Below are 243,793 nucleotides of genomic sequence, written 5' to 3' on the forward strand. Positions count from 1 at the left end.
TCCCACCCCCACCCCATTGTCCCGCCCCCCCGTCCTCCTGTCCTGCCCTCATCCCATTGTCCCGCCCCCCATCCTCCTGTCCTGCCCCCCGTCTTCCTGTCCCGCCCCCATCCTCCTGTCCCGCCCCCACCCCATTGTCCCGCCCCCCATCCTCCTGTCCTGCCCCCCATCCCATTGTCCCGCCCCCCATCCTCCTGTCCCCCATCCTCCTGTCCCGCCCCCACCCCATTGTCCCGCCCCCCCGTCCTCCTGTCCCGCCCCCATCCTCCTGTCCCGCCCCCATCCCATTGTCCCACCCTCCCCGTCTTCCTGTCCCGCCCCCATCCTCCTGTCCCGCCCCCACCCCATTGTCCCGCCCCCCGTCCTTCTGTCCTGCCCCCCATCCCATTGTCCCGCCCCCCATCCTCCTGTCCCCCATCCTCCTGTCCCGCCCCCACCCCATTGTCCCGCCCCCCGTCCTCCTGTCCCGCCCCCATCCTCCTGTCCCGCCCCCATCCCATTGTCCCGCCCCCCCGTCCTCCTGTCCCGCCCCCATCCTCCTGTCCCGCCCCCCCATCCTCTTGTCCCGCCCCCACCCCATTGTCCCACCCCCCCATCCTCCTGTCCCACCCCCACCCCATTGTCCCGCCCCCCGTCCTCCTGTCCCGCCCCCCCGTCCTCCTGTCCTGCCCCCATCCTCCTGTCCCGCCCCCGTCCCATTGTCCCGCCCCCATCCTCCTGTCCCGCCCCCCGTCCCATTGTCCCGCCCCCATCCTCCTGTCCCGCCCCCATCTCATTGTCCCGCCCCCCATCCTCCTGTCCCGCCCCCACCCCATTGTCCCACCCCCCCATCCTCCTGTCCCGCCCCCACCCCATTGTCCCGCCCCCCGTCCTCCTGTCCTGCCCCCGTCCTCCTGTCCTGCCCCCACCCCATTGTCCCGCCCCCCCATCCTCCTGTCCCGCCCCCATCCCATTGTCCCACCCCCCCATCCTCCTGTCCCACCCCCATCCTCTTGTCCCGCCCCCCATCCTCCTGTCCCGCCCCCATCCCATTGTCCCACCCCCCCATCCTCCTGTCCCACCCCCATCCTCTTGTCCCGCCCCCCATCCTCCTGTCCCGCCCCCATCCCATTGTCCCACCCCCCATCCTCCTGTACCGCCCCCATCCTCCTGTCCCGCCCCCCATCCCATTGTCCAGCCCCCCCATCCTGTCCCCCATCCCATTGTCCTGCCCCCATCCTCCTATCCCACCCCATCCCATTGTCCTGCCCCCATCCTCCTGTCCCGCCCCCATCCCATTGTCCCGCCCCCCCATCCTCCTGTCCCGCCCCCATCCCATTGTCCCGCCCCCATCCTCCTGTCCCGCCCCCATCTAGCTTGGCCTGGGGAGAGCCTCCCCCGGAAGGGGTTGGTGGCAGTCTGGCCTGGCCATGCTTATTAGAGCATGGCAATGGTGCTCATTAGGGTAATGATGTCAGCATGAGAGTGGCTGAGACAGTGTCACCAGCCCCAAATGATCAAAACTCATGAGTCAGGCCCAAGAGCGGCTTAAAAGTCATGACATTTTGAAACAAGTAACCAATGTGGGTTCTTTGTATTTGCCTTCTGATCTCTGAGCTTTTAGGTCACATTCAAGCTTTAGGTTTGAGCCGTTCAGTCACGTTGTCAAGCTTTTCCACAGCCACAAGGGCCAAGCCCTCTTTTGAACAAAGGAAGCTGAGCTGCTCCTCTACGCCCATGATTCCAGGAGTCAGAGCTTTGTAAAAACCACCATAAGACTTGTAGTAAAATCAGGGGAGTTGGCAACACAGCGAGGTTAGTCAGAACTAGAGAGGACTGTGAGGAGCATCACAGGGAACTAATCCAGCGAGGAGAATGGGCAGCAGGATGGGAAATGAAAGTCAGTGTTGAAAAATCCAAAATAATAAACACAGAAGGGAATAATTGGAACTATTCAGACATGTTACTGGATTCTAAATTAACTGCATCAGTTCCGGAAACAAATCTAGGCATCACCGTGAGCCGCTCAGTGGAGACCTCTGCTCCATGTGCAGCTCTGCTGAAATAAGCAAACACTGTTTGGCTGCAGAAGGCGCGGGATGGAGAATAATATGGAGTGTCATGATGCCATATCAGAAATGACTACGACATTTCACCGGCACAGGGCACTCCATTTCATACCGGATATTACAGAACTAGAGGGGTTGAGAAAAGGGCAAGGAGAATGATCAGGAACCAGGCAAGCTCGCATATGGAGACAGATTGAAACGACTGGGATTGTTTACTTTAGAGAAGAGACAAGAGGGAACATGATCCAAATCTATACAGTAATGACTAGACAGAGAGGGGAGATAAGGAGCTTCTATCCACCTTTTCTCTTAACACAAGAACAAGGTGACAACGATGTTGAAAGACAGCAAATTCAAAACTGGTAAGAGGAATTTCACATAATGCACAATTAGCCCGTGGAACTCACTGTCACATGATGTTATTAAATCCCATTTAGCAGCACTCATAAAAGGCATGGGCATTCATTGGATAACAATAATATGCAGAGTTATAATAATAAATACCGAAAACCACTGGAGTTTTGGAAGGACTATAAACCCTAATGCTTCATGGCAGAAGCCAACCTCTAACTAATAGGGTTAGGAGGAAACTTTCCCTGGGGCAGGGTATTCCACAACTGCCACTGTCCGAGACAGGCGACTAGACTAGATGGACCCCCCCAGCTGGATCCAGAATTGCATGCTGAATTTCTTTTGTAACTCTACAGCCTGCATCTGGGGAGTTCAGGACGGAAAGCTGGAGAGACCATCAGGCATTTCACCCCCATGTGTTTAACACAGACAGCAGCTGAGCGCAAGGGCTCTGCAGGCAGGCCTACTCTTCCCTCTCCCCTTGGCAGCACGGTTGAGTCTGCAGGCAGGCCTAGTCAGGGGTCAGGCTCCAGCACCTGGGGCTCGGCACAGACGAAACGCGAGGGCTTGTGGCTAGCAGGCCCGGGCGTTAGGAGTGGAGCGGGGCGACATTTTTCAGACAAAACTTTTTTCACCAAATAATGCATGTTCGGAGCGACCAAACCATTTCACAAATTCGTGTCCAATTCGCCGAATTGTTTCATCCAAAAATTCAGAAACAGTCAAAATGTTTGATTTTTTGATTCAAAACAACTTTTTGTTTCAAATTTTACTCCCCTTCTGTTATTTTTTTAAGGTAAAATCCCGCAAAAACCAAACATTTTGTTTGACCCAAACTCTTTTTTTTTTGGTTCAGCCACTGAGCTCTATAGCTTGGAGCCACTGTCTGTATGTGTCGGTGTGCAGCCAGCCCTCCCTCCTCACTGGCTTGGAGGCTCTCACCACAGTCACTTCGGTGATTTTTTATTTCATAAAATAAAGTACCGCAATCAGAGATAAATCACGGGTAACAATGACCCTGCCAGCTCCCCCAGGGCCCATGCACTGCTCTCTCCATGCTAAGGCAGATGCAGGCAACACAGCCAGAACAGGAACTGGCCTCCTAGGATGGGGGCGTAGGGATCGGGACACATTCCCAATGGGATCAGCACCTGCCCTCGAAGCCTGGGCTGAATCACATAGGTGAACTCCCCGGGAAGGTCGCCAGGTCGCCATGACCCTTCCAGCCTCGTTCTCTGGTTCCCAGGGAGCTGAATCTGAAGAACCCCAGTCCTGAGCACTGGGTGGTGCTGAGGTCGAGGAGCAGCTGGTAACTAAGGAGAAGGCAGTGCTGAGGTGGGGTGAGCCCTTCACTGCAGAAGGAGCCCGCAGGTCTGCTTTAGAGGAGCACACACACAGCCCCTGCCTGGGGGAAGGGCTGGCACCAGCCCCAGGGAGTGGGGAGTCTCCACCCCTCGGCTCCGATAGCCAAAGCCACAAGTAAGTGCTGCTGGAGCTCATCGCTGAGCAACCAATGCTCTAAGTGCTGTTGCCAAGGCCGCTAGTCCCTGGTAAGTACCAGGCCCAGGCAGGCAGCAGGCAGAGGGAGGCTCGGTGTTGTCTCGTGGCCATGCAAGGGCACACCTCTTCCAGGGGCAGTGTCTGAGACAGGGGAGGCTGGAGCTCCGGCTGCGGTGGAGGAGCAGTACACGGCTCGGAGCCTGGAGCAGCTGGAGTGTCAGGCAGTGCGCGATCCTAGAGGCGGTGTCGGAGCCACAGGGTGCAGTCAAGCAGCAGGAGCATCTGAGATGGAGCCAGGAGTTGGTGCAGACAGGAGCCCGGAAGCGGGTCAGTTGGAGGTGAGCAGGGAGCTGTGAGAGGACAGATCCACGCTGCTGACACTGAAGCCTCTGCTCTCTGCCAGGAGGCCCGGGGAATCCTGAAAAACAAACCACACTGTCCAGGATCCCACGTCCCCAGCATGCAGGCCCATGCCCGGACAGCTTCCGCTCAGTCCCCTGCCCTGCCCAGGGGAACGCGCTGGCTGCCCTGCTCTGAGCTGAGCTCAAGGGGCCATGTCCTCTGAGCTCCCCCAGCCAGACACCCGCAGCAGTAACCAGTCAGCTTAGCTCAGGCCCCAACCCCATCTCAATGGCATCACATCTCATCTTCATAGTGACCATGAACAACAATATCACAGGAGCTGCTGGGGGAAGCTGGAGGCTTTGGCACCTGTGGAGAGGCTCAGAGGGGACGGGGGCAGTGTGGATTTAGCACATTAGCCGGGGCCGGGGGGCTAAAGTTATCATCAGTGAATACATTACTGTTGACATATGACTGGCATCGCTAGGCTCCAGAGTCACGAGTCCATCAATAGCAATGAGTCAGTTCAGCCCTTTCCGAGCTACTCTTTCAGGCTGCCAGCAGACCCAGGCAGGCACACGCAGGGGTCACGCTTCTGCCACGTGTATGGTTTCTTCCAACAACACGGGCTTGGTTTTTGTTTTTAATGAACGCTCAGACTCCGGCAAACAGTTCTGCAGCAAACCTCCCATCCATGGAATCGTACAATCCAACCCAGCGCTGGATTCACTCACTGAATTGTCCCAGACACTGGCGCACATGGCCCAGGGCTCCTTTCAGAGCCTGTCGGTGCTGCTCCCTAGGTGGGCACAGGGCTGGGCTACTGAGCAATGCTGCCCCGCATACTGTGCCCAGGGCCTGGCACCTGCAGGAACCAGGAACTCAGCACTTACCCCCACCGCTGTGTCCTCTGCCTCCCCCAGCACTTACCCCCACCGCCGTGTCCCCTCCCCCCCAGCATTTACCCCCCACTGCCGTGTCCCCTACCTCCCCCCAGCACTTACTCCCACTGCCGTGTCCCCTGCCTCCCCCAGCACTTACCCCCCACTGCCGCCTCCCCCCAGCACTTATCCCCACTGCCGTGTCCCCTGCCTCCCCCCAGCACTTACCCCCACTGCCGTGTCCCCTGCCTCCCCCAGCACTTACCCCCACTGCCGTGTCCCCGCCTCCCCCAGCACTTACCCCCACTGCCGTGTCCCCTGCCTCCCCCAGCACTTACCCCCACTGCCGTGTCCCCTGCCTCCCCCCAGCACTTACCCCCACTGCCGTGTCCCCTGCCTCCCCCAGCACTTACCCCCACTGCCGTGTCCCCTGCCTCCCCAGCACTTACCCCCACTGCCGTGTCCCCTGCCTCCCACCTCATCCTGCCTGGGTGGGATTTCATTTCCGAAAGGCAGCTTTGCAGCCCTACCAGGCCTGTGTGCATCGCTGCGTAACCAGGCAGCTTTCCCATGCCCTGCGGGCTCTGAGCTGGGGGGTGGGGGGCAGTGCTTGCTGCCGAGCTCTCACCTCATCACTGGTTGTATTCAGGTAATTTAATGATGCTGCTCGTTTCAAGCTACAAAAAGAAAGAAAAAGGGTGAGTTCACGAGCTCAGCCCCTGCCCTTGCCCGTGGGGCACAGCCTCCCTCCCACCCCTGGGCCTGGCATCTCCGCCTGACAGCACAGGGACAGGAGGAAAGGAGCTTGGACATACACTATTTCCGTGGCAGCCCCTGCCTCCCCTGGGGCCAGAGAGCCCCAGCCCCAGCCCCACCTCCAGGCCCATCCCTGCAGCCCCTCCTAGAGCTTGGTGGGTCCCCATCTCCACACACAGGCTGGATGAGAGCCTCTTGCTCCCCCAGTTTTCTCTGGGCTCCACCTGCTATCACTCTGATGTGACTGAATGTGGGTAGCAGCCTCCATGCTGCTGACACCAGGGCCCCAGGCCAGAGGGCTCTGCAGAAACCCCTCTGTGCAGGGACCCTGCTCCCAAAGAGGCAAAGCCTCAGGAAAGGGCAGCCCCTGGCAGATGAAGACTGCATTTCCGGCTGCGCCCTCCCGCTGGCCTGAGAGGCAGCGATGGGTGTGAGAGCAAGCAGGCCCCTTGGGAGACGCGTACTGTGTGTTGCTGGGCTCCAGGGGGGCGTTCCCCTGCAGCTTCTTGACTAGCATTTCACTGCTCCTCCTGATCACGTCCCGAAGCTTCACCAGTGAGCTGCTGCGTTGGAGGGCACCAGTGCCGTCCTGCAGAGAGAGAGACAACCAAGAGGGGGCAGTGAGATGGCTGACGAGCACAGGGACTGCACTCCATGCCAAGGGAAGGCTGCAGCAGGACCCCAGCGCAAATGCCCCAGGCTCACTAAGATCTAAATACACGGCAAATCACCATACAAACAGAACTGAGCCTCACTGAATCGGCACCCCACAAACTCCGCCCTCAGAGCCAAGCACGGCCAGCACTGAGCAGGCAAAGCCTCAGACAAGACGGGCACTGATGCCAACCAGTGTCACTCAGCACAGGGAAATCAACACGGTAGACCAATCACCAACTAACCCTGGTGCCCCTCTAGCTGGCCATTGGCAGTAGGACCTCTCCCGGGGCGGGAGGCTAGTGGGATGCTGGTGGCGTGATTCCCACACTCGCTCACGTGCCCATGGGAGACCCCCGGCCTCTGGAATTCCAGGTGACTGGCCATCCCGGTGCAGTTAGCAGGGGAGCCCCTCCCTGATTGCTCCACATGGTGTGGAGCGAGCACCCTACACGAGGACACCGCTCTGTGGAGACTGAACCCCTTCGTGGATCAAACGCAGGGGGAGGCAGAGTCCACAGACTTCCCCAGAGGGGGGCTCTGGGACTGACCAGCTTCCTCACCCCGGCTCGCAGCGAGGACCCCCGGTGAGCTCCTGGTGCAGGCACAGGCCGGTCCCGCAGGCAGGAGCCGCACCCTGGGCCTGCTGGCCGGAGCTGGGGCTGGTGTATGCTGAAGGGAGCTTTACAGTTCATCCTAGGGGGGCTGGGGTGCCTACTCCTCTCCCTCCTCTTCTTCCCTTTGATCACGCCTGCTCCTGGGCTGACTCCTCCCCTGGCATTTCCCCCTCTCCCAGGACCTGCTGGAGTGGCAGGAGATTGCTGTGCTGAAAGCCTCTGGCTCTGGCTGGGCTAGCTAAAGGACGGCTCCTAACAGACGAGGGGCCTGGTGCTAGGGATGCTGGGTCTGAGGGACCCGTTCAGTGCTCAGAGGAGGAGCATGGAGCTCCTGCCCCAAGGAGGGCTTTCCCTCTCAGAGTAATGGGTGTGCTTGGCTCCAGCTTTGCCCTGCTACAGATCACTCCCGCTGGCACCTCTGCTTCAAGGGGTGTTTATTTGCTCTCTCTTTAGCACACGTGGCAGCACCAGGTGCTCTGCAGCCTTGCCATGGCTTCTCCTCTTGGAGCCTGCTGACCTGTGGTTCTAGCAGCTCTTGGCTGTTTGTGAAACTCTCGTCCATGGATGTCTTGGACTGAGATAGGGCAGAACAGAGAGGGGGCCACAGGCCCAGCATAGGTGTGGGACCCACCATGGGGCTCAGCTCAGCTACCTTGGGGCCACATTGGGGCCACACTGGCCAGAACCAGCTGCTCCTGAGGGAGAGGCAAGAAGCCCCCAGTGGCAGTGACAGGATAACCTGCCCAGAGGGCAAATTAACGCCACATCGGCTAAGCTTGGCCTGCACTACACAGCGGTACCCCGTCCGCACCCTGCTGAGAACAGGCAGGAGAGTTGTCCCCATGCTAACCACAGTGCAGAGACCAATGGAGAGCAGCACAAACCGAGTTCAGCATCATGGCAGCCAACACCACTGCTCACGTCTGCTCGGACATGGGACTACACTGTACAGCACGCCAGGCCAGTGTGACCACCCGACCCCCTTAAACAGGGTCTAGATCCCTTCCAAAGCTTTTGGATTGTAAAGGATCCTTATGATTTTGACTCCAGCTTAGTTATCCTAAGCCAGCTAAGCGTCCAATCCTTTTTCAAATCCTGCTAAGCTCCTAGTGTCACCACTGTCTTGTGGCAATGAGTTCCACACACCAACTGTGTTTTGTGTGAGTCTTGCCTTTGCTCAGCTGTGAATTTGCCACCTTTCAGTTTCAATGACTGTCCCCTTGTTGTTGTGTTACAGGAGCTGGTGAACAGCCACGCCCACCTGCCCACCCTTCTCTGTGCCCTTCAGTACTTTTTGTCCCTTTGCCACGTCCCCTCTAATCCATCTCCTCTCTAGAGTAAACAAACCTTACGTGTACAAGGCAGCACCTAGATGCCCCAGCTGCCACTGTGCTAGGCTCTGTACATGTGGTAAGAAACATTTGGTAAGGCCCTGCTCCAAAGAGCTTGACAGGCATAATAAGAATGTATTTGCCCTATGCTAGGGCCTGGGAACAGTGAGCTGTTCAAAATGGAAGCACCAGGCCGGATCAGCGCATGTGTCCTGTGTCTCACACCAGCCAGGAGTCCCGTGTCTCACACCAGTCAGGAGCAGCCAATTCAGAGGTGAGTCCATGAAACCCCATAAAGGACAATCGGGGGATAACCTGTGCAGAGGAATGTATCCCACAGCCCGTGCAGTCAGGGGCAGAGTCAGTTCCTGAAGCACTACGGTTTCTGTCCCACTCCAAGCCTGTCTCCTATACCCAAATGGCCCCATCCCTAGGAATGGGAGGTTACTCCTTTGCAGACCAGCTTTTTCCTTTCATCAGGGTGGCAATTGCTGCTTTCCACTTTCACTTCTCCCTGTATCACGAGATCGTCCCTGTGTCTTTCACTGATCTAGAATCTGTCCTATTCCCCCGCTCACTAATCAGGCACACTTTGCAGTCTCCACTTGCAGAAGTTTTTCCAGGCCTCTAATAATTTTTCATGCCCATCTCCAAATCCCTGCTATTTCTGCTGTAGGGTTTTCTCACCACGGTGCCCCACACTGCGCACAGCACCACAGATGACCACACGCCACGGATTTATATACTGCCAATAGAATGACTTGCCATTCCATTCCTCTGCATTTCAGAGAATTTCACTCCGTGGCTGACAATGCTGCCCCAGTCTCTTTCCCAGGTGGTTCCAGTTAATTCAGAACCCAGGCAGGTGGAGGAGTCGGTCAGATGATTCTCTCCAAGTGCATTACCTTGGATTTGTCAGCATTGAATATTGTTACCACTACGTAGCCCATTCTCCTAGCTTGGCTGGGACCTAGGAGGTCCCTCATAGTTCTCTCTCTGGGCTTGACAAAGCTAAACATGATCCAATGGCTCAAAGTTGAAGCTGGACAAATTCAGACCAGAAGTAAGATGTAAATTTTTAACAGGGAGAGTAATTAACCAGTAGAACAATTTACTCAGGGTCGTGGTGGATTCTCCATCACTGGAAATTTTCAGATCAAGATCAGACATTTTTCTGAAAGCTCTGCTCTAGGAATTATTTTGGGGAAGTCTTATGGCCTGTGCTATACAGGACAGACTAGATCATCACAATGGTCCTTTTTGGCCTTGGAATCTACGAACGTTCTGTGCAGAAGCCATGCTGGTTAGTCCCACATAGCTAACATTTATCGAGAAATTAGCTCATTCTACTTTTAATTATAATTTCAGCCTAGTCAGCTGAGCCTGAAGTGCAGGCCCTGGTCTGTCCTTTGCAGGATCATTCCTGTAGCCTTTGTGACAAGAGAAAATGTACCTATCTTCCAGCCCTCCAGTGCAGTAGCTAATTTCAGTGGGTGGTGGTAATCCAGCCACTAAGGGCCTGGGTTAGGGAGACTCCTCTGCACAAATTACCCCCAGAGGATTTCACGGACTCTCCATTCTTGGCCGCTGGTAGGGACGGCCCCTGGGTTAGCTGGGCCCCTACCCTGCATGTTTCGGCTAGCCACTGTATTCTCAAGCTCCTCTACAGCTCTTGGCAGCACCACCTGATACCAGAGGCTTCCTGCTCTTTAATATCAGTATGATCCAGCATCTTTCCTTCTGACCCCTCAATCCCTGATACAGCAGCTCCAAGGTGGGAACTTCCACAACAGCCTCAGCCATGAATACTTCGGCGAAGAAATCCTTTTGCTTCTCAGCAGCCTCCTCCTCTTCTGTATTTGCTCCCTTTGACTCCAGGTGGTCCAGCGGACCCACCACTTCCCTCACACAATTCCTGCTTGTGATCTGCTTACATACCCCAGGTTTATTTTTAATACTTTTGGGCACTTGCTTGTCAGATTCCACCTTAGCCAGCTTGGTTCCTCAAGTTTTGTCTGATGTAGTGCATGCTCCTTCCTACTGACTTCACTCCTTTCTGAAGGGTCTCTTTGGCCTGAGTAACCTCTTAAACCAGCCATTTAGCCAGACGGGTTTACTTCTCGCTCTCCCTTTGCTGTTCTGAAGTACACCTGCCCTCCAAGACTGTCATTGCTTCCTTCAGTACAATCCAAATCTATGGGGCTTGAGGCTTCTTTATTTTTGTCTCTACTGGCTCTTTGAGCAGCTTCCTCGTCCTTTACATTCCCATCTTACTTGTAGTGTCAATGTGCCAGGTTTGGGTGACTGTCCTCCCCTGCGTGGTGGCATTTTGGTCGCTATAACAGAGTTCATCTACTCTCCCTTCTTGAGCCAACTGCAGTGTGCTACTCGGGATTCTCCCCTGGCGTGCTTTGGAGCTACCTGCCCAAGAAGCAATCACTGAAGTGAACTGCTTCTCTGAACGCGGTCCTGTGATGCCATCTGACCAGGTGCTATGTGGGAAGTCTCCCATTATTATTGTTGCATTTCATGGAGTGGCCTCTTTGATCTCCCTCAGTACTGCACACTCCCAATCCCTTTCCAGGAGGCTGATAGTAACAAACTCTATTATTAGATCTGTATTCTTCAGATGTGGAGTATGTCTGTACACCAGCTGTGCTGTGTGGTCCCTGGCACTCAGAAATGCCACCCATTATGGTCCACTGAACCTTTCAGTTCTGGCACTACTCCTCCCCCTCCCTGCAGAGGTGGGTCCTACCCAGCTCACACTTGTCCATGGATGTTGGTTGTTCCACCCTGTGCCAACACACCTCCAAGCTCCTCTTGCCTGGCTAGGAATTCTAATTTCCCTAGGCTGGGCCTTTGCTTCTCACTGTAGGGGTGGGGTGGGATTACTTTTGACTGTGCCTATTCTTAACTCCTGGGCCTGCCAGTTCGATAATAACAGCATTTCTCTGTGTGACCTCAACCTGGCCCTGACCCGAAGCCCCCGGCCTAGCCAGCCCTGTGTGTGGAGCGAAAAGCATTTCAAAGAAGGCTCTGTCAGAGGCCCTTGGTCCAGGCATTCTTCGTAGTGATTGAAATATAGCTTCCAGGACCTCTCCCTCCCTCTATGCTACCTAGGGAAAACACCCAACAGTTCTCCCAGTCTCCCCATGTGCAGTGATCAAAATCCCCTATGGAAGCTCCCAGCTCCAATCCCAGTCCCTGGAGCAACCTTCTCGGTCCATGAGGATTGATCAGCCTCCACCGTTTCTACTGGAAGGTGGGTCCTATCTAAGAGGATATACCCTCCATCGCACCTACATCCCCTCTCGCCACGGGACTGACTGCAGGGCCAAGAGGATGGGGAAAGGCCGTCATGTTCTGCAACGGCCCTTCGTCACCTCTGGAATAGTTTCAGCTCTCGCTGCTCCTCCAGTTCAGCAGCTCTGGCCTCAAGATGCTGCCCCTGGGCTCTGAGGTCAATGGGCTGTTTGCATTGGCTGCAAATGAACCCCCACGTGCCCTTGGCCCGGGCATCCTGGGGTGGGTGTCCTGGCAGATGATGGGGGACCAGGTTATCTTTCCTTAAATGGAGGGCCAGGATTTCAGTGGTCTATCTCATCCCCAGGATATTTGAGTACTTCACTAACAGCCAATCTAGCAGCCTGCCCCCCACTGCCATCTCCCCAGTGCTCACTCCAGCAGTTGGCTCTCTGCCCTCCCACGGGGCAGTGACAGGGAAAACCACGGTTGGCTACCCACGTCCTATTTGCTGTGGTGCCAGGCAGCCCCTCTGGCTGGAGCTGAGAGAAGCGGCCGCTGGTGCATTTGCTAGCTCTGCGTGCGGAACCAGCATGGGCTCTGCATGCTGGGGCAGACCCCTCCCCACGCTGCACAGGAGAGCTCAGTCAGGCTGGTGCCCAGAGAGACGGGAGGGAGCAGGACCAGTGTTCTCTGACCTCCAAAGGCCCTTCACAATAACAGGGGGGCAGATAAACGCTTGGAGCAAAGTGTCAGGGTTTGTAAAATGGAGGCCTGCTCCCTCCTCAGGAAGTGCCATGAGTCCCTTCCAGAAAGTCCCACAAGGCAGCTGCGTGTGGGGGGCTCACGAACCCTGCAGTGCCCTGTCTCTAGCCTAGCTGAGCCCCTTTGTGAGATGTTACCCAGCATCCTGCAGTGAGGGAGGCTGGACCGCTGGAGCTGAGGAGATGCCAGCTAGGAAGAGGGTGGAGCAAGCCCACCTCAGAGTGGCTGCTCTGATGTTCCCCTGGGGAAGCCAGTGGTGGGATAGGAGGGGACATGGGTGAGCTGGAGATACAAACTCTTTGCTGGGGCCCCTGCTCTAGCAGAGACAGAAGCAGCTCACATTCCTCACGCTCCACACACACACAGCCAGAAGGGAGCGTTGTGAGCATCTCACCTGACCTCCAGTAGAACGCAGGTCCCAGAACCTCACCCAGTGACACCTGAACCCAGCCCGGCCTTCTGGCTGGGCTAGAGCAGAGCTTTTAGAAAGACATCCAGTCTCAACTGAAAGACTCCTAGTGGTGAAGGAACCACTGCATCCCTTGGTGAACTGGTCCAGTGGGTAATTACCCTCAGTGTTGAAAATGTCCACCTTACTTCCACTCTGAATTTGCCTCAGTTTCCAGCCACTGGATCTTGTTCTGCCTTTGCTTTCCAAACTCTGACTCATCTGCTGTTCCCGTGAGGGACTCAGTCACTAGGAATGCAGAGGGCAGAGTATCTGATGACTGGGACTTGCCTATCATGCAAAGGATGTTGCAAGGCATTTAGACAGAGTTGTAGCTAGTGCTGGGGAGGAGTCCGGTCTTGGCACATAGTGATACAGTGACAGCAGGAAGTGAAGGTACATAGGAATAAAACTTTCAGATCTATGCACAGAGGGAGCTTCAGCATCTCCGTGCACTGAGGAGACGATGGTATGAAGAGGGGGGTTATTTTTGTGTGTGGATGGGACAGACAGCCTCTCCAGCAGGGCCGAGGGGGGCTCCACCCTAATCCAAGTGCCGAGAGGGGACACGACAAAGGGACACGACGTGCAGAAGGGCAAAGAGAAGGGCAGGCACGGCTATTCATCCACTCCCGTAACACAACAACAAGGGGACAGTTATGAAACTGAAAGGTGGCAATTCTCAACTGAGCAAAGGCAAGAGGTTTTCACACAACACACACTTGGCATGTGGAACTCACTGCCACAAGAGATCAATGATTCTTCCTTGGTGTTAAGGCCAGAAGAGACTAGATTATGTAGCCTGACCTCCTGTACTACACAAGCCAGAGAATTTCATCCAGTGAACCCTGTATTGAGCCCAGTCACTTGTGTTTGACTTCCAGAAAAGCATCCCCTCTAGATTTCAAGACAGCAGGAGATGGAGAATGCACCAGTGCCCTAGGGAGTTTATTCCAAGGGCTAATCACCCTCACCGGTAAAAATCTGGGCTTTACTTCGGATTTGAACTGGTTGGGCCTCAGCGTCCAGCCACTGGTTCTCGTTCTGCCTGTCATGGCTAGATGAAAGAGCCCTTCAGCCCCTGGCATTTCTCCCCGAAGGTAATCTGCCGCAGCCAAGTCCCCTCTCAGCCTCTTTCAGGAGAAACTGAACAGCTTGAGCTCTGTCAGTCTCTCACTGGGAGGCATCTTCTCCAGCAGACCAGCCCTCAAATCCGATTTATGGCTCTTCTCTGCCCCCCCTCCAATTTTTCAGTTGAGGCCAAATGCTTAGCAGTATTCAGTGAAGGACTGGGTATTTATCTGGCTACTGAGCTATTCAGAGATACAGCAGTGGGGAGTTAAAGAAAGGATTGGGCAGGGATACACCCGCCTGCCTCAGGGCATGAGCCAGCCTCCAGCTAATAGGGTCAGGAGGAAACGGCCTTTGGTTAGCCCACTGCTACGGCTGGAGGGTTTCTTCCAGCCTGCTGTGGGGCAGCCAGCACTAGCTCTCATTGGAGGTGGGCCCTGGCTCCACCCTGAGCTGGCAATTGCCATGTGAATGGCACTGTTCCCACACAGTCAGTACTGAGGTGCCCTCACACCACCTCCCCCCACCACACTACAACATTCGTGCTTGTAGCTCTGATCAGCCCCGCGGCAGTGCTTGGCCAAGCCTGAGCTCAGCCCCTACGGCCTCTGGGAGCTGCCCCCGGTTGCGTATCTGCTGGGGGAGCTCATTCCCAGCCCTGCTGCGTGGTCTCTTGCGGTCTGTTGGGGAGTGGCCTGCCTGCAGCAGCAGCAGGCTGTGACTCGGAACCGACACTGAACCTCAGTGGCTGCAGACACAGGCAGAGGGAGGCAGCCGAGTGCCGCAGCTCGGCCCCAGGACCAGGAGTCAGGAGAGCTTAGGTTTTTTCCCTTGTGTGATCATGGACAACTCCTTTAGGGCAACACTTTCCAGAGCGGCCCCTCACTCGGGGTGCCCAGCCTGAGGTAGCCCAGGCCTAATTGCCCAGAGGTGCTCCCACTGATGGGAGTGCTCAGCACCTCTGGAAACCAGAGTCTGCCCTGAGCCACCTACTGGGGGCCCCACTTTGGGAAAGGTGACCATGGGCTGTCCGAGCCCCCGTCCCCCCATCTGTTCAAGGGGCTCGCTCACTCACTCCCCTTTGCATTTAAGTATTGCTGTGCTCAGGTGCATCTCCCCTACCACACTGTGACGCCCGCCCCACACAGACACACAGGCCCCACACACTCCCCTCCTCCTGGAAATGTGTTGGGAAAGCTGGAGTGGGCCAGGGCTGGGCATCTGCAGCACACCCAGGCCCAAGGAAGGAGTGGGCTTGCTTCACCCAGTGTCGGTCCAAGTACCGGCAGAGCTGGGGCGCCTGGCCTGTGTCGCATGGAAAGAAGCACAGGGCAGCAGTTCAGGTCTGGCTGCCTTTAATCGGAGGTAAGTTAGTTCACAGCATCAACGGGGAGCCCCAGTTCACGTCAGAGAGACGCGCCGCGGCAGAGGTGCTCCCCACGCCCAGTGCCAGAAGCAGGCCGCTGAATAACTCGGTGGCAGGTGGAATGTACAGCCATGCAGGGGCCCAAGGCATGGTCGGAAGAGACGCAGGAGCAGGGGCTGGCTTACAGCTCTCTGGGGAAGCACTGGGAGCAGCCACCAAGGAGAGGCTTCCTCACAGTGTCCTGGCCCAGGCCTTGCTTCGGGCTGGAACATGGTCATGTGGGCACTGGCCTGTGGGCTACCAGGGAGTGGGCTGGGCGCCCAATACCACTCAGCAGGGGCTCCTCTGCACTCAGGGCAGGAAGGCAGCAGCTGCTGTGCATCTGGCATTAACAGGGCTCTGGCTCCCTGAGGTAAAGACACCCCCCACCCCTGCACTGGATGCCAGGGCCTAGAGGGGCTGCCAGCAGCAAGGGTCGGCTTCCTCACAGCCCACACAGAGCCCTGCCCCACAATCCCTACTAGGGCACAGAGCACCAGGGCTAACATTCCCTCTTGCAAGGCAACCCATCCTGGGCCACCAAGGCCTGGGGCAAGCGACCCGACACACACACAGCACAGAGCACCAGGCAAATGCCCCCCCCGGCAAGGCAGCCCCCCACACTGCATCCCCTTGTGCAGAGGGTCCTAGGAGACCCCTTCTAGAGTGCTGCAGCCCTGCCAGCTCCCATGGCCCCTGCGACCTAGCTCTCTTCTCTATGCCCCTGCCATTGGACTGGGAGCCAGTCCTGCTGCCGGCTGCTTGGAGCCCTGTCTGAAGGGAGCTGTGGTCTCAGCACACTTCTCAGGCGCTCCCAGACAGACCCCTCTTCGGCATCAGCCCCTCTGTCTGCAGCAGGGGGGTAACCAACCTTTCCAGGGCCACAATCAGGGCCCCCCTTCCCCGTAGCCTCCTCCTAAGTACAAGGCAGTGACCTGGGAGTCTGAATGCAGCTCCCAGCCCAGGTCCCTCAGGCCTGCCTGGGTCGAGACTGCTCAGCTGCTGTCTGAGTATGAGCTGGGCTGAGAGAAGGAAGTGGGGACTCCCCAGTCCAAGTCCCATCTTGTGCCTCAGAAACATGCCCTGCTCTGTCTCCTCCCGCACCACCCCCTTACCTCCCTACAGCCAGCTCCCAGAACTGAGCCCCTCTCTCCCTCCGTCCCCCCGCATGCCCTCAGCCCTCCCTACTGCTCCTCCCAAAGCAATTCACCCTGCCGCAGGTGGAGCGCCCCCATCCCGTGTGGGCCTCCTGCTGTCCCACTCTGCTGGGAGCTCCGGCTGCGGCCTGCCTGCTCCCTTCCCTTGCTACTTTGGCTACACAGGGCTCCAGCCTCTGCACCTTCATTCCCTGCTCCCTTCCTCTTAAAGGAGCAGCAGAGCACATGCTGCTTCACCCCACTCCCCGTCCCCCCCAAGCGGAGCTACGGGGGAAACGCAGGCTGGGTTGGAACTGGTTTCTCAGCGCCGTCACCCCAGGGCCATAAGGGAGCCCAGGCTGGACACCCTGCCCTACGGCCTCAGCAGAGAGGCCAGGACCGAACAAGCCACACGCAGCCGTGCTTGTCCCATGTCTGCATCCCGCAGCCCCTGCCTCTGCCAGGCCCTTCCGATGCTGCCCCCAACCCTGACGGGGAGTCTGGATCAACAGCCCCTGCTTGCAGGGCAGGACCCCTTGCTTTGGGCAGCCCTCTGCTAGCCTCAGCCTTGGCACCTGTTTCAATCCTCGCCCCAGCCAGAGCCCAGCGCTACCATCCTGTGAGTCAGAGCAGGGCCTCAGAGCCCACAGGGCAGAGCCACCCTTGCTTGCCCCAGTCTCTGGCCCAGCACGGCCTAGTGGTGCCAGACACAGGCCCATTCTAACATGATACAAGGCTACAGGGAACAAAGTGCCCACACACAGCCCAGCACAGATCCCCCACATGGCCCAGGCCTGCACACCCCAAACAGTACCCCCTAGCCTCCCTGTGCCCTGGCAGCTAGGGGAGAAGCCTGGCAGGCTCGGGGCGTGTGCGTGTTACAGAGCAGTCTGTGGGAAGATGGGGGAGTGTGCATGGGGGGGAGGTGAGCTCCTTTGGGCGTGTGGTGCGCACCCAAGAAGCGAGGACACTTTCCATCAGCAGGCCAGGCCCCAGTGACACAAGGACAGAAGCAGAGGTTGGGGGCCAGAGGGATCCCTGCAGTGGCCCTGCCCTGGCCAGAGGGAGCAGGCAGCTCCATGCAGATTCTTCCTGCTCTCTTGCTGGCTGACAGACTACTGCGGCTGAGCCCCCTGCAGCCAGGTGCTCCTCTGCAGGTGCTGTGGCGCCCCTCGCGCGCTGGGAAGGTAGGCTGGGGACTGGCGTGGAGTCCTTGCCGAGGAAAGCAGGAGCGGTGGAAGGAGGGATGGTGCGGAGGAAAAGTCGGAAGGTACAACACATACATCCAGGTGATTGTAGTGGAAGGGAAAGAGGGAGTCTCAGGAGGCATTTAAGCCTAGTGCACAGAGAGGAGAAAGACATCATTTACAAGGCCATAGTGAGGATGGAGGTAACCCTGGAGGGTAGGCAGGGGCTGTGCCCCAGCCCGGGCAGAGCCAGAACAAACGGCTGCCCTGCAACTGGGCACTGGCCATTCCTAGGGGAGCAGGAAGACTCAGCCAGGGGCCTGAAATGCGTGGAGTTAAAGGGGGTGAGTGGGCAGAGCTGCGGCAGGCAGGACAGAGGCTCCTTGTGTGCAGACACAGAGGCCTGGGAAGGTTTGAGAGGCCCTGGAGGCTGGCTCCAGACCGGGCCCAGTCAGCTCTTACGCCCTCCCTGGTGTTCAGTGCCTAACAAGCAGTGCCTCCATCCTCCTCCTCTCCGTTCCTGGCTGGCTTGCTGGGCTGCAGCCACAGTTTCACTGGCTCTGTAGCTAGGCAGAGCTGGGGTTGCTAATGAAATACCAGCAGAGTCCCCTGCCCCCTCTCCTGCGGAGTGTTCAAGCCCCTGCAGGCCTAGTGCTGGTTATAAAGGGCCCACGTGCAGCACGTCCCTTGGGAGGTCTCGGTGCTACCTTCCTGCCCAAACCACTGCAGGGCAAACCTGCTGCCATGGGGAGCTGCTCTGGGGAGGGCAGGACAGCAGTTCATGGACAGAGGTCTCTGGCACTTGAGGGCCTTCTCTGCCCATTGACTTGACCACTGGAAGCTACACAACCTTTGGCCCCAGGGGGTTCGACAGGCAGGACTGGGGGTTCGCACGAGGGGATGGGTAGCTAGTATCAGAGCCACAAGTGGAACTTCTGAATCCTCCAGATCAGAGCAGGGAGCAACTGCCCATGAGGGACAAGATCCTAAGTTAACTGAATCCATCTACCCCTGGGAAGGGCATGTAGCCAAGGGGCAGAGCTACTGCAGAGCAGAGCAGCGGGGGAGCCAGCCGGGCAGCCAGGCCCGCAGACAGCAGAGCTGTGGGGAATGGGAAATGCACTGAGCCACCAGGCTGGGACTCCCACCTCCCTCCTCAGGGCTCAGCCTCAACTGGGGCAGCTGTGAGCTGCAGCCCTCCCTGGAGCTACATTTGGCCTCATTCCATGGCTTGCCAAGCCAGGCAAGAGAAGTACTGCTAGGCCTCCCTGGCTCAGGACACGACAGCCGGCACTGCCTTCCCCCAGCTAGGGCAGCAGCTTGGGCTGGGACGTGGCATAGCCTGGGCCTCTAGGAAGGGTGTGATCTGGGGCAGCCCCTCAGGGAAAGAGCTCCCAGCCCACCACCAGAACAAAGCAGATCAAAAGGGCACCATAGTGCAGACACAGCATGGGAGGAACCACGCAGGGAAAGGCAAGCCAGGAGATCAGTGGTAGGGGATTCTGGACCCAGAGCCCGGCAGCCCCCAATCCACCCTCTCTGGGGGATGACAGGCCCCTTCAGAGACCCATCCAGGTGGGGCAGTCCTCCAGAACCCCACCTCTGCTGCCCCTGAAGGATAGACCCTCTTCCCCCGCTCCCAGCCTGTGGGCTCCTCGCCAGTCCTATTCGCAGCCGTCGGGGGCTCCCTGCCAGCTCTGCTCCCAGCCCCGGGACTCCCCACATTGCCTGTAGAGGTTACTCCACTTGGGTACAATCCACAATCAAGAGAGCGAGAGGCATGGTGCTGCCTGGCCGTCATGGCAAGGGAGGTGAGAAGTGGGGATGGAGGAGAGGGTCATGCAGGGTGCGCGTGTGGGGTGGAGTTAGTGAGCTGATGGAGGAGGTGGGGGTGTGTGTTAATGTAGCCAGGGTCACAGCAGTCAGGAGTTGCCTAGCCTAGGCCAAGCCCATCCTCCACCATGCGCCGTGCCCTCATCCTTTAGCTCGGATATGCCCAGAAACTAGCTACAGTGCCACAGCTCCCCCAAGCCAGAACACACACCCTCTCCCTAGCACCACGTGCCCCACACTCTCCCCACTGCCCTTCATGAGTCTGACCCTGTGCACTAGACTCACATGCCCGAGCTAGACTCACATGCCCACTCCTCTGGGCCAGGAGGCTGGTGCCCCTTTGAGCAATGGAAACAGAAAGGCTGCCTCCTTTCAGAGCAAGCCTGCCCTGGCCTCCAGAGCCGGATGGAAGCCACCACCAGGGTCACGCGCAGTCTCTTTTGGAGACACTCCTGCCCTCCCTGCCTGGCCTGTGCTCCCACTGAGCCCTAACTCCCGACCCCTCCCTTAGACTGATGCCACTAGGGGGCAGTGTATCATAAGGGGGCACACACTGGGAGGGGATATATGGCTTTCAGCCTCCTGGGGCAGTAGTGAGGGTAGGGAGTTGCCTGCAGCTATAACCCACTAACCACTCCCCAGTCACACACACACGCACACACCCCCTCCCACCCACCAGCAGGGTGCTCTCAGGGTGCTGCCCACCCCAGGGCACAGGAGCTGTCCGCCAGGCTCCCTCAGGAATCCCACTCAGGGCTGGCAGTCCGTGTGCAATGCAGACATAGCCAGGAGGGTGTTAAAGGGGATGCCAAGTCTGGGTTAGGGGCAAGCCAGGGCTGCTTCGTTCTGGACATTTCCAACAGCAGGCTCAGCAGCCCCTCAGAGCAGGAGTTTCCCCTCGGAGCGACTGCCAGGCGCTCCTCTACCTGGCCCGACTGGCTAATGGCGAGAGAGGGCAGGGCAAGGTGCAGGGAATGAATGAGGCAGGCAGGGATGCCAGGACAGGCCATCAGCTCCTGAGACTGCAGGGGGCAGCACTGTGGCCAGGGCCCCTGGGCAAGTGCTGCCCCCTGCCTCTCCCGGCTGGCCTAGGCAGTTCTTGATGGTGGACTTGTACTTACCCCGGTCCACTGCACGCCCATACTCACTTCCTCGCTACCGTCTGTGGCGCTCTCATACTTGACACTGCCCCCCAGACTGTCGCGGCTCCTCCTCCTCTCCGCGCTGGCTCCCTCCTTCAGAATCTCCACCACCTTGGTCTGGTTAATGGGGTCAATGCCCTGCAGGGGGATCGGCACAAGAGGATGCATGTCAGGGCTGGCCCCTCGCTGCTACTGAGAGCCAGTGCCACCATCTGCCCCAGGATGTGGCACGGCCCATCCCCCGCCCCCATCTCCAGGGCCAGAATGCTCTCGGGGGGCTGGGCCCGAAGGAGGCAGCACAAAGCCAACCACACACAGCAGGGAAGGGACAGCCCAAGAGAGACTTGCTGCAGGCAGAGGAGAGAGAAGGGCGTCCCCTCCACCTAGCTCACCTCACTGAATGGGCCGGCTAGAGCATTACACACAGGCCGGACAGAGCCTGGCTGGAGGGCTCTGGCCAGCAGAATGACCGGACAGCTGACAGTCCCACCAGCCATCACCTATACCCCTCTGTAGCTAGCAGCCTGGTGTCCCTCCCGAGCAGCCCTTTGGGAATGACCTCGTGGAAGGTCCAGCCGCTCCCGCTCAGCAGCTGTTTTGCTGATGTGTTCAGCTCTGAGGGGCACTAGTGCCCTTTGCCGAAGCCATGCCAGTCAGGCTATCGTCTCACATTCAGCCAGGGGCTTCAGCGTTCTAGTTATTAACCCTCCAACCCCCTCCACTGGTACGAGCCATGCTTCCAGCTCTGCAGTTCCCAGGATCTCTGCTGGAGCCCTTCTAAACAGACCAGTGCACATTCTGCTACCTTCCAGCCCCCAGCAGTCACCCATTCGTGAGCCGCTCAGTCACTCCGCTCACCCAGCCCTCGGCTGCACTGCCAGGCCTGGGACCTTGCATGTCCAACGGTCAGTTTGATCTCTTCATGCCTCTGTCTCGGAAAATTCCCCTCTCCCCAGCAACCTCTGTGGTGCAGATGAATGGCTCACAAGCTACCGGCCAGTCTAACAGATCTGTGGCAGGAGCATTTCCCGAATTCCAGCTCCTTGCTGTACCACAGACACCCCTGAACGTCTCTCCCAAGCCCCAGCCCCAAGGGGAGCCAATGGGACTGCATGGATTTAAACCCACCGGGCCTAGGGAGCCTGGCCGGGGGTAGGCATCACAGGACCCCACTCCAAGAGATCCTGTTGCCACTCTGAGGGGATGTGCCAGCGAGCAACCCCTCCCCCGCCCCTCAGCTCCATCCCACTGCCCAGGTTGCCAGGGCATCCCAGGGGTTACCTGCCGCCGAGACTGCACTGCACATGCCTCCAGCGTCTCGGCTGCCTCCAGCTTGCCCTGGCGCCTGTACAAAGCGCCTAGGTTCCGCAGGGTGGTGGTCACCGTGGGGCTGGGGGCAAGAGGAAACGTGAGGCTCAGGCAGCAGCCATCTATCCCCCCAGCGGCTCCTGGCTGGCACCCCTTCCTCTGCTGTGGCTGGGGCGCCTGCCACGCTGGGAAGACTCAGCTCTGTGGCAGTCCCTGAGAGCGTTCCAGGGGAGAGCCATAGCTGGGCTGGTCCCCTCTGGCAGACAGGAGTGGGAGAGCAGGGGAATGGAGCCACCAGGCGCCTGGCCAGGCCTTCTGGGATGGGCCACGCTGCTCAGGAGGGCCCAGCCATCAGCTTTCCCTGAAGGCATTGTGAACACACAGATGCTACACGCCCCTGAGGAGCACCTGTGGCCCTCACAGCCGCTCTGGCCAACTGGCAGAGGGCACCCCATACATAGCTCAGCCTGACACTCATTGCCCCAACTCACTGTCATCACACTACGTCTCTAAAGTGTCAGGTAAGATAGCATGTGTCAGCTGGTGACATGCTGTCCCTGAAAATCATCGAGTGACTATGGATGGGGTGGGCACAGAGTTAGGGTCACCTGCTGGAAATAGGTTCTTCACGTGTGTTTGAGAGGCGGCTCCTATGTCCAGCCTGCCCTGGAGAGAGGAATGTGGATTCCCCTGTCCGACTGGCTTGGTTACGGAGACACACGGGGGCAGAGGGAATGTCTTTTACTGGACCAACTTCTGTTGGTGAGAGAGCCAAGATCTGCAGCAACATGGCACACTCTTTGGATCCTCACAGGCAGAGGACAATGAAAGTAAATTTACGTACATGATAAAGTAATCAGGCTAAAGAGGCCAACCCTTGACATGTGCTGGAGAGGGCGGGGCAGCCAGCATGATGCAAGGAAAGCACTGCAGGGGCTATTACTGCGATGGGGGCTTGGCGGGGCAGCACCTTGGCTCCAGAGGGGCTGCTTGCCAAGGCTGATGCCATGGTCCCCTAGCTCCCTGAGCCCCGCCTTACCTGCTGACTTTGCAGGCTTTATACCAGCTGCCGTACTCTGCATAGGGGTCACCGTCTCTCTGTTTGCTCTGCAAGGGAAGGAGAAGAGAGGTTAGCTAGAGTAGCCCCATGGCACCTGCCTCAGGCCCCCAGAACAGCCCCTCCCCATGCTGGACTGAGCCCTACCCTGATTGCTGTGGCCAGCAGCAGCTCAGCATTTAAACATCCCGCTTTCCATCCCTGCCCCCCAATTCTATGGGGCCCCCCAGAGGACCTCTACATCCAGCCTGAGCTCCCTAGAGCTGACCTGAGCCATCCCAGTCCCCATCCCTAGAGCCCAACCTCCTGCTGGGGCATGGCACTTTGGCACTTTCCTGCCCCACCCTGGGGCCGGACCTGCCTGCCCAGCCACTGCTCACGGAGATTTTCACAAGCACAGTGGCTGGTTTCCACGCCAGCCCGAGTGGGGCCAGCAATGCTGGGGCTGAAACGGACCTAAGCCCAGGGCAGATGGCTCTGAGCACCACGGGTGGCAGTGCCACAACCAAGGCTGGGGTAGTAGCAATGCTGTGTGCACCACCCTGGGTACATGTTCCAGGCAGCGGGAGAGGGCACTGCCCTCTGACCCCACAGTCACCGGGGCACAAAGGCAGGGCTTAGTTTGTGCGAGGCCTGAGCCCCATGATCTCTAGGCTTGGCAGTTCACAGCCCCGGCACTGCTGGGCTTGCTGCATCAGTTATGAATGTAAACAAATTGCTGGAGCCTCAGCACCTCTTTCATTACAAATTAAGCACTGCACAAAGGAGACAGCCAAGTGCCCAAACATTCAGAACTCAGTCCTTGGGCTGGTTTAAAGGGCCAGATCCTCACCCAGGGGCCGGAGCTAGGCTCGGAGGGTCCTGGCTACCAAAGGGGGGAGCACCCAGGGAGGGCAGTGGGGCTCACAGCTCTGCACATCAGGCCCCTCCCATTTCAGAGTCTCACTCCAGTCTAGGTGGCTTCTCCAGGCCCCACTGAGAGCATTTTGGCCTGAGTGAGCCCAGGGAACCTTCCCACAGGGCAGAGCCACTCCCTTTGGAGGAATTCCAGCCCCTGGGCCTGTCACTCCAAGCCCCAGGGCAGGCAGCCAGCGGGGACACTCAGACACGCCCTTTCTCTCCAGGCTGGCTTTCCTCGCCTGGCCAGAGGATGAGCCCAGGCTAACTCAGCCTTTCCAAGACCACAAGGGGAAGCATGTCAGCCATGTCAGATGTGGGGACAGTGAGAGGCTACACCCAGCCCTCCCTCTGCATGGGAGCCCAGGTGTGCCCTGCTGGGCATCTAGCTGCAGTTCCTCCTCCTGCATGGCCAGCCAGAATAATGGGCTCTGGGGCTGGTGGACCTAGAGCAGGTGCTGCCATACCCCAGCACGACCACCTCGGCCACAGGATGGCACAGTTATGAGGTCAACAGCTAGACCGCCCCGGACAGAGAACGGGAGGCTAAACAACCCTAGCGGGTACAGGCCTCACCCCATCCACGGGGCCTGGGGCCAACCCTGCACACATACCATCAACCTGGAGCACACCACTCACCCCTTGGCAATGACAAAACACTGACTGCTTCAGCTTTCAACCATGGGTTGTGTTAGACCTTTGTCTGCTAGACTGAAGAGCCCATTGTGAAATATTCCTTCCCAATGTAAGTACTTACAGATTGTCTGCAAGTCACCCCTCAACCTTCTCTTTGTTAGACTCTAAGAGTTCAGCCTATTTAGCTTATCACTCTAAGGCAGGTTTTCTAATCCTTTAAACATTCTCGTGGTTCTTCTCTGACCCCTCTGCAATTTAGCAACAGCTTTCTTGAACCGTGGGCACCAGAACTGGACAGACTCCAGCAGCACTGACACCAGTGCCAAACAGAGAGGTAAAATAACCTCTCTACTCCTACTCGAGATTCCCGTGCATGCGTCCCAGGATCGCATTAGTGCTTTTGGCCACAGTGATGCAGTGGGAACTGATGTTCAGCCAATCATCCACCATGACCCTCACATCTTTTTCAGTCACTGCTTGCCAGGGTAGAGACCCTCATTACGTAGGCATGGTCTACATTCCTTGTTCCTAGATGATACATTTAAACTTGGCTGTATTGAACCACAGACTGTTTGCTTGGAGGCTTCAAGACCCCAGCAATGGAGTTTCTCTCGCTGACTGCCTGCTATTTCCAGTAAGGTCTACGTGCCGCCTCTTGATACAATAAAACACTGGGGGCTGGCCCACACCAGCTGATTCAGGCTCCCACGGCTCAGGCTGAGGGAATATGAAATTGCAGTGTAGATGTTCGGGGGTGGGCTGCAATCTGGGCTCTGGTAGCATCCCAATTACAGCATGCTCACACAGCGGGAGACAAGGGCTGGGGCACAGACTCTGTGTATCTCCTCGCCCTGCTTTTAAACACCAGCTGATTCTCCAGCCAGGATATCTGCTGCAGCACCCCAAGATGGCATCACCACAGAGCTCCCTCCCAGCCCCCATATCATGGGGAAAGTGAGGCTATTCCTACCAGGGGGCATGTCCCAAACCGTGAGCCCAGGACCATTCCAGCTGCCACTGCCATATCCAGTACCCTCCCTCCCCAGGGGGCACAGCTCCTGCCTTGGCCCTGCCCAATCCCCACATGTGCCCCCGCCACTGCCTGGACGCTAGTAAATCCACCCCACCCAGGCATTCAGCCCCATCGTGATGTTCGGTGAAATGGTAAGTACAGAGAAAGAAAGTGAAGCTCTGCCAAAATGGGTATGATGCTTTTTAATAGGAGAAAACAGAGAGGCAACCAGGTATGGCAGGGGGAGGGTCTCCAGGCCTGGGAGGGAATGGGAGCAACACCCCTCAACCCAGGGGCTCGGCTAGTGCTACGCAGAACCAAGAGAGCACAGCTCAAGGGAACAGGGACCACCTGTGGGTTAGGCTAGCACACACGTCTCCCACTGGCTACAACACAGCTCTCACCTTACACCCAGCCCACTGCTGCTAGCTTGTGGTGGGAGCCACAGTATGCCCTGGGGGACGGCTGGCACCAGCATCTCTGCACTGCAGAATGCCCAACACACGAAGCCACCTCCATTAGAGTTCACCTGGAGGAGGTGGAGCAGGAGACAGAGCCCCCCACAGTCTCTATGCTTAGCAGTAGCCTGGAAATCATCTCAGCCCTGTACAGGGGAGAGAAGGCCCAGTCCTGGCCCGTGATAAGAGAGCACACCACTCAAACCCAGCTCCCAGAAAAGCTGGGTGCTGGAGCCACTCCTTCCCAGCTGGAGCTCAGAGCTGCTCTGGGCTAGGAGCAGGAAGGGGCAGTACAGGCATAAGAAGCCACCTTGCCCCACACAGGCCAAGGCAATTTCAGGACCCTGGTGGAACCTCCTTGTGGCAGAGTCTTGTCCTGAGATGGCAGCAGGAGAGCCATAAGGCCAGCTCATTTCTCTAGCTCGAAGTTAAAAGTGTAGGCGCCAGGACAGAAGTTCATCTCTGGGACTGTGTGCATATGGAGCTGCACAAGGCCGGGGAGGCAGGGCCCAGAGGTGGGTAAGCAGATGTGAACCCTCAGGGCTCAGGCAGGGATGTTGGTGACTAAAGGCCTGAGTGGTCTACTAGCCTGAGCTGCTGTCTCACCTCCAAGTCCCCCTGGTAAGGGAGCTGCTCCCATCTGTCAAAGCAACACTAAGGCCCACGGAGAGCAGGGGGACATGGGAGCTGCCTTTCTGAAAGAAGGGCCTTCCCCAGAACCTCCTGGCACACGCAAACAGGAAGGGTGCTGCAGGCTCACCAGACCCCTTTATATCCTGGCAGCTCCTCATCTCCGAACCTGTGAGCCAGGGCTCACAGTGTACCTGTCCATGGAGCTCTGGGTGCACAGGAAAAGCAACAGGACACGGAGCCACTCCGAGCAGCAATCCCACACACCAAGGCTAGCAGTGCAGGTAGGCCTCCACATAGCAACATACCCTGAAAGCAGCCGAGCAGCAAGCTCCACTGACAAGAGGTGGCCACATGTCATCTGTCAATCTCTAGAGATCTGCCCCTTAAACACGAGCAGCAGCATCTCTTCTCTGGGTGAGCCTCCAGCCAGCCCTCAGCCAGCCCTGGGAGAGCACTAACCCTGCACCATCTGGGCAGGTGGCACTGCAACCTCCAGAACCTCACCTGCACACGGAGGACGGGGGACACAACAGTACCCTGGGGAGCTCTGCACAGCAGTGGCCTCAGCCTAGGTGACAAGGTAGCCAGGTGCAGAAGCCCTCCGGAGCAAGCCCAGTCACCCCAGTCAGGGGCCACAACGGAGTCAACAGAACTGTATGGGCAATGGCATCACAGGCAACTAACAGACCTAATGGACTCAGCACTGTCACCTGACCTTCATCCATGGCTGGATCATCTCAAGGCCCTGCACAGCGCTAGGACAGATGAGCAGGGATGGAAAAGTTGCAGCAGGCCTGGCCTCCAGGCAATGCCAAGGCTGCCTCACCACCACCTTTTCCATCACCTAGCTCCCAAGGCTGCTTCCAGGCAGGATGACATTCAGCACAGCCACCAGTGTCAAGGGTTGGCACCAGCCCTCCTTTCGGGAGACATTAACAAGCTCCAACAAGAGCTCCAAGCCCTACGTTTGATTTAGTCATCCACAAAAGGCCTCAGCTGGAGCCAAAAAGGCTCTCCCTCCTCCACAGCTAACTCCTCACTGCTCAGAACTGGCACCCCGCTGGCACCCCCCACTGGAGGAGACCCCACGAATGCTATCGGGTGCTAGAAATTTTGCCTTGACAACTATCATGTCACTCCCTCCTCTTTCCCAGAGGCCTTGTCTAACCCAGGCTATCTGCACGGCCAGCTGACCTGGAACTGAGCATCGATGCAGTGGCTTACAATAAATGCTGGTATCAACCCAGCAGGCTCCTGGCAGCATGGCCCAGGGGCCACCACCCTGCTTAGGTGGAGCAGTGGGTGCAGGCAGCACAGAGCACCCAAGGGGCGAGCTAGCTCAGAGCAGCAATGGAACTGCCACCATGATTCTTTACAGCTTGTGTGCTAGTCTCGGCAGTCCTGCCGCCCTGCAGCACCCCCTGCCCAGCATGGTGCTCTGCTTCTCAAGGGGCCCTCAGCATCCGACATGGACTACACTGGGAGGTGAAGAGATTGCAGCTTGGGGCACACAAAGGCCAAGAGAGAGACCTCTAGACTAGATTGCACTGTGCAGGATAGAAGCTGGGACAGCTCCCAGAAACAGGGTGGGATCTCAGAGGGGCCGAGCACCTGCTGCGTTCAGAGTTAGTTACTCAAGCCCTCAAACTCCAGCCTGGCCATCTAGACAACTACTCTGCCAATCCTGACTGCCGGCTCCCAGTCCAGGGTCTGCGCACAGACGAGAGACCTGAGAGAGGCCTCCTTGCTGCATTTGCACAGGGAGAGGGGTGAGAGAGGTGTGCTGGGGGCTCCTGCATCTTGCCTGCTGCCTAAGAAGGGACACCTGCTCCGTATGTCTGTTTAGCTCAGTCCATCTCAGGAGTGCACCTCCCTCTCTCTCACAGCTGCTGGGGTCAATTCCCATTCGCCAGGGAGCCAGGGCTGCTACCCCGAGGAAGGCAGCCTGGCTCCCAAGGCCCTGTGCTCTCTGGGGCTCTAGATGCTGGCATGGTTTGCGTTGCCCTCACTCAGAGCTGGACTGGAAGGACCAGGGTGCCGGGGAGAACTCTAGGTCCCATTCTGGCTCCAGTAGCACACTGCAGAAGGTTCTCTGGGGAGATGATGGAGGCAGCAGACTGCAGCCTCTTCCCAGTCCTGTCTGCCTCTCCTCTCAGGTTCTCTTTCTCCTGATCAGCCTTATGGGCTACCCCAGGAGTGAGCTGGGCTTTCGTGGCCCTTTGGGGCTGGAAGCTAAGTCTCTGGCACAGAAACACGCTGTCATTCCGCCATCTTCCTCTGTCCAGAGTGTCCTAGGGAGAGCACTACAAGCAAACAGAAAACATGCAGGCACAGCGAGACACATAGCGGCCTCCCCCCTGCCAGAGCACAGCCCTCCTTCCCACACAGGCACAAGAGAGCAATTGCAGCACCCCCACCTCTGCCATGCCCCTGCCCAGCTGCAGCACCCTGCCTCCTTCCCTGTGCCTATGCCCTGCCCCAGCTGCCCCCCTGCTGGCTGTGACCAGCTGCAGCACCCGCTGCTCCAGAGGGGTTACAGAAAGCAGAGACTCCCCTCCTGCCCCTAGGGAAGAGAAGAGACTCCAGCTCCCAGGACAGGACCTTCCCTACCCCCGGCATACAAGCTGAGCCACTGGGCTGTCTCTACTGTCAGAGACTGTGCTGATCTGACCTCTTGCTCTCACCTTGCTCATCTCCTCTCTCTCCTCCGCGTGCATCCAGATCGGCTTGTGCTCATCTGTGGGGCAAACACAACAGAGTGCTGTTCACAACCTCGCTCCGGAGCTCCGCCCTGCCACACGCTGCAGCACCACACCCCACCTAGAAACCAGCCAGGATCCCGGGGGCACTGGCTTCAGAACGCACCTCTCCGGCTCTCTCCACAGGACCCTGCCTGTGGGGCCCTCCCCAACTGCAGCAGGGGCTGCATCCCTGCTCGTGGGCTGCTAATCCCTTGCTGGTTCCATAGTCACTGACCTGCTCTCCACACATAAATGACCTTCCTCTTAGCCCTGGGGAAAGCCTCCAGCCGCTCTGGGGCTCCTCTTATCCTGTATGGTTGAGGGAGAGCGGCGCCATGCGCAGGGATGGCAGCGCAAGGACAGCTGTTAGCCACAATGTACAGCGTCACTGAGCTCTGTAAGGTCTTTGGTTAGATCCCATGGTGCCAGCCCTGCAGGAGGAATGGGGGCCCTCTCCCTTCCCAGTCAGGTGGCTGAGAGCATTGAACTGCATGGAGACAAGCCCAGGCAGCGTGCAGAGCACAACAGGCTTTGCAGGGACTCGCCCTGCTAGCAGAGGGGACATTGCATAGAGCCAGTTCCACAACTGGAATGGGGAACAACTCCTCAGAGAGCTATGGCCAGGCTCCCCACTTCCCCCCCACCCTTTCCAGCTGTACATACCATCCACAGAGCCAAACTCCTTCACATGGGCACGGGTGAGGATCTCCTTGTACAGCACCTCAGCATCCTTGTATTTGCCTTGTTTCAGGTAGCAGGAGGCCTGCAGCCAATAGAGAGAGTTTTTCAAGCCCCACTGGGCCACGTGAGACCATGAATACCCCCTAGTCAGCTCTCCCAGGCCCCCCAGTCAGCTCCCCCAGCTCCTCCCTCACTGACCCAGATGCCACCCTATGCCCCCCAGACAGCCCCCACTCCTTGCAGACGCACCAAGTTGTTCTTGGTCTTGGCCACGTTGGGGTCGTCATGGCCCAGGCGGCTCTCGTAGATCTCCAGTGCCCGGCGGTAGTAGTACTCCACCTCCTCGTACTTGCCCTGGTTCTGGCACAGTAGTGCCAGGTTGTTCAGCTGCTTGGCCACGTCTGGATGGTCTTTGCCTAGAACCTGGAGAAGCCAGAGAAGGGAGGCCTCAGACAACAGCCCCTTCAAGATCACTGCAGGCCCCATGGGGACACCATGGCTGCTCCTCCTTGGACTCCTGGGAACGCCCTACTCTGCTGAGGGACACTCTAGCATGCCAGCCCTTGCCCAGCACTCCCTGAAGCTAAAAGGCAGGGAACAAGTAGACTCCAGCTGGTCCCTCAGTCGGCATGGCCTGTAGCGACATGGTGGCCAAATGCCAGGGAGATTCAGAGAGATGATTCATTGGCAGTGAATGGAGATGGAGACCCTGGCACTACAAAACAAAGCTGGAGACCGGAGGAGAGCAGGTGGTAGAGGTCAGTGCACTGGGGGCAGGGGGAAACTACAGGGACCTGCTGGATGTTTTTCAGGGCACTGGGGACTCAGACTTTAAGGCCAGAAGAGACCATCATGCCTGATCTCCTGCACATTGCAGGCCACAAAACCTCACCTGCCCACTGCTGTAATAGACCCATAACCTCTGGCTGAGATACTGAAGTCCTCAAATCATGAACTCATCTCCCCACCCTCCCACCCCAGGCAGACTGCTAGGAGGAGTTGCGGGAGGGCGATGCTGGTACCTTCTCCCAGATCTCAGGGATGGGGAGCAGCCCATCAGGAGGGGTGAGGGTGTATACGTGCACTCAGGGAGGGCTCAGGCTGGTACCTTCTCGCGGATCTCCAGGGCTCGCTTGCACAGTGGCTCTGCCTCCTTGTACTTTCCTCTCTTGCCGTAAAGAACAGCCAGATTGTTGAGGGTCGCTGCCACCTACAGGAAAAGCCCCACCCCACTGAAGTGAGAAGGAACCAGAAGGAATGTGCTGGGGGAGAGGAGGAGGTGGGGAGCAAGGCCATCCTGGTCCCTTTGCACTCACCATTATAGCCGCTGGGGCGAAGCACAGCAGCAGCTTGGCAGCACACAGCAACTCTGCCCAGCTAACCGGGCCAGGGAGAAGCAGCCTGTACCCAGCTGCAGGTGCCAGGTGCATTAGGGAAGCAGCACAGAGTTATCCACGATGCCCAGGGTAAAACCCAAACTCCTCCCAAAAGTGCTGGAGTCAGGACTGGGACTGCATGTGCCCTCACCTGATCCCCCAGCATGGTATAGCGGGGCAGAATGCCAAGGGGTGCTCCATGGCCAGTGCCTGAGCCCCATTCCCTGCCACCCGGGGCTTTTCGTGGCAGCCTGCTGTGCAATCAGTGAGCAGCCCAGCCAGGTGTATCACGGAGAATGGGGGGGAACGTGACATGCTTCTTGCCTACCTGGCCCCCACTCCCCAGCTAGCAGAGGACATGTGCCTCCAGGGCCAGGGCAGCAGATACTCACTGCAGGGTGGTCTTTCCCCAGCGTCTTCTCACGAATGGAGAGTGCGTCGTTCAGCAGGTGGGCTGCCTCTTTGTATTTATTCTGATCCCTGCAGTACAAAGTCAGTGAGTCACGGTGCAGGTTTAAAGTGCTGGGACTCTGAGCACATGGCGCCTGGAACAACAGTCCCCCCAGCAATCCTGCAGCCTTTTCCAATTCCCAATTAGTCTCAACAACCACAGCTGTACCCCCATTCCAGCCTGCCCTCTCCCATCCCTCCCCATGCCCTACAGCTTTCCCCAAATCCCAGCCCTTCCACAGCTTTCTGCAAAGCCCACCCCAGGCTAACGGGGCCTGGGCTTCATGGCCATCACCTGACCCAAAGCAGTTTCCAAATGGAGACTCTGCCAGATGCAGGAGGCCCACATCTGCCAGACTCCTGCACTGGTAGATGGAGAAGAAGTGGCAGGGCTCTGCTCCCCATCCCAACGCTCACCTGTACACCAGTGCCAGGATGTTGAGCATGGTGGCCACATCGGGGTGGTCGTGGCCTGATGTCTTCTCCAGGTCCTCCAGTGCCTGCTTGCAGAGTGGCACAGCTACCTCGTAGCGCCCCTGTGAGGCGTACTGGATCACCAGGTTGTGGAGGGTGCGTAGGCGTGCTGGGATCTCGTAGCCACCCTGCTGGGCAGCTGCCGCCGCACTGCTGTGCTGGTGGGGCACTGCCAACACACACACGAGTAACCAGGCTGGTGGTGGACACCAGGCACAGGCCGCACACCGCTTGGGCTCACAGCACCAGCCAGGCTGGGCTACCCACTCACCTCAAGCCAGCCAGGGCTCTTACTACAGGCCCCAGCAGACAGACCACAGAGAAGGTGGGAGGATGGGGATGGGGGGACTGGAACCACTTACTTCCTGGGCCATGATCCTCTTCTTCATTCGGGAACAGATCATCCAGAGAGTCCTTTGTGGAGTCCCCTTCCTTCTCCTCCTGGCAGGGGGAGGGGAAGAACCATCAGTGTAAAGTGCCAGCACCCCAGTAAGATAGCTCCCCACCTCACCCTGTGCAGGGTCCAGCCCCCACTGAGGTCAGGCAGCTCAGTCCCCCCATGGTCAGTGAGCCCACCCCCCGACCTCAAGTCTCACTCCCGGTCCTGGCAGCAGGGTCCCACCTCACAGCTGGCTCCTTAGCAGACAGACCCTGGTTCAGGCAGGCGAAAGCGCACTCCCCTTTTGGGGCTAGAGGAGTCCTGAGGGGCAGGACTGTGACACGCTGCCAGATGTCCAGAGCGCAAGCCATGGATGCTGGGCACTCCTGGAGGGCCCGTCCATCCCGTGGCTCAGCCCTGTGGGATGGCTCTGGGAGTCAGAGCACCCTGCAGCAATGACTTTTACCGATGGCGAGACGTCCTCGTCATATTTCTTCAGCTGGTTCATGAACTCCAGGTGCTTCTTCTCCTCCTCCAGCTGGGCCACCGTCTGCTCACTGCGCTGCAGCTTCTGCTGGGTGTTGGCCAGCTCATCTCGCAGCCACTGGTTCTCCTGGCACAGTCTCCGCACCTGGGCGCGCAGCTTCTGCTTCTCCGACTCCACTGCATTCAAGTGGCTGGACAGAGCCATCATCACCTGGGCCAAGAGAGCCAACGGCAACATCAGTAGTCCAGCAGGAGAACCAGCACAGCCTCCCCCCAGGGCAGCCCCACTACGCTGCACCCTGGCCCCATCTGCCTCTCCAGACAGAGATTAGTCATTGCCAAGCTCAGATCTGGCAGTGGATTCTGCAGCCCCTGGGGATGGCAGGGTACTGTCTGCCCTCCTATGCCAGACCCCTGGGTCACCCCTACCATGTCCTTGCTACCATGCCTCCCCGTCACTCACCTGAGCCTCCCCAAGACCCAGCTCAATCATCTCCACGGACTTGCGGAGCAGATTGGATTTCTCATGCACCAGGTTGGCCTCCTCATCCTTTTTCAGACACTTGATGGTCTCCAGCAGGCTGTGCAGGATGGAGTTGTGCTCGTTCTTGAGGGCCTCCAGCCCCTGCATCACCAGCTTGGTGTTGCAGATGATCTCCTCCTGGCTCAGCTTGTCCAGCTTCTCCTCCCTTGGGTACACCATTGTGGACATAGTCCTTCACCTACACGCCTGCCTAGCAATGAGAGAAGAGCAGAGCCTTGGTGAGTGTCAGAGCCTGGCCCAGGGGAGCTACAAGGGTGCAAGATCCTAAGAGAGAAGCTGCATAGAGCCCCACGCCCACAGACAAGTCAGAGGGGATGCCAGGGACCAGGCATCAGACGCTTTTGATTACCCCTCTCTGCAAGTCCTCTCCTCTCTTCACCCCGTCTCCTTCAAGGATGGGAGAGCTTTGTGGGCCTATCCCCTTCTAAGAGGAGTGGGACATGGAGTGCTGTCTGTCACCTGCAGGAACTGCGTGTGTGGGCAGGAGACAGAGAGCCAGCATCAGAACTGACGCTCTCCTCTACGCCCCCACACCTTTGGCAGCTAAGAAAGCTGATTTAGCTGCCCTTTCAGAGCGGAGTTAAGTAACTGGCAGCTGGGATTGTGGTGAACACACCTCCAGTCCAGAGGTCACTGAGAGGGAGCCAGTGGGAACGAATGCAAAGAGGCATGAGGCACCTTGGCTGAGTAAGAAGAAAGGACAAAGGGAGGATAGAAAGAATCCAACCCAAAGTCTGTTGCTTCCTCAGCAGTGAATCCCCTAAGAAAGCACCTGCCTCAGGGCTGGGAGGCACTGACCTCGGCCAACCTAAAGGGCTCACCACCCCCAGAACAAAGACATGCATTGGGCTGAGTCAGGGGAAAGGAGTACAGCGTGACCAACAGGATTTAGCACAAGCAAGGAGGGAAGACACTGACAGGTTACTGAAGGCTGTTCCACACAGGGAAGTTTACTGCGTTCCAACAGCGATATAACAGTACCACAACAGCTATGCTATGGAACTCCCCAGGGAGGCTCTTCTCTGGAATGACAGTAGCCTTTTTTCTGGGTAATTTGCTTTGCTGCCAGCCAAGGGACTGTTCCCAGCACAGCATTAAGAGTCAGGGCTCCTGTGCACAAGCCGCTCCATGCCCCTGCCCATGCCTCATTCTCTATGTCCAGTGGGAGAATAAGAGCCCACCAACCTTTGCAGGGGAACTGTGAGAGTTACTGTTTTTATAGTGTGCCATTGTTACTTCTGGAGCCCTGCACAGGAGCCGTCCGTGCTGTTCCTGGGGCAACGGGGACAGCATGCACTCTGCAGCCCTGAGCGTGAACGGACTATGTTCAGGGAAAGCACTGTCACATTTGACAACTGCAGTCCAGAGAGAGCAACACACACTGTGCAAACAGAACTCCTGTGCCCTGGCTGTCCCTCCCTGGCAGACCCATAGGGTCTGGTCTCCAGCCCCCCCCTCCATCCACTACTGCTTTAGGTGGTGTCTGGTACCCCCTCTCCAAGGTACATGGTAGAGACATACCCCCCAAAGATCTGCCCCTTCACACTCCAGCCTGACTATCCCCACTGCCTCCCCCATGCCAGACAAATGCCCTGGCTCCAGGCTCTGAACCCACTGCCCCAGGCACATCCAATTCTTACCTCACTCAGTGTCCCTACCTAGGGCTGGATTAGGTGCATGGACCTAGTGCCAGTGCTGGGGCATGCAGCAGCAACTGGTGGAGTCTGCCCACCAGCATTGCCCTCTGCAGGCATGGAGAGATACCAAGCAGACAGCGCAATCTGGGCTCATATGACCCACTGGAAGGAAGGTGGCAGGTGGCCAGGGTATTACGCCAGCCAGAAGAGGGAGGGGAGAAGGGAGGGTGCTGGCAGCAGATTTGCCTTTGTTCTGCTGTTAGGACCCACCTTTGTGTGTTATGGGCACTTTGCTCAGCAACAGTCTCCTGCCTGTGTTTACAGCATAACTAGAAATCCCACTCCAGGTGCGGCATGAGGGACGTCAGAACAAATGGAGTCTCTACAGAACTCCCGCTCCAGCAGGCACATTCCCCTCTCAGCTCTCAGGGAGGCAGCTGCTCAAGATAGCCCCGACTGCCCAGCCCTCCAGTTCCTTGTGGTGGGGTGGGGTGCCCCAGAGGAGAGGTGGTCTGGGCAGCTGCAGGGACACAGCCCCAGGGACACTAGTTGCACACTGAACTTGGAGAGGATCGCCCACCCACAGTGAGACAGTAAGTGGAAGGGGAGAGAGGAGACTGGCAGTCAGTGACCTAGTGAGATAGAGGGAGGCTGCCTATAATACAATCTGCCTGCCCCCCGGGAGTCCTGGTTGGGAGCTGGGGCCAGGAGAGGGGCTGGGCCGTGGCCAAGAGTTGGGGGGCCAGGAATGGGGCTATGGGCTGAGGCTGGGGGCAGGGCCAGACAGGGTGGTACTCTCTCTCTGCCCCCTGGGGTGGGGGGCTGCCCAGGCCCCACCACACTCCCCAGAACATTCTCTGCAAATTCCTTCCCGAACATGCCCCACAGTTTGGGGCTCACTAGTCTATACTGAAGCGCTTTAGCTGTAGCATGTTAAATGTAGACCAGCCCTCAGACTCTGCAGCTTGGGAGGCAGCTCAGGAGAGTCATTGAGATTTCCAGCTCAGGGGAAAGACAGTCAATGAAACACGGGCTGCCTGAAGGAATAAAACAGAGATGGGCCTGCTGCTGCAGGAGCCCAGAGGAAGAAGTGTCCATCCCCCCCCCCCAGCCCCGCCAATCTGAAGAAGGCACCCTGAGAAAGGGGCACCCCAAGCACAAGAATGGCAGGACAGTGCCACCTGAAGATGGCTTGGCCTTTCTCTCCCAGGCCCTGTCTCCGCTAAAGCCATGTTAGCCACAGCCTTGCGCCTAAGTCACTCAGGTGGAGTTATAGTTTCTGGCACAAAACACAGGACTTCAGCCCAGGCTCAGACACTGGGAAAGCAGGAAATGTGAATCACAGACCCCAGTGTGGGAGTGAGAAGAATGCCCCTTCCCCCCAAAGGCTTCTCAGGGTGGTGGTGTAATCCTGGCCATTGGAGGTATTTAAGAACAGGTTGGACAGATGTCAGGGATGGTCTAGGTTTACTTGGTCAGGCCACAGTGCTCTCAGAGGGCTGGACTTGATGACCTCTCAAGGTCCCTTCTGTTGTCGGTAGCTACCAGTGTGGTGCTCCGTTCTTGTTCGATGATGATAACAGTCAGCTGCGTGCATGTTCCCTCTGTGTGCTGCCCCAGCTCTGCGCAGATAGCTAACACAGCAGACCCCGAGAGAACCCCCAAAAACCACAGACTCTAGTAAGGTACAAAGGAACCTGAGCCAGGTTTATTGTCAAATGAAACACAGTAATAGTTCCCTATAGACTCTACAGGGTATACTACGAATTTGTGCTCCCTGGCAATGGACACAGCTCAGTCAGTGGCGGGACACTCCACTGCCCCCTAGGCTGGTCAAAGATATGCGCTCCGGGACCTACTTTTATACCGTTCCAGGACCGATTACTCACCATAGTTCAAACGAATCTATCCATCACGTTGCCCTTTTGACCCTGTCTTTAAGATGCACCTGCCTGTTCCCTGTTATGTCTACGGAGTGTCTTGCCGCCGCCTTGGCACAAGTTTCTCTCATTCGCCCTGATGTGTGTGTGTGCACGTGCCTCTAACAACCTTTTCCTGACAATTTCTGTGAGTGGGCCCTGGATCTGGCTCACAGCCCAGCTTTGCTTATCACTGCCTGGAGGTACTGTGGTTCAGGCTTTACTTTAGTTCAGGCTTCAGGCCTCAGACTGGGCCTCTGATACAAGAATTTATGTTTCAGGGCCTCCGCTTACTACACCTTCCAATCCTATATTTCACTCCTGGGGGAATTCTGCGCCACTGTAAATGCACAGAATTTATGTCCCCAGCAGATTTCTTTGTTCCCCCACAGAAAAATGACTTTCTGATGGGGAAGCCACAAGAGCGGTCATGAGACCCTCCCCAGCAATATGTTTCGGGTGCCCAGGCAGCCACCAGAGAGGTAAATCACTGTAGGGCAAGGGGTGGGACTGGGGAAGACCTGGCTAGTGGCTCCTACCCTGAACCAAGCTCAGCTGCTAGTCCCAGCTGGGGAGGATGGGACTTCTTCTTCCCCTGCACAGCCCGCTAGTAAGAGTCAGACCCACCCCCAGATTTCTCCCGCAGCTGTAGGAAGCGCGGCAAACTCCCTCCCCTACTTCCTGAACCCATCACTCCTCAGCTGCAGGGGGTGGGATCCTTGTACAGGGAGCTGCTCCCTCATCCACCCAATCCCAGTGCATCCAGACCCCTTCATGCCCAGACCCTCCCACCAAGCCTCACCCCCCCGATGAGCCCCACTCTCCCAGCATCTGGACCCCGCATTGAGCCCCCCACACCCTCTGCTGAGCTCTGTCCCCCCCACACACACTCAGACCCCTCCCCCCTTCACCTGGATCCCCCTGCAGAGTCCCATTACCATTCCACCTAGAACCCCCGCAATAAGCCCCTGTGTATCCAGATTCCCCCAACACTTGGACTCCCCACTGAGCCACCTGCACCCAGATCGCCCCACACAGAACCTTGCACAACCCACACCTGGATTCCCTCCACACTAAGCCCCTCCACACTTTGATCCTGCCTTGCTGAGCCTGCCTGCCCACACCTGGAATGAAGGGGCAAGGCCCTAGGGTGTTTCTGGGCCAGGCCTGGTCCCTGCGCTGTGTCAGAGTTGGATACAGCCTCACCACTGAATCTGTATCCCAAGGGGGAGCTGCACAGTGATCTCCCACCTCTGTGCAGCCAGTGGCCTGTGGTCCCCAATGCCATGCTGAAGCCTCCACATTTATTTGACAAATAAAATGGGCAGAATTTTTATTTTTTTTAGCAGAATTTTTAATTTTTTGGCACAGAATGCCCTGCTCTCAGAAGTAATATTTATATGATTTAAGTGCTAAGTGGGAGCCTCAGCTGGTGAGTCAAATGGAGTTCACAACCCAAGGGAGTAAAACAGACCATTTGCGTGTTCCTTAAAGAGCCCCCCTTGGGAGAGCAAAGAACAGCCACCCCTACTACTAGACTGGCTGCTGGACTGCAGGCTCTGTTAAAGGGAGCAGCTTCTGAGAGGAGTCTCTGGATCCAAGCTTCCCCTGCTCCCTGCATGAGCAGATCAGCCTGTCTTTGCTAGATAAACTGAGGCAAAGGGAACCAAAAATATGAGTCCCCCTTTTGGATCCTGAAAGGGCTATACCATCCAGAACTGAGCATTTCCTAGTTTCCTACCTTGAGGAGACTTGAGCCAGAGCCGACGCCAGTCTGGGGTCGTGCAATGCCAGCTCTGAGCACAACAACCTCCCAGTAATGTACAGCCCAGTAATGTTTTCTGCTATACAGCATGTGAGCGAGCCTGGCTGGCTGGGGCCCTGCCACTGGCCGGGTTTACTCTCTCTGGCTGGGATAGCGAGTCTTTGCCAACAATATTGGACGTTGCTCCGAGTCTCAGGGAGCTTGGCCCAGGGATCGCCCCTGCCCACGGTGCTCCAGAAACAGCCCCACTGCAAAGGCCTGTGCACACACTGGCTATTGGAGCCACCATCTCAGCAGAGGAAAGTGCCTGGTCACTGCTGGCCATTAGTATGTGTTACCCCAGGCACCACCCTGGACCCAGACCCCCACTCCCCTGGGGTGCAGTGATAAACGAATGGGGAGCGACACAAGGGATGGTGGCTCAGGGAGGGCAGTGCTGTGACCCGGGGAAATGGCTGCTCCAGGCACCTTTTGATTGATCCTATGCTCAATTAAGAACAAAAACAGTCACACAAAGCACACTCAAGCCCACAATGTGAGTGCACACCCAGACATACAGTTGCAACAGGAGTTAGTGGGAAGGCGAAATCTCTTCCCAGCCTTCAAAGGCTTTTCACACCCTAAATGAGCCTCTCCATAGACACCTTATAAATAAGGGCAGTGCACTCTTATCTCCAGGCTCCCCACACTACTTTGTCCACAGTCCTCTGCTCTGCAAGACTCCTGCTTCTGACTCCTAGCAGAGTTCCAACCCTCCCAACTAACCCAGTCCCCCCAACTCAGTTCTAGGGGTTCCATGCATGCCCTCCCACACAGACCTGGGAAAGCTATGCCCCCACGCCCCTCCAAACCCCTCACTTCTCCTTATCCAGCTCCAGTGATTACAATTATCCCAGTTTACAGAGACGCAATATAGGCAGAGAGAGGTTACGGATAAAGCTAGTGACCACCTCCCAATATTCTGGCTTAAGTGGCTTGCCCAACATAGCATGGGAAGTCTGTGTTACAGCAAGAGAGATCCCAGCTTCCCTGGATCCCAGTTTAGTGGCCTAACTACAGGATCATTGCTTCTCTTCCTGCAGCTTCCTACCTCCTCCGCTACCCAGGAAGTCTACCACATGCAAACTAATTGCTAGGCTAGTCCAGCTGGTAGAAGTGGTGTGGCAGAGCACCCCTATTGCAATGACAGCACAGCCAAGCACACAGATTTGGCCTACTCTTTCTGAGAGGCAGCAGCATGTGATGGTTCTGCAATACGGCTGCTAGTCCTGGCTCAGCCAGAAGCGGCCTTGAGGAGTCTCTGCTGTCCCCATTTGTGGCACAGGCTAAATGATACTTCGAGTAAGTAAGCGTATGTTGTGTGTTCCACTGTAGGGGCTGGCCCACATAAGAACGTACTACTGCTACGAGGTAAAGGCATTACTCCTTTAGCTCAGGTGGTGGAGCCTCCCACCCCCATGGGGCTGGAGGTCCTGGGGGAGGTCACATCCCTGACAAGAAACAATCCCCTCTCTTCTGTGTTGCTGTTTAGCATGGGTGGTGTAGCCTAATCTATGAATTGTATATTAATTATATTGATTACTTAAGAAGTCCCAGTTATCACTCTGAGGTTTGACAGGTTCTTGACCCTAGATCAGGCCCAATATTATTAAAGTTACTGTTTATTTGGGAACCCTGATGTGCCCTCAACCTTCACACTTTATTACAAATACAGAAGCGTTCCTAGTTTATTACTACATTTAGCAAAATCACAAACACTCTAACCCAGCAAGGTAGATAGCAATAATACAGAGCGTACATCTGTACACCCATACACTCACACCATCCCTAGCAGGGCACAAAATGTTCTGAAATGTTAACCATTATCTTCCTCATCACCATCACCAGTGGCCATCATTCTGGCACCTCCCAAGGGCTACATCTGTTACTCCTCCAGCTCACAGGCTGGGATACAACTTGTGTAATATGTTATGCTGACACCACTATGTCTAATGTATATTCAGTAGGGGTTTCTCCCCTCTTTCTTATTTATATTTAATTATCCTACTAATGTTGGGGTGCCATTCCCCTATAGTTTAGTATATTATTTATCTCAACTTATCATATGCATCATTACCATGGCACTCTTGTGGTCAGACATCTGAAGATGTTCCCATCCTATTGAAAAGCTGGTGTTAGCTCATGTTCCTGTGGTTGGCTGATGTCATTATGGACAAACTTTCCCCTTAAACACTCTATTACCAGTTCCCCAAAACTTAGGGGTTAGGCCATTTATCCGTGCCAAAGTTCATAGACCTCAAGCCTTATGCTAACTGCTGAAGCCAACATCTTACAGGATATAGGCCTGTAGGTTCCCTGCATTATTGCTGAATAAAATAAATGCTAAAACTAGCTCTATGGGCTACAACGAGGAGCTGGAGCCGAAGCTCTGCCAGGATGGCTAGCAGCATGCCACCTCCTTGAAGTTTTCAAAGGCAAATCAAACTTTTTTGTGTTTCTGTGTTAACCTGATGCTTGGCACCCTGTGCTCAGTCGGTGAGGGGTGGCCAGAGATACATGCCATGGGTCTCCTGCACCTCCTTTTCTCCTAGGTGTGGGCAAAAAGCATCGCAAGACATTTGCGACTTAGAGCAGCCTAAAGTTTACAGTCTCAGGCACCTTTTGTTCAAATGACTTCAGATTTTCTCCCTGCTCCCACCCCAGCCCTTGAGCTGAAAAGTCAATTTCCAGGCCTACACGCTGTTTAAAACCAAACTTGGCGACTTCCACATCCACAAAGGGAACCTCCCCACAAACAGCACTTCTCTCTTCTGCAGCCCTTTTCATCACAGGATCTTAATGCATTTCAGACCCCATCTTAGAGAGGGAAAACAAGACACAGAAGGGTAAGAGACTTGTCCAAGGCAAGTGTCTCACGGGCACATCTGGGAATAGAGCCAAGGAATCCTGACCCAGAGCACCCCTGGGCATTCTAGCCCTGAGCTGAACATACAGAGCTCTGCAACACTTCCAGCTTTTCCAGTCCTGAGCCCCAGAGCTCCGTATATGCACCTCAATCCTGGCTTGCAATAACTCCTGCTATTCCTCAACTGAACTGCACAGCAGCCCCTGCTATTCCAGACCTGGCCTCCTTCCATACAGCTCTGTTATTCCATTACACACAGACAGACCTCTGCTGCTGTGCTGTTTATTTAGAAGTGTCTGTCAATGCCAAACATTGATGCTTGTCTAGCTGAGCAACTCCAGTTGCATATACAAAGGAACACCAGTGGCATGCTGGGGCTGAGCTGGAGGGGAAGAGAGCTCTCAGCAGCACCACACTTAGCTACTCTACAGTGAAGCCCAATACTGAACACTGGGGGCACAGCCTAGCCAAAGACCTGCTCAGCACCTAGCTGTGTCCAACAGGAAGAGGAGGCTTTTGCTTAAGAAGGGGATTCAAACTCCCCATTCGTCTATTCAAGCAGGGAGAAGAAAGGGAATCCTCCAGCCTGAATCATAGTCCCAAGGACTGGGAGCAGCATTCTGGCTGCCTCCTCCTAGTACCTGTGTAGAGTCCCAGCTGCGTTAAGTAGCAGGGAGAGAGGCAGGATCAAGGAACCGGAGGTCATCACAGTCAAGGAGTACCCCCTCTTAATGGCACAGGAGCAGCCTGTCTCCGAAGAAGCCCCACACACATCAGTAGACATTTATTATCCCTTGAAAATGCTGACCCCAGTGGGTTTCCCTGGAGTTACAAGAGAGCCCCCACTTACAGCTTTCCCAATGCTGGCAGGTCCACATGTGGTACACAGCCTTTCAGACAGGAAGGGAGCTCTATGGCAACGGGTGCTAATGTCAAGCTCACTGTATGCAAGCTCAAGAGAAAACCTTCCCTGCACCCCCAGTGCTGATAAGGGCATTGTGCCTGCTCTTTGTCTGGGCAGGCAAAGCTTTTCCAAGGTTCCTTTGGAGGGCAAAGCAGCTTCCAAGAGGAGGGCAGACATCTGAGTTCACCCTTCAAGATGAGGGAGCCCCAGTTGAGCAGCTTTGGACCAGAGGCACCCCTGGGCTGAGGGAGGGACAGGGAAGAGTGCGTTTAAGGTGTGAGATTCCAGAACAATCCCAGGGTTGCCTACACTAGAATTTAGCTAACACTTGCTAACAAGGAAGCCTAATGCAGACAAAAGCACAGTGCCTGTAGTATGTGCTGAGCGGGTCAAGTTAAAGACTAGGCTTCCCTTCTGCTAGGAAGAGAGACATGGGCCAGCTTCCTGGGGACAGGGCAGAGGGTGCTTTAGTGGAGGCTTTCATACAAAGGAGTCTGTTGAAATCTGCAACCGCTCAGCCCCTGAGGAACTCCTGGGGGTGGTGCTGATTGATGCCAACTCCACGAGAAGAAAGAGGGGCCTGCCATCTGAATGGAGATTAGCAGGAAGTCCAGGGTCTCCAATAACCTTCTCTGAATTACTCCTGGCACCACTCATAAGATCAGCTGGGCTGGGGCATTATAGGGTCTCCCTGAGGTGGTAGTACAGAGAGGAAGTGTTCAAGTCCTTCAAGCAGGGCATCTCTTAGGGACAGGCAGACCTGAGAGTGGGGGATCCCTCTAGAATACTTATACCACATTCCTCACCACGATAAGAGCAGTCACCCCTTTGCCAGAAGGGAGCCAGGCTGGTGGCCTTTAGGAATCCCTCTCCCCATTCCCATCAGTTACATTACACACTGAAAAGCAAAAAGCCTGTGAGGACCCAGGAGGGAAGAACTAATGAGAAAAATCTCACCTTATCCAGTAGCAAGGGGCTATGATTCAGGCATTCAGCTTGACACTTTCCATTGTCAGGTGGAGTGAACGCACTGCCACTGAGCTTGGAGCAGACACTGCTAGCAGAGAGGTACCCTAGGCTGGGGAAGGGCAAAGAGTGGGGGAGGGATAGCTCAGTGGTTTGAGCATTGGCCTGCTAAACCCAGGGTTGTGAGTTTAATCCTTGAGGGGGCCATTTAGGGATCTGGGGCAAAAATTGGGGATTGGTCCTGGTTTGAGCAGGGTGTTGGACTAGATGACCTCCTGAGGTCCCTTCCAACCCTGATATTCTATGAAAAAGGAAAAGACTTTCTCAATAAGCTGTCCAACACATGCTCTGGATTTCTCCATCAGGAGCTAGGGAATCACTAATCCATCCCATTTTCTCTTCTCCCCATTCAGTACAGGTTCCCATACCACACCATCACCATCTCGCCGAGTTGCTTCCAATAGTGCATTAAGCAATGTGACCGTATGTCACGTGCTGTTTGTTCTCTCATCCTCTCTCCAGAGGGAGAAGAGTGTGCACTGGAGGGATATTCAGGCGGGAGGGAAAAGAGGGTTGTTAGCAACAGATATATTCATGTGTGTGTTTATATTAGAAGAGACAGGTCAAAGAAACATGCCTTGTACTTGGAGCAGAAAGTGGTGAGGTTTGTGCAGGTCCTTCGTTTTTGGGGGAGTTTATTGCAGTCTGCAAGGTGGGAGTGGATCCTGGAGACCAGGATCTAGTCCGAGCCCAAACATCTACACCACAATGAAACAGCCCCTTAGTCTGACCTTAAGTTAGCTGGCACAGGCCAGCTGCAGGTGTCTAACTGCAGTACAGGCATACCCTTAGGATCCAAAATGAGAGAGCTGGAAGATGTGCTTATCACTTTCCTGCCCCTGAGGTATGTCAGGCTGTGTAAGAGTTTCTCAGGGGAAAGAGCTGGGAAACCTATTGCTTGAACAGTTGAAGCCAGAGTAGCCACTGCACTAGAAAGCACCCAGTCAGGGTGGATAGATAACATCCATAGATTCTAAGGCCAGAAGGGACCATTGTGACTATCTAGTGACTAGTCTGACCTCCTGCACAATACAGGTCATAGGACTTCCCTGAATTCTTTTGTGTTTGAATTAGAGCACAGATTTAGAAAAAACATCCAATCTTTATTTTAAAATTACCAGTGATGGAGAATCCATTATGACCTTGGGCAAGTTGTTTGAATAGTTAATTAGCCTCACTTACAATTTTGCATCATATTTTCAGTCTGAGTTTCTCTAGCTTCAACTTCCAGCTATTGGATCTTGTTAGACCTTTGTCTGCTAGACGGAAGAGCCCATTATCAATTTTTGTTCTTCATGCAGGTACTTCTAAACTGATCAAGTCACCCCTTTACTTTCTCTTCGTTAAGCTAAAGAGATTCAGCTCCTTGAGTCTACCATTATAAGGCATGTCTTTCAATCCTTTAATCATTCTCATGGCTCTTTTCGTACTACAGTGTTGACCAGTTCAATGAATTATCAACAAACAACACCTCCTTAGTTTTCAACAAAATATGTTATGATACAAATTTTTTCAAAGTGTATGTGTCCAGCACAAGTAAGGTAGGTTTACTTAATGAATAAAAATGTTTTAAGTGTTTTTGTCCATTTTTTATTTAATTCAAATTTTCATCTAATAGAGCATGAAACAAAACAAGAGATTAATCTAGTAAATAAGAAATGCATCATACACCATAGTAAAAAATATAAAAATTAAAGAATCTGATAAATGTAAAGTAAGCATATAATTGCTTAGACTAGATTTATACACATTTACTTATCCTCCATCTTAGCAAAAAGAAATTTAGTGTAAAGACTATATTTAGTTCATATTTTAATGGTTACCAACCAATGAGAATCAAAATCTCTTTAGGAAGATAATTAAAAAGTACAAATGCAAAATAAGATTAAAAAGATTGATGAATTAACTCAAGATTTCCTGCTTGCAAATTTAAATCATTATTAAAATAGGTGCAAATACAGTGGTAATATATCGCTTTCTCCCACTTGATGGGCCCTAATAGTTGGTTCCATCCTGAACTTCCAAGACTTCAGATGCTGTAGGACTAGATAAAGCAATGGGATACAGGGACCCTTGAGTGCTCAGATGTTATGGTGATGGGAGACATAACAGTATGTAGAGAGAGAGAGAGATGGTGGTCACCATTAATATATTTACCAATACCTTCGTAAATCATTCACTTTACTGCCTTCCCAGATATTCTGGTACCCAGTATATGGGGGGGTTAACAGTGTTGCCTATGCAAGTAGCAAAATATTGTAATGGTGACTGCCCTTGATAAGGTAGCAGAGGGGGAGGGGCCGGGACTGCATTTATACATAAAAGAGGCCATGGATTCTAGTGAACAAGTAACATGACGAGATGATTAGGTGATGGGGGGAAAAGGAAAGTCAATTTAGTTGTATACCCATTAAGAGAAAAATAACAGATTCTCAGCTGAGAATAAGTGACAAGTTCATCCTAGGGAGAGACTTGGGCCCTTTTTAAGATGTAAACTGAAGCTTTAAGGATTTATTTTAAATAATAATAATTTAGGTTTCATTTACCTGAGGGCCACCTCGTTAATAGTAGGGTTATGACATCACCAACGCTAGGGAAGCAGAGTCTAACTGGTCTAAAGGAAGGATTTTCTTTTCCCAGACATTTTTTGTTAGTACCGATCAAAACACAAAACACTTGGGATAAAAGGTCTCTTTGTACAAAATTTCCCACACCTCTAATTAAGTGGTGAGAGAGCTTCCTGACTACAGCTGAGCCCCTGCCCCCAGGGACCCTCCAGAAAAACAAGACCTGACACTCTGGACATTTTTAAAGTAAAGGCAGAGGATAAAGAAAAGCTTTTTAGAAAGCAGACAGACTTCCAGGCTCTGAAATTGTCACAGAGAAGCAAAAGAACATGGCACATTCTCTCGTGCTTTGTCCTGCAGCAGGGACACACGGATCTTTCCCAACAGACAAAGAAAAGCCCCTCATATCCCACCCAGTCCATTGCTGGGGGCTAGTAAAGGGGTGTTCCTACTGTACATTTACCAGGATTGCCTAGTCTAGTTTGGAACCTCCCAAGAGGAGGCTTCCAGCCTAGCTCACCGCAAAAGCATGGCCAAGTACAGTCCTTTGTTGCAGGAAGGTACAGAGCCAGCCCTCCCTCCTTCCCCAGGATGTGACTCATCCCACCCCCATGCACCAGCCTGCACCAGAAAGGAGCGTACCTGGATTCCTGAAGAAGCCTGTCAGGTATTAGTATTCCTACTCCCAGGGATGCTGTGGATACCAGACGACTGCAGGATGCAGTTACATACACAGAGATGATAGCATCTGCTGCTGCTCTGACCTCCCTTCACACGGAGACAGAGACATTAGGCAGCTCAGCAACCAAGCTCCCCCTACTGCAGTGGGTTGGGGAGGAGGTGCAGCCAGGCTACAGAGAAACCATCAAGACTCTCCTGGGAGCACAAGAAGACTTAACAATGCTGGAGAAAACCACCAGCATGGCGTGCCAAACCCACACAGGCTTCTGCCTCTGGGAGGCAGTGGAAATCCCAGCAAGCATAGTACAGTGCCAGGCTGTCACCATACATCAAGAGGGTCCTGCCCTACAGTTACAACCAAAGCTTCCTGCCTTGCTGTTCTCTGGAGTGGGATTCTAGAGACAGTACCTGGCCCAGAGTGCTGATGCCACCACCTTCTCCTTCTACCCCCAGCAGGTGACCAAGGATTTGCTGGGTTTCAGTGAGATGTTCAGTCATCAACAGTCATTGGAATCAAACTCATCCACTTTCTCTGTGAGCCCTGCCCCAGACTCTCAGGCCAAACACATGGAGCTTAAGGAACTCTCAAATTAGCAATAGCACCCTCTGGTACTGCAGGGTTACCAGCTATTTGTATAACAGTAGCACCTAGGGCCCTACATCACTAGGCACTGTATATGCCCAGAACAAGAGAGACAGAACCTGCCCAGAGTTCACAATCTGACTAGACAAGGTGGCCACACAGTCACTGACAGGCTGACATCCACCAAACTGCCAGTAAGTACATAGCTTGGCAGTTAGGAGTTAGTTTTTGTTCCCAGCCATCTTGCTCAAAGGTGCCTGCCCTTCAGCCTGGTCCACCTGCACAAAAACAACCCCATTCATAGGGCAAAATGAGCAGTGACATGCTGCCATTGTAACACTCCCTAAAATGGCTCCCTAGTCTGTGCTCTCTCTGCTACCCCACTGCTACAGCTACGTGGCCTGCAGCTTCAGGGTTCTGGCTCTGTCCTATATAGTGTCCCTGGGGAAGAGGGGAGAAGCCCAGCCCAATGCTCTCTTCACCCTGCTTCTTCAGGGTATCAATAAGGGATATTATCATTCAACCTCTCCTGCTGAATGTTTGTTATACACACTTCTTGTGTCTGATCTCAAAATTGTGTTTTCACCATGGTATAATTAACGCGCATTTGCCATCTCACTGCAGAATCCTAGTAAAGAGAAGCCACTATAGTTTTACCGCAGTGTAGCGCAGCGAAGGCAAACCAGGGCAGGGGTGCAGTGCCGACCTTGCCCTGCTACATCACAGTAAACACTCCAGCATCTCAGCTCCATGGCAACACAGCAAATGTTCACTAGTTAGCTCACTGTAAAACCACCTTTTCTGGCAGCAAAGACATGGCCTAGCTAGACAGTCAATCCCTGGCCTGAGGATATGACCTCAGTGTACAGTGCACTGCACAGCAACAACTGCTTCTACCCCCCAAAAACACTGCCTCTCAGGACAGGCTGCCCTACCACCGGCACTTTACCTTTTGTAAAGGGAAAAATGCACACAGAGGGTAAGGAATCCGCCTGGCTCTCTGGGGCTAGGAGCTTTACTCATGCATCAGATGGGGCTGGTTTCCACTCAGTCTGGAGATGAAACACCTAGTAAATTCTAAAGTAGAAGGCAAGTCTTTTTATTGCGCCTCTGCCAAGGAAAAGGAACCTTTCCTTGATTCGGGGAGTAAATATTAACTCTGCCCTGCGCTTCTAAGGAAGCTCAAGTCCGGCCTCCCCTGTACCTTACCCAGAGAGTTGCAGCTGCTCCAGCAGATAACAAGAGTCCAGAGTCCCTGTGAACGAACACACCTGTTGCTTAGAATGAAGGTTGTTTCACTGTGTGGACAGCAAGCAACATTACTCTTAAAACCTAGGCCTTTACTAATATAGATGTTAACAGGGAAGATGATACTCACCTACAACTCAGTTCATACAATCTCCGAAATAGAGGTTTATATGTAAAATTGCACTATTTCCCAAACAAGCTTAATACCACATGCCTGCCCCTCTTCAATCTTCAGACCAGGAACTCTGACACCTGCCTACGTTCCAGCATGGACTGCAAGCCATCTCCCACCCCAACCTTGCATGGCCACAGAGCATCCTCCAGTTCACCTGCACATTACTCGCCAGATGTCAACACCTTGCCTCCACATGCAGAGCAAATGCCTCCACCATGCCCATCTCAACTACCCACTACATTCAAAAGACCATAATTTCACAACTCATTCTCCAGACATTGCCCAGAAACAACATCTACCCATTCCCACTACACCTTTCCTATGCACCCTCTCACTGCAAGTGGAAGTTCTTACCTTCCAGAGGGAGGACACCTTCCACCAACCCTCTCTCTATGCATAGCATACAGATGAATACCCTGCTCAAAGCAGGCAGGTACCTTTGCACAGAGGAGAGAAGGGAGTCAGCATGGTCATAAAGTGGGTATTTTCATTTGCGGTCAGTTATGTCGAGAGAACTTCTGAGGTTGTGTTTATGACCAGGGTTAACATGATCAGAAAACACAGAGGGGGGCATGAGGACCTAGACAGAGATGGAGCAACCCTGACAGCTGGATGGCTACATGGCACCAGAGCCAAGGGCTGGGAATTTTTAAAGCCTGCAGTATGATCTTACACAGATTTGTAGAGATTTTTACCCCCTCATCCCATCCCTCCATGGGAAAAAGGGGAACTCCACAAAGTTTTTACAAAATGAAACACCACCACCCCAGTACATGATGCATAGGATTAATTATTCAAACAGGAACACAAGGCCAAGTGCTGCACCATACCACACTCCTGCTGACTTTGTAGTGTCCAGGATCAGCATGAACAGAGGTATTAGTTAACAACAGTTAGCTGGCAATCTATTAACTTGAATTACAGTGCAACAAACCCAAAGAAGGCAGCTCTCTAGTCAGCTAAGTTCAGCTTACTTGGACAGCTATATTCCATCTCTGCTGCTCCCTCCCCAATCTCAGAAATGCTTCCTCAACTATGGGCCCATCCCAGAATAACCCTGACTTCTGTGCAGCTCCTCAGCAGGCCATCCACAGCTTTGCAGCCTCTAGTTTCCTCCATGCTGGCTGTGTTCCCCCATCCCTCTGCTGTGCAGAAGGAGCACAGCTAGTAGACAAGCATCTCTGGAAGGGCAGAGCAGGGGTTTTACTGAACGGAGCAGTAGCTTAAGTGGAGGAACATGGCTGGGAAATACCATGGCGCACAAAGGGGGCAAAAATTGCCGTCCCTGAAAGCTATCCAAAGCTCGCTTCCAGCTAAGGCATTGCCATGCAGAAGCCTGGGGGTGGGGTTGATTTCAGGGACTCTCAGCCAGCAAATAAGAGATTTGTCTGACTGCTGTCAGAGTGGAGTATGTTGATTGGTCCATTATGTTGTGTCCACCCAGCCTCCCAGTCAACCAAGTCTGCACTGATTCAGTTGACCCGGATTCTTTCCCCTGTAAGCATCTGGGGTAAGGTAACACTGATTGCTGCCTTCCCAACAATCAAAGGGGCACTTGTACGCAGACTCAAAGTGCTCTTCAATCAAACAAGGATGTCCAATTTGTGTAAATTTTCTACTAATTATTAGTTTAGACAAGTAGACTACATACAGTGAGAGAGAGCGTGGCTCAGCACACTTCAACAGCAGCAGAATGCTCTGCCCCAGCTTGAATTCAGGACTTTGCCTCTTACCCAGACCTGGACTCTCATCATGGGTTTCATACGCAGCTCTGCCTTCACTGATTATTAAGACCCCTGCTAAGCCACACAGAATGCAGGACAGGTGAAGCGCCTGGTTACTCTCCTGCCTTTGCCAGACCCTCCTTGCCATCCTAGCACAGAGCTGGCCAAGTGCCCCCTGCAGTTAGGCTGTGCAGAAAGACCCTGCACTTTAGGGCAGCGTGCCCTGGACCGGTCATCACAAAGCATTGACTGACATGGTTTTGCCATGTATCAAGGGCAAGCAGACAGCTGGTTACTCAAGTCAGACCTTTTCCTAAGTTGGGAAGATTTCTCCCTGCAACACTAGTTCTGCATCAGGCCAAACTTTGAGATGCTGGCTATAGAAAAGACCTGTTAGATCCCACCTAGTCCATCGCCAGGGGCAGGACTGGTCTCTGTTCTTGAGAGCTTGGTCCAGTCTAGTTTTAAGCATTCCAAGCAGGAGTGATCCCTCTTCCCTCGGGACGTCATTCACTGGAGTGCCTGACTGCCAGGAAGCCACCCCTCACAGCCACTGTATTTTCCTTCACTGCATCCCATCGCGCCCAGCCACCTCCCTGCCACCCCAGGAGCGAGGGACGTGTCCATGGTCAGGCAATAGGCCAGTGGCAGGGCTAGGAAGGGAACAGAGCCCAGAGCTCTGAAGTCCCAGCCCAGTGCCCTTTCCGTGGCATAGCCATTTTCACGCTTAGTCCCGCTCTCTCATGCCTCACCCCCTAATCAGGGTCTTTATCTTTCTGGCCATTGCTGCCCAGGGCGCAGGTGTTGTCCCTGGGGGGCTCACCAGGGCACCCAGGTCTCTCCCCGGAGCGGCTGCGCTGGATTGAGAAACCTGCCAAGTGCGGGAGCGTCTTCCCTGCCACGGGCACCCCACCCCCGGCCTGTCACCAGCGGCCCCTGCCAGCGGGCGGCCCGGTGCCCCGCTGGGAAGCCGGGCCCAGCGGAGACAGGCCCTCGCCCGCTCCCCAGGCGGGCTAGGGCCCCGGCGCGGCCGCCGCCTCCGCGGGACCGGGCGCACCAGCTCCGGCCGGCTGTCGGCGGCGCCGGGTCCGGGGCGCTCAGGCCAGACAGTTGGCCCCGGGCCTGTCACCGCCCCAGGCCCGCGGCTGGCAGGGGCGAGCCGCTCGGGGCGGGGGGCTCGAGCCGCCAATCCCAGGCGCCCGCCTCACTCACCCCTCACTCAGCGGGGCCCCCTGGCTCCGACCGTCGCCGCCGGCCCCGCTCCCTTTAAACCCAAGTCGATCGCCTCAGCCCGGCAGCCGCTTCCCACAATGCCCCGCGGGGCGGCCGTAGGGCACGTCACGTGGCCTAGCAACCGCCCCGCCTTGCCCGGCTGCTCTGACAGGCCCCCCGCAGCCGCGTGAGGGCCGGGCTCGTCCGTTGGGCGCGCGCCCTGCTGCAGCGTTGGCCGTGTGAGCGCGCGCGGGCGGGGCGCGGGGCAGAGTCGTTCCCTGCGGGCGCTGCGCGCGCGCGGCGGGGACGCGCTGGTCCCTTGCAGTGGTGGTGGGGAGAGCCCGGCCGGGGCTCGTGCCCGCTGGGCTGCCAGCTCCCTGCCACCCAGGGGGTCCTGCAAGGCCTGGCCTCGCGGCCCTCGGGCAGGGGCGCTGGAGCAGTGTGTCTCGTGGGGGTGCTGGGAGCCCTGGAACCAAACTGTCACCCCAGCGTATGATGGAGACCACTGCCAGCCAGGGGGAGCGGCCGCCCCCCAGGGCCAGCGCGCCTGCCGCCGGGCTGATGGTTAAGGAGGTGCATCCAGCCGCATAACATAGTTTTGGGGAAATAGGTCTCGTTGAACACACTCGAGGGGGGTCTTTTGAAGAGACGACCAGCTCGGAGGACGGTACCGCTGGTGTGGACCTAGCTTACGGAAGTCCAGACGCGTCCTCTGGTCGAGTCCCACGTGGCACGGGTTTAAAGTAAAGCACTATCTGTGATGAATGTAGGTTATATTTAATAGACTGAAAGCTGGCTGACAGATTGCGAAAAGGAATTGCAAAGGAATCGTTTCTGGGGGGGTACCACACAGATCTGTTCTTAGCCGAATACTGTTTAATATTTTTATCAAAGATCTGAAAGTAAGTATAAAAGCAGTGCTGATGAAATATGCAGATGACACAAATACTGTCAGAATGGTATAGAATTATAAGGACAGGTCAGTCATCAGGATCACTTGGTAACTTTGGCCCATTCAAACAACATGTGTTTTAATACAAGACAAATACAAGGCCGCGGAAAAAATAAAGTAGGTCATACTTACAACATGGGGACTTTATCTTTAATACAGTTGTGACGGGCTGGATCACAGAACCCCCCCCAGGGGTTGCCTACTGATGTGCCAAGGCTACTTCTGCTCCTGCTTTCCTGCCCTGTCAACTTAGGACTTCAGTGCCCGGCCTGGTTTGAGCCAGACCCGCTAGCCTGCTGCAAACCCAGACCCAGGTCTGAACCACATCCCCTAACAGCTGTAGGCTTAATTGAAAGCAACTTAGGAAGTGTTCCTGTCCTTGACACTCAGATGCCCAACTCCCAGTGGGGTCCAAACCTTAAATAAATCTGTTTTACCCTGTATAAAGCTTATACAGGATAAAATCATAAATTGTCCACCCTCTATAACACTGACAGAGAGATATGCACAGCTGTTTCCCCCCCCCCCCATTCATACATACTCTGGGTTAATTAATAAGTAAAAAGTGATTTTATTAAATACAGAAAGTAAGATTTAAGTGGTTCCAAGTAGTAACAGACACAACAAAGTGAATTACCAAGCAAAATAAAACAAAACATGCAAGTCTATGTCAAGTACAGTAATAATACTGAATACAGATAAAATCTCACCCCTAGAGATGTTTCAATAAGTTTCTTTCACAGACTGGATGGCTTCCGAGTCTGGACACAATCCTTTCCCCTGGTACAATTCTTGTTCCAGCTCAGGTGGTAGCTAGGGAATTTCTAATGATTGCCTCCCCCTTGTTCTGTTCCACCCACTTATATATCTTTTGCATAAAGCGGGAATTCTTTGTCCCTTTGGGTTCCCACCCCTCCTTCTCAATGGAAAAACACCAGGTTAAAGATGGGGTCTTGTCACCTGAACTGGAATCCAAGTCTTCATTCCTCCCAGTCTGACTCACAGGAAGGCCTGCCTGCAAACAGAGCCATCCACAGTCAATTGTCCTGGTTGATGGGAGCAATCAAGATTCCAAACCACCATTAATGGCCCACACTTTGCATAATTAAAATTGGCCCTCAGAGTTATATTTCATATTTCTCGTTTCAGATACAAGAGTGATACATTTATACAAATAGGATGACCACACTCAGTAGATTATTAGCTTTGTAATGATACCTTACAAGAGACTTTTTGCATGAAGCATATTTTAGTTACATTATATTCACACTCATCAGCATACTTTCATAAAATCATATAGAGTGCAACATCACAGCAGTGACCCTGAAAAGGACTTCAGGATTATGACAGATAACCAACTCAGCATGAACTCCATGTGTGATATTGTGGCTAAGAGAGCCAACACAATTCTTGGATGTATAAGTAGGAGAACATCAAGTAGAAACGTGATGGCATCACCTCTGTTTACTGCACTGATGGGCACATTACCAGATACCGTGTCCTGTTCTGCCATCCACACTTCATTCAGTAAGAACTTTTTGAGAAACTGGAAAAGTTCTGAAAAGAGCTAAAAGGATGATTTGAGGTCTGGAAAACTTGCCTTATAGTGAGACACTAAAGAAGTTCACTCTACTTAGTTTATTCAAAAGAAGGTTATTCCCAGTCTACAAGTACCTACGTGGGTAAGAGATATCTTATGATTCAGACTAGAAATAAGGTGTATATTTTAGACCATGACAATGACTAACCCATGGAGGATTCTCTGTCACTTGGACTCTAGAAATAAAATCTGGATCTCTTTCTAAAAGGCTCAGCTAGAAGTGATTGGCTTGATACTGGAATCACTGTGAGAGAGTCTCCTGCCTGTGTTACACAGGAGGTCAGAAAACATGATCATAATGGTCCCTTCTGGCCTTAAAATTTATGAAATTTGGCCCCTCAACAACCACACCTGGTGCTAAGGCAACCTGCCCAATTTCCCTTGCCAACCATACTCTGCACTAAGAAAACCTGTCCCCATTCAACCATGCCAGACATACCCAGCCAAATTCTACTCACCAAGCACACTCTGTTTTATGGAAATGTAGCCCAGCTCCCCTTGCCAAACACAGGCCTAATTCCACCTACACTCCCCTCAGGACTGACACCTGATTCAAGCCCCAGCCCAGTTATACCCAGTGCATCTCTGGCCTCCACAATAGCAAAATGACACACAACCCAACCCAACAATACCCGGCAATAACAAGACCCAGACCAAGCAAGACTCCCCACCCCAACAGCAGGAAAAATACCAATTAGGGGAATTACAGAGGGTGTGACTCCATAGTCAAGGCTGACTTCCAATTTGCACTTAAAGAAGGGAGTCAACTCCTTTATTCTGTATGAAAAGCACAGCATTTCCTCCTCAAACCTATAGCAGTTACTCTTGGGGCACAGAATGAGTTTTCTAAAAATGTACAGGTAAAAGTTAATTTAAGAAATTATGTATCTTTTCTTTATCTTAACAATGGACTAACACAGACACTTCAAACTTTCTATACATAGAATATCAGGGTTGGAAGGGACCTCAGGAGGTCATCTAGTCCAACCCCCTGCTCAAAGCAGGACCAATCTCCAATTTTTTGCCTTAGATCCCTAAATGGCCCCCTCAAGGATTGCACTCACAACCCTGGGTTTAGCAGGCCAGTGCTCAAACCACTGATCTATTCCCCCCGCCCCCAGTCAAAATTGATTGAAATCTTTTACACAGGCTGTATTTGAAGAAATGTGGCTGTGTAACTCAGCTATATTATTGAGTGCTATGTCTAGTCGTTATGATTATTTAAGTAGTAGAAAACAGAACTTAACTGTGGCATCATGACCAGTATGTCTATAATAGCCTACATGCAGTTTCAGGGCATTTGCTCTGGTGACTCTTAAGTGAGGTAAGAGTCCATCACTACCAATCCATCACTACCCTTTGCTGTACGGCGGATTTGCATGCAACAGTTCTGTTGGTTGGAATAACTCAAGGAGCAAAAGGAAGACCATTGGCCCATCTAGCCCAGGAGCCCGTCTTCCCACTGGCCCGTGCCAAACGCCATGCGTGCTGGAACTAGGAGTGCTGAGGGTGCTGCAGCACCCCTGGGTGGCAGCGGTTTCCATCATACACAGGGCTCACAGCTTGGTTCAACGGCTCTCAGCACCCCCACTACGCAAACTGCTCCAGCCCCCCGGCCAGATGCTTCAGAGGGAATGAACAGGACAATCCCTGAGTGATCCGCCCACTCCCAGCCTAGGGCGAACCTCTGTAACCATCTGGGCTAAGGGCCCTCCACTGACCTATCAAATTCTTTTTTTAACCCAGTTATACTTTTGGCCTTTGCAACATCCCCTGGCAACGAGTTCCGGCGGTTGTCTGGGGGCGGTGTGAAGAGAGACGGCGGGCGCGCGCACCAGCCGCCCGCGCCCAGGGGGGTTCTCTGGCTGGGGGCGGGGCCCGGCTCCATCCGGGCCCGCGCCGGTCACGGCCAGAGGGGCGGGATCTTCTCCCGCCCCCGCCCCCTCGGGCCGCGCGCGCGCATGCTCAGCCGGGGCCCGGGCAGTGGCGGCGGCGCCGTGCAGTGAGTGGTTCAGTCCCGCCAGCTCCGGGTTGGGGGGCGCGTGAGGCGAGGGCCCCCCCCGACCACGGGCTCTGGGGTGGGGGAGGGAGCGTGAGGCAAGGCCCCCCACCTGGGCTGTGCGCGCGCCCGCGTGGGCGGGGGCCCCCCCACCTGGGCTGTGCGCGCGCCCGCGTGGGCGGGGGCCCCCCACCTGGGCTGTGCGCGCGCCCGCGTGGGCGGGGGGCCCCCACCTGGGCTGTGCGCGCGCCCCCGTGGGCGGGGGGCCCCCCCACCTGGGCTGTGCGCGCGCCCCCGTGGGCGGGGGGCCCCCCCACCTGGGCTGTGCGCGCGCCCCCGTGGGCGGGGGGCCCCCCCACCTGGGCTGTGCGTTCTTGCTCCTTGCTAATCGGCTGTCTCTGCTCTTTCCCCAGCCAGCCAGCCGTGCTGCCACAATGTCTGTGTCAAGCCTGACCCGGGCCTTAGGGGCCCTGCTGCTGTCTTCTGCCCCCAGCCTCCCGCAGGTACCGGCCCGTGGCCCTTCCGCCTTAGGAGGGGCGGGAGAGAGTGGGTGGGGGGTGGGGGTGTGCCACAAGACAGGTCCTGATGCAGCCTGGCCGGAGTGGGGGGGGCTTGTTCCTCTGTGCAGGGCAGGGGCTTGCCCCACATGTGACTCACAGGTGAGCACTCCAGAGCAGCTCCTTGCAGCTGTCTGTGCCGCTCCAAGGGCTCCGATGCTGGGGTCACCTGCAGATCCTCCCACCTCCTTGTCCTTCCACCTTGCTGCTCTCTCCTTGGAGTGTGGTGTCTGTGCAGCCGCAGCTTCCTCCCTGAGATGGGCCTTGCCCTCCTGAGATGGCCCAGTCTGGCCAGATTGCTGAGAGGGACTGGAGATGAGCCCTGTTCCCTGTGCTGTTCAGTGTCTGAAGCAGAGTCTCCAACCTGGTAACCAGGCGGCTGGGCTGAGTGTGTCCCAGAGCCAAGTGAAGCCCAGCTCTTTCCTTCCAGCTCTAGTACTGATTACGTATTATTGCAGTAGGGCCCCGAGACACAACTCAGGATTGGAGCCCAACATGGAGCTTATCATCTAGTTTGAAACAGATGCATGAGTGAGTGTAAAAAATGGGGAGCCCAGGGGAGCGGTGGGCAGATCTCCCAGTACCTGGGTTGCCAGTTTGCACAGTATGACCATTCTGCGTTAGGAGTGAAGGAGGTGGGGGTGACCGAGACTGGGGGAGGTTGGGGGTGGAGGGAGGGGGAACGGCCACCTGCCTTCCAGAACCAGTCTGTTTGTCCAGTGTCGGGCCCTGTGCTGAGTGAGAGGAGTACTTGCTAGTGTATTATCAGGGAGGCACCGCATGCAGCTCTGCCAACTGACTCAACTGTCGATGGCACTATACAGTATCAACATCCTCCCCAGTGGCTTCCCGGGCCAGAGTCCTGCCGACTCTTGGTACTGGCTGTGCCTGCTCCAAGTGGGATTTTCTCATCACTCCTCTCCTCTAGCGGAGCTGGAATCCCAATTGAGGCCAGCTGCCAATGCCTTTAAACTGGGGGTGGGGGGGGTAGCAGATATGGCCACTGCAAGTGTTGTCTGATTTGCCCCCTCTTGTCTTGAGTGGCTGAGCTGCTCCAAAGCTAGGCTGAAGGCAGGAGCTGTTTGGGGCTGTAGGTTTCTCTGTTGCAGCTGTGTATCTAGCATGGAGGAGCAGCCTCAACTCCGTAGGTGAGGTTGCAGCAGGGTTTCTCGTTAGGGCAATTTGTTAAAAAGTGCTTTAAAAGCTGGATGCCTAGGCACATTGTCTTGAAAATTGCTGTGGCACATGAGTGGCAGAGTTAGTGTGGTGTGTATGTGGGGTCACTTGGTCAAGGGGTTCCCAAAATACAACCTCTGCCCCCACCTGCATATGCATGCAGCTGAGAACAGAGAGGCTCAGTGCATGCCAGAGGCGGCGGGAGCTGACACCTTAACCCACACTTTCTTCAAAAGCCAAGGAAATTCCCATATAAAGAGGAACTTTGTTAGGGTGGAGGGAAAATCAGAGGTGCTCAGCACTACCCTGTGCTCCTGAGCCCATCACGATGGGAGTTAATTCCCAGAATTCAAACACTGACAAACATGCCTCCTCACATCCCCCTTGCTGTAAGAACACACCCATTGGAAAACTGGTGCTGCAGAACTAAGGTAACACTTCCCACCTTAATTCTGCCCCTCAGGTCCCTATTGTCAAGTGTCCCTTGGCGGGGGCTGGCAGGACCTTACTCCTCCCTCAGCCTTGTTGCCCTTGTGTTCTGTGCCAAGCAGCAGCAAGCCTTGCACAGAGCACAGCAAGGGGCTGGTGGGCTGTGTGAATGGGGTGCTGAGCTGGAGCTGTGCTGGGCACAGAGAGGATGGCAGGTCTCCTTAGAGGGGGGCGAGGTGCTGTGATGTGCCCAGTTCTTATTGCCATCCCCACAGGAGCAGAGTAAAGGGGGCATGGGCACGTTCCCTGGTCTGCCAACGTTCCCTAGTCTGCCAATGTTTACATTTTGGGTTTGAGGCTCCTCTGTCTCTGGATGGGCAGGGAGAGCACAGGGCAGCGCTCAGCATCCACCATCTTCACCCCACTGTAACAGTGTGCGTGACGCTCTCCCTATGGGGTGCTATTTTAGTTGTAAGTCCCCGTCACTTCCAACCTGGGACTGGAGGCTCTGTTCTCGGAGTTTCATGTTGTTTGTTTTGGATTTCCCAGATTGCCGAACATCCCAGGCTGGTCTGCCTTGGGGGAAAGCTCCTCCCTGCGTGCCATGGATTCAGCACCTCATCCACCCTCTCCACCAACAACCCCATGTGGAAATGCAGGATCAAATACACCACCAGACCCATTGGCATGAAAAAGACAGGTGGCCGTGATCACACAGGTATGTCTAGAGTGCAGATTCCCTGCAACCCACCAGACTGGGGCAGCTGGGTGAGAACAGGCTTCAGGGTTACACTCAAGGGATCCCATTCACCCGGGGGGGGTGATAGAGGAAGCAGAGAAGTTAATGGCCCAAAGTCCATGCCGTGGGGCTAGGAAGGGTCTGCTTCCAGGGCTCTGTCTTGTTTGTTTACCCCTCTCTTCCTGCATGCAGTCCAGGTGCACTGTTAGCATCTAGGCTGTGCTGGGACAGTGAGTTGCAGGAAGCTATGCTGGGGGGTTAGAATGACCCAGTATGGCCAGATGCTTCCTTCCATAAACACAGCAAGTGTGTGAATGGATGCAGGAGACGGCACGTGGGCAGGAATCAGTATCTCCTGAAGGAGTTGAGGGGTGGTTGCTTTCTGGGGAGTTGGGTCAGGGCCCAGGAGTGGATGGAGCTGGCTCAAGGATGGCTGTCTGACTCTGGCTGTCTGTGCAGGTCGTATCACTGTGCATGGGATTGGCGGGGGGCACAAGCAGCGCTACCGCATGATTGACTTCCAGCGGCTGCGCTACGGACCTGGGGCTGAGTCAGGTCCCTATGAGGAGAAGGTGATCCAGGTCCGGTATGACCCCTGCAGGTGAGCGGCAGTGTGGATCAGGTTTTTGCTTGGGGACATTTCTGGGGTGTGGGGCCACATGTGGGTGTGAGGGGGACAGTGCATAGGCCTGGCTGCTCTATGTGGGGTGGGAGGCACTGTGGGGCCCATGGTAAACGATAAAGCTTTCTGACGCTGTGGGAGCCAGGTGTGAGGTTGGTAGTCACCCCAGTGCCCTCACTGAGCTCCTCTTTGTCTGTGTCAGGTCGGCTGATATCGCCCTGGTGGCTGGTGGCAAGCAGAAACGCTGGATCATTGCGACAGAAAACATGCAGCCTGGCGACCTCCTCAAAACCTCGGGGCACATAGGCAGGATGGCAGGTGAGCCTGGGCGACCTGCTCTGGGTGAATCCTAGGGCATAGGGCCTGGCTCCCCTTGACAGGGGCTGCACTGCTGTCTCTTGCAAGCTTCAGAACAGCATCTGTCATGGGGCAAGATGCTGACCATGCCTGCATGGGGCATAGCTGTTCAAGCTCACTGTTAGTGCAGCACATCTCCATAGAGACCCTCTCTCAGGGTCATACCACATCACTCTGTCTACAGTGGGACTTGTAGCTGCTTCGGATACGGTGTCAGCTGGAGGGAGCCAGCTTCCCATGTGTAGCCAGCTGTCTGGGACACCAGCCAGGACCCTCTGATTCAGGGCTACAGCGGGGTTGGGAGAACAATCTTAGAGGGGAAATGTTGAATGACAGTTGGAGGAACTTTAGATGTTCTCATCCTGGTGTGAGAGCCTGTCCTGAGGGTGAGGCAAAATCCCAAACCTAAGACATTGCCCTGGAGCAAGCGCTGCAGGGTCAGAGCCTGTGCTGGCCCCCCTGTGGAGTGAGGGGTTAGGCCAGGTGGGAAGTTACTGTGGGGCCTTCTGCTGGGATTGGGAGCTGGAGAAGCCCCATTTAGGCCTCCCTGGAGTCGCTCTGATCAGCTGACTTGGTGCTAGCATACTGACTGGGCTTTGTCTTTCAGTTTCTGCCAATGAAGGGGATGCATACCCTTTGGGAGCTCTGCCTGTGGGGACCCTGATCAATAACCTGGAAAGCCACCCTGGGAAAGGAGCACAGTACATCCGAGCAGCAGGTGAGATGGACCCTCGCCAGGATCACAACCAGCATTAGAGCAGATCTGGTCTTGTCCCTCTGTTCAAGGAGAGCAGCCTGGATGGGGTTGAGTAGAGGCCAGATGATTGGATTGGTTTGGTTTGCCTCCAGGCAGGCTGTATCCTAGGTTCTCCCTGACTCCACCTTGTTGGGGACTGAGCAGCTTCCTCTGGCTTTGGTGCCAGTCTGAGGTGATTGGCTTGGGGTGCCCAGCCCCGGGGAGGCGGGGACCTGCAGGTGCTGGTCTGAGGTGACCAGTTTGGGGAGCCCAGCCAAGGGGGTGTAGGAACCTGCAGGTGCTGTTTGGAGGTGGCCGGTGGGGGGTGCCCAGTCCCGGGGAGGCGGGGACCTGTGGGTGTTGTGGTACCAGAGAACCAATGCTGATTCCAGGCTGGTATCCTGGGCCTTTGCCCTCCTTCACCATCTTGGGTCAAGGTCCCTGCTCTGGCTGCTCTGCCCCAGGATGGGGAGAATATTTCCTATTTCTTTGCTGGTTATACAACTCTCCCCTAGCCTCAGCTGTGAGAGCTGACATCCCAAAACAGCAACTCCTGCTTGGGGAAGGAGTTAATATCTTGTCCCAGTGGGTGAGCCATGCTCCTAAGAGGGCACTCCCAGGGCGTGGAGCCCTTCCCAAATCTGTCTGCTTGCCCCAGTCCCAGGCCAGGGGGCAGAGGTTCCTACCTGATGGGTCTGGAACACTCCCTTCTTTTGGTGTATGAAAATCCCGAGTGCTTTTGTCCCCTCCCACCGCCTCCTTCAGTGACAAGGGAAGAGGTGCAGGCTCTGTGCATCTGGGATAGAGCCACTTCTCTCTGAGGCACTGCAGAGGGCTTCAGCTGGTTTGCTGGCAGGGGACCATTTGCTAAGGTAGGAGGTTGCTGGCAAGAGACCGGTTGCTAAGGGAAGCCAGAAACTAGCCTGCCCTCTCCTTGTGTGCTACAGGGACCTGTGGGGTGTTACTGAGGAAGGTGAATGGAACGGCCATCGTGCAGCTGCCCTCTAAGAGACACATGCAGGTAGAGGGGGGAGAGTGGGGATGAGGGTGGCGGGCGGATGCGCCTCTGCCCTGGGCTCTGAGCAATGGCTGCTGGCTGAGTCTGCAACATCAGCAGCCAGAGGATGAAATGCGAGGGTTGGTCTGTGCTGGCTGTATGGGCTCTGCAGCAGCCTAGACCTGTGGAGCAGAGATGTGGCCCTGGCTACGTATTCCCAGTGTGGACAGGCCACCGAGCTGAGGCAGGCAGGGCAGCCAGTGCTCAGGGACGAGGCCTGGCTCTCAGCTCTGCCCTAGATCAAGGGAATCCCCTTCCCAGCTGACCCCTAGCCTCTGGTCTTTGTCTCAGTAGTATTCTCTAGCCTGGTCCATGCCAGGGGTAGGGCCCAGCAGGGGAAGGCACCGGCTCTGGTGCAGTGGTGGTAGAGCAGTGCCTGCCAGGCCGCCCACACGTGGGAGGGTGCCATGAGAGGACACTGAGCTGTTGGGGCTGTGGCTGTATGCGCAGGCAAAGCAGCTTCTTGGCAGCAGGGGCCAAGAACTCTCCCTTGGCACCCCCATCCTGGGCGCTGTCTGCCCCGGGTGGGCTCCCGCTCACAGCCTCTCTCTTCCCCTGGCAGGTGCTGGAGACCTGCATAGCCACCGTGGGGCGAGTTTCCAACGTTGACCACAACAAGCGGATCATTGGGAAAGCTGGCCGGAACCGCTGGCTGGGGAAGCGCCCGCGCAGTGGCTTATGGCACCGCAAGGGCGGCTGGGCGGGACGCAAGATCAAACCACTCCCACCCATGAAGAGCTACGTCAACCTGCCCACAGCAGCAGCTCGGGCTTGACACCTGCCCCGGTGCCTGCCCCTCAATGGCTCTCAATAAAATCAGCCCCTCGACTCTCACTTGTCCTACAGCATCTGCTCTGTGCAAAGCTGCAGGAGTGCCCTGATGGGATCAGTGTCCTGGGGGGCAGGCTCCGCGTACTGCTTGTGTGAACCTAGCCTTGGCACTATGGGCATATTCAGACCCCCTAGAGTGTGGGTATGGGGCTGCTGTGGGAGACTGGGGCTGCTGACTCCCAGCTACTGGGCTCATCTGAGCCTTGGGCCATAGAGGTGGGGAGGGGGATAACGAATGACTGGAGTGTTAAATGGATTTGCCCTGTGTTCTCTCCCCTTCAGCATCTGCAGGAAACCTAGTCCGTGTATCTTCCCCTTTTCCCAGAGCCCTCTCCACTGCAAGGGAACTCAACCTAACCTCCTGGGCCTAGCATGGTAAAGATCCTGTTCTCTGTGAAGATGTTGGGGGCTGCTCACGGGTCAGAGCGTACCAGTTGGTCCCCTTCCCTGCTGAAGTTACTGGACCCTTTCCAAAAACCTTGCTTCCTGGTGCTGGAGATGCTGCAGTAATCTGCATCCCTCTCTATCTTATGGCTGCTCTGGAGGGGCTGAACTTGGGGAGATAACCACTCCCCTGTCCTGTTGCCTGCAGTGACGATGGGGGTGCCATCTAGTTACCTACTAGATATCCCACAGTGAGGTTGGAACAGTCCCAACATTCTCCTTCGGGTTATGGCTGGATGGTACATACTGCTGGGCTGCCCTTCTCCTGAAGAGGAGGTAGCCACTCTCATTCTCTTTCCTGTGGGGAAGCTGCCTTGGGGGGACTTGGATTAGAAAGCCACGTGGTGCTGCTTTTGTACAGAGGCCTGGCATGGGTCCATGCTCCTACAGCTGGGCCTTTCTCACAATAAATTTCAATTGTAGCAGAGATTTGTCCCTGGCGAACTTGTCATTGTCCCTGGGAGAGAATGAATTTCAGGTGCTGGACTAAGGTCAGACCTGCTGGGATGAGCACAGTGAATTGCACTCCTAAATCCTTGGCTTGGAGGGACAGGGACATGGATATGGGTCTGCACCCTGAGAGAGAGGTGATGGCTAAGAAGCCTGAGACCTGAATGGGTGCCCTTAAGGAGGCCAGGAAGGGGATCAGAGGAGCAGTTAACCCCAGAACTGTGATACCCAGAATCAAAAGGGAAAAATCCATGCATAAAACCTGGCCACCTCAAATGCAGAGATCCCAAAATAAAACTTTTTGGACTGGGGGGGTTGGGCCTTCCCACCTTGAGTCTGCAACATGATTCCCTCCTGGGGGCTGAGTCCGGCAGTCATGTTTTGTAAGAGGGAGGGCTGTGTTACTGCTTTACAGAGCTCAGCAAGTTGCCTCTAATGGAATGAGCCTAGAATTACCTTCCAGAGTCAGGCCAGCCAAGTCACAGCACCATGAAATACCCTCTGAGTAACTAGAGCTGGGTGTTTCTTTTGGCAAAGAGTAAATTTTGGGGGGGCGCCAAAACTATTCATGAATTCAAGTTGGCTGATTTTTTTTTTTTTTTTTTTTTGAAACGCTGAAGTGTTATGGTTTGACATTTTCAAACCAAACTTTACCAAAATTGTTTAAATGAAATGTCATTTTGAACCTTGAGTTTGACCCGGACAAGGGTTTTGTTTTGTTTTGGTTTTGGTTTTTTTTGTTTTGTTTTTTGCAAGAAAAACCAAAACAATTCAGTTTCTGTTCAAAATGACCCGAATGTTGTTTTTATTTATTTTTTAGCATGACCGCTGAACCAAAAAATCAATGTGCTCAGCTCTGTTAGTAACGGCACTACCTGAAGGGCGGGGTCAAATGAAATAAAGTGTTGGCTTCAGCCCCTCCAAGCAGAACACCGAGGAACTCTTCACAGCAGGCCTGTGGAGAAAGGCTTTAGCAGGATGGGTATGGGGGAAAAATAATGGCAGAATACCAGGCCCAAGAAGGCAGAACTCTGATGCCACCTTGAGAAGGAATCTTGGATGAACCTATGACCAGTTTGCTCTGGTTACTTGGGGCTATACCAGGGCAATGCAAAACAGCTGGAATGTAAGGGCAAAGTGGCCCTTAGTTTGCTACTAGGCAGCTCCAGAACTCTGACGCACAGTGGTGTTTGTGAACCAAGGAATCTGCCAGTAAAAACTTTTGACATGCATAGTTCCTCTCCCATCATGGATTCATTTCTACCATGGCATGCAAATGAGCCTGAGTGGAAGGGTGATGATTGGTTGAGGTACTGCTGAGGTTACAGTGGTCCCAACCGGAGACAATGAATTAGTTCAGTTTATAAACTGTAAAAATGAGATTTCAAGACCTGCAAATTCTTTTAAGATGGTGTTTCAGGCTGATAGTATCTGTTATTGAAGGATGAAAACATTACAAGGATGATAGATCTCAGAGTAGGAGCCGTGTTAGTCTGTATCTGCAAAAAGAATAGGAATAGTTGTGGCACCTTAGAGACTAACAAATTTATTAGAGCATAAGCTTTCGTGAGCTACAGCTCACTTCATCGGATGCATGCAGTGGAAAATACAGTGGGGAGATTTTATATACATAGAGAACGTGAAACAATGGGTGTTTGGTAACACCTCTATGGTAACACCCATTGTTTCATGTTCTCTGTGTGTATGTAAAATCTCCCCACTCTGTTTTCCACTGTATGCATCCGATGAAGTGAGCTGTAGCTCACGAAAGTGTATGCGCTAATAAATTTGTGAGTCTCTAAGGTGCTAAAGTACTCCTTATTACAAGGATGATGTATTTCCCCCAAAGCAAGTGTTACAAACACAGAAAAACACTCAAGGAAAAGAACATAAGACCGGCCAGACTGGGTCAGACCAACGGTCCATCTAGCCCAGCGTCCTGTCCGCCGACAAGGCTGAGCTGTGGAAACAGACGGGGAGACGGGACTCAGGGCCTCGCTGCTAGTTTATGTAAAACGTGGGCCCTGATTGTGGGAACTTGGGTTGCTACACAGGCCAGGTTCTGAAGATCCAGGCCAGACCATCGCTATCACCAGAGCTTTGATGGGCGGCTGTTCTCAGAGAGACCCTGTTCCCTGGGCGCGGAGCCCTGCCCAGGCTTCCCAGGTTGGTGCACCCACAGTGACTACAGCTTTTTACAGGGTGACCAGACAGCAAATGTGAAAAATCGGGACGGGGGGTAATCGGAGCCTATATCAGAAAAAGACCCCAAAACTGGGACTGTCCCTATAAAATCGGGACCTCTGGTCCCCCTAGCCCCGTAGGCAGGAGGTGTTTGGAGACCCCTTCCCAGGTGCGGGCTGTCCCTGGAAGGCGGCCGGGACACAGCTGTGCTGGCAGAATTGCTCTACCAGGGCCCAGGACTCAGGCCCTTGAGTCCTTGCGGCCCCGGGGGCGGGGCTGTGGCGCGAGGCTCCGCCCCCTCCTTGGCGCACGGCGGCCGGCCCGACTCTTCCCCGTCGCGGGCGCGACTGCCGGGGTTTGTCGCGAGCGGGGAGCCGTAGTGGGCGGGCTGCGCGCGCGTGTCGAGGACCCGGAAGCGGCGCGGGAGCGGCCGGAGGGAGCAGGTAACGGGCAGGCCCGGCCCGGCCCTCGGGCAGCCTGGGAACCGCCTGGCCCCGCTCCCAGCTGTCCCCGAGCGGGCCGGGCGCCCGGCTGCGGCGGGGAGGGGCCCCGTGGGAACTGCGGGGGGTCTCCCGGGCCCGGGGGTCCGGCCTCGGTCCCGGCGGGCTGGACGCGAACCGGCCCCGCCGCACCCAGCGAGCGCGCTGCGGGCCGGCGGGGGCGGGCCGGCTGCTCAGAGCCTGGGGCGAGGCGGGGCCGGGCGGCTCCGGAGCCTGCGCCTGGCGGGGGCGGGGTGAAGGGAGGAGCTGGGGGGCGCCCAGTCTCCCAGCCCAAGACCCCAGTTCTCGACCCCCGGGCCTGGCTCCCTCCGGCCGCCCATGCGTGACTGCCGCTAGACCTGTGGCTTTAGCCGGGGGGCTCGAGCTACTTCTGATGTCCCAGCGGCCCCATTTAAGAGTTCGCTGGGACGTGTTTAGCGCTACAGGGCATGGCCACACCGCAGTTTCGAGCCAGCCTTCCACCCCAGGTCGAGACTCAAGCTAGCCGGGCGAGTGCTCTAAAAACAGGTGTGTAGACAGCGCTTTGGAGTTGCAGGATGGGCTGGAGTTTGGGCTTCGAAGCCTGGGGCGTGGGGTGGCGGCTCCAGACAGAGAGCCTGGGCTTCAGCACCTGCGCTCCAGCCCAAGCTGCAACTTCAAAGCGCTGTCTACACTCCTATTTGTAGAGCACTAGGGTGAGCCCTGTTAGCCAGAGTCTGTGACCCAGGCTGGGACGCTTGCTCCAAAATACGTACGTAAATATGACGTACCCATAGTGTTTAAGGCCAGAAGGGACCACCAGATCATCTAGTCTGGCCTCCTGTAAGTCACAGGCCACCAACAGCACCCAGCACCTGCACATTAAACCCAACAACTGAAATTAGACCAAAGTGTTACAGCTCTCAGGAGACTAAACTATTGAGTGCTCCAGGCAGAGAACAGGAAGGACCGAGGTGCACCAATGGCAGGGACTTGGTTAGGTGAGACATGCCCAGGTGATACGAGCAGATGATTCGCTCCTCATGCTGCAGAGGAAGGTGAAAAATCCCCAGTGTCCCTGCTAATCTGACCTGGAGGAAATTCCTAAATTGGTAAAGATGCAAAAACTAACCGTAAGAATGTTTTAAGTACGTCAGAACCAGGAAAACGCCCAGACAGGCAGTGGAGTCACTAGGGCTATGTCTGCATGGGGATAAAAAGCCCACGTCTGGCTCAGGTCAGTTGACTTGGGTTCAGGCTTTGTGGCTGAAAATTGCTGAGTAGATGGTTGGGCTTGGGCAGGAAGCTGAGCTCCGGGACCCTGCAAGAGAGGAGGGTTATAGAGCTTGGGCTCTAGCCTGAGCCCAAAAATCTATACAGCAATTTTTAGCCCCGTAGCTTGAGCCCCACAAGCCCAAGTCAGCTGACCTGGGCCACCCGTGACTGTGCTGTGAGGCTTTTATCCTCCTGTAGATGTAACCTAGACGACAAAGGTGCTAAAGGAGCACTCAAGGAAAACGAGGCCGTTGTAGAGAAACTAAATTAATTCACTGCAGAGGAGGTGGGGGGAAATGCCAACATCGGAGCTATTAGTTTTGGGTGGCAAATGTGAACTACTGTCCCACACTGTTGTGTCAGAAGAAGTAGTTTTAGAATGAATTGATAAATTAACCTGTAATAAGTCACCAGGGCGAGATGGTATTCACCTAAGAGTTCTGAAGGAACTCAAATGTGAAATTGTAAAACTAGTAGCTGTAGTACATAACCTGTCACTGAAGGAAGCATTTTACCACATGACTGGAAGGTCGCTAATGTCATACCAATTTTCAAAAAGGGCTCCAGAGGCAATCCTGGCAGTTACAGGCTGATGAGCCTAAGTTCAGTACCTGGCAGACTGGTTGAAACTATAGTAAAGTACAGAATTATGAGGCCCACAGATGAATAAGACTTGCTGGGGGAGAGTCAACACAGCTTTTGTAAAGGAAAGTCATGCCTCCCAATCTGTTAGAATTCTTTGAGGGTGTCAACAAACATGTGGATAAGGGTGATCATAGAATCATAGAATATCAGGGTTGGAAGGGACCTCAGGAGGTCATCTAGTCCAACCCCCTGCTCAAAGCAGGACCAATCCCCAACTAAATCATCCCAGCCAGGGCTTTGTCAAGCCTGACCTTAAAAATATCTAAGGAAGGAGATTCCACCACCTCACTAGGTAACGCATTCCAGTGTTTCACCACCCTCCTAGTGAAAAAGTTTTTCCTAATATCCAACCTAAACCTCCCCCACTGCAACTTGAGACCATTACTCCTTGTCCTGTCATCTTCTACCACTGAGAATAGTCTAGAACCATCCTCTTTGGAACCACCTCTCAGGTAGCTGAAAGCAGCTATCAAATCCCCCCTCATTCTTCTCTTCCGCAGACTAAACAATCCCAGTTCCCTCAGCCTCTCCTCATAAGTCATGTGTTCCAGACCCCTAATCATTTTTGTTGCCCTTCGCTGGACTCTCTCCAATTTATCCACATCCTTCTTGTAGTGTGGGGCCCAAAACTGGACACAGTACTCCAGATGAGGCCTCACCAATGTTGAATAGAGGGGAATGATCACGTCCCTCGATCTGCTCGCTGTGCCCCTACTTATACATCCCAAAATGCCATTGGCCTTCTTGGCAACAAGGGCACACTGCTGACTCATATCCAGCTTCTCGTCCACTGTAACCCCTAGGTCCTTTTCCGCAGAAAAAATCTGGTTGATCTGGTTGATGTAGTGTTCTTGGATATTCAGAAAGCCTTTGAGAAGGTGACACAGATCCACAGGATTGATGCTATGGCCCCAGCTTTGGAACCATCTCTAGGAGGAACCCCTTCATTGTGTCAGATCCCTAGGGGGTCTTGCTCTTCTTCCCGGGTAAGCCAGGCAGCTTACTGAGCTCACACTGAGCTCCCTTCAGCAAGTCCAGCTGAGACAGACTCCTGATGGAGACTTGTCCACTCTGCAGGGATTCATGGATCTTGTCCAGCATTTGCAGTGAGACTCATGCAGCGTTGTCCAAACAGTGGGTTTTATTTGTTAACTGGAACACAGCACAGGAGGTCCTTAGAGTAGTCTAGAGAGGTGAAGGTTCAAGCATAGGCCATTCTGGTTAGCCCAGAGCCTGGCCAAGCTGAAGTGAACAGCTTAGTGCAAGCTCTGCCTGTTCCTCTGTCTGATCTCCTTCATCAGCTTCCAGCTGAGAGCTCTGACTCCTTCCAGGAGCCAACTTGTATTCCCCACCTCATACCTCTCCTGTCTTTTTATCTCAAGCTGGGGGATTGTTCAGCTTCCCTAAGGAGAGGCGGGGAAGTCCACATCCCTCCCGGTCATTATTTGCTAGGTGTCAATGTCCTGAAGATTGGATTTGCCATTGTCTTCTCAGATGCTCCACTGATATGGGGATTAAGACCCAGACAGCTAGTTGACACCCAGATCTCTGTCTCTTAGCTTGCCCCTGAGACAAACAGTTCTTTCCTTCCGCTGGGTAACAATGCAACATATAGAGGAAACTGAGGCAAACACAGGCGTCATAAAAATATTACATAAAATTCCCACGTCGTCACACACAGTCCCTCACCAAAGTCTCTTCAGCAAAGTAAGGGTCATGGGATAAGAGGGAATGTCCTCTCATGGATCAGTAGCTGGTTAAAAGATAGGAAACAAAGAGCAGGAATAAGTGGTCACTTTTCATAATGGAGAAAAGTAAACTGCAGGGTTCCCTAAGGATCTATACTGGGACCTGTGGTGTTCAATTAATGATCTGGAAAACGGAGTGAACAGTGAAGTGGAAAAGTTTACAGATGATACAACATTACTTAAGAAGTTAAGTCCAGAGCTGACTGTGAAGACTTAGGTCGGGTCTTGTCTACATTATAGAATTAAGTCAACGTAAGTTATGTCGATGGTCATATGCTGGTTTAATTACATCGGTTGTGCACGTACACGCAATGCTCCTTGTGTTGGCAGAGTGCGTCCACAGTTGGTGCTCTTGCGTCGACAGAGAGAGTGTCGCATCGTGGGTAGCTATCCCACTGTGCAATTCACCACCCTCTGCCACTGGGAGATCTGGGAACGGATCGCAGTGCATGATGGCAGCATGCTCACCGTTCCATGATGCAGTTCTTTCTGTCCCGTCATTCCATGGGGTTCCGACTTCGTTTTGCGCCATTTTTGAACAGCCCCGGTAAACTGTGCGCTCACCATCTCTTCCTGAAAGCCGAACTGCTGACCAGTTTGGTGATGAGCATTGTGAACACAGTGTGGCTGGTCCTGCAATATTTCATGAGCTGGGAAACAGAAAGTGAATCTGTTTCCTGCCCTGCTGTGTGCAATGTAAGGAAGTAATTTAAGATCGCTACTTGGCATTCATGGAGCAGCTGCATACGGTGGACCATCGGTACTGGGCTCGGGAAACAAGCAGGGGGTGGTGCGATTGCATCATGAGGCATGTATGGGATGAGCAGTGGCTGCAAAACTTTTGGATGCACCAAGCCACCTTCCTGGAACTGTGTGTGGAGCTCATCCTTGTGGTGCAAGGAGAGCAGAATGAGAGCTGCCCTCACAATGGAAAAGCGAGTGGTGATTGCAAATCCAAACTGCTACCAGTTAGTTGCAAATCAGTTTGCAGTTGGAAGGTCCACTGTGGGGTTTGTGATGATGCAAGTGTGCAGGGCCATTAATCACCACCTGCTATGAAGGATTGTGACTCTGGGTAATGTGAAGGAAATAATTTATGGCTTTGCAGCAATGGCATTCCCTAACTGTGGCAGGGTGATAGATGGCACGGATATCACAGTTTGGCCCCAGATCATCTTGTGATGGAGTACATCAACTGAAAGGGCTACTTCTCTATAGTTTTGAGGGTGCTGATGGATCACCGGGGCCATTTCACTGACATCAGTGCGGGTTGATCAGGGATAGTTCATGATGCATGCATGTTTAGGAACACTGGACTGTATAGAAAACTGCACACTGGGATTTTCTTTTCAGACCAGAAGATTCCAGTGGGGGATGTGGAAATGCCCATAGTGATGCGGGAGACCCCACCTACCCCTTTGCTCCCGTGGCTCATGAAGCCGTACACCAGCAACTTAGACAGCAGCAAGGAGCACTTCAACAACAGGCTCAGCAGGTGCCGAATAACCGATAAATGTGCCTTTGACAGATTAAAAGGTTGCTGGCGCTGCCTTTTTGGCAGGTTAGACCTCAATGAGGAAAATATTCCCACAGTCATAGCAGCCTGCTGTGCGCTGCATAACATTTGCAAAGTGAAGGGGGGAAAAGTTTCCCCAAGGGTGGAGTGCTGAGGTGGATCAGCTGGCTGCTGGTTTTGAGCAGCCAGGTACCAGGGCAATTAGAGGGGCTCAGTGGGGGGCTATTTGAATTAGGGAGGCTTTGAAGGAGCATTTTGACAATGAGCCCGAGTAATGTATCTTTATGTGATGCATTGATGCAATGTTTACTTGCCACCTTGAATGACCCCTGTAATTCTTGCTTCCTGAGCTTTAATTACAGTGAGCAAATGTTCCTGTCTATAGCTACTGTGTTTGAATTCTTGTAGCAACCACCATGTGCATGACACAAATAAACACTCATTTTGTTTCAAAGACTACACTTTAATTAAAGGATAAAACACTTTTTTTTTTTTTTTTTTTTGCAAACAGGGGACATGACAATGAGGAATGTTCTCTCGGTTTAGGCTCTCACAACTGTGTGTAACTCAATCTTTCATCATAAAACCAGTCTCTAGGGGTGGATTGCCAGGGTTACTGTGATGGAATGGGAACATGCGAGGAATGTGTTGGGGGAGTTTGGGCAGGGCATGGAACAGTGTTCTGTATTGATTGCAGGGGGGGTCGTGCACGGATGTGCTTAGACTGCAGCGCTATGAGGGACTTGAGCATCTCTGTCTGACCCTCCGGTAGCTTTATCATCTGCTTCTGTCCATCTATCACCTGCTACTGCCCCTGTCTCCTTTCCAGGCTTTCCAGCCTGAGTTTTTCATTAACTGTCTCCCGCCATGCTCTAGTTTCACTAAGTGCTGTGTCTGACTGCAGCACATCTCTAAACACATCCACCTTACTCTTCCTGGTTCACCTCCTTATCTGACAGAGGTGCTCCGCTGGTGTGTCAGAGTTGGTCCTCAGGGGCACATCAGCAGAAGCCAAAGAAACACTGGACAGAGACAGTATTGTGAGTGCACTCACAGCTATAAATCACAAAGGTCACATACACCTCTTTCTTACTGTCTCTTGGCTAGCACACAGCTCGGAGAGAATCCCAAATATGGTGAGTTTTGGAAGGGAGAACAGGCAAGAAGGTACAAAGGGTCTGCGTGGTTTGCAAAGAGGGTCACTACACGCGCCAAGGGAGAGTATTCTGAATATTGACACCCTTTTCCACAGGCTGGGGTAATCGAACCCGATATCTCACTCTTGAGGGTAACCTAGGATGCAAGGTTGCATCTCCTGCATGCATGTGGCTTCAGACCATCTCTGTATGCTGGTTGCCTGTGTGCTGCTTTGGTCCGTGCAGAAATAATTGCTGGGTGGCGTGGCAAAGTTTCCTACAGTGGGGGAAGAAACAAGGCAGCTCTACCAAGCAATCTTTGGCAGAGGATTACAGAGTACTATACAAAAGTTTCCTAGAGCTTTCTATGGAGGATTTCTGGGACATCCCAGTGTATATTAACAAACTTTTCTTCTGGGTCCCCACTGTGTAGCTGCATAGGCTCTGTTGTTAATTTCTCCCCCTTATCCCTCTTCTACTGTATAACAAAGTAAATGTTTCCTATCATTGTGCAGTATCAAAGCAAAATGCGTGCTTACCAGAGCTTGCCTATCCTTCATGCACACCAGATCCGGAGTGCTGGGACTGGCTAGATCCCTCTGGAGTCAAAAATAGGCCCTGCTTTGCCACGCCACCAGATGACCCTGTCACACGTCCCACATCCTCCTCCAACTCCACTTCCTCATCCACCACTTCGTCCTCAGGGCTGACTTCACTGGCTGTTGCCTCCAGTCCCCCTGAAGCATCCCCAGGGCTTGTGGCAGTGGTGTTGCCACCAAGGATGGCATGCAGCTTCTTGCAGAAGCAGCATGTCTTCGGTGCTACATCAGAGTGAGGGTTGGCCTCCCTTGCCTTCTGGTACGCCTGCCTCAGCAACTTGATCTTAGCACAGCATTGCTGCATGTCCCTTCTCCTGTATGCCACAAGCAATCTGCCTGTAGCTATCAAAGTCCCTACAGCTGGAGCGAGGCTGTGACTGCACAGCGTCCTCTCCCGGAGACCCCGCAGATCCAACTGCTCCGGGGTAGCCCATGCGGCAGTGTGTCTGTTGCGGAAAGCCGGCATGGTCAGCTGGGAAGGTGCTGAGTGAACAGTCCATGCTGAGCAAACAGGAAGAGGAATTTCAAAAATTCCCGGCCCTTTAAATGGGGGAGGAGGTCATGCCTGTGTACCTTCAAGGCAGTGGAGTTCAAAGTGCTGACCAGAGTGGTCATGCTGGGCATTGTGACACCTCCTAGAGGCCAATTAGGACGACATAAGCAAGTGCAGTGTCTACACTGACACTGCGTTGCTCCAACTATGTGTCAAAAGGCTCTGTCATTCGTTGAGGTGGTTTTATTTTGTCAGCGTAGCAGGGGATTTACTTTGGCGGCAGGAGCATTTCAATATGTACACCTCCACTGTTACGGTGACAAAACTGTGTCATGTAGACAAGGCCTCACAGGGGGATCTCACAAAACTGGGTGACTGGGCAACGAAATGGCAGATGAAATTCCACACTGATAAGTGCAAAGTAATGCACGTTGGAAAAAATAATCCCGACTATACCTATAAAATGATGGGTTCTAAATTAGCTGTTACCACTTAATGAGAACTCGGAGTCATCATGGCTAGCTCTCTGAAAGCTACAGCTTAATGCACAGCCGCGGTCAAAAAGGCTAATGGAGCATCAGGAACTATTAGAGAAGGGATAGAAAATATAATAGTGACGCTATATAAATCCATGGTGCGCCTCCACCTTGAATACCGCGTCCAGTTCTGGTTGCCCCCTCTCAAAAAGGATATGGTGGAACTGGAAAAGGTTCAGAGAAGGACAACAAAGATGATCAAGGATACGGAAAGGCTTCTGTACAAGGAGAGACTAAAAAGATGAGGGCTGGTCCGTTTAGAAAAGAGACAAGGAGGGATGTGAGGTCTATAAATCACGAATGGAATGGAGACAGTGGATAGAGACGCATAATTTGCCCTTTCCCACAATACAAAAACCAGGGGTCACATGGTGAAATTAATAGGCACCAGGTGTAATACAAACAAGAGGAAATACTGAAGCTCTAGTACTGATCACTGTCAGTGACAGGGTACTGGGCTAGATGGACCATTGGTCTGATCCATATGGCCATTCTTATGTTCCTTCCTGACCCTCATAGGTAAGGCTAAGATTTTGTCATGATTATTTTTAATAAAAGTCACGGGCAAAAAACAAAAATTAACAGAAGCCTGTGACCTGTCCGTGACTTTTACTAAGAATAACTCTGACAAAATGGGGAGGGAGGGGGGTCTAGCACCCACTGCTGCTGCAGCCCCGGGATCTCCCCCGCCGCCTGCAACGGCTCAGAGCTCCAGGGTCTGGGGCTGGGAGCTCTGGGGTTCACCTGCGGCAGCTAGCAGCTGGAGTCCGCCACCCACAGTGGCTGGGAACTCTGTGGTCCGCCCGCTGCCCCAGGGTCGAAGCGGAAAATGTCATGGAGGTCTCTGGAAATCAGAGCCCTGGCCCACCCCAGCCAATATCCTATTGTTAGCTGTGAACCGACCCTGCCTCTAGCCTGTATAACCCAATGAATATTTGGCCTCAATCCTGTGGACGTGTATGCCCTGCTTAGCTTTCCTGCTGTGAGCAGGCGGTGGTAGTACTCACGTGCACAAGTGTTTGTAGGGTTGGAGTAGCTGCAGAGCAAGGCTCTTGCACCAGTGGGAGAGGCAGAAGACAGTGGCGTAAGATGAGGGAGGGAGGAGGGGACTACAGGGAGCTGAGGTCTGTGAGTCCAGCTGGGATGAGGGCTGGAGGGAATTACACACAGGAGGATGGTTCTGAACCGAAGCCGGGAGCAGAGGGGAGGCAGAGGAGGCTGTGAATGATGAGTGTGATGTAGTCGTGCTTTCCTGCATGGGAGGGTCAGGCTTCAGCAGAGGTGGCCATGGTACACTTGGGCAATAATGCAGAAGTGGTGACGTACCTAAGGTGACCCAGCGGATCGGTGGCAGGGCTGGGGGCAGAACCCGGTCTCCTAAGTCTCAGGCAAGTGCCCTGTCCATTTGACTGTGCTGCTTCCTGTGGGATGGGCTAGCTGGGCTTTTCCATCCACCGGGATGGCTTTGCCAGGGATCTGGCACCCTCTGGCTCCCCCAGTAACCCAGGGCTGGGCCCCAGGTTCATAGGAGATTTAGGTTTGCATGTGGAGCTCTCGCTCATCTCCTGGCGGGGATGTTGTCTACAGAGCTCTGATCTGGGGTGCAGAATGCCAGGAGGCCTGACATGCAGAGATCTCCATCTCTAGCTCCCTCTCCTACCAGCTGGGTCCCAGAGGCTCTTCCCTGGAGGGCTCTCAACTGGGGTTCCTAGGTGGCTCATAACCTGCTCCTGCCTCTCTCTCTGCGCAGACGTTCCCCGTCATGGTGGGCGAGAGGAGGAACGGAAACCTGCTCGTGCACCTGGGGCCCAAGCTGCAGGCCCACCCCGAGGAGCTGATCCGGCAGCGCCGGGGCCACGATGGCCACACCGAGTACCTGATTCGCTGGAGCATCGTCAGCTTGGAGGAGGGCCCAGGGAGCAGCGCCAATGCCTCTTCGGCGGAGAGCAAAGCGGAGAACATCCTGATGTGGATGTCGGCAGAGGAGGTTTATGCCAACTGCCCGACGCTGCTGGGCAAGAGGAAGCCCGAGGGGCAACGGGTAAAGGAAGAGAAGGCACCCAGCACGTTCCCTCCGGACGTCACGCTGGACGAGGCCTCGCTGCTGGAGATGAAGGCTGACGTCAGGAACCTTGTGCAGCGGGCTGGCCGGCAGATGGCTGGGCCCACAGGCCCGGAGTCCTCCATCCTCAACACCATCCACGTGCTGAGCGCCTACGCCAGCATTGGCTCGCTGACAGGCGTCTTCAAGGAGACCGGGGCCCTGGACCTGCTGATGAAGATGCTGTGTAATGAGGAAAAGCAAATCCGCCGCAGCGCTGGCAAGATGCTGAGGGCCCTGGCTTCCCACGATGCAGGTGAGATCTCCTGGCCAGGAGCCCCAGAGAAGGGCTGGGCCAGGCCCAGCTGCTGAGCATGGTGTACTGGGGGGATCCTGGAGCTTATGTAGGGCCCTTTCCAAACAGCTAAGGGACTCGGAACCGGGGTCAAGTCCCTCTGTGTACAGGACTGAGCCACCCTCCTCCAACCAGGTCCCTGGGCAGTCCTGGCCCGAGTGCGGGCACTGTGCATGCTGTTCCACTTTGCTGCATGGATGGCTATGCCCAAATGCCCCTTCCTCGGGAGCCTGCAGTCTGATGATACCAGCTGGTGCAGTACAGAGCTGTGCTCGCTGCCTGGAGCGGCTCACAACCGAGAGTGCCAGCCTCAGGGCACTGTCAGAGAGCAGGGAGACGCCCCAGACCAGCAGTATGTTCTGTAATTAGAAACAAGCATGAACTCCTCAGCTACTCTAACAGTCTTACCGTGGAGTCACAGACAGGCCCCTTGGGCACTCCAGCGAACTAGACTGAGTGATAGTCACTTTACACTGAAAATCACAATATTCGGGTCACTCCCAGTCCCAAAGGACCAGTCCCTTACCCAGGTCAGTTGTACCTCAGATTTCAAACCCAAGACAGTGCCTGTAGCCAATCCTGTAATAAGCTGACTAAAGATTTATTAACTAAGAAGAGAAATGAGGGTTATTTTCAAGGTTAAAACAGGAAACATGCGCACAAATGAGTTACAGTCCTAGATTTAAGAAGGTACTATCAGGTTCTGTAATAAGTAGTTCTGTGTGTCCTTTACGGCTGACCCAGGCCAAGTGGCATGGGGATCTCTTGCTCATGTTTAAGAATCTTTGCCCCTCTGAGTCCAGACAGCAAGAAGATCTCAGTTTCTCCTTGTCAGGGATTTTTATCCCCCTTCCTTGCCCCAGAATCCATGCTCATGGGATGAGTTCATGCGCAGGTCTCCCCTTCCTGGAGGGAGCGAGGCATTCAGTTAACAATGTCTCTGTCCTTGGATGGTACACACTGCCTTGCTTGCCATCAGTGGGCTGCCTCGGGTGCAGGACGAGCACTTTCCCTGAATTACTGCTGCCTTTCCTGCTCGATGAGTTACACAAGTACAGAGGTTTGCAATGCGAACACTCAATACAGCGTCATACCACGGGCTACAGAGATTGTAAGTGAAATCAATACATGCAGCATCCTACAGGATTCATAAGGTCTAGGCATCAAACACATAATTACAACTCTACTATTTATCTTAACAAGGCTAACCCTCAGGTGAGCCAGACCGGTTTCCAGCTCTGTATTTGTCAGTGTTCAGTGAGGCTGGGGCCTTGGCATGAGCTGGCATCTGGTCTGCCAGCATCTCACTCACCTGGACAGCCCAGCTCAGGCCAATCTCTGTAGCTGGAATGGAACTGGGTCGTACTCAGGTGTACTGGGAAGGGGATGGCAGCTGGTGTTTGGCCCTGCCCATGTGTACAGTGGTGCCTCCTTGGCTTTGTACATGAGCCCCCTGTTCTGAGGGGGCCATACTGCAGTCTCTGGCTATTGTCTCCTGCTTGCCTCTCCTGGGCAATATGAGCAGCACTGGGTTTTGAGACAGTGGAATATGGGTCGAGCCAGAGACCCTGCAGGTTGGGTGCATCTGAGAAACATCTCTGGGATCCCAGCCCTTGGTTTCCTCTCTGGGAGCTTCCGCCGGGGGGCTGGGAGAAATGGAGAGAGGACGGGGCGCGGGTGCTGCGAAGATTGAGACGCTCCTGAGGGGCAGGTGGGAGGGAAAGCATTCAGCTGGTGTGTGTCGCGGCTGCAGGGAGTCGGGCCTACGTTCTCCTGTCCCTGAGCCAACAGGACGGCATTGAGCAGCACATGGACTTCGACAGTCGCTACACCCTCCTGGAGCTGTTTGCGGAGACCACGTCCTCCGAAGAGCACTGCATGTCCTTCGAGGGGATCCACCTGCCCCAGGTACCCGCAGGGCTGGCTAGCTCGGGGGGAGGGGCACAGGAGCAGGGGGCTTCACTGGGCCGGGGGCTTGGAGGCCTGTCTGGTATGGAGATGGACGGTGTGGTGACAGGATAGAGCTCAGAGGCGTATTGGGGATGGGAGGGATGGCTCAGGATGGCTCAGGTTGGGCAGGATGAGGGGAGGTTGTGGGGAGGGTTGGCTCAGAGGCCTGTTAGGGATGGGGGAGGGGAGGGTTGGCTCAGGATGGACAGGATGTGGGGAGGGTTGGCTCAGGGTGGATGGGCAGGCTGGTGGAGGCCTGTTGGGGGTGGGTGGCGGTGCCCCAGGACGGCCAGGCGGCCTATCCAGGACAGCGGGGCGAGTGGGGGTGGCTCAGGGTGGGCAGGATGGGGGAGAGGGTTGGTAGAATGCCAGGGGGTAGGTGGCGATGCCCCAGGATGGGTGGGCAGGCAGGGGTGGGGGTGGCTCGGGGTGGGCAGGCTGGTGGAGGCCTGTTAGGAGCGGGTAGCGATGCCCCAGGATGGCCAGGTGGCCTATCCAGGGTGGGTGTGGGTGGCTCAGGGCAGGCCGGGGGTCTGGCTGGGGAGCTCTCGTACCGTGGCTCTGACGCCGTGTCTGTTGCAGATCCCCGGGAAGCTGCTGTTCTCGCTGGTGAAGCGGTATCTGTGCGTCACCTCTCTCGTGGACAAGCTCAACAGCAGCACGGAGCTGGGCGGGGAGCGGCAGGACTGCGCCGTGCCCTGCGCCCACGTCGGGGAGAGGAGTCGCATGCAGCGGGAGTTCGAGCTCAGCATGGCCATGGCCAATCTCATCTCCGAGCTGGTGCGGGTGATGGGCTGGGACTGCAGCCAGAGGATGGAGCTGCTGTCCCTGCAGGAGGGGCAGCCACGGGTCGTCCGCTCCATCTTCCAGCCCAAGGCTCCCGCCTGCGCCGCCGTCCAGATGGCCTCCTGCCCACCCCAGAAAGAAGCCAGTGCCTTCAAGACGCGCTCTGCCTTCCCGAGCCGCAGCAGCTATGTGGAGTACGTGCAGGGGAGCTTGGTGCGGGGCATGCGGGTGCGCATGCTGGAGGACTACGAGCAGGTCAGCGCTGGGGATGAGGGCGAGTTCCGCCAGAGCAACGATGGCACGCCGCCCGTCCAGGTACTCCCGCTGGCAGCGGGGCGGGGCTGGGCCAGGGATGGTGGACACCTGCCCCGGTCTCGGGGGGAGCCTCTCTTGGCCTGAAGCTCTCTGGTGCCTGGCTGCGTCCCGTCCCTATGTGGGTTTGGAGAGCGCCGCTGGTTCTGGAGGAGGTCTTGGGCTTTCCTGCTGGCCTGAGGGGTTCTGTGGGCCCAGCTGCTCCTCCTGGGTTGTGGGCAAGCTGCCCTCAGTAACCGGCTTTGTTGGGCTCCCGCCCAGGTTTACTGGCAGGCGCTGGGCCGCACCTACTGGGTGCACTGGCACATGGTGGAGATTGTCAGTTCGTCTGGCCAGGCGGAGCGGGAGGCCCAGGAAAAGGTGTCCAGCCTGACGAAGAACCTGAAACTGACCACTGGTGAGTGCATGCCACTGTGTGGTGTGGGGGGCCTGCTGGGCTGTGCCCCCTGCTCTGCACATGCTGGGCTGGGGCTAGCAGGGCCTCGCCTTACCTGAACCTCAAGCTGTTCCCGGGAAGTGGAGAGCTCGGGCCATCTGGCCTGGCCACAGGCCTGGTGGGTGACCTTGGACAAGTGCGTGTCGTTTGTGCCTCTGTCCCTACGTCTAGAGAGAGGGGCACTCCCTTGCCCCACAGGGTGCAGTGATGACATCCCAAAGCCCTGGGGAGGCGCCCGGTGCTGGGAATGTGTGGGCACCTCTCTGGAGACATGCATTTGTGCTGGCAGCCTGAGAGGGTCCTCTTTGGGGAGCAGGTCACATGAGGAAGGGAATTCGGGTTCTGCACCCATCCTCCATTTCAGTGGGGTCCCCTCCCAGCAAGTCTTCCTTCCCTCTCTGCCCAGGGAGTGTGCGCCACTCCCCTCCTCCCGCACCCCGAATGAAGAAGGCGATAAGGCTGGGAGGGGGCCGCACACACTCCTGCCTGGGGACAGACCTGTCTCACAGTCTGGTAGCAGGGGTAATTCTGTGGGTAGATGAACGATAGGAAGACCAGGGAGGTGTTGTTTGATTTGTAAAAATGCACAGAATCATCATTTCAATTATGTCACCCTCTGTGGCATGGCCGGGGGTGGGGCTCGCTGCCCCCCGGCTTCCAGCTCCAGGTCCTCCAGTTGGTGGAAATTCTGATAACACGGTGTCATCGGAAATGGGTCGAGTTGGGGATCTCTCGAAAGCCCTTCCCCACCAACACAGTGGGGTCAGATATGACCAGCCTAGAACAATGATGTAGCTGTATAGTCGAGAACATTTAAAAATCGCTGGTTTTTAGTTACGCTTTAACACGGGTATGTCGATGTGCCGTCCTCGCAAAGTTAAAGTGTGGCCCAGAGCTGGCAGCATTGTCATCCATGAGTGCTCAGAACCCAGGCCGGATTCCCCTTGTTACTGTTCCAAATTACTGTGAGTGGAAGGAGTGCGTGAAGGGAAGCTGACATTATTGGCAAAAAAGGAGCAGCTCTGTGGTATTATTAACAGGTCTCCTTGTTATGCTGAAAGTTGTAATGAGGGACTGGTTAAGACGTCAGCATCCAACCAGCAATCACTGGAATCCATCTGCGAATGGTATACGCGTAGTTACGTGCCATACCTCACATAACGGAGCTGATTACAATCCCAGATCAACTTATTTCAAAATCCTGGGTTTTCATTTGGTCTTGATCGTTGTTAGGCATCAGTGGGGAGACAAAGAGTACCGAATAGTAGCTGCATCTTTGGGGAGCTAGTTAACCAGGACGCTCGGTGGCACCTTATGCAGTAACCCTGACCTGGCGTGGCACCAGCTGCAGCTGTGATGAAGCCGCGCAGAATGCTGGCCTTTGGAGAGAGACGGCCACTGGGTGGGCAGCTCGAGCTGGGGCGAGGGCTCGCGATCCGCCGAAAGGGGGCAGATGGAAAAAGCTGTTGGAGAAGGCGGACGGAAGGAGAAGAAGCTAGATGCTGAGCTAGCGGATGAACCAGAGCTGGGATAGGTGGTATGGGGAGGTGATAGAATAAAAGAAGAACAGGAGAATAAAAGTAAGGGACTGGGAAGTGAGTGGGAAGGACTGGGAAGTGTGACACTAGTGGAAGGTTGGCTGGAAAGACCAACTTATCTTCCAGGCAGGCATTTGATTCAGCTGGCGAAGACTCGCCTCACTCTGAAGGTTCTCGGAGTGGCTGAGACCGTTCTTGATGAGGTCATAAATACGGCGTTTACCATTTAAAGTCCAGCATGACAACACTTGCTGAGCGACATCGGTAGGTGTTTTCCAAGAAGCAAACAAACGGAGAAGAACTGCCGCCGACGCAGGGTGCATTTATACCGGCTAGCAAGAGGGCCAGTTATCAAGCAACGGAAGGGCTCTGGAACAGCAGAGTGCGTCCAAAACTACCCTCCCTTATCAGGAATGGCTGGGTCTTGGCGGATGGACTGATCACATCCGTTCTGTGTGAAACAACATGTGCTCCCGAATCCGTCCCTTAGATAATCAAATGCTCACATTCACAGACTGCATGTTCGCCACGTTGCAGATGTTTGGCCAACAGCCTGCCTTGGCCGGAAATGTGAGTGCGGTGTGGACGAGGATCAGTGACCTGTCTAGCAGAGACCGGGGATGACTTTAAGGAAGAAATGTTTTAGTCCTATGTGTCAAGGCTAATTTCTCTAGGATTAGCCGAGATCCATGTCTTTTTTTTTTTTTTTTTTTAATGTAAGCCGTACATCCCTGTGTTAAAGTCTAATTAACAAAAGGGGATTTTGAAACATTTTCTCGACTGTACATCTACATAATTGCTCTAGGTTTGCCATGGTTGGTACCATTGTGTCTGTGGGGGAAAGGGCTTTTGAATGGTCCCCAACGAGACCCATTTCTGATGACACTGTATTGTCAAAATTCCCACCAAATGGAGGACGTGGAGCTGGTGGGATACAGAGTCCCCCCTCTCACCCCCTCACTGCAGAGGGTGACACTGTTGAAATGATGATTCTGCTGATTTCTGTGACTGAAGAGTTCCCTACCTCATGCTCCCAGCCTGTTGGGTCCACACTCCCTTGGCTGCCTGGCTAGCCCAGGCCAGCTGTCCCCTCCTGGCTCAGGTGGCTCTGCAGCAGGGTAACTGTCCTGCTGAGGCGCTCAGGGTTTGTCTCTCTGCCTTGCTGTGCCCCCCTGCAGTGACCCAGACGTTTTACTGCAAGCCCCTTGGGGGGCTGTACTCCCTGCCCTACCTGATGGACCGGCTGAGCGAGGACTCGGAGGCCCTGAGCCGGGCCGAGTGGTGGGAGCTGCTCTTCTTCGTGAAGAAGCTAGAACCGCACGAGCAGCAGGAGATCGCCCAGCTCATCCGGCAGCACCAGGAGGAGCAGGTGCGGGACAGGGGTGGTGCAGGGGAGGGAGAAGGACCTGCGAGGAATAGGGAACTGGAAGGTGAGAGATACCGTGGAGTGCAGTGGGAGAACAGGTGAGAGGGGAGTGAGGGGAGATGGAAGTGGATGGGAGCAGCAGGGATGGAGTGGAACAGGGAACTGGGGAGCCTTGGGAAGAGCGGGGCAAACTGGGAGGGGAGATTGAAACGGGGGAGTAAGGGGGAACGGTGGGGGTGCAGGTGAGGGGAGGACCAAGGAGTGCGGATGGAACAGAGGGAGGGAACGAAAGAGGAGACCAGCTCGGCCCAGGTAGAGAAACTCTGTCCAACAGACTCTGGATGGGCAGGTCACAGGCATGGGGAGATGCTGTCAGCAGCCACTGAGACATCGATCTAGGACAAGAGAATTGGACTTGTTTGGTTCTGGCTGGCCTGGGGATATCGCAGTTGGACTAGCCCGGTGTCGGCTCGGTTCCGGCTGGCCTGGGGACCTCCCCGTGTCGGCTCGGTTCCGGCTGGCCTGGGGACATCGGGCTGCTGAGAATTAACCCCGGCCCTGCATTTCCAGCTGTCGGAGCTGGATGAAGAAGCCCTGATCCAGCTGTCGGTACCGGTGGAGCTGGCCCAGCAAGTGTTGCGGGTGCTGAGCAAGCAGTGCCAGGGCTGCACCCTGAGTGACCTGCACAGCTCCCATGTCTACAGCAAGTACTTCCTCCGCCCAGGGGGGGCGCAGCCGGGTGGCCTGGGGCTGGACGCAGCCCCCTCGGAGTGCGCCGAATCCCTGATGTCCAAGAAACCAAAGAAAGACCCTCCTGCTGCCAGAGTGCCTGCCCCAGCCCCCCCGGAGAAATCCGACTGCCAGCTGTTCACCGAGCTGCTGCGAGCGGAGGGGCTGCCCTGCCCGGAGATGGCGGAGGAGAAAGCCAAGGGTACATGCCGGCCGGGGAGGGAGCCGTGCGCGGCAGTGGCTGGGTGCTGGGCTCTAGCTAAAGCGGGTCCCTGCTGGCTAAGGGGGATCTAGACAGGGGAGACCCAGCGATTGGCTCGGGGAGAGGTCGGGAAGAGGGGCGATCCGTGGGGGGTGGGGAAGCGCCGTGGGGAGGGGCTGGCTGGAGGGCTCGTGGGGCAGCCTCAGGTTGACGGGTGTTATGGTCCCGGCCAGTGTTGTGCAGCGCGAAGGGGTCGGGGAAGAAGAGCTCGTTGGAGCGGATTGCAGAGGTGGTGGAACTGATCCAGAGGTCCAGCTCCGAGGTGGGGCTGCAGCTAGCTGGGCTCAGGTTCATTATCAAGACTCTGGAGGAGGAGGCCGGGCGAGAGCGGCAGGTCATCAAACCTGAGGGACTCACCATCAGGTCAGTTCTCTGGTGGGTCCTCTGGGCGCGCCCAGACCTGGAGATGGCAGGCCCATGCCTCCCTGGAGAGACAGGGCAGGAAAACCAGCTGCTCCTGTCTGCAGGGGCCGGCTGCTGGCCAGCGTCTGTCTCTGGCGCGGGCATTACCCCTGGGTGATGTTTCTATTAGAGTAGTGCCGGGGGATGCCAGTCAGGGCTGGGTGTCTGGGCTGGGCTCACGATCCTGGCTCCAGACGCTTACGGTCTAGCTACAGCAACGTACAAAGGATTTGGGCAGGAGGGCGACAGATACACGTCACCGGTTGTGCAGCCAGCAGGGACCATTGTGGTTGGCTGGTCTGATCCTGTGCGTCGCGCAGGCCAGAGAGCGTCACCCGGTGACTCCTGCACAGGTCTGAAGTCTCCTGGGAAAGTGGCACCATGGAGCCCCGTCAGTGGTGGGTGAGCTGCAGGGTGGGCTTCGGGCAGGTGGCCCCTCCCAGCGTAGCGACCGCAAGCGGTGGAAGACTTGCCCCATCCCTGGGACGCTGTTCCCATGGCCGGTCACCCTCCCTGGTAAACAGGTCTCTGATTTCCCGTTTGAGCTTCGCTGTGGCTCTCCTCCCCCTCTGCCTGCTGGACCCAAGAGCCCCCGTGTCAGCAGCGTTCTCCCTGGGCAGGTGCCTACAGACTGCGAGTAGGTCTCCTCACCCTTCATCCGAGGAGCTGCCAGGATCCAGCTTCTTTAGTCGCTTGCTGTGAGGCTGGTTTTCCAGCCCTGGGTGCTTGTAGCTCGTTTCTGACCCCTGTCCGGTTTCCCAGTACCTTGTGTGGACGCCTGGCAACCAAGGGGTGACTTGTTCATGATGTGCAAGGACCTTCCTGGGGGGAAAACGTGAGTGTTAATGGGCCCGTTAGTCTAGCAGAGATGGGCAGAACCAGAACTGGTGGCTGGAGCTGAAGCCAGACACGTGCCTGTGAGATGTAAGGCCCAGATGTTTACCAGGGAGGGTGATGAGCTGGAACAAACTTCCAGGGCAGGGGTGGATTCTGCACCTCTGGATAGCTGGAAATCAAACCTGGCTGCCCTGCGGGGACTCCTGTGACAGTTTGGGGAGTGAGGGGGTGGGAGGCCCGTGGGGGGCCGGGGGATCTGGTTTCTGGGCCAGAGCTGACCAGGAGCCACGCAGCAGGTCAGTCCCCGGTTGCCCAAGCCCGGCTCCTGAGCCGCCCGCCGTTGCTCCCCGCAGGGAGAAGCTGGTGAAGATGCTGGTGGAACTGCTCACCAACCAGGTGAAGGAGAAGCTGCTGGCGGTGCTGGCACTGCGCCTGCTCTGTGTGCTGATGGCCAAGTACGACTGGCGCGTGCTCTTCGCCACGGAGGGCGGGGTGCGTGCCGTGCTGGCCTGCATGCAGGAGTACGCCCCCTCGGCGCTGGTCCAGCAGGCCGGCCTGGCGGTGAGTGCGGCTCACGGGGGAGGTGGTGGCTGTCGTGGGCTCGGGGGTGGGGCATGCCGGGATCGTGGGTGGGAGAGGGCGGGGACCAGGTGGCCAGTGCCGGGATCCCAGGGGGCATTGGCAGCCTCGTGGTCTCGGCCTGGGGCTGGCGCTGCCAGCTCTCCGCCCTGACCGGCTCCCCTGGCCTCCCAGGCGCTGAAGGTGCTGGTGGGCGCGGGGACCTGCGAGCCGCTGGGTGCCAGCGAGAAGCCCTGTCCCCTGAACCACGCCGATGCCCAGGTGATGTGGGAGATCTTCGCCAGCATCGGCTCCGCCTCCAGCAAGGACTCGGACAGCCTGCTCTGCGCCCTCCCTGCCGCCATCCGCACCATGCAGGGCACCGCCGGGTATGGGGGCTGAGCGGGGTCCTTGCTGTGGGGGCAGTGTTGGGGGGCAGCTCCCTGGAGGGTCTGGGGGTGCCTGGCGGGAGGGCCCCCTGGCTGGCAGGAGGTGCCGTTGCCCCACAGACCCGTTGGGAAGGAGCAGCGGCTGGTGCCCGCGGGCACTCACCCTGGCGCTCTGCCCCGCAGGGCCTCGTCGGCCGTGCAGAACGGCCTGCTGGTGGCCAGCATGCTGATCGACAGCCACCGGGGCCTGGCCGAGCAGCTGGCGAGCTGTGACATCCACTCGGCCCTGCAGAGCTGCTGCCAGGGGGGCCAGGACCCCGCCGCCCCCAGCCACGCCAACGAGACGCTGGCCCGGATCGCGCTCAGCCGCCTGGCAGAGCACAAGCTCCCCATGAACCTAGAGGAGACAGGTATGGATCCCCTTGCCCCCGCCACAGCCCGTCTGAGAATTCTGGGGATGGCAGGTACAGAGTTCCCTGCTCCCCACCCAGCCCCCGCCCACCCGCAGCCTCTGTCTGAGAGCTGGGGGATGCAGGTATGGAGCCCACCCCACCCCCACAGCCCCTGCCCCCCCAACCCCACCTACAAGTCTGGGGACAGCTCGTACGCAGCGCTGCCCCACATACACAGCTCCCTCCCCCATCCCGCCTGTCTGAGAGCCTGGGGACGGCAGGTACGGAGCCCCCTGCCCCCCACCCACAGCCCCGTCTGAGAGCCTGGGGACGGGTACAGGACACCTGGCGCCCCAGCGAGTGTGCAGCCGGCGGCACGCAGTGCCCTGCCCCAGCCCCAGCCCCACGGCTCTCTCCCTGTGGCAGAGGCGGGCTCAGCCCTAGATCTGAAGGACGTGGACGTGCAGACGCTGCTGGGCCGCCTGCAGGAGGGCAGCCTCTCCAAGGAGCTGGTGCTGGCCCTGGAGCGCTGCCTCTGCGAGGAGGCCGGCCCCGAGAGCGAGGGGGCCGAGGCCCTGCGGGACCGCCAGCACTTCCTGCTGCTGCTGCGCAGCCTGGAGCAGCTGAGGGCCGAGAAGGCCGTGCAGCTGGGGATCCTCCGGTGAGTGCAGGGCGCGGCCGGGTCCTCGGTGACACGGCGGGGGGGGTGACCTTTGCTGGGGATCCTCGGGTGACACTGGGCGAGGGGGGCAGCCGGGGATCCTCGGGTGTCACCGGGCGAGGGGGACCTTGGCCGGGGATCCATACGTTGTACTGCGAGAGTGTGGCTGGGATGTCCCAGATGGGAATGGGAGCCAGCACGGGGGCGTGTCTGGTTGGGGCTGTCCTGGGGGTGGATTGAGGCAGGGTTTGTTGGCACTGTGCTGGGGGGCGTTGGTTGGGGCTGTCCTGGGGCTGGAAGTGGCTGTTTTTGGGGTGTCAGGGTTGGTTGGGGCTGTCCCAAGGGGTGTGTGTGTGTGGTCAGTTGGGGTGTCCCGAGGTGGGGGTGGGGGCTGTCCCAAGGCAGTGGGGAGGGCTGGGGTGAGGGGCTGTCATGGAGGGGCGGGGGCAGGCACGGCAGTGAAGGTGGCTTGTGCGGCCAGAGGGCCGGGCACACGGGGGGGCTCGGGGCACTGGCAACCGCTGGCCTCTCCCCTCAGACCCCACCTTCCCCCTTCTCTTGTGCAGGATTTTGAACAAGCTCCTGGACAGTTACCAGGAGGAGGGGCTGCCCTGGCACGAATGCATCGAGCCCTGTCTGTCCTCCATGAGCGCCCCCAGCAACGAGCGGGAGGTGAGGAGCCACGGGGGGTCCCACTTACTTGTTGGGGGTGGGGAATCCGGGAGCAGGAGTGGGGGGCAGGGAGGGGCTCCTAGCTCAGCTCCAGTTATGGGCTCGCGGCAGGAATTGCTGGTGAAGTCTCTGCCCGGTGCCTTGGCTCATAACAGCCCTGATCTGCCCCAGGCCTGTCCCGGGGAAGCTGGACCTGTGCCCCCTGGCATCACCCCTTTACCCAGCGCCCCCCAGCCAGGGCTGGGGCCTCTCTCTGTTCTGTCCGGCCGTGCCTGGAGACTCCAGCCTGGGCACGGCAGGAGCTGAGAGCCGCCCTGCCCCAGGGAGCTGCGCGCTCCATGCCCCAGGCGGACCGGGGCGGAGGGGACTGGCCCAGGGAGAGCGGGGACTCACCCCAGCCCCCTGGCGGGTCAGTGGCAGAGGCGGGACTAGAAGCAGGTCTCCTGGCCCCCAGGCCGGTGCCCTAACCCCTAGGCCACGCTGCTCCCTCTGCAGGTCGTGCAGGAGTTCGTTCGCTTCCTCCACCGCCTGGCCACCGCCACCAAGGACTGTGCCGTGGTGATGTGCCGTCTGGGCACCAAGGAGGCCCTGTCCAAAGCCCTGGACAAGCACAGCTCCAACCTGCTGCTGGGTCCGGAGCTGCGGGACCTGGTGACCGACTGTGAGAAGTATGCCAGCCTCTATCAGAAGCTGACGACCAGCATCCTGGCCGGCTGCATCCAGGTGAGCCGGGGCACGTGCTCGGTGTGGGGTGTGCGTCCTGACCCCGCCCAGGTGAGCAGGGGTTCTGCCATGGGGGAGGCCTCCCCCCACCGCCTGGGGCGGTCTGCCTGGCGGGTGGGAGGAACCTCTGCAGAATGCCGGGGCGCTGATCCGGGTCGAGATCACCCGGGGGTCCCAGGCGCTGGCTGGGGGCTGGCTGTCCCTGAAGGGAGGGGAGGGAGGAGGGCAGGTTGTTTGTCTGTGGGGAGGGGTTGGTGGTCTTTGCAGAGATTGGCCTGGCGGGAGGGAGGGCGTGACTTTCCTCCGGGTGCAGTCTGGACTGCTGAGTCCCCTTAGCTCTCCCGCCTGGGGTGCCTTTTACACCGCTTTGCTGAGAACAGCGACCCGTCCAGGCTCTGCTCACTCCCAGCTCCCAGGATGCAGCCGAGTACGTGAGGCTGTGCCCAGCTGTCCATGCGTTACGTAGAGGGTAACACCCGCAGAGCCCCAGCCCCAGCCCTGCTCCCCTCCTGCACTGCGCCCAGCCCTCCCGGACAGCGGAAGCTCCTCGCTAGTCATTCCAGCCCTGGGAGGGGTTACGGGCCCGCCTTTCTCGTCTCGGGTAGAGGTTTCCCAAACACGTCAGTCAAACGCACTGGCTTAGGCAGAACTGCGAAAGAAGTTTATTAACCAGAGAAGGGTGGATTTTAAGGGATCACAGGTGGGAAGGCATAACAGTCGGAATTGGTCATAAAAGGATAAACACGCCAGCGAATTCCTAAACTGTACCAGGACTAATAGGTGTAAAAGCAAAAGAAGGAATTTTTCTCACCAGCAGCTGTGATACAATTCACAGGCTGTGTCTTTTCCCAGCCTGGGACCGCTCCCCCCTTTGTTCAGTTCCTTGTGCGTCGTCGTTGTCATGAGTGGAGACGGACGGAGGAGAGGGGTGGCTAGGGACGTTTTCCCCCCTTCTTATCCTCCCGCCCTTTGTGCTGGAAAAATCCTTGCTGGGTCCTGGGGTCGGGCAGTGCTGTTGTGTATGTGAGCTCCAAACTGCCCTCATGATGAATGGTAACTTTCTCGTTTCCCTCCCCCAGCCCCTGCTGGTGAATGTCTGATGTAGTATGTAATGGCTCTTTGGTACTTTGCTGGCATGCTAGGGTGTCTTTGTCTCTGAAAAATTAGTTTGTGGGCATTACCCAAAACAGTACCATAGTTCAGTAACAATCATGCAGTAAAATCTCATAGCTTTACACACAGTGTTGTTACACACATCTTAACAGCACAATGATGTTCAGCAGTTTATGAATTTTCAAATGATACCTCACAACACTTACTTTGTACAAAATATAACATAACCATATAAAAGTGGTGAACATGGAGTACAGGGTGTCATGTGGGGTACAGAGTGTCACAGAGGTTGGTGGTATCTGGAAGGGGTGACCAGGGAGTGGCCTGCAGGCAGGGGGAGGGGTTGGTGGTCTCTGGAAGGGGGTGGGCAGGGAGGGAATGGCCGTGGGGGGAGTGGCCATGGGGCAGAGGCTCTCTCTGGAGCCAGTTCACTCAGCTTCCCCCACCCCACCTGTGGGGCTGCATTCCTCAGGGGCTGGTTGCTGCCCAGAGTCCAGCGATCGGGCAGTGGCGAAGGGGTGTCAGGTGGCTCCCCCCATTGATGCTTTGCACCCCCCTCTCTTCCAGATGGTGCTGGGTCAGATTGAGGAGCACAGACGGAGTCACCAGCCCATCAACATCCCCTTCTTCGACGTCTTCCTGCGCAACCTCTGCCAGGGTCAGTGCTGGGGCGGTCGCCCGGGGCCCCTCTGCCCCAGCTGTGCCCCGCCCAGGTGGCCCCCCAGGTCCCTTCAGCGCTGTCCCCTCTCCCTGCAGGCTCCAGCGTGGAAGTGAAGGAGGACAAGTGCTGGGAGAAGCTGGAGGTTTCCTCTAACCCCCACCGAGCCAACAAGCTGACGGACAGGAACCCCAAGAGCTACTGGGAGTCCAACGGCAGCACCGGCTCGCACTACATCAACATCTACATGCACCGCGGCGTGGTGGTCAGGTGGGGCGGGGGCTGTGGGTACTGGCCCCCCGGGGCAGGGGTGTGGCTGTGTGTGCTGGGTGGCAAAGAGCGTGTCCCAGTGGTGGGGGAGGGATCAGGTAGCCATGGGAGGGGGTTGGGCCCGGGTAACGATTTGGCGAGGAGTGGCAAGGTGCCCGGGGTGGCAAAGGGGTGTTCCCGGGGATGGGGGTGGGATCAGGTGGGTAGGGGGGTGGGTGGCTGGCTGCCCAGGGTGTCGAAGGAGTGTCCCGGGGATGGGGGTGGGATCAGGTGGGTAGGGGGGTGGGTGGCTGGCTGCCCAGGGTGTCGAAGGAGTGTCCCGGGGATGGGGGCGGGATCAGGTGGGCAGGGCAGGTAACAATTTGGCGAGGGGTAGCCAGGTGCCCGAGGCGGCACAGGGAGACTGCACATGCCGGTTCCCTGGCTCAGGCTGGGGTGGGTTCCCCTTCCAGTAGCCAGCCATGCAGGGACTTGTCTGTGTCCCCAGGCGCCATGCTCCCTGCTGGAATGTCTGGAGGCACTGTGGGCCCAGAGCCATGAAGCGCCAGGTGCAGCCCCCAGGAGCTGGGCCAGGGGGCTCAGGGGCTCCCGTTAGGACCGGCGGCCATGTGAGGCTCTGACCCGCTGGCGGACATGCCCCTCGGGATGGGCACCCTAGGCTCAGGCTGGAGCACAACCCCAGAAATGGGCCAGTGCCAACGCTGTGGCTCTCCCTGGCTGCAGGCAGATGAGCCTGGTGGTGGCCAGCGAGGATTCCAGCTACATGCCAGCCCGGATCGTGGTCATGGGAGGAGAGAACCCGGCCAGCATCAGCACTGAGCTCAATACGGTGAGTGTGGCCCAGGCCGCCCCGGACAGAAAAGGGGGAGCTGCAGGGAGTGGGGGTCCTGTGGCTTGGGGGCTCCCTAGCAGGGCGGGTGCAGGCTGAGAGCTTCGCACCTGCCAGCACCCATCTCTGCTGTTCAGTGGAGCTGGGGCAGCCTGGCCCAGGCTGCGGGGGGACGACTGCCGTGGAATTGGGGGGCAGCCAGCACCCGAGGCGCAGGGAGTCGCCAGCCCCAGGCCTGTAGGCCCTATCCTGGCGGGCACGTCACCAGCGCTCTCCTAGGAGGGGAGGAGCAGGGCAGGGCCCCGAGCTCAGGGTCCGTCTCCAGCGCTGGCCAGGATCAGCTGCTCCAGTGGGAGGATCAAGACACCCCAGTGACCAAGTCCCGGCTTCCCCTCCTGTCCTGCTCCTCATCCGCCCCATGCAGGCCTGGCACAGCCTGCCGTGTCCTAGCTGCTCCCGTTTCTGCTGCTAGACCCTGCCGCCCTCCCGCCCTCTGCTTCCTCAGACCCGAGTGAGCTGCCCTGGGAAACCTCTACCCAGAACCCAGCGGCGCTGTCTGGGCCGGGCCGTCTGCGCCGGGCCGTCTGCCTAGCTTAGGGTGTGCCAGGGTCTCCGCTGCACGTGGCTGTAGAGCAGAAGAGGGACCGAGAGGAGCTGGGGAGCCGCCTTCTGGCCTCTGAGGCAGCACTGAGTCCCAGGAGGTCACTGGGGAGGGGCAGGGGGGTGGGCGGGGCAGAGAGGCAGCCCTGCGCGTTCCTAGTGGGAGCAGCATGTACATCCGTGCCAGCAGCCAGCCGGGTGCGCGGGGCACTAACAGTGACGGTGCTGGTGCCGGCTCTCGGCACGGCTGGTCTCTTCAAGCCGTGGCTCCTGGGGGCCGGTGATTCCATGAGAATCCTGCCTGTCACTTCCCAAGCGAGGCTCCCCCTTCCCCCCCCCCCCCCCCTGCTGCAGAGAAAAGCTGGAAATTGGGACACCCGCCGCCCCCCCCCCAGCTCCAAACCCAGTGGTTGAGCCTGATGTGGGCGCTGGGGCTGGCAGTGCTGGAACCTGCTCGGCTGGCTGCATGCGGACGCAGCAGGGTCAGTCACAGCCCCCTGGGCGCTGGGAGTGGGGCATGACGCTGGCTCAGTAGCACCACTTGGGCTGGGAGCCCAAGGGGCACAGCGGGAGATCTGCGTCTCAGTCGGATGCCTTTGGCACTAGGTGCTGGGTGCCCGCAGGGCTCGCTGGGCCACTGGTTGGTGGCTGTCAGCCAGTTCCCGTGCCCGGCGACACCCCTCGATCCCCGTTGGCTGTGGTCTCTGCGGCTGCTCCCGGGGGGTTGACGGCAGCTCCGGAGCACGGTGGAGCTCCCAGGGGCTGGTCTCCCAGTGGCCATGCCGGGAGGGGGCAGCAGGAAGTGGTGGAGAGGGCTGGCGCTGTTGTACCAATAAATTAAAAACCAGCAGGATCTTATTAAAGGGAAAAAGGCAAAATACCACATTTATTGTGAATACAGAAAGAATCATAGTAAGCAGTTAGTTACAGCTGTAACATTCCATTCAATCTCATCTTTATTCACTCATTCATTCATACAAACACACACACACACACACACAGGTTCTGCAAGGTTGTTATCATAGTAAGCAGTTAGTTATAGCTATAACATTCCATTCAATCTCATATTTATTCACACACACACACACACACACACACACACAGAGGTTCTGCAAGGTTGTCATCATAGTTACCAGCCTTAGAGTTGCTCATGCCAAGCCACTGGCCAGGTGGCCTGGACATGAGGAGGGAGCAGGGCCTTGTCAGATGCTCATCTGATGCTCCTGGAAGTTGGTTTGCAGAATCAGACCCCAAAGTTCTCACTTTTTAAGAGTCTATTTTTATAGGAATTTCTTCCTATGCCAGTCTATGGGAATTGCTTCATCATGCTGTTGCTGAATCAATCAGCAGATAGCACATTCCTGACGGCTCCAAGAAGTTATCTTGTTCTTTGGTTCTCCCATTCTTGAGGCTGTTGGGTGGATTCCAGTCTGCCCTCCGGGGGTCCTCTGGTTATTTCCACTTGACGCCTTCTTCAGCCGATGGACACTGGATTCTTAGGCTGGCACCTCCCTGATCATTCAGTTGTTATCCACACCAAGCATCCGTCCACATACATCCTCTATCTCTATTTTAATCACAATTGTTAATACAACAAAAGGGCGGGGAGTCTCTGGGTGCTGTTTCTGTTGTTAGAGTATTGCTTTGAGTCTCTGTGAATTGCTTTGAGAACAGATTCTGTCTTAGAATGTACTAACACAATTAGCAGCTTGCAAGTTTCACACATAGAGGGAGAGAAACAGTACCAAAACCCAAGAGACCTCTTAATTAGTAATACCCTGGAATTTAAACTATGGGGAATCAAACTCATTTGTGATTTTAATACAGAACTTCTTTAATATGATCCAACAGCGCGTCTCACTGCTCCAGCAGAGCCATGGTTTCTCTGATCTCCCCAGGTGTGGCTGGGGGGGGCCCTGGGGCTGCCTGACGGAGCGGCAGAGGCTTTGCTGGCCAGTCCAACCCCCGCTGGGAAGCTGCCACTTACGTCCCAGCTGCTGGTCGTCTCCTCGCCCGTCCCTTTGGGGCCCATGTTCCTGCACGCCACTAACCCCACGGCTTTGCCTCACGTGGCTCTGGGGGCTGGGCCTGGACAACACTCCTGCGGGGCGGGGTGGGATCTCTCACAGCCTCGCCATTTCCGTGTCTGAGGGATGCGGCTCTCCCTGCCTCCCCAGGTGAATGTCATGCCCTCGGCCAGCAGAGTGATCCTCCTGGAGAACCTGACCCGCTTCTGGCCCATCATCCAAATCAAGATCAAGCGCTGCCAGCAGGTGGGTGCACTGGCGGGCCCCCTGTGATGAGTTCGGTCACAGAGACCCCCTTGGGACTGTCCCCTGATGTGCTGAAATTACCTCTGAGCCCCTTTTCCCTGCCAGCTTGGGACTCCAGAACCCTGCCTTGTTGAGCCAGACACACTAGCCTGCTGCAACACAGACCCAGGGTCTGGGCCGCTCCTCCAAAGCTTCAGGCTTTAACTGAAAACCACGCAGCAGGTACTCCTGTCTCCAGCACTCAGATGTCCAGCTCCCAATGGGATCGAAACCCCGAATGAATCCGTTTTACTCTGTATAAAGCTTATACAGGGTAAACTCATAAATTGTCCGCCTTCTATAACACTAAGAGAGAGAGATGCACAGCTGTTTGCTCTCCCAGGTATTAATCACTTACTCTGGGTTTATCAATAAACAAAAGTGATTTTATTAAGTATAAAAAGTAGGATTTAAGTGGTTTCATGTAATAACAGACAGAACAAAGTAAGTCATCAAGCAAAATGTGGGAAAAACACGCAAGTCTAAGCCTAATACATTAAGAAACTGATTACAGGTAATATCTCACCCTCAGAGATGTTCCAATAAGCTTCTTTCACAGACTAGACTCCTTCCTGGTCTGGGTCCAATCCTTTCCCCGGTACAGTCCTTGTTAGTTCCAGCAGACATGTTAGGTGATAACTAGGGGTTTTCTCATGACTGGCAGCCCCTTTTGTCCTGCTCCACCCCCTTTTCTAGCTTTGGCACAAGGCAGGAATCTTTTGTCTCTCTGGGTCCCCACCCCTCCTTCTAAATGGAAAAGCAACAGATTTAAGATAGATTCCAGTATCATGTGACATGGTTATATGAGTTATACATATATAGAGAGTTATACTTCATATTTCTAGCTTCAGATACACGAATGATACATGCATACAAGTTGGAGGAACATAGTCAGTAGGTTATAATCTTTGTTATGATACCTTACAAGAGACCTTTTGCATAAAGCATATCCCAGTTACATCATAGTCACACTGACAAGCATATTTCCATGAAGCACATGGTGTGCAACATCACACCCCCGTCCCTGTGTGCAGCCGAGCCGGTCCCTGGCCTCCCTCACCCCCCGCAGGGGCTCTACGGGCAGCGAGAGGCCTGGCCCAGGGGCACCCTGTGGGAGTCGCTCGGTCAGCTCCAGGCCTGGCGGGCCCACGTCTAACCAGGGAGGTTTGTGCCCCCTGCAGGGGGGTATTGACACGCGCGTGCGTGGCATCGAGATCCTGGGGCCCAAGCCCACCTTCTGGCCCATCTTCAAGGAGCAGCTGTGCCGGCGCACGTACCTCTTCTACACTACCCAGGCACACACGTGGTGCCAGGAGATCACGGACGAGCGCATGCAGCTGCTGCAGCTCTTCAACAGGTGAGGCCTGTCCGCGGGGTCCCCCACAGCGCTGACCAGAGCCCTGGACAGTGCCTTGCCCCTTGTGTCTGTGCCCGGGGTCCCCCACGGGCAGTGCCCTGCCCTGAGTGTGGCTGTACCTGGGGCTGTACCCCTCTTCTCCCTCCAGCGCTGGCCATGGCCCTTGGCAGTGCCCTGCCCTGTGTGTCTGTACCCCGGATCTGCCCCCCCATGCTGACAAGGCCCCAGGGCCCCGCCAGTGACTGGTGCGGGTGTCTCTGCTTTTGCAGGCTGAACTGCGCCCTGCAGCACGAGCAGGTGTTCGCCGATCGCTTCCTTCCCGATGATGAGGCGGCCCAGGCTCTGGGCAGGACCTGCTGGGAAGCCCTAATCAATCCCTTGGTGCAGAGCATCACCAGCCCAGGTACCGTTTCCCCCTGCCCGGTTCCCCGCTGCCCCCAGCCTGCCCGGCCCGACTGGCTCAGCCTCCCCCTCTGGCCTTGCAGATCCCAGCGGCGTCAGCCCCCTGGCCTGGCTCCTGAGCGAGTACCTGGAGAACCTGGAGACGGCCCGACGCGCCAAGAGCCGCGCCACCATCTTCAATTCCCGCGTGCGGCGCCTGAGCCACCTGCTGGTGCACGTGGACCCCGGCAGCCCGGAGCCCGAGGAGCTGAGAGCCCCGGTCAAAGCCAGTAAGGGCCCCTCCCCCAGCGGGGCTTTGGGGCCAGGCAGGAAGTGGGCCGGGTCCCAGGGTGGGGCTGGGGGAGGAGGCCCTGGGGTGCTGCCCGAGGCTGGGTGGGGAGAGGGGTCCCTACGGGTAAGGACTCTCTGGGCTGCCTTTGGCACGTCCTGCTGCCAGGGCCGGGCACTGGCGCTGCAGCTCGGCACGACCCTGTGTGTGCCTGGCACCCGCAGGCGGGGTGACGTGGGAGAGGGCTCTGCGGGGCTGGCGGGCAGCCCCTGGGCCTGGCGCGGTAGAGGCTGGTCCTCAAGGCCCTGGGCGGCTGGCTCAGCAGAGCCGGCTGGGTGTAGGAGACAGAGACATGGGGGCCTAGCCCAGCCCTCAGATCCGTGGGTCTGGTGCCCACAGGCAGAGCCGGCAGGGGCCAGCCCTGTTGTAGGGGGCAGGATCCTGGCCGGGGGTGGCTACTCCGCTGCCCCGGGGTCTGCGCACCAGGGTGCCCGGGACTGGCTGGCTGCTACGCGCCCTGAGCTCCAGGCTTGGCCCCTGCAGCCCCCGCACACACACACACTCAGTGACCATGTGGGGCTGAGCCGGGCCCATGTGGACAGGGGGCTCCCAGCCACCCCTGCCAACTGCCAGTGAGCTGCCCTCTCCGTGGGAGCGCTGGGAGGGTCGGGCCCAGCCCACGCCCCACAGGCAGCTTTGGGGTGGGGGAGGCTGCTCATGCTGGCGCTGCCCCCGCCCTGCCCCCCGGGCGTTGCCCTCACGTCGGCTCCCCCTTGGCAGATGGGAAGAATGGGAAGAAAAAGGAGACGAGCTCCGGGGCCGCCAAGGTGTCGGGGAAGAAGCCCAGCAGCCTTACGGGGATTACGCAGTGCTGGAGGGGCGTGGTGCAGGAGCAGGTGTGCGGGGGGGTGATGGGGGAGGGGGGCTGGTGCAGCAGGAGGTGTGCGGGGGGGTGACGGGGGAGGGGGCGTGGTGCAGCAGGAGGTGTGTGGGGGGCGAGGTGCAGCAGCAGGGGTGGGGGGGCGATGGGGGGCGTGGTGCAGCAGCAGGTGTGCGGGGGGCGACGGGGGAGGGGGCGTGGTGCAGCAGCAGGTGTGGGGGGGGCGATGGGGGAGGGGGGCTGGTGCAGCAGCAGGGGTGGGGGGGCTGATGGGGGGTGTGGTGCAGCAGCAGGTGTGGGGGGGGCGACGGGGGAGGGGGGCTGGGGCAGCAGCAGGTGTGGGGGGGCTGATGGGGGGCGTGGTGCAGCAGCAGATGTGGGGGGGCGACGAGGGGGGCTGGTGCAGCAGCAGGTGTGCGGGGGGGTGACGGGGGAGGGGGGCTGGTGCAGCAGCGGGGGGGCGACGGGGGAGGGGGGCTGGTGCAGCAGGAGGTGTGTGGGGGGCGAGGTGCAGCAGCAGGGGTGGGGGGAGCATTGTGCTGTGTGTATCTGCTGCCCATCCCCCACCCCACCCTGCGTGGGGGGAGCAGGGCCCCATCCACCTCTGTCTCTGCGGCTCCTGCCCCAGGCCCATGAAGCCCGTGGGACACTAGATGCGGAGGGCCCTCCCCATGCCTGGCCCGACCTGTCCCCCTGGGACCCTCCCCACCCTCGGGGCTGCCCCCATGCCCGGCCTACCCTCTACCCCCTGTGGCTGGTCAGCCCATCCCCCCGGGCCACTCCCTGTGTCTGTCATGTCCCATCCCCCCCGCACACCCATCCTGCCCCCCACAGACACCCCAGCCTGTCCCCTCCCGGCGCTCAGCCCAGCCTGGACCCCCTTGGGTCCCTCCCCACGCCCGTCCCGGCCTGTACTCCCCCCAGGGCTCCCCCAGGGCCCTCCCCGCCGGCCTGTAACCGTGGGCTGCCTGCCCCGCACAGGTGAAGCGGTTCCTGGAGTCGGCGTGGCAGGGGCCGGACTTCGTGGAGCGGTACTGCCGTCTCTACCTGGGCCTGCGCCGCGCCATGGAGGAGCTGTTCGGGCAGCAGACGGCCTTCACGCTGGCCCTGCGGCAGGGCTTCTCCGGGGGCCTGCTGCAGCTCTCCTTCCTGACGGCCATGCACGTGAGTGGGGGGGCTGCCGTGGGGCTGGCCTGGCCCTGCGGGACGAGCCTGGGGCCCAGCAGAGCTGCCAGGCTGGTCGGCCTGGAGCCAGGTGTGAGGGGGCCCAGGTGCGTGGGGGTCTCTGCCGGTTACCCCTGCTGTCTTGAGGCCGTCTAGTCCGCTCCTGCTCCAACAGCCCTGGGCCCTGAGAGGGAGCGAGCCCCTCGCGCCCCCTTGCCCACCGCCCAGACACGCAGCTCCCACGTCCCCACCTCCCCCATTCTGCCTCCCTGTCTCCACGGGTGGGGTGACCCCTGGGAATGACCCCAGCTCCTAGGGAGTGGCCCCTCCCCCTCTGCAGGACTGTTCCCTCCCCTGGAGCCCTCCCATCACCCCTCTCCATGTGAGTGTCCCCTGAGCCTCCATGGGGACTCCCTGCCGTGGGGAGCCACCCCGAGAAGGCCCCTGGCAGCTGGCGCTCTCCCCTGCAGGTGAGTGAGCAGTTTGCTCGCTACATCGACCAGCGGATCCAGGAGAGCCAGAGGGACACGGCCAACGTGGAGTCGCTGCACCGGCTACAGCAGAGCCTGGAGCCCATCCTCTTCCTCTCCGGCCTGGAGCTCGCCAACACCTTTGAGCACTTCTACCGGTGAGCGGCCCCAGCCGGGGGAGTGGGGCGCTAGGCCCCACGCCCGGCCTGGGCTCTGTCTTGGGCCTGCCAAGTCTGCGAGTGCTGGTGCCTGGCTTGTCATGGGGGCTCTGGCTCGGCTCGGGCCGTGGGCTCCCCAAAGTCCCGCCAGACTCCGATCAGCAGCCCCAGAGCCCTGCTCCAGGCCATAGCAAAGGCAGGGAGGGTCCCGGGGGGGTTCCGGGATGGGAATTGGGGGTGGCTCCAGGTCTAGGGGCCGGGGTGGGTTTGTGGGGAGGCAGTCGGGGGCTCTGGGCCCCGCCCTGACGCCGGCGGCCGTTGCAGGTATTACCTGGGCGACCGGCTCCTGGCCCAGGGGAACGTGTGGCTGGAACGGGCCGTCGTGGAGCAGATCGGGCTCTGCTTCCCCAATCGCTTCCCCCAGCAGATGCTGAAGAGTCTGAGCGAGTCGGAGGAGCTGCAGCAGCAATTCCACCTCTTCCAGCTGCAGCAGCTCGACAAGCGCCTGCTGGAGCTGGACGCGGGCCAGGAGGACGCGGTGAGCCCCCGGGTGGGGCGGGGTCTGCCTGGGGCCCACTCCCTTCCCAGGGGGGCGGGGTCTGCCCGGGGCCCCCTCCCTTCCCAGGAGGGTGGGGGGAAGCAGTGAAACGCCCTGGCGGGGCAGGGTCTGCCCGGGGCCCCTTTCCTTCCCAGGGGGGCGGGGGGAAGCAGTGAAATGCCCTGGCGGGGCAGGGTCTGCCCAGTGCCCTCTCTGTTCCCAAGGGGCGGGGGGATGCGGTGGGCCCCCAAGCAGGGTGGGGTGGGGTCTGCGCGGTGCCCCCTCCGTTCCCAGGGGGTGCTGCAGACGAGCCCCTGGCGGGAGCCTGGTCCCTGACACCCCTGCTCCCGTCCCCAGGCGATGGCGGAGGAGCCGGCCGCGCTGGAGGAGGAGCTGGAGGTGAAGGTGCTGGCCCTGTCCCCGCGCTGCTGGACCGTCTCCCCGCTCTGCTACCTGGAGGATCCCAGCAGATGTTTCCCGCGGCCCCTTGGGGGCTACTTGGCACGGTTTGCCGACTTCTACACCAACAGTGAGTCTGGGTGCTGGGGTGGGGCCGACTAGGCCGAGCAGGGGCTTGGGGGGGCTGTCACTGTGCCCCATGGTGGTGGCGGAGAGCACCGGGGGTGGGGGACAGGGCTGTTCGGGTCGCTCCGCAGGGGATGGGGGGCAGGGCTCTAGGGTCACTGCACTGGGCTGGAGGTTGTGTGTGTGTGTGGGGGGTGTCGGACGCAGCAGTGAAACCCCTGGCCGTGGCCGTGGCCGTGACTCCTGGGGCAGCTGCTGGTGCTGGGCCAGGCTGGCGAGCAGTGGGGTGAGCTCCAGCCCTGCCTGGGGGCGTGTGGCTGGGGTTGGGCAGGCTGGCAATCCGTGGGGTAAGCTGCAGCCCTGCCTAGGGGCGTGTGGCTAGGGGGGCACAGCCCCGGCTGGCTGAGGACCCCGGGGGCCCAGCCCTCTGGTGGCTCTGCTGGGACTGGCCGCGTCTCTTGCAGGTCAGAGCCGGTTTGGCCTGGAGCACACGAAGCCGCGGCGGCTGCAGTGGACGTGGCTGGGCCACGCGGAGCTCCGGTTTGCGGGCAGCACCACCCTGCACGTCTCCACCCTGCAGATGTACATTCTGCTGGGCTTCAACAGCGCCCAGGTGGGACCCCCCTCTCCTCCCCCGGCGTCCTGGAGCTGCCCCCAGCTCCCCCCTGGGGGTGAGAACCCCCAACCTGGCCACAGACCCCTCCTGTCCTCGCAACACAGGGAGAACTTCCCCCCAGCTCATCCATATGGGGCAGAGACCCTCTGTCCCTCCCCCGCCCAGGCAGTGACCCCCAGCCCCTGGACTCTTTTTTCTCCACAGCCCGGTCCCTGCCCCCCTGTGACCCAGGAGCCGCTGCAAAGCAGCCGCAGTGTCCCGTGTGGCTTGTGCCAGAGGAATCGGTGCTGTTCTCTCTCCCCTTTGCCCCTCAGTCCCCCAATGCGGTACCACAGCCCCTTGGCTGGCGCCCCCCCCACAAACCTCCTATCGCCCCAGCCTCTGATACCCCCCCCCCCCCATTGCCACGGCCCCAGCACCTTCCCCCATCACCATGGACCCCAGCGACCTCGCCCCAGTGCAATCACTCCGGCCCCTCCCTCACAGCCCCCAGCAACCTTGCCCCGTGGCCCCAAGACACCTGGCCCACTTGCCCTGTCCCGGCCCCCAGAGCTGTTGCCCCATCACCATGGCCCTGCCCCTGCGTATTCACTTCCTGTCTCCTTTGCTCCGCAGGAAGTTGCTGTGGAGACCCTGGCCCAGGCCACAGGGCTGTCTCCTGTCCTGCTGAGCCATGCGCTGAAACCTCTGACGGGAGAGGCCGGGATCCTGACCCAGAGCCTGCCTCAGGAGGGTGCATATGGGGAGACTGGGGAGGGGCAGTTGAGCCCTGTCCCTGGGTGGTTCCTGAAGAAGGGGACCACAGATGGGGATGGAGCCCCTATGCTGGGCCTGGTTGGGGGGTATGGAGGGTTGGCCGGGCTGGGCTGGTCCCAGAGCAGATGCCAGGGAGCAGGGGTTTGTCTGTGAGCCGGAAGGGGGTTTGCATCTGGAGTGGCCAGTCCCCAAGCAGGGTTGGCTGGGGGGAGGGGAGAATTGGGCTGGTGTCTGTGTGTGGGGTGGGGGGGTTGGGGGTGGTTCCCAAGAAGGGCCAGGGGTTGGGTACATGGGAGGGGCTGGGGCTGGTCCCCAAGCAGGTCCAGGGGGGTAGATGGAAGGGGCTGGGGCTGGTCCCCAAGCAGGGCTGCCGGGGGGGGACATGGGAGGGGCTGGAGGAGCCGCTCCCTGGGCGTGGCTGAGCGCGGCTGTGTCCGTCCCAGGCGTCCTGCGGCTGAACGAGGCGGCCCTGGCGCGGGCGGCTGGCCAGCGCCTGTGGCTGCTCCCGCAGCAGACGTACCTGAACGTGGAGGATGACGAGGGAAGCACCCTGGAGAGGAAGAGGAACATCATCTGCTGCCTCATCATCCAGATCCTGAAAGGGGAGAAGGAGCTGCACATCGATAACCTGGTGTTCAGGGTACGGGTCCTGGCAGGGGAGCGGCCGCGCGGCTCCGTGCCCGGGCAGCGTCGGGGTAACTCTGCCCTCTCCCTCCAGGTGATCGACGCCTGTCAGCAACGGGAGTCTGGCCCCGCCCTGCAGTTCCTCAGCTTTTGCTGCAGCAGCACGGACGTGCTGTCCTGCATCCTGCACCTGCTGAGCCAGGGCTACCTGCGGCGCCAGGAGGAGAACCCCCAGCTGCTGGCGTACGTCTCCGTGGAGCCCACGCCCTCCCCGCCCCCGCAGCGCCCGCCCCAAGTCACCTTCCAGACCGTGGAGATCAAGACGATGCCCAACGCAGCCTGCGCCGAGAGGAGACAGACCTTCTCCACCTTCAGGTAGAAGCGGAGCAGGGCTGTGTGCGCAGGCCAGGCGGGCACAGACACTGCACCGGGGGAGTGCCGGAGCCATCAGCCACAGGCAGGGCATCGGCTGCCCAGTGCTTGAGCCAGGAGAGCAGCCTGGCCTGGGCCCAGCCACGGCCCCTGGAGCATGAGACACTATTCCCAAGGGCTTGGGGGTTTTAATTTACATAAAACTACTGTGCTGATCTGTGCCCACAGTCCTGGGCCCTACCAGGGAACAGCAGAGCTTGCACCTCACCGCCAGCGGCCAGGGCTTGGGCACAGCTAGAGGGACTCCCTCCCTTGCCCTGGTGCGGCTGGTGCCACCACCCCGCACTAGGGTTCAGGCAGCTGGCTGAGGATCTTAAAGCTGGGCTGGGGCAGAACGGAGCAGTCCCCCTCCCTGAGGTCCGGCTCCATCGGCAGCTCCTGATTCCCCCTTGTGCGCTGGCTCCATGTGCCCGGGGGGGGGGGGGGGGGGGTCAGTGTTGAAGGCAGGTCCCTAGAGCTGGGCTTGGTATTCCTGGCCCCGCACTGGCTGGCACGCTGTCTCCTGGGGGTTGTGCACTGGGCATGGCTGCTGCAGATGCCAGGCGACAGCCATGCATGGTTTGTAGGCCCCCAAGTCCCAGTGCCCACCACATGGGGGGTTCTCGCCTACCAGAACGCAGCTGGGTGGGAGGCAGCAGCGGCCCTGGCTGAGGGGCTCTGCACCACCTTCCAGCCCAGGGCCCAGCTGCACGCACCCTGCACCCCAGTCACAGTGGTACCAGCATTAATTTATTAAAATTAATCCAGAAAAGCAACCATACAGTAAGTTTAAAAAAAATAGAATCTTGTAAAAAAACAGGGTAACGCGCCCAGGGCTCCGAGGGGCTGGGCTTGGAGCCTTCCAGGCGGAGGGCAGGAGTGTGACATCAGCCCAGTGCCAGGGCTACCACGCTACTGTGAACCCCAGGCCAGCAGTAAACGGAAAGACACAGCCGTGCCCAGGGTCCCCCCATCTGCAGCCCAGCCTGCTCCGGAGCAGCAGGTGGGCCTGCTCCTAGCATTTCTGGGCAGGGGGTGCCAAGGACAGGGGTGGGGGGCTGATGTAGTAATGGGCTGCAGCTCAGACTGGCTAGGTGCTGACTCCCGGCACTGAGGGCACAGCTGGGCCAGCCCAGCTTTCTGCTCCCCCGGGCCAGTGCCTGGGACCTCACTGCAGCGCACAGGGCAGCATGGGCACTGCCAAGCACACTGCCCCCCAGGCAGTTCTGCTGCAGGCACAGCTCCCCCCTCGCTCTTCCTAGGGCTGGGGCCCCACCGCTGATGGTGGAGGAGGCCCCCACCTGCCACATTCATGGCTTCCTCCATGCAGCTCTAGGTGAGCCTCAGCTGGTCCAGTGTTCCCTAGCATGGGGGGGGGGGGAGCTGGGCCCAGGCTCAGCCCTGCAGCCCCATGGCCTCTGGGGTGCTGCAGGGCCCTGAGCCCAGGCTCACCGGGCCCTTGAGCAAAGGGTGACAGCCCCTAACCAAAATGGCAGGGTGGGGCAGAGACCCCTCACTCCCTGGAGCTGCCAGTGGGGCCCTGGTGCTTCTGAAAGGGGGCAACTGAGTTAGGCTCTTGCCGTAGGGTGCGCCTGGCTGAGCTGGCCTCCGGGCGGGAGCCAGAGCAGCCTGTTCTGCTCCCCCAGGCACAGCCCCAGTAAGACTCCCTCCAGTAGCTCCCAGTCCCCCTCCCTTCCTGAGGGTGGGACCCCTGGCTGGTGGGAGGCTGGCTTGGGCACCACGTGGATCCCCCTGTTGCACCAGTTCTAGGTGCATGTTAAAAGGCCCAGGGGGGAGAGAAACAGAGTGGGAACGGCCAGGGCACAGCACCTGGAGCTGGGCAGCAGGAACCTCCCCCAGTGCTCAGCAGAAGCGACAGGCCATGGACATCGCCTCCTCCTGCCACACTCAGCAGAGTCCTGGCTGCCCGGCTGGCTCACACGTTCTTCGAGTAGCCAAAGATGCCCACGGGGAGATGCTTGACATGTGTTGGCCACTGCGCTGCTAGCTGGAAGAACTTCACATCGTTCCACTCCACGCCATCGATGGACACTGAGAGGAGAGAGCAGAGCGCAGAACATAAGAGCGGCCACACTGGGTCAGAGCAATGGTCCATCTAGCCCAGTATCCTGTCTGCCAACAGTGGCCAGGTGCCCCCAGAGGGAATGAACAGAACAGGGAATCATCAAGTGATCCTCCCCTGTTGCCCATTCCCAGTTTCTGGCAAACAGAGGCTAGGGACACCATCCCTGCCCATCCTGGCTAATAGTCATTGTTGGACCCATCCCCCATGAACTTATCTCGTTCTTTTTTGAGCCCTCTTATAGTCTTGGCCTTCACAACATCCCCTGGCAAGGAGTTCCACAGGTTGACTGTGCATTATATGAAAAAAGAATACTTTGTTTGTTTTAAACCTGCTGCCTATTAATTTCATTTGGTGGCCTCTAGTTCTCGTGTTATGAGAAGGAGTAAATAACACTTCCTCATTCACTTTCTCCACACCAGTCATGATTTTATAGACCTCTATCCTATCCCCCCCTTAGTCATCTCTTTTCCAAGCTGAAAAGTCTCAGTCTAATTAATCTTTCCTCATACGGCAGCCATTCCATCCCCCTAAACATTTTTGTTGCCCTTTTCTGAATCTGTTCCAAGGCCAACAGCATGCAGTATCCAAGATGTGGGCATACCATGGATTTATAGAGGCAAGAGGATATTTCCTGTTGTAGGATCTAGCCCTTTCCTAATGGTCCTCAGAGTTCTGTTAACTGTGCTCAGAGCGCGGCCGCGGCTCAGCGAGGGCCAGGCAGGGCTCAGAGTGCACAGCTAGGCCAGGGGGAGAGAGAGACTCGGGCAGAGCTCAGCCAGCCCTGTGGCCCAGCGCATGCTGCAGCCTGCCGGTGTCCGAGCAGTGGGGCAGAGCTGTTGGCCTGGTGGGCTCTCTGGAGGGGTGTGGCATGGTGCCAGAGAAGCTGGGCACTAGGGATTTAGGGTGCTGGGCTGCCCTCACCTCGGAGCATGGTGTTCTGGTGCTTAGCCGTACAGATCAGGCGCGTAATCCCTTCGATGACTTGGCTTTTGGGCTCCAGGTCCTTCTCCTTGGGTTTCTTACTCAGGAACATCACTGGGAGAAGAAAGCAAAGACTCTTCGACCCAGCCCTGCCAGGGGAGCAAGGCAGGGACTCTCTGCCCCCTCCAGGGTTGGTACAGGAGTGCAGGCCCTGCCCGGGGGCCGCATGGACCTTTGCCAGCTGTTACCTTTCTTGTTCTTCTCCTTGGTGACCACGGTCATGGCCATGGTGGTGGGGGGGACCAGCTCCCCGGGGCTGGGCACGCGGCTGACCTGCAGGGATCGAAAGTTGCTCTTCAGCGTGTTCTTCAAGCCCATCTCCCGCTTCTCTCCCTCCTTCTTCTTCTCCGGCCCCTGGGTTGTCCAGTAGTCGACCTGCAGGCCCATCACCTCCATGCCGGGGCTCAGGGACCTGGGCAACAACCACAGCCACATAGCACCAGGCCACGCTCCGCCCCTCAGCGCTGGGCCTCGCCACACCATTCCCATCCCCTCCTTGCCTCGCACCAGCCATTGGCCCCCTTCTGGGTCCCGCTGCCCCACAGCCAGCTCCAGCCCCTCCTCCCCATGGGCGTCACCCATGTGGCCCAAGGGGCCTGGGCCCATTGCCTGCAATCTCTGCTTTCATTTAACAGCCGAAGAGTCTCGGGCCCGGGGGTCTGGCTGTGTGTGGCACAGCCCCCGCCCCTCACTGCCTGGCAGCGTGTATTCCACCCAGCACAGCCTGGGCCCCCTCCCTTCTGGGCCAGGGCGTGGGGGGACGCAGAGGATGCTGAACCCGCCAGCCCCGGGCTCTCGCTGCCTCCTGCTGGGACAGAGGAGCGTGGCTGGCTCTGCTGGAGTGAGCAGCAAGGAAACGGTTAACAAGGCTGCTGTGCCCGGTCCCCAGGGACATTAACTCTGCTGGCCTCCCTCCAGTCCCCCTGGCGGAGCCTCACCCAGCCCCCGAAAGGCTGCTGCTGACGGACGGGGAGGGCGGCGGGGTGCCCATGGCCTCCTTGCTGTGGGGGGTCCCTGCGCCGGCTGGAGGTGTGGAGCTCAGCAGGGAACTGGTGCAGACCGTGGCATCGTCAGAGTCCACTAGGATGAGGGAAAGGCAGGGCCAAGTTAGAGGGGCGAGGGGGGCTGCTCGGGGGCAGAAGGCCATGACACCCCATTGCCTGTGGCTCTGTGCGGGGGCAGGATGGGCACTCACAGCCAGGGCTCACCACTGGTGCGTCTCCCTTCGGGCAGTCCTGGTGCTCTGGCCCTGAGGGGTGTAGATGGGACCTTCCCAGCTCCCTTGGCCAGCCGAGGCTGTAGCAGGGCTTGGGGGGGGGGCCTTGGGGTTCCCCACCAGAGGGGTCCCTGCTGTCCTGGGTGGATCCGAGCTGGGTGCCCCCTGCTCAGCGGGGAAGAGGCAGAGCCCGGAGCAGTGAAACGCAGCCTGGCATTGAGGGGCACAGCCAGCCAGGCAGCTGCCCAGCCCCGTGGCTCTGGGACGCAGGGCGGGCTCACCTGAGGCGCTGAAGCACTGTTCCACGAGCCCCACCTTCACCACCTGCAGACAGAGAGACCTTAGACACCTGCCTTGGCCCTGCGGCCAGCCCCCCCCCCTACTGGCCCCCCCCCCCCAGTGTCCATGCGCCTGGCAGGGCTGGCGTGCGGTGCCTGCACCCCCCCCCCCTTACCATCAGACACTCACCCCGACAAATGGCACAAACTTCTGGCAGGAGTCGTCGTCTGGGCTAAGCGAGGGAAGAGCGGAAAGGTCAGACGGCAAACCCGCTGCAGGGAGCACGCTGCTGCCTTCGGGGTGCCAGTCCACCGGGCAGGACCCTGCCTTGCCACCTACGGGCTGAGCAAGGCTTTCTGCAGGGCCATGCCTGGCCCTCCTGGCTGGCAGGGGGAGCCCCTAGTCATTCACCACAAGGGCAGTACCCAGCCCCCCCCAGCTAGCAGGGGCAGCCCCCGAATTGTTCGCCACACAGGGCAGTGCCCAGCCCTCCCGGCTGGCAGGGGGAGCCCCCAAATTGTTCACCCCACCAGGAGCAGAGCACTGCGGGGCTGGAGTGTCCCCGGGCGCTGCCCCGTCCCCTACATGCACAGCACCCGCCCGACGCTGCAGCCCAGGGTCAGGCTAGTGGGGAGGGCAGGGGAGGAGCAGGGATAGCGACAAACAGGGAGCAGCGCAGGGGGGCTGCAGGGGCTCCCCCCACACCCCGCACAGCTACTGCAGGGAAGTGAGTTCACATGCAAAGCCTGGGCCGGGCCCTGCTCCAGGGCAGAGGGGAGCCGAGGGGCGGGCAGGGGGCACTGGTTCTATGGGACGGAGGGACACGCAATGAGGCAACAACGCAGCAAGCCACGGGCCAGTACCTGATATAAAAATCAAAATAGAGGCTTCTCTTCCTTGGGTGCCACAAACCAAGAGAAGGGAGAGGTGAGCGCGCTGCTGGGACACGCGCCAACAGCCGGCCCCTGGCGGGCGCAGTCCCAACCCCCACGCACAGCCCACCCCCCAGGGGCAAGACGGCTCCAGGGCCGATTCAAGGGGCTGACCCCTGCGGGGGGACACGATTTGCGTGAATCCCTGCACACACACCCCCAACCCTGCCAGGACAGAAACCGTGAAAATGGCCTTGGTACCTCCCAGTGCTCTGCCCAGGGGCTAGCATTGCCCCTCAACCCCCTGCTAGCCTGGGCTCCCCCCAGGTCTGCCTGTGCCCCCCCACAACCGACCCGCAGCCCCTGCTAGCCTGGGCTCCCCCCAGCTCTACGGTGCCCCTCACTCCCGACCGCAGCCTGTTATCCTAGGCTCCCCTGCCTGTTCCCCCCACTCCCAACCCGCAGCCCCCTGCTAGTGCAGCCCTGGGCTCCCCCCCCAGCTCTGCCTGTGCCCCCCACTCCCCCTGCTGTCCCAGCCCTGGGTTTCTCTGAATGAGGCAGGTTAGTCGGTAGCTCCGTGGGCTTTTCCCCAGCTGGCCACGCTGCTCCGCCTTCCGCCCGCAGCTCACATTCCTGGCCCCACTGCGTAGCAGGATTAAGTCCTTGGGTGTGCCAGCAAAGGCCGGGGAGCCCAGTGCCCAGCCCAGAAGCCGGCATCCAAGCAGCTGGGCTGCCCACGTCCCCAGCCACGCTCCCGCCTGGCAGATGACCCAGAAAGCCCGGGCAGCAGACAGCTGATACCCAACCTGCTGCACATGGGGAACGCTGCTGTGCCCAGCGCTGGGCACGCCCCCCAAGGGCCAGCAGCGTGAGAGAACGAGAGCTATCGGTGCCCCGCTGGGGAGCAGGGGGAGTGCACGGGGCTGTACGGAGCTCTGATCAGAAACGAGGCCCCGGAGGGAAGGGTCACCCCTGCTCTCTGCCTGGGCCCCCGCAAAGGCAGGCCGGGCAGGAAGGGCACAGCGTGGCATTTGTCTGGGCATCTCCGCTCAGGGCTCCTGTGGCTGCTTCTGCCACTCACACACTGGGGGGGGGGGCACCAGCTGAGAAGGGGACTGCACAGGAGACCCTGCATCGGTTTGGGGGACCCCAGCTCGTCCAGCATAGGGCTCGGCCAGTCCTCCCCTCCCCCAGCCCTGCCCATCCGAGCCTGCTGGCCTTTCTTCTGCCACCCGGCTAGTTCAGACAGTTCCCTGTGGCACTGCATAAACCGGGGGCCACCCAGCTGGGATTCAAAGTGCCAAGGCCCCGGATCTGGCTGGGGAAGGGCCCTCGGCAGTGGCTGGAAAGGCTGGTTGGTGTCCAGGGAGACTGCCCGTGCCCCCGGGTCTGAGCTGGTCGTGCCCTTTGCAGGGGCCTGTGCACTCACTCCTGCTCTCACCTCTTCTGTTTGTATGTCAGCATGGCCTCGGAGATGGGCAGCTGGTGAGACTGGCTGGCTCCTGCAATGAACTGAGCCATGCGGCCAGGGACGTCCACGGTGTCTGGGGAGGCAAGGTGTTATCTCTCAGCTCTGTGTTCTCAAGGAACCAGGGCGCAGTACCCAGCCTGCCTGACTCACGGAAGACTTCCCCCCCAGCCTCTGCTTGAACCAAAGCTGATCAGAAGACAGACTTACAAAAAGCAATGAAAAGGCCATCGGAGATGCACCTAAACCCCTCTGGACAAGGGTGACAGGATTAAGGCAACTCCCCTCACCTCATTTGCATCATAGAATATCAGGGTTGGGAGGGACCTCAGGAGGTCATCTAGTCCAACCCCCTGCTCAAAGCAGGACCAATCCCCCATAGTTGCCCCATGTCCCTAAATGGCCCCCTCAAGGATTGAACTCACAACCCTGGGTTTAGCAGGCCAATGCTCAAACCACTGAGCTATCCGTCCCTCCTGAAGATGGGACAGGGGGGCATCCCCATTAGCACACAGAATGGAGAAGAGAAATTCCAAGGCAAGAACCGCACTGAACTCTGGGACCAGAAAAGCAGGGAAGCACTGCATGATGGGGGATCTCTGCTCCAGATGTTAACGAACCCACGCCTGCACACACCCAGCTCAGTCGTTATCAGACCAATTCTAGTAAAAAATCCTTTATTGGTAGCCAAAATACTGAAGCTATCTAACTGCATTGTGGGCTCCCTGGAAGGAACACCGCCCACAGCCAGGAATGAGCGGTTCCTATTGTCTAGCCTGAACAAAACAATTTTGGGATCCTTCCTTGAGCCATCAGTTTATCCATAAACAAACCTAGTGTTCTCCCTTGAACCACTGTTCTTTCCCCACAAAACCCCCGACCCACGCTCAAGGAAGTGCTCTGATGCCTGGATCCAAACTCTGCAGCAGTTCCACTGGGACTTCATCTTCTCCTGACTGATCTTGCTGGGGGCTCGGCCTGGCTCCAGCACTCTGGACCCTCAGCTACCACCACCACCTGGGACCCCCGATCGATTCCAGCTTCACGGAGTGGCGAGAACCCAGCTCTCTCTCTCTTGGTCTAGTCTTCTGACCCTGACTGGTGGGATCAGTTAGAGTTTTCTAAACCTGACTTTTGTAATCAAATTGAAGTTAAATTTATTATTATCCCTGTTTTGTTTGTTTGGCTCCCCTCTGGTTATTACCTGGCAATAAATAACTTTCATGGTTAAGCTGGTTGCTTCTCTCAACCCCCGGCATGGGTGTTTTTTGGCTTCCCCATTCGCTCTGCAGCAACGCTTCTTGTACCTAAGCTAAAGATCCCTGCAGCGCCCAACAATCCTGGGGGTTTTGCTCATCAAGTGGGTTACGACCAGAACAATTGTAATGTGAAAGTGGGGATAGGGATGTGCTACCCTGGGCCATATGAGGGTAACAGCTTGGAAGTGTCTGCTGAGTCCAGGGACATATAAGGGGTCAGCTTGAGAGTGCTAATTAACCTGGTCCTCTCAGACGCGCCCTGTTAATGTGTGTGTTCGTCTGATCCTGGGGCAGGAGGAACCCAGCGCTGGGGAACCTCGGTCCGGCAGGACAGCTCCACTGGGAGGGAACTTGCAGCAGGGAGAAGCAGAGCTCCGTGTGAGAACACACGTGGCACAAGCAGGACGTTGATAGAATTACAGAACCCCCCCTTCCCCCCACAGAAGAGTAATCCTAATAAATGAGTGAACCCCAAAGTAATGGTGTGACGATGTGACGCAGAAGGGAGGGGGGAGTGTTGACCTGGGAATGTGCCGTGGGGATGGGAGACCTGAGAGCCTGTCACCTGAGCCGGGGGGGGGGGGGGGGAGGGGGAGATGACACCTCTGCCCGGGAAACTGGACAGAGGCTGCAGGAGGGAGCCTGCTGGGGGGGTTTAGTTTCAGTTTGGGGCTGGGTGGAGGAACGCAGGGAACCCCAGGGCTGGGGTCTAAGCTCCCTGCTCCCCCAGAAGGACTTGACTGAGGGGTCCTGGTTGTACCCACAAGCTCTGCTTTGGACTGTGTTCCTGTTGTCCAATAAACCTTCTGTTTTACTGGCTGGCTGAGAGTCTCAGTGAATCCCAGGAAGAGGGGTGCAGGGCCCGGACTCCCCCACACTCCGTGACAAATGGACAAATCTGGTAACAAAGGGCAGGGCTGAGCACACCGCCAGCTGCCCACACAGCCCAGAGCTGGCACCGCCTGGACGCCCCGCTGCTCACCTGCGCTGGGGGGCTCGGCCCGGCTGAACAGCTCCCTCCATGCCGTGTCCAGGAAGAGCGCGCTGTACCTCCCATCCACGGACGCCAGGTACTTGGCCAGCGGGTGAGAGCCTGCCAAGGAGACGGAGGCCGTGACGCAGCTGGAACAGACCCTGGCTGCTCCCAGGAGCGGAGCTTGCTGACGCCCGGGCTGCTGCCGCCTCTCCCCCACGTGGGCAGCCTTCGGGGGGGCCCTGCAGCCCCTTCACCCCGGAACTGGGGTGACCAGCGGGCGGCTCTTACCCAGTGGCACCACGAGGAAGCGGAGGTAGTTCAGCCAGTCGGGGGTCTTGCTGGCCAGCTGCTCCACGAAGAGCCGCAACACGACACTCAGGTAGCTCTGGTCTCCCGCCACGGCCACTTTGACTGGGGGAGGCATGTGAGAGTTGCAGTTACAGCTGCAGAGGGAAGAGAAACCCCTGAGAGACTCAGAGCCACGCAGGGGCCAGGACAGACGCTACCCATGGAGACAAAGCCACTCCCCCCACGCAGCCCAGATGAAGGGCACAGCTCCCCATGGGCAGGTCTGCTGCGTCCTGCCTCACTGCTCAGCGACCCACTGTGGCTTATGGGGAGCAGCCATGAGTTCTCAGTGTTGAGACTGACACCACCATCATTAGGGTCCAGTGTCAACACCCAGCTGGGACACATGCGGGCAGCCCATCCCTACTCCCAGCCCATGCACTCAGGGCCCAATCCTGCGATGGTGCACAGTCAGACCCCCAGCATCCATGCACTTCTCCTTCAAACCCCTCCCTCACTGCAAGTCGTTGAGCCTGCTCCAGTGCTATCTGGGCCAGGCCCTTCCCCCACCCCACCCCACCCCGGCCAGGGTCTGGCCCCAGAGCCAGCCCCCTGCTACATCCCACACTGCCTGGGGCCAGCCCCCGCGCCCAGAGCCAGTCTCCACCCCACCCTGCTCAGGGCCCGCCCCCTACCCTGCCCAGCTGCACTCACTATCTCTGGATGCGGGCGACGATGGTGTTGAAGGCAGCCTGGACGTCGGCCACAGACCAGGTGGAGACGACGGGTTGTTTGTGCGCCTGGAGCTGCTCGCTCAAGTACTGTCAAGACAAAGCCAGAGAGAAGGCAGGGGCTGAAGCCCCGCTCCAGGCAGCCCAGCCTGTGGGACCCATGGCAGCCCGAGCCCATGCACATGTTTCTTCTCTCCCCCCAGTGTCTCCAGTTCATCCAGGACCCGGCACTGGGTAGGAGCAGTTCTAGAGGCATCCCTCTCTCGGGGGTATCTGCGCCAGGCCCCTACCCCAGGGCCCCCGTGGGAGCTGTGCTGCACGGCGGGAGGAGGTTGGACCCAGAGACTCCGTTCCCATGGGGGCAGGGCATTTCCAGCACGGGGGCGGGGAGGGGCAGGCATACCCGGCAGAAACGTCTCCAGGACAGACAGGCTCGCCGATCGCTCCCAACAGCCTGCCCATTCTCCCAGCTTGGGGAGGGGCCCCTGAAGTTCCTTTCGGACCTGGCATTTTCTCCCCCACTTCCCCACTGTAATCTAGTCACCCCTCTAGCTCCCCTCTAACCATCTGGGCAGCCTGGGCTGTCAGTCTCACTGTGAGGCGTTTTCTCCAGCCCTCCAATCGTTTCACTGGCTCTTCTCTGCCCCTCGCCCGTTTCCAATGGCAGACCCCAGTACTGGCCGCGCCAATGCCAGAGGAGGAGGTAAAATTGCCTCCCGGCTCCGTCTCGCTAGCTCCCTGGGGCACAACAGCAGCAAGTGTTCCCGAGCCCTGAGGAATCCCGCCAGAAACTCGCCCATCCAGCGAGGAGTCCCCAGGGATGACAGGCAACTCGTTCTTAGTCCATTTAACGAGGGCTCTCGCGAGGCTGGGCTAGGTCTGTGAACCGGTGTGTCATGTGGAGCTGAGTCAAACGCCTTCCCGAAGTCTCAGTATGTTACATCTCTGCCGTTACCTTTATCAACCAAACTTGTAACCCCATCAGAGACGGAAATCAGGGATGTTTGACAAGATCTGCTTGCCAGAAACCCACCTTGCCTGACATTAATTATATACCTATCCTTCATTAGCAATTGGATCCCATCTCAGCTCTTCCATGACATTGCATGGGACTGATGTCAGGCTAACCAGACCACAGCTAGCCAGCTAATCCCACCTGCCCTTTTTGAATATTGGCCCAACATCAGCCCTCATCTGGGCTTCTGGAATTTCCCAGGTATTCCAAGATTTATTCGAAATTAGCATCAGAGATCTCCTCAGTCAACTCTTTTAAGACTCTTGAGTACAAGTTCTCCAGACCTGCTGTTTTAAAATCGTTCGTCCCTGGCAGATGGTGTTTAATCCTCCTCGGCGACTGCTGGACTGGAAAGCATGTCGTCCTCCACATGTGACACGAGCCCATCGCCCTGGTTCCTTTTCAGCTCCAGCCCGGAAACAGTCACTGAACACTTCTGCCTTTTCCGCACGATTATTGACAATTTTACCCTCTCCAGCTGGGAGGGGGGGGGCCTGTGTCACAGCCAGGACCTCCTTGGTTCTCAATAAACCAAAATGTTTTGCCCGTCTCTCCTGGTCGCCTATTGCGCTGTCGTGTAATACATGGTTCCGAAGGCACTGATGCTATTCCTGGTCTTGTTCTCCAGTGGCTACCCCCAAGCGAGGACAAAGGACATAGGGCCCTAGCCTGGAAACCCTGTTTCCTGGGGCTGCCCCCTGCCATGGCCCCGCAGGCAGCCTGCCCAGCTGGTGTGCAGCCCGGCTCCCCTCCCTCCTCACCTGCCCTTGCCACTCGGTGACATTCACTAGGATGATGCTCTCTGGAAGCTGCTCATCTGAGATCAGGATCTGGTTCAGCTGATCATAGACAGATTTCCGGGGCACCTAAGACAGCACAACCAGGCAGGATCAAACACTACAGGGATCCCCTGGTCTCCCACAGGCCAGCCACTGTCCCACTCCAACGCCTCTCCACCCACATGGGCCAGGGTCCTGCAGGCAGCAAACCGGGCCACCCACTGCCTCTCCTGCAAGCCAGTGGGGCCCAGCCCCACCGCCCTGCCGTGCCCCCTGCCCCGCAAGAGGCAGGAATGCCACCCACGCGCACACTGCTGCAGCCTGACCTGGGCGCTGTGCCGCGAGTCCGGCGAGCTTTCACTGTCCAGGCTGCTGGTGCGGTCGCTTTGCCCTTTCAGGTTCTGCCGGTCCTTCATGGAGGTGCTGCGGGGCCGCCACACCTGTCTGCTTTCAGCTTTGCTGCAGGGTGAGAATCTCCAGGAGTCAGAGCTTACGCTGCAGCAGCCTTGGCCCCAGGGCTGGGACTGCAGAGTCTGGGGCAGCCAGGTCCCCAGAACAGTCCCCACACCATCGCAACAGCTACACGGGAGCTGGCTGCACCCGGGGCCGGGCTGGGCCCCCATCGTCCCCCGCCCCCGGGGCCGGGCCGGACCCCCATCAGCCCATTGTGACTGGTCCATCAGCACTTTCCTTGCCAGGGAACAGCGTGGTGGGCCCAGCCATGTTCTCCCCAGCCCAGCCGTGCAGGCCGGGACTGCGGTCTGGAGCCGCCTTACCTGGGCGACACAGCGTTTGGGGGCTCGGGCTTGCCGGCGCTGCCCAGCTGGGCCAGCCTGTCAACACTGCTCTCCCGCCTGGCTGCCTCTGCCGCCCCGGGGCGTGGGGAGGGCTCCTCCGGCTCCAGCGCCTGAGGGGACACAGAGTCACTGGACACAGGAGAGAGACCAGGGCCCAGGAACCCCTCCCCAGGGGCTGATGGGCCCAAAGCCAGTCTCCTTGAGACAGGCCTCCTCCCTGCCCCCCGTCCCACTGTCTAGCTACAGCACGTCTCTGGCCCCATCCCTGTGGGACCTGAGTGCTCGTCACTGTGTGGCCCCTCACAGGGCAGGGCTGTCAGCCCCACTGGACGGGGGCCCAGAGGCTCTGTGAGGGGCCCACCAGGAGCCAGCAGCAGAGCCAAGCTCCCACGTGCTCTAACCACTGGACCATCCTTCCTCTCAGCTCCCTGCCCACTTCCGCCCCCTCCCCAGGGCTGCCAGCATTCCTCCACGCCCCCACCTGAGGGGACAGCTCGCTCCCTGGACACTGAGGCGCCGGGCACCCCCCAAAAGCCTCAGCCAGCCACGCCTGCTGGCCTGACAGCACACAGACACTCACCGCGGCCACCACCTCCACGCCCACCTCCTCCAGGGCCCGCGGAGCTCCGGCCTTGCGCTTCTCCGCTTGTCCCTGGGGAGAGGGAACCAGAGTCTAGACCAGAGCATCCCAGGGCAGGGCCACGGCAGCCCCGCCTGCAGCCCCACGCCTGGCCCCCAGCACAGGGCAGCCGGATGTGGTTCTGGCTGCCTCTGGAGACACACGAGCGTGGGGCATCCTGCACCCCAGAGCTCTCGCCAAACCTCAGTCCCCCCAAGAGCGCTCCTACTCCGTCGGGCTGTGCTGGGACAGGATGCCGCTCGCGCCCAGGAAAGAGAGAAAAGGAGAAGGAAATGCAGCGCAGAGTGACCCCCGCAGGTGACAAGCACCTCCCTGGGAGGCCTGGCTCCCGGCAGGATAACCCAGGCTTACAGGCTGCTGGGGGAGGACAAGGAGGCGGGGATGTGACTCACAGGGCTGCTGGACTCCCGTTCCTGCCCTTTCTGGCCGTGCAGACTACCAATCTCAGTCTGGGAACCCGAGTGAGAGACGCCCTCAAAGAAACGCCTGCAAGAGAGACAGACAGATGCACAGGGAGACAGACAGAGGGCGAGATGAGACAGACACGAGGACACCGGGACCCCCGCTCGGCCCGCAGCGCCACAGACAGGCCCCCAACTAGTTCCGGCACCAGCCCAGCCCGGCGTCCCTGGGGTAGGGGGGTGAAGCTTGCAGGGAGAGGAGCTTGTCCCCTCGGCACGCTGAGCCAGAGAGTGCCGGGAGCTGAGCCGCAAAGGGATCCTGCCCTCAGGCTCATGCTGGGCCGGGGTGGGGGGAGACTTGGCCAAGGGGCTGGGCTTGAGTCTGGGACCTGCGGTTCCCGGAGGTGGTGCGCAGGGCTGGGAGCCAAGGACGGGCCAGTTCCCTGCTGGGAGGGCTGGGGCAGGTTTACGCCTGCGCTCACAGACTGGGACTGTCTGAGGGAGCCTGGTGCCTGCTCGCACCTCAGACTGGTGCCACATCTCCTGGGCCCCGTGGTGCCTTGTTCCATCCTGTCCGTGGTGCCTAGGGGCTGGCTGGGCTCCTGGCTGGCACAGAAGGCGGATCCCCGGGACGGGTGGGGATCACTAACGGGAGGAGCTGGCAAAGAGCCCCCGCCCAGGCTGCTCCCAGGAGGTGGTGAGTGTTGGTGTGAAGGGAACACGCCATGGGACTGCACTGACCGCAGGGCCAGCAGGCCCACAGGACACTGGCGCTTTCCGGGCGGGTGGGCAGCCCGGGGGCAGGGGGCTGCTACAGCGACGCAGGGGGACGGCCCCACAGCCACCATACATAGCAGAGCTGTCGGGCACCTCAGGGATGTGTCGCTGGATGGAGGGTGGATGACGCAAAGCCTTTGGGGTCTGATTCCTTCCCACAGCTGGGGCTCTTGGGGGCTACCAGAGTTAAGTCCCGTACACAGGGGGGTGCCGGGGTCACCTCTCTGTTTCCAGACAGAGCCGTGTTTAACGTGAGCGGAGATCACCCCACTCCAATGCCGCCCCACCCCCCGCCACCAGAGAGCTGGAAACGCACAGCTGAGTTCAAACGCCCCCTGTGGTCAGTGACCTACACCAGTGCAGAGTCAGACACATGGGCTGGAAGGGACCCGGAGAGTCGTCGAGTCCAGCCCCCTGCACAGAGGCAGGGCCAAGTAACCCCAGACCATCCCTGGCCTTAGAGACCCCCAGTGACGGGGATTTCACTGCTTCCCTGGGCAGCCTGGCCCAGAGCTTAACAACCCAAGTCAGACACTGAGAGCCCTGCCCTCCTTTCACAAGGCAGGTTCACGCCCCAGCTCCTGCAGCCACTCTGCCGCTGGGTGTTCCAGACTGGCCTCCTGTCGGCTGTAGAGCCATGCCGGGGCTACGCAGCAGCTGGACGATTGCCTATGACTGCAGCGGAGACAAGCCCCAGGCAGATGCCTTGCAGACCGCAGCTGGAGAGACTAGACTAGCTGACTGTGGGTACAGAGCACCAGCTGGCCGAGCCCCACAAGATCACGAGGCTCTTCCTGCAGTGCCCCCCCAGCGGCTCTGGTTGGCTCGAGAAGACCTCCGCAGTGAACAGGGAGGAATGGCCAGAACCATGGGCAGGCCCTCTCCGGAGGCTCCCAGCACCGTCTGCTCCATCCTCTACCAAAGCCACAGCAGTCAGCTGACAAAGACGTGGCCGGCTGGAGGAGGCCCGAGCTCCAGGCAAAGGGAGCTGGGATCTGGAGTCCCAGATCTGGAGGGAAGCGGGGGCCTGATGGAGGCCCAGGAATGTGGCAAGCAGCCAAAGGGCTGGCTGCGACACAACCCACTCTGAAGACTTGGCTGGAACAAGCTGAGAAGCAGCCCAGGGCACAGGGTTAGGGGGGCCAAAAATGACAAATGGCTTTCAAAGAGGCGGAAAGTGACCCGGGACATCTAGGGCACTGTTTCCACATGACAGAGCAGCACCGCTGAGCCTATGAGCAAAATGTCCCCAGCTTAATCCGAAAGCTTAACAACGGCGCGGATGAACTGACAATAAAAAAGGAGGCACCGTATTCGAGTCCGCTCTCTGGTGCCCTGGAGAGCAGCAAATGTCACTGCTCTCTTTTCAGAAGCTTGGAGCACGATCCCGGGAATCGCAGACCCTGGAGCCGGAGTTCAATCCCCGGTGAAACTGGTCCCGCAGGCGATGAACGACCCCCGGGTAGAAACCCAGCTGCGCTCAGCGGAGTAGGAACGAAGCCATACGGCTACTGCCAAGGGAAATCACCCCTCCCCGGCGAGTACAGCGCTCGGAGCAGACCGAGCACGCAGCAGGGAAAGGGGAATAGCCTGGGGGCAGCGCTTTGCCTGCCGCAGAGTCCCCCACAAGGGGTGATTCAGGAAGCCAGAGTCATGAGGTGAGAGGCAAAGGCACCTGTCACCCGGCCCCAGAGAGCGCCTTGGGTGTCATCGTGGGCTCGGCAGGGGCTGCGGCAGCCAGAGGGGCAAACAAACGAGTCGGGCGCATGAGGAACAAGACGAAAACTAACGCTGAAAATACCTGGCTCCCAGGGACAGACTCCCGGGGCTCTGGCTATTTAGCTTGGCCAAGAGAGGGTGAAGCAGGGACTTGGTGACAGTCTGTAAGTCCTGACATGGGGAACAGGTACGTCGCACTGGGCTCTGGGCTAACACCATCCAGTGGCTGGAAGCTGAAGCTGGACAAACTCAGACTGGAAGTAAGGTGTCGATTTTTAGCAGAGAGAGTAACGAGCCCTTGGAACGACTCGCCCAGGGTCATGCTGGATTCCCCAGCGCTGGCAATTCTGCAGTCAAGTTTGGCTGTTTTTCTAAAAGCTCTGCTCCGGGAATGATTGGGGGCCGGTCTCTGGCCTGTGCTCTGATCCCAGTGTGCCCTGGCCTAGGGATGTGTGATTCGATAAAATCTTAGCATACCCTATCTCTGAGCTGGCCTCCCTTGGAAAGCGAGTGCAGCTGTGGAGTAATCCCAGAAATAGAGGGGTTCAGAGATGGGCAGTCAATCTCTGGGAGGCCAGCAGAGATGGCAGGGCTCAGGGCTGCATAGCGTCCAGGAGGCATGCCAGATGCGCCCGGAAGAGTGAACGGAATACAGAAGCTAAGTCCATCACTCCCTAGCATGGCCAGAACCGGGGACAGTCACTGACACCAAAAGGGAGCTCATTTCCAACTGACACAAGGCCGTACTTCTTCACACAATGCTCAGCTAACCTGTGGAACTCACTGCCACAATGTGAGGCTCAGCACTCAACGGGGTTCAGCAGAGGACTGGACATTTCTATGAATAATGAGAAAGTCCCCAGCTACTGAGATGTACATCTCCTGCTTCCCAGCCCAGACAGCCCCTGCTAGCACGCTCCCAGTAGAGGTGTGGTCATTGCTAGCTCCCAAGTTCAGAGCCAGCAGGAGAGCCGCAGCATCCACACTGCTATTCTTAGCATGCTAGCTTGAGTGGAGCTAACGCCAGACTGTCTGCCAGGTGGGGGGCTCGCTCGCAGCTGCAGCATAGACAGAGCATGTCCCCCCCACAGGACAGAGGGACGACAGGGCCTCCCGTGAGATGACAGGGCTCCTTCCTCCCTGGGGCCAGTGCATGTGCCCCTCCCTCCATCCTGTCCAGCAGCGAGCGAGTTGGTCAGTCCTGCCCTGGGCTGGCTCTCCGGGAGGCACAGGAAATGCACTCCGCAGGCAAACGACTTCCGGCTGTTACCCAGCTCCCCGTCCGCCTGCCCAGTCCGAGGTCAGCATCCGGCGCTGGGCGGCGGTCGCCTGGGAAGCTTCCTTTCCAAGCACAAGAATCGAACTGGGTGACAGGCCCAGGGGACCAGGTCTCCCAGATGCCGGCTGTGTGCTGGCAAGGCACCCGGGAACGCTCAGGAAAGGAAAGCACCACCCGGGCCTCTAGGCTGTGCAGAGGAGAGCGTAACTGACCTTTGGGGCACACAGGGCAAGGCGTGGGACACCCAGTGCAGGACATGTGATGCATCTGCGTTTCTCCTATCAGCTCTCACCTCAGGGTGGGCTTGGGGGTGCTGTGCACGCTCTCATTATCCTCCAGCTCAGGGCCACTGTCGCTGTTGTTGCATTCCTCCAAGCTGTCATACAGCAGCCCCAGATCCTCCTCCACTTCTCGGGTCTGACCCACTGGGTCGGAGTCCAGAACCTGCAGCAGAGAACCACAGGTAACAGCAATGCTCCCTCCCCAGGTCCCCGGCTGCGTGCTCTCCGGAGAGGAGCAGCCCCACAGGCCTGTCAGCACGGCGCTCGCCTAGTGTGGGGATCTCTGCTCTGATCTGTCCCAGCCTGGCCCAGGTGCCTGGAGTCCCTCCATTGACACCGGCAGGGCACGCTCTAGGCTACGGCCTGTTCTGGGACCCCCGGAGCATTCTGGAGAGACACCTCCAGGCCATCCCCCAACCGGGGTCTGCCTGTCCTCATGCAGCAGCGAGGACAGCCACCTGAGGAACGAAAGGGCCGGGGGCCCGAGCGCAGCTCCCCGCAGCTGCTCACAGTCAGTCATCGCCCAGGGCCACAGGAGCAGGAACTTGGTCATGCTGCCATTTCCCAAACTTCACACAGCTGGGCCGGCCTTGGGGGAAATGAGGCCAATCCCCCGTGCATCCTGCCACGTGCAGTTAGAGACTGGCCTGCCCTAACGTAGACACCTCCCCGCATGCATGACCCCATGCCCGCTTCATCATCACTGCAGGCTAATTTCCTGTCCCAGATGGAAGTATCAAATGCAGCCCACAAAAGGGACAAGAGACTGCCCATCAACCCTCAGGGAGGCACTAAAACCCACAGCCAAGACAGACCATACGAGCTCTGCCTCTCAGAGGAAGGACTAACTCTTGTGAGACAAATGAGTCCAAGTGCTGGAGGGCCCAAGCCTCTAACTCCAGCCCTGTTCAAGCGCTGAAGCCACCAGACTAACACGCACAGCCCGCTCACCCAGGACTGACCCAGCCCGCGGTGAGGAAGGCAAAAAGCCAGGCACGGGCTGGCTTCAGTCAAAACGAGCTACGGAGTTTGTGGGTGAGCGATCACCTCCCCATAATATGCTCATCACGTACCCTGAAGAGACACGGCAGAGTCCTTCAGCCACCTAGGACTCCACAGCCTCCTCACGCTTGAGTCTCCAAACCTTGTAGTCAAACCAAAACGAAGCCTGGAACCCGCCTTCTCTGGCGGGGATCCAAATTCACTGGACACCAAGTGCTGGCAAGGAAAGCCCAGGAAGTGCCGGCAAGGAAACCCCAGGGCTAAGACTTTTACCAAACCAGCCACTTTCTGCTCCGCTCAAGAGACCACTCGGGAAGGACAAAGCCATCTGAGACCCACCCCAATACAGTCATTTCCAGACAAACTGGTCTGCCTTTTGGGAGCTCTCCGACTGTATCCTTATGGAGCGGAGACACCAAGGTCATCTCCAAAACACCCGCTAGCAGAAGGGCGAATACCCTGCCTGTTGTCATGCACCCAACCAGATCTGGCTTCATAAAGGGACAACCAGTCGCCGGAGTATCTGAGAAGTCCTCCACTGAGCCCTGCTGTCGCTCATGGCAGACCAGGCCAGCTAGCTCTCCACCCCATACAACCCTCTGGGAGCCATCAATTCCAGCACTCCCCCTCCAAGGCCCTCTGTACTAAGGAGGGCAGCAGGCCGAGGCTGCCCAGGGACACTGAAGTTCTTTGAGAATAAATGGAAGGTTACGTGGCAGAAAACACAATGGACACCTTCTTCTCACCCAGCACAACACCCTCAACCGGTTCTACCTACGGCCGGCTCAACCCAGAGAATCAAACGCTGTGACGACACATCGCCCTGTCAATTTCTGCCCCCTCTCCGCATGGCAACCTTCACTCTGACATGTTCTGGGCTTGGACACGGGCTACAAGCCCATGAGCAACAGGTGATGACCCCCAGCAGGGAATGGGCTCTGGGGAGACGTTTAGCTGGGGCACCTTGGATTGGTCCACGCTGCTTTAGCCTTTTCAGATCGAGGGACGTGATCGTTCCCCTCTATTCGACATTGGTGAGGCCTCATCTGGAGTACTGTGTCCAGTTTTGGGCCCCACACTACAAGAAGGATGTGAATAAATTGGAGAGAGTCCAGCGAAGGGCAACAAAAATGATTAGGGGTCTGGAACACATGACTTATGAGGAGAGGCTGAGGGAACTGGGATTGTTTAGTCTGCAGAAGAGAAGAATGAGGGGGGATTTGATAGCTGCTTTCAACTACCTGAGAGGTGGTTCCAAAGAGGATGGTTCTAGACTGTTCTCAGTGGTAGAAGATGACAGGACAAGGAGCAATGGTCTCAAGTTGCAGTGGGGGAGGTTTAGGTTGGATATTAGGAAAAACTTTTTCACTAGGAGGGTGGTGAAACACTGGAATGCGTTACCTAGGGAGGTGGTGGAATCTCCTTCCTTAGAAGTTTTTAAGGTCAGGCTTGACAAAGCCCTGGCTGGGATGATTTAATTGGGGATTGGTCCTGCTTTGAGCAGGGGGTTGGACTAGATGACCTCCTGAGGTCCCTTCCAACCCTGATATTCTATGATTCTATCTGCGCTCAGGAAGCGTGTGGTAAACAGCATGTGAATGAGGAAGCTGCGATCGCCGTGTGAAGACAGAGAAATGACACAGAGGGACCGAGCGAGATTACTGCTACGGGCAGAAGTGACTCAACCTGGGGGCTGCAGCAGCATTTACAGAAGCAGCCATGCTCCAACCCTCCACCTGGCAGCCTGCTGATGGTTGGTTACCGGGGCCCCACCATGCTCAGCCCCAGTTTGAGACTCCGCCCCTACAGTCCGATTGGCAGAGTCCCCGAGCAGCTGATTGGCCCGCTGGCCCTCCTTAAGCAGCAGCAGGAACAGGAAGCTGTCTGAACAACTGGGCTCTGCCCTGTTCTGGACTGCATGCCTCTGGCTTGATTTCCTGGCAGCCCGACCCCGAGTAACGCCTGGCATCTGACTGGTGGTTCTGATCTCCAGTTTGTCTCCTGCCTCTGACCCCCTGGTATCCTGACCTGGCCTGACTCTGGTTCCTGACTGGTGGTTCTGATCTCCAGTTCGTCTCCTGCTTCTGATGTCCCGGTATCCTGGCCCAGCCGACTTCTTCTTGTGACTGCAGACTCTGACTACTAGGTCTGGCTGCTCCCGACCTGGCCGTGACAATGCAGCTACCCCAGCTGGGGAGAACAAGCTAAGACACCCCAAAATCAGTTATAGAGCGTAAGGCCAGAAGGAACCACCAGATCATCCAGTCACTTCTCCTGTAGATCACAGGCCACCACCGCCACCCCCCAGGACCCACGCACTAAACCCAACTGGAATTAGACCAAAGTGCTCCAGCCCTCAGGAGACTAGACTGTCACATACCACAGGCCTAGAATGGGGGGACTGACCCTGCCCCCCACAATGGCAGGGAAATGAGTCAGTGAGTTAGACTCATAGTCCTGGCAAGTGACCCGCACCCGCACGCTGCCGAGGAAGGTGAAAATCCCCAAGGTCACTGCCAATGGGACTCGGGGGGAAATTTCTTCCTGACCCCACATCTGGCAATCAGCCAGACCCTGGGCACATGAGCCAGCCCAGCACCTCAGAGAGGATGCTCAGTTCCACCTCCGCCACCCCGACAGGTGTCTCATCTCTAGCGCTGGGCATCCCTGATGGCTTCTGAGGAAGGAGATTAAAAAAAACAACCACCTTAGAATACTTTTGGGGGGTGACAGTGGGGGAAATCCCTTCCTAACCCCTGCTGGGGGCCAGCTGGAAACCTGAAGCATGAGCTTTAGAACATAAGACACAGGAGGAACCAACCAAGGAGCCAGAACAGCTGAGAGAGCCGAAGCCCTTGCTTACACTAGCCTTTCCCCTTCATTCTTACCACTGGGGCAGCCCCCCGGCCTCCTGCATGGGGGCCATCGTGCCATGCAGGCCTGCTCCCAGCCGGGTTAGCCAAGACGTGGTTAAACACCAGCAGCTGCCACTGGAGGAGCTGAACCGGTGGCGCAGCAAGGGTGGGGAAGTGTCAGGCAAGGGTAGAGCCCTGGGGGGCACAGTGGACGTCAGCGCAGACCCCAGCCAGAAATGCAACGTGGCAGCGAAAACGGGCCATGTGACTGAGGGCTGCAGGCCCAGAGGCAGCAGCTTGCCGAGCAGTGGGACAGCCCCTGAATGTGCAGCCGGGCCAGGCCCAGCGCCCTCCATTGTGGGCACTGGGCTACGCTTCCTGCCTGCAAAGCGTCAGACCCAGCAATCTCGACAGCCTCCTTCCACACAGGTGTTGAAAAGGAAAATTCAAATTCTGTCATGTGCAACCGTAATGTCTCCCCTCCGGCCTGAGCCCCAGCCCGCTGGCACTACCACATAGATCTCAGCCACTTGAGCTGAAGGAGTTCCTACGTTACTAGCAGTAGTAGGTTGTTATCCTGCGTAGGCCAGCTATGGGGGGGATGCATAATATCCTGAGCAGTGGTTACAGATACAGCCACAGCCTCATTCGACAGACAACCCGGCCCAGCCCTGGCTGCCATGGCTCCTTCTGAGGGGCAGGTATGCTCTGTCAAATGGAAGAGCTCTGCCAGGAAAGACCCTGTACCTCCCACAGGGTGGCTGACACTTGCCTCCCCTCTAGGGATAGCGGCTGTGCTCAGTAACGAGAGCTGTGATGGGACCAGAACCAGTAACTCCAGCCCTTAGCAGAAGTCAAACTCAGGAGCACCTGCTTCCCAGCCCAGTGCACCTTCTCCCCGAGGCCAAAGAGCATTTTGATGAGCAGCAGGAGGAGCAGCCAGTCTCGGTGTCCCCACGAGGGTGGCTCTGGATCATGGGGCGGCCTCAGGGGCGCGAGGAGCATGCACAGTGCACGTGGAATGTTCTGAGATTTCTGGAGCAAGCTCAACTGAGCATGTGCAAATGGCAATTTACCGTGTCTTGTAACTTGGCCAAACCAGGGTTGGGGGTCACAGGGAGGGCAAAAGGCACCTCTCGGGGCCCGGCACTATCCCCCAGTCGAATGTTAAGCTCCCGTTCCGAGCTCCTGAGGCACCAGAGCTCTTCCAAACCATAGACCGATGGGCTGAGGTTATTTACGCTACCGATTCCCCCACACTTTGTTCTCAGACATCGCGAAACCCAAATGCTGGAATTTTGGAACTTGAAAGCACCAGGAGATTCCCCCACCCATCCTGGCTGCACTCCCGTGGAGGCTGGAAAGTGGGAAACCCCGACGCTCTGCCCATGCCACGTACAGGCTCTTCCGCTAGCTGGTTACCCACAAGCGCCCTCTCTTCACGCTACACAGAGCCGGCCAGCCCCTCCCTGGGGATTCATGGCTCATGTCCGCGTGCTGCCCTCGTCTCCTGGGGCAGGAGTGAGCTTTCCATGGGGTGGACAATGCGTCCCCGAGGGACACCTCTGGGCTCGAACACATCTACACACAGGGTTTGCCAGGAGAGAGCTAAGGGACTGATTAAGGAGCTGCGGAAGCTTCCTAAAAGTGCGTGGGGGGGGGCCCACCGGCTCCCGAACTGTGTCCCCATCCCCCCTTCTCTCTGAGCCCCTGCCCTCACACTGCCTCTTCCCCACAACACTCCCCCTCGCTCCTCTGCCCCCTCGCCCCGTCGCTTGCCCTTACGGCTGGTAAGAAATGGTGGAACCATGGCCCCCCGGCTCCCCGGACTGATCCCAAGGCGCTCGTCCTGCTGGCGCCATGCGTCAGACAGGGACGGACCCACCCTTTCTCACCTCATCCATCACTTTAAATCTCTTCAGCAAAGCAACGAATTTCTGCTTGAAGTTCGGTTGCTGGAAGGAAAGGACAGAGGAAAAGGCGTGAGGTTCCCAGGGAGCTGTTACCCCCAGCCGCCCGCTTTCACTGTGCCGTGTGCTGAATGCACGGCGCCCCTCCATGGGGAGCGGTGGGCCCCCTCCACAGCCTCAAAGCTAGCGGCTCTGTCAGCACCACCGGGCTGATGAGCTGTTGTCATGACAGCGATGGCATTAGCTGAACACAGAGCGAGACGCGGCCCAACCCAAAGAGCTCCCGAAGACAAAGACACAACACATGGAGGGCAAAGGGACACAACACAGAAGCGAAGTATCCAGAGGACACCAGGAACCTCTGCAGAGCATCCAGGCAGCCATGACAGGCCACGTGCAGAGACACAGCACCCAGCCCCTCTAAGGCCCTGACTGTTAGAGAGAGGAGCTCTAGCTGGAGCAAGCCCAGCAGTGTGCCCCGGCGTAAGACCAGCTTTACAGTCACACCACGGCAGGTCTCCCCAGTGCAGACCAGACCCACGGCACGCAGGCTGGGAGGTGCTATGGGCTCTCTGCCATTTTTAGGGGGGCTTGCACAGCCCCCAGCCCCCTCCCCTCCTGAGCACACGGGCCAGCAGCAGCCACTGCTCCCTAGGCCTCCACAAAGCCATCCCAAAGGCAGAGCTCTTAACTGGTTCGGGTTGCCCCTCCGACACTGACTAGGAGATTAGGGAGCAGAATCTGCCCGTGCTGAGCCTGGCTGGTACGTGTCCACATCGGCAGGCCGACGGACAAGACGTGACCTTGAGGGCTCAGGAGGGGTGGGGAGAGGGACAGCCAGATTTCCTTTGCTTTCGGTAGCAACAACAGTAACAACAATAGACTGGGAGACCTGGGTTCGAGTCTCCGCTCTGCCAGATGTCCTGTGTGCCCATGGGCCAGTCACTTTGCTCCCTGGGGCTCAGCTCCCCACCTGTCCAATGGGGAGAACAGCCCAGCCCTGCCTCCTGGCGCACGTTAGGGTAGGTGCGAGGGGCTCCGACAGTGCCAGGGGCCAGAGAAGCTCGTGGATAGGCAGAGCAGAGGGCTGGGGAACGCACCCTGCAAACCTCCATGTGCTCTGAGCCGGGGACATGTGTGCAGGTGACGCGGCTGCCCTCACGGCACTGGGCCGTACCACACGCTTCGCGCCCGTCTTCCCATGGCGGCACAGGCTCCACCAGGAAGCAGGGCAGAGAGGGACAGGACCAAGTCAATGGCCCCCCAGGGATGGGCACCCCCCGCACCAGTGCAGGACGGCTGTCGCTCTCTCCTGAGCTACACACCGCTCGTGACCTGCGGGCGACATCACTGCACTGTGGGGTGTTCTCTCCCCCAGGGGCACAGCGCCCTCCAGCTGCTCATGGAGAGCAGGGCAAGGGGCGGAGCTCGTGGGAGCTCCACCACAGCCAGAGCTTGCAGTGCCTCCTGCTGGGGAAAGGCTATGGCGGCTCCCCCACTGGGCCTCCCGCAGGGATTGGGCCCGGTCCCAGTCCCAGTGCTGCTGCGCTAACACAAGAAATGCGGACGTTACTCTGCTCATGGACGTGGTTCTGATCATTTTCCTCCGGGCTTTCTTCGGCTTCCTCACTTCATCCTCTTCGTCGTACAGATCCTAAACGGACAGAGACGGCAGCACATCAGAAGGGCACAGTGCGCCGGGGGCACCCCTGCCTTTCCGGAAGGTCCCGGCCCCCCTGGAAGCCAGCGTAGGGCCCTCTGACATGACGCCTAGAAGCTGACCAGGCTGGAGCACAAGGCTGTTATCTCCCAGCCTGTCAGCCCTCACTGATTGCTCCCCCCTTCACTCCATGACCGATCCCCAGCAGACTGCCCCATACAGCGCGCCCTGCCACTGCAGGGGAATCGCTCCCCTGGGACTCCCTTTTACCCTGATCATGCAGCACCTGAGACCCACACGTGTCCTGCCCCACACCGCTTAGAGGCTGAGCTGCCCATGACCCAACCCAGGGGATGGGGGAAGAACAGACCGAGGCTTCCAGGAGCCAGCTGGTGTGCGGCCCGCTGGAGTTCACGTGACCCGTTGTCACTGCAGAGCCTGCCACACCCATGAGAAGGGAAACGTGGGCCACCCCAGAGCAGGATACTGGAGCAGATGGCCAGGGCCTTGTGGGGGGGCAGCTCAAGGTGGGGCCCACAACTAAACCATGCTCCTTTCCCGGGAGGAAGCCTGGGTGTCACGAACAGCAGCTCCCCCAGGACACTCCTCAGCCACACACTTGGAGGCGGGGTCGTGAATACGCAGTTGAGCACAAGCTCCCAATGCAACTCTGCAGCTGAAAGGGCTAATGCCAGCCTGGCATCACAGCCAGGCGACTCTGGGAGCAGGAACAGAGAGGTTACTATGGGCAAGTCTACACTACAAAATTAAGTCGACCTAAGTTATGTCAACATACAGCCACCCAGTCCTCAAATCAGTTTCACATGTCCACACTATGCCCGTGCCGGCAGTGTGTGTCTGAGCTGCCCGTGGGGGCATTGCGGGACGGATTCTGAAAGGTAGCAAGAGTCACTCTAAGCAACGTGGCGTCTACACTGAGACTGCGCTGACCTAGCCACATCAGTGTAAGCACTACGCCTCTCGCGGGTGGCCTCACTGAGTCAGCGTAGTGGGAGCGTGACGTCGGTGGGAGCTCCATTGCAGTGTAGACGCTTACAGAGCTGCCTTCGTCAGCCTAACTCTGTTGTGTAGGCCCGGCCTTTATCTCGGTGTTTAGCACTGTTGTGACCACTGCTGGAATCCTGCGTCCAGGTCTGGTGCCACAGTTTCGGAAGGATGTTGATAAACTGGAGAGGCGTCAGAGAAGAGCCCCGAGGATGATACAGGACTCAAGAGTGATCGACTCAAAGAGCTCAAGCTGTTCAGCTTGTCAAGGAGAAGGCTAAGGGCTGACTCGACCCCCGTCTGAAAGTACCTACATGGGAGCCCAGTATTTAATAACAGGCTCTTCAGTCTAGCCGAGAAAGGTCTCCCGCTGTCCAAGGGCTGGAAACTGAAGCTAGGTAAGTTCCAACCGGAAATATAGTGCAGATGTTTAACCGTGAGCGTAATGAGCCGCTGGAACCATTGACCCGGGATTAGAGAGAATTCTCCAGTACTGGCAATTTTTAAATCCAGCTGGGATGTTTTTCTAACAGTGATGCTTTAGTTCAAGTTGGCGTTTGTTCAGGGCAGCTCTCTGGCCTGTGTCACGCAGGAGATGAGACTAGATAATCACAACGGTCCCTTCTGGCTGTGGGATCTATGGCTCGACGAAGGAGGACATCTGCTCAGAGCAGCCCTGTGCTCCAGAGAGTTCCAACAGCCTTCACCCCGAGACGTCACCTATTGCACGCTGTCGCCAGCCAGAGCCCTGAGGCCCCTGTTCTCTGCTCCCCCGAGACCCAGGCATTCATTCCCAGGGCAGGAGAGGGTCTGGGCCAAGGGGGCACCTGCAGGCTCAGTCCTCTACTCCTGCCCCAGGGCTTTGCAGGCATCCCCTCTCCCTGAGGACAGGCAGCGGGACCCACTCTGACCTGAGACCCCCACAGCAGCAGGGCTAAGCCGCCCTTACCTGGCCTTGCACAGCATCGTCGCTGGCCTCCTGCTCTGAAGAGAAGCTGTCGTCGTCCTCCTCCGAGTAGTTATCCATGTCTGGAGAGCGATCTGAAACCAGAAAATGCAGATGCCACGTCCGAGCCACCCACCCCGCTTTCAGGAAAGACCCAGCATGCCCAGGAGCCCAGGGATATGGGGTGTCCCGCACATCCTTGCCCCAGAGTGGCTTGGGGGAGCCTGGGGAAACCTATGCTGAGAGTGGGGAGAGGAGCGCTCGCGTCTTGTTTGGGCTGAGAGATACCTACCCGAGGCTTTGATTTTGGGGCCAGAGGGGACGCTGCCATCCTCATGGTCAATGGGCTGGCTGGACAGGGAGTAGATGCTGATTTCAGCCACTTGGATGCTCACATCCTTCATGTTGCTGTGGAGGCCCAGAAGCTGCCCTCCATCTGTGGGGTGCTGCATCACCTGGGCGAGCAGACAAACACAGAGCCCAGTGACGGCTGGCCAGCACGCAGCCAGCAACAACGGTGCCCCCCAAGGATGCCTCGCACGCGCTGACCAGCCACTCAGTGCTGGCGGCTGGGCAATGCTGCTAGGCCAGAGCAACCCCTGGGCCAGCCGCCCCCAGCAGCAGCAGCTCCCAGGCATCACTCGGGGCCAGGCCACCCAGGCTCACAGGCACTGCACCTCTTCCCCTACCGACGCCGCTTACCTCCGCCATGTTAATGATTCCCACCGCCAGAGTCTTGTAGCCCAGGATCGTGCGGTTCTTGTACCTTTTCCTTCGCTGCAGCATAATCTGCAGCTTGTTGCCATCTCTCTTCAGGAAATGCGGGTACTACAGTGGGAGGGAAAACACCCAGCCATGGCAGGGCAGGAGAGCTACAGAGGCCAGGCCTAATGTTCATGCAGCTATAGCCCTCTCAGCTCCTGAGCCTGCACCCCAACCTCCTCCCAGCCATGGCTCACCCTGAGCAGCTTGCTCCCTCCCCCAGGCCACACGCAAACCTGCTTCACCCTCCACATCTCCTCCGCCCACACTGCACAGGCGAGGCACAGCGAGGTGCCCAGAGCAGCTGGCATGCAGCATGGAGATGCAATCAGCCCCGTGCTGACAGTCAGGACCCCAGCTGCGCATTCCCTGCATCACACGTGCACCCCGCAGGGACCAAAGCTCCCAGAGACAACATCACTGTGCTCCTGCTCGGTTCTCCCTGAATTCCCTGTTGTCGGGAAGGGACCCAAGGCGGTATGAGGAGCAGCAGAGCCTGCTGAGACTGGGTGCTCTGCATCCAGGCTAGCAAGGTGCACGTTACCTGTAAAGAAAAAGTCAGTTCCAGGTCAGTCTCCATCAGGCCCCCGGGGGGAAGGACGTATTCATTGGATCGCAGGACTCGCTTTGAACCCTGCAACGAGATCAGGAGAGGCGTGGAGGGGCAGGCAGCTAGCACAGAACCACTCAGCTGGAGACACGCATTCGATACACTAAACACGCAGGTGCAGCCCCAGGGTTTCTCCACCGCCAGCGAATCATGAAGGTTGGAGACAGACAATAGGGCCCATGTAGTCCGCCTCCTCGGGGACCAGAGATCATTCCCTGCAGAACACGGAGAAGGGTTTATCCAGTCTAGTGATGGAGTTTCCACCACTTCTCTTGGAAGACTGTCCTAGCCTACTAGGAAGTCTCCTGGACTCCTAGCTTCAGCCTAAACAATTCCTTTCCATCTCCTGGCTATCAGAGCCACCACCGCCCCCTACGAGTCAGCATTTAGCAAAGGCACAGGACAGAGGCTTCTTCCAGCTCTGAGCGCCCCCCAGGCATCCCCCTCCCACTGATTATCAATTTGGTGGTGTTTCCTGATCAAAGCCTAGACGCCACTGTCTGGCTCCTCGCATCTCCTGAGCACAGACGCAGCTGGAAGGGCGGGCCCAGGAGACAGGGAAGTGCATGGGACGTGAGGTGATGCTGGCACAGGGAGTCATTTCTCAGTCAGGACAATGGTTTGACCCAGTGCTCTCCAGCCATTTGCAAGGGAAGGTTCCCACAGAGCATGGATCATCTTGCAGCCCACCAGGAAAAGCTCAAGACAGTGCTGTCTGGGAACCCCAGCCCTCGTGCACACACCGAGATGGGCACTCCCTCCTGACAGAGCCAGATCCTCTTCATCTGATTCCTGACACTAGCTCAGCTGCAGCCGCTGCCTCCCCCCAGACCCCCTGAACCCAGCAAACTGCTCACATAACGTGTCAGGGACTTTGCCATCAAAGGCACCTGAGCGGAGTCCAGGAGAAGGAATCAGAAATGCCCTGAAGAGAGGATTCGCTGAGATAACCCGGAGTAACAAAGGCCAGTGAATGCAGCAATGTGCACCCTTGCAGAGATCCATCTCTGGAGAGACGGCATCCCAGACACACCCATCACGGAAGTGGGAGGCCTACACACCATGACCTTGGGATCCACCATCCCATCCGAACGCCTTTGCTGCCCTGACCTGACCGGAGGGGACCAGAAAGAGAACCAGAGAAGAGAACCTCTGCCAGGCTCACCTAAATCCTGCAACACTGCGGTGAGCCTGAGACTGGAGAGGTAGCTAACGCAGTCCCTCTGACAGCCTGCCATAGGCAGGCATCTACCAGGGCTCAGAGTAGCCAAGACTAAACACCATGTGCTGGGCCTGGAATTCCCCAGCGGGCCGGCAAGCAAGAAAGGCCAGCAGACAGACAAGGCTTTCTCTGGTTTGTGGCGTGAAAAATACACTCCACAAACCTATTGTATTTTCCACTCCATGCCTCCGATGAAGTGGGTTGTAGTCCATGAAAGCTTATGCCCAAATACATTTGTTAGTCTCTAAAATGCCACAAGGAATCCTCATTGTTTTTGCTGATGCAGACTAACATGGCTGCCCCTCTGAAACCTCTCTGGTTTGGTTATTCCGTGCTATGCCTTTGTGCCAGTTTTCTTTTGCCTTAAAGCAAACATCCTCCACAGTGGCAAAAGCGAACATCTCCCGGAACTTTTCCTTTTCTCCCCCAGAGGACAGTGAACTCCAGCTTCAGCGCTATTTAAAGAGACTGGCCTGCAGGAGAGTTTTCCTATAAATACTCCAGACAACCGGAGGGGAAGGGAATAATGGACATTGTGACAATGAAGTTCTTACGTAACTTCATGTTTCAAATACTTTGACTGTGTTTTTCTTGTGTGTGTTTAATACAAGGTTTTAACGGATGGTTGTTACAATGGTAATTGCCAGCGAAAACGTAACACAAACCTGCACCAATGTGTTTAGTGTTGTAATACAGTAAACAAGGATTTTATTAATACCTTAATCTTGTTGGGCATGCAAGATTCCCTGCATGCCCATCATCAGTGTAACGCATCCAGCTCTGTTTCCAGACATGGGTCCTCAGGAAAATTTGCACACCGAATATACCAAGTTCCAAGGAGTGGAACGAGGACTAGTTCGTTTCCATCCTCACATAAAGTGGGGTCACTGGAGCCCTGAGATGCCAAAGCTGTGACAGGTTCTTTACCAGTGCAACTGATTCCTGACACTAGCTCAGCTGCAGCCGCTGCCTCCCCCCAGACCCCCTGAACCCAGCAAACTGCTCACATAACGTGTCAGGGACTTTGCCATCAAAGGCACCTGAGCTTTCGCCAGGCTACATCCAAGCCTCTGGCAGGCTAGTTGTGGACGTACCACCCCAAAACGCCTTGGACGCTGAGGGGGCTCTATTGCAAAAGGCCAGGGAGGACTTCCCTGCCCCTCTGCAGTAACAGATCCAGACAAGTGACACACAGACCTCCACCCCTTCCAGGTTTGCAAGCTTTGCAGTGGATGAGGCTCCACATCCGTGTGCTACTTGTCTAGCCTGCAAGGCTCCCTCTCTCAGATTACATCCAAACCCATCCAAGCTTTGACAGACAGCCCCAGTGATGTACTGCCAAGGAGGGGTTTTTCTAGCCAGCTGTGTCAGGGAGTTTTCCTGCTCTGGGAGCACAGCATCCACCCTGGATTGCTCCAGTAACTCATCTGCCGGGGAAAGACTGTGTCTTTGCAGACGTTTTGAGCAAATTTACGATCAACTTTCTTAGAGAAAATGACAAGTCTGGCCTATAAGGGTAACGCTGCAGACATCATACCCAGTGCTTGCACATCTGTAAGGGACCCGACTTCATACCGCAGCCCATTCTGATTAACAAACTAGCACCAGAATCGATGTAGCACCAATGAAACTGATTAGAAACTGGCCAACTCCTAGACCTCAACATGTTAATGGTTAATAGGGAATTATCAGCTGGGGTGCGGGGGAGCAGAGTCTCACAGGGATCAGTTCTCAGCCCAACACTATCAACGATTTGGAAAAAAATATAAAATCTTTGGTGATGAAGTTTGCACATGACACAAGGTTGGTGGGGTGGGGGTGAGTCACTGCACTGTATCAATGAGTGAGCGGGACATAATCAAAGATGCAGTTCAATACAGCCAAGTGCAAGGTCTCACCTCTAGGAACCCCGAGCGTCGGCCACAGTTACAGGATGGGGGACTATATCCTGGAAAGCAGCAACTGGAAAGGACTTGGGATGAATGGTGGAAACCAGCTGAACACGTGCTCCCAGTACAATGCTGTGGCTAAGAGGGCTAACATGATCCTTGGACGTACAAGTGGGAAAATATTGAGTAACAGTAGAAAAATTCTGCCTTACAGTGAGAGACTGAAACAACTCCGTCTATTTTGTTCATCAAAGAGAAGGTTAAGGAGAAACTTGACCCCTAGGCTAGATTATTCATAGATTCCGAGGCCATTGTGATCGCCTTATCTGACCTCCTGGATAGCACAGGCCACAGCACCTCACCCAGTAATTTTTGCATCAAGCCCTTGTGCAACGACGTGTCTTTTAGGAAGATCTCCCGTTTCGATTTTAGGATACCCAAGCAACGGAGAATTTCCCCATCCCCAGGTAAATTGTTCCAATGGTTAATTATTGTCACTTAAAAATCTGCACCTTCTTTCTAGTTTGAATATATTTAGCTTTAGCGTCCTACCATTCCATCTTGTTCGGCCTTTTTCAGCTCGACTGAAGCGCCAACCTAGCTGCTATCAGAAATGTCTTCCCCATGGAGCTACTTACAGACTGCGATCAAACCCCCAATCAACCTTCTCTTTAATAAGCCAAATACATCGAGCCGCTTCAGTCTCATCATCAGGCAAGTTTTCCAGATCTCGAATCATTCTTGTGGCTCTTTCCCATTTGTCTATGTCCTCTTTGAAGTGTGAACACTAGAGCCGGGCACAGTATCCAGCAGTGGTCTCAGTATTGCCATACAGAGAGGTTATGAATGCCACCTCCTTACTTCCACTTGATATTCCTCAGTTTATCCATCCGGATTGCAAGGGCCGTGTTAGCCTGCACAGCCACTGCATTATGCTGAGTTCATGTTTAGATGGTTCCACCATGACTCGTAAGCCTTTTTCACGGCTTTCCAAAGTACAGCTCCCCATCATGTAGGTGGGACCGGCTTTGACGACTCAGAACGGTTTTTTTGAAAGTCAGTCAGGGTGAAGCCCAGATGCTGTCTATAACCCTGGTCAGGGCTTGGCCATTTTGAGCTCAGCCATCCTTGATCTGATCCTGGAGCTGCAAATCTCGCTTCCTCTGCCTTCCTCTACCCACGGGCTTTGTACCAGCGTCCAGCACCGTAATGTCTGGGCACAGCTCAGTGACCACAAAAGGCTCTTTGTGCCCTCTATTTCAACCAGTGTCCCCAACAGCTGGTGATACTAGCTGGCTCATGTCCTTTCCTCCAGGAGGAGAATATGTCAGCGCATGTAGCTGGCAGGGTCTGTGCCACCTTGGAGTTTTCCGCACACAGGGAGTTTGCTCCGATTCCTTTCTCTGGCTGCCAAGTCATTGCAGAGAAGTCTTTCTGATTTACAACCATTAGCTGCATTAACAGATCCTGCCCCCCCAGCTCTCCCCAATCCAAAGAGGTTCCCTTCAGCCTAGCAGGAAGCGCAAAGAGGACAGAAGCAGCAAAACCCAGCTGAAACTATTAAACTTTACAGAATGAATGAGAGTCAGGTCCCACAGATCAAATACTGCACAGATCCCCTTCTGATAAAAATTCCCCAACCAGCAAGATTAACTGCACCCTGCTTCACTCTGCTGTGAAAGCAAGTGGATTAGTGCAGCTGAAGGGACTCCACATTTGGCATTAGCAGCTCTAATACACGCCTGTCCAAACTCTTATCCCCTTTGCTGGTAATAACCTTTTAATTAGTTTTTAAATCATATTAATCCACGGAGTGTATCAAAGAACCTTTCTGCAAAGCAAATCGCTTGCATTGTGAGCTGGAAGTGCCATTCAAACACCCAGGAGTGCCCCCGTTCCATGCCTCCTGCTCAGCAGAAGAGCCCTGTGGCGTCCACCGAGCTCCAGCTAGGGCAGCAGAAACCTCTCCGCGTTCCTGAGCTGCTGGGTAGTGAGTGCTCCCCGATTAGGCCTTGAGCCAAAGCTCACTGCAGTCAATGGAAAAGCTCCCACTAACTTCAGTGGGCTCAGGATCAGGCCCACAGTAACTAAGGCCTGGTCTGCTCACAAACTTGCCCTGGTTTAACTACAGGGCTGTTTTGACAGTAGTTTAGTTAAACCGATGCAAAGCCCAGCACAGAGGTTCCAACTCCAGTAACCACTTAGCATACGTTGATTCCTTACCAACTACAGTTTAAACTAACCCAAAGTAAGCCACTCTTAAACTGAAATCGGCGTGTCTACACGGGGGCTTGCACCACTTCAACTAAGTCCACTTTCCAACCAATGTCAGTTAAACCCGGGCAGCTTGTTCCTTAGTGCAGCAAGAAGGCGCAGGAGATGCTGCCTCTGGAATCTCCACACAGTCTTTGCCCACTCACAGCTCTATTGGTGGGTATAGAAACGCGGACAGAAAGAGCGTGGATGCAGTTCTAGCAGCATAAAGGTGCCATCGCTCTTCCCATAGGGAAGGGGATGGGCCACATTGTTGTACGCACCTTTACACCACTGCAGCTGCATATGCCCTAGGGGGCTGTGCTGCTTGAATTATATCACACCCCGGCCCACGTGAAAACCGTGTGTAGTGCAGGCTGAGGTGCAGCCCTGCGTCGTCTGCACACAGACTTGTCCTGGCTAAGCGGGGGCCCTGTCTACACAGAAACTGGAACTGCAATAACTCAACGGGCTTCACCTCGCACCTTTAGTGACTTCGGTGCCATTCCATGGCTACATCCACACTGCGATTCCCCAGCTCTGGCCGAGCTCGTGCGAGTAGAGATAGAAGTCCAGCAGCCATGGAGGCATGGCTCAGCCGTGCGGAGAACACACCTGGTGCGTGTGTGCTCGTGCTGCTCCCTGTGCTACTACGGCGACAAAGCCATTTCTACTTGCACTAGGATACTGAGCACTAGTGCAAGTCTGTGTGCACGAGATGGGGAATCACAACTCTAGCTCGTCAGACATAGCCTGTGGGTGCAACTCAGAGGCCTTATCTACAGGAGAGTGGGGCAATGGTTTAACTTAACAGTTATTTCATGGCCACACTGGGGCTTGCTCTCATGCCAGCATTAGAGTGGCTTAAACTGACTCCTGATCCGATTTAAGATGAACCAAACCAAGCTTGGTTTAAACTGAAATAAGAATGTCCACACAGCCTTTTGCACTGGTTTAGCTAAACTGGTTTAAATCAGTGCAACTTTCTCCAGTGGACATGGCCTTGTTTGGGAATGAATGTGGCTAACATCAGTTTGTGTAAGGGATCAATGTGTAGACAGTCTGGCCTCGTGTTCACCACAACTCAGCTAGAATCTGCACGTCAGGGACTATAGTCACTGAGCAGGAGTGGGAGGAATCACAAGAGCCAGGTTTAGTAAGCAAGAGTTGGGGTCAGAGTCAGGCCAGGGTCAGAGACCGGAGGTCAGAAGTAGAACCAGGCCAGAGACCGGAGGTCGGGGTCAGGCCGGGGTTGGAGACCGGAGGCCAGAGGCCGGGTCGGGGTCAGAGGCCGGAGGTCAGAGGCAGAGCCAGGCCAGTCAGAGTCAGTTTGGGATCAGAGACTGGAGATCAGGCGACAAGCGAAGTCTGAAGTTGCAGCAGGCCACAACCCTGTATGGTTGCCCGGGCAACCCCTGGGGTTAAACAGGGCACTGGGCCAACCAGAGGACTGCAGGGTACGGTTGCTCGGGCTCCCTTGGGTGGTACTCTCTGGGGCACCTACTCACCACAGTGCTCACTGGCTGTGCCTCTGCTTGGCCTCTTGGTGGCACTGTGGGAACGTCTGCAGCCCCAGGACCTAGTGCGCAGAGCCGCACAGCTGTCCGGTGCCGCACGTCTGTCCGAACGGGCGCTGGCTGCTTTCCCCCCAAGTATGGGTCTGTGTGCAGACCTGCACCCCATCATTCGGGGGGGTTCAGTCACATGCTTTGTTACTGCAGTGAAAGTCTGAATGTAGAGCGGCCCCCAGGTGCTGCTGAAGGCCCCCATTCAGGCCAGCTCTGGGCCAGGCCCCGTCAGCTCTCATCTGTACGTGGAAGGATGTCTGCGCGTTCCCTTCTCTCAGGTGTTTAGTCACAGGGTGAACGGGTGCCAAGGCAGTGACTCCAACCCCTGTCCGGCTTTCTGGGCCCCTGCAGCGGTCCTGGTTTTCCAGGCCACACAGGGTTGGGGTTGCCCATGCACCGACAGAAAAACCTTTCAACTCCCAACCTCCTTTCCAGCCCCCTGGCTTGGTCAAAGCAGCAGAAAAGCATAAGCCCAACGTTTCCCTTTGCAGATCACCCTTCGAGGCTGTAAACATGTCACTGATCAGCCTATTGCTCATTCCCTTTCATGGAGGGCCTCCAGGCAGCTCCTCTGCACAGAGGCGAACAGAACATACCTGAACTAGGAGAGACCCCAGAGCCAGGGTCCAGCACAAGAGAGGGGAATCAAGAGAAGATGACGACTGCATCCTTGCAGCTGAGGCTCTGAAAGTGCTTCGCAGAGATCCAGTGAGGTAGGCCAGCAGCACTGGCTTGACTTGACAGCACAGAGCCAATACCCGAAGTGCCTTGCCCAAGAACAGCTGACTCCCCAGAACTCTGCTCTAGCCACTGCACAATCCTCCTTCGCCAAGCAGGAGCAGAGGTTCTGGTTTCTAGGGCTTCTGGGATGGGGGACATTGGACCAGATGGACCCAGAAGGGACAGATGGATTGGAGAGGCCCGTACAGAAACCAGAAATGCTGGCAGCCAGACGGAGAGGAAATAGTAAGCAGCAACAGACAAAAAACAGAGGAGATAAGGCCAAGCTCCCCAGAGATGCCTCCCCCTTGCAGGAGTGAGAGGGGAGGCAGAGAGCATGGCAAAGGGCAGGAGAACCCTGGTCCTGAATGGGCACAATAGAAGCAGCAGGAGGGAGGGGATGCTCGGGAAGGAGGCAGCATAGATTGTACTTTTCAAGACAACGGTTCATAGAATCATAGAATCATAGAATATCAGGGTTGGAAGGGACCCCAGAAGGTCATCTAGTCCAACCCCCTGCTCGAAGCAGGACCAATTCCCAGTTAAATCATCCCAGCCAGGGCTTTGTCAAGCCTGACCTTAAAAACCTCTAAGGAAGGAGATTCTACCACCTCCCTAGGTAACGCATTCCAGTGTTTCACCACCCTCTTAGTGAAAAAGTTTTTCCTAATATCCAATCTAAACCTCCCCCATTGCAACTTGAGACCATTACTCCTCGTTCTGTCATCTGCTACCATTGAGAACAGTCTAGAGCCATCCTCTTTGGAACCCCCTTTCAGGTAGTTGAAAGCAGCTATCAAATCCCCCCTCATTCTTCTCTTCTGCAGACTAAACAATCCCAGCTCCCTCAGCCTCTCCTCATAAGTCATGTGCTCTAGACCCCTAATCATTTTTGTTGCCCTTCGCTGGACTCTCTCCAATTTATCCACATCCTTCTTGTAGTGTGGGGCCCAAAACTGGACACAGTACTCCAGATGAGGCCTCACCAGTGTCGAATAGAGGGGAACGATCACGTCCCTCGATCTGCTCGCTATGCCCCTACTTATACATCCCAAAATGCCATTGGCCTTCTTGGCAACAAGGGCACACTGCTGACTCATATCCAGCTTCTCGTCCACTGTCACCCCTAGGTCCTTTTCCGCAGAACTGCTGCCTAGCCATTCGGTCCCTAGTCTGTAGCGGTGCATTGGATTCTTCCATCCTAAGTGCAGGACCCTGCACTTATCCTTATTGAACCTCATCAGATTTCTTTTGGCCCAATCCTCCAATTTGTCTAGGTCCTTCTGTATCCTATCCCTCCCCTCCAGCGTATCTACCACTCCTCCCAGTTTAGTATCATCTGCAAATTTGCTGAGAGTGCAATCCACACCATCCTCCAGATCATTTATGAAGATATTGAACAAAACCGGCCCCAGGACCGACCCCTGGGGCACTCCACTTGACACCAGCTGCCAACTAGACATGGAGCCATTTATCACTACCCGTTGAGCCCGACAATCTAGCCAGCTTTCTACCCACCTTATAGTGCATTCATCTAGCCCATACTTCCTTAACTTGCTGACAAGAATACTGTGGGAGACCGTGTCAAAAGCTTTGCTAAAGTCAAGAAACAATACATCCACTGCTTTCCCTTCATCCACAGAACCAGTAATCTCATCATAAAAGGCGATTAGATTAGTCAGGCATGACCTTCCCTTGGTGAATCCATGCTGACTGTTCCTGATCACTTTCCTCTCATGTAAGTGCTTCAGGATTGATTCTTTGAGGACCTGCTCCATGATTTTTCCAGGGACTGAGGTGAGGCTGACTGGCCTGTAGTTCCCAGGATCCTCCTTCTTCCCTTTTTTAAAGATTGGCACTACATTAGCCTTTTTCCAGTCATCCGGGACTTCCCCCGTTCGCCACGAGTTTTCAAAGATAATGGCCAAGGGTTAGATGCATCCAGCTAAGCAGCCTTGCCTCCCCAGAGCCTGCCAACACTAGCCAGAGCCTATCCAAAGCACTTTGCCCAGGGCGTGTAATCATTACCTCTGGTGCTGGATGGGCAGCGCAGGAGACCTTGGTTGTCCATGGAACAGATACAACATGGACAGCAGCGGGGCAGCCTCCCCTCGTACCCTACTGGTGCCGCTCACCTCGACGCACCTCCAGAGCGAGCCAGTCGCTCCTCAGCCCCATGGCGATCAGGGCCACCCCTGGAAGGAGACCCCCAGCTCACGTCACACAGGTCTCTAACCATCCATCAGCTTTTGGTCACTCTTGACAGGTTAGAATTGACCCAGTTAACTTGCAGCCCGCAGCTGGGACGGGCCCTTTTGCCTATAAGGTCATTTAAATAAAAGGGGTTCAACAGCCTGTCTTGAGCATCCGATAAGTGAGGATACAATGCCACAGCAGGATGGTGTCGGCCTGGGAGCGCGGGCGGTGCTCGCCTGTGCAGGGAGAGGCTTGGGCACCAAGCTGGCCATCGGAGGGTCACGCTCTGGGCATGCTCCAGAGGCTGTGGATATAGTTGCAACAGGGAGAGCATTATTTGCTGGTTACCTCGCCTCCTTACTCCGAGAGACGGTGGCGCGGTCCCCTCCCTCCCAGGGAGGGCCTGTGTTTGCAGCTCTTCCCCCAGATGGATCAGCGGCAGGTTTTTAAGGATGACTCTGGCAGCGCTCTCTGCCCAGAGTTCTTGCCGCGCTAGCTCCCTTTGTACGATCATTTCATTCCCCTGACAACGCCTCATTAAGTGTCATCTGCAAATTCAGCTAATGAGCTGTTTCCCCTCTTCCCAGCATCCAGCTAATTCTGTAATGCTGGGGAGCACTTTGTGCTGGACGCAGCAGCATGTTAGCGATGCAGGTGGTAAACAAGGCAGCGGCTGGCCCCAGACCCAGCGCAGCCTCCTCCATCCCGGGGGGGTTAGGGAGGCGTCACCCATGGATTTTTCTCTGTGTTCTCCTGGTGGGACAGCACAAAGGCCATGGGAATTTCTTTCCTGGATCCCCTTTCAGACTGGTGGTTAGAACAATCTTGGCCTGTTTACCGGCCCTGTCAGGCAGAGAAACGTGTGGCACTGGGGGCCCCACAGTTCCCGGCAGGATTACCCAGGGATGATCGCAATTCCTTGGCAGCTCTGGCTGCATGGGCCGTTTCTCCGACACAGCGCGGGCGCTGGTTTACACTTGGGAGCTCAGGCAGTGGGAGGAGCTGATGAATGCAGTGATGCGCTCTCAGAGGGGGAACATCTGCAGCCGCGAAGCAGTCTCTGGTCTCGACAGCACCGCAAGAGGGGTCTTATTATTGCGCCCCCAGAACCTGAGCACTATCCATCATTGCTGTTGTGCCCTGAGTGCCCTCAGTCTTGGAGCCTTTTCTAGCCGGGGCCCCTGTCCCATTGCTCACGGGTCCAGGGCAGCATGTGGCATGGACTGTGGTCTGTGTTCAGGCATGTCACAGGCTTCTATTGTGGGACCTTGGCTTTGCAGGGCCACTGGGAGCTATCCTGCGGCAGTATCGTTTTGGGCTCTGTAGATTTATTTCGTTCTTCTGCCTCAGCGGGCAAGGGTAGGACCGGGTACTGACTGCAACTGGCTGCCACGCAGGCGGGGGGTGGCAGAACCCAAATGAAATTCAATCCTAGAGAGCCTGAGGGGGTGATTGGCCAGCTCACATCTGAATGCAGACCCTCCATCTCTTCACCGGCATCTTGCATCTGCTACTCAGCATTCCTTTTTCCCGGCTTCAAAGCACTGTTGGAGTCAGCTGCCAGGGCCCATTAATACCCACTAATGCTACTTGCCCTTCTAGGATTGCTGAGTGTCACTCGTAACGCCCAATGCCGTTAGCAGCTAGCTCTCCGACCTGATCGCTCCAACTCTCACATGGCTTCACTGGCACCAGCGCAATCCCCTGCTGATTTGAACGGGCTTGTAGTCGGGAAAGGTGCCTCCCAAAATCGTTGGCTCCATGCAGTACGCTCTCCAGGGGGCCCTGGCGCAAACCAAGCTGACCTAGGAAGGATGCCTCTCTTAGCATGCTGTACCGTTCTTCTTCTCCCTTGGCAGGAGCGTAGGCAGGAAGGCTGCGACAGTTACAGAGGCAGCCCGGGTGGTGACCCAAGGAAAGGAAGAGACGAAGGTGGCCAGATGTGGAAGCCGCTGTCTGTACACCAATGCAAAGAGCCTGGGTAACAAATGGAGGAACTAGAACCACTGGTGCAGGAAGTGAAGCCAGATGCTATGGGGTAATGGAAACATGGTGGAATAATCATCATGACAGGAGTACCGGAAGGACAGAAAGAAAGGTAAAGGTGGTGGAGTAGCATTGTATATTAATGACGCGCTAGACTGTAAAGAAATTAGAAGTGATGGAACATATCAAATGGAATCTCTTGGGGCCAAAATCACTTTGGAGAAGAAAGGTAACAGAGGCTCCAATGGGACAGTGCTGGAGTCTGTGACACCCCCCATCCCAGGATCCGATCGGGATATGGATACAGACCTCTTTAACATTTTAATGAAATAAATGCTACTGGGAATTGTGTGATTATGGGAGACTTTAATTTCCCAGATGTTGATTGGAGGACAAGTGCTACTAATGAAGGCAGGGCCCAGACATTCCTGGACGTGATCGCTGACAGATTTCTTCACCAAACCAGCAAGAGGCAATGCCATTTTAGACTGAGTATCGGTAAGCAGCAAGGACCTCACAGAAGAGCTGCTTGTAGAGGACAGCCTTGGTCCCAGCCATCAGTCCCTGGCTTGCCAACGTCTACATTTTGGGCACGAGGCTCTGTTTCTGGAGGGGCAGGGGGAGCACAGGGCAGTGCTCGGGACCCAATGTAACAGCATGTGAGAATAAATATAGCTCCTACTGAGCGGTGTCCCGCTGGGCCGGGCTGCTTGTGGGTAATGGCTCAGCTCTGCGGCTCTGGCATAGTGAGGGCGAGGGCTGGGGAATGCAGTGAAAGGGAACCTGCAGAGCATGGGAGGCTCATGGCCCATGGGGCACTTAGAGTAACAAAGATGACAGGGCAAGAGAACCTTACAGAGGTCACATGCAGTTAGCCACCAAGGGGATTACAGCCTTCGCCAGCCTTGCCCTCCCCTCTCAGCCCCTGGCCAAGCCCAGCGCCGCCAGCAGCTCCACTTTCTCGGGTCTCCTCTCACACCACCGGAGTGCTAATGCAGCAGCCTAGCCCAGTCTCAGCTCCTCCTCCCTGTGAGCGCTGCACCCCCCGGCCACCAGCCCCCCGCCCAGCTCTGCTATTCCCCTGGGCAGTGCTCTCACGGCTCCTGGAAGGCTCGGCAGGGATTTATAGCGACGCTAACAACCCCCAATACCTCCCAAGATGAGTCTCAAACAGCACAAGGCGAGTATTTGCAGAGACTAGGAATAAAACCCTGGATGCTAGAACTGACTGGAGGGGCCAGGACTGGAGAGGCTGTCTGGCCCCCCCTGTGCCCCATACTTCCTACAGCTCCGGTCTGGATCCTGGAGGGCAAGTGGGGCAGGCACAACCAGCCCTCCCTTCTGGAGCAGCATTAATACCCAGGCTTCCACCGCTAATCCAGCTTTAAACCCTAATGCCTGCAGCAGAGAGAGCTCTCTGGCCTCCCCGCCCCACCCTGCTTCCCACGGCAGCCACAGCTTTCCACCAGCTGACAAGAGCGCAGAAGAGCCCCCTTCCATCCGAGACTGCTGCTAGGGATGGCGGCAGGATCACGGGGCCCCCACGCACCCTGGGGAGAGGGAAGGGGGCAGGATGACACATGCCTCCTGGGTCTGTGCACGTGTGACACAGCGAGAGGCAAGAGATCCCTGCTCCCTGTGAGGAAGAAGAGGTGGTAGGATGGATCTCCCACTCACAGGGGAAGGCAGCAGGATCGTCCAGGACAACAAAAAGGGGAGGCTGGCATGGGAGATCACACACATGGGCTTGTAGGGAGGAAGAAAAATCGCCTCCACCAGGCTGGTCTCTCTCTCCCTCTCACACACAGCATTGCTCCCCCTGTCCTCTTCCTGCTCCTCACGCAGGCTGGAGCGAGGCGTTCCTAAGACAGACCGGTCAGGCAAGCTGAGCACAGAGTCGTGATCTTGGGATGAGACTAAGCCCCATGTCAGTTGCATTCAGCAAGACTTTATCAGCGTGCCAGGCTGTGCGAGAGAGAAGCAGACCCGGGGGTGTCTGCTGGAGGACGGGGCTACAAACCCTTGACTCCGGTGGTCATTACCAGCCATTCCTGATCTGGTGACAGGTTACCCTAACCACTCATCACCACGAGAGACCCAAGGGAGCTTTCTCCTCCCCAGAACCAGAGCGTTCCCCTGGTGTTTGGGCACCAGTCATTACATCCCGCCACCCTAAAACATCCCCTGCACTCCAGCTCCTTCCCTCCCGGTGCGTCCCTGCCGGTTGTGCAGAGCCGTTTGCAGGGCATAGCGTGGCTGCAGGAAAGGAGGGAGCTCCTAGGGCTCGGGAGGCCCAGTATAATACATTGGACAGCCCCAGATGGAAGGCCCCAAAGCAGGGCAGAGCCTAGGTGTTCAGGGAGCCAGGGTGCTTCCCATCCTGCTGCCCTCCAGATGCTATCCAGGTAGCTGCAGAGCAGAGCCTCTTGGGTCCAGGGCCAAGTGTCAGCATCATCACAGGCGTCCCACCCAGACGGAGGGGTCCATTGACGCGCCAGAGCCAGATACTCATGGAAGAGACCATGCTGGGGGTAGGCTGGTGTCGTCACTCTCCAGGGCCCACGGGGGACAGAGAGGCAATGGGCCACGCTAGCTAGTTTTGGCTGGACCTGTAACAGAGTGCTGGCAGCATGCTGCATCCATCCCTGGTGCCGGGTGCGGCAGACGGCAGGGAGGAGAGACCAGCCAGGGCTGCAGCACGCAGGGGAAGATCTACATGGAGTCTGAGATTTCTGCCTGGGGAACCCGAGCACTGGCAGCTAGGTGTCCCTCTCTACGTGTGGGGACAAGAGTCGAGAGAGGCCCTCTGCTCAGATCCAGCCCCTTAGGGCCTCCTTCCCCAGGGGCCGCTGGCTCCATCAGCCCAAGGAACGCCCGCACAGGGCTGCCTCCCACGGGACAGGAGCGGATGCTCGGGCAAGGGGAGAGGGCGAGGAGGAAAGGACTGGTTCCAGCCCCGCTTCACAGGACTGCAGGCCTGGCCACTAATTCAGCATAGAGCAAGCGGGCAGGGGCAGCGACCACTGATCTCCAGGAGAGCAGGTCCCGCTGGCGCCAGAGCTCACCCCGGTCCCGGGGACTCGACAGTGGCGCTAACAGAGAGAGGAACAAGGGCAGAAAATGCCCTCAGCACTAGCCTGCCCACCCCTCAGCGCTGCACTGGGGCAGCAGCTCACCTGAATCTTCACCGCAATGAGCACTGAGCTCAGCTCCTTGTCCAGCTCCCTCAGCACGGTGAGCTTCTTCAGGCGCAGGCTGCAGAGTCTGTAAGAGAGAGAGAATGGGACACACTCAGGCACCACCATCCCCGGGGCCCTGCCGCATGGTCCGAGCCGTCCGGACGGGAGCTGGGATGGCGCCGAGCCGCGGCCGCCTCTCCCCACCACAGGCACACGCTCAGCTGAGGAGCAGCAGGATTCACCCCCCTCCTACGCCCCGCCCCCGAGAAAGCGGATCAGAGCAGAAAGGGAAGGAGGAACATTAACAGAGCTAAAGTAGGATTAAGGGATTACGGTGCGACAGGAAGTCGCAGGCCGTGTGGTGGACAGATCCTTCCCAAGCAGGGCTGCTGCCAGCCCTCAGTAAAGCTACCTTGGCCACCAGGGCTGTTTATTTATAAACTAAAGCACTTAGATCCACTCTGATCTGGGACTTAACAAGACAAATATTCCCATTCAGACATTACGCCTCTGCTCACTCCCTGTGGCAGCTTCATACTCCCCAGCCTGGCTGAGCCAGAAACATGGGAATCCCAGCCCAACACCCCTGGGCCAGAGCAGGCTGCCCTGAGCCCACCCTCCATCCCGGTGCGCTGTGTGCCTGCCGGGGGAGGGAGGAGGCTGGGCAGAAAGTGGCACTGCCTATTCCCACAGGTCCAGCCCCTGAACCAACCCACAGGCTCTGCCAAGGAGAGGAGTCCTCTGAGCCACTCAACGGCTTAGTCAAATGCCTGCAAACACAGCGATGTGCAAACAACCACCCACCACCTGCGCTCGGCTGGCCCGGCCACGCGATGTGGAGCAGAGGCCGGCAGGGCTGGGTGGAATTGGTCTCCCAGCACTGGCAGAAAGCACCCTTCCTAATCTGCCAGGCAAAGCAGAGGGGAGCCAGGCAGGGAACTGAGGAGTGGCTACAGGCTGGAACAGAGGGCGCATGAAGAGCTGGGGGTGCTGCAGGGCAGGTCTAAGTGCCCTTGACACAGCTAAGCCAGGGTCCCACAACTGGAAGGGCTGGAGCTCGCAGAAGAGGCTTTCCAGCCTTGCACTGCTCAAGAGCATTGCGAACTCAGCCCTGATGGTCTGTCCTGTGCTCAGATACTAGAGCATTCAATAGGGCCAGAAGGAGATGAACTTGTCACTCCCCGGAGGATGTGGGGGGCTCTGCCCAAAAGCATCAACGGGGAGCTGAAATCCTTCATTGCTAGGAGATCCCTATCCCTGTGGCCAATGCCAGGTGCCCCAGAGGGAATGAACAGAACAGGGAATCACCAAGTGATCCATCCTGTCGCTCATTCCCAGCGTCTGGCAAACAGAGGCTAGGGACACCCTCCCTACCCATCCTGGCTAATAGTCATTGATGGACCTACCCTCCATAAACTTATCTAGTTCATTTTTGAACCCTGGCCATTTCAGAAAAGATGGCGCAGGCTATAAATACTGGGAGGTTCTTTCTGCATCTCTTACCTTTCTCCCAGATCTGTACACTCTGCGTGCTTTACATTTTAGTGGCAAACCTACTGTCCTGGGCATGTACTTCATGGGCTTCCTCAGAACGCTGACCCAGGTAGCTAGAGGCCAGTGAGCCTGCCACCAATGCTGAGCAAAATAATGCTAAAGCTAATCTAGGATTCAGACAATAATTAATGCCAGTCAACACGGTTTTATGGAAAACAGTTATCAGCAAACAACCCTCATTGCATTCTTTGACGCGATGACAAGGCAGTTGCACATATGTAATATCCTGAGACTTGGGTAAGACCTTTGACTTAGCACCATCCAACGCTCCATCAAAAATACTAGCATTATACAATAGCAGTGAAGCCCCGTTAAATGGCTAAAGAAGCGGCCGATCCCGAAAGCAGTTATCAATGGGGAATCCTTACATGAGACTGGTTCCTGGTGGGTTCTGCAGGGATCAGCATGAGACCTGGTACTCCCCAATATTTTTATCAATAATCTGGAAGCCAATATAAAAATCGCTGCTGATGAAATTTGCAGATGACACATTGGCAGAGTGGTGAAAATGGAAGAGAACAAGACTCAGTCATACAGAGTGATCTGGATCGCTTGGTAAGCTGGGCCCATTCAAACAAAATTTGATTTAATACAGTCAGATGCAAAGTTACATATCTGGAAACAAGGAATGCAGGCCAGCCCTGCAACACAGGGGACTGGCCCCTGGTATGCAGTGACTCCGAAAAGGAGCTGGGCTCTCTTTGTGGACAAGCAACTCAACGTGAGCTCCCTGTGTGATGCTGTGGCAAAAAGGGCTAACGCGATCCTGGGATGTATGAACAGCGGAGGAGTGAGTTGGAATATGGAGGTGATTTTTACCTCTGTGTGCAGCACCAGAGAGGCTGATACTGGAATACCGTGTCCAGTTTTGGGGTCCATGTTTTTTATGTAGAAAAATTGGAGAGGGTGCCAGAAAGCACTACAAGAATAGTTCAAGGGCTGGAGAAAATACCTTCTTGTGAGAGAAGGAAAGAGCACAGTTTGGTTTATTAAAAGGATTGAGAGGAGACTTGATTACAGTGAAGGAGAATATGCCAGGTGCTGAAGGGCTCTTTAGTCTAATCATGACAGGCAAAACAAGAATGAGTGACTGGAAGCTGAAGCCAGACAAACTCCAGCTAGAAATAAGGCCCAGATGTTTAATAGTGACCAACCCCCACAACAAACTCCCAAGGGCACTGGTGGATTCTCCATCTCTGGGGATCTTCAGAGCCAGACTGGAGCCTTTCTGGAAGATGTTTTAGCCAATAAAGGAGTAAGTGGGTGACATTCACAGGCCTGTGTTATACACAAGGTCAGGCTAGATGATCTAATGGTCCCTTCTGGCTTTACAATTAAATCTACGAAGCACAGACATCTGAGCGCTCCTGGCTAGGAAATCTCGCAGCTACAGAAGCTTCTTTCTTCCCTACCCCGTGGGATTTTGGAGAGTGCTGTAAAAAACCTCTCTCCATTTCCCTTTCACCTTTTTCATGTTGATTAGAGGCCTGACCTCCCTTCTCCCCCCATTCTATTTCCAGTTTGTGCTCATTCGCTCTGCAAAGCTTCTGCCCGTGGACTCTCCCCCTGCCGCGCTGTCTCTCCGGAAGGCAGGATGCTCTGTTTTCAGGATCTGGGTTCATGCCTGGGTAAGGAAGGTGGTTGGTTGTATTGTGGGTGGGGATATTAGTGCACAGGCCTGGAAGTGGGACTGTAGTGTGTTGTATTCTAGGGACTCCAGTCTGCCTCGTGTGATTTTCTCTGTAAACCCCAAGGCTGCTCAGTGCTCAAGGGACACATCACTGGGGGGTTAGCAACTTGTCCCTCTTCATAGTTATGGCTTTATTTTACCAGAGATTTAAGTTGGACTTCCCAGGCAGTGATTGCCAGGTTCACCGGGTTTTGGTATCACATTCATTGTCCTGGGACAGGACGCATGCCTGCTGGGGAGGTCCTTTGCACATCTCACCCTCAGCATTAACGGTTTGCACAAGATAACTGTTATTCACCAGTGCTGCAAACCTCTATTCTTGCTCGACCGATTATAAACAGCAGTTCTTCTCTAACTCCTGCCTCTTTCCTACTTCCCCTGCTCCTGCTAGTACTTTTCACGCACTAGTTCTCCAGCCAGGATCCAGCTCTGAGGCTGGTCTCTCCCAGACTGACCCAAATGAGAAAGCCCAGCACCCCGCAGCCAAGGAACTCGAGCTATCAGCGAGGACAAAGGTGGAGTAGGATCCAGAAACGGCTGGCCCCTGCTCTGCCGAAGGAGAACACCCTGCCTACATCTGCGAGGGGGCAAAAGCATTTGGAAGTCGCATAAATCCTCCTGCAGCTGGGCAGAAGCCAGCCCTGAACCTGACGGAGCCTTACGGGCAGGCGAGTCAATCGTCCACTAGAGGGTTTCTTGCACCTTTCTCTGCAGCAGGCACAGCTGGGGGTACTGGCCAGGGTCAGAAACAGGGACAGGTCTAGACAGACCGCTGCTCTGATCCAGTCTGGCAACTGCTGCGTCCCTAAGGCAGGAGGCCCGGCTCAGAGAGTGACTTTAATTGCTCACCAGTGATGGGAGCCTTTTGCCTGATTTCTACAAGGCTTGAGAGGCCTTTCAATGGGTCCCGGCTGGCTGGAAAAGCCCTGGCTGTGGCCAGAGTCAGAGTGCAAGGGAAACCCAGGGCTCGAGCTCTGCAGAGGAAAAGGAGCTCAGCCCCTCCTCCCCCCGTGCCCCTGGAGAGAAATGCCACCCACGGGCACACATTTATTCCAGGCAAGCCACTACCCCCACACGCTTCTTGTGGGACACTCACCTCCAGGCGCTCTGGGGGACAGCCTGCCATCAGGTCAGGCTGGCAGCTGATAAACCCCTGGGACAATTTACCCAGGGCCCTGGTGGATTCTCCAGCCCTGGCCATTTCTCAGTCCAGATTGGCTCTTTTTCTAAAAGCTCCGCTCCAGGAGTGATTGGGGGGCAGGTCTCTGGCCTGTGTCTCCAGGGGGTCAAAGTAGGTGATCCCCATGGGGCCTCCTGGCCTGGGACTCCAGAACGCCCACATGTCCAGGAGAGACTCCAGCTTGTGGGGGACGCACACCTAAGAAGGGACCTGGGCTGCCCTCTGAAAGGGTAGTGCCCTGCTGTCAGGAAGGCAGAGCCAGAGAGCGGGCCAGCAGCAGGGTGATGCACAACAGGGAGAAGGCAAGGGGGAGGGGCACCCCAAATGAATTCCTCTGCAAGCGGAGGTCAGCGAGGGGCCAGGCAGCTGCCAGAGCCCTGGCACTCCCCAGCACCGAACAGCTTTACAGCAACACCAGCCTTGTGGCTCCCCACCACTGCACTGAGCGGGGCAGACCCTGAGCGGCAGCCCTGCCCCTGCCAATCTCCTGGGCACTCAGACCTTCGCTGCAGCACCAGGAGGCCGAGGAGAGGGGAGCAGTGCACCTAAGCCCCCCGGCACACAGTGCCCCTGGAAGGGGCCACCCAGGGAGAGTAGCCCAAGTGGCTGCGGCTGGGCTCCTGTGGCTCCAGTCTGAGCAAGCAGAGCTAGCGTTCGCTGTCCCAGTCCCTGCGCCGGCTGGCAGCCGCTCCTTGCGGTGCCCACGGGAGTCCTGTGATTAGAGACAGCAGCTGTCGCCAGCCAGACGCCCTTGGGGACTAGGGCTGCATTGCCGGAGACAGGGAAGTGGGCTCTGGCTGTGGTACATGGGGAAGGAAACAGAGCAGAGGGGGTGGGGCTGGCCCCGTTAAATCCAGGGCAGGGGCTAGGAAGAGAACCACACGGAGGCACTGCTGCTGCCCCCGATTGTCCGGGGGAGAGGGGCTCAGAGCCCCTGAAATACACACCTCTGCCACTTCCCCGGGGCAGCTTGAAGGACCCCTGCTGGGAAGAACCAGGCTCCCCTAAAACGAGCTTGAGAGACGCAGGAAGAGGCTGAGCCCACAGGGCTCCTAGGTCCCCGCTGTGGCAGCCCCTTTCCGCCTTTCCGGCTAGCTCTCCACGGCTGAGTTTGTATTCAGACAGCCTCGCCTGCCTGCCTGGGGCTTTCCAGCTCCTTCTGAGCATCTCCCAGCAGGGCCAACCCAGGGCTGAAGCGGAAGAGCGAGCAGCAGCAGAGACATGCTCTCATGCTGACCTGGAGTAACCCAGGCACGTAAAGGGAGCCTAGGCTGCATGCTGAATACATCCCCCTTCTCCCACAGCGCCAGGCAGCCGGGTCTAGGGCGAGCAGCCATCTGCCCTGCAGAACCTGGCGAGGAAATGCAAAGAGAAGACCCGGAGCCAGGCCCCCCGGCCATTAGTGGGTGGAGTCAAGGCTGAACAATCGACACAGCAAGAAAAGCTCCTGGCGCAGGGGGCTAAGGCCACTGCAGGGGTGTGAACTGCCAAGAGCAGGGGAGATGACGTTCAGCCCTAGGCGAGGGCCAGAACAAAGCCTCGGCAGCATCGCTGTCCTCTAAATCCGCCCCCTGCCTCATGCCAGCCCTGAGAGCCCACAGGGAAATTCCACCCCAGAGCAAGGAAGTGACTCTGGGCTCAGCTAGACAAGGCGAAAGGGGAACTTTTAACCTGTTAGCAAACACACTAACACACGTTTTAAAACCTGCATGCAGACAGGGTATTGGACGTGCGTCAGCCAGCTGGGCTGTAGCCAATGTGTGTTAAAATACAACTTGCCTGGCTGAAGTACAGTTTTAAACCGTGCTAGTTAGATTGTGTTAGTGTGACGGAACACCCCCCCGCCGTCACACCCTGCACACCACGGCAATAATCTTTGTACAGATACGCCTGGGGAGGTGTCATCTGACAGCTAACAACATCTCAGGGACAGGGCTGGAGCAGCATTTTATGGAACGCTCTGAGCAGAAGCTGAACTCATGACTGAAGGGCGTTTGCCAGGCAAGTCTGGGGGGGTAAACCTGCTTCTCAAAGACAAAGGACAAGTTGTTGCCCCAGCCAGGCAGGTGCCATCAAAGCTGATGGGCCATCGACTACCAAGTGGCCATTCTTTGGCAAGGACCAGGCAGGAACAAACAGATTTGATCTCAGCAAACAAGAGCATGGAACCTCTCCCCACACCCCCGACTCCTTGTCTCCTTGTCTCAGGGGGAAAGACCTTTACCTAGGGGTCACCCTCAGGACAATGCATTTCAAAAGAGGACTGAACTATAAAAGTGAGGGGCAACCCCCCCCCCCGGTTCTCTCTCCCCGCCCATCTCTCTCCTGTTCACCTAAGACCAGGAAAGAAATGCTTATTGGGCTTTGGGAGCAGATCCTGGCTGGAGGGTTTGGTCAGCAGCGTTACTGGACACGTGCTCACGGACTTCACCGTGAGCCAAGCACAGCTTGGGAAGCGATTTATCTTTATTTCTCTTGGAACCATTTCTGACTTTCGTGCCTCTTTACTTGTACCTTGAACAGCTCTCTCCTTGCAATTAAATACACTCATTTTATTCTTTAATTAGAACTAACCCAGCGTTGTGAACTGGGTGGGTAACTCAAGCTGAGGTAGACTGCTGTGTACCGATCCCCTGAGAGGGGCTACACACCTAACACATCTGGGCTGCCCAGGAGAGGGCTGGACATGCAGAACACACGTTTTTGGGGGCGTCTGGGACTGGGAGTGTGCTGGGGTCACCCTGGGAGCAGTAACCAAGCCTGGCAGGAGCCAGAGTGCGGCTGGTGTTTGCCGACAGGCTGCTGGGGTCAGAGCTGCTGGAGCAGGCTGTGGCTGTCCACAGACACCCAGGGTGTGACTGGCAGCAGTCCAGGTTGCAGGGCAGGTGGGTGACATAGCCCCTCCCTGCTCTGGCTTGCACCCTGCTATGTCAGTTAGAGAACACGTTTTAAAACGCCACCGTTTCTGCCAGTCTAAATGAGGCCGAAGTGCAGCGGATGGCATAAGAAAAGGCACAAGCCACAGCGGTGATGCTGCACTCAGGGAGTATTAGCAAAAGGTTCACGAGTCAGGAGGCAGGTGTCTCCCCCAGGAAGCAATTACTGCTCCTCAGGAAGCTTTGCCCTCCCTGGAGAGGAAGGTCCCAGGGACCTACACAGGCTAGGCAAAGAGCAGAGGCAAGTCACCCATGAAAACAAAGGGTAGTGCACCTGGGAAGGAAAATCTGAACTGCTTATGCACATTCCTGGGCTCTAAATGAACTGGAGCCATTCCGGGAAAAGCTCTGAGCATCAGCGAAAACCTCTCTGACATGCGTAGCAATGGTCAAAGCGGGGGAGGGGGGAGTACATCAGGGTGCACAATGAATGAGCTAGAGAACAATGCTGAAAATTGCCATGCCGTTACATAAAGCAACAGAGCCCCCTTGTCTGGAATACTGTGTGCGGCGCTGCTCCCCCCACCTCCAAAGGACACAGCAGGAATAGCTCAAGGCTGTGGTAGGACTGGGGGTGCAGTGCCCAGATTTGGGAGGGCGCGTTTTGCCCAAGGACATACCCCAAATTACAAAAAGTTCCCCGGGCTCTAACATCAGCATTCTTAGCCTAACTCAGCTGCATATGACTCATGCAAAGATAATGGGCTAAAATCAAATCCTGCCAGGATCTGAGCCTAGAGTTCACATCTAATTCTTCGAAGACTGAGCCATCCCCTCTGGGTTCTATACAGCTGATCAGATGAGCAAACGCCTGTCCTGATCTGTGCACTCAAATTACTTCTCAAAAGAATGCCAGCTGCTGCCTCCTCTGAGCAACAGAAGGCAGAATGGAGACCCATCAAAAGCCCATGCGATGACTGTCCCCCTTCCAGCCACTCCTGAACTAGCCCTGTCCCAAAGCAGGTATCTGCAAGCACCAGCATCTGCAGGTATCTGCAGCATCCAGGTTGTGAAAGCACGTTTCTGGCCGTTCACTTTGCAGATTTCTGTAGGATTGCCCTGGCATTTCACTAAGCAGCGTGTGGAGCCTAGGAAGTGAACTGACCGCCCTTTCCAGCTAGAAGCCTTGCGGCAGCCCCCAACTTCAGGCTGCAGGGGGCAGACCAAACTTGACAGTCTCTCCTGATCCAGATGGGGCAGCCACTGCCCTGTGCTACCAGCTCTGATCCACACAGGGGCTCGCTCTCCAAGTAACACTTACAGGTCACCCACAAAACACGCCGCTTTCTCACCCAGGCCTTAGCAAACATTTCCGCTGGCAGGCCGGCTCTTCGGCTGAGGGAAACGGCCCATTTTAACATCTCTTAGCGCTGGCAGGGCTTGCCAAGCACTGATGCTGCTCTGCGCTAACAACCCTCCGAGAAAGCTCTGCTCAAGAGGAAGGACAGCCTACCGGAGCCGGAATCGGACCTAGGATTACCGGGGTAAAGGGAGGTCCCATTGCTCAGCAGGGGAAATAGCTTTGCACACATTGAGTTTTCCTCTGCGCTGCTCACACTTCTTTCCTGAGCCAAGTCATTCCTTGAGAAGAGCCAGCCCACCCACTCATCTCCAACTGCTGGGGGCTCAGACCCCAGACCGGCACAGCCACAGGCTGTCCCAATTCCATCCCCATTCACAGACGCACAACGGCTCTCCCACAGCTTCGTTTCTGGGTCTAAACGAACTCTGTAAGAACAGGCCCCTCTCCCTGCAGAGCTCTGCTCCCTGGGGCCGGATCCAGACGTCAGTGCTCGACTTTTGCTCAGTGCTCACTCGGGCAAAACTCCCGCTGAAGTCAGTGGCATAACTGAAGGCCAAAGCAGAGCAGCAAGATGATTATTACTGGGGGAGATACAAGGGAAGGAAAGAACTCAGCTGGAGTCAGGTTCTGGGGGGGTCAGCAGGGCTGGCAATTAGAAAAAAAAATATCCTTTTATGTGCGAACTCAGCCAATCTGATCTGAGGTCACTGAGACGCAATAAATATGGCATCCCTTTCGGTCACTTTTCTGGTCTCTTCCTAGAGTAGCACAGCGCTGTGTCCACAACTGGGCAGCCTGGCAACCTGGCTACAGCCAACTGCCGTCCCAGAGCAGCTCTCCGGAGGGTCAGGCACTCTTTGGGGATTGAGCTGATCTGATCATCAGAAATCCTTACCAGGCTGCTATGCTTAGAGCAAACCACCACATGATTTCTCCAGAAAGGTTCTGACTCTGCATTCACTGCCCTGGGCCTGCCCCATACAGCTCTGTGACACAGTCAGCAAATGCCTTAAGCCACAATATATTAGCATATTCTCCCATAGGCCAGAAACGTGCTTTTCTGCTGCTTCCAGTGGCTTCTGCTACTCGCCTGATCCTCTTGCCCTGAAATCAATGGGAGTTTTCCTGCTAGAGTAACAAGTCATGTTACTCCAGCATGTGCAGGAGTCCCATAGCGGTGCAGGCGCAGTGTGTTAGGGCCTTCAGCCTGTCACAAAAGGCACCTCAGCCACCTCGGCCTAGCTGCCTACTCTGGCATCTTTGTTCCCCACGTTTGGAGTGGCTGTAGCACGTTTTAAGGAGCATGACTGGGGAGAGTCCAGAGGAGAGCAACAAAATGATCAAAGGTTCAGAACACCTGAGCTAGTAGGAAAGGTTACAGACCTGGGTGTGTTGAGTCTTGAGAAAAGAAGGTGGAGGGGGGACCTGAGAACAGTCTTCACATGCGTCAAGAGCAGTCACAGAGAGGACAGGGATAAATCGTCCTCCACGAGCACTGAAGGAAGGACAAGAGGAAATGGGCTTGCTCTGCACCAAGGCAAATTTAGGTGAGATATTAGGAAAAACTTTCTATGTCTCAGGGTGGTTAAGCTCTGCAATAGGACTCCAAGGGAGGTTGTGGAGGGTTTTAAGAATGGTCTAGGGATGGTCTAAGTTTACTTGGTCCTGCCTTGGAGCAGGGGGCTGGACTTGACGACCTCTCAAGGTCCCGTCCAGCCCGACATTTCTATGACATTTGGCTATTGTGGAAAAACAGGTATGCAATAAGCTCTACAGGCAGGGACAGTCTCTTAATATTTGTATGTACAGCTCCTGGTCTCACTCATACCTTGTGACAATGGGTTCCACAGGCTAGTTAAGCATGGTATACAAATATTTTCACCAGTTTTAAGTTTGCTACCTTTCAGTATTATCATTTAACATTTATATTGGAGTAGTGTCTATGCTATAAGAGCTGCCCCAAATATCTTACAGTGTAAAGGAGAAGACATTACAGGCAGACGAGACAAACTGGCCAGAGACTGGATAACGAAAAGAATAAGATATGTGTAATTGTTAGCAGTCAGGAGCAGTGATCATTACATGCTGCCTCGCCTACCTGTTATCCGTTACCTAACTAAGCTAACTCCATATAAGCCAGTTGTGAACAGATTGAAGTGTGCCCACACAGGGGTTTGCACTAGCTTAACTCAGACACAGCCTGAGATGGAGCGGGACTGCACAGAGGGAAAGCAGTCAGGTGCGGAGAGGTAGCGGTGTAAAGCTGGGAAATGCAGCTGTGTAAGAAGATGAGATCACCCGGTGGAACAGATGCAAGGGAAAAAGAGGAGGGGACAAAAGCCACATGCCAGCCCCTAGAAAGTGCAAGAGAAAAAGAAAAGCTGAAGAACCAGGAGGAGAAAGTCAAAAGCCAAGGAAGGTCAAGATGTCAAGCAGGGCAACGTGACCAACAGTGTCAAACCCATGAAGAGATCAAAGATGAGAAGGATGGAATGAAGATCCTGAAACGTGACCAGGAGGACGACGCTGGGAACTCCGCCACGTTACTGTCCTTATACACGAGTATCAACTTCATACCCTGGTGGCTGAAGTGCAGCCCACCAAGTGCTGCAATGTACCCTCATCTTTAACATGGAGGTGAGCCCCCCATAGATGAGCTCCAGTATGCACCGCTCTCTCCATCCCAGCAGCCCCAGCAATGCCCCTTTCTGGCAGGAATGCCCAGCTTGCACCGTTTGAGATTCCAGACTCATACAACCAGAGAACAGGTTTCTAAGCTACCCACACTTCCTGAGCTGGCAGAGTCTTCGAGGAAAGGACGGTGCCACAAAATTCATACGATCGGAGCAGAAGCAGCGACAGCAAGAAGCATGCACGAGGGGCTAAGAGTAAGCTCTGGGCTGCAGGCAGCACACTGAGGTGTACTGCACTATTCAGTGTACAACTCTTCAGCAAAGCAGCCACGCCTGTCAAGAAAGGTTCATTTCATCAAGGTCTGAGAGCAAAGCAGAAGCAGCTCTGGCTGCCACACAGAGGGGAGGCAGCTGTCTCAAGGGAGCAGCTGGACTTTCAGAGCCAGATCTTTATCAGGAATGAAAGAGGGCAGGTTTCCCCCTGGGAGCCTCCCAGGTGAGGCGTGCAGACCATTACTACCTGTGCAGCCTTGCTCTGCCGGTTCTGATGAGCAGAGTCAGCTGACTTGGCCCTTCTGAGGCATCGGTACAGCCTATCATCAATGATCAACAAAATCACTAATCTCTTCTGAAGCAACCTGAGTTCATGCTCAAAAAGGCATCGGATGGTTCCTCGTCAGCTTGCAAGACCCTTGGGGAGTTCTGTGAGCAACAGAAGGACTAAGCAGACGATACTCAAAACATCGATAGCTTTCCTCTTACAGCAGTTATCCCAGGGCATTAGGACATCCTTTGCAAGGCACAAATTCTGGATACCCAGAGAGTTAATTATGGTCCACGCCCCAGCCTCCAGATTAGACAGTGATGACACCAATATCCTGGCAACCTGCTGAGAGATCCCAGTCATCTTGCAATGGGACATCTCGGTTAAGACTTGGTCTCACCTTTTACCAGACGCACGTCTTCACTGGCAACTGACAAGATTCGCCAAACCCAGGAGGTCACCCAAGTGTGCTGCCTTCTGGAGCCCATACTGGTACCCACATGACGCCATGTTATCTGGCATGGCCCGGATCACAACTAACCCAAGCACAGACAGCAGTCTCCTCACTCTCCATTTTGGCCCCTCAATGACAAGCCGAGGATACACGCTTCATGACAAACAAGCGAAGTCCGTCGTCCTGCTGACAACTGTTTCATGCCTGGGCTCCAAAGACTGACTGCACCTTAACAAGCACATTACAGAGAAACTAGGGGCCTGAAGACTTTGGGCCCGGCCGGAGTTCAGCATGACAAAGTCAGCCTTGCTTTCAAGCCACATCACACCCGCAAACTAGTGGAAATGCACTGCTGGGAGACTAGCTTTCTGTTACCGGGCACGTGGGGCAGCACCAGGGCAGGGGGCTGAGTCCTCCTTCCCCGGGCATTTGCTGGTTAATTCCAAACCTTCCCATTCAGGGTCAGTGTCCTCATTTCCTTTTCAGTCTGAATATCATCATCTTTGTCCCCCTCTCCTTGAGGAAATGAAGAGCGGCAGCTCCTCCCCACAGCCTGGCATAGGAGTAACGACGCCCGACACAAGCATTACCTGGGCTTGTCTACATGCAGCGTTGTACCAGTTTAACTGAAGGTGCAATTTAAACTGATTTGGTTAAATCAGTGCACAGGGACACATTTATTCCAGTTTAAAGCAGGTGTAAACCTCATTGTTGCTATTTTGGTTTAGTTTAACTGAATAGGCCTGGTCTACACACACCATTGCACTGGTGTAACCAGAGGGGCCATTTTAAACGGATTCAGCTAAACCAGTGGAACATCATCTGTGGACACATCATCTGGTTTTGTTTAACCAGATATGCACTAAGTTTAAAGCAATATAAGACTGTGCACTCAAGGGTTTGCACCAGGCTAGCAATTTTTAAACTGATTTAAGTTACGTGGTGCCATTTCTGTGTGTGTGTAGACACAGCCTTAGGAATAGGTGGAAACAAAACCACGATAAGACATGCTTAAACTTAAATGAGAGTGTCCAAACTGGTTTGTCCCAGTGTGGCTGAACCAGTTTAAATAAACATGTGCAAGTCTGAGAATAGACAGGACCTAAGCCTCCGAACACCCTGGTGAGTTACAGTATTCTCCCCCACTTTGCAGCTAGGGAAACGGAGGCACTGAAGAAAAGTAATTTCCCAGAAGGTCACTAACTCATAACAGATCCTTCATTTGCAAATGAAGGAAACCAATCCCAGACTCAACTACTGGTTACAATTCTACCTTTTGGGATTTGAGCTGACCCTTGTTATGAGAGCAGACATGGTCCTGTGCAGACCTCAGAAGCTGCATTCTTCACGAGCCATCTCAATTTTTTTCACGCAACTAGGCACACAATGCTGGCTATTCATCTGGGATGAATATCGCACTCGTCGTCATTCTCCGGTCAGCCTGGCCCCTCTCTGTTAGGCTTATCATTAGACTTCAGTCTCGGAGCAGCAAGGACCACTTGGGAAAGCTTTCCTATTTGATCTCCTCTGTAGCAATCTTCCTCCACAACAGGGATGCGTCTGGCTAGGAAAGCAAAGCCAGCCTTTCCTTGATCTCAGCAGAGCAGCGATTCCAATCCCACCTCTCCCGGCGGCATGAGATAACAATCCGGGCTGTTCCGATTCCAAGTTAAAAGTGAAATTGATCTCCGGAAGGAAATCCAGGTCTAGACGATCTGGTGTTTCAGAAAAACTGACTTAACACCACAACTGGTGAGAGGCAGCTTTAGAATTAGGAAAGAGCAATAAAGCAGCTCACTGTCCCCAACAAACCACACAGCAGAGATCTAGAGATTCATCCTCTTGTTCACTTCTGACCCCCCAGGGTACGTGAAGGTCTACATCTGTGAGTACCTGGGGGGCAGGGAGCCCACTGACTCGATGCAAGTGCATTTGCTGAAAGGTACAAATCTATAAGCTGTAGATTTCAGTGGCATGTTGGCATGTGCTGGTGGGACATGCCTGGATGATCCAATCACTGTTGCTCGTGTACAACAGGGGGTATTCGGCTTTCATCTCAAAGATGAGGGGGAACTGGTGGGTGAAATGAACTAGCCGGGGTGGGAGGGAGAGAGGAGTGGGGAAACAACAACAGGGTATTTCACCGCAGACTGCCATATGCACAAGTGGTTGGCATAATGAGCCAATCAGTAGCGGCAATCGGAACAGGGCACCTGCCCAGCTGTTCTCAGATGGCCTTTTGCTGAAGGCAGTTCTGTAGAGGTGAGTTTCAGGAGAGGGATTCAAAGGCGGTTTGGGGGGTAGCTTTGTAGATTTGGATGGAGAGGTTTGCAATCCCTATGAGGTGGTATGGAAGAAAGTATGGATTGCCCTGCTGGGAGAGGCAGACGCCACCAGAGAGCAATGGAGGCTGGCCCAGCAAAGTTGGGGGTGGAGGTCAGAACAACAGGGTGGCTAGGTACTGCCTGGCTAAGCAGTAAAGGGGCGTTAAGGGCAAGGTCAAGGGCTGTGTGTTTGATGCACTGGAGTCGGGGGAACCATTGGAGGGGCTTAGAAAGCGGGTGACACAGCCGGGGGAAGATCTCAACAGCAGCATTTTGAATGGGCTCAGTGGGAGCCAGATTGCAGAGCACACAGCCAGGCAGAGAGGTGCATTGCAAGTCATCAGTGTAAAGACAGGGGTAGGATCACCCAGTGACAGGTGCAGAGGGAGGAAGCAAGGACGGCACCATGGGGGATCCCCATGGACAGAGGGGGAAGGGAGAAGGAATCCCACAGAATGACACTCTCAAGTAGCAATCTGACAGCTTGGAGAAGAACTGGGAGAGGAGCAAGGCAAAAAAGCTGAACGAGGGCGGATTTCGAGAGCACGGTCGTCAGCGTCACAAGCAGCCGCTGGCATGAAAAAGGCGAGGACGGAGCGCTGGCTGAGAGGAGCCTGGGGAGAGCCAGTTCAGTGGAGCGTAGAGGGCAGAAGCTGGCCTGGAGAGGGTGGAGAATGGAGCTGGCAGAGGGAAGTGTAGACAGTGCCCGCAGGGAGCCTGCAGAAGGGAAATGGGGCAATACTTTGAGAGGGAGGAGGGGCCAAGGTCGGTTTGGGTTTAAGTGATGGAGGAGACCAGTGCATGCTGGTATTGGGAGGAGACGGACACTGAGGAGCAAGGTTGAGGGCACTGAGGAGGGAAAGCAGGGAAGAGGTCTCAGCATCTGACGGGAGGACGACGACAGCGTGAGGGGGCGAAGGGACTGGATTGTTTTTCTCCCTGAGGATCTTGCCCAGAGAGCACAGGGCAGTGAATGAGTTACAGAGGAAGGACCTCTGTGACCTAACACTGTTCCTGGGAGACAACACCGAGCTCTGCTCTGTCACAAGGAGGGATTGTAAATGGCAGGATTTGGCACCGTAGAAACGCAGGGCAATGCTCCATGCCCCCGAGGGTTCGCTGGCTTCGACTTCTTTCAGAGTCGGCTTCGTACTCAGATTCCTCTGACTTCAGGGGCTCACAGCAGGGATGAATCTGACCCACGTTTGACACTGGGCCCATGGATCTGATCACACAGCACCTGAGTGATTTCCCTGCCACTGCTGAAGGAGGCGATGGATCTAACTCCCACCCAATGATCCCCTTTGTCCCTACTGAGAAGAGACATCTGAATCTCTGGAGTCTACTCGTCTGGGCATCTACATCTCTGCACTGGAGCTGGCAAAAAAAAAAATCAAGGGCCACAGCAAGCCAAATGTAATTAGTATGAAACTTAATAAACCCCGATCTTCTTGCAACTAAGCAGGTTGGTCTTAGATCTGCCAAATGTCATTCGCACAAGTGCTGGAGAACGTTCGGTAGGAAGAGCCCTGCATGGAATGGGATGGACAACAGGAGTGGATAGCTCGTTTCCATTTTGGATTGCTGGGATTCCCCAATTCTTTCCAGCAGCGGTGTTTGGCACACAGAAGTTAAGGGGTGTGGTCTGGACTCGGACTTCCGGCCCAACAGCCTAGAGGGAGCATTTCACTGAGGGCCGGGTTTCTTGGGACACGTTGCTTCCAAGCTGGAAACCAAATGACTGGACCCTTTTTTCATGTGAGAAGTGGTGGTTTTAGAAGGTTTTGCTCATTTCACGTGTAACAGATTTCACACGTGTCCAGTCTGTTCATAACAACCTAGTTACTTCACTGAGGCTTTAATGATTTCAGAACCAGCCCAGCGTACACTAGAAGCACCAGCCTTGGCTAGAGCTCAGGTGTCTCTAATGCAGCCAGGAGGTGCGCGGCAGATGACCTGCTGGCCAGGTCTATGGATGGTTACGGCAGAGCAGACACAGCTCACTTGGCTCTCTGGGTGCCAAGGGAAGGGCCAACCACACCCACAGCAGAGCGCCATGTTCAGTGTATTGCTTAGCTGGTTTTCTGATGTTTCTCCAGCTGCTAAACCAGCCGAGCTCTCCAGCGAGAATGTCAGGGATCGTTCAGATGCAGCCCAGGGTGGTCGGACACAAGCACAAGGCCTCGGTGCACACACAGGGCAACTGCATACACAGGACACACTCCCACCCTCCGTTAAGTCCATATGCTGCACTGCCGGACACACACTTCTCCAAGAGCGCTCATGTCAGACACCCTGACGCTCTTTGGGGAAGTAACCCAGGCTTCAGGAAGGAAACCTTTGCTCCTGTTCACCTGTCCCGTACGGAGAGCCAGGGCTGTGACTCGAGCAGACAGTGAGAACGAGACCTGCTAGGATGGCTATCTACACACAGGGCCCTGTGCACACCACAGCTAACTGCAATGACCCTCTATACCAAGGGCCCTAGTAGCAGATCCAGGATTTTGCTGCAGCTTCACATCTATTTTGCATGTGGAAGTTTTACCCAATTAAACAGGACAGGAAGTAAGAGTCAGTAGAGTTGTTCCTGGGCTCTTTATTTCCATATTAAATTCCATTTGTTTTGCACCATCTGTGTCCACAGGGTGCCAGAGATTTTTGTACTGACGATGGATAGCCACAGCACAGACACTGTTGGGGCAGAGCTGGAAGTTTTGGTATCTGGGGCAGCAGTGCAGTTAGCTGGGGGCTATGGGACACAATAATTAGCTAGACATTTCTGCCAGAGCGATCGACCGTGAAACCGCTAATAGTGACATTTCAATTACTGTCATTATGTTTCAGCATCAACAATCCCATTGAGCTGAATCGGGAAGTTCACACTTCCCAGTGCATTAGTTTAAGCTAGCTGCAGACTCCAGCAGACCACACTGTGCTGGTTACACTTGGATCAACATCTTAAAAGGTTTCTTCTCAACTATACAGGCTTGATTTTTTCCAATGAAATCTTAGATTCGGAAGCACAAAACTGCAGCAAAGGGTGGGGTCCATGGCAGATTATCTGGCATTGGAATCATGGATAACACTGGATCCTGACTACCTACACTCCACAAGAGCAATCACCATCCATCATTTAAACTCCGGAATGTTCGGCTTTCAAGAGTTTCTTTCATAGAATCACAGAACTTGTAGGACTGGAAGGGTCATCTAGTCCAGTCCCCTGCACTCATGGCAGGATTAAGTATTATCTAGACCATCCCTGACAGGTGTTTGTCCAACCTGCTCTTAAAAATCCCAAATGACGGAGATTCCACAACCTCCCTGGGCAATTTATTCCAGTGCTTAACCACCCTGACAGTTAGGAATTTTTTCCTAATGTCCAACCTAAACCGCCCTTGTTGCAATTTAAGCCCGTTGCTTCTTGTCCTGTCCTCCTCAGAGATTGAGAACAATTTTTCTCCCTCCTCCTTATAATAACCTTTTATATACTTGAAAACGGTTATGTCCCCTCTCAGCCTTGTCTTCTCCAGACTAAACAAACCCAATTTTTCTATCTTCCCTCATGGGTCACGTTTTCTAGCCCTTACTCATTTTTGTTGCTCTTCTCTGGACTTTCTCCAATTTGTCCACATCTTCCCTGAAATGTGGTGCCCAGAACTGGACACAATACTCCAGCTGAGGCTGTATCAGCACAGAGTAGAGCGGAAGAATTACTTCTCGTGTCTTGCTTACAACACTCCTCCTAATGCATCCCAGAATGATGTTCGCTTTTTTTTTTTTTTTTTTTTTTGGGGGGGGGGGCAACAGTGTTACACTGTTGACTCATCTTTGGAAACCATAAAGATGTTTGTCCATCTTTGTAACCATCTGGAGATTCCTTGTCAACACTCTTAGACAAAAAGAAAACTCAGCGTCTTCCAGTGCTCGGAAAGGTTTCCGGTACTTTATACTTTGACCATTTATAAGGCTCTGTCCAAGTCTGAGACAGATATTATAATCCCTATTGTACAGAAAGGAAAGCGGAGGGCTTGTCTACGAGACATTACTGCGCGCCAAGCCAGGGTGTGACTCTGCTGCGCGATGAAACGCCGCATGCTTCGACTTACTGCTGTTTGAAACAGCAGCATGGGATAGCGGAGCGTCTAGTGCGCTACAGCAGTGACCACATCAGACGTTACCGTGTTGCAAGCTCGCGTGCTGTAGGTTCACACCCTGGCTTGCCAAGTGCTAAGTCGTCATGCAGACGAGCCTGGAGGCACCAACCGGCAGGACCTGCCCAAGGTCACAGCAAATTAGTAGCAGAGGTGGGGCTAGGCCTTAGTCCTAGGTTTAACAACGAGGGCATGCTTCCTGTCAGCACACCAACTCTCTTCAGCGCTGCAGACCAGTGCTTTAGCAGAAACTAACTTGCCAGTGACACAGCTGAACTTCCACTGTCCGCTCCAGGGGAGGCGGAGGACATGGGGGCTGGGGGACAGACACTGACAGCACCTGCTTTGCATAGCAGTCCATTTTTAATCCTGCCAATCCAAATGGCCAAAAAAGAGCTGAGCATGCCCCTCAGCCCGTCCTTGCCAGCCTGGAGGCCCTGTGTCCCTGTGCTCTTGGATGGAGGCCTGCTCCACCTCTCCACATAACACAGATATCTACAAGTGAATATATATTCAGGAGCTGGGAAAGCAGGGTACAGTCACCAGTGAGCAGGACCTGAACCCTAAAGCACAGAGCATTCCACGGCCCCCGAACTCCTGGCCCAAGGATCTGCTTTCTCGTCCACTGGCATTTAGCTCCAGAGAGGCATTAGGACAGCTTCCCAGCTCTATCGTTCCCTTCGGCAAGGCCGCATTCTGAGCAAGTTTCTGTTGTGAGATCCGATTGCTCCAGCCAGCCTTCCATGCTGCCCCATCTCCCCATGCCACCCCTACACACACACACTCGTGTGATCTTGAGACAACTCAGTCAGTGCCCAAGGTTAGCAGGAAAACACTTGCTTAGAATTTCCTCCCTTGGCTTGTTACCACAGTGAGGGTCAGTTCAGACTCAGCGTGGAGTTGCTCGAACACCTGCCGTGGTCTCCCAGCCCCCAGGAACAGTTAACCGGGCTACAGCCCTACCTGTCAGGATCTCCAAGCGCTGCGGGCAGTAATATCTCCTGGCACTAGCTGCACCCCATCCCTATTTCCAATAGGGGGCGGGCCAAGAGGCGAAGCAAGCTGTGCAAGGTCTCACAGCAAATGGCTGGAGTACACCGTCCGGGAGTCCTGGCTACCAGCCCACAGCTCAAGCTGCTAGCCAATGCTCTGCCATCAGGCACTGGTATCACTGTGCCAGCCCTTACGATTTACATTCAAAGCATCAATCCCTTCACCAGAGAGACAGATGGAAAACGGATTGTGCTGGGCTCTTATCCCCTTCTTCAAATCCCCCTCCCCTCGCCCTGGCTCCCCTGACACGTAGATGCATTTCCCTGACCTACTTTGCCAGGAGAAGAAAGGACGCAGCTACTGCACCTGAATTCCAATCAGCTTCTTCACCCCGGCAACTCGGCTCCGGGCAGCCGGCACCTCCACTGAGAACGGGGCTGAGTACAAACCACCCAGGAGGAATGGAAGCATGTGCCCAGGACTACAAACCCCAGCACAGCGAGAGCCGGTTACCTCAGGAGACCAGCCTGTGCCCCCGTGTACTCGAGTCGCACAGCTCTCGGGCACCCATTCTGACACCCGTGTTAACAGTGGGATGGAGCTGGACTTTGGCTGTGCCAGTAGCATGGACACAGGTTTCCCCAGGGGAGGTTTAACCCACTCAGAGTGCTCCTGCTCCTCTGTGTCTGAGCACAGCGGGAGGGAGACGGGCCTCAGCAGCGTGCAGATGCCTGCACGACCCCACCAGCTTGCAACTGCTCTTGCCAATTCTCGTGATCTCTTTGTAGCGAGGAGATCTCAGCCTGGGCTGGAGCCAGCCTGGCAATGACACGAGATGCTCTAGCCTGCTAGTGAATTTCAGTTCTGCTGGGGGCAAAGCCCCTCTGATTGATTGGCTGCCTGCCCCACTTGCCCACCTCCTGGGTGGAGCAGGCAATCACAGCTGCAGCAAGAAGCAGGTATGGCCCTGTTCCTCAGAGCAGGACACTGAAAGAGCAATGGGACAGCTCCTATGCCAATCCCCACCCCACGCGCACACACCTGGCCTGGGAAGGAGTGGGGGGACTCTGCTGCTGCAGCCCCCCAGGCCTGGGGGAGGGGGGTGGAATGCCCCAGAAGAACTTCATGGCTGAGGATGTGAGGGAGATTCCCAAATCTGAGCCAGTTTTTTTCGGTGACAAATCTGAGGAACTGTCCCAGATTGAGGGGTCATTAGAGGAGGTTTTGGAGCAAATTGATAAACTAAGTAATAAGTCACCAGGACTAGATGGTATTCACCAAGAGTTCTGAAGAAACTCAAATGTGAAACTGAAGAACTACTAACTGTGGTATGTAACCTATCATTTAAATCAGCTTCTGTACCCGATGCCTGAAGGATAGCTAATGTGATGCCAATTTTTTACAAGGGCTCCAGAGGAGATCCTGGCAATTACAGGCCAGTAAGCCTAACTTCAGTACCAGGTAAACTGGTTGAAACCATAGTAAAGAAGAAAATTGTCAGACACATAGATGAACATAATTTGTTGGTGGAAAAAGTCAACATGGTTTTTGCAAAAGGAAATCATGTCTCACCAACCTACTAGAATTCTTTAAAGGGGTCAAAAAGCATGTGGACAAGGGGGGGTGGGGTGCAGTGGATATAGTGTCCTTAGATTTTCAGAAAGCCTTTGACGAGGTCCCTCACCAAAGGCTCTTAAGCAAAGTAAGCTCCCATGGCATAAGAGGGAAGGTCCTCCTATGGATTGATAACTGGTTAAAAGATAGGAAACAAAGGGTAGGAATAAATGGTCAGTTTTCAGAATGGAAAGATGTAAATAGTGGTGGCCCCCAGGGGTCTGTACTGGAACCAGTCCAATTCAACATATTCATAAATGATCTGGAAAAAGGGGTAAACAGTGAGGTGGCAAAATTTGCAGATGATACAAAACTACTCAAGATAGTTAAGTCCCAGGCAGACTGCGAAGAGCTACAAAAAGATCCCTCAAGCCTGGGTAACAAAATGGCAGATGAAATTCAACGTTGATAAATGCAAAGTAATGCGCATTGGAAAACATAATCCCAACTGTACGTATAAAATGATGGGGTCTAAATTAGCTGTTACCTCTCAAGAAAGAGATCTTGGAGTCACTGTGGATAGTTCTCTGAAATCATCCACTCAGTGTGCAGCAGCCGTCAAACAGACGGAATGTTGGGCACCATTAAGAAAGGGATCGATAAGAAGACAGAAAATATCCTATTGCCACTATACAAACCCATGGTATGCCCACATCTTGAATACTGCCTGCAGATGTGGTTGGTTGCCCCATCTCGAAAAAGCTCTACTGGAATTGGAAAAGGTTCAGAAAAGGGCAATAAAAATGATTAGGGGTGTGGAACGGCTGCCGTAGGAGGAGAGATTAATAAGACTGGGACTTTTCAGCTTGGAAAAGAGACTACTAAGGGGGGGGCGGGTAGGATAGAGGTCTATAAAATCATGACTGGTGTGGAGAAAGTGAACGAGGAAGTGTTATTTACTCCTTCTCATAACACAAGAACTAGAGGCCACCAAATGAAATCAATAGGCAGCAGGTTTAAAACAAACACAAGGAAGTATTTCTTCACACAACGCACAGTCATCCTGTGGAACTCCCTGCCAGAGGATGTTGTGAAGGCCAAGACTATAACAGCATTCAAAAAAGAACTAGATAAATTCATGGAGGATAGGTCCATCAATGGCTATTAGCCAGGATGGGTAGGGATGATGTCCCTAGCCTCTGTTTGCCAGAAGCTGGGAATGAGCGACAGGGAGAGGATCACTTGATGATTACAATGATCTGTTCATTCCCTCTGGGGCACCTGCCATTGGCCACTGTTGGAAGACAGGATACTGGGCTAGATGGACCTTTGGACGGACCCGGTATGGCCAGTCTTATGTTCTTAGGGGAAGCAGAGGGGAGGCCAGGTGGAGCAGAACTGAGCTGAGGACTGGAGCAACAGAATTGATGTGGGAGTGGGGGGCCACTAATTGCTGGGCAGGGGTGGGCAGATGTGGACTGATGGAGCCAGAGCCAACATCCCTTTACCCAACACATCTGGGAGAGTTAATTGTCACCCACACACTGGGGGCAGCCGGGGGAATTCAACAATCAAGAGACCCAAATGTACAATACAGCCTTACTAAAAACATCTCGTGATTGCTTGGGGGCTGAGCCATGATTTTGAATGGTTGGGGTTGGCAGTGCTGTGCATTCAAAGGTCCCCCGGGCCCTGCCCACAGTCCCTGGCGAGCTGGGGGTTTCTGCTAACGCAATCAGTGACACAGCTCATGCTGGCACTGTCAGGCTGCAGAGCTGCACCGCCGGCTAGGAGTGGGGTCTCCCCATCCCAGGCTGGCTGGCTGCAGACAGGCCCAGCAGCACTGGAGGGCACCATCAGAAGGCTCATGGGAAGCAGAGGAGTAAGAAACTGAGGAGAACTGGAACCAGGCAGGGATCAGGAGCCATGCCACAGGTTCAGTCCCACTCGCACAGTCTTGTTGTGCCCATGGGGCAGCCTCACGGACTGGCACAATCTCAACACTTTCAGTCTCCATACCACAGTGTGGCTATTTCCACTGCAGGGTTTTCTGCCGTTACCCACCCTCCCCACTGCTTCCCCATCACCCACCCCTCCCCACCATCATGAGAAGGGCCAAACTGGATCAGACCAAGGGTCCATCTAGCCCAGTACCCTGTTTTCTGACAGTGGCCAGCGCCAGGTGCTTCGGAGGGAATGAACAGAACAGGCCATCGTCAAGTGATCCACCCCCTCATCTCCCATTCACCCATTGTCCAACTCCACTCACCTGCCTCTTCCCGCCACCATCCGCCACCCCTTCCGCCACCATTCCCACTCCCGTCATTCACCCCACCCTGCCATCCCTCAACCCTTGTTGTTTGCCCATCCTTCTGCTTCACTGTACTGAAGCATCTCAGGGTACATCTACACTGGAGAGAAAAGCCCATAGGCACAGAGTCTGAGCACCTGGGTCAATTGACTCAGGGTTGCAGAGCTCAGGCTGCGAGGCTAAAACGAGCAGCGACAATGTTCAGGCTTAGGCTGGAGCTTGGGCCCTGAGACCCTGCCCCTCACCAGGTTTTGGAGGTCAAATGTCTACACTGCTCATTTTAACCCAGCAGCCCAAGCCGGTTGACCTGGGCTCCAACTCAGTGCCGCAAGTTTTCCTTTGCGAGGCAGACATACCCCAGCGCCCAGGCTGAGACGGAACTTGGAGATTGGGTGCTGAGGAGGAGAGGGGAATGAAATGGGTGTAAATTGCTTCTGGAAACGCTTTCTGCATCTTCCAAGTTGCTCAAGCCTCTTTTCCATCAAATTCTGGGAACTCCGTGTAGACGTATTGTCCATTATACAGCTACAGACCACAGGCAGCGGAAGCCATCTTGGAGGGGACTCCATCAGTGAAATCCATTGTATGCGCTGCGTCTCCACTCCTCAGTTTCCAGGTTCTTCCCAGAGCAGGATGAGCTCCCGGTGGCCGAAAGCCCTGCAAAGACCTGGGGCATGGCCCAAAAGGCCACTGCAGCCCTGATAGCCAAGCCTGGGCTACAGCTGATGGGTCAGCATTTGGTTTTGTGCGTTCAGAATTCCTGCGCAGCAAGCACACATCAGCAAGGACCTGAGTGTTTGAAGCTCGTTGTGAATTGCACAGACTATGTTTGAACTGCAAACTGCTGATGAGCAGGCGTCAGTGTCCCAGCATCTGGAACAATACATGTTTGCTATTCCCAATTATCTTTGCCTCCCTGCCACAGCGAGAACCACCACCCGCTTCACAGGACAGCAGAGTTAGGGGGCGAGCCGCCATGTCTGTCGAGAGAGAGAAGGTCAAGACCCAGAGTCCATCGTCCTCCACTGCCAAAGGCACCTGGATCGGTTTCATTCACTTGCAGAACGCTGTTGGGTCGAGTTGAGACATCAGCCCTACAGCAGGAGGTGGGAATGCAGAGCCCCAGACTCAGATGCCAGGAAACGAGGCAATGAGAGTCAAGTTTCCCCAAAGATCCAAAAAAAACCTAGCATTCCCACAGCGCTTCCCAACCCCCCCACCCTGCACACACACACCCCTTATCTCTGCCCCCCAAGGGGGGCCGCAAGGAACACAGAGCTCGAGTACCTTATCGCTGCCTAACACCCACATGCCTGTTTTATGTGTCCAGCTCAATTCCTGATTGCTGCCGTGACCTAGTTCTTAGACACAGAACTACCAGGGCCCGTATACTAGGCAAGCATCTCAACTTTCATTTTAGACCCAAATTTATCCCTCAAATCACATAAGCCGATTATCTCACTTCTCAGATACAGACATGCATAGGACACAAACACCTAAGTGCATACACAGACACATATGGGTTTATACAGCACTGAGCACCACCTGGGGCCTCTGGGCAGGACTGCCACAGTAATTAGTATGAATACACAGAGACAACGTGTTACATGGAGATCGCCAAAACTTAGCACTGCTCCCAATTGCCATAGCTGCATTCTGCCCTCCTAGACCCTCTCTGACGAGTCTGCTTCTAAACTGGCCACGAAAACGTATCCTCCTTTATGGCATTTTCCCCTCCTGCCATGGCCCAAGGACAGGTAACATTCAGTCCTGGAACAGGGACACGCCTAACGTCCAATACCTTATGGTCTTTCAGGGACAGACATTGGAGCTTTCTACTATTAGGAAAAGGAGACTCCAACTTTCAACAAGACACATCAACCCATGCGCCTACTCTTGGAAGATCCCAAGATATTGGGCTTCAAATTCATACAATTTTGCCTAGCAAGGCCACTCGAGGTTATTGTTAGCAGTCTCAAATCAGTGAAGGGCGGGCGGGGGAGAAGAGGTTATAAAATGAAGTCCGCACAGTGAATTCGGGCTCCTAGAAGATCCTGGGAACCTGGAAAGGGATACAAGAGTAGTAGTAACATTCTCAAACTCTGCGGAACATGCGGTAAAGACAGGAAAGATGACATTCGGGCATAAAACCCTTCTACTATCAGCACTTGTTAGGGATGGTTTACACAGCTCCAGTGCAGTGAAGCCACTCTTGAGTAACATGGCTACTCTAGACCAGTCTACAAGAGCTGGCCCACGCTGGGAAATTGACTGAAATAGCTATTCCAGAATAACTCCCCATGCAGACAGGCGTATTCCAGAATTAGAGTGACCTGTTCCAATTTAGCTTCATCCACTGGATTAAACTAAAGAAATAGCATTCACATTCACACACACACACACACACACACACACACACAATGAAGCCTATTTCAGTAACTTCTCAAGTATATACAAGCCTAAAAGTCTTCTCCCCACCCCCCGCACGTGGTTTCTCTGCATACACGTGCACTTTATTAGATATGTATTATAGGTGGGAATAGTGGCACTGCCTATAATTAAGGTTGCCTAACAGTTCCTATTAAGATACTCTGTTTCCAGTTGCGTATCACTTTGCCAACTTCAACAATTTGATTTGAAATTTTCCACACCGGGTGTCTACCTGAGGCCGAATTATTCTGGAAAATTTCAGCCAAGTAAGTTCAGCCATTCTCTAGAATGAGGCTAGGAGAAAATGTGTCCTTTAACCCGTGTTAAAAAAACCTCTGGCCCCCTTTCCTTTGAGATGCTCTAGCGTCCCCCATGCTGTGGAGCAGGCACTTGAAATTTGGTGGGAGGTGACCCTTGTGTCAGGAAAGTGCCTCGGCCATCCGCATGAATATCCCCCCCCCGCAACTGGGGTAAGTTATGAGCCTTTGAAAAATTGCAGTTTGCACGTGCTCAGTAGGGACTTGCTAGACCTTTGCAGCTTAATTATTTTTTGATGATTCCACCTGCACTGAGCAGGCTCCAGGACAAGGCTACCAGGGCTGAGTAGGACTTTCGCGGCAACTGCAGCTCTAGGCTGCTGCAGGCTGTGCTGAGTCCAGGTCCGGGCACCAGAACGGATAGCACGGACCTGTGCACTCAGTGCCCCCAGCCCCCACCGGCACCTAGGCAGTGTGGAGAAGGAAGCTGCATGAATTGAACACAGAGAGGACAGGGCTGGACCTGGGGGGTGGCAGGAGTAGCAGCCTAGGACTGGAGGCTGGGACTAGCTGGGCGAGGAAAACAGGGGTTGGGGAGACAGGGGAAACAGACTAGACAAGGAGCCATGGCGGGCAGGGAGCCTGGAACTGGCAGGACAAGGAGTTGGGGGGATCGGAGTGGGAGCCTGGAACTGGGAGCCAGTGGGGGTGGGTGTGTGAATAACTGGAAGCCGGGAAGACAAATCAGATGAGGAGCCAGAAGGGCGGGAGAGGGGTGTGTCTGTGTGACCCAAGAACTCCTTAATGCTAACTAGCCGGTGGTTACAATATCCTAATTCTGGTACGTACAAATATGTCCTGAGGTCTCGAGTGAAAGGCAGGGTCATGCGGGTCATTAACATTGCGAAATGGACGTCCAGATCCTACAGAAGGAGTAATGTACAGACACTGAAAATAGGTTTTTAAGTCTGTATCAAGGCAGGGCTGACAAACAGTTTTTCTGTCAGACAAGAAACGTTTATTCATTTGTCTCCCTGCGGAGAGGTCAACTGAACATTTTAAGCCAACACAATGAATAGCCATTTACATACGAAAACAACAGAGATGTGAAATCAACAGGGGAGCAGCACCACACAGGAAAAAATAAGCCACAGGTGGTTATCCTGAGAGAACAGATAATGAATTTGGGAGACAGAAATAGAAGGCCAAGAAGAGACCGCTTTATCCTGCATGTAGGAAATAAATGGGCCGTGTGTTCACAATCATGAAAATGGATCACCATCAACCTCGGTTGAAACATCTCAGAGACCTTCGGGAATGAGAAACTTCTTTAGACAGGAAGTTAGCCTGTTAAACTGAGTTTCTAGAAAGTGCGTTATGATTTTGTTTTATAAGTAACCTTTGTTTCCAATATCCTTACCCACTATCACTTGAATCTTTGATAAGAAACGTACCCTTGTTTTCACTATAAATACACCTAAGTGCTGTGGTATTACGCAAAGTGCTGATCCCGGGTTGAATCACACAAGCTGGTGAGCACACGGTTCCCTTGGAGACAGCAGACCTGGTATTTTTGAGAGTGTTCAGTGGAGAAGGGGTCGGACACTACCGCGGACACTTAAAAGGGGCTTGAGGACGGGGTGTATCTATCATTAACTCTGCAAAGCAATTTCTCAATACGTCTATTCAGATCAAACCATAGCGAAAAGCCACAATTCAGGTCACGCAAAACTCCAACCCCCGCACTACATAAGAAGTCATCTCATCCACAATTAACAACTCAGGAAAATCCATCCCCCCTTCGTAGCACACAGCAAGTGTCCTTCATTTTACTTTAAAAAAGTGCTGTACAAATGCATCCATAAAGGTGCTATTCCCCCTCTTCCTTCAGGTCCATGATGGGGGTGCACAAAGCATCCCTGATTTCTGTTACCCATGTGCACCCTGCTCCAGCTGTGACAGGTGCACTTTCTGGCTGGTTTCAGAGCAGTCGCCGTGTTAGTCTGTATTCGCAGAAAGAAAAGGAGGACTTGCTGCACCTCAGAGATTAACAAATTTGAGCATAAGCTTTTGAGAGCTACAGCTCACTTACAATTAACTTAGGCTAACTGTAAGTGAGCTGTAGCTCACGAAAGCTTATGCTTAAATAAATTTGTTAGTCTCTAAGGTGCCACAAGTACTCCTTTTCTTTCTGGCTGGGTACCTCGGTTCAGCAACCCATTACTGCCATAGGTTCATTCAGTGGCAAACAGCTCATTTTTGGATTGGGAAAGATTGTGAAGAGCCCAGCAAGCCACAAGGGCGCGGACATCACCGATGACACAGAAATCCAGATGGTTCTGTAAACATCTCCAACAGGATTTCAATCTGCCTAACACACATTCAATCACCATTCTACACCTACGGAGCGTGATTAAACCTTCTTTTGCCAGGGCCTCTGAGATCAGGATACGGTTTCAGAAGCCAAGGCTAAAGGAGGTACGTGGGGTCCCCCAGAACAACAATGGGGACTGTAACTCCATTTATGAGCATGTCATTTGATGGGAAGAGTGTCCCAGCCTGTCTATGAACATAGGCTCCCAACTGGCAGATAACCCTGGAATCGTGAACTTTTCCAGTGCAGCCCATGCTGGCATCCATAGATCAGCTTCTGTGGTCCACAAGGACCTGCATAACAATGGTGCCCTTCGCGATCTAAGTAGTCACATGCTCCTTGAGGAGGGCAAACTATGGGCACGAGTCCCATCAATGGCCCTCGTACACTTTGGAAACAACCCTCTCCCCCTCAAAACCAGCAGGTACTGCAGGGTTATTTTTCATGCCCGCCGCCTGGGGGTAAGCCACACACCCGATTGCCTCAGAAACCTCCACCGCCCCTTTCCCCACCGTTATCTTTCCAACACCAAACTGGCTAGTAACGGAGCTGAAGCAGTCTGGGACAGGCAGCTTCCAGAGGGCTATAGCAACCTGCTTCTGGAGCAGCATAGCTGGCCTCATGAGTGTATCTTTATGCTGGAGGGCTGGGACAAGCTGCTCACAAAGCTGCAGAAACGTTGCTTTCTTCATGCAAAAGTTCTGGAGCCACCGCTGGTCACTGCAGGTCTGCATGATGACGTGATCCCACCAGTCTGTGCTTGTGGCCCTGCTCCAGAAGCACTGGTCTACACAGGGGGCATCAGTGGCTACCCCAAGAGTGGAGAGTAGCATCAGCCACTGAGAGCTTGCCTGGTCTGTATCATCGTCCTCCTCAGACAGGTGCCTTCAGCAGGTCAGAAAATGCCACCAAAATGTCCACCAGTATCTCAGGGATGCTCTGCCTGTCTCCCGACACAGGATTGAAACCCCAAGCAGGACAAGTTCTGACAATGGGGACTCCTCCATGCAACTGGCTCTGGTTGCCAGGAGAGTGCAGACCCAAAAGACGGCTCGGCTGGATACCTTGGTGGGCTGTAACAGCCTCCTGCAACGTTCCGTGGGATGGACAGTCAAGTTTTCCCGCAACGTACCATGAACAAAGGGCTAGCGTGGCTGCCGCTGGGGAGGGCGCTAAGAAGCCTGGGGTAGGTTGGTTTGATTTGGGGCTGCATGGTGCCGTGTAGATGCCTGAGCGCAGGTAAGAGACCCAGATCTAGAAATTCTAAACCTAGAGTTAATATTCAATGTGGACGCTCAAGCCTGAGCTTACAAATACGAACCTGTGGGCTCATGTCCCACAGACCCTGGGCTTACATTGCAGTGAAGACATACCAGGTGTGAGCATAGTTGCTATTAACTCCTTGTTTGCCAGGAACAGAGTAAGACCCCCACACCCTGTAACAGAGGCATGACCAGGCAAACCAAAGTTTATGTAGATTTGCTAGAATTTTATTCCACTTCCCAAGATACCCCCCTCTTCATTTCTAAATGGAACATCTTCCCCCAAGCATCTCCAATCCACAGAATGGGGCTATTCCCATTGGAAATGATGAACCACAAAGAGCATGCAGCTGTTTATGCCGAGTGCATTGATGTTGCCTTGTTTTAAGTTTCTTGTGTTGCTGATCTTGGGAGGGGAAGATACCAAGAAGGAACGTGCCAGCCCCTGGAAGCTTGTGTTGGACATGCTATTGGATCCAACGTGGCTCCCAGAAACCGGGGAGGTTGAATGCTAACATGCAGACTTGCCCTGCCAGGTTTCCTAGCCAATCTCCTAGAAAGGCAAGGCTATGCCAGACCTGCTCCAGAGGGCTCCCCCGTCCTCTGCTCACTTTTAAACACAAAAGTCATGAGCATGTACTCAAAAGCCCACAAGTCAATCCACTTCCACAGAGCAGCAACTTTCTCTAGGTGCATCTAGAAGGGTGTAAACAGTAGGAGAAAAATAAAATCACAACAGCTGACGTCCTGGTGCACTTTGGCCCCTGCTTAAATACTCGCTATGCACTGTGGACCCCACAGGCCCTGCCGCCATGGCCTTCCACTGAGCTCCCAGAAGGCACAACCACTTTCCTCTCTGCCATGGGAAAAACACCATCCCCAGCTCCCCAAGCAACAAGGCACATCATTTAACGGGGCAAATGCCCTTGAGGAATGGCAATGGACACAGCAGAGCCGAGCAACCCTGCCCTAGCAACCAAGGAAAGCAGAAAGAAGGAATCCTTGCCCCGTACATTTCTGCCCATCCGCCATCTGATGCCATCCTCTATCAGGAGCATTAGCCGCATTCCAGCAGCACCCAGGAGGGTCAGGCACTGCCCAAGCACATAAGCTGAGGATCCGGTCCCTAAGAGCTCACAATCTAAAGAGAAAAACGACATAGGAAGGAGGGGAGAGGGATACCGCTATGCCAGCTGTATTGTTCAAAGGGGTGTTTTGCACAGTAAATGTCAGCTGTCCCTAAGAGCCCCTCTCTCAAGGCATAATTAGGTGGCTGATTTCTTGCAATCACGGAGGCAGAAGTGGCTCTCAAGGAGGGAGCTGCAGGACAGAGTAGTGGCTGTACGAACCAAATCCAGGGGCGTTCCATGAGAAGATGGGAGAAGGCTCAAAGAGGGCAGGGGAAAGAGGAGATTTCATCTCATTCCAAAACTTAAGCAGGGTCAGGCCAGGTCAGCACTTGGAGGTGAGGAAGGTCCAGTAGTTCAGGAGGAAGTGCTCTTCCCCTGGGGTTTGTCCTGAACCTACTGCCCCAGTGAGGTGCTGGGGGCACCATCTTCGGACGAGATGTGAACCGAGCTCCTGACAACTCATGGGCAAAGAGTCCCTGGTGCTCTTCACATACGCTAAGGTGTTAGCCCCCACACCTGGCCAAATTCCAACCTGAGAACCCTATCATGCCTTCCTGACCTCCCCTGCAGGTTCAGGTGGATGGAATACGCAGCACTTCCTGCCCTGACAGGGTCCCATTTATGACTGGGAAACAGAAGGGGCCCCAGGAGAGCTAGCTGCCTCCTCGCAGGCGGGGTTGGGTGAACTATTGGCCCATGTACGGAGAGGGCAGACAATTCTCCCGCCTGATCCACAGGGCACGGTCACTAGCTTGTGAGAGAAAGCCCTACTCAGACTGGTCCTATGGGCTTCGCTAACCTTTCAGCCGTCCATTGCAGGGTTTGGCGAATTCTACTGTCCGTCGGATTTTAAATGACAGGAAACATCTCTGGCAAAGCAGAGAGTTAGATTAATTCTTCCTGACAGGAGAGGAATGCCCCAGCTGCACAAGACTTTCCTCTTCAGCAAACCCCAACCAAGTCTCCACGTTCCCTCTCGATCCTGTAACGGCAGCCAAAGAATCTCGTTCTAGTGTGACCTCCAGGCATCGGTGTTCCTGGAGACATATCTCCTTCAGCCTACTGCCAGTGCCTTTCGAAAAATTCAATCCTCTCTCCCATCTGCAACCTCACTTCCAGAGCAGAGCACTGACCGCTTTCCCTTCTCCAAGCTTGGCAAAAGCACAGAGCACTGGGGTGTTGAACATGCCTCCCATATCCTGGGCAACAGAGGGATCTCCACTCCTTTACTGGCAGCTCACCTTAACTCAGACCACTGGAGAGCTGAGCAGTCTTGGCACTCTGCAGGGATCTGGCACAGCCCTAGGTCGTGGTCCCTGCCCATTCAGCTGGCCACCCACCCGCGTCCTTCCCCAGTGCAAGTCAGAGCAGGAAGACAAAGAGAGGAAACACCAGCCATTGTCTAGAAAAGATCTCTGAGCAACTGGATTCAAATCCAGTGCAATCAACAGCTACCTCACACCAGTTCCAAAACAGACAATCAGCAACATCTCAGCCTCATGGTGAACCACACAAAATCAATGGCCAACAAACCCTTTACTCTCCATGCTCATCACTGACGAACCGCCCCACCTGCTCTGTGTTGATGTAAGAGATGTAGACGTCTGTAAGGGGTTTCACTTAGTACACGGGACATTTTGATTAACACACTAGAACAATATAAAATTACCATGGCCCACATTCTATGGATTAAAAACTGGCTAACTGATAGGTCTCACAATGTAACTGTAAATGGAGAATCATCCCCTCCAGGGCGAACAAATATTTAATCATGGGCTCTTCAGTCTAGCAGGAAAAGGCCTAGCATGATCCAGTGGCTGGAAGTTGAAGGTAGACTAATTCAGACTGAAAACAGGGCACACACTTGTAATGGTGACGACACTATTCAGCGTGCCCCCCGAACCATCTCTCAGATTCACCTGTGCTTAGCCAAATAAGAACTTGGATGAACAGCAGCTGGCTAAAGCTGCACCTAGGCAAGACAGAAGTCATGCTGGTTGGAAAAGGAAAGAACTTCAAAGAATTATCCTTTGTTATTGTATCTCCGAGGGCCAAAGGCATCTGCCCTTGAACTGCACCAGTAAGTCAGTCTTCGGGCTCCAAAGGGAGAGACAGGCTGGAGAGCCAAACAGTGATGGTAACAGGAAACATCCCCCTCTATCTGTGCCTTGGGAGAAGGTTGCGCCCCACCTTACTGGGTTCAGACACAGCCAAAGGGATCTGTGCACTCGTAACTTCTAGGCTCGAGGCCACTCCCGTGCAAGAATGAAGCCATGCACTCTGAAAAACCTCCAATCCATGCAAAATGCATTAAGCCAGTTTCCTTGTCAACACAGGTTACTGCAAACACATCGCACCGGTGCCTGCTCCTCATGGGGGCTGCCCCCTCAATACAGAGCCCTGCTCAAGGCCTCTGTCCCGATTCTCAAAGGCCTCCCGGAGACCGCCCTGGGTCCTGAGACACGCCTCTCCCTCTATAACCGTGGCCTCCTGCAGCATCGATGTTCCACTGGAAGCACAATCCTACCAGCCAGGGCACTCCCGAGTGCAGGACACAAGCTTGAGACTATGGAACTCACTCTGACCAGAGTGAAGCGACCGCAGGCCTCTGTCTTCAGAACTCAGTGCAAAACCCAGTTCTTCGACTTCACATCATGCACACCCACTGTTCTGCCCTGGCCAGAGCACCGCTAGCCCCCCACGCCAGATGCTGGGTTAGAAATACAGGAAACGTTATCGCACTGAAAAAGCATCAGCACCTCTGCGAACGATCATTCCCCCAGGAACTCCTGAACAACACCCACCGAGGAACAGACTCACCGGGTGGCTTAGAAGAGCAGCACTGTCCCTGGGTCCCCGGACCACTCACTCAGAACCTCTCCCTGGCAAGTCTGCATGCGGTGTACGGCAGTGCCCTCAACCTGCCTCTTGCTTGGGATGGGAGGCTGCTGCAGGGCTCCGTGTTCGGTTCTGAGGAAGTTCCACCCTGGGACAGTTTGGTGGGCAGAACTGTCAGGGATATGAAGCCCAACTGATGATGTGGGACTGGGCTGACACAGGAGGGACTTACTGTCACACTGAGAATTACACCGGAGAGGCTGGTGCAAAGGTCCCAGCCAGGACAAATGGATTCCGTGCTCGGAGAGGCTCTCCAGGCAGCACTAGGCGTAACTGACCAGGTCTGTGGTGCAAACTGAGAACAGGCATGCTCGATGCATGCCACAGCCACACAGTGCTGAAACCAGGACGGAGAGCTGGGAAGAGACACACTCAGTGCATGGCACAGGCACACAGAACTACGATGAATTGGAGGAACATCCCCCAAAGCCTTTGCAGGTCCGAACACCTTTTCACCCGTGCCCTAAGGAATCCCTCTGGGCCATCTCCTGCAGTCAGCCCTGCACCGCAAGGTGCCCACACACACTGAGCAAAGAACAGGGAGGGTCTGCAACCAAGCTGTGCGCTCTGGTGGGCATGGAGAACATGCAGAGGGCTGTTCGGAGAGGCTGGAGTATTCTCACATTCCCGTCTCTTCTCGACACCAGCAGCTCGTGAAGGGGACAGCGGGAGCCGTACTAACCACCTGCAAGTGCTCCCCAGCTCACTATTGCTAGAGGCAGCCTGCTGATGGACACGGATTTCCACTCGAGCCAGGCTGGGCAGTAGATGCAAAGGACTTTGTACCAAAGCTAGCACGCTTTTACACACTCCCCTCTGGACAGGGCATTAGCACGCACGGCAAAGCTTCCAAAGCCCCTCACTTCTGAAGGGTGAGTTGCCAGCTCTCCTCTGTCTGCGCTGCCGGCTGACCCCAGTGGAGTAATCACCAGCTTTGCAGAGGGGAATCTTTAAGAACTATTACAAGGTTGCTCAAAGGTGCTTGGGGACAGAACCGCAGCTGGGGAATTGGACAGAGACGTGCTTGGAGCAGTCTCCTAGGAGGATGGTAACTGTGGTTATAGAGCTTTATTTAATTTGCCCTGGCGCTGTACAATCTATCTACACTTCCACTAGGCCAGAACGAAGTGCAGGAGGGGAGACAGGTTCCTTTCACGGCCCAGCTCCACAGCAGAGCCCGCTCCCCCTGCTGCAGATAGTAACACCTACTGATGGAGCACTGGGCTAGTGCCAGGGTCTTAGCAAACACACAGCACTCCTACAGTCTTCTGACAGCTGTCACTGCTTTTCTTCTCACTGGACACACAGGCTCCCATCAGAGCTAGGCAAACAGCTGCTGTCCCAGTGGCTGATCTAGCGGAAGACAGGCAGGTACCGGAATAGCAGCTGCTTCCAGTCTCCAGCGTTCTGTACAGCTCCCTGAATCCTGGAGAGAAGCCCCCGCCTCTCTCCGCCCAGCAGAGCCTGGGGTTTTCTTGCTGTTTGTAGCGGTAGCTCGTTCTTGCAGTTCCAGGGCTGAGTGGTGCTAATTCAAAGAGGAGAAAGTTTAATAGAAACCTAGATCCTAGCTAAGGAGACCTATTAGGTCACCCTGTCCATCCCTTGCCAATGATGAAAGCAAAAGGTCTCTCGGCATACGTCACACCAGAGGGCAGGGGCCGCAGTCTGGAGAGCGAGGGACGGCAGCAGCTTGGAGGAAAGGAATCCGCGCTGGCCCCCCCCTCACAGCCTTGGGAAAGGCAGGTTGGGGCGATTCCGGCTCTGGCAGAGTAGCGCGCACACCGCTCTCTAGCTCGTGTATGGCCAGGGGGCCTGTTCCCACGGTACCCAAGCCCTGATCTGCATGTGTCCCAAGGGCAGTAAATGGGCACTGCCCTCCACCTCTCCCAGAGTCAGCCGCCTGTCTGTCTGCCCCAAATACCAGCGACCCCCAGAACAGAGCTCACTACCCCCAGCTGCACCTCGTGCCCTCTTCCCCTGGAACGCTCTCCTCCTTCCCTTCCCACCCTCACTCCAAGGCAGCTTATAAACTCTACCCTGCTCTCTCGAGTGCGAGAGCTAGTCTGCGCCTTCCCTGCATGGCCATCGCCTCCTGCTGGAGCAGCCGCGCTTCGAGCAGGGCCGGCCTGTTCTGCAAAGGCCATGAAAAGCAGCACCGGTGCTATCTGACCAGGACAGATGCCCCATGATTCCAACCGGCCCAGAAGCTAGGGGCAGTCAGCTTCTTCCCAGGGCCACTGAAATGCTTCTGATAGCCCCGACCAGAATAAGGGCTTGTCTACGCTCAGAACACGGCACAGCTGCAGTGCTTCAGCGAAGATTCGGGGTGTAAAATATTGAACGGTTAACTGGTAAGTATTAGTCCTACCATTAACCCACCCTAACCGTTAACCCCCCGCGCGTGGGTCTCAAACTGGTTCTCCTGTAGCAGAGACCAACCCAAGCCCCAGTCATGCCGGCTGGCCAACCCCAACCCCAGCCCCGGGCCGAGCAACCCCAGCCTCCCGACCCCAGCCCCGTGGGGGGGTAAAGCAGTCCCTGGCCTCCCCCCGTGCCACTGGCAGGGGTCCGGCTGCAGTTCGGCCAGCCCAGCGTTCAAGGATACACCAACAATAAAGCTACCGAAGGAGTCTGCGTGGATTTAATCCAAAGCAATGGCGGTACCGGAGCAGCACTAAACCTGCAGGGCGAACAACCAACCACGAAGCCAAGCAGCTCAGCAAGACAAACACCAGAAACTTAAACACAGCCCAGGCCGCTCTCGTCCATCAGTCCGCAGAGAACAAATGGCTGCCAGGAGGGGACCGCAGCTAGTGAAGTGAAAGAATCCACAACAACAGCTGCTCCCAGTGCATGAGAAAATGCTCCAGATCTGTTCCATGAAGGGGCTGCTGGCCTCCTGCTGCACCCAGAGAGAGGGGCCTGGTTCCCCCCTCACCGTAGCTATGCAGTTACCCCAGAGAGGGTGGGAGCGAAAGCTCCTCTGAGATGGCAGCCACAGCAGCCAAGCACCAGCACCTGGGGAGGGCTCACCTGAGAGCCCCCAATGGTACACCCTAGTCACTCCTGGACCGTGCTATCCACAGCCAGCTCCAGCCCAGACTGCCATATCCCTCCAGCCAGGAGGTCAGTACTTTCATCAGGCCAGCCCTGACCCATCTCCAGCCTGCTGGAGGCGGGGGGGGAGGGCAAGGAGAGGGGGGCAAGGGGCTGGAGCGGGGGCATACTGGGTCAGGCGGATCCCAGAAAGGACTTGTTCGATGGCAAGGGAGGAGAGTGTTGCCAGCAGGTCCCCAATTCACACCCAACACACAGTCTATTTGATAAGACGTGGAGGAAGGTGTATTTCCACGATCCTTGTCTCTGCCCGTCAAGTCTAGCGGCCCTTGTCACCAGACTCATGCAGGCAGAGGACACAACACAACATAACAGCTGTTTGTAAAGAAAAGCTTTCGGATATCACGACAGACAGGGGAGACCATGCAGCTGCTTATCCTCGCAAATAGAGGGCACACACACTTGGCAGCACCCCACCAGGCAAAGCAAGGGGGTTCTCAGACAGGCAGTCCCCTTGATACACGAGTCCTGTCAGCACCAAAATGAGGGACGCAGCATGTCCCTGGCTTACAATCGGTGCACACATGTGGCCAGAAACGCACCTGACTGGCCACAAGTAAACTCCTGACCCAGACCCACACGTATGAGTTATCTGTATGTATGTCAGATGTGCGCAACTGTACATGCTTAGCTGTGAAAATCTGACCCCATGAGACCAACTCACAGGCCTTCTCGATTGATCTATGGTATGTTGAGACAGAGGTACCAGAACATAGACCAGACCATTTCAACAAACGCCGTGAGAGTTTCACACACACACACACACACACACACGCATCAGCCTAATATAAGGAGATGCCATTTGGAACTGCAAATGATCCTCACTCCTCTGGTTTCTGAGATCTCTAGAATCTCCAAAGGATTATTGCTTGTGACTACACATTTGATTCTCTGTTCTTTTCATTACACACACAAAATATCTCCATCATTTGAGGCTTCAAGACAGGAACACTGGTGAGTTAAGAGCTAGTTTGCATAAACCTGGGAGAAAAATCCATTCCTGGAGTCATCTTGTACCACAAAAGATGGTCCTAACAAGCCATGCCTGTGTGGTAATTAGCTAGCCTCACAGAAACAGCTACAGAAGAAGAAACTTTTCTGCCCCACATGATCAAATCAACAGAGCAGAAGAAATCATTTTGGGTCCACTCATGGGCTGTCCACTACCAATGCATTTGGTGCAGGAAAAATAAATTAGCTAAAAGACCTGCTAATATCTGGATATAAAGCAATCACCTTCTCTTGGTACTTCTGGTACTGTTGGACCAGAACTCAGTAACGTGACAAGATACATTTTTCCTCTTGGGATGCAGAATATATCAGAAAACGTGAGAGCTTTCTCCTGAACTGTTAACAGAAAAAAGTGACATTCAACAGCCAGATGGCCAATAAGCTCCTGAGAAGCCTTTGCATCACTAGGAGATGCAATCCCTGCTCAGTTGATGTCATAAAGTAACACCTGACAGTTCCACAAGGCTTCTCATCAAAACGGTGCAAAATGCTTTAAAGAGGGGAGGTCAAACAGCAGCATTATCCCCATTTTACAGATGGGGAAACTGAGGCACAGAGCGAGGTTCAATGCAGAGTCACACAGCAAGTTAGTGACAGGCAAGAATAAAACCCAGGCCTCCTGACCCCAGTCCAGCGCGCTTGCGGCTGCCTCAGTGTCTCCCTCCCAGACAACTCCCAAGATGGAGAAGTTAGGCAGCAATTCTTTCGTCTATCTTTGTTATAAGGATCCCGAGGAGGAAAACTATCAGAGGCTGAGGAACAACCTGAGGCTTCTGCATTCGCTGAGGCCCAAGAAGAGCCCTGTGGCCATTCAGTAAGGGTGACTGATACAGCAAGTCTAGGTAAGGAGATCAAATGAACGGCCCGCCCCGACTGAAGCTATACGGCAGGGTAGTTGACAGGCAGCCCAAGGGCCAACTCCAGACCACCAGACGCTTTGGAACGGACCGTGGCAGCTTTTTATTTCCTTAGGATCATTACTGTTATTGGTTTTGTATTATTTTCTCTGAAGTCTGGACCTTGACCAAGAAATTTTGACCTTGCCAAAATATAAATCGATGACCCCTGCTATGCGGTATTGGTGTTGATCACGGACGTGTGAGCATACTTCACGCCTTTCAATGTCCAAATGACCAGGCCCCGGCATGAATCCTGCGGAATGCTTCTAGAATCGAGAGTCTCTGACTTTTTTTGCTTTTTAAACAAACACGCTGGGAAGCCACGTGCAGTTCCAGGCTGACAGGCAGGAAGCGAAGGGGGAGCGAGGATGGGGAGGAGCCTGCACATCTCTCTGCACAATGGATGTAATCCATCACCTCTAAAGGGATGTAGTCACGACCCCATCTGCATATTTAATAGCACAAGGCCGCCTCTTAACTGGCGCACAGATCTATCCAACATGGCACGGGACTCCAAGGGGCGACCTCCAGAGGGATTTCACAGACGCCCGCTGCAGCTGCAGGCCTGCCGAAGCAGAATGTCACCCGAGAAACAATTGGCACAGCCTCCACCAAGTCGAGGGGCAGATACGAAAGAGACACAGAGTGTGCGGATCCCCTCAGAGGCTCAGTAATAAGATGAGAGCGCAGCTTTTCAATCAGGGCATGCACACTTTGCCTGAAAAGATAAGTGCGCAGAAGAACAGAGCACCTCTCTAGGGGAATATGAAATCCAGGATAACACACACAAAATGGGTGCCTTTTAGTTCAGACAGTGAATACACTCAGGGGCAGGGAGTGAGAAGGGTCTCCAGAGTTAGGCACAAGCCAGGGTGGATAAATAAGGGATTTTTTAAAATTTAAAAATCAGGAATTTTTTGTTTAAAGGATTTTTTTTATTTACATGTTGCTGGTTCTTTTCTCTCCCTCTCTCTCTATTCATGAGATTTAAAAGTGGAATTCCAGATTTTACATGCAGACTTCTTTTCGCCCCACAAGGTTTCACACTTACAATGCTCACCAATGTTGACGAAGACGACAAGTTCAGGGCCTCAATGGGTACGTCTACGCTGGGGGAAAAAACGCGTCCGAGCTTCTCAGAGCCTGAGTCCACTGAATCGAGCTCGTGCTGCAGGGCTGAAAATAGCGGTATAGACATTCCCACTTGGGCTGGAGCCTGGGCACGGAGACCGGGTGAGGGGATGGGTCTCAGAGCCCGGGGATCCAGGCCGAGCAGGAACATTTACACTACTATTTTAGCCCTGTGGTGTGAGCCCCCCCAAGCCTGAGTCAGCTGACCCAGGCTCTGAGAACTGCTGCTGGTGGGGTTTTTTTGTTTGTTTGCAGTGCAGATGTGCCCATAAACATCACTGTGCAAACACCACAACTGTAAACACAAAACTGAGAAGCAAATAGTCCGTGATATACTTGCAACCAACCTTCCCATATACTGAACTTCCACAGATCAGGAAAGCTGAAATGCTTTGCCCATGCTACACGGCACTGGGGATTGCAGTTTGAGACTTGTGTTCTTAAGTCACCTACATACTTTTGAAAATCCCACCCTTAGGTGCCTAACTGAGGCTCTCATTTTGGAAACTTTTGGCCTGAGGATTAATAAAGTTTTTAGGAACTTTTTATATGTATTGAAAAATCAACCTAACTTTTCACAGTTAACCCTGAAGTAGTTTTGTTTGGAAGTGACAAAGGTTTTTAGGCCACTAAAAGAAAAGTTAATAAAAAATACAATTTTAGCCCCTGATGCTACAAACACTTCTGCATACGCTTCACTCCAGTGCTGGTCACATGAATTATGCACCTGGTTAAGAGGCTGCAGAATCAGAGCAGCAGGATCGTTTCAGCAGTTTGCTTTTTGCATGTAGAAGTCTGTGAAGTTCCAGTAAGATCTCTTACCACACTTTACAAAAGCGGTATTTATCATTTACTTATTATACATTTTAATCTAAGGTTTCAACAGCACACATTTTCAAATTTAGTTTTAAAAAGAATAAAAGAACGGCCATATTGGAACAGACCAATGGTCCATCTAGCCCAGTGTCCTGTCTTCCGACAGTGGCCAATGCCAGGTGCTTCAGAGAGAATGAAGAAAAGAGGGCAATTATCAAGTGATCCATCCCATCGTCCAGTCCCAGCATCTGGCAGTCAGAGACTCAGTGACACCTGGCACATGAGCTCACATCCCCAACCATCTTGGCTAATAGCCACTGATGGGCCTAACCTCCATTAATTTATCTAATTCTTTTTTCAATCCAGTTATAGTTTTGGCCTTCACTGCATCCCCTAGCAGTGAGTTTCACAGGCTGACTACGCGTTGGGTGAAGATGTATTTCCTTTTATTTGTTTTAAACCTGGGGCCTATTAATTTTACTGGGTGACCCCTGGTTCTTGTGTTATGTGAGGGAATAAAGAACACTTCCCTATTCACTTTCTCCACCCCAGTCATGATTTTATAGACCTCTACCATATCCTCTCCTCGTTGTCTCTTTTCCAAGCTAAATAGTCCTAGTCTTTTTAATCTCGCCTCATATGGAAGCTGTTCCATCCCCTTAATCGTTTTTGTTGCCCTTCTCTGTAACTTTTTCATGTCTAACATACTTTATTTTTTGAGATGGAGCAAGCAGAGCTGCACACAATATTCAAGCTGTGAGCGTACCATGGATTTATATAGTTGCATTATGATATTTTCTATTTTATTCTCTATCCCTTTCCTAATGGTTCCTAACAATTCTATTCGCTTTTTTGACTGCCGCTGCACACTGAGCAGATGTTTTCAGAGCACTATCCACCATGACTCAAGATCTCTTTCTTGAGCAATAACAGCTTATTTAGTCCCCATCATTTTGTATGTATAGTTGGGATTATGTTTTCCAATGTGTTACTTTGCATTTCTCAACATTGATAACCTGATTTAAAGCAACGATTTAGACACCCTTGACTTAAATCGCTCCACGTGGACAAACTACAACACACACACTTCAAACACCTCAACCGACACTGCTGCCCAACTTGGTAGCCTCGGAGAGCTCACATTCAGCAGGTGCTGAAGGGAGGCCAGTGGCTCTAACTAACCTGCATGCACTAAAAGGATAGCAAAGATCAACAGACTCCTACTTGTCTTTATAAACCCGGTGCATGCTCACCACCCCCACACGTTAGTGACCTATTCCAGCATGGCCAGAGAGCTGCCTTGCCGGGGTCTACCCCAGCCCCAATGCAAACGTGATGAACGGCACAGCTGATAGGAAACTCAGTAACAAGGATGTGGTGCCTGAGGGAAAGGATGTTGGTTGCCACGGCAACCCAGCACATCCATGTCACCAGAGACCACCACGCGGCATGCAAAGAATCCAGACAGCAAAAGCCTTTCCAGCACCTGGCTGACAGCTGCTTATCCCTGGTTATCCCACCTGCCTGCCGCAGGATCACACAAACCAAGCAAGATTAAGAAGGGTCAATATATGGAGCAGAGATCTCCAAGGAACAGGGAGGCAACTGCAGAAAGTGGGGGCGGGGCGGGGGCTCTCTGCGTCAGTACTGAGCCAAAGCTCCTGCAGAGCATTGGGAGAACCATGCTATGGAAGGTGCTGTGATGTGGATGTTTAAAACTGTGGTCACTAACAATCCCTTAGCACTTTTCAGAGTTGTATGAGTGTCAGGGGAAGGGACTATTTGAGATGTGTGTTCTGGACAAAATCACAGTTTCAGAGCAGCATGCGTAGTGTTGTATGCAGTCAAACCACTGGGGCATTCCACCACAGAAACAGCTGCACTTTTGTGATCAGGGAAGTGACCCCTCTGACGGGAACTTGTAAAGTGCTTTGGGATCCTTCAGGATGGAAGGGGCAAGAAATATGTAGGATTGTATTATTATTAACTGGAGTAAGACTTTCCAAGTTTATAGCGTATGTAACCGGACAGGAGAGCAGGTAGCTGCCTGTATTTTCCCCAAGCCCAAGAAAGAACAAAAAACGTGCACAGTCTTTAAAAGCATTTTTTTTAACTCCTTGTTTATAGCGACCCGCAAAGCTTGAAACTTAAATCAGTTCCTTTTAGCCAGGTTTAAGCCCCAGTCAGACAGCAAGACCCAATCTGTGATATTAGCGGATAGCAGTAAAGCTACTTCAATGACTCCCACTAAATTCTCAAACCTCTTGCAGCGGTTACACAGAATGCTACAGATCAACCTGGACCACTGGACTTTTCCCAAGGACCTGCATTTGTACCCCTCACTGCTAGAACAGCCTTGGCCCCCCCCCGTAATGCCCCAACCCATTCTATACCAACCCCAGCTCTGGCCTCTCTCCACGCAGGAACTTTACAGCTGAGAACCTGCAGGAATACAAGTCTCCTTGAGCGACAGATTGCAAAATGCCTTTCCTGCAAGAAGGCAAGTTTTGAAATATGGATGGAACACATGTGGCTGCACTGCTCTGTTTGCAATACCCTATGAATAAGCACTGAACCCCAGCAAGATTGCAACTGTAAAATCAACTGCACAACTATACGGATCAAGAGCCTGGATGTTTCTGTGTATGCATCCGATGAAGTGAGCTGTAGCTCACGAAAGCTTATGCTCAAATAAATTGATTAGTCTCTAAGGTGCCACAAGTACTCCTGTTCTTTCTACATTCTATAAAGCACCCCACACGCTTTGGGCTTTACGTAACCAGCAACCCACTGCAAACTGAAAACGTCCAATCAAGTGTGCAGAATTGTGAGGTGGACTCCAAGCTTTCGGACCCGAGAGATTAATACTGCTTACAGCTGCAGTAAGGGCTGCTGGCCAGTTACCCACCCTGGCACTTGCTCATTACCAGCCCTGCTTTGCCTCTCCTTGTTTACTGCCCCACCTACTCTATCTATTTAAACAGGTGGTATCATCTCTGATTGTAATTGCCATGCACTGAGAAGTACTGGTGTGAATGACCTGTAATAAATGTTACCATGTTCTTGGACTCTGGATCAATTTCTCTGCTTCAAAACTGTTTAGTTAGACCAGCCAGGGGAAGAAACAGCCTCTGCAGTCTCAGCTGTTGAGCAAGGCTCGCGTTATTTTAGAAAGATCTACACTGGATATTTCTGGCTGTTATTTTTGCTTTTGCAGAGTTCCTGCTGAAAGCTGTCATCAGCTACCTATCCAGCAAGACCTTTTCTTGGGAGCTCCATGCTTCAGGTGGAGCAAGAGCAGGCAGAACAGATCCTCTTTGGCATGACATTTTTTCGCTCCTGAATACGTGCTCACTTGAGTAAAAGCAATTGCGGCCCCACACCCGCTGTGGCAAGTTGGACTTAAATTCTGTGGCACCCTGGCAATTTTGCAGCTCAGCTCCATGGAAATCTGACAAAGGTAGGTATTTACTGAATTGCATGTGAAAATTAAGAATACAGTGAGGACAGCAGGCTTTGTATTTACTCGGGAGTTTCTTTTACACTGCCGAGGCTTGCAATTTTCTGCAGATTTCTCTATGGACAACATTGTATTAGGCTCACATAAGAGCATGAGGGTCACAGGTGCCTTAGCTACGTTTTGGCCAAGAAACTAAAAATCCCAAATCACGTTCATTTTCTTAAGCCCGCCTGCTTGGATGCTGAAGATGGAAGAGACCTATGCAAAGATCATGCAGTACTAAGACCTATTAGGAGATCATCTCTCAAGGGTCAGCACACAGTTGCTTCCAACCATGTATTTTAGGGCGAGAAGGGGCCGATGTGATCATCTAGTCTGACCAGCTGCATAACAGGCTAGAGAATTTCATCCAGTGATTCCTGAATTAAGCCCATAACCTCTGGCTTTTTGACACACATCCACTCTCGAGCTGAAGCCTTCCAGTGAGAGAGAATCCACCATACCTCTGGTTTATTCCAATGATTAATTACCACCACTGTTTAAACTGTCAGCCTTAATTCCACTCTGAATTTGTCTAGCTTTAGCTTCCACCCATTGACTCTTGCAATGCCTGTGTCTGTTACTGAGCCCTCTACTATCAAAAAACTTCTCCAACATATGTCCTTTTCAAGCATTTTGTCAAGTGCCACCCTTTCCCCAGGAGATTATTCCACAGCTTGCTATATTTTATATCATGACTCAGGGACATGGCATTTCCAGGAACACCTGGTCGGCTTTTATGTTCTATTTGTATTACCGTTCTCAAATATCACTATGCATCCCAACTACTGGACATCATTCTCTGGGTCTGCACCTGCTGTACAATGCAATGGCCACAACAACCAAGCCAGCAAGTTTTCCTGTTTTGATTTGGCATCCACATCAGCAAGAAATTAGGACCCCGTTGGGCTCCTTCTTTTGAGGATTTCTTTCTAGCAGGGCTTGGTGGGCTAGTGGAGTCCAGTCCTCTTCCCCAACTCCCCTTTCATTTATTTTCAATAGCACCTACAAGTTTACTAGGAGCTTCACCAAAAACAAACACTGATCTCTCCCTCCAGGAGCTTATGATCTAAATGAGGGGCACGTGACATATACCAGGCAGGAAATAGGATCAGAACAGACAAATGCTTGCAGGTGTCAGTATATTATTTAATAAAGCACACACACACTTTGTAGGTGATGCTACAGCAGTGGGTACAGGCTTGGAGAGATTAGGAGGAGGTCTCTTCAGTAGACAGAGTAGGGGAAAAAACGTAACAGGTCTGAAGTCTTAAAGTTATGGCATAGTGGACAGGGGGCAGGAGCAGAAGATGTGATATAGCTTGATTTTACTAAAGTGTTTAACACAGTCCCACATGATAGTCTCATAAGCAAACTAGGGAAATGTGGTCTAGATGAAGTTATTATAAGGTGAGTGCACAACTGGCTGAAAGATCCTTACTCAGAGAGTAGTTATCAATGTCAAACTGGGAGGGCCTATCTAGTGGGAGCCCACAGGGGTCAGTCCTGGGTCCGGTATCATTCAGTATTTTCATTAATGACTTGGATAACAGAGTGAAGAGTATGCTTATAAAGTTTGCAAAGGACACCAAGTGGGTAGGCGTTGCAAACACTTTAGAAGACAGGATTAGAAATCAAAGCTACCTTGAACAAATTGGAAAATTGGTCTGAAATCTAAGATGAAATTCAGTAAAGAGAAATGCAAAGTACTTCATTTAGGAAGGAAAAAATCAAATGCACAACTCCAAACTGGGGACTAGCTAGCTAAGCAGGAGTATGCTGAAAATGATCTGGGGAGTAAGTGGATCACAAATTGAACGAGGCAACATTGTGATGCAGCTGCAAAAAAGGCTAATATCATTCCAGGGTGTGTTAACAGGACTGTCGTGTGTAAAACACAGGAGGTAACTGTTCTGCTCTATCCTGCGCTGGTGAGGCCTCAACTGGGGTACTGCTTCCATATCTGGGCATCATGTTTTAGGAAAGATGTGGACAAACTGGAGAGAGGCCAGAGGAGAGCAACAAAACGATCAAAGCTTAAGAAAACCTGACCTACGAGAGAAGGTTAAAAACACCTGGCATGTGTAGTCTTGAGAAGAGACTACTGGGGACCTGATACCAGTCTTCAGTTATGCAAAGAGCTGTTATAAAGAGGATAGTGATCAATTGTTCTCCATGTCCACAGAAGGTAGGACAAGTAGTAATGGGTTTGATCTGCAGCAAGGGAAAGTTAGGTGTGATATTAGCAAACACTTTCTAGCTAAGCTCTGGAACAGGCTTCCAAGGGAGGTTGTGGAATCCCCATCACTGGAGGTTTTTAAGAAGAGGTTGGATAAATATATGTCAGGGATGGTCTAGCTTTACTCGGTCCTGCCTCAGCACAGGGGGCTGGACTTGGTGAATTCGAGATCCCTTCCAGGCCGACAGTTCTACTATTCTAACAAGACACTCCTTCTTCCATTGAGTTCGATGTAGGAGCAGCGATTGACAGCAGACAGTGTAGCAATTCGGCTGCCTCTAGCTGGATGAACTCCAGCTTGAGTTAGGTGTCACCCCTCTGCCCAGACATCCATCCTGCCCCATGCCATGGCATCCATCCAATACCTCGCCAGCACTCCCTGTAGAGGGAGTGGGAATGTAATAGCCAGTTCTGTCCCTCATACCCAGGAGTCCTTGCTCCAGTAATCTGACCCTCTGGATTGGTCTCTCAAACTCATCTTTGTTTTCCTCTTGATGCAGATTACAAACTGCACATTTATATGGAATGAGACCTGATCCTGTTTAAGCAACACAGTGAGTGATCCCAGATCCAGGAGCTATTAGTCTAGCAAAACAAGCTCTGCCAGCCAACGCACCCCTCACGAGGGCAAGAAACACTGCAAGTGCTAAAACAGACTAGAGTCTCCTTCGTAGAGGCTAACGGCTCCCATTCAAAGGTCACTAACGCAATAACAGTGGCCAAAATCCTCAAACCTGGAGGCCTAAGTGAGGCTCAAAATAAACGAGGCCTGACTTTCAAAATGCTCAGTTCCCCGTCCCCACGCCCAGTTCAAGTGACCACCTTTTCAAAAGGCAAAAGTAGGACACAGGCAGGCTGCGAGCAGCCCCTGGCCCGTGTCCCCACCCCCCAGAGCGTTGGTGCAGGAAGCTCTTGGGGCCAGCCACTGGAAGATAGACCTTTAAGTGCACATTGCTAGGCAGACATCCACAAAGGGCCACGGCTAGGATGCAGCACAATCTCGTTTTCTCTGCACTTTCAACGTATTTGCAAGGGAGCTAAAGCAAAATAAAAACATTTTAAAATATCCTTCATAAGGAGTTGACCATTCATTTTACGTAGAAAATCATTACGTTTGCACCAATTGAAAAGGCTTTATAAACACACACACACACGGGTTGCCAGAATGTTGCACATCCACCACCCACATAAACACAACTACATAGCCCCCCGCTGCCCCCCTCCTCACTGCATAACAGCTGGATGTACAGATGCACTATTTCAAGCCTGAGATTCAAAACAAGCATCAGGAATTGCTGACCAGACTGTTTTGCGTTTTGCCTTGGGTGCCATGCTGGCTGCTCGGACAGCTCGGCCTGCCACCCATCATTAGGGCGTTCACCCTTACTCTCAAAACCTTTTTGCAAAATGGAACATGTTGCTGAAATTTTTGGTATGTTTGGTTTTTTTTCCCCGCTGCCTCCAACCTATTCCACCATCAGCATCGTCTCCTCTGCAAATGGCCAAGTGCGCACTCCACTGGCCGCGCAGCCGCTATGGAGGCGATTGTGAAATAGTTCTGTCCAAGTGGCCTGTGAATGGCTTCGTTAACCAGAGAAGCAGAGCATAAGCCGGGTCTCCCAAGATAACGATTGATGTCCAGAGCGTTCCTGGGGGCAGCAGTCCTTTCTCCATGAATTTAAACCAACCTGAATTCTGAAAGATCCTAGCATTGTGTGGACCCTTCCAGACCACCTAGCCTTTGTGTCTGTAAACCTGCCACGGTGGGTGACAAGCCTTTGAACACCATGGAGAAATACCCCTTTTTTTGTGAATTCTGAGCCCTGATGGGGGGGGGGGGGGAGAATAGGCACATGGATTCCATCAGTTGCCCCAATACAGTTTGGGAACCCACTGTGTGCAAAGCCATCAACAACCTCCTGGACATTACTCAGCTTTGCACCCTGGTGCAGCAGTCCCTTGTTCCTGGCACCACACGCCTGCATGACAGTGGCCCCAACGGTCAATCTTCCCACGCCAAATTGGTTGGCTATGGACCAGTAGCATTCGGGGTGCCAGCTTTCAGAGGGCAGTGTCGATCCCACGAATATGTCGTCGCCATCCTGAAATTCCCTTGCCACTGCTGGTCATCCCAAGTCTGCAGAAAAATCCTTCTCCCCCCCAGCCCAGTCTGCTCTGGCTTTCCGAGCCCAGAAATGGCGCTGCGCCCTAAGAAGCTGCTCTAGGAACCGTCCTCTACTGTCAGCGACTTGGCATCTCCCTTGCCTGGGCCCCAGATGGTGCTAGCCCACCCCTGAAGGAAGCGCGGGGTAGCGACAGATGAAGCATGGAATTCTTTAAAAAAACGTGCCTTCCACTCTGCATGCCACAGGGCACAGCCAGGAAAATCCCAGAACGGTCACTGCCCAGCAGCGACGCAAAGGAACACGGGATAGCCTCGGCGAATGCCACGTCCTCAGTGCCCAGGAAAACCGCGGCTGTGCTAACGCAAGGGTACGCGTTGACAGAGGACAGGCTGTCCCATGGGCACGCTATCCGGGGGGGGGGCTCATGCAATGCACATCACCTAACACGCTGCAAAAAGCTGTCGATTGAACCATCCTGTCCCCATGTAGAGATTAAATTTACAACTGCTTGCTGGTGCTATGTGGCTGGGGGGGCACCCAGGGATCACCTTCTTCCACTCTCTCTTGAGCCCAGGGCCCTTTGTTATCATTGAATCAATACAACCCAGGAGAAACAGCCCTTAGCTAGCAACATCAAACATCCTAACTTGCTGTTGAATCCCTTTCCGGTCCACAGTCCTTCCCCAACCCTCTATTCACAAGGCGTTTGTGGGGCCCGGTGGCTGAGAGCACCCCCCACAGCCTCTGCCAGATCAGCATTCCCTCCCCTTCATGGTGCTCTAAGCATTGCAGTGACACTGCGGGGGCTGTTGCGTTGGACGTGGTACATACACACAGTGGGAGGCAGCCCCAGTCCGGATGAGTTTACAGTCTAAATAGATGGACAGAGTGTGGTAGAAGAGACGGGTTATCTCCCTTTTGGTGCCTCATGCTCTGGTTCTTGAGGGGCCGGGCCGTTTCTTACAACACTTGCCTATGCATCAGCATCAAACAAACCGCTTATTGAGTAGCGGGTCTGTGCTTGGCCCGTTTGTCTCGGAGAATGGCTGCTAATAACCCCTGATGGTGAAATGGTTAGACAAATGAAACAAGCTGTCTGAGAAGGGAGTGAAGTGAGCTTTCCAAAACATCACATTCCAAACTTCCTTTGTGTGTCCAAGCTTCTCCCTCCATCACTTCTGTGTCCTGCCCCCGAGGGCCATTTCGAGCCTGGAACCACACGATCTCTGGCGTCCAGCTGAGGGGAGGTGGAGTGTTGCGGCTGTTTCCCAACCTCTAGCGGAGTTGCCCCCTTTCTGGATGCTGTTCAGTCCTCTCTTGCAGGGGTGATTTCTCTCCTGGGCTCCTACAAATGCTTCTGAAGAACGAAAAGCCTTGGAAGTGGGCCAGACTACACCAAAGGCCAGACATGCTCTGGAAACTTAACTCCTTCCCCGTTTCAGGTGACCCAAGCCGAACACTTGCTGTCCTCTCATTGTATTTGGTATATTTTTCAGGAGCCTGCAGCAAGCACCCTATATGTATGGCTTCCCCATTGTGCAGCACCTCTCTCACTATGGGAAGGCTGTATTTAAATTGGCCAATGCGGAGATGTTGGGGCAAGCAGGTCTGATGGTCACCATTGTGGCACTGCAGAGGAAGTGAGGTAGGTCGCTCAGGCAGCTAGGACAAAAAACACTCGGCTTGGCAGGTCCAAACCAGCACCTCACTCTACCTGCAAACCAGTCCTCGGCCAGTGCAGATCCAGGAGTACAGCTGTAATGGGCTCTCTGTCTGAGCCGGTGTTTAGGAGGCCAGCCGCTGTATCCGGCACCAGCTGGCTGTCCCAAAGTAGCTGGGGATCCGGTGACACACCCTGCTGTGGGTCCTGTGCAGATGAAAAATAGCTGGCAAGTTTGGAATTGGAAGGCTGTCTGTAAATGTCATGTCTATAACTGCCCAGCTGTCCTCTTAGGTTCCCAGGACACGAAATGGAGCCGCTGCCAGTGTGTGTCTGGTGGTGGTGGGAGGGGGTTCTCTCTCTTTTACTGGATAGTACTTTTTGCTTTGGGTGACCTGGACAAACCTGCAGTGTCTGGCAGGGAGTAAGTTGGGCCCTGCCCTCTGTACTCAGAATTTCCCCTGGAAGGAAATTTATTTCTGGGAAGCAGGAAATTTGCAAGAGGCCAACTGTGTTTCATCCCTGGGAGTAGGATGACCACTCATCGTGAATTGGGCAGGACAGTCCTGAAATGCAGAGTACAAGTCCTGGTCCCGGGCTGAATGACTCCGGGACAGCATTTATCCCGGATTCCCTGCAGCACTGCTCCAAGCCTGCCAGAGGCTTGGGGTGGTGCCAGTCTCTTCTGGGGGGGAGAGGAGGCTGAAGTGGGCCGAGCCCCCCTTGCCACGAGACTCCGCCCCTGCTCCTCTTCCCCCCAAAAACCCCACCCTTGGCCAAGCCGGAGCTGGGCCATGGTAAGAGCCACATAGGGACCCCGCAGTGCTGTGGGGAGCCCCAGGCCCTCCATCTGCCCTGGGGGGTGGGGACACAGGCCAGGGGCTACTCACAGGGCTCCTGCCTGTGTCCTACTTTTGCCTTTTGAAAAGGTGGTCACTCGAACTGGGCATGGGGATGGGGAACTGAGCATTTTGAAAGTCAGGCCACGTTTATTTTGAGCCCCACTTAGGCCTCCAGGTTTGAGGATTTTGGCCACTGTTATTGCGTTAGTGACCTTTGAATGGGAGCCGTTAGCTTCTGAGAAGGAGACTTTAGCACTGTGCCTAGTAGCTTCTGAGAAGGAGACTTTAGCACTGTGCCTAGCAATGTGCGCTTAAAGGTCTTTATTCCAGGGGTGGCCACAAGCGTTTCCTGCACCAACGCACCTCCCCAGACGGCAAAGAGACCCAGGGTCTCAGCAGTGCTCCCAGGACTTCTGGAGTAGTGTCGCAGCGAGTGTGATAAACTGGAATCCAGGGGCCAGTGGACAAGTGGGGGTAGGGGCCGTCCAGTCAACTTGCCTCTAGAGCAAGGGAGGGCGCACACGTAACCAGGTCAGTAACAGTCATCTGCAAAGCAGTGTGGGATAGCCACTGGACAAGTGCCAGAGTAGTTTGCAGCAGTATTCGATGCCCAAGAACAACAGCCTGGACTAACTCACTTCAGAGAAAAGTAAGTTGACTTTGAAAGAGGACTCCACAGTAGGCGATAAATGTGGAGTCAGTGTGCTACGATTAATTGCACTAACTACATGAGCATTTTCAGCACGGATTACCTCGGTTTAGTTCAGATAAACCCTTGCAGAGAGTGGCTCATTTGCATTCCTAAGAGCGGGGTGCAGCAGAGCTAGCTAGAAGCAGACAGTGCAAGGGATGCAGGTGAAGAGACAGGACAGGGAACAGCAGCAGTGCTGTGTGTATTTGCTCACCTCATGCAGGCAAGGTACATTCTAGCGGCACAGTTTGGTTCTGAGCAGAGACTGAGTGTGCTCTGCTCCAAGTCACCTGGGTTGTATTGGTCCAGGATACTGAGCATCAGCTGGCTGTGGGCGGGGGTGTCTGATCTCAGCTCAGGAGGCTGGTGAACGGTGTAGGATTTCCCAGAGTACCTCATAGAGTTAGGAACTCAAAAGCCCTAATTTAACTTTCCTATCATTGTGGCTTAGAAAATTCCTTCAGCTTTAAGCTATCAGATTTGCTCTGAAGGCAAAGATTAACACGTTTTTTTCAGACACAGCTGAAAGAAACTACATGCGTAACGGGTCATTAACACCCAGGGTAATTTTTTAAACTGATTTAACTGTTGGTTTCCTCCTAGCTCAAACACAGTTCCTGCCCTCTAAACATTTCATTCGGCTAAGTCTCCTTGAAAACTCATTGGCCATGCCTGTCTTTGGGAAAATGGGTTGTAATTAAGCAAAGTCATTAATTTTTGTATGATTTGGGACCCCAATCCTACTTCTATTGATGTCAATAGGAGGTTTTTTGCCATTGTCTGCAGTTGCATCAGGATTGGACACAAGGTGAATGTGCCACGGCCTTTTGGATGGTTGAAGCTTAGAGAAAACAAAGGTCCTTCTCGGGCAGATAAACAGATGTGCCTTGAGCTCAGTTAGCAGAGTCCTGCATTTCGGGCACTGTCAAACCCAGGTTTCTCGCTCCAGCACTGCCATGTTACATGGTTTATTCGGGAAAGTGGAAAGCCTTCCCAACGAGAACCTTTTAGCCACAATGCAACTAAGGAGGGCTTGGTTTTGATCTCCCTTTTAATAAGGGAAAGGAAAAAAATCAGCACGTCTTCAGCCTTTCACGGTTCTAGCTCACTGAGGGCTGGACCAGAGCCCTGAAAATCCATCAAACCGAACAAGTGCTTTTACGTTAACGTTTTAAAACGGCCCCTTTTGACATTTTTACAAGCAATTTAATAGTAACTGGGCAGATGGCCACACAAATTGTCACATAAAACCATAAAATCCTTTTTACACTGGCTCACACGCAAGAAACAGTTTTCAAGGACAAGAGGTGTCTAGTTTTCTTAAAAAGTTTACAATTCTGTTAGCGAAAACCAGAGGAGAAATAAAAGCAGCCCCAGCGGAGAAAGACAGCCTGTCTCCCCAAACCACTCAGGGTTACTTTTCACAAGTGAAAGTGAAATACCAGGATCTGGTAAAATTCCCCACCAAAATTCCCCTATAGATCAAAGGGGCAAATGCACATGCTCAATTTCAAGAGGAGGCAAATGAGCCTGATGGGAAGCAGGTGTCCCAGGCCCTGCCCCAATATCACAGTGACTCAGACAAAACCACCCACCATTGGGCCAGCGGTCAGGTGGAGAGAACGCTGACATCCCTTGGATAAGCATTCTTATGGGCCAGCTTTTTCAAAGGGGTTGCAGTTAAGGCACAGAGGTTCAGTAACTTGGTTGGTAGGCAGTGTCCCGGGGGTTAGGCACTGGCTGTGAAACCAAACGAGCCAACCAAGTTCTAATGTAGGGGCTGACAGCCTGTCACGACCGAGCACTTCTCCGCAGCATTTGGAGCACAGGCAGGGTGCCTGGCTAACCTAGCTATACAGCACGTGTGTACTTGGTCAGGTGGACACTGAATGAGACGGGGCTCCTCAGCAGCCTGGCAGCTTGGCCAGTATCCTCCACGTCTTCACATTAATAATATTGCAATCCAGCCGTCCTAGGTATTGAAAGTTTTGTGGTGGGAACCCCAGGCCCCTAAGGTAGTAAGATGGCCAACACCTATTGAAAGTCACTGGGCAGTGGGTGCCTAACACCCTTTGGTACATTAGAAAATCCCAGCCTTAGAACTATACTTCCACTTGCTTTCACAAGAAGAAATGTAATCTCCACACACACAAACCCCGCCCCCCAGAAATTCCCAACACACTGAGGTCACTAAAGGACAACAGACTTTCTTATTACATCATTTACAAATCCCAAGCACTTCAAAAGCAAGACACAGAACAGCCAACACATACAGGCCATACACTCAACCAAGGAAAGGTAGGGAGGGTCCAGTGGACTGGGAATCAGGACACATGGGTTCTCTGCCATTGGCCTGCTATGGGACCTTGAGCAAGTCGCTTCATTTCTCTTGTGTCTTTGTTTCCTGCACCATCCCTCGGCTTATCCATCTACACTGTAAGCTCTTCAGGGCAAGGACAGAAGTGCACTATCCAGCACCCCTGGGGTCCTGATCTCAGCTGGGGCCTCTAGGTCCTACTGTAATACCATCATAACAATTCCCACATCATAAACCCATCCAGTATAGATCAGATATTTGTATTCTGTTGACACTCGACATGCTAGTTGGTGTCCAGATAGAGGAAGAGCGCGCCTGCCCTGAACTGCTGGTATTCCAAGGTAACATCCAAAGGGTGTGGGGAAAGAGGTGATGGAGCTTATATACCGTCTTCTCTCATTCAATAAAAATTCATCATTCAGTGTGTGTCTAATAAAGCTGTAAGGCTCGGTCTACACCGATTTGTCTCCATATAGCTATTTCAGGTAGGGCTGCAAGTTTTTAAAGCTGAAATAGTTCTGCCAGTACAATTCCTACTCTGGACGTCGTCATCACGCTGGGATAGCTACTCTCCCCAGGAGAAGCACTTTTATAGAGATAAGTGCAGCATACTACAGGGATTGGACCAGCATAGCTAACGCACAAGTTGTTTTAATTTCAACATTTCCCCCTTCTCCTCCCCCCAGATCTGAAGGAAGTCACATTTCTCCACCAGCGGCCCCCAAATCCATTGCTGTTCTTTGAGGGAATTTTAACAAGTACACTCAGCACAGTTCTTATTTGTATGACTCAGCAGGTGGACTCCACTTTTCCCAGCACAAAAGAGCACAGAAGGACGTGAAAACAGAGCTCTGCCTCTGGAAAGCTAGAGAGCTAACAGACTGTGATGTGGCACCTGTTGCTAAATGATGGCACCATTGTTTCCATGGGCAAAAGCATGATGTCTTAATGAGCTAACATGTCAAAGCATGAAAAGTGATTACAACTGGACCATTTATGGCCTTAAATAGACTATGGGAAAAGGTGCTTTGCTAACAAATTCTAAATATGCTTTTAGAACCCCAATGCAGCCAGGACAAGTCCCAGGATTGGCCAGCAAGCCAAAAACCAACCGGGAAAATATTCTGTTTGGTTCCAGCAAATAGGAAAAGTCCACATTGGGCCAGCTTTGGGGGCGGAGGGGAGGGAAGTGGCTTTACAGCCAGGGGTTAGGACATTTGCCTGGGACGTAGGAGACCCAGATTTGAACCCCCACTCTGAACAGGGACTTGAAGTCAGAGGTTCCCACTCCCAAGGGAGCAACCCAACCACCCAGCTATAGCTATTCTGGGATGGTCTGCTCTCAGTTTCTCCCGCTGAAGTTGTTCCACTTTGTGTAAATATTCATTGGGTCAGAGAGACAGTGTGAGAATGACTGTCAAGCTTGGTGGTTAAGGCACTCACCCAGGAGATATGGGCTCAAATATCTCCTCTGCATCAGACAGAGGCCTCCCTAGTTATAGGGGCCATGATGGAGGGGCAGCTGGACAAACCTGCCAACCTAGGCCTATGAGGAGGGGGCGTGGCACGCTGAAATTTTGCCTAGGGTCTCAGATTGCCTTGAGCAGCCTCTGGACAGACAGCAGATGTGAATCCACATCTCCTACCTCCCACGTGAGGGCCTTAAATCCCAAATGTAGCCCAGAGGCTCTATTTAGTTGCAAATCAACATGTTTTAATGGTTCCCAACCAATGAGAATCAACCTCTCTTCAGGAAAGAGTACAAATGGCAAAAACAGATTCAAAATGATTTCCATCAAGCCACCATGCTAGCTAGTTACAATTTGAAGAGTAAGAGTGTGGTGGTGACATTCTACAGGAAAGGATACAAGGAACAGGAACAGAAGACATGAATATGGGTATTTGCTACACATCTCCAGGAGAGGGAAATGAAAGCTTCTTGGGCCAGCTCCCACAGTAATCTAAAACTACAGAAAATCCCCCAGCAATGGGATACGACTTAACAGGCATCAGGAAGAAAATTCCTAAATTACAGGATTTACTCTAGGCACATACATTATGTTCTGGAAAGTTGGGATTTCAACTAAAGTAGCTACCCGGACTCTGCTTCTGAGGGGCAGGGAACGAGCAGATGAGAAAAACTGCAATGGTTGGAACCAGGATCTACGGTGCAATAAAGGGTGAGAGCGTCAAAGCAGCAACCATCAAGGTATGACCTTTCAGAAAAGCACATTTGGGGCAATTCAGAAAATATCCAAGTGAAATGGGAGGAAACATGGAAATTCACGAGTATAGCAAAAGAAAATTCTAGGAACCCCTGAAAGCACAACAAATCACGGAGCCTCTGAAAAAGAATGCAAGGAATAAAATTTGGCCAGTGCGGCTCCACAAGGAACTGACTCAAAGATCTGGGGATACATGCAAACCTGTCCTGAAAATGGAAAAGCAGAGACATCATCAGATAAGAAGAATCATTCACTGAGGCTCGCAGGGAAAGACAGGAGCAGGGGGGAAAAGCAGTAAGTTAGTAGTGCCAAAGATGTCAAAGAGAATATGAAGGGCTTTCAAAACAAAGGGCAAGTGGTAGTAGGAAGAAAGTAGGTTCATTAATAAGTGTGGGAGGCAGAATTAATGGATTACTCAAAAATGACTGAATTGCTTTTTAAAAAGCATCAAAAAATACAGAAAAGATCTTTGAACATTGGTAAGAAAGATCTTGTAAAAATAGAAGTCAGCTGATCTGAGTGACATGCACTCAGGAACCGAGGGACTTTGCTGCACCTATCTTTGAACCACCACTGGAAACGGGAATTCCAAGAGACAGGCAAAAAAACAAATGCAGAACCATTTTTTAAGAAGTGCATTATCCTGGAAATTACGGCCCTGAAAATCCTGCCTCTACTCCGACTAATCCAATGGAACGAGGTATTAAGAGAAAAAAATGGAGTCACAGAACTATGAGCAATAGGCAGCATGATGCAGGTTATAAAGAGCACTTGTCAATCCAATGTGATTGATTTTAGAAAGAAGTGAAAAGCAAATGGCTGACAGGAACTCAGTTGCTGTAATATACACATATGGATTTTAACAGCGCTTTTGATATTGTCTCAGAATCAGATATTGAAAAATTCAGAATTGTGTAGCTAGGAATGCTACCAGGTGGACTGAAAACTGGTTAAAAATACAAAGAAGCCATAACAGGCGAGGCATCAAATTTGGGGAAGCGTCTAGCAGAGAACACCATAAGCACTCGGTCTTTGGTCTAGTCTTACAGGAGGTTTGCAAGGCAACAGGGTGGCAAAAAGGCCAATATAATTTCAGGCTTCATCTGTGGAGGGTGATAACATCATGGAGCCGGCAATTAATAGATTCTCTGTGTAGCGCCACGTGATGGCACCTGGAACACTGCACTCCCCCGGCAGAAATCTACTGTAGCATCGGGGGGATTCAAATAAATGAGGCAAGACCATATTGTCAGAGAGATCCAGCACTCTTCAGTCCACCCACAGCCCTTTCACAATGGCCTGCCTCCCCTACAGCAGAGGACAGCACCCCCCAAAAACACATCATTTCCCTTTCTATTGCCCTGCGCTGTCTAACCACACCCACTTGCGACCCAGCCAGTGGGGGAGGGGCAGCCAATTAAACGGTCACAAGCTGGAATTCGGAGTAGTACAAAAACCAAGGGAGGGAGGATGGCAGGGCTGATGTAGGGGGGGCATTTTCGTCAACACGCTAGGTCCTCACACCCACTCTGTGTCTAAATCACGTGGACTCTTGGTCATGTCTCTAAGACACAGCCACACAGCTAGAACTCGTGTCCAGGCTCTCACCTGGCACCTCTGTTACTGCAGCACCCTTCCCTCTGGCCTCGAGGCCATCTCGCTCCACTCGCATCCGTTCAGAATGTCGCTGCCAAAATCCTTTTCCTCGCCAGTCCCTTTGACCATGCCCCCCTCCCTTTGCACCCCTTCCCTGGCTCCCCCTCCTCTACTGCATAAACCAACTACTTGTCTTCACTTTCCAGGCCCTGACAGGTCTATCCCCACCTACCATTTCTCATTCGACTCTCGCCTCTGATCAGCCACCACTACCCACTTGTTACATTTTCAAACAAGCACCTCCATGCTGCCCTCCAGCTTGGGAGGAGATCCCCATACACATCTGCAAAGCCACCTCATTGTCCGGGTCTGGTCCCTCCTCCACACCTCCTTTGCCTGATACCTACCCGAAAAAAAAAAACAAAAAACCACACCCCAGGCTGCTGGTGCGCTGATACCACCACCTGCCTATCATGCTGACCAATGTCACCTCTGTGTTTCCTGGTACTCCCTCGCTGGTCTTTCTGCATCAGTCTGTCCCCGTTTTCTTAGACCGTAAGACTCCTGGGGCAGGGACCATCTCTTTGTTCTGTCTGTACAGCGCCTAGCACACTGGGGTCCTGATACATGACGAGGGCTCCCAGGCACCAAGGGGATATAAATAATAAATTAAAAAGCTAGGAGTGGACAAAGCCCACTAGAGCACATACAAACAGGGAACAGCCACGCACTGGTCCCCAGGAGATGGGCTGCATGATCTGACAGATCTTTTTCATCTCTACCTTCCATTACGCCATTTCTTCTAAAGCTCTTTGATACCATGGCCTCCAGCTGGGATCATTCCACACATGGAGAAAAACCACAGTCTGAGCAGCCCAGACTTCAGCAAAAACTTAATCTACTCCAGCAGCTGCCTATGATTTTGCTGCCCAGCCACCCACTCCTTCGGCAGACAGGAAACTTGACAGAAGAGGAGGCTGCAGAGAAGCGGTATCCCCGAAAAGGTGGTAACAGCCATAACTCATCGAATCGGTTGATAAATTAAGATGATCAGCTGAGCTCCATTTTAGCCAGGTCCCAGGACAAGCGGCAGCAAGACTGCACTAATACAACCACAAATACATACTGCACCTAAGAGCCTAGCAAGCAGTCACGGCTCGTTTAAGTATGCTAGCGAGACATGCCAGAAAACAACAGATACGGTATGAAAACAGGTAGGTTACTACCTAGCTGCTTTGATAGCAGAACTACTGCAGCGTAAAATGTCACTCACTCAATCTCAAACCCTTGTTAGAAACCAATCTTAATTACAACTGTAATTTTCCACTACATGCATCTGATGAAGTGGCTTTTCACCCACAAAAGCTTATGCTCCAATACATCTGTTAGGCTATAAGGTGTCACAGGACTCTTTGCCCCTTAATTACAACAGTAATTCAGACCAATCTTCGATCCATTTAGAATACAAAGTTAGCAGTTGGAGAGACAACACATGGGAAAATGTCTGGCTTTTAGGCAAAGACAAGATGGGTAAGGTAATATCTTATTGGACCAACTTTTGTTGGTGAGCAAGACAAGCTTAGGCAAGCATTTGGTAATCTCAGACTGTCTTACTGACCAATATAACTCAGATTTGTTTAGATCTAAATACTCATCATGATTGAAAACTGGCTAAAGGGTGAAGTGGTACTGAATTCCAAGGCACATCTAGCAGGTGGGGTGTTGGGCTCAGTTTTATTTAGCATGTCATTAATGACCTGGAAGAAGGCATAAGTACATCAGAGCATGTCAATTAAGTTGCCGGGGATACCAAGTTAGAAGTGCAGCAAAGACAAAGAAGGATGGAGAACAACACAAAGGCATCAAACAAATGAGTCATCGTGGAGAAATACAATTTAACAGACCTGGAGAAAAATAACTCCAAGTGTATTCAGGTCTTCAGTGGATGAGAGGTGCTTAAAAGCAGTAGTGACAAAGGAGAACCAACAGCAGACAATGATGAGATGTTGGTGTGGAACATTTTATTTTTTATCTGGGGCTAAAAGACGACCATAGTCAAACCAAGGCAAACAGGACAGGATATTGTTTCCATGCAAGCAACTGGACCACTTCACAGTACTCCCAGTCTGGAGCTTCCCTCACTTGCAAGAGCATCAATATGTTCCTTAAAAGGACAATCCGGACTCAATCAATACTCCCAGAGTTGTGCTCAGGCCATCTTATTCAAACCGAAAGTGTCACTGGAAATTTAAAGGCAGGTCCTCTTTAGAGTCAATCTGATTTAGTCATGCAATACTATGAGTATTTATTAGGAAGCCTAATATGCATATTAAGAAATAAAGATATTCCAGCTGGAATAAACGAACGCCCAGTTTTCAGACCCCCATCGTGCAATACAACAGCCTCGGAGAGTGCAAACATTCAGGAAGCACAAGACTGAGCTGCAACAGAGCCAGACTGAATTCAGCCTTCCTATTTCCTTTTCTGGAATGAAGTCCTGTAACTGATGCATTACGAAGCTCAGCTTCACAGGGCTGTGAGAGCAGCTGCTGACCAAGCACAGCACCGCCACCAGAGGTAGGGCTGGAGCCATTTCTCCACACTGCACTATGTTTTTAGGACAAAGCTACTCAGACCTTTGGCAAAAGGTCACGCTGGCAAACTGCCCTCTGAACAGAAGATCTATCCCTTGCACAGAATGAAGGAGGCTGCTGATCTGTCTAAACTGAGGTGCCTCCACCTGGATCCAAGCAGCCTGGTGGTCGCACTACATGAGTGGGACCCGCAGTCTCCTGGTCAAGAAGAGGGTGGCTGCGGCTAGCACCTAAGGAGGCCCTATTTTAAGATTCTGCTCTGTAGTTACAGTTATGGCACCATTTGTCTTCCAACCATGTTTTCATGAGCCCATAACTTTCCAACACATGCATGAGGGCGGAGGGGGGCTTCAATTAACAATGCAGAAGAACTCACAAGAGATTTGCTAAAGATAGCACCATGGGGTTCCCCACTGATTGTTCCCCAAAGACTCTGGATCAGACAGGATCAGTATCTAAAGACAAAAGGTTTTTTTCCCCCATAACTACCAGCACCACAAAATCCATCTGGGATGTTCAAAGAAAGGTGGGCTCCTTCCAGCTCATGCATCATCACCATAAAAAATTCATCAGGTCAAATTCAGCCTTGTTTTGCTCCCAAGACACTGTGGCTGCACAGTTGTGAAGGTAGAGTTCCATTCTACAAACAGACTTCAACAATTCTGCTGATGGGCCTCCCACAACGGAATCCTTCTCCTCACCTTAACTAGAGGTGCAAGGACTTATTCATCACTAAAGCAAGCAGTTATGATACTGAACACAAACCTGGAGCAGATCTGTCAAGGAAGAAGGGACCATTGTAAGAGTACGTAATGTCCTGGAATTTCCTAACTTTTCAAAGCTTGATTTCACAGCATGTATGTTATTGCTCGTTTTTTCCCATTTAACATTAGAGGTGCAGTAATGCCTCTATGGGTTCAGTTTCTCATTTAAAAGAATGGGCCCATCCTCTTTATATTGAATGAATGTATCTTGTGCATATCACCCAAATTTACAGCACAGTGAGTAAAAATACTGAAGTACTGAAAATCCCTAGAAACGTCAATGAAATATTACTTGGTAAGAGTCCAAATTAATGTTAAAGTGGGAGCTTTTAGAAAGTTCAGTGCAACTTTTCTCAAACTCCTTTAAGTTAAAGTGGCTGGTTCACAATTCATGCTTTCCACATACCGAAGACATACTGACAGCATTCCAGGGGACTTTCCTTAAACTAAACCAGAATGGGACACTTATTCCCAAATCAGAACGTCCACACAGGGACTTGCACCGCTATAACTAAAGGTGTGAATTAAAGCTGATTTGAGTTATTTTAAGGCAAGTTTGTGTGCAGCTGGGGCCTCAGGCACAAAGGATGGAAACCAATCAGCAGGGCTCCCCAGCATGTGAGGCACAGCTGGGAAGCCAATCACTCCTGCACAGCTGGGTGGCTTTAATTGCATGATCAGAGAACAGGACACTGGGCTTCCAGGTGCTCAACTCCTTCTACATATCTGCACAACAGCCCATTGCCAGGGAAATCCAGCTCGGTTCACTGTGTTTGAGTGCTCCCAGAGCCAGAAAGTACCAGCCCTGCCTTTCCCAATTCAGAGCAGTGTGTTCAGAGGGTGGAGTGGGCAAGTAGCAGAAGTCCCACAACCCCTGAAAGCTGACAAATTTAATCCAAGTCAGGAAGGATGACACATCTGCTCTGGAATGAAACTTAAGTATATTGTTGGTCAGCCTGGAAAGAGGCTTTTTAAAAATAAATTCTAAATCCATTTGAGCCTTTCTTGATTTAGCCAATCGCTCTGGGGCCCCACAGGAAGACATCCTGCCAGACACAGTAGCTAGCTTCCATAACAATTCTTCTACGATTCAGCACAAACCCTGTAATCACAGTGAAGCCATGAGATGTGGACCATTTAATTTCATTGTTCACGGTTTCACATACATGCCGTTTCAGAGGCCATCTACCTTAAAGGTGGCATCTGAGGCAGCCAGCAGCCAGGGGGCCTTTCATTATGTCATTTCTAGCAGCAGCTGGGAAGAAGTCCAATGGGGCATCAAGGCTAGTTACTACCAATACTTGTCAGTGTCTAAGGTCAGTGCAAAGAGTCCCAGATTTGATTAGGACTTTGAGTATTAAGACTACACTTGTAACACATAGAAAGGTCCCTTCCAAGAAGGCTTCCAATAGTGAGGTTATATTACACTTTATTATGGGAGTGCCCAAGAGCCTCAAACAGGATCTGGGCCCCAAGCCATAGAGCAAAACAGTTCCGACCCTGAAGAGTTCATAATCTAATTAAGACATGACAACAAGTGGGTGTAACAACCAGCAAGAAGAGGAGGACTAGTGACCAACACATAGGCACCTAGGGACATAGATGATTAGCCTGCCTGAAGTCAAAGATTTGGTTTTAAAAAATAAAATCACGATATAAGCAATCCTCACTAGCCATTTGTCTGGATGGCGCTAACCTGTGGAGCCCAAGCCCCACTGCCCCCCCGGGGAGTGGGGGGGCCGCAAAGGCTGAAGCCCAAGGGCTTCAGCCCCAGGCAGGGGGCCTGTAACTTGGGCCCTGCCACCCAGGGGTGAAGCCCTTGGGCTTCAGCCCCAGGCAGTGGGGCTTGGGCTTTGGCAATAGCCCCAGGCCTCAGCAAGTCTAAGCCAACCTTGACAACCCCGTTAGAACAGGGTCATGACCCACTTTGGGGTCCCGACCCACAGTTTGAGAACAGCTGGATCAGATGATTACTGGTTACTGTCTGCAGTTCTGACGTCAACATTCCTAAAAGGATGTTGACAAACTACAAAGGGCTCACAAGAATGATTCAAGACCTGGAAAACCTCCCATAGAGGGAAAGTTTAGGAAGCTCAGCTTATTATGTTTATTAAAGAGAAAGTTAAGAGAGACTTGACCACGGTCTGTATGTAGCTATATGTTAGCTATATGGGGAGAAAATTTCTGATAGCAGAGAGCTTTTCAAACCAAAGACACAACAAGCTCCAGTGACCGGAAACTGAAGTTAGATAAATTAAGGATGAAGACAGAGTGCAAATCTTTAAACCCAGAGGGAAATTAGCAATAGGAAGAATTTATCTAGGGATACAGTGGATGTGATCACCACAGGAATTCCTGGGTGAAATTCTCTGGCCTGAGTTGTACAAGAAGTCAGACTAGATGATAGTCCCTTCTGGCCTCAAAATAAATTAACCCCCTCTCATTCCTTAAACACCAGAGACCTAGTGACCAGTCCTTGGGGTCAGCCACAGGATTCCCATTCTATGGGAAGCCACAATAAGAAGTGTTCTTCAAAGTAGCAGCCAACCCACTTCCTATTCCATTTACATCCCCCTTAAATCCCATCTCAAACCTACCATACAAGCTTCTTCCAATATTTTCACCTCTCTAAGAGTCATCCCTTTACTTCTACTTATTTGCCTTTTACCACCCCAAAAACATTTCTTCCCTCCTTGGTGTGTAGTCTTCTCTTTCTTGTGGGTTATGTGCACACGCACACATCTTGCCACTGAACTCAGCTGATAGATAGATAGCATCTTTACTCATTCTGCATAAATCCTTCTCTTTAGTCCCCTGATCATTGTTGTTCTTCTTTGAATTCTACTTTGTCAATACCCAGCTGGTAACATGCTCAGAAACAAGCATAACAGTCTAAGTCACCTAGAGCTGTAGAGAGAAACTACTACTTCCCTGCTCAGTGTTGTGATTCAGCCTCAGAATATGAGTATGTAGCCCAAAATTGCACTGGCTTTTTTGCAGCCATATCACATTCCGAGTTCCTATCCAAGATCCTGTCCTCTCACCCAAGATCTCTTTCAGCGTCACTGCTATCCAGGTTTCTGCTGCCAATTTATAGTTTATTCAGAATATTTTAGCTCATTCAAGTTGCTCAGTCACTTATTGCAAGTTTCCTTAATATTCTTTTATTTTCACTTAATTCCTCCCCATCAGTACAGAGATGCTCTCAAAAACCCTACACATTCGCCAGACCCAGAAGAATGGAGAGAGACACTTTTGTTCTGGGTTTTCAATCTGCCCGAGTTTTGTGCAAATTTACATACCACGTTGACAGACATGAAGATAAACGGAGAAGAAGCCATTTTGACTCTAATGCTTCTCCTGTTTACGTTATCATCTAAGTAACCAAAGGGCCTCTCTGCATGGATTTGTCAATCAAAAGACACCAGGTTAATTAAGATCTCCAATGCCCTCTGGCTTCAAGAGCCTTAAGAGTTACCACAGGAATTTTTTTGTTCTTGTTCTTCACCTGTCATAAGCAGGTCTATTAAATCCAGACATGCCATCATCCATCCCATCATCCATCCATAAGGTTAGCACCCAACGCAAATGTTCATGGTTACACCAGTGGGTCTTTTTAACAACATCCTAGGATCAACTCTGAGTACCTGCATTGCACTAAAGATCGCGGCGTACAAATCAGTCAGATTTAGAGCAAAAGGGTTTTCACTACCACGCAAAATCCATATTTGAAAATAAAGTTCTTGAATATGGCGTGTCCACATCTGGTCTGGGTCTAATCCAGCCAGGCACCATCAACAACAAAAAAGCCATCTACGCTTGAGCAGATATAGCCACCTGAGCATCAGGTAAAAGTTGGGCCAGCATGGCTCAGTAATGGAAACAACACTTCTTGCTGCTTCTCTTGCTAGAATTCAGGCTTCAGTGAATTCACTGATGCCAAAGGCATTTCTAAACACTTTGCTGCAGCTGGCACCAGGGGCAACAGTGCGCTCTTAAAGGAAGAGCTTCGCTTCATGAGATGAGGCAAATAGTGCCAGGACGGAGGTGCAGAAGGCTAAGTTTCAGTTCCCTTGCTCAGGCCAAGAGAATACATTAGCCAAAGGAATTAGAGCTCAAAAATATCTTCAAATGCTATTGCTATCTATCATTCCAGTAACTTGAGCACTCCGGAGAAGAGAGACAGGTGCTTCTGCAGTCATGCGCTATGGGGAGGGCATCAATACAAGATCTTACATAGACAGACAGCATTGAGGAAGAAAATGTAAAAGTTTGATAAATAAGTCAGACAACACAGCATTTGAGGTACATTTGCCTTCACAAAGTAGGCAAAGAAATAAGAAGAGTGACACTTGTTTCTAAAAGCCAACTCTGATGTCCAGCAATCTCATTTAAAAGTCTGTCACAAGCACAATTCTCTCCCCTCTGAACAAGAAAAGTGTGTTCATTTGTGTCAGTTTTTCCGCTAAGCTAAGATTCATCTAGCCAGTCATAATTAGGCTGTTTAAAGAATTAAGCAAGACAGGTCCAAATTTTAAGCAACATCCAAATACGGCCACTTCCTCCCCTATAACCTCTCAGGTCTGGTCTTTTCTCTGAATCCTCCAGTGAAAACTCATCTGGTCCCTCATTTCCACCCAGATTACTGCAATTTCTTTATCCTGGCCCCTCTGATACACTGCCTTCCTCCACTCCATACAAAATATGTTGCTGGTAAAATCATCTTCAGTGTCCATCAGAGTGACCATGTCCTCCACTGCACAGAATTCAAGCTGTTTGCCTTAATATTCAGAACCCTGCATACCTCGGCCCACCTCCCTTTTATCCACCCTTGCCTCATTTTCCACTGCAGAGCCTCATCTACCTGTATGTCAGCTCACTCGCCATGCCTTCTTCACTATGTCATCCCTCCACCCCAAGACCCACATGAGGCTACTACCCTCTCCACATCCACTCCTGGAGATCCACTTCTACCAGGAGTCCTATGGGAATCTCGCTGACCAATGAGGACAAAAAGCAATTTGGGAATCATTTACATATCCTATTTTAAAAGTGTTGTTGACAGGTGGACCTAAGTTACACCCCATCATCCTACACTGCATGTCTTTAGATCGTGAGCGCCTCAGGTCAGGGATTGTGTCGTCTTCTCTGGTTAGAAAGTGCCTCCCACATGGTGGCAGAGAGAGGGGTTGTGTCTCTAGCTACCAAAAGCAGGGATCAGAGCAGCACAGAAGATGGGAGCAGCACAAGGGAGTTCTGGGAGGCACCTGCCCCAGGTGCGAGAGTGAAGCTATGGAAAGTGAGCTCCCACTAGGCACTCAAGCCACTCTTCTTCCATTCCTGATACTCCGTTTGGAAAGGCATCACCAGAGCAGGCTAACCAGGTGTGATGTGGGGGTGGGGGAAGCAGACTGAGACCAAGCTGTGGCACTCCAACTCCCCCAAGACCAGAGAACCGGTTACACTATGAACGCCCTAAATGTCCATGAAAACCAGGCCATATACTGTGACCCAAACCTACTCACCCTTCTCCGTCAGTCCCAAAGAGCCGCACCACGAACGCTCTTCACCCACAACCCAAATCCCCTGCTCCCAAATCACTCTGCTCTCAGGTCCTTCAAACCCACCGCTCCCTCCAACCGCACAGAACCCAGAGAGTTTTCTGTAAAACCCACCAGAACAAGCACCCGCCCCGCCACAGCCCTCCCGCCAGGGGTTCCCACATCCATCCCCGCTCTGACACCCGTCCCCCGCAGCCAGGATGTAAAGGGATTTCCAAAGCACCTCCCCACCTCACACTGGGCTGCAAACACCACACACACACCTCCTGCCCCCCAGATACCTCCGCACACCCTCTGCATAGCACCCATTGCCGAAGGATGAGCCCCCCAACTAACCATGCTCCATAAGCCCACCCCCCACGCACAGAAGCTCCATATCCCCTACAACGTGCCCCTGCCCCGCACCTTCCCCCACACTAACCCCCATAAACTCCCCACAGCCCACTGCCTACCCCCCCCCCACTTCTACCCCGACACATTCTGCCCCACAAACCCCACACACACACCCTGCTCCCCATGCCCCACAGCCCCCCACCAACAACTTCCCATGCCCCACAGCCCCCCCTACACGCCCAATGACTCCCCCACACCCCCAGCGACTCCCCACAGCCCCACACACACACCCCGACAGCTCCCCATGCCCCACAGCCCCCCCCACACTCCCAATGGTTCCCCACAGCCCCCCTCCACCCCCGACGGCTACCCCACAGCCTCCGACTCCTCCCAGCCCCCCTACACCCGCCCTACACCCCCCGACAGCTCCCCCTACGTCCCCCCGACGGCTTCCCCATGCCCCACAGCCCCCCCCCCGATGGCCCCCACGCCCCACAGCCCCCCCGGCGGCCCCCCTACGCCCCACAGCCCCCCCGGCGGCCCCCCCACGCTCCCCCCGACGGACCCCCCAACGGCTTCCCCATGCCCCACAGCCCGCCGACGGCTCCCCACGCCCCACAGCCCGCCGACGGCCCCCCCACGCTCCCCCCGACGGACCCCCCAACGGCTTCCCCATGCCCCACAGCCCGCCGACGGCTCCCCACGCCCCACAGCCCGCCGACGGCCCCGACGGCTCCCCACGGCCCCCCCACGCTCCCCCCAACGGCTCCCCCACGCCCCACAGCCCGCCGACGGCTCCCCACGCCCCACAGCCCCCTACACACACAGCCCCGCCCCGCCGCTCACCGGGGCACGCAGCTGGGCGCCGAGCGGTCGATCTCCCAGGTGGCGAACAGGTTCATGGGCACCGGGACCGGCCCGGACCCCGCCGCCCCGCACGGACCCGCCGGGGGCCCGGCCGCGCCGCCCGCCCCGGGAGCCGCCCCCAGCGCGCCCGCCGCCGCCATCCCGATGCCGCCGCCGCCGCCGCCCCGGAGCCGACGCTGGAGGGGGCGGCGGGAGCCCCAGACCCGCGGCTCAGCCCAGCCTCCGCCCCAGCGCCGGGCGGGCCGGGCCGGCCTCCGGCCGCAGCCAATCGGAGGGGAAGGGGCGGGAGCCGCGGGAGCCGCGCCCAACCAGGGAGGAGGGGCGTGGCCAGCCGTGGGGGAAACAGCCAATCGGGGCACGGAGGGTCATGTTGGTGGGCGGGGCTCTGCTGGGCGTGGTGACGTGAGGAGATGGCAGGGGCCGCTGCTCTGTGCTGGGGGGGGGCAGCTCGTGAGCTGGGGCGGGTCCCGCTGAGCCCCGGGATCCCCTCCCCCCGGAGCCCAGACCCCCCCGCCGGGATAGAACCCAGGAGTCCTGGACCCGCCCCCCCATGGACGCAGCGCCGCCGGGATGGAACCCAGGAGTCCCGGCCCCGCCCCCCTCCCGTGGACGCAGCCCCGCCGGAATGGAACCCAGGAGTCCTGGACCCATCCACCCCCTAGGCAGACCCAGCTCCGCCGGGATAGAACCCAGGAGTCCTGGACCGGTCCCCGCCCCAGGCAGACCCAGCCCCGTTGGGATGGAACCCAGGACTCCCGGCCCACCATGGACTCAGCCCCGCCGGGGTGGAACCCAGGAGTCCTGGACCAGTCCCCGCCCCAGGCAAACCCAGCCCCGTTGGGATGGAACCCAGGAGTCCCGGCCACGCCCCCCCATGGACGCAGCCCCGCCGGGATGGAACCCAGGAGTCCTGGACCGCTCCCCGCCCCAGGCAGACCCAGCCCCGTTGGGATGGAACCCAGGAGCCCGGCCACGCCCCCCCATGGACGCAGCCCCGCCGGGATGGAGCCCAGGGGTCCCAGCGCACACATCCTTTCTCCTCCTCCTCGAAGGCACCCGTGCAAGGGGCAACCAAGGCCAAGATCCCAGCAGGGCCACTGCCTGATGGCTCATACAGGCTGAAGGTTCAGGGGGGACTAGCCCCAAACTTTATTTTCTGAACAGAAATGGACCACACACTTAACAATAGCACTTGGCCTCCGAAACCCTGCATCAGGGAACTCCGGCCAGCCCTGTGGCCTCTCTCCCATAAAAAGCACTAGACCCGTTTAATTGCCGTCCTTCCCAGATACCACCGGCTGCTACAACTATTTCACAGCATAATCCTACCCAGGGGAGCAAGGTGGGCCCAGCTACAGTGTATACAGAATGGGATGAAACCCCAAGAGAAACCCAGCACCTCTACATCAGCAAACAAGTACTCTATTTAGACCGGAACTTCCCACACAGCAGCTGCAGACTAGAACGAGGGCCATTCCGGATGCTATTTACGATTCCCGAGCCAAGGGGGTGACCTTGGCTGAGTGTGCAGATGAATTTTGACAGGCACGCACCCCAACCTCACCCAAAAGCTGTCTTCCTTGAAAAAGGTCTTTTCTGACTGAACTGTCCCATGTTCAGTCATAGAGGCGGAGGTGTGGGAAGCCTGAAGTGAATAGGAGGAGATGATCTGCATTTATGAGACACTGAAATTGGTGAGTTTTCATTTTAGAAAAAGTGTCTAATGATATTTTGCCAGGTCAGCTCTCAAAAATGGATTGATCTAAACATTTCAAATCCGTTTGTCCCTTGTTCCTTAGCATGGGACTTATGATAGCTTGGAACCTCTGGGAGCTGGGCAAATAGTCTTAAGCTTTTCAAGAGCCTGGTGGAATTTAGAAGCAAGATGCAAGTCTCCAGAATGTGTACATTCAGTGAGACAAGAAAGAGTTTCCATTCAAGTCTGATTGTTTTACTCCCTGCTGGCTCTACAAAATACCCAAACAATACTATCTATCTGAAATTTGGCCTGTACAGGGACTTAGAGGATTTTTTTAAAGTAAATTTTATGTTAAACAAATATAATGTTAGACAAAGTATTTTTGAGTTGGGGGGGATTTGGGAGGGAAGGTTTTTAGGCATTTCAGACCATTAGGTACATCTTTGGAACAGCACAGCTCAAACCTGAGTTGGTTTACAAGAACCACGTCTTTACATAGACTGGATTGGACAAGGGCTCTAGGACTCTATCTTCAACAGGGACCAGCACCAGCCACTTCAGAGGAAGAAGCAAGAAACCCTATAGTGTAACTAACTGGCCAGGATTAAAGTTGGCCTGAGGCAATCTGAGGCATGAAGGTGTATATAGCCCTGTAATTTGTTTATCTAATGAACGTCCAGATGTTCTTATCCATATATGTGTTCAATCCTTTTGGGTCCTGCTAAGCTCTTGGCCACAATGATATCCTGTGACAGAGTTCCAAAGGGTAATTGTGCATTATGTACAAAGTATTTCTTTTGATTAGTTTTAAATTTGCTGCCTTTCAGTTTCAGTGGAGGGCTCCTTCTTCCTGAACTATGAGAAAGGCCCAGTAGGAGTATCCACTTTACCTTCCCTGCCCCTCCCCTTATTTTCTATATCTGTGCCCACACAAGAAAATTGTACCAAGGGAACGAAACTGGTTTAGGAACATTTAGTGAAATGGGTACAACCCCCTGTATGCCATGCTTGCATAGGGATTAAGAATGTCTTTCAGTGCCTAGTTCAACCAGTACTATTAAACCCAGTCCCTACTATATTCTAATTTAGGCAAGACCTCTGTCATGTCCTTTTCTTCAGCTCTTCTCGATGCTGAACAGTCCCCATTGTTTCACTCTTTCCTCCAGTGGATGATTTGCCAGGCCCTAGTCATTGTTTTCTCTCTCCAGAAGCCCTTTGAGTAGCCCAGCCCATCACACGGAGGCTTCACGGCCATGCCCAGTGTAGTTTAGGTAGGAGATCTGTACAGTGCAGCTGTCAAGCTATGTCTTCTACTGTTACTTCTCCTCGTAGTGATGTGATACTCCTGGAACACCCAGGGGAAAGCAAACCCCTAGATAACCTGACTGTGATTTCACTGCTGGAAGCAAGACGGCACATGGCCGGATCCCTGGGGTGCTGTAGCAAGCACTCAGCCAAGCTATCGTGATGACCAGTCCATACTGAGGCCAGGACTCATGGATCACATTGTGTACCTTGTGTCAGCTGAGCGTGCTGCGCCCACCATTCTCCTCCCTCCAAGCTCTCTGTGTGACACCCTCTCCTGTTTCTCTATTTCAGGGATGGACCATCCGCAACTCCCACCACTCTCCCCTCATGCCAGGGGCTCTGTGTGTATCCCGTTCCCCAGGGGCTCTGTATATCTTCTGTACCATTGTCCTCCATTTGCCCCACTCCATGGCAGGTGGACTGTGTGACATCCTCTTCCCTCCCCTGGCAGAGGCTCTGTATGTACCCACATTTTCCCTTTGCCCCCATGCCTGGGACAGTGTGTCCCCACTGCATTCCAGGCTCTCTGTGTGCCCCCTGTCCCCAGGGTCCTTACTGTCCTAGTCCCTGCTTTTCCCTCCCCATTCCACTCCCCCGGCCCCAGGTCCCCACTTTCCCGTCTCCTGCCATCTCTCCCCCTTGGGGCCCTGCTTGCTCAGCCAACTATCTCTGCTCCATAGCAACAGCTCTCATGTGCTTTCGGGTATAACACTTCGGAGTCCTTCATGGAAAGCTTCTCTGATAAGCTGCTAGCCTTTATCATTCCTGTGAGTCATGCATTTCGGGGCTTATGATTCTGCAGCAGCCAGCAGAGCTCTAACCCTCTGGGCCACCCTCTTCAGGGCTCAGAGATCCTATGAAGTCCAGCTGAGCGCTGCTGGACAGCACAGAATCCCGGAGGCTCTCCTTTCAGGGCAAGCTAGTGGAGACTGCCACTCCGGTCAGGGCACGGGCAGTTTACACACAGCACCCCAAATGAAAGAGCTTGGGGCAGAGTCACTGCCCCGGTCCCTTTGTAGTTGCACCAGATGAGCCAGATTCTGTTCCCGGTCTCCCCTGCTAGGGTTTCACCCACAACAGGGGAGTCCATGGGGAGCATGCAGCCAGCTTCGCTGGTTCTATGCCGCCCTCCACCATACAGCTCCTCCAGAGCCACGCTGGAGGCGGGAAGGAGGCGTTTCCAGAGTGCACCGTGTTCTAACTGACCACAGCTAGTGGCTAGTCCCTTCGCACATGGCAGGGCAGCCCCTACCTCTGCAGAGTACCTGGCCCTTTATGTTCTTCGCAAGTCCCTCGTTTCAAGGCTCCCATGTGGGGCTGGGATCTCGCTGGGGCCTTGATTTCAGCACTTCCAGTTCACAAGTGCATGGGTCTATACTGGCTGGTATCCTACCCGCTCCCGTCTCGGAGCAATATGCTGCACTCCGGGGTATGCAATTCCATGCCAGGTGAGTTCTAGTAAAACAATGGAGTCCTGCTGAACACACCCTTCAGAAGGATGCTCTAAGTGAAGTGGGAAGCATTCTCCTCTCTGTGGAAATCCTGCTCAATCCACACAAGTGTCCATGGAACAGAGACCCCCCCAAGGTTTCCACCTCAGCGTCAGACCGAGCTCGCACGCACCACTTTATAGGAAGTGAGTGGGTGGGTACCTGGTGTCAGCTGGCAGGCAGGCCCCTCCTGCCCTCACCAGAGGATTCCTGAGCAAGGTCTCTCTGGGCAGGCCTGGCAAAATCTGGGCCAGCTTCCTCCTTCCAGATGAGTCTGACCTCCCTGGATTTGCCTAATGTCCCCCCATGGCTGGGCCAGCACAGCTACCCCTGCAGTACACCCAGGAACAGCAGCCACCTGCACACGGTAGGACTGTCTCAGCCAACACCTTGACTCCCGCGACACATGGCCCTGATCACACCAATCAATCCTTTACAAGCATCGCTAGTCCCAGCCTGGTGTGGCAGGCCTGGGGCAGAGCTGCTTCCTTCCCTGCAGGTATAAGTCACCAAGCAGCTCACCCAGCTGCTTTGCTTGCCTGCAGGGGCCCCAGGAATAGGGAACCAGCCCCACTCTGGCTGCTCAGAGCAGGCTCCTGGGAGCGGAGCAGCTGGAAATTCTGGCCTTTGTTGTCGAGTGACTGTTCCCTGAGAACTGCAGCTCCACTCCCAGCTTAACAGAGACACACAGCCACTTCCAGGAAAAATTCAACCAAACTCACTTTGTGTTTCTCTCCAAGTTTTCCCCTGGAAAATCCCCATGAGCTTTGGCCAGAAGGAGGCACAACACGTTGCCCAAGCTCATCCCTACTCCAGGGTCCATGCAGCACAGAACGCTGGCAGGCACCACAAACCCTGGGGGCACGACACAGCAGGAGCCCCAGATTCTGGTGAGGGAGGGGACCTGTTGATTTGCAGGTGGTCTAAATACCAAAGGGGCAGAGGGGCACCCAGGGATTTGGGGATGCTTTAGACCCCAGGGCTGCATGTGGAGATCCAGGGATGTGGGGGGTGCTCTGGACCCCAGGTGGGTGGTAAAGTCATGGTGGGCAGAATCCATGCAAGAAGGGTCCTGAGTCGGCCTTGTGGAAGCAAGCATCTCCCTGTCCATCCTGAGCAGAGTGAGCAGCAGCTGCCCTGTGGAGCTGCAGTGACACCCAGTGGCTGATTTGGGCAACGGTCAGTGTCTCTCTCTCTGTGTCCTTGGTCACAGGCAGCCCCTGCACCTCTGGGTGACAGTGCCAGGTCTCATGACATAGAGCCTGGCAGGCACAACTCCTAAATCACTCAGACACTTTTGAAAATTGTACCCCCAATTTGGATGTAAAGGCTCCATGGGCTGGATGATTTATCACATTCCCGGGGTAAATTGTTCCAATGATGAATTCCCCTCACTTAACAATTTGTACTTTATTTCTAGTCTGACTGGGTCTGGCTTCAGCTTCCAGCTGCTGGATCTCATTCTGCCTGGTCTGCTAAAGAGACCTCTCCTATCAGAAAGCTTCTCCCCAAGTAGGTGATTGAATCGCTTCTTAATCCTCTCTCCAGTAAGCTACCTAAATTGCACTTCTTCAGTCTCTCACTGCAGGGGAGGTTTTCCAGAACTTGTGTCTCTTTCCAGTTGGTCAACATTGCTTTTTAAGTGTTGATCCCAGAACTGTACAGACCACTCCAGTAATGGGTTCACTAATCTCCTGTGCTGGCAGGTGTCTGTCACAGACCACCTCACTAGGGAACAGGATGAACTGCTCCTTAGGCATTTGTCCATAATGTGGAGGAAGGAAAACCGTGGCCATGGGAGATTTCAACCTGGGGGCTGTTGTATTAATTTTGATGGAATATGTGGGCCCGAAGGTCTTAACACAACCCTGTTGCTGTCCCACATTAAACAGTGTTAAACAAGGTTTGGCATTTGCCATACAAAGACCTCAGCCTGCTTAGAGCTGTGGCAAACTCCCTATTAAACATCCTGTTAACCTTTTATGAAAGATACAAAAAAGAAGGAAAGGCTGTTAAATCCTTTGAAATGTCAAGTATTAAGTCAGGCTCTCATTTTCTTGCTGTCCCTTGTCCCCTCTCCCTTTGGCTGGAGAGAGGTTTCACAAGGACCCACCTCCCTCCCCCATTTGACAGTCTCTTGGATCATATTGAAATGGGAAAACTGTCCCTTTCGGGGAAAAGAGAAGTTTTGTTGAGATGGGCTGGAGCTGTTGTTTTGAGACTCTCACCCTGTTTCCTAGAAGACAAAACAAGGCAAACGCACACAAAAGGGGGGACAAAAGAACAGCAAAACTAGAAAATGCAGCATCTGTGTCTGGTGTTGACGCTAACTTACAGCCTCGCTTCTGCACAGGCCCACCACACTGTGAGACCTGCAAACTGGTACCAGCATCTGGCTCTGTACAGCACTGCACTCAGTTGCCTTTCTCTGCTCCCAGGCTTATAGCACTGATGCAAAATATACGGTCTTGACTGGCTAAGAGAGATTGGACGGATTCTCATTGGACAGAAAGAAATAGGAAAGACAGTAAAGAAGGTGGGGAAGGAAAAGGACACGTGGGGTGAGACACTGTCTCACATCCCCAGGTGGTGGTCAGGATTCGGATGGCACCAGTGGAAGTGTTGTCTGGGTCCCTGCACATCTCGGGATCAGAGAGACAAAGGCCCGTTTTGGTTTAGGTGGAACCCATCCCTCCTGTATAGGCTCCCCCTTTCCAAAAAGGTTCCCCAGTTCCTACTAAACCTAAATCCTCCTCCCTATACCATCGTCTCATCCACGCACTGAGACCCCGCAGTTCTGCCTGTCTAACTGGCCCTGTGGGTGGAACTGGATGAATTTCAGACAATGCTACCACGGAGGTCGTGGACTGTAATCTCTTACCTAGCAGCTGAAATTTGGCCTCCAGCAATTCTCTTACCTTTCCCTATGTCACTGGTACCTACACATACCACGACCACTGGCTCCTCCCCAACACTACACACAATCCCATTGTCTCAAGTGGTCTGCAACCTTTACACCCAGCAGGCAATTCACCAGGCGGTTCTCCCAGTCACCACAGTCCCAGCTATCTGTATTTCTAATAATTGAATCCCCCATAAATATTACCTCTCTCTTCCTAATAACTGGGGTTCCCTCTCCCCGAGAGGTATCCTCAGTGCCAGCAGATACCATGACATCGTCTGGAAGGAGGGTCCCAAATATGGGATTGTTTCCCTCTGCTCCAGCTTGATGTTCCCCTTCCCTGAGACTTTCATCCTCCTCAACAGCACAGAGGCTGTCAGACTGGGGGTGGGACCGCTCTGCTGTGTCCTGGAAAGTCTCCTCTATGTACCTCTCTCTGTCTCCCTGTGCTTCTCCAGTTCAGCCCCTCTGGTCTCCAGAGCTTATAGAGAGTCTCCGAAGGGTATGAGCTCCTTGCACTGATTGCACACACACACCACCTGCCCATAATCCACGCTGCATTCAGTGCAATTGACTGGCTAGCCCCACTCTGCTGCTGGACTTCTGCCTGCATTCCTTTTACTCCTGCAGCTTTCTTTGTTGGGTTGGTTTGTTTGGGGGATTTTTGGAGGGGGTGTTTATTGGCCTTAGAGAATGTTAATCAGGTGTATCTGGCTCTCTTGCTCCCTCTCTAACCTCCCTTGCAAACTCCCGTTTGCTGGGCCTCTTCGCTAGCTCCAGTGTATCCGGAGAGTGCTCTGGAGGCAAAGGCAGTACAAACTCACACTCAGGGCGTCAAAAACTCATTCAACTGACATGACAAAGAACGTGAAGAGAAGTTTTTCAATTGCTTCCATCCCAATGCTGGGCATCTGGGTAACGAGCAAGAGGAATTGGAAATTCTCACTGATGAGAAGAAATCTGATACAGCTCACACCACTGAAACCTGGGGACAACTGGCATGATTGGAATGTTACAATCACTGGGTGTAAACTGCTCAGGAAGGACGGGAGGGGGTGGGGGAGACATTCTACACTGAAGGCTTCATTACCTGCTTTAAAGTTATTGATAACTCAGAACCACAGGATCTTGAATGCACATGGGTCAATGTGCTAATGTACAAAGTCCGGGTAGGGGTGCTGGTGGGGATCTGTTGCAGACCTCTGAATCGCACCAGAGAGCAGAATTACTTATTCCTTCAGCAATGGTCTTTAATATCTGGAAAGAAAAGCTGTGTTGTTATGGGGGATTTCAGTTGGGAGACATATACGGGAGGTCTCAATAAAACACCAGTGAGTTTCTAAAAAGTATGGATGATTATTTCCTGACACAAAAGGTATTGCACCCAACACAAGGTTGCTCTATTGTGGACCTCATTATGACAGATAAAGATGAATTAATCACTGGGCTGGAAGTTGGTGGTGCCTAGGAACCAGTGATCATGACCTGATTACATTCAGTATGCCAAACAAAGGACAGTGCCAACCAGTAATACACATACTGGGTACTTCAAAGGGCTAATTTCCCAGAGCTGAGGAAAATGATGAGTGAAACATCAGACAGAAAAATGCGAATTAAAATTGGGACTTCTTGAAGTGGAGACCATTAAGTGGCCAAAAAGCCATGATTCTACAGTCAAGAAAGAGCATAACTTGGGCTAAAAGCCCATCCTGAGTAAGTGCAAAAGTGAAGGCAGGAATTAGAAATTAAAAAGGAATACATAACAAATGGGAAAAGGGGTAAATAGATAGCAATCAGTATAAATTAGAAGTTATGAAGTGCAGAAAATTGATAAGAGAAACTAAAGCCATCAGGCAAAAATCCATGGCTTGCAGGGCTAAGGGCAATAAGAAGGAATTTTTAAGTATCTTAGGAACAACAGAACTCCAAGCAATGGTATAGGCCCATTACTAGATGGAGATGGTAATATTGTTAATAATGATGCAGAAAAGGAAGAAGTATTCAATAAATATTTCTGCTCTGTATCTGGAAAAAAACAGGATAATGTACTCTAATCACATGAGGCTGATGAAGTTCTTTCCAGCTCATTATCAGAAGGCCTGGATAACTTGCACCCAAGAGTCTTTAAAAAGTTGACCAGGTTCTTTTCAGGTCAACTTTTATCTTAGACAATATTTCTTAAACCAGGACATTTTTTTATTCTTAACAACCAATGTATTAATTCACCCAGAATCACATTAGTAGAAAATCAACAGTTCTTCAACCAACTGTAGACACAACCAATGTTCTAGGCATGAACAGAACACACCAACAGTAGTCTTGCAAGCAATTGTGATGTCCTAGCGATTAGGCTTAGCAGTTACAGCTTTATGTTCTCCCAGAGTGAGGAACTAGTGAGGAAAGAAAGCAGAAGAAATACAGCCTTACGCTGATACGAACACCGCACCGTTATTTTGGGACCAGCTCCGCTGAAGAGTTCAGAGGCATCCACCTAATTCAAAGACAAAAATGGCATCTCGAAAAGATGGGGGGCAGCACTTTGCCGAGCTATTCCACTGTCCCTCTAGTGTCAACTCTCGGATGCTAGAGGAGCTAAGCCAGCACCCCACACATGAAGAAATTGCCTCCTCACCTACTGTTGAGGAAGTGCAAAAAGTTATCAAACAAATGAAGTCAGGAAATTGCCAGGCAAAGACAACATGCCAGTGGAAATTTTTCAACTTGCAGGCCCCCAAACGGTTAACTATCCGTATTAACTTATTAAAGATATCTGGGAAACTGAGAAAATTCTCCTGGATGTCAAAGATGCAATCATAGTTACACTATACAAAAATAAAGGCAACAGATCTGACTGTGTATCTCCCTGCTCTCTGTAGATGGTAAATCCTTGCTCATATTTTACTCAATTGTCTTGTTGAAACATTATCAGAGAAGCTTCTACCAGAGAACCAAAGTGGTCCATGGGGCCCTACACAAGCCTATCACAACATGTCGTGTACTTCATCCAGTGCACTGAATGCCCCAGCAACAACTGCTCTCTGGTTTCACCCACTGTGTGTGGGTGAAACCAGACAATTGCTGCGCTCGCCAAAGAAGTCACACAGAAAAATGATAAAAAGACAAAAACACTCTCTCACCGGCATGGTGAACACTTTTCACAGAGGGATCACTCTAGACCTGACCTCTCAGTCTTCATCCTCCAAAGGAAACCTGCACAACACCTTCAAATGACAAGCCTGGGAGCTTAAATTCGTAACTTTGCTAGCCACTAACAACCGTGGACTGAACAGGGACACCGGACATATGGCTTACAACAATCTGTAACGCACTAAACACCCCCGGTTTTTTTTTTCTCCTTGACCGCTGTGGCAGGAGGGGTGTTAACCGGCCACTTCACCTTGAAAGGTTCCTTGAAATATGTGCTAACTACTTATGCCCAAGAAGCTGTTCCACCTTGTATTTAGCAGAGCCCTCTCCCCGCCCTGACGATGAGCTCTGGGCACGCTCCAAAGCCTGTCTCTCTTTCCAGCAGAAGTTGGTCCAGTAGAAGCTATTCCCTCCTCCACCTTGTCTCTCTGCGATCCTGGGACCCAGCTCACCGCTCTCGACGTCCCTGTCTGCAGGGGCGTGGGTGGGTGGGTGTGTCCGGAGGAGCATGTGTCTGTCCTGGCGGCCAACGGGGAGCCCGGCAGCTGCAGCCAGACCCTGCGACCCCACGCGGGAACAGCTGCCCTGTGACCCTCTGCCCAGCGGCAGCGACCACGCCGCCGCCTCCCGGCTTCCCGCCCGCCGCGGCCTCCCCGCAGCGCCGCCGCCAGCCGGCCGGCAGCCCGCGCGCAGGAGGGGAGCGGAGCCCGGCGGGGGCCGCGCTGCAGGACCGAGCGAGGGGCGCCTGGGACGGCGGCGAGCCCGGGCGCTGAGCTCCGCGGGGCCAGCGCGCAGGCAGCCGGGGAGGGCGCCGCCGGGCCGGGCCGCGCTGCAGCCGCAGCGCCGGGGCCGGGCATGGACCTGGCAGCGCCGCGGCCGCTCTCCCAGCCCCGGCTCGCCGCGCGCCCTGGGGTCCCGCTGCAGGGAGAGCCCGGGAGCCGCCGGCAGCTGCCCGCCCGCGCCCGGCCTCCGGCGGCTCGCAGGGGCCCGGAGCAGCGGGGAGCGCCCGGCTCCGGCCGCCCAGCCCGGGAGCAGGCGCTGGCCGCGTAGGGGAAGCAGCAGCTCGGCAGAGACCGGCGCTAGGTAAAGCCCCGCTCCGCGCTCGGCTCCCCCTTCCCAGCGGCCCGGGCTGAGGCCGGCACATGCCGGGGCCGGCTGGGAATCGCCCCCCATGCAGGAGGGCGAGGGGCTGGGGCTGGGGCAGACCTGAACCTGCTGCCGTGGCCTGGCAGGGCGGAGAGCCCCTAGCCTGCCCCTGCACAGGGCAGAGGAACGGGGCCAGGGAGCCGGGGGGGCCCTGGTGGATCGGCAGCCGTCTCCCCAGGGTGCCCCAGGGTGCCCGCTGCGTTGGTGGGTCTGGCTGGCGGCTGGCACTGCCTGGCTGGGCTGGCGACACTGAGGAGGGCAGGCAGAGGGCACTGGCCCCTGCCCCGCTGTGGGTGCACCCCCGTGGGGGGGATAGGGGGTTGTGTGAAGTCCTGTCCCACCTGGGCGACTTGGCACCAGCACAGCCGTGTCTCTCCTGGCCAGGGCAGTCCTGGGCCTGGTGGTGTTGGCGGCAGCTAGTGAGATGCCAGATGTCTGCAAGGGACTCGGCGCTTGTGCCCTGGCCAGTCCGTGCCAGCAGTGCGGGCCCAGGAGCCGGTGGGGCCTCACGGAGCCCTGGCCGAAGAGGCGGGCTGGTGCTCCAGGAGCTCTGCTCCACCCGCGGGGGTCTGGAGTACGGCTGTGGCTGGGCAGTCGGGGTTCAGTGGGGACAGGACTGTGGCCATGGCCAGAGGAGAGTCATAGGATCAAGTGACATATATTAGAGCTGGACAGTGTAGGACAGGCCCTATGGGCCATTCTCCAGGGCTGTGGCCAGGCAGGTTTGCAATGGCCCAGGCACTGGAGGGCTCCTGGCCCTATCCCTGGGAAGTCAATTCCCCAGGAGAAAGAGAGTCCCTGCCCCAGAGAGGCTTTCTCCTCCTCTCACAGCCACAGCATATCTGCCCTTGCTGAACTGAGCTGGACTAACTGAACTCTTAACCCTTTAGTCCCTGATCATGCTGTGGCTCTTCTCCGAATTCCCTCCGGCTGTCAGCGTTTTTCTGGTAATGTGATGCCCACAATGGAGGGCGCTGGGCCTGGCCCAGCTGCGCATTCAGGGGCCACCCCCTGCTCAGCAAGGTGCTGCCTCTGGGCCTGCAGCCCTCAGTCGCATTGCCATTTTCGCTGCCACGTTGCATTTCTGGCTGGGGTCTGCGCTGACGTCCACTGTGCCCCCCAGGACTCTGCCCTTGCCTGACTCTTCCCCGCCGGGTTCAGCTCCTCCAGTGGCAGCTGCTGGTGTTTAATCACGTCTCGGCTAACCCGGCTGGGAGCAGGCCTGCATGGCACCGTGGCCCCCATGCGGGAGGCCGGGGGGCTGCCCCAGCGGTGAGAATGAAGGGAAAGTATAAGGGGAGATGCTAGTGTAAGCAAGGGCTTCAGCTCTCTCAGCCGCACTGTCTCCTAGGTTGGTTTCTCCCCATGACAGGGGGTGGTTTAGCTTGTTCTCCCCAGCTGGGGTAGCTCCATCCATCCCAGCTGCGTCTCAGCTTGGTCATTTCTGCCCCTGCTGGGTCCCTCGGGCTCTTTTGTTGTGTCTTCATTGTTGATCACAGCTCCCTATTTAGTGTTACCTGCTGCTCACCGCTCACTTCCAGATCACAGGTGAAAATGCTAAATCAGTGTGGACCAAGCCCAGGCCCCTGCTGGGTCCCCCCCAACCCAGCCCATGCAGTGGGGGATGTTCGTTTACCTCTGCAATCTGGACTGTGCCCCTTGGGTACATGCATTAGGCCACCGCCTTTACCGGCATGATCACATGCTATTTTTCTCTGGGCACAGGTGCTCAGCAGGATTTTAACTTGGGACCTTCAGGGCACAGCCAGGGCGGAGTGTGGCTCAGCATGCTATGCCCATAGCCTCAGACTGCTCCAGGCTTAGTCGCCAGCCATGTTGGTTAGCAGGGGGCTTCCATGCCTCCACTGGGCCAAACACACTCCCCTCCTCCTCCTCCAGTCTCAGCCCTGGTGCTGGCTTCTCTCCAGGGCTCTGCTCCTCCTCTTTTCCCCATGCAGCAAGCCGCAGCAGCTGCACCAGTGCCATGCCCAGGCCAGAAAGAGAGACAGAACCAGAGTGGTGGCATTCTCCCTGGTACCTGGGGAGGACACTACTCTGCACGGACGGAGGAGGAGGGGGGCATATCAGGCAACACTTCCCTGCCCCAGCAGTTGAGGAATCCACAGCACTAAGCTAAAACACAGGGCCCAGATCGCAACACCCTGGATGTGAGGTTCGTGCCCTGGCTGTTTGAGTCCTTGCTCCAGGTTTCTCTGTGCACAGCGTGAGAGGTCTGGGCACAGGAGGAATTTATCAAATCGAGGCCCTGGGATGTCACAAGACATTTATCAAATAACGGGACCTCGCCCTTTCACATTCCCACGTGTTACAGACTAGTGAAAGGTGCCCCTACGAGGGTCAGTGGGGACACAGACACCTGGAGCAGTAACAGCTGCATCGGAACTAAGGGCGTCACAAGGTTTGTTTAAAGCAGAGTTTTGCATCATCTCCAAAGTTCACATACAGAGACATTGAAAACCAATTTGCCATTTCGTGATCATAGTCTCAACTTGAACAAAAATTTGATGATGGGCTCTTCATTGTAGCAGACGAAAGTCTAACAAGATGCAATGGCTGGAAATTGAAACTAGACAAATTCAGACTGGAAATAAGATTACATTTTAACCATGAGGGTAATTAACCATTGGCGCAATTTACCAAGGGTCATGGTGGATTCTCTGTCACTGGCAATTAGGGCTGTCAGTTAATTGCAGTTAATGCAAGCAATTAACGCAAAACAAATTAACTAGATTTTAAAAATTAGTCATGATTAATAGCAGTTTTAATTGCACTGTGGGTTGACAGGAGTATAATGGGGGGCACGAGGGGCCTGGCACAGGGATACTGTTGGGGGGGCAGAGGGGGACCTGGCACAGGCATGCTAGGCGGGGAGGCAGACCTCAGCAATGCAAAGCAGCACCCCACCCCCTGCTGCCCACAGCTGACTGGGAGAGAGGTGGCAGGGAGGAACGTGCTGCCCACCAAGGCCGGGAAGATTTGAACAGAGCAGAGAGAGCCCTATAGCAAAGTAGCTGCCTGACTGACCCATGTGTTCCTCCTTCCAGGATGGTTCCCCCACCGCCCGTCAACAAGCCCCATGTCTGCCTCTCCACTGTCCTCATCATGAGCAGCTTGGTGCTGATGGATGCTTACCTGGTGGAGCAGAACCAGGGCTCCCGGAAACTGGGCATCTGCCTCATGGTCTCGGTGGGCGACCTCTGCTTCCTGCTGGTGCTCCGATACATGGCGGTCTGGGTCGGGGCCGAGGTGAGGACAGCCAAGCGCGGCTACGCCATGATCCTCTGGTTCCTTTACGTCTTTGTGTTGGAGATCAAGGTCTACTTTGTCTACCAGAACTACAAGGCTGACCGGAAGACCCTGGACCTTCTGGCACGCAAAGCCCTGACCCTGCTGTTGTCTGTCTGCATCCCAGCCCTCTATGTGCTGCTGGTAGCCACCGAGCATATGGACTACGTCCGGACCTTCAAGAAAAAGGAGGACCTCCGCAACCGCCTCTTCTGGGTCATCATTGACATGCTGGACGTGCTGGACATCCAGGCCAACCTGTGGGAGCCCCAGAAGAAAGGGCTGCCCCTCTGGGCCGAGGGCCTCATGTTCTTCTACTGCTACATTTTGCTCTTGACTCTCCCTTGCGTGTCCCTGTGCGAGATCAGCATGCAAGGGTTCAGCATCGTCCCGCACCGGATGATGCTCTACCCTATACTGAGCCTGCTCACCGTCAACATCGCCACCCTCTTCATCAGGGGGAGCAACATGGTCTTCTTCAGGGACGCCCGGGTCTCGGGCATCTTCATGGGCAAGAACGTGCTGGCCGTCGCGCTGAAGCTCTGTATGTTTGTGCAGTACCGGAAGCAGCTGCGCCACATGCCAGCAGGGTTCAGCGCTGAGCCCCAGCACGGCTCCACGCCCCAGCCCCAGCCTGCCCTGCAGCTGCTGAAATCCCAGAACCAGACGCCCGGCCCCAAGGCTCTGGGCCAGGGGAACACGTGACCTGAGGCGGGCACTGCAGACTGGAGCCTAACGATGGCAGAGTACTGGCACCTGCCGAGTTCCCGCCCAGTGCTGGTTCCTCCAGGCAGTCTGCGAGCAACCCCTCCTTGCTTTGCACGGACAAACTGACCAGCCATGTCCTCGCTGAGCACGGGGCTGGGGAACGGTCACTTCCGGGGCAGCATGGATAGAACAGGGCCTTGGCACCACAGCCAGTGGTAGCCAGCCCCCAAGGCCAACTTGCGGACCTTGTGGAGAGGCTATCGAAGGGGAACAGGCAGTGCCAGGCAACAGGGTTGCTTCCCTGTATTCCTTCAATTGCAAGGGTGTCGCGGCGCGATGGCTCTGTGGTGGGCCTGCTGGGAATGTCCCGGGGGGGACACAATCTTCCTGCACTCCCTGCACCGTCTAACGGTGCCAAAGGGGGCACCCGTTCTGCCCTCGATTGTTTCTCCTGGGTCCCTCTCTCTGCGTGCCCACATGTTTCGCCGTCCCCCTCCCACACACACATCGCTGCCTGTTCCCTCCTCGGGAGTGCAGGATTCCCCAGGGGAGTGGTGCCGGTGCCGCCCAGCTCCCAGCTCCCAGCCCCAAGACGTCCAATGGGACTCACTGGCTTGTGGGCCTTCTTCATGAGCATCTTCCTTTTTCCAATAAATGAGAGTCCAAGCCCTGCAGCCTCCTGGCATCTGTGTGCAGCTGCTCCCTAACGCTGTTAGTATGGAGGCCAGTCGGGATGAGCATGAGTCCTGCTCTCTGTGAGGGCCGACAGAAGGCATGGGGGGTAGGTAGGATTATAGGACAACAAGAGCTGGCTCACTGTTAAGGTTGCACCATGGCTTCTGTTTGAATTTTCCATCCTCTCTGAAGCCTACACCCCCAGTCAGATGGGCTTGGAAAGTGGTCTGCTAGTTCCAGGCCCAGGGGAGAATGTGGGGCACTTTTGGGGTCACTGGATCAAAGGGTGCCCAAGATACAGCCCTCCAAAATGATTGGTTTTGTAAGACCTCAATTTCTTATAACCCATTTGTTGCAGCTTAGGGATGGACGGGGCAGGCTTCTCACGGGGACCGCTCACTGAGATCTAGAGGCCGGCCCCAAGAACAAGCTCAGAAACCCAATTCAGAAAGAGTTCTTAGCCTGGATTTTTGGTTCTCCGGGCTGGTGTGGCAGATGGCAGTGCCTTCCCCAGGGATGGCCAGCACCGTGTGCAGTGCTAGAGGTTCTCTGCCAAAACAGCCTACCCTGGCCAGACAGGCACTGAAGGAGGAGCCAGGAGACCCTGGGTTCAAGTCTGCTCTTGCACTGATTGCTACAAACATTCCTGTGTCTTTCACAACCCGGGCTAGTGACCAAGGTCTTGGACCCCCCCACTAGGGGAGGTACAACAACCAGTTGCTCCATTTTGCAGATTGGGTAACTGAAGGGTTGAAACTGGTCTCTGATATGGCAGACCCAAGTCTGATTCGCTAAGCCACGCTGCCTTCTGGAGAGAATCCAGGTGCTTGGCCAGCCTGTCTGACCCCTGCTGTGATCACTAGATATAAGCTTCCTCCTCCCCATTCCCCACAGCCAGCAGTAGGAACCAGGGTCCCTTCCAGAGGGGAACCAACACTAGCCACATGCTCGCTGAGTGAGCCAAATCCCTGGGCTTGGCGGTGGGGTCTGCACTGGGGGCTGCTCCAGCACACCCACCTCCACAGAGCTCCGAGACTCTGCAATAGGATCGGAGCACCTTACTTGTCCCTAACAGACACTTTCTGTGAGCTCAGCACATCCCAAAGCCGTACTCCTATTCAGACAGCCCCCCAAGCCCCTCATCGCAGCCTGGGCAGCAGCAATTGCCCAGGGAGCGCTGGCTGCTGGCAGGCAGAGATCAGTGTGGGGCCAGCTGCACAAGGGGCGAGCGGAGCAGTACGGCGGGGCCTGCAATGAGTTACTTCCAGGTTAGTCTCTGCTCCCAGAAGCACAATCCAGCAGGGTTCTGCCATCCATGCAGGGCAGCGCTGAGGGGGTGGTGCTGTGCCAGGCATGAAGTAGCACCCTAACTCTACACTCCCTGGCTGTCAGCACTTTGGGTGAGTCGGACTCCCACCTCCAGGCCTCCACTCTCTGACCCCGAAGTCCCACATCCCGGGGGACCCCGCAGCGAGGCCATTACTGCAGCTCCACCTCAGGATGCTCTGAGTGAATGTCCTCTGGGACGATGCTCTGTCCCTGGAGCTGGGGAGCCCCAGGAGACCTGGAGAGACGCCAGCTCACCTAGAACCTCGGCCCCGTGATGGCCACGGGATAAGTGGGCTTCTCTCACTGATCCTGACACAAAGGGAAAGGCCGAGGCTTCCGGGGCCTAGAGTCCTGATTTCCTGCGCCACCCCTGGCATGGGCTGCCCCTGCCACGGCTGTAGCAGTGGGCCCTGGGCTGGGGCGCCAGTCCCTGAAAAATGGGCTCCGTCCTCCCAAGCTTCTGCTACAGCTGCCACTGGCTCTTTCCCAAAGGTCCGGCACAGAGCTGCCTGCAGGCAGCCAGCAGGGCAGTGAATTTATGCCATGTTCTCCCCCTGCATGGCCGGGGTTAACGCACGGAGGTAAATTACTGCAGACGCTTGGAGCTGCCTGATCTCTGTGCACACAGTGCTACAGAATCATACCCACCATGCCCCCCTGAGATGCTCAGGAGAGCACCCAGCGTCCCGCTGCTCCCGAGCACCCCAGCCCAGGAGCAAAACCTGATTTGGGGGGATTTCCCAGCACTGCTGTCCTCTGAGCAGAGCCTGCTTTGTCCTGTGCAGAGGCCAGAGGGGCCGCATGAGCCCCAGGTGCAGCCGGTGTGGGAAGGATGCAAGGGAGAGACGCTCAGCAGCCCAGGGGATAACACCGCACAAGCAGCAATGCTGCAGGCCAGCCCCGAGCTAGCTGTGTCCTAAGCCGGGGCAGGGGATGCTGGTAGAGAAGAGGGATAACGCTGGCCATGGCACAGGGGTGGGGGAGTGCTGGTACAGGAGGGGATGGTGGGGGGGGAGCCAGTGGTGCAAGTAGGGCGGTCCGGTCCGTCCACCCCGCCATACCGGTAAGTAGGGTGACCAGATAGCAACTGTGACAAAATGGGACGGGGGTGGGGAGTAATAGGCACCTTTTTAAGAAAAAGTTCCAAAAAACGGGACTGTCCCTATAAAAACAGGACATCTGGTCACCCTACCAGTAAGCTAATTATAGCTGGTACGTCGTACCGGACAGACACAGGAGGAGCAGAACGTGGGGCCACCGGGCGGCCCCATGCCGGTAGCGCCTCTGGCATGGCTGTACTGCCCCCAGCCCTTCCACGCAGCTGCATCTAGCGTCTCCTGTCTGGGGTCTGCAGGCAGCCCCGCCGGAGGACAGGGCTGGGGGCGGTACAGCCGTGCGGAAGCGCTGGCTGTGGGGCAGGAAAGCCGTCAGGGCGCTGGCTGTGGGAGGGGACGGACGTGGGGAGCCGGCTGTGGGGCAGGAAAGCCGTCAGGCGCTGGCTGTGGGAGGGGACGGACGTGGGGAGCCGGCTGTGGGGCAGGAAAGCCGTCAGGGTGCTGGCTGTGGGAGGGGACGGACGTGGGGAGCCGGCTGTGGGGCAGGAAAGCCGTCAGCGCGCTGGCTGTGGGAGGGGACGGACGTGGGGAGCCGGCTGTGGGGCAGGAAAGCCGTCAGGGCGCTGGCTGTGGGAGGGGACGGATGTGGGGAGCCGGCTGTGGGGCAGGAAAGCTGTCATGGCGCTGGCTGTGGGAGGAGATGGCGTGTGGGACACTGGCTATTCAGAGATTCCAAGGCCCCGAAGGGACCATTCCTTGTGGCCATGTAGCCTGACCTCCTGTAGAGCGCAGGCCAGGGACCTGCCCCCTGAAAAATTCCTAGAATGGATAGAAAAACAGCCAGTCTTGATTTGACGATTGTCAGTGATGGAGAATCCCCACAATCCTTGGTACATATTTCCAGTGCTTAATTACTCTGACTGTTAAAAATGTACGCCTTATTTCCAGTCTCAATCTGTCTAGCTTCAATTTGCTTCAGACATTGTCTCGAGTTATGCCTTTCCCTGCTAGATTGAAGAGCCCATTGTTAAAATATTTGTTAGCCATGTAGGTACTTATAGACTGCCATCAGGTCACCCCTTCACCTTCTCTTTGTTTAATTAAATAGATTGAGCTCCTTGAGTCTATCATTGTACCGCATGCTTTTAAATCCTTTAATCATTTTTTAATATTCTCTGACCCCTCTCCAATTTATCAGCACCCTTACTGAACTGTAGGCACCAGAACTGGACACCGGATTCCAGCAGCGGTCACACCAGTGCCAGACAGAGATAAAACAATCTCTCTGCTCCTACGCAGGATTCCCGTCTATGCATCCCCAGCTCCCGTTGGCTCTTTTGGCCAGAGCGTCACTCAAGGAGTTAATGGTCAGCTGATTACCCACCCCCACCCCCACATCTTTTTCAGAGTCGCAGCTTCCCAGGATAGAGGCCCCTATCCTGGAAGTGTGGCCGGCATTCTTTGCTCTCTGAGACAAACATTTACATTTAACCATATTAAAACCCCTGTTGTTAGCTTGCACCCATTTACCAAGCAATCTCAGTCACTCAGAATCAGTGACCTTCCTCGTCATTATTTACCCCTCCCCCAATTTTTGTGTCATCACTTTATCAGTAATGATTTTATATTTTCTTTCAGGTCCTTAACAAAGACGTTAAATAGCCTAGGGCCAAAGAACTGCCCCCTGCAGGACCCCACTGGAAACGCACCCCCTCAATGACAATTCCCTATTTACAGTTACATTATAAGACCTATCAGTTAGCCAGTTTTTAATCCATTTAATGTGTGGCTGCCACGGGGTTCACTACTCACTGCTGGTGCACCTCCTTACGGCTCATGTGGGGATTACCTCACCGCTGGTCGGATACCCTTTCCTGTGGTCGCTCAGCCCGTTGTCTCAGTCTCATGCTCCAGAGCTCTGGGTCATCTTCTTCTTTGTGACTCGGCTGCTCCCTCTTTGTGGCCTAGCCCTCCAGCCAGACCGCTATAGTCCTTCCCTTCTGGGGTGTGTCAAAGGCTCTCTAGACAAGCTGTCTCTCTGCTGTTCCTGGCAGGCCTCCAGTCTGCATCCAAGGCTGTGCCATTTCCCCAGTGGATGGTAGGGGAATGCGGGCCTGCCCTCTGCTGTGGGCTCCAGCCCAAGGACCCAGTGCTCCACAACACATTTTAACAGCTGCCGCCAATTCCCCTTTTAACCAGGCTGATTTTTAACAAGCACAACCCTCTTTATCAGTTGTAGGGTTGTGGCTCTTTGGGCATCTAGCAAGGTGTTCTTAAACAACTCCCAATTCTCATTCACATCTTTCTGAGTAAACTCTTCCTCCCAGCTGATTTGGCTCATAATTGTTTCCAGCTTTGTGAAACTGGTCCTATTAAAGCACCAAGTATAAGAACCTAAGAACGGCCTTACTGGGTCAGACCAATGGTCCATCTAGCCCAGTATCCTGTCTTCCAACTGTGGCCAGTGCCAGGTGCTTCAGAGGGAATGAACCTAACAGCAAATATCAAGTGATCCATCCCGTCATCCACTCCCAGCTTCTGTCAGTTGGATGTTTATGGACACATATAGCATGGGGTTGCATCCCTGACTATCTTGGCTAATAACTATTGATGGACCTATCCTCCATGAGATGGACCTATCTTTTATATATGTCCCTGGTCCGGACTTTATTCTGCTTGCACATTATAAAAGTGATCAATTCATGATCACTTGTACCTAAAATACCATTAACTTTTAATTCTATGGTCAGTTCCTCTTTCCCTGTCCCAAAGTCTAATATAGAACTCCCCCATGTTGGCTGCACCACTTTTTGAATTAGGAAATTGTCATCTGTAATGTTTAGAAATTCCAAGGATGTTTGAGTGCTGTGAGCAGGAGACCCCCCAGCATATGTCACTCAAATTGAAGTCCCCCCTGATGACACAGATTTCCCCCCCCCATACATTATACAGAGGTGCGTGAGCAGCCAGTCATTCTGTTCCCTAGTGTGATTTGTTGGGCTGTAGCAGACACTGACTAATACCCCATCTTGTGCTTTATCTGTTAGGACTTTGATCCATAAGCATTCAAGGTCATTTTCTTCTGAGTTATCAGTGATTTGGAACAGGTAATACCATTCTGGACAGAGTGCCACACCCCCTTCCCTTTTGCCCACTCAATCCTTCCTAACTAGGTTATAACCATTGATTTTAACATTCCAATCATGCAAATCATCCCACCAGGTTTCATTAATCCCAACTAGATTGAATTTATGCTCATAAATGAGCAATCCAATTCCTCATTTGTTACCCAGGCTCCTAGCATTAGTGTATTGGCAATTAAATAATTCCTTCTCTTCCTGTCCTTTGGTATCTTGATTCATTTTCTTCTCAACATCTCAGTTTTGTGCTAACTCAGTCCTCATATCTTCCATCTTTTTACCCTCCCCTTTTGCTATTAGGTTTTGTTTTGCTTAGTTTTGCTATGAGGAGATTGTTCCCCCTACTATTGAGGTGGAGGCCATCCAAACTATGCAACCCCCTTTCCCCATAGAAGGTGGACCAATGTTGCACAAAACCCAAACCCTCCACCCTACACCACTTTCCTAGCCAGCAATTCGCTTCCAGAATATTCTGTCTGCTGTCTTCCTTTGTTCATGGGAATGGAAGGATCTCAGAAGGTTGCTTGAACATTCTTCAGCATGCTTCCAAGTTCCCTGAAGTCATCTGTGAGATATCGTGCAATGCAGTGGCATTAGTGCCAATATGAACCATCACTAATGGATCCTTGCCTGTATACTTCATGAGCCTATCCAGTCTTAGAGTGACAGCTCATGTCTTGGCTCTGAGAAGGAGGCATACTGTCCTGTTGTTTGCCTGTCACTTGCAGAATGTTCTTTCCATTCTTCTGAGTATTGAATCTCCAACAAGGATTGTCTGTCTTCCATGGATGGTTGGAGAATTCTTTGCGGGTAAGCTTGCTTTTCTTACACGTTGGGCTGAGCTGCCATCTGCATACGTGACCTGTACATCTCTTTGTTCCCTTGGACCTGCTGGTTCTTGAGAGGCATCTTCCATAGTTTCCACTTTGAAACCCGATATTGTTTGAAACTCCTAGCTGTGTGGAATTCCTCCTGCTTCTCTTCTCTCTGCTGGCCCCAGTTTGCCCATCCTCACCTTTCTCCATCTGTACAGAAAGCCACTGTGACCTCTTCCTCTGCCAGTTACAAACTGCCAGGCCTCCTGTCTAACTCCCTAGCTCACCCATTTCTTGGTGGTCAGCTCAATTCTTCATTGAACTTGGGGTACTGGTGTTTCCTAAATCTGATTGTCTAGAAGCTCTCTGATTCTTAGCAGTGTCTCAGCTTGCCCCTCCAGTCCAAGAATCTTCTGCTCCGGCACGGGCACCGACTTGCACTTCATGCCCAGGAAAACCCTCCTGGCTTCAGGCAGGAAAGAGAACATGGCACTTTCGCTGCAGGTCACCACCACTGTTCCGTTGCTGGCTATCTTTTTATCACACGTAGAGCTGAACCTGGAAGGAAAGCCTCTCCCACGCCAAACGCCCTCAGTATCTCCCGTTAGCTGCCTCTGTTTGTGGCTCTTGAGTTCACCTCACAAGTGACTTTTTATACCCAGTCTTTGCTGCTTAGCTGAGTTCAGCTCCGCCTCTCACCACCAGGGAGTGATTAACCACTCCCGAGACTTCAAACGGTGCAGCTCATCAAAGCTCCCAGGGCTAGAGCCTCGGGGTCTTCAGCAACCCATGGATCAAGGGGAGCTGGCTCTGGGAGGGGATGGAGTGTGGGGTGTTGGCTGTGGGGCAGCGATGCTGTCAGGGTGCTGGCTCTGGGAGGGGCACTGGCTGTGGGAGGGGGCTGCTCTCAGAGGTTGCAGGGTGGTAGCAGGTTTGATGTGGTTCAGTTTCCTTGTGACACACCCAGGGTATTTTCAGTGTCGGCACGGCATGCCCACACAGCCTGGGGCCTCAGCCATATGACGTGCAAGAAGCCCAGCTAGGATCCCACCAAGTCCACCTCTCTCGGGGGTCTCTGCTACCTGCTCAGCACACTCCGTTTTTCTCTGCCGGCTTGGCCCTGTCCATTCCCTGGGGAATTGCTTAGCCCACCAGGCCTGGATGGCATGGCCCAGTTCCTGGCCACTAACCCTCCTCGGGGCCAGATGCTCTACAATGCCAAGGGGCTTCAGAGCCAGTGCCCTCTGAAGGCAGCTTCTCTGCTAGTTCTCTGCTAAATCCCCCATCATCCCATGAACAACCATCCCCATCTGGGCTGCTGTCATGGATCCGCAGCATCGGTGCTACGGCCCCAGCTTTGGAACAGTCTCTAGGAGGAACCCCTGCGGTGTGCCAGACCCACTAGGGTCTCACTCTTCCTCCAGGTAAGCCACGTGGCTTTACCTCCTCCTTAGACAAGACCACCGGGCCTACAGCACCCTGCTTCACAGCATGAGCTCCATTCAGCAAGACCAGCTGAGACAGACCCTGAGGGAGACGTGTCCGCTCTGCAGGGATTCATTCATCTCACCAAGCATTTCTGGTGAGACTCACGCAGCATTGTCAAAACTGTCGGGTTTATTTGTTAACTAGAACATAGCATAGGAAGTCCTTAGGGTAGTCCAGAGAAGCAAAGGCTAAAGCATAGGTCATTCTGGTTAGCCCAGCGCTCAGCCAAGCTGTAGGGAGCCCCTAGCTCAAGCTATGTCTGTCCCTCTGTCTGACCTCCGACCTCCTCTATCAGACTCCAGGTGAAAGCCCTGACTCCTTCCGGCAGCCATCTCTTGTCCCCCACCTCACACCTTCCCACTCCTTGCTCTCCAGCTTGGGATTATTGCTCAGCCTCCCTGCTGAGCGGTGGGGAGATCCAAATCCTTTTGGGTCACTCGTTGCGGAGTGTCAATGTCTGGGCAATTGGATTTGCTGTTGTCTTTTCAAATGCTCCATTAATCTGGGGACCAAGCCCCAGACAGCTAGGTGACACCTATCCCCATGTCTCAGCCTGCGCTGGGAGCAAACAGCCCCTTCCCACCACTGTGTAACAGTGTGGTATATAAAGGAAACGGGGTCACAAACAGAACTCATAAAAATATTCCCACTTTACCAGAGCCCCCTTGGGCCAGGTGTCAGCATTAACCCTTTGTGCAGGGTCCAGTACTTACACATCCATAAGTCATCTCATCAGCAGCTTTGCTATCGCTGCCCAACCTCCCGCCAGGGCTCTGGGCAGGTCCCAAGCCCCAGAGACACAGGTCACAGGAGCTGGAAATGCAGCCTCCACAGCTCTTCCACTGGCTCCCTGCCACATCCTGGGAAGATCCTGCCAGACTCCAGCTTCGAGCTGGGCCAGGCCTTGGGGAGATGCTCAGTAACATGAATCGCCACTCACTGAAGTACCATTCCCTGCAGCCCATGGCTCAGTCCCAGAGCCTTCCCCCCTCCCACCCTACCCATCTTCTGCTGACCACTGGGTCTGCTGAGCTCTCACACCCCTGGGCTGCTTGTTCCCTGGTTAGTTGTTTCCATGGAGATGCAGTCTGGTTAGCAGGAGACCCAGTTCTCTCTCTCATGCAGCCATCTAGCCTGAGATCTCTAGGTCTGTACTGCAGGAGGATCAGAGCCAGCCTGAGTAGGAGGCATTGCACCCCTGGCTTGCAGCTCAGGCCAGCCCTCGTCTCTCCAGGCTGGCAAGGCTGGAGCGCAAACAGAGAGAAGCAGCAGCAGGTGCCCAAGGCAGAGCCACACGAGATTCATCCATCTCACCAATTAGCCACTCACTCGTGAGTGGAATACAAAGCACAGTGTCGCTGCACACTGACAGAGTGATGGAGGAGCCCAGCCTCGGTGCCGTTAACCCTATCCCTGGCACGTATGGAGCAGCCCACCTCTGTCCTCACTGCAGAGGGGAGGCACGTGGCAGGGTGCATGCAAGGGGGCTGCCCACTGGTAATTCACTAGTGAAATGGGTGCACACAACTCCCACACCAGCTGCTGTGCAGCTGGGGCAGAACAGGCCCTTTTGAATCTGCATACGCATCGCACTAGCAGACCTTCCAAGAGCTCGGAAGGGACTCGCACTGCTGCTCTGGGCAGGGGCTCCTCAGGGGCAGCTTTCAGCCCAGCTGTTCCCCTGCTCTGCCAGCCGTGCCGCCATCCCCTGCCCCTGGGCACAGCGCCCAACTCCCACAGAGCTGTCCCCGCTCCAGCCTAGTGCTGCTGGTGCTGGGCCAGGCCCTCGACGATGGACACGCCCCCAGGCGGCAGTGATGCATGTCAACGCTGGGTGCTGGGGTACCCTCAGAACCGCAGCTTTCATTGAAAAGGAGGAGTCTGTTTCTAGCCCTCCTAGCTGGGAAGGAAAGCTTGAAACCATCCTCCCCTTCCTCCCTCCCCAACACGCTCCAAAGCAGAAGGCAAATCAAAGCCCCCAGTTTACCGTGCTTTCACATCTCCTGACACTGAAGGCCAGCTCCAGCTGGCTGGGGCTCGCTCGGGCATCTGGAATTCTTAGGGATGCCAACGGCATGTGACCAAAGCAAAACCCGAATCCCCTCTGCAGCTGGCACTGCACCACCCATTGGACCGGGGGCCTGGCCCAGCCGACTCTGCTGGAGGCAGAGCAGCCAAGAGGGCAAAGGGCCACAGGCGTCTGGCACACCACCTGCCAGGGTAGGACCTTTCAGCTGGAGAAGGGATCCCTCAAGGGCTGGAAGGAAGGAAATAGGCGGGGCAGATTGAATTAGTCAGGCCTCATTTAGCAGGGAAAGGAGCTGGTGCAGGAAAGAAGGGGCTCTCCCTCAGCTGGAATAAAGAGGGCAGCTCCTCACCTGACCCGTCCTGCTTCCCCACCCCGGCCCTGCATGACTGGCTGAGCTGGCAAACGCTGCTGGGGTGCATGTCACTAAGAAGCGGCTGCATGAGGCTGGATGTGGGGCTTCAGATCAGGGCTGCAGGAGTGGAAGAGTGCAGTGCCGGGCAGGTCAGGCCTGTGGTGCATTAAGGGAGCTGTGTGAGGCTCACGCATTAGCCTCCTGGGGACAGCCCAGGGCTCGGCCCTCAACCGTGCCCTTGGGATCCCTATTGGGACACTTACCTTTATGGCTGTAGCCCTGTGATGGTCTTTGCCCATAGGGAGCATTGCCTAGTGGTCAGGGGCTTAGTCCCTTCAACATACAGGGGGTGGGGTGAGGGGCAGTTTTGGTCATGGAGCCTGCCACTTCCTACCACCCTGCTATTGCCCGAAGTTCCCAGTCTAACAGCAGAGGGGCGTCAACTCACCACATGGCACCTCTTCGTGGCCAGGCATGGTGTGGTAGCTCTCTCCCTCTTGGGGCGATGGCTGCCTCTTCTTGGGCCTTGGGCCAGGTCATTTCCCAGTCTCTCCCCTTCAGGGCCAGTCCTAACAACAGCTGGGGAATCAGCACTGACTGGGGGAGTAGGAGAGAGGGGGCAATGCCTCCCACACAGGTACATGAGATATTGGTCCTCCCTTCCCCCAAGGAGGGACCTTTGGGCAGCTGTGGATAGGGGAGATCCTGCCTTCCCTCAGCCCTTTTCTCAGGTATGTGAGTTGCAGAACCTTTGTCTTCACTGACCTGTCCACAGGTGAGCTGTTCTACTCCCTTTTAACTCCTCCTCCAGCCAGTACATCTCCTGCAAGTGCGGTGGGGCAGGGCTGAGCCCAGAGCAGCTCTTGCAGCCCCCCCCCAAGACAGAACCCGGGGAGCCAGGATGATCCAATTGCTCCCCCCACTCCCTGGAGCAAAGGTCAGCATTTTGGTGAGCTTTTCTGGCTCTGCTGAATTTGGAAGGCATACAGCTGGAGAGACCGGTACCAGCACATAAGCCGGGGGTTGTGTCCTTCATGGCGTTCAACCACCTCAAGGGGGTGCAGTAGGTAAGAAGCTTGAATGGGTTCCCCAGGAAGTAATATCAGAGAGCGCCCACGGCCCATTTCACAGTGAGACCCGCCTTTTTTATGATGGACTATGCCTGTTCCCATGCGGCTTGAGGAGAGTAGTGGGTGTTCCTCTCCATTTGCGTCCTGGGACAAGACAGCGCCCAGTCCCACGGCTGAAGCATTGCTCTGTAAAATGAATTCTCCTGTGGAGCTGGGACTGCCCAGGACAGGCTCTTTACCCAGGAGTTATTTCACTGTCTGCGAGCCCCCAAACCTGTATGACTTGCTTCTTTATGGTGGGCAAAGGCATGCTTTGAGGGCTTGGACTTCCCTAAAGCATAGCCCAGATAGGTAGTTTCTTTCTTCCCAGTCTTGCACTATGTTGGGTTTGCCGCTAGCCCAGGCTACCGCAGGGACCAAAGAATGTGTGTGACGTGCGTTAGACCTTCCTGCCCGCTGATTTGGCTCATGACTGCATGGGTGAACCTGGCCCTTTTAAAGCACCATGTATCTATATTACCGGTTTGGCCTTTATTCTATAGGCACATTATAAATGTAATGTAGTCATGATTACTTGTACCGAAGATACCCTTAGCTCTGCAAGAGAGGCTTTGATTCTATTTTCTAGCTGGCGCACCATCCACAGATTGCAGAACCTCTTTGCTCGGGGGGAGGGTGGGTCAAAAAGAACCCAGCTGTGCTGTCACATTTCAGGTGGTGTTTCTGTGGCTGGTGGTTAGAAAAACCCTCTCTTTTTCCTGTAAGCTGAGCAGGTTTGCTCTGGAGAGTGCGCGACACAAACACAAAACCTTCGTTGTGTCGTTTGGAAAAGCACAAATGCAGTTTTTTTTCTGGCTAGGACTTTTGTTAGGAAGCAATTAAACACGCCTCTGTTTGAACGGCCTCCAATTGCTAATATTTAACGCTCGGGTAGCCCGCACTTTCATTTGCTATAGTCACAGCCACGTCAGTCAGTGGAAAACAAGACAACCCCCGATGCCACCCAAACCTGCAGGCGTGAATGTTGTAGCCACTGAAGCTGAGCAGTCCATCAAATGGGATTTACAACTGGGCCAGCACTCCCCGACCTGCCCAAGCAGTCAAATATTCTGCACTGCAGAGCTAGTGCCTCCTAAAACAAGCTGAGCGGCCCAGAGAGGTTCCCGTGCAG

The 243,793-nt window shown here is 54.9% G+C and overlaps 5 protein-coding genes across 19 annotated transcripts; 3 read left to right on the forward strand and 2 right to left on the reverse strand.

Annotated features, from left to right (window-relative positions):
- Positions 1 to 2,852: 2,852 nt before the first annotated feature.
- On the reverse strand, positions 2,853 to 52,389 carry KLC4 (kinesin light chain 4). Of its 8 annotated transcripts, none has more exons than XM_074949776.1 (16): positions 52,192 to 52,389; positions 33,765 to 34,035; positions 33,282 to 33,512; positions 32,799 to 32,877; positions 32,380 to 32,605; positions 31,905 to 31,992; positions 31,245 to 31,346; positions 30,386 to 30,559; positions 30,119 to 30,218; positions 29,399 to 29,451; positions 23,061 to 23,128; positions 21,995 to 22,103; positions 20,693 to 20,851; positions 6,343 to 6,467; positions 5,751 to 5,799; positions 2,853 to 4,317 (listed from the first exon to the last, which is right to left on the reverse strand). In XM_074949776.1, exons 2-16 carry the CDS (start codon positions 34,011 to 34,013, stop codon positions 4,228 to 4,230), a joined length of 1,902 nt encoding a protein of 633 aa, XP_074805877.1. In that variant the 5' UTR covers positions 34,014 to 34,035; positions 52,192 to 52,389; the 3' UTR covers positions 2,853 to 4,227. The 8 variants fall into 8 exon arrangements, with proteins under 8 accessions (XP_074805877.1, XP_074805882.1, XP_074805881.1 ...); XM_074949781.1 differs by having other exon boundaries at positions 20,720 to 20,851; positions 52,192 to 52,388; XM_074949780.1 differs by lacking the exon at positions 52,192 to 52,389 and adding an exon at positions 47,211 to 47,361.
- Positions 52,390 to 56,670: 4,281 nt separating this feature from the next.
- On the forward strand, positions 56,671 to 64,135 carry MRPL2 (mitochondrial ribosomal protein L2). Its single transcript, XM_074947205.1, has 8 exons — positions 56,671 to 56,745; positions 57,156 to 57,245; positions 59,454 to 59,622; positions 60,103 to 60,244; positions 60,468 to 60,583; positions 61,230 to 61,340; positions 62,306 to 62,379; positions 62,978 to 64,135. The coding sequence occupies exons 2-8, from the start codon at positions 57,177 to 57,179 to the stop codon at positions 63,188 to 63,190; spliced, it is 894 nt and encodes a 297-aa protein (XP_074803306.1). The 5' UTR covers positions 56,671 to 56,745; positions 57,156 to 57,176; the 3' UTR covers positions 63,191 to 64,135.
- Positions 64,136 to 66,631: 2,496 nt separating this feature from the next.
- CUL7 (cullin 7) lies at positions 66,632 to 111,191 on the forward strand. Of its 2 annotated transcripts, none has more exons than XM_074949786.1 (31): positions 66,632 to 66,767; positions 76,481 to 77,087; positions 78,880 to 79,034; positions 79,659 to 80,177; positions 80,436 to 80,571; positions 83,327 to 83,517; positions 84,085 to 84,445; positions 84,679 to 84,868; positions 86,098 to 86,305; positions 86,498 to 86,691; positions 86,875 to 87,101; positions 87,510 to 87,744; positions 88,311 to 88,416; positions 88,912 to 89,139; positions 90,820 to 90,910; positions 91,009 to 91,180; positions 91,904 to 92,009; positions 94,787 to 94,882; positions 96,103 to 96,278; positions 96,548 to 96,681; positions 96,764 to 96,949; positions 97,729 to 97,844; positions 98,810 to 98,992; positions 99,463 to 99,620; positions 99,945 to 100,158; positions 100,516 to 100,687; positions 101,148 to 101,296; positions 101,915 to 102,032; positions 102,499 to 102,695; positions 102,774 to 103,054; positions 109,986 to 111,191. In XM_074949786.1, the coding sequence occupies exons 2-31, from the start codon at positions 76,493 to 76,495 to the stop codon at positions 110,011 to 110,013; spliced, it is 5,922 nt and encodes a 1,973-aa protein (XP_074805887.1). In that variant the 5' UTR covers positions 66,632 to 66,767; positions 76,481 to 76,492; the 3' UTR covers positions 110,014 to 111,191. The 2 variants fall into 2 exon arrangements, with proteins under 2 accessions (XP_074805887.1, XP_074805888.1); XM_074949787.1 differs by lacking the exon at positions 66,632 to 66,767 and adding an exon at positions 70,797 to 71,945.
- LOC141985552 (phosphofurin acidic cluster sorting protein 2-like) lies at positions 103,834 to 239,904 on the reverse strand. 6 transcript variants are annotated; one of them, XM_074949789.1, is made up of 25 exons: positions 214,943 to 215,055; positions 146,695 to 146,782; positions 131,619 to 131,708; positions 131,015 to 131,140; positions 130,605 to 130,767; positions 130,316 to 130,395; positions 128,275 to 128,355; positions 126,687 to 126,746; positions 120,946 to 121,097; positions 116,870 to 116,963; positions 116,418 to 116,489; positions 115,817 to 115,947; positions 115,367 to 115,499; positions 115,023 to 115,127; positions 113,230 to 113,336; positions 112,516 to 112,670; positions 112,234 to 112,344; positions 109,966 to 110,068; positions 108,516 to 108,548; positions 107,842 to 107,884; positions 107,655 to 107,697; positions 107,096 to 107,237; positions 106,346 to 106,569; positions 106,098 to 106,211; positions 103,834 to 105,142 (listed from the first exon to the last, which is right to left on the reverse strand). In XM_074949789.1, exons 1-25 carry the CDS (start codon positions 214,996 to 214,998, stop codon positions 105,027 to 105,029), a joined length of 2,622 nt encoding a protein of 873 aa, XP_074805890.1. In that variant the 5' UTR covers positions 214,999 to 215,055; the 3' UTR covers positions 103,834 to 105,026. The 6 variants fall into 6 exon arrangements, with proteins under 6 accessions (XP_074805890.1, XP_074805895.1, XP_074805892.1 ...); XM_074949791.1 differs by lacking the exon at positions 214,943 to 215,055 and adding an exon at positions 239,885 to 239,904 and having other exon boundaries at positions 103,838 to 105,142; positions 130,316 to 130,407; XM_074949788.1 differs by having other exon boundaries at positions 103,838 to 105,142; positions 130,316 to 130,407; positions 214,943 to 215,103.
- Positions 215,867 to 231,337, forward strand: LOC141984268 (transmembrane protein 121-like). 2 transcript variants are annotated; one of them, XM_074947207.1, is made up of 2 exons: positions 215,867 to 216,657; positions 229,721 to 231,337. In XM_074947207.1, the coding sequence occupies exon 2, from the start codon at positions 229,722 to 229,724 to the stop codon at positions 230,664 to 230,666; it is 945 nt and encodes a 314-aa protein (XP_074803308.1). In that variant the 5' UTR covers positions 215,867 to 216,657; position 229,721; the 3' UTR covers positions 230,667 to 231,337. The 2 variants fall into 2 exon arrangements, with proteins under 2 accessions (XP_074803308.1, XP_074803309.1); XM_074947208.1 differs by lacking the exon at positions 215,867 to 216,657 and adding an exon at positions 226,544 to 226,592.
- Positions 239,905 to 243,793: the final 3,889 nt, after the last annotated feature.

This window comes from Natator depressus, chromosome 3, assembly GCF_965152275.1.
Source record: "Natator depressus isolate rNatDep1 chromosome 3, rNatDep2.hap1, whole genome shotgun sequence".
In the NCBI taxonomy this organism is placed as follows: Eukaryota; Metazoa; Chordata; order Testudines; family Cheloniidae; genus Natator; species Natator depressus.

What these genes read in the sequence shown, in the direction of transcription:
- KLC4 (XM_074949776.1), bottom strand. Translation starts at nt 34,013, where the DNA reads ATGTCCACAATGGTGTACCCAAGGGAGGAGAAGCTGGACAAGCTGAGC. An exon ending in ACGAGGACGTCTCGCCATCG is followed by an intron (nt 32,878 to 33,281) that starts GTAAAAGTCATT and finishes TCCCCCTGCCAG; the next exon opens with GAGGAGAAGGAAGGGGACTC. An exon ending in GGAGTTTGGCTCTGTGGATG is followed by an intron (nt 29,452 to 30,118) that starts GTATGTACAGCT and finishes TTTGCCCCACAG; the next exon opens with ATGAGCACAAGCCGATCTGG.
- MRPL2 (XM_074947205.1), top strand. Translation starts at nt 57,177, where the DNA reads ATGTCTGTGTCAAGCCTGACCCGGGCCTTAGGGGCCCTGCTGCTGTCT. An exon ending in ACAGTACATCCGAGCAGCAG is followed by an intron (nt 61,341 to 62,305) that starts GTGAGATGGACC and finishes TGTGTGCTACAG; the next exon opens with GGACCTGTGGGGTGTTACTG. An exon ending in CCTCTAAGAGACACATGCAG is followed by an intron (nt 62,380 to 62,977) that starts GTAGAGGGGGGA and finishes TTCCCCTGGCAG; the next exon opens with GTGCTGGAGACCTGCATAGC.
- CUL7 (XM_074949786.1), top strand. Translation starts at nt 76,493, where the DNA reads ATGGTGGGCGAGAGGAGGAACGGAAACCTGCTCGTGCACCTGGGGCCC. An exon ending in CTGCTGCAGCTCTTCAACAG is followed by an intron (nt 96,279 to 96,547) that starts GTGAGGCCTGTC and finishes CTGCTTTTGCAG; the next exon opens with GCTGAACTGCGCCCTGCAGC. An exon ending in ACGCGGGCCAGGAGGACGCG is followed by an intron (nt 100,159 to 100,515) that starts GTGAGCCCCCGG and finishes TCCCGTCCCCAG; the next exon opens with GCGATGGCGGAGGAGCCGGC.
- LOC141985552 (XM_074949788.1), bottom strand. Translation starts at nt 215,103, where the DNA reads ATGGCGGCGGCGGGCGCGCTGGGGGCGGCTCCCGGGGCGGGCGGCGCG. An exon ending in ACAGTGCTTCAGCGCCTCAG is followed by an intron (nt 107,238 to 107,654) that starts GTGAGCCCGCCC and finishes CCCTCATCCTAG; the next exon opens with TGGACTCTGACGATGCCACG. An exon ending in CCAGAACACCATGCTCCGAG is followed by an intron (nt 105,143 to 106,097) that starts GTGAGGGCAGCC and finishes CTCTCCTCTCAG; the next exon opens with TGTCCATCGATGGCGTGGAG.
- LOC141984268 (XM_074947207.1), top strand. Translation starts at nt 229,722, where the DNA reads ATGGTTCCCCCACCGCCCGTCAACAAGCCCCATGTCTGCCTCTCCACT.